Below are 286,529 nucleotides of genomic sequence, written 5' to 3'. Positions count from 1 at the left end.
TAAACCAGCAGGAGGGAGCAAGCTGTTGGAGCCATGTGAGGGTAACCACGGTGGATCCTGAGCGTTGTGACTCACTGAAACATCACACCCAGCCTGCTCCAGAGCAGCTGACCTGGAAATAGGGAATAGTCCTCTCTGAACAAGGCTTTCAGGGCTATGGTCAGCTTTTCCTTGGAGCAATCGTGAAACACCCAACAAAAGCGCTGACCTTGCATTCACAGCTTGGAAGAGTTTGATATCTGGTGAGGTTGGGGTGAAACAGAGAACGTCTCACCCATCTCCAGCTGGAGGTCTGGGAGTCTGAGCCCTTGCCCTGAGAACTGCAGCACTTCAGCAGAGCCCAGCAGAGGAGGAGCCATCACATCCTCAGCAATGCTGTATTTTTAAAGCTCTGCACAAAGCCACTCACACCCATTCCCCTGGCACAGCTGTAAACCAGCCCCTTCCTCCACACTTGTCCAGATACAAATACAGATGTTTTGTGCTCAGAGACAACCAAGGGTCATCACTCATTTACACCCTAAATGTGTCAGGTGTGCCTGGATTTTCCCAGCACAGCTTTGGGGAACTCCCCTTTAACCTCAGCTGAACTCAGACATTTTCACACCAGACACTCTTAGGATTGTTTTAAACAACTCAAGGTGGGGCTCAGGCCACCCCCAGGAGCAACACAGCAGATGGGAACAGCAGTGATCTGGGGATGCAAAACTGCTGTATCTCCCAGTATAACACCACTCAGATGCAAATGTTCATCCAACTGAGTGTTTGTCCACATTGTTTCCTGTACTTGTGAGCCAGGGACATTTGTTTACAGAGCCTCAAACATCCAGGGAGGAAGGAAAAGCACCTCCCTTGTTCTTCACCCACAGACACCTTTAGTGTAAGAGAACCTAAGCAGTCAGACTGAATCCAACAGTGATATACCAAATTCTGGAAGGAATTAATTCCTATAAAATACAGGGAATACATCTGAGGGTGCCATTCTGGGTAATGTACAACTGCTCATCCCACCACTGGGGTGAATAAACATTTTGAATAAATAGCTTTGAATATATCATTCAGAGACTTACCTGTCTTTCAGAACAGCAGAAGCTTTGGGTCATCACTGGCAGCAGGAGACCTGAAAGGTAAACAGATTTGGTTGTTCAAAAAGCATATTAAACATATTTTCCATGAGGAATTCCACAGGAAACTGAACTGTTCTCTGTCAGAGCTTCCTGGACACTGCTTGGCATCATCTGCAAACCACTCCATTATCACAGCTCTGGGTCAGACAGGAACACAGAGAATCACAGCCATGAGAGTTTGAAGAAGTGTTGCTCCTAAAGCAATTAATTATCTTAAATACTTCCAAGCTTTTGTGAACAGATGTAACCTCATAAAGAACCCTTCATCCTCAAGTTTCTTAGCTCACTGTATCTTCACATTCATTGCTGACACTACAGCATTTCCTTCTGGATCCTTTAAAGACATCTCATTTATCTTTATTGGATTTCCTTTCACTTGGTTTTAAAGTTAAGCCATGCAGGAGAAGTTAATCTGTAGCAAAGGAAAAGTAATCAGTGCATAAAGTCTGAATCTTAACAAAAGGTGTCCCAGCTTGCTGAAAATGCAGAATACTGTGAAGAAAAATGTGCTAAAGAGGCTGCCTCAAACAGGGCTCTTTGTGGGTACTGTCACAGTGAAAGAGCTGGGAGGACTCTCTGCACTTCAGGAACCTGACTCTTGAACACCTGTAAAAGTGACCCAGGGCTGGTAGCAATGCATGACAACAAATGAGGAGAAAGAAGTGTTGGTTTTGAAGCACCAGAAGTGACTGCTGCTGCAGCAGGAGCCATGACCGTGGGCTGACTGTTGGGCATCAGAAGAGCAGAGGTGAGGTCAAGGCTGGGAGAGCAGACACATGGAATCCCAGCAGGGATCTATTCAACAAAATCATTACCTACAAACATACATGAGCACAACTGGAGGCCAAAGGAAAAGGCCTCACTGAGCTGGGCACTTCAGAAACACAATGATGCCTTTATGAATTTAATACAGCACACGTGGAAGGGATCATTATCCAGCTCTTGGAACCACAGCATGCACCTACACTCGTTTGGAATAAATCACGAGTAAAGAAGAGAAAGGCAGCCCCTCTCCTCCCTGGGTAACAAACAACACAGTGCTGGACTCGGAAAGCAAAGCCCTTTTTCACCATCACTCTTCTCTTATGCTTTTCCTCTGTTGCCATGCCCCATATAATTTTGGACACAGAACTACAACAAGATTCACCTGCACCTTTGACTCCTCTTGCAGCTCACACTGAGTGCTCTCTGCAGACACGGCACAGACACTTCACCAACCGAGTGCAGAGAGCAGATTCATCAAACCCTTTGAACCCTACGAGGAGTCCTGGTGTGAACAACCCAAAGTGACTGGGCCCAGGGACTTTCCCGTGCAGAGGCTGAGCAGGCTGGCTGAGCTCCCTCAGGATCAGCACTGACCATGCATCCCCAGCACAGCCGGGATCTGCGCACAGTGAATCAAACGACGCCAGGAAATCACCCACGGTTTGCATTCTGATCTGCAAACAAGCTGCAGCTCACGACTCCCCTCTGCCACTTGCACTGCTGGAGCAGATCCATCAAAGCACCAACTGGTGAGCGCTGGTTGCTCCCCCTCTTCCCTCCTCTGTAAATCTCTCCACTGAATTATGGGAGGCTTCACATTTAAGAGAGCCAATTAGAAAATATGGATGCTCAAGGTACACTCGTGCTGCTTACCTAAAATTGATTAAAGACTGGAGCAAATAACTCCTCCATCATCTGTCCCAGGGGTGCAAATATAGACACTGCCAAATGTTTGGTTTTACTTCTACCACTACATTAAAACAGCACAGCTCATAAACAGCACTTTGGGGAATACGGGCTCAGCTGCAGGGCTTTGAATCTGCTGTGATATACTGACATTATTTGAAGTTTATCTTTATTGAGCTTCAAGTATGATATGGTAAAAGGAAAAAAAAAAAAAGTAGTAAAACTTCCATGAAATGAGTTACAGATGCAGCTGCTTTAACAGAGATTGCAAAATCATGCAGCTATCCCACATGGTGCTGCTCAGAGTGTGCTCCAACCTGTGCTCCAGCACTCCAAGGAACAGAGGGAAGGGGGCACAACTCAAGAGGAAGACATCCCCCAAGGAGACATGTCATCATCCTGCATCAGAAGGGCTTTTTGTTTGGTCTCCACCATGACTCACATTTTAGCAGCTCTTTTGATGCCATTAAAATAACTCCTGGAGTCCCCTCATCTCAGCTGTCCCCATGCAGCAGAATGGCTGCAATAACTTCCCTGGAATTCCAGTGGAACTGTGTGTGACTGACTGCAGGGAGAGCCTGGCTAAGGCTTCCTTTGCCAATTATTTCTCTAATCCACCTGTGATCTGTTTGTGAGCATGAATCCATCCCATACTATACACACCTGCAATTTCTTATCACTGATGCTGGACTCTGTTGCCACAGTTTCAATTTACACTTCAATATCACAAGAAAGAGAGGGAGGATGTGTCTGGCCCTGACCAGCATCTCAATGTTCTGGATTACAAAACTGCCTCCCCAGAACTGCAGAACTCACTTGGGGTGCCCTGGCTTCACATAGAACTGGGTAAGGAAAAGATATTTGGAATCACTGATCATTCCTGACTAAAATAAATGTTAACACACTGACAAATCGAAAAGTTCAGATCTCTGGTTTAGGCTAAATATATCTATATTTTTCTCTTGGTAATTTTCAGTCTCACACTTATCAATGTGACACTGAATATTTTCAGAAGAAAACAGCAAACAAAATTATGAACAAGACATCAATAAATCAAGCAAAATAATACAGTTTTAAAGCCTCCATCTGCTGTACAACTTACAATTAATGTGTTTTCAAATTGTGCTGGGATTAAATTTATATCTATTGAGAAAGTCTTGTGTAAAAATGTTCTCCACTCCCAAACTGAAATATTAGAACAAGTACTAATAACAAGATCTCCTCCAATCCTAATTTCTAACAGTCCCCTTTAACTTCTATTTCCTGACATCCTGAAGAATTTCACTTCTACACATTTAAATCGGGAAAAGCAGCTCCTTGAACACAACCCTGTCCCACACTGAGGGACACAGAGGAAATAGCTCCCACCAGGAAGTCTCTGTTTCTGCTTCAAAACCACATTTTACTTTTCACCCAACATCTTTTAGAACTGCAGGCTTTTCATCAAGGGCCTTGGCTCTCCAGCCATATTTCCCGTGGGAGGGAAGAGCCTGGAGGGATCATCCCCAGGCCAAAGGCAGGTGAGCTGTGACAGCCTTGGTCTGCAGCAGCCTGTGGAAAGAGCACAGGGAATTCTGGAAAACAGAGACGCTTCAGCTGAGGACAATTATCATCCGGTGTGTGATGGCATCCCACAGGCACAGGGTGCAATAAAACCATGCTCACTGCGTGTGTTTGGTTTGTTCTGGAATCCAGAGTTCCTCTGACTGCCTTAAATTCACCTGGCTGCGATGCCACACCCAGGTTCCAGGGTGAATATCAAATACTACCCCCTGTTTGATAGACATTAAAGAACCAGCATTAAAATCGCTCTGGAAATGAAATGCAGCAATGCCAGGAGGCAAATGAACCTCTCGGCCACTCCTGAGTTAATCTGGGCTTTCACAACACCATTTAAACTGTCTGGGGGAAATAATTGAGTGGAAATCTGTTTAAAGTACTGCACTTTGATTTTATCTAGGAATACAGATAATCAATCTCTGGGCTGAAAGCTGTGGATTACAAAATGTACCAGAGCAAATGGGAATTTTATTGGCTCAGAAATAAACATGAAGGGGCAAGCACAGAGATGACCTTGTGGTGGATGGATGGCAGGGAGGGAGGAAAGGCAGCCAGCCCCACTCTTTAATCATCCACTACATCTTCTCAAGGAGGAATCCCAACTTCTAAAATGTGAGCCAGCCCCAGAAGGGGTGAGCTTAGTAATTCCTTGTGGTTTGGACAACACTCCCAGGTACAGGTTGGGATTCTTGGGGTGTCCTGTGCAGGGCCAGGAGCTGGACTTGGATGGCCCTTGGGGACCCTTCCCACTCAGCAGATTCTGTGATTCTGATGCAGGGAGCCCGTTTTCCACGGCAGAGCTGATGCTCTGAACCCCCTGTCCTGCCTCCCACCCTCCAGGGGTGCTGGTTCCAACCACCCCCTGCAGCTGGCACAGAAAACGTGCCTGGGACAGGCACAGCCAAACCAGCGATGGTTTCCCCTGGAACAGCAGTTCCAGGAGAGCTCATTCCATCACGTGCACACAGATTCCATCCCATGCACGTTACTCCACTGTACACACATCCCAGCACGTGACAAACTGTTTGTGAGCCTCAACATTCAAATCTGTTCAACACTAAAAAGGCTTTTGAAAATCTTTCCCCTCCTCAAAAAATTTCTAAGCCACGTTGGGCTTTTTTGTGAAATAGCTTTTTCCTCCCTTTTCAGTGTAATACAATATGTTATTCAAGAGCCAGAGAGTTGTCAGTTTTTATGTTATGATAATCTTCTCAAGCATCCAGCTCTATTCTGCTTCTTCCCTTCGTGCTGTCACTCACATTCCAGCCTGTCACAAAAGAAAATGGCTGAATACATTAATTACAACTTGTTAGTCCTCCATATAGTTAATGCTATTGAGGAAATCAAATCACTTGGAAAATAGCTAAAGAGAAACAGTTGCTGGTATTGCAGAATCTTTATGTGTCGCACTTCAAAGCTGGAGCTCTGCAAGACAACAAAAATGATTATTATAGAGAATGAGAAAATCAAATACAACTTGATCCTCTACCCTTGGACTGTTTTCTGAATGCATTGCAATATATGTTTTCTATCCTGGCAAGAGCAGTTGAACACTTTTCACATATTACCTTCTTTTATGGTCTAATCACAAATACCAGTTCAGAAATTACAGTATAAAAACTTTCTGAAGCTAGGAAGAGATCCAAGTCCCCACTCACACAAACATCCCAGACAACAATGATGGCTCCATTAATGTGAATAAAAGATAATTCTGTGGGTCTGAGAAGACAAGTTGCCCTGGGGTTAGCAAAGGAGGTGTTGATGTAACCCTGAGTAAGGCTCATCAGCATCCTGTGGCTCTGGGCAGTGCTAGAGCTGGATCTGGAACTGGAAAACTCGAATTGGAGTTAAACATACACATAACTTCTCTTAAAAATAAAGAATTAACTTCTAATCTGGGACCCTACCATATGGGGATCGTTGTTGAGCACAAACACAAAGTCCTGACAGCACATTAGATGTCCATGGGAGTGAAAACGGGCTAAGACCAAGTTTTCCACGTGGTCCAGCCAGAGAAGCTGGGTATTTCCTGCAGATGTCTGTCCTCAGAGCAGCCCCTGGGACTGAGCTGCCCCAGCAGGGAGGGGACAGTCACACTGTCCTTGCACCAAAGTGCCCTTTAGGGGACAGCTGTTCTCCCTCCAGCTCTCCCAACCACAGCACTGCTATACTCAGACTCCCCACCTTCTTCCTCACTCCTGCTTCTATAACGGCACAGCCCCCTCAGGATGATGAGAAACAAAAGCAGAATAACAATGAAGTGGAAGCAAACAGCTTCCCAGGTTCCTGCTAGATCCGGGGGGACCTTCACACTGATAATATTGTGGAAAGAACAAAGGCACAACTGGCCTCAGAGCTGAAAGTCTTTACTGAATAACTTAGAAGCCAGGAATTGCCAAAAGTCACCTGATAGGTCAATGACAGCTGGGGAAAGCCCTCAGCTCCTTGGTGAGAAAAGTTAACATAAACTTAGAGCAGGTTAACTATACCCCAGGCCAGATTTATTGGAGACATTGGCAGCAGCAAGAATTAAACAACTCCATGACTGGAGCCCAACCCTCCCCCGTGCTCAGGAGGGCTGTTCTGGGTGAACAGGACAGGGGAAATCACTGGGTAAACTGGCACCAAAATGTATTGCCCAATTTAATGGAGCAGATGTCAAATGGCCATTAGCATTACAATGATTAGTAAACTGAAATTACGTCTTATGGGCTTACTGCCTTAGATTAAGCATTAACCTGCCTTAATTAAACTGCCTCTCAGTAATTGATTTCACAGTGCTGAACTGTAAATAACAAATTGCAGATGATCTGGGTTTTTATCTGGCAAGATAATGTAAATCAGCCTTAACACATTGCATTACCTCCTTGTCTCCATCCCTTCTACAAGCCTTGTTCTCTCTGCTGTTTTACCTGCACACACAACCTCCTGTGACTTTACACATGCATTTAATCACTGCTGCTTTTTCCTCTTGAGCTGATGACAGAGCTGAGTACTTGTAGGGTAGGCAGTACTCAGTGTCTGATCGTTGTATCTGATGCCTTCTCCTCCCACTGTGAATTCCTCGTGTGTGCAGAACCTCAGCTATTCGTTCCACTCCCAAACAGCTCACACAGCCCTGGAGTGACCAAGTGTGCCCCACAGGATGGGCCTGGGGCAGTGAACCAGCCATGGCAAAGCAGCCCTTACATAGCATGGGCTTCTCCCAGCTCTTCCTGCTCTCAGCAACTTAAATAGAATACCAACAATTATACAAGTTCCATTTGCTTTGGACTGCACTGTTCAACATCCAATACACTGAAATTCAGTGACTCCAGAACCAATTGCAAGCAATACCTCACGTTCTAGGTTAGAATTTTAAAAAATGGTGAAAAGCCATAAACCATCAGGTAAACCCTAAGTGCCTCATACATCTCTTTTCTCAGAGGAGCCATTAACCCCCAAAGCCCCTGAGCCCCAAGGGCACCACATTCTTCCTTGCAAGGGCTCTGTATTTCCCCTGACATTCCCCTTTGCCCTCCAGAGAAGCTGTCAGTTCTAGCTCAGTGCAACCCAGAACAGCAGGTTGAAAAATCCTTAAAACACCTTTTTTTCCTGCCCTCCTTGGTGCTGGCACCTGCCAGAGCATCTGTGTTATCCATCAGGCAAAGGAACCCCCCTCAGCTGCCAAACCATTTGGCCAAAGCAGCTTACATGAAGAGCAAGCTCAGAGATGGACTGGGGAGGGGGAAACTCCACAGGAAACACAGCTGAGTTGGGAGGATTGTTTGAAATATCACATACCCCTACATTTAACATGCAGCTTGTGTCCCTGAGGTTTATTTCTGATAAAGGCACTCCTGTACCGAGCAGTGAGGCAGCCTCAGCAAGAGGCAAAGCTATCAGAGCTCCCTAAAACCCCTGTGATAGCCCAGGCACGAACTGACTGCATCCATCTAGAATATGAGCTTAGAACAACACACTAATTATTCATGGGCCATTAGTGTTCCTTTTCCCTGCAGCACAAGACAAAGAAAGCCTCAGAATCCCATTTTTCTTCACTTGCAAATAGCAGGAGCAGAATGTAGCAAATTACTCCAAGAAGCACCACTGTGCAAGTGACAGCACCAACAAAACCCCATTACCAGACCCCAAACCACATGTTCCTCATAGCACATGAACAGCAGAACCCACCTCCTGCTGCAGTCTGTTAAGGAAAGCACGGCAATGTTTTCATTCTTTTTTACCCCTTAAATGATTTACAGCTGCATCATTCCAAGTCTTTCCACCGTGTTTGCTCCTGAGCTTGCACTGAATTCCTCAGTGTCACATTTTCAGCAGCTGGTTATTACACACCACTGCAACGATTCACAGTCAGGAGACAAAACATGGGAGCAGCAAGGGGAAGGGCAGAACATTCCAAGGAGGTGCTGCAGGAATCCCACCACTGCAAAGCAGAACATGGCACCAAGCCCTGCTGCCTGGGCTCCACGGCAGATTTTGGGTTTAGTCAGGAGTTACATCATATTAGCAGAGTTTGTCAGCAGTTGTTTCAGTCATGACTCCTGGGGGGGGAAAACCCAAACCTAGAACATCACCAAAGTTCTCAGAAGTGGAACCCAGAGGCTGCTGTTTCCCCTCTTACTGAAGGTGGTTTGATACCCACCCAGCTGGAGCTCTCCAGGCATTGACTGCTCTCCTGGTGGCAAACAGCAATAACCAGACTAAACTCAATTTTATTACCAGTAGTTTTTCTAAGATCTCCATTAAAATGCACACTTGTTACTGCCTGTTAGCAGGAGTTGTCGCCAGGGCTGTGCCAGCAGCCCATGTCACCCGTGCGGGTGGTGGCCAGGACAGCAGGAGGCACAGCAGCCCAGGGAAGGAGGGCTGAAGTGGGCAAGGAAAGACAGGCACCACGGAGAAGCTAAAACATCATCCCCTGTGCCTGCTGACACTGCTCCCGTGCATCAGGCTCCATCCAAACTGAAAATCAGCAGCTGTAGAACAATGCAGCTGCTCCCATCAGTATGCAGGGGATTCTCGAGGCAAGAGCCAGAACAGATGTGTGAGAAAAACCACTTGCAGATACTCAGAGGTTCTGCAGCACAACTGGCAGCAGGAGGAGATGAGAGCTGAGCTGCAGAGCTGCCACAGCAGCCAGGGGGTCACACACCCAGAGCCCCAGGGCTGACACGAGCTGAGCCCACACTGCCACCCCTGCAAAACCCAGCTGAGCACAACTGCTCTGGGTCTTTCAAGCACAAACCCAATTACCTTTTTTTATTGAATTATACTAAGGCACAGGTCTATGCAGCTTAAGACAAACCATCCCTTATTAAATTGTCCCAAGATTAATTGCCATTGCAGAAGCAGGCACTTCCTCCAGCTTCAGAAGTACAATGAGTGTCTCATCCTGCAAGAAATAAGGATGAATTGAGTAGAAAAAAAACCCCTTTTAAGTTATACTGTGTACTCCATCCAGCACTGCAGTGTGGGGAAGGAGGTGCTGAGGAAATTAGGGAAAGGAAGCAGCGAAGGCAGCAAGCAGATCCACATGTTGGTCACTGTGGCTGAGACTTGTCCTGCACGATGGCTGAAGCATCATCTGCTGGGTCACAGGGCATGACTGGAGCAGTATCCCACTGCCACAATTTTAGGAAGCATCAGGTGTTATTCTTCCTCCTGTGCTGCCCTTTGGTTCCCAAACTACTGGCCAAATGGCAGAGGGCTGTTGAATGCTCTCTCTGTGCTACTTGCACCTCAAACAGAATTTCCCTCAAAAAAACTAAGCAGGCTTCCTTGCCCACCACTGCACATTTCCTCACACCAGCATCTTTCCAGCCCAGAGACCTCCTGTGTACAGAGAGGAGCCCTCTGTGCAGTGCAAGCACTGTGCTCAGACACAGCTGCTGAGAGGGTGACAAGGTCAGCAGGGTGGAGGGGGAGAGCACACTGAGACCTTTGCTCTCCCAGTGAAGTACAGAGACAGCCTAAGTGTGGCTCAGTGGATGGCTGCTCTCCCAGCAGGAGCTCCACACTGTGGTGAAAAACCACCTGAGAAATGGCCCTGGTAGACGGAGATCCTACCCTGCAGTGAGATACTTCCTACCACTAGGCTGCTGCTGCTGAGCATTCTGTCCTGCTGGTTATTTCTAGGATGCTGCTCTAGGATCCTTCCCCCAGTCCCTTTCCTGTACTTGCAGTAGAATCAGCCCCCCTGTGCCCAGTGACTGTGCACACTTTGCTCAGTGATGGCAAATCAGCACCTGCAATTACTGCCATTACACCATGAAGTGACACACAAAGTGATGTTTTAATGAACTTTCATTGTCTAAAGTCCATGTTCATGAAATATTCAAACATCCTTTCCCTGAGCTAGTGCTGCAGGACATCAGCACATGCACAGGGGGATCCAGGTGCCCCCACTCGGCTGCCTCCCATCAGAAACGCCAGGCTCAGCTCCCCTGGCCCCCCTCGGTCACTGAGTGACTGTGACCTTCTCTCTCGCTTCAGAGAGCTCAGATTTTGGCCCTTGTTCTCAATGGGGGAGTTGCAGAGGTGCAGAGCAGCAGGGGGGACCCTGCCCTGGGCTTCCCCGAGTGCCAGTGGAACTCAGAGCTGTTATCTCAGAGATGGCAGGGCCTGCTATCTGTGCTCTCTGCTCAGCTCCTCTGAGCAGTCAGGCCCCCTCCCTGCATACCTGTCTTTGTCATTTGACATTTCCCAGCTGAGCACATGCTCATCCTGCAGCTCTGCATTGTTTGTTCTGCTCTGAACTTCAGTAGGGTCGTATTTCATCCCACAATACATGTCTTGTCGTTTCTAATGAGTAAACATCAAATACAGCTTGCAGCACAAACAGGGGCTGATCCTCAGGTGCTGTGAGGCTGAACTCACTGCCTGCACCCATTTAGACCCACTGACAATCCAGCAGACATGCCTGGTTCATCGTGGTGTGACTCACAGACCATCAGAGTTGATGGCAGAAGTCTCTCAAATACTTAAGGGATGTGTATTTACCACTTAATAGTTTCAGTAGAAGGCTCAGGAGAGTGGAAACGTCATTTGGGAGCTGCCTGGGACAGAATTAATCTTGCTAACAACACATCTGGGCAAGATCCAGAGGGCAGTTTAATGGAAACTGAAATCCACAGGTAACACACAGTGCACTGGGCCCTGCAAGGATGTGCAGAGTCACAACTCCAGCACCCCTCCAGCCCCAAAGCACTGGGATCTACTAATCAAAGACAGATGAGGTAGAAAGTGCTGGCAACCCAGCACAGTGAGGCTCAGTTCAGATGGAAACTGGAAAACACTAACATTAAGTTGTGGTGATTTATGTTTGTCAACAGCACCAAGAAACCCCAGTGAAACCTGCCTTTGGCACGACAGAAGGCAACTGGGGAGTGTGTCTTTAAAATGCATTTTGAGTGATTTTAAGTCATATATCAAGATGCTTTTGTTCACATCTTCACATCAATCATTCACAAGGGGAGATTTACCTGCCATTATATATGCAGATGTGGAGGACGAGGAGCTCCAAAAAATTAAACCTCCACAGATGAAACACTTTGATTGGAAGAGTTTGCATCTCTTGTTTGTTTTTCATTAGAAATCTGGATTGTCAGTGCATAATATCCTGTTGCCATCCCTTCCCAGAATAATAAACACAGTCTTCTTGCTATAACTAAGAGAAACACCACATGGACTAAAACTGGTTATCTGAGCATTCTGAACTCACAGCCAGAGGTTCCTGCTCTCACCCATTTTACATCATCCATTATTCAGTCAAACTCCCACTGCAATCAGTAATTGGTTTCACTTAAGGAGTGAAAGAACTCATAGTGCTGATCTCATCCATTCATGTCTTTCCTTTCACCTCAGCAGATCCCACTAAATTTCACCATCTTCCCACCACTGTGCTGATGCTCCTGTAGCAATTTACACCAGACAGAAGGGACACAAAACATGATTAAACCCAAAGGCTGCTGTTCCAGCCTTGCTTTGAGTCACTGCAAATGATTACAAGTTATAATTATCTGCACAGTTTACTGTTGTTTTTAAGGGATGCACATCTGAGACATTACTGCCACATCATCCCAGAAGAGACTCCCAGTTTGTGCCAAATCTGCCACTGCCTTCAAACTAATCAGGACCTCAACTGAAAAAATTCATCCAGCAAAATTACTGGATTCACAGACCAAGAAAAGTTAGATTTGCTCGCACAAACTTGAAGAAAAGCTCTGATAAAAATGGAAGAATCCAGAAAGGTCATCTGGGAGTGTCTTTCCAGCATCCAGCATGACAAGCAAATTGTGTCTCCAACCCACACTGGCATTACCACCTGCAAACTACTCTGCACTTCATCATAATTCATCATTTAGGATATTGGATGTTTTAATTAGCTCTTCTCTGTTTCTAAAGAGAAATTCCTACCACAAGTAAAAGTCCTTAGAATTATTGGCAAGTTAAAGAAAGGTAGAAAATAACTCATTGGAAGGTTTTTCTTTTTTTTTTCCTTTTTCAAGTCATTAAATGATTGAGATGATAAAAGAAGGAAGAATCTGACAGATTAAATGGTTCTTGAGGAGACCTGTCAGCTTCAATAATTTCAAAGCATTAGAACTGTCAAGCCTCCAAAACAGAAAAGACTGTATCTATAGAAAACAAGGTTCTCCTAATTGGCATGCGTGAAAACCCAAACTGGGGCTAAAACTCCCATTAAAGGCTTTTGCTGATTACAGACATTTGAAAGCAACTCCATCTGTGAAGCTGGAAAAATGGTCAGTTCTGACTATTCCTTGCACTATTCCTTTTGTGGACACCCCAGCAGCCCCAGCTGGGATCAGCTCTCAGCCCAGGAGGGGGGGGTTGTGCCTATTTTACCCCACTCAGTGATCCCAGTTCTATCCCACTCAGTGATCCCAGTACATTCCAATCACCTCCTTATAACTTGGCTCCTGCTGGGGCACATCAACAGTTCATGAAATTCAGCCCAAACAAACCAAGCCTGCATGGAATATTCTTGGCCATTTCTCTACACAATTGTTATTGGATAAAAGGGAGTTTTGATAGAGAATTAGTAGCAATGCTGTTACTCAAAAGGTACCAGTGAAACTATCGGCCAAATTAGTTGTTTCTAAGAGCACAGCAAGACAAATACCAGTTTGGGCTGGAAATGCCCATGTTCTGCTGCCTGGGATAAAAATGTAACATCTGATCTCAAAACAACGTGTAAAAGGTCCAGTTGTGTTTGTCCACCCCAATGTAAACAGGCAATGATTGCAGGAATTCCACCCTCTCATTCCTGGCACTGCAGACTCCAAGCAGCCGCTTCCTTGGCTTTTCCCAAAACAGGCTCTGAACCACCACTCCCAAGCAGAGTTTTATCCACCAGACTTTCATTACAGCTCCATCACACCAGTTTCATGCTCTGACTCCACTGCACCTGGGTTCATAATCCAGGGAGTCCATTAAATCCCACAGCTGCACACACGCAGTTAAACACAGAGTGACTGTTGGCTCCAAAATACACCCACCTGAGCAATGAGACTCCCACCTGGCTTTCTCCCAGCACTGCCTTTCCCAGGAGAACACCACCAGGTCAGAGAGCTGCAAGAGGGATTTCATTTGTCATGTCTGCACTTCCCAAACCTGACTTTCATGGAGAAGTGCATCCCACAATGCATGTCAGCCTCTATTAATCTGATTTTCCTCTTCCTCTCCAAAGACATTTAATGCTTTAGTAATGATCAATATTCTTGCTCTGATGATAAACAGAGACAAATGAGCCTGTGCAGCCTGGCTGGGATTTGTAATTACCACCTCCATAGGCATCCAATTCCAGCTGATGGGAAGGTGACAGGAGCTGCCTGGTGGCTCTGACAGAGATGCATTTGCAGTGGGCACTTGGCTTGCAGCTGTCAGGGGCTAATTTCCTCCACCACATCCAGTTCACTGTTCCCAGCACAGTCCAGCATGTCTGTATTAAACAGGAACACCATGACATCCCTCCTAATGGAATTACTGAGGAAATAGTTCAGAGGCCCACCAGCCACCCAGAGCTTCAATTCCCTGGCGTGGGTTTGTGTGGGACAACGTGGTATCAATTCATCAGCACCCAGAGCAGGGGTGGCTGTGGCAGAACAAAGCAGGGCTGGTGGTTTGCTTCATTCCCAACACCTTCCCTGGGGGCTGGACAGGCTTCAGGCAGCAAAAAGCACAAGCTGTGGACTGTGATGTCCCACCTGCTCTGGGACAGGGAGAGCACTGCAGCCCTGGCCATGACTCAGTTCCCTGGCTGCTGATCCACTGAGGGAAGGTGTCCCTGTCCGGGACAGGGGGCAGAAAGAGAGGAGCTTTAAGGTCCATTCCAACCTAAATAGTCCTGACTCTATGAACAGAACAAAACTGGGATGTGGGAGAGGGAAGGACTCTTTGACTTCAGCACCTCCAGGGAGAATTAGCCAAGCCAAGTCTCTGCTGGGTTTAGATGAAATGAATTCAAAATCAGGGTTTCCTTCCCCAGTTTCATCTCGGAAAACAAAGCTCAAATGGCAAAATCAGGGGGCTGGTGGTGGGTGCAGCAGGTGAGACACCCAGGATGGGGACCCTGCCCCTGTGCAGCACCACCCAAACTAAACGAGGCTCTGAAAAATCTCATTCCTGAAGCCACTGCACCCCCATCAGAAGGGAAAGATCCCTCTCATTGGCCATCACTGGGTGATTGCAAGAAAGAACTTCAGCTTGCTGTGTACACCAATGCACATCACTGACTTCCAGCACTGCAGCAAACAGGACTGGATTTACTGTACCCATCTGTTTGTGCTGCCCCTTCCAGCAAAATACAGAGCCCCAGATAATTTGGGTTATTACAGCCTGATATCAGCATGTCATCCAGACAGGTGAGGTTTGTCTCAGCTCCCATGTGCTCAACCATTTCAGGTGTATTAAGTGTAATTGTGGTTTCATTATCCTGATAAAACAAACAGGAGATTCTGATGCCTTTGATCTTGTTTAGGAGCGATCAAAAATCATTGTTATTGTTATAAAGAAGCAAACATCTGTATTAGCAGATTTTCACTGAAATGATCCTGATTCTTTATGTATGCATACCAGAGTGCCAACTTCAAAGGAACTCCACAAACTTACAGCAGCTAAAGAGGCAGACTCAGATTTTTCTTTCATATTATAAACTGAATAGGACAGATAAAAGCTTTACTAACCTGGGGGTGCTCTTCCTCACAGTGCCAAAGGCTCCCTGACATACATAAGGGAGCCACATCCAGGACACCAAGAACAAACACAAGCTGATGCTCTTCTCCCAGATCACATAAGAGAATTTTAAATACATGGTAAGCCCTTGTTTCGAATCTGAGCCTAAAGAACTCAATTTTTGAACACTGGCAATATACAAGTGTGATGATTCCCTAATGTCCAATCTTGCCTGGGTTGGCCAAGGAAAGGTTAATAGTGGTAGACATGGCAAGATATTGAAATAAGAGTTATTATTCTCTGTTGCTGTGCAAGATGAGACCTTAAGTGTAGGTACTGAGCCACAAATCCAGCCCAAAAGGAGAAGGGGCTGCCTGTGTGAGGAGGCAGCAGGAGCACCACAGTCAGATCAGATCGATTGCTGCAGGTTTGTGTCACAAAGACCCCACTTCCCTCCCAAAGAAAGGGTCCATCCTGGGAGCACAATCACACTCTGAGCCAGCTATTTCCATCACACCTTAAAAGCATCCTGGTATTTGTGTTTCAGAGAGCTGCTCCTGGGCTAGCTCATGAGCTCTCTGCTGTGCACCACAAAAGGTGTCATTTCGGGTTTGTGATTGTATCTGCACAGCACAGGCAGCGCTGCAGAGGGGAAGGAGCTTCTGCAGACCTGAGTGCCAAAGACTTGCACAGCAGCAGCAAAGCAGGCTGGAATTGCTCTCCCCCAGCCCCAGGTGTGCCTCCCAACCCTGACAGGCACCTGCCTCAGCCGCGCTCGAGGAGCCACCCGTAAATCCAGGACACTGCAGTGCCAGGGAACCCGCTCTGAACCACGGCCAGCACACATGTCCTCATCCCTCCTGGAGAGCAGCAGGGAGCCCCTTCCCACTGCCAGGCAGACTGCACCATTTCCAGCACATTTCTTCATGATTTACCTCACTTCAGGTCCCAGCAGGTCCCTCTGGCCCTGTCCCATCAGGTCCCACAGCCCTGTCTGGATGAGCTGCTCTGTCTGCTGAAGATGGTACCCCACAGACCACTCCTGGTGTTTGGGACCTCCAAAGGACTCAGGTACAACGTGGGCTGCTCTGGAGAGGCCATAACGGGACAATGGCAGGACACAACCACTGCTGACACTCTGACATCCAGAGATTTCAGTGGTCCTATTGCTGCTTTGCAAGGCAAATCCAGCCTCCAAGCAACACAACCCACATCCCCACCCCTGCCCTGAGCACTGCCACGTGGAAGGGCTCTCAGAGAGGTTCCTGCACCCCTTCACACACACCCCACCCTCCTGTCCACTCCTGCTGAGCCTCAGCCATGAGCTCCCAGCAGCTTCTGGGTACCTGCACCACACACACACTGCACCTCAGCCCTGGAAAATCAAAACATGCTAAAACATTCAGTACTTCCACGTAAATGTGATACATTTCCTGAGGAAAAAATTAAGAGATTAAATGTAGGTAATTATTCAATTAACAATTGTTATGTATACAAGAGGACCTGATTTATGGGCAGCTGTTCATACAGGCAGCTGCTTTAATTGGACAATGTGCTCCTGGCTTCTCCCCAGACTTGGCTGTTTAATTAATGTTAAACAGTTCAATACCCATTTAACCTACCAGCATATGGAGAATTTAACTAACACTGCAGAGGGAGGAGAACTCCATTCATTTCTAGTTGTACTGTAACAACAGAAAGGAGCTCTGAAGTGCACTGAGGTGCAAACCTGTGAGGTGAAATGGATTCAACACCAATAACATGCCCAGATCCCAAAAATACAGTGGCATCAGCTTTGTTCTCACAAGTTGTGTGCAACCATCTCCCTTCCTTCTACAATTTCCAGCAATAAGAAAGGGGAGTAGAAGAAGCCCCAAAACACCACCAGTGAGCATCAGGACATGACAAGATCAGGCACCCTGCAAAGCCACCCAGGAAAACAAGGGCAGAACCAAGGATCAAACCCATGTGTCCCAGTTTTCAATGCACAGCACTAACTGCAGAAAGGCTCTTCTCTACTGCTGCTGACACAAACAAAAGTGTTCTGAAGTTCTGCTGCAGAGAATGTAAATTAATTCTGGTTCCATTTTCACAAGGTCAGTAAGTGTAAATACCTCCCCACACAGATCAAGGTACAAACAGAAGCGTTACAGCACCGAAGCAACTTGTTCAAGGTCAGACAGCAGGTCCCAGTTGGTCTGTGCCAGCTACTCAGTCCACTGGGACACTTTTGAACCTACTCTTATTTGAAATTCAAAGCTCACAGAGCAGCATTTAATAATCCCATAAAGCATTTTGTTTCAACTGAGAACAAAGGTTTCAGAGGTACTTGCATTTGCTCTGAATAAAATCTTAATGTCAAATTTCTTAAGTAAATAGCATCCTAACTAATATTCTTAGTAAGTGAAAATTAAACCTGACACTCAGCTCAAATACTCTGGTTTTAAATCTCCCCATTGCTAAACCTTCGAAAAAGGGGACATTCTGTTTGAAATTGTAAGTGATTTGTGTCCAGTGCATGATTAACTATCGGGGATTTATTTATTTGAGTTCTGTGTGGCAGAGCAGACTCTCAGACTCACTGGGTCACACAGCCAAGACACAAAGAAAAGCAAACTTTATCTCCTGACAGTGGAGCCAGTGTGTGGGTCTGTGGTGCTCCTGCAGACAATGATGATGATCTATCAGTGAAAGTGGGCAGGTCTGTAAGTAAAGGTTTGTTCATTCTGGCCACACTCCAAACCCTCTGGAAAAGCCAGTGCAGCCCCTGGACCTGTTCAGCCCCAGTGCCACAGCTCTGAAACAACCAGAAAGAGAAGCAGGGCTTGGGAAGGAGAGGTGAGAGATGACATCGACACTGCTGAGACAGCTGGGCAAAAAGGCTTCCAGTCCATCACACCTGAGCCTGACAGTGCAGCTGTTGGTTCCATTCAGTTAAAGATGTTCCCCTTCCTGCAGTTCTGCCTGGCATTAAAATAAGCAGAACTAAACAAAGTCAACTTCTGAGCGAGCGTCAAGTGCAACAGCACAAACAAAGCAAACCTGCTGGCAAACCTTGGTAGTTATTTATTCATTCAAGTGCTGAAAAAACAATCATTTCCAGCTCAAATGGGCAAACACAGCAGAGCTGAGCAGTAACACAGCACAGAGGGATCATCAAAGATTTGCTCTTCTGATCTACCATAAACTCCACTAATAGAAACCTTCCACCTCAGCGCTTTCGTGTGCAACAACACATTAAGCACTGAAACACAGATTACAAAGGAAATACACTGGGTAAGACTTATTTTCCTCTCTCAAGAGCATCACCTTATTTTAAAAGGCATCTTTGCAGATGCACAGAATGATGCTTTAGTTTGAACTAGAAACAACCCCAGCTCAGGGGGTCCAAAACCAAACCACCATGAGACAAAGTTGTTTTCATTTCAGGGTGAAAGAACATAAACAGGTTTGAATTCAGCTTCATTTGAACACCTCCTGCTGAATTGTCCTCTCCAGCAGCAGAAGCAAAAGCCAGTTTGTGTCACCTTAGCAACAGGTCCAACAGCTCCAACCTACTTGGGCTTATTTATGGCACCCTGGAAGCAGCAGCATCCCTGGATCCCAAACCCCAAGAATGCCTTTAAATGAGAAACCAGCTTGACCTCAGTGACTCATCCAAGCCCTGCCTTTTGTCCTCACTGATGCTCTGAGCTCCCAGCAGCAGGAATGATGGATCTGTTTCCCATGGAAAGGCAGGAGGTGCCACCTCTCTGTACATGGGGACATCCACAGGCACTCCCACATTTCCTGCTCCTTTGCAGGCCAGTTTCTCTCACACACAGCACACATTTCATTATTCCAGTCTGTCTTTAGGTTTAGACAGGTTTGATATAAAAAGCAGCCAGTGAGGAGGAGCAGCCTGGGTTAAATGCCACCCTGGTAGGTCCCTGAGAGTCCACCTGGGCAGTGCCCAAACACAAAGTAAGACCACTCTGGACCTCTGAACTTACACAATACTCCAAATCCAACCATGAGGGCAGGCTGGGTTTGTCTGTTGCACCTACATTCTGATGTAGAGAAAATGGAAGAATTATGGGAGGTAAATGAAAAAGGAGAGATTTTTCCTATATATATAAAGTTTGTGTCACACTTGATGGCTTCTATGAACAAAAAATGTCCATAATATTGTGAGCCCGAGAAGAAATTTCCTTTTAGCTCCCTGCAAATGAGGCCAATTTCTTTCTTAGGCAGTTTTTGACAGGTTAATATTCATGCTCAGCTTATGTGAAAGCTGGGGATGTATAGCTTGTCAAGAGCCTTGACTTCTCAGGTTCCTCACAAGCCAGACTGAAGCACCTGGGCAGGCACCTTGTTCTCCCCCAGCCCCTGACCAGGACAGTGAATTACCCAGGTGAGTGAGCAGAGGGTCCATCTCCTGCCTGGCCAGGTACAGCTGTGGTGCTGATGGGGGAAATGCCTGGATTTGTGTCAAATTGGGGCATTTCTGCCTCTGCACCAGAGAGGGATCTGAGCCAGACCCAGAGGAGCAGTGAGCACACTCCAAGCCCTGCTCAGGACCCTGCCCATGAGCAGAACAGCTCTGCTGTGCTGGGGAAGGAACAAACCCCTCCCTGCTCTGGGCATGCACCAGGTATTTCATTTCACATCTGGACAGGCCCCTGTGGCCAACATCGAGGTCCCAGCAGCATTTCTAGTTTGCTTCCTCATCTTGTTCACACAAGTTCATCTTTCAACTTTTCCATCTCTTCCAACAGCATCTGAACTTCTCTCCCATTTTCTTTTCTATATTTTCATGCAGTAACAGGCAGACAGGTACACGAACCTGCTGGGGGCAACAATTATGTTTCCTGTAAACACACAGTTTGTTTGGCACAATATCCCCACAAACATGTTACAGTTTATAAATTCTCTGAAGTTTTGTCAATACAAGCAGAGCAGCAGCTTATGGGGTTTTTATGAGTTGTTGGTCTTTCTTTAAACCCTTCATTTTCCCCTTTCTCCAGACTGTCTCTTCTATCCTAGCAGAAACATAATAGAACTTTATAAAATACTTGCTGGATGCTATTTAATACTAGACATAACAGGCCCAACTCAAGTTCTCCCCTGCTGTGCTCTTTAACATGACACAGTTCTGTGCACAGCAATGAGACTGCTCCGTGCACTATCACTGTGATTACACTGGAAATTGAGAATCAAACTCTGACCAGTTCTCTCTCATTTATCTACCTACTTACTTTAAAACTCCTTGAAAGCAGGTTGCCCAGAGAGGTTTTGGACTCTCCATCCCTGGAAGTGTCCCAGGCCAGGTTGGACAGGGCTTGGAGCACCCTGGGCTGGTGGAAGGTGTCCCTGCCCATGGCAGGGGTGGAATGGGATGAGCTTTAAGGTCCCTTCCAGCCCAAACCATTCCAGGATTCTACAAAGATTTCACCTAAATAAGTCCTGATGATTTTTTACTTCCTTCAGGAGCAGGAGCTGCCGTCCAAAGGGTCGCAGAAGGTTTCCCAGCAAAGACAACAGGGGGGCAGGACACAATCTGAGCTTTCCCAACAGGCACAGCACAGCCACAGCAGTTCCCCTGCAGCCCAGCTGAGCTTCCTCTCCCCCCGCCTTCCACAGCAGCTTTGGCTCTGAGTCTCAGTTCTTGCTCATCAGAGCAAAGCCTGTGTAGCAGCACGAGGTGCTGTCCTGGACCAGCACCCCTCTGCACCCAAACCTGTGGGGCTGTGACTGCCACCACCCCAAAGAGGCACCAGCGGGCACAGACTCCGGGATCAGGCCCTGCAGTGAGATCACCTCAAACCCACCCAGCTTTAGGGCTTTGAAGGACAACAGCATTTCTTTCCATTAACCCAGTCATCACAGGGTTTGACACAGCAATGCCCAGCACCAACAGAAACAGAGGAAATGCCTGGAGAGACAAGAACTGTTGTGTAAGACAGAGACACATCCCTTTGGTGTAACCATTGACCTGCTGTGCCTGGACTGGTCAAAAACACCTACACTGGTTTCAGATCAAAGCTCCAAAGCTACTCAGCATGTAAGAAATAATATCCCCTGCTCTTCCCACTCTGCTATCTTAGATCATCTTGCTCCTTTTACTCTTTGGCATTGTCACACACATGAACAGCTACAGATTTCTTCTGTAGAGTTAATAAATTACCATTTTTCTATGGCAGCCTCTTCCAAACTCTGTGTGTGTGTTCTACGTGCCGGTGACAAAACAGGTCCCCCAGGCAGCCAGAGACTGGCCTGATGTCCTGAATGTTGTGGATGGGGCCCAGTGGGAGGCTCAGAGCAGACAAGACAAATCAGATGCCAACCCCTGATGACCCCCCGGGACATCAGGCAGGCGGTGAGGAGGAGGAGGGAGGGTGGCAGAATTGATGCTGGGCAGCTGCAGGCTGCAAACTTGTGCAGCACAGACAGGCCAGCAGGAAAATGACAAATTGAACCAAAGAAACCCTTTACTCCCCAAGTGGAGTATGCAAGCCAAGTACAGACCTTCTCTGGCAACTACACAGGGACTTTATCAATCACTTTGCCAGGTGCCTTTTGCTTCTGCTTCATCTAAAGAGACATCCCATTATTTGTAGTTTTTTCTAGCTTGGTACATCTCTGCAATATGATCTTCTAAGACCTGTCATTTTTGGAGTTAGAATCATCTCTTAATCAGTGGAAGAAAAATCAGCTGGATTTCATAAAGTGCTCAGAGTATTTTGAAATTAATTGCATTTTGCCCTTTTTGTTATTCTAGGAGATCTTTCAAAAGCTTCAGATAATCTGTGTCTTTTATCAAAATGACAAAAATTTTAGTGCTTTTCTGTGAGCTTCTGCCTTGTGACAGTGATCCAAAGGCATCTCACCCTTTGGGAAAAAAAATTAATCAGTTTTTCACTCCTATTTTCAATAACAAAATAAGGAGTTGAATTCCAACTAAGCTCTGCCTCACCCATGGAAACAAAGCTACACCACCTGAGACAGACACTAATTGTCACTTCACTTATTTACATCTATTTTCTATATATTTTGATGATTTCTATGGCAGTTTTCTGGCAACCACTGAGTACTGGGGGGATGTATCAGCCTCGGTGCACCAGTGAAGGAGCAGGAGTGGGATGAATATGGAATGAACTGATGTCTGTGTGGAGTCAGAAATTAACATTAAATAAATCACATCTTCAGGAAGAGAAAACACCAAACAGAGCACAGAGCAGCTGTTGCATTTTTAAACAACCCATAATCCCCACTAAATATTTAAGGTAATGAGTGTGTCTGTGATAATGAAGAGAGGCTGTTTGTTAGGAAATACATCTCTATTTTTAAAGGTTACCATTTTTAATTGTTTAGCTTTGTGCCTCCCCCAGTTCTCCCGAGCAACTATTTTTGAAAGGTGGGGATTTTCAAATTGCTCCTTTCTACTTAAAAAAAAAACAAAACAAAACAAAAAAAAAAACCTGTGTCACAGTAAAATTCCACAATGTTTGATTGCAGCTTCCATGACTTTTTTCTCATATCACATTTTTCATTTGCCATGAAAACAAGAAACTAAGGCACTTCCCAATTTATCATACACGCATATGTGTGTTTAACTTTACATAATCTCATCCTCCCATCATCCTCCTTTTGCTCTGACTAAAACAAACTGCTTATCCACTTCCCAGTGCAGGGTAATGTGAGCTCACTAATGAGGACCCAGGCTCAGATGGAACACAGCCCTGGGCAACGACAAGACCCATCTTTCAGAGGAGGGAAGGAGCAGATTTCAGCAGTGTTTACAAACATGTCCATCTTCCCGTGGCAAGGGCTGTGAATTCACATCCTGCCTGACAGAACCTGCCTGAAATCAGAGGATTCAGCACTACAATTTCTCCTCACTACAAGAAAACACATTGAAGAAAATGATGACTATTATTGTAACACCAGGAAACCCAATAAAAATGCGTATATCCACTAGTACTGGAAACTTTTATATTCTTATTAAATATTCTCCCCATTTTTAGATGACATTATTTTATATTAAGGCATAAAGGACGAGATTCTTCAGTTCTCAGAGATATCAGAGCCTGGGCAGGCTCTGTGGGCACTGCACTGCTTTGCTCTTCTCTGTCACACAAGGACAGGGAAGGCACGACCTGCCTGAAGGAAAATGAATGTGGAAGGGGAAACTGAGAGCACCTTGGCTGTTCTGAGCAGGGAATCCAGTAAATCACACTGAACCTGTCGGTCAGCTGTTGTGATTTCTGTAATTTCCACATGCCAGAGAGCACGGGTGGGAAGTTCTGAGCCAGCTATTAAAGTGTAACCATGCTGGATCCCCAACACCTCCCTTCCAAAAGGGGACAATCCTTGCTGTAGGGCACACTGTGTTCCACAGGCTGCGGATTTTCCTGCCATTTCCCAGGAGAACTGAAGGCACCCAGATCCTTCCAGAGTTTTGGATGCTCCAATTTAAAGTCAATGGATCAGTGAGAGACAGAAAATCTGCCACAAACAAAGCAGATTCTTAATTATTCAAACACCAGTGGTTTTGTTCTAATTAAATCAGCAGTTCAATAAATAGCTAGTGAAGTCTGCAACAGGTCCCAGTTCTCACAATTTGCCTCCAGCCTCAGCTTCCATTTGTATTTCCACCCGATTACTCTCACTCAGAGATACTTAAATCTTCCTACAGATCCATAAACATTCAAAGCTCTGTAGAAGAAAAATAAAAGACGAGCTCAAGCGAGTTACACGGAAAAAGAAACTCAGGGGTAGGAAATTCTCCTAAAAAACTGAGCACGTGCTTGTTTTATAGCAGCTCATTCCAGAATCCATTGCCAGGGACAAGACCAGGATCGATATCCCATCAGAGAAGATTGCCAGGGCGAGGGTGATAGCCCTGAGCTGCTGCAGGCACATGGACACGGTCACTGCTGCCTCACTCCGTGCCCAGAACCTGGCCAGGAAAGTCACAGCCCTGCAGAAATCACCTCCACACCAGTTAATTACCCCACAGATCATTACAGGTGATCCTACAGCCAACACCTCACGTTGTCACCTGAGCCCATCCTGGTTTTCCTCCCTCCAGCCAGGACTCTGTTCCTCAGAGCAGCAGGACACAGCTCAGTGCCCCACCCAGGCAAAACATGCAGAACAAGTCTCATTTTCCTCATTGAAGAACCAAGTGTGAATTCCCTACATCATCTCCCACCCAGCAGGCTCCCAGCATTGCTCTCTCTTGAGCTGTCCTTGGCCAAATAGAAACTGGAGTTGAGAGTCCTCTGAGCTCATTCAGAGACCTTCAGCCTGGTTGTGTAAGAAAGATACCAGCATTCATAAGGAGGCAAAACATTCTTGAATTGTTAGTATTGAATTGCTCTGGAAAAGATACTGGAAATTCAATTATATGAGGTATAAAAGGTAAATTAAAAAAAAACACCAATCCATAACACAAGGTCATGAAGAGGAAGAAATCACTGTCTCCACTTAAAATAAAACCATATCAAACAGCTCTGTAACACAGTCATAAGAGAAAAGGCAAATATTTTACATTACTCAAACCATTTTTCCATCTGCAAAGATCCCAAGGTTTTTGTGACCAAGCTAATCAAGTATTCAAACAGCTCCCATCTCCTCCTCAAGGTCTATATAATCTCACTTTTGTGATTCAGAGGTAAATTCAATGTTTACAGTATTCAATTAATCTTCAGAGAGCTGACAGAGTCAGCTGGGCAAACAGGAAAGAAAAAAACAGAAGCTGAGTGGGAGCGTTGTTTGCGCCCTCAGGCTCCCCTGCAGAGCCTGCGAGGGGATTCCAGGGCCATCTCCTCCTTGGATGGGGGTTTGGTGCCGTTGTGGGAGCAGAAGTGAACCCAGAGAGCTGAACCAGCAGCACAACCCCCCACAGCCTCCCTCTCCTCACACTTCAGAGCACGTCACCCTCACAGACACACCACAAGGAACTCCTTTAAGTGACATCTTCAACCAAGAACCTGTGCAGAACAACAGGATTTAACACATTTCCTGCTCCTCTCTTCCCAAACACAACAGGAGGGGGTTTCCTGCAGGCTCCCCAATATTCAGACAGGATAGGCTGAGTTGGAAGGGACCCCCAAGGACCATCCAGTCCAACACTCAGCCCTGCACGGGACCATCCCAAGGGTCACACCACGTGCCTGAGAGCACTCACCCAAACTAATTTACAGCACTGCTGCACTCCTGTCTAAATACTGATAAAGGCTTATTTAAGGCAATGTTTATTCCCCTTGTACCAGAGACATCCCTTGGAAACACATTCAGAACATCAAACAAAGCACAGACAACAGAAAACAGACATCACCAAAGGAAGCACCCAAGTCATCTCAAACTGCCTCCTGCCCCAAAGTTTCAACAGTGGTGATAGGAAAGTGTATTAAATTATGGAATCATGGAATGGTTTGGGTGGGAAGGAACTTTAAAGCTCATCTCTTTCCATCCCCTGCCCTGGGCAGGGACACCTTCCACCAGCCCAGGGTGCTCCAAGCCCTGTCCAACCTGGCCTAGGACACTCCCAGGGATCCAGGGGCAGCCACAGCTTCTCTGGGCAATCTCAATTAAATTAAACCAACAGTTTTTGTTGCTACAAAAGAGAAAATGGAAAAAAAAGGTGATATTCAAGTTGGACTCCACAATTTTTCACCTCAAGCACTAAAAGACAAATTTAGATTTACTTTTAACACATAATTATAGATGATGCCAAGGCTCATTCAAGCCAAGTTCCCTGACAGTGTGGTCTGTTATTGTCCTGTCCCAGCCTCTGCACCAGATACACCACTGTCAGACTTAATTGTGGTTACATGAAGCAAAACAAATGCATTCAAACATGCTGCCATATTACGTTAACAGATCTGAAGTTTAGTGCATCTCATCCCATTACATCTTCAGCTGACTAAATACTGTGCAGCACAACATGACAAATTAGTGAACTCAGGATAACCAGCCTGTCTACCTGCTGTCTGGTTAGTTTGTAAATTAGGATATCTGCAGGTAGAAGGAAGCAGTCCCCTCTTGCTCACTGTGTAACAAGCTCCTCTGTGTCCCTGGCCAGGGTATCACCCCAGAAGCTGCATTTCTCATCACTAAGTGTAAATTCTGATAGAAGCCTAGCAAGGTGAGGAGAATCATCTCCCATGCCACAGACAGGAGGTTAAGCAGCAAAGAAAGGCTAAAGATACATCCAAAGTCAAACAAAACCCCTTTGTGAACACTTTCCTCCCAGCCTCCAGCCAAGGCTTTAACCACAGGATAATCATCATGGATCAACTCTTCATATTGCAAAAGTCATATGTTACAGTAGGAAAGGATTTACTCAAAACAGTGCTTTGAAGGCAGAAAAGATTCTCTCAAATTAGAGAGTGAGATCCTTCTGGCAGAGTCACGAGGAGCTGTTACACCCTACAGTAAATCTGGCCTCTATGATGAGGGAGGAGAAAGACAGGCAGTCCCCATCCCTCCAACTTTTGGCACTTATTTCACTCCGTGGCAAACTGGGCTTGAAATTCAGAATCCAGCTCTCCGGTGGCTTGGAAGCAAAAGCAGGGAGAGAGGGAAGAGACAGTCAGGGGAGAAGTTGCACTGTTGGAAAGCCATCAGTGGCCTCTGAGCAAAACCATTTCTGCAGCTTGAGAACACACTCAGGGACCTCTGATGGTTGAGGCCCTGCTGCACCAAACCTGGGTGTGAAGGTTGGCAGATTGAAGCCATTGACTTGATCAGCTTCAGGAAGGAGAACAACCTGTGTTTCAAATCCAAAAGCTGTTCCATTTTCACCTGACTGGAGCTTTAGTCTGGCCTCATCCTATAACTTGTGCTCAGCATCTTTAAAATTCAATTAGAAACAAAGAAGGAGCTGTAAGATAAGTACAGACACTCAAAGCCAGTCTCTTCCATTTGCCTTGTCTCAGCCAGCAGTTGGATCACTACAGAGTCAGACTACTCAAGTGGGGTTTAAATCTTGCAGGCTTTGAAGGCTTTGGGTCACACCAAGAACAAGTGCAGCAGAGTGAAAGTTGTGGCAGTTTGTAATTATCTGTTGGGGTTTCTCTCACTGATAATTATGAGATTCTCTGTTACAGTTCAACTAATTAACACAACTTCTGTCATCTATTAACACCACTGACACTCTGGCCTCATCCTCATGGGCTTGGGGAAGCAGAGAAAATCAGAAGGATCCCATTATCTCTAATGCCTTGCAAAATCTCCAAGACTCCTATTACTTTTTCATCACTGTTTTCTGTCGCTTTGGTTCCAGGCCAAGACAGCAATTAAGTGCACACTGCTACTTAAAAGCCCAGGAATAACCAGGCTGAAATTAAACAAAACCACAAATCTAGCAAGTATAAAAGCAGAATTATAGCTTGGGCACAGCTCTGTTTCATCTGAGTGCAGAGAAAGGGAGTTTCATCTCCTACATATCAAGTAACTTCAAACTCGAGGGAAGTCTGAAGCCCAAATCTAGGAGTGAACAGCCAGTGGAGAGGGGCTTGTTTTTCATTTTTATGGAAGCAATTCTTTCATTTTTATTTGCAAAACCAGGTAAACCCACAACTCAGGCTTTGCTACCCTGAACATACACAGGCACTGTGGTCTGAGGCCAGCACTGCTCTGTGTGGAGTGGCCATGAGGATCCATCAAATGAAGTAACAATATTAGGGAACTATGTCTGCTCTTTATTAGCTGTGCTGAGGCAGACGTGATGTTCTGAGGCTGGGAGATTTATACAGGCAGTATATTTTATTAGATCAACTGCTGGAATTGAGGTGGGGGGCACACAAGATCTCAGACTCTCAAGCCATGAAGACAGTTGTCCCTGTTCCAGCCGTCAGACTCATAAAATGTATTACCTCTTACTAGAAACCTTCCCTCTCTGTAACTTCAGCCACTGCCAATACAAAAACTTCTCCTTAAACTGACTCATGCTTTTATTTTCAATAAATTTTCTTCATTTCTGAGGAGCAGTTACTCCTCAGCTGACAGGAGGCTCCTGGAGCACATCAGCCCCGTGCCTGTGGCTCCAGCACTTGGCACCCACAGCAGCACAGCTGCTCCAGCTGTACCAGCCAGAGGATGCCATGGGCACAAGGCTGCTCTCCAACCTGTGAGTCCATCTCTGCCACCAGAAAAGCATTTAAATCTCTCCTGGATTTCAGGAGAGCAGCACCCAAGTTCCTCTCTCCCTGCAGCTCCTGAGTTTCTTGTCTGTTCCTTCCCATCCGTGCACTGCCAAGACACTGCCTCAGCCAGCAGTGGAACAACCTCTCCCTGACAGGGCACGTGTGTCTTGCATTGAGGGTTCACTTAAGAATCCCCTCTGTGACCTTGATGTAGATTTAATCTGTCATTGTACACTCAGTTTTAGCTCCACTCTTGCCTTTTTGCAGTCTGTCCTAAAAAAGCCAACGAGATATTCATTCACTCGCAGCGTCTCCAGTGACCTTGGCAATAGTCTAATCTGTCTTGGCAGATTCAAGATAGAGAAAACAAGCAACAGAGACAGACCTGCTGGGTTCTGCTATTGATCAGCCACTTGAGTGAAAGCTCATTATGAGCAGCAGGAACGTGTCAGGTACAAGCTCTCCTACAGAGCAGCAGTGAGAAGAGAAAGGCTTAAACAAAGAAGGCGTGGCTGGGCTTTGGGGTGGGGAGGAAGCACAGCCATGGGAAGGGAGGAAAGGGCAAGGTGAGAAAAAAAGAGCAGACAACACTTCATGTCCAGGGAGGCTGCATCAGAAACTCCCAGTGAAGTAAACTAAGTTTATTTATCTGAAAAACTGAAACCAGCTTACACTGCCACACTTTGCTACAAGAGGCTGAACTCTTAGGAAGATCTTCTTTCTCAGTGTATATAAGCACACTACAACAATAAGATACATATATATATATATATACACACACAAAGTGATGTTATTTAGGGTATTGCTTCTGCTGCTCATAGGAGCTCAAATAGAACATCTGACAACACAAGGACAGTCGAATGAACTCCCATTATTCTCCTGGCAATCAGGGTGTCATGCAGAAACTTATTGGCATGACTGTTTGAATAGCACTGCCTCAGCTCGAGACAGCTCTTTTCTTATCTCCAGACAGTTATTCTGTGCTCTCTGCTGAAGCCCAGCTCCTGTGACCCAGTACATCTCCAGCTCCCCGGGGCACAGGCTGGCAATCACACCACGTCCTGTGGCACTTCCATTACCCTCCTTCCCCTGACTCCTTTATGTCCCAGGATGAACAGAGGCAGAGGAGACCTGCCTGTCTCTATATTTTGTAGAGGGACTCACAACCAACACCCTTTCACAAGAGGCTCTGAACACTGTTTGGTCACTGGCAGAGATGGCACCGAAGTCTCACCCATTGCCAAGGCTTTACCTGGGCACCAAGAGGAGCGTCTGCTCCTGGGAGGGGCTGTGCCAAGGGTAAGAGCCAGAAGCAGTCCCTGGGGTCTTCCCAAACCTCCCCTCAGAGCCAAAGGCAGTTCACATGCCCAGCACTGCAGTCCAAGCTATTCCTTTGGCTCCAGCATCAGACTGAACAGCCACACTCACATGTCCCACTTGCACTGTGCTCTTCTGTCATGTCTTAAAGGTTGCTAAGGAAATACACCCGTGCATTTACTGCAGGGTGGCTGATCCTCCAGCCTCCCTGAGCAAACCCACAGCATAATTCACACCAGTGTCAGCTGGTAAACTGAGCTGCATGAAGAGGAAAATTTCCAGCATCCAGCTGAGGAGGGGAATACCCAACGCTGATGGATGTTCAGTGCTCACAGACCTCACAGACACCAAGCAGGGAGCAGCCAATGGAGTAGATGAAAACAAACAGGAGGAGGCACACACAGAGAGCAAATGACAGCACAGAAAAAATCCTACATGCAAGACCTGCTTCCTTACACATTCCTCAGTTTTAGACATCCAAGCCCAGCTTGTTGTGCTGTGCCTGCACAGTCCCCTTCACAGGGTCTGTCGGGTCAGACTCGGGTGCTCTCCCTTCAGTCATTGATCCAAATAAAAAGCAAAAAACTCCAGATAAAAATGAGGCAGCACAAGATACCACAGGGAGACAAATCAGACAGCACAGCTCGAGGGGGGTGAGCACAGGGCGTGCTGCTGACCCTGAGGTGTCACCAGCTCCATCCATCCTCAGCTCTGCAATGGGGGTTCAGGGCAGCAGCTCCTCTTGTGACACCTCAGACAGCCAGACAATTGCCCATCCTGATGGAGAGGAGAGGGACAGAGAGCAAAACCCAGGCTATTTCACTTGCTGCTGGGCTGTGTGGGTAGAGATGCCTCCAGCCCAGGAACACATTCACGTGTGGTGGCACAAGGTGCTTTCCTGACTCGCAGTGCCATCGACCCGAGGAATCGATGATCTCCTGCCTCGTGGTGGCCATCACATCACAAAATCCACTTGGCCACAGAAAGGTCTCACTGTCATTAGCACTACAGAGGTCTGCAGAGCCATGTAGAGTTTTTCAGCCTTTATTGCTCATCTCTGCCTGACAGGTTAGTGCCTGCAGTCGACCAATACAGCCACTTTTGAGAAGCACAGACCTCTTAACTCCCCATCAACAGCCAGGAATAAAATGTGTCCCAGTAAGTGTGTTCAAAACACAGCAATAAATAGAGATCACAAAGAAGCTGCCAGAGCAGCTCATCTCCTCAGAGCTCAACACTGTAACAGCAATTAAATGGGGACATTTCACAGACTAAAAGTGATTTCAAGTTCTCCAGATGGGGAAAAAAAAAAAAAAAAAAGGTACAATTCACAAAATTATTCTTTGTGGCTGCAACTTCTGATTTCCATTTATCTAGAAAAGACCTATTGACAAATCTAATTTCTAGGCTACATTAGCTGGGGGGAAAAGAAAAAAAACACATATGCCTGTAAGTACCTAATTTGTGTTTCAGGTGCCAACTTCACAGCTCAAAATTCAGAGATATCCTTATTTAGGGTGGGTACTATATTCTATGTTGAATTAATTCTCTCACTGTTGGTTATTATGCTCCTTTGAGATTTGAAGTCTCAGTTCCACAATGGTTTCAATGTGCACTTACATTTCTTTATCCAATACACGTGGAAGGGGAAGTATTTACCACTAAGATCAGCTTCACACTTTTAAGTTTTCAGCAGGCAATTTCCAAATAATGGTTTATTTTCAATCAAATAACTGTTAATATATATTTGAGGGGTATGTGAAGGCACAGAATCATAGGAGGATGTGACATTCAGTTTGGGGTTGTTTAGCCTGGAGAAAAGGAGTCTGAGGAGAGACCTTCTCACTCTATAGCTCCCTGAATAGAGACTGGAGCCAGGTGGGGGTGGATCTCTTCTCCCAGGTAACAAGTGATAGGAGAAAAGGGAATGACCTCAAGGTGCTCCAGAGGGGGACTAGGCTGGTGATTAGGGGAATTTTTCCATGGAAAGGGCTGTAAAGCCTTGGAATGGGCTGCCCAGGGCAGTGGTGGAGTCACCATCCCTGGCAGTGATCAAAAAACACATGGATATGAGACCTGAGGATGGGGTTTAGTGGCAAACATGGTGGTGGTAACAAAGGAAAACACCAAAAGCCCTGCAGGCTCATTCATGTCCTTCTACACACTCAGTTCTTATCTCCATCTAAAGCATCACTGCTGCAAAACCAGTGAGGGATTTGGAGCCCCTAAACTGAACAGGAAACTCTCTCCAGACCTGTGAGCAGGCACGAGGCAACACAGCAGACCTGCAGGAACAGGAACACAAACCTTGTTCTCAGGATTCCAACAGACAAGTTACACCGACAGCTGTGCTTGAGAGACCACAAGTAATTGAATTTTCAGCAGAGGCTGCAGAGCAGTGCTTGGCCTGTCCTGATTTAAGCAGGAGCTCCTCAAACATCTCTGGAGTCAGTGACAGAGACACAATTTAGTGTCCTTAGAGCCCCCAGATCAGAAAGAGAACAGGATATTGTATCTGTAAGTGAACAGCTGAGGAAAAGACTTCCCAGGAGATGTGTTCCTTCCTGAGAATAAGTAAGATGACACTCAATAAAACTGGCTTTGTGACTCCTCTTTTAAGAGGTTTTAAAAGAAGAGCCAACAGCTCTGCTTTTCTTCTTTCCTTTCCCTCAGGAAAGGCAGTAACAGCAGGGATGGGGCTGGCAAAGATGCAGGAAAGCTGTGCTGGGATCCACATGCTCCACATGGAGAAACCACAGCCAGCTCACCCCCTGACCACACTGCTCCCAAACAACACCTGCCCTTATTCCAGAGTACTCCTTCAGGCCCTGATACAGCAATACAGGAAACACATCAAGGATGAGCAGAAAGGGTCTCAAATTGCACCAGGGGAGGTTTAGATTAAATATTTCAGAAAAAAAATGTCATGGAAAGGTTTCTAAAGCACTGGCACAGGCTGCACAGGGCAGTGGGGGAGTCACCATCCCTGGAAGTGTTCAAAAAACACATGGATATGGCACCTGGGTTGTGGTTCAGTGGTGAACGTGGTGCTGCTGCTGCACTGTTGATAAATCTTGCTGATCTTAAAGATCTTTTCCAACTTTCACAATTCTGTGGTTGTGTCCTCAGCTTTAGCTGGTTTGAGAAATAAGATACCTCTGTTCCATCAGGAACACTCTACATAAGGACAAAACCAGGAGGGAAAATTTATACAGTGTAGGAGGACTGGGAAAAAGCAATTCTGATGAGCCTAAAAAACTCAAAAGCTTTCCTTTGAAGCAAAGTGTTAATATTTTTCATAAAATATTTATAAAGTGGTACAGGATATTTATAAAAGAATATCAGTATGTTTTCCTAGACAGCTTGGAAGTTCTCAGTAGTAGATTTAGCAGAAAAATGAAATCTCTGTTTTAGAGCACTCTGCACCCTTTTGCATAATTTCCTCGACATGTTGGGGTTTTATTTAACTTTATAAGATGATTTTAAAAAGCTTCTCAATGGTTATAAAACTATACTTAATTTGACAGACCTTTTCCACAACAGAGACCAGGGGCACAGCTCTTCTTATAAACCTCTTACAAAAGGATTCATTTTATTTTCTCATAAAAGGAGTTTCATCAGAAGCATTTAAAATTTTATACAACAGCTCAAAACTGTTCTCTGCATCCCAGAACAACCAGTTCAAAACAGAAGCTTTGGCAGGAAAAATCTAAATTCTTAATAGCCAGCATTAGTGTCAAAAGCAATCAACTCTTCTGAAAAAGTTCCTGGGAGAAAACTCTACCAAGTGTCCCAGCCCTGGGAGTGTCCAAGGCCAGGTTGGACGGGGCTTGGAGCACCCTGGGCTGGTGGAAGCGGTCCCTGCTGGTGGAACTGGGTGGGCTTTGAGGTCCCTTCCAGCCCAAACCACTCCAGGATTCTGTGGCTGCAGAGGCAACTTCGATCCATTATTAGCAGTAACAACCATAGGTTGTTAACCAAAAATGTCCATATTCTTATTGGATTGGCACAGCACAGCCCCTCAGTTTTTTATAGCCTCCAAGAATACATCCTCTCCAGCAAAAAAGAGTGGCATGCTTTTGGAATCACGGATTTTCTGCTAAATAACAGAAAAGGTCAGCTTTAAAATTAAAGCAATGCTTCTGGGGGATTGTTCCTGGTCAGTGAATAAAGCCATATTTCAGCAGCACATTTGTATTCACATTTCAGTAGCTTACAAAATACACATAAAAACCAACATTAGTGATGATACTGCAAAAAATGACTGAGTCAACTGCTGTCTGGTTTAGTTACTAAACACACATGGCCTGGGGAAGGTAGAGAAAGATGTTCCAGCAAAGGAAATCCAATTGGCACAATGAGGATCACCAAACTACCAGGATGTTCCATGTGGTATGACAAGGCTGGTTTACAGGAAAAGAACAGGGATTGGGGAAAGAAAAAGCAATCACCAAATGAAAATTGGGAAGGCATTCCTTGCTGTCAGGGTGGGCAGGCCCTGGCACAGGGTGCCCAGAGAAGCTGTGGCTGCCCCAGCCCTGGGAGTGTCCAAGGCCAGGTTGGACGGGGCTTGGAGCACCCTGGGCTGGTGGAAGGTGTCCCTGCCCGTGGCAGAGGGAACTGCAACAAATGAGGAAAGCTGCAGTCAGTGCCCTCTCTGCAGCTGGAGCAGCCTAATTATTCAGAGCTGAGAGCTGCTGGAGTGTCATCAACGTGTAACAAAACAGATCACTGGGGAGCAGGAGCCAACACCTGCCCAGCACCTCCCAGGCAGAGGCTGCTCAGGGGTGGAAAGCCCACGAAACAAAAAGCTGTCTTTTCAGTGCTAATGCAACTTCAAACCGTGGGGTGGGAAAGGGGATAAACATGCTTTGGGGTTTTTTTGAACCAGGAATTTCAGGTAATTCAATCAAATGAATCCTCCACATCAACACACTGTTTGAGACGCACGTGTTACTCCAGAGCAACAGTGATTATAGCCAAGAGAAACAAACAACCAGTTGTGGCACATGGACCTCTCCAAGCACCAACTGTTTTCTGAAAAACGCCACTCAAAAGTACAGTTTTTGGACCCAGCAAAAAGAGGGGGGGGTATTAACCTTAAATTAATGCATGAGACCACAGTGTGTTTCTATCCTGTCCTAGGGGTTTATTCCACTCTCTAGATGACACTGCCAACAAGAAATGCTACTTTCACATCAGGTTTTCCTGATCTGTGTGATCTCCAGCATTGAAGAACCTCAAAGCTCAAGTGAATGCAACCTCAAGAAACCTGGTGAAACCTTGAGCTGACCAAGTGGGGTCCAGACTCCAACCCACACCACAGCTCTAAAGCTTCATTTACACAAAAATCCATTGTTTGTGTCAGGAAAGGGTTCTCTGCACAGAGAACATTTAACTGGTCCCAGCTGATCGTGCTGTGTCACTTTAACTGGCCATGAGGGATCGTGTTGTACCAAAGCTGTAGGTGAGAGACAAGAAGTACCAGGAGGAGGAATAAAAGCTTCCTTAGCAGGTTTTCCCAGGCTGTCCCCTGTGAACAGCATCTCTGCATGTGCACACACATGTGATCAAACACAGGGCCAGCAAATGCCTCAAGTCCCACTGCCCATGAGCTCATGGTGGCAGAGAAATGATTAACTGGAGTGTAGTGATTATATCTCCATCTCACAGCAATACTGGAAGCACTTAATTTGATACAGTCCCAGTTAATAACCAGAAAACAGATGAGATAATTTATCTTTATTTACTACAAATTCCACAGGGAAAAGAGAATCCTGTCAAGTCTGTTTCTGTCCATAATATTGCACAGAAGTCTCTAGTAACTGCTTTGCACACTGAACCCAAGGCAGAATAAAATCCATTCATATTTTGGCTTCTAAAAGCAACACAAAATAAACTTCCTTTCCTTCTGTTTGTTGCCCTCAGAGATCACCCAAACAGCACTGAGATCCTTTGGTGCTCTGTGTGCATAAAGACCTGGGTGGATGGGGGTGCCTGTACACTCAGTCTTTGGATGAATGATTGGAGGCAAGGGGAGTGAGGCCACACCACTCTCTTCAGATGGGATGCTGGTACCCACCCTACACAGTGAGGAAGGAGTTCCTGCCCCTAGAAACTCCCCCAACACTCCCCCAAAAAAGCCCACCTTCCCTCAGTTAGCCCCAGCTCTGAACAAGCAGCACAGTGGACTGCAGGGATTAGAAACAAAGACTACAGGCAATAGTAAGCTCTGGGCAGGCTCAGAGTTGCTCTCCTTGCAGTGACTGAGGTGCCACGCTGGGCTAGCCCATGTGCACCCCTAAACCAAGATAACTTAGCACAAATTCATTCTGGGGAGGATTTGAGGAAATCATTTCCTGTTTTTGGAGGGATGCTAGCACTGGTTATCTCACCAGGTATGACAATTCCAGTGTATTCCAGCACTAGCAAGTGTTACACAGTCTGTGTAAGAACACCAAGCCAAGGAAAACAGGGCATGAATTCTTCATCAGAGCAGTTCACTTTTCAAGTCTACAACAAACACCATTAGTCTTCACTCCTAAAATTCAACTTAACCTTTTGGAAATGCTACAGCTAATAAACTTAAGGGAATAATAGGGAAACATTCCTTTCCTTGAAGTTTCTGGACCTGGCTCCTCCAGCCTCTCCCTCTCACCCTCCCGTTATTTTTGATGTTACCAATCACTCTCTCCCCACTGATGTCTCAGCTTCCCGTGGCTTCTGTACAGTTTCTCAGCTCACAATTCTCCTCAGTCATGGCTCTAGTGTTTCTTCTCCTTGCTCACCCTTGGTGGGAGTCTAAAGATTCCTTTGATGTGCCCCACCATCAGCTTGGGAAGCAGACTCATTGCCTGCCCATCCAAAGCCAGCCACATTTCCCCAGTTCCAGGCAACAGCACCCCCTCACAGCAGCAAAATCAAACCAGTCCCTGGCTGAACTTCCCACCTCTGGCAGCCATATCTTCAATCAACAGCATCTCACACTCCTCCAGTTCAGAAGGGGTGTCCTCTGTGTGGAAGTTGTCCCTACCCTGGGACACCATTCCCAGGGCCAGCTGCCCCTGGCAGCAGCAGTGCCCACACACAACAGGGACTGCAGGGAGGGCTCCAGGCAGGAACTGCCATCTGCTCATTTATACAATTCACCCATTCATATTCTCTTGGGGTTAGAGCTTTAAAGTGGCTGCTAAACCTCAGAATTCTGAAGAGACTCTGCCTCTTTCCAAACTCAGTGTACATCCTTGATGTAACCTTTCCAAAGCCAGTTGAAAGCACCTTGCAGTGCAGTTCAAGTGTTTTCTGACCTGTTTGTTACTGCTGTGCAAACCATTGTCTGACAGGCTGGTCCTTCAAAACTGCCCGTGTTCATGGCAGTCATTCTGTTCATTGTGCTTAATAAGGAAATTGATATATCATCATTAACCTGCGCAATTAACTGTCCAAATGACAATTACACACATACCCTAACTACATGAAGGGCATGGTAATTGCCTGAACATTAATTTAAATTATTCAAGAAAGTGATATACAAAAATACAGACACTTAATGTGGGAAAACAGTGACAGGAATCCCAAAGCAAACTGAAAATAAACAGCCTGTATGGGCTGGCCAGGTACCATCCAGGCTGGGAGCCGCTTCCTCAGTGTGTCAGGAGTCACTGTCACATCCCAGCATCAATCCTGGCAAACACAGCACAAGCTCAGCCCTGAGCAGGGATAAGAAAACAGGATCCAAGGAAGTTTATTTGCAGGAAAGAGACTGCACAGATTACATTTTAAAGCCATTACTCAAGAAATCTTCTAGTATTTCTAAAAAGGCACACCTGCACTACCCCATCCCTCTGGGACAGAAAACAAACACCAGCTATTATTTATATAAACCCTGATCACACTTTCTGCCTCTGTTTGACGGCCAAGACCCCCTGAGGAGTGGCTGCTATTTAAAGTGAAATTACGCTTAAATAAACAGTGTCTATCAGAGGATCACATTGATTTGGAAATAAAACAAAAGCCATTGTTATTCTACATGAACTACTGCGGGAATTATAAAAAATCCTTTTTCAATTGTTCATCAGTCCAAAGTTATATGAAATATCACTCAAACCAGGCTCACTTGTCTCAGATAATAATTCAGTTGAATCTTCAGCAAAATAAAGATGTTATTCTGGAAGTGGGTGCTGTAGTAAATGCCTGTTCCTGCTGGAGAGCAGCATTTGGATGATATTTTTCCAAGCCAGCTGTACATTGCTGCCTTCATTTGGTGTTTCCCTTCACTCAAGCAAAGCAGGCTTTTATCTCTGATTAGTAAATTAATTCCCTCCCATGATTACTGTTTTTTCGTGGTAATTTCATTCAAATAAACAGGGAATCTCCTTAGATTTTATAACAATGAAAAGCAAGTTAACAATTCACTATTTTAAACAGTGATATGCCTGTTTCTGTAACTTAAGCAAGTCTTTCTTTGGCATTTCTTGCTCTCACAGAGCATGTTCTCAGAGACCAGAAGCAATGGACTGTCTTTATCTTTGGTTAAACTCCCAAATGATGCAGCCCCAGAGCTGACTGAGCACAGGAGAAAATGTCCTGCTCATTTCTCCTCACACTTTTAGAAGCAGCTTAGTGCAACTAGACTTTTGAATTTTCAGCTGTGGCATTGCCTGGAGCACCAGAGCTTCACCTCCCCTAGGGCATCCCAGATCACTATTGCTGAATACTCTTAATTAGCTTTCCTACAATAACGTAGGGATTCATAAGCTTATGTTTAATACACCATGGAAAAGTTGTGTAAGGGGCTTCCATGAAGAAGAAATTCTGGGATGTTGCTCCAGTAACAGATGGTTTGAAAATACAGAATCACCAAAATACTCAAATGAATCTTATTTGATTGTTCCTGAAAAGAAATCCCCTTTTTCCAAAAAATGGACTGTTACTCACCTATAAATCAAGTTGCCACAAAGAAATAATTTGCTTCTGAAGTGACATTTGTCAGCTAAATGACTGAGTACCCTGACATTTATAGAAACTGCGCTGCAGCTGAAGCCACACACTACTGCTTAACCTTAGTTTTCCTTTATGGAAAGAGTCACAATTTGAGCATAAAAATTGCTCTTATTAGGCAGAGAATGTCAAGTCTCATTGCTAAATTTACTGTAGTGATTCAGCATGAAAACAAGCATTGCCCTTTTGGCTTTCAGCAGCTCCACTGAAGTGCCCATTCATTACCCACATTAACTTCACAGCAGTGGCATCACCAGGGCCAGCTCAGGGGGGTTATCCCAGGCAGACAATCCCAAATTCCCCCTAGCCCTGACACAAACTCACACCAATACAACGCCCAGCCTACAACCAGCCCATAAAGCCCCTGGCAAAGGGTAGGGAAGCAAGCCCAGACCCCCTGGCACACTCAGCAGGCCACTCTGCCAACCCAACAGCAGCCAAAGCCACCTCTGCCCCTCTGGTCAGGGGTCTGAACCAGGGAATCTCCAGGCCCCACAGGATGATGTGTGTTTGGTGGCCCTGCTCAAGATCTGTGGAACTGGGATCAAAAGCACTGCAGGGAACTTGCTGAGGACACTTTGCTGTGAAGATGAAGGGCCTGGAGCAGCAAAGGCTGAGGGAGCTGGGACTGTTCAGCCTTGGGGAGACACTGAGAGGACCTCAGGGTGTGTCAGGGGCTGCAGGGAGGATGGACCAGGCTCTGCTTGGGGGGGCCAGCAATGGGACAGAAACCAATGCCAAGGAAGTTCCACCTGAACGTGAGGAAGAAGAACTTCTTTGCTGTGCAGAGACCCAGCACTGAACAGGCTGCTCAGAGAGGGGGGAGTGTCCCTCACTGGGAATGTCCCATAAGTGCCTGGCCACAGTCCTGTGCCACGTGCTCTGGGGAGCAGGGAGGTTGGACCAGGTATACACAAGCACTTGATAAAGCATCCATCACCAGCACATCTCCGGAGGTGTGGGCAGCCTGATGTGCTGGACCTCCAGACACAGGGCAGGAGGTGCCTCCAAGAGTCTCCTGAACAGAGATATAACCCCCCAAGAGTCAGAAGCAACAGCCAAGGACTGGGCATCAACAGGATAATTCACACAACCTGAACATCTGGGCACAGCTTCCCAAGCACCAGTAACTCCAGAGCAAGGCAGGTGGGAGCTACAGAGCTCAGCCTGGGAGGGTGGCACAGCCAGTCAGGGCTGGGGGACAGGGGGGAAAGAAATCAGTGGAGGTTTGTCTGGGACAGACCAAAATCTGAGACAGATGTAATACTGATGAAGAACAGATGACAAATAACATTATCCACTAATGAGAAACCAAAAGATAAAACCTATCTTGGATCACCAAATATTCCAGAACAATGGTAATCCCTGAATTCCTCCTGTAACAGCACAGATTTTGTCTCTGGAGGACAACGTGGAACATCTCAACACCACTCCTGAAGCCACAAATGTTTGCCTGAATATTTAAACAATTTAGCAGCTCACACACAAACTGAAGTCCATTTAGAAACAAAAATCAAAGTGATACATTTTTCCAGATGCTCCACTGGTTGCTCCAGCTGTAATGGCACACTTAGAGGAAACTGTAATAAAAAAGACAAAATGCTGCTGCAATACAGCAGGAACAGAGCAAACCAGCCATTAATATTGTTCTGCCAAAGAACAATGGCTCACAGAATAGCCTGAAAGGACATCTGACATGCATCTTTCCCTGCCTTCAAGAAATATAACCACACATAAAACCAATATGATTACTTGCTAAATCTAATAAGTTTCTTTTTCTTTGATGGTTGTTTGCTCCTTAATGTGCTTTAAATGCATAATAAAAATATAATGAAAAACATACATTTATTCTATGTGGCAGCTACTGCATATTCCATAAAAAAATAATCTTATAAAGTTTAATTTTACAGTGTTTCTTAAATCTATTTCTACTTATTCACTGTATGCAGAGGGTATCTGCAAAGGAATTTAATACTGAACATAAGCCTTTTCTTCACTGATATTAATGCCAAATTTTCTCTTTACAGTCTTTGTTTTGTCCCTTCTGTAAGCCTAGAAAAGGAAAAGCAAGTGCATGGAAGGTTTCTGAAGAGTCTCATTAAAATGTGAAGTCCAAATATCTGCATAATTTTCCCCCTGATTGCTTTAGGACTGTTGTGGGATTTTTCCTGTCTGGGCATTCGTCTTCCATAACATTTTAATTTCCTTGAGAAAACTCTGGGCTGAGCTTCTCTCATTGCCACTGGTGATATCAGAGCATCTGTTCTGCATTAAGGGAATGCAAATTTGAGCACAGCTGAATTAAAGACCACTTGCTTTTCAGAAGGCATTTGCCAGGAGAAACACCAGCAAATAAAAGCTATTGACAGGAAACCCCATGCAAATCTTTGGGATAATTTAGTCCAGAAGAATCCCTTGGGACATTCTCCCCTGTCTCCCCTTGCAGCAGAATTTACTGCCCAAAGTTAGACTTGCAGTCAGTGGTCAACCAACCCACCATGTTTGAGATGCTCTTTACACACTCTGCTGTTGGGGAGGGGTCTGTCCTTACAAACAGCACACCTGGTCCTAGGGAGAGCCTCAGGGATGCCCTCTGGAGTCACCCTGAGTGGAATTAACCCAGGGCCTTCAAGCTTTTTCAGGAGGCATGACTTGAATTCACTGTCTTGTGCCTGTTTGGGTGCCAGTTACTTGATAATCTTACCATGCTGCTCCCACCACGTGTTTTTCCTCCATCTTTACCCTTAAATACAAAATGCAAGAGCCATTTGCTCATCTGAGCAATACTGACAAGTTGAATTTGCTCAAACAACAAGGATCAATAGCACACAGAACTCAGGAGACCTGCCAGGACATGGAAAAATATAATAAAGATGAAGGTGACAGTAGGTTTTAATTACGGGAGAGGAGAGGAGAAGGTGTGTTCTGCAAGGTCTTGGCAATTTGAGACTATAATCAAAATGTCATCAGCCTGCCTCTCGTATTTTCAATCTCTTAGGAAAATGACTAAAATGGTGTAACATTTTCAGATTAATTTTGATGCCTCCATCAGAAAGCCTGACATTTGGCTAATGTCAGACATCACCTACACTGTCATTTGATTTCTCTCTTCCCCCTCGGGTGTCACTTCACTAATGACCTAGAGGTGGTAATGAAACACAGTGAACAGATTAAGGGCAGAACTTTTGAAAATGAAGCAATATCTGCTTTGACATTAACACGCTGCTCGTGGAAACATTCACAAATGTGTGTTATTTGCCAAGCCATGAGACACAGGTATTTAAAAAACACATGTAAACATTCTCATCATTTATCCAGTTTGATGATGAACTAATCCAAGCACTGCAAGAATTTACATCAGGACACAAAACATCTGTGAGGAGCACCACAAAGTCTCGAGTTCCACAGTTACATCACTGTCTCTGATGTGGAAGCAGCTTTTGCCCTCCCTTTCACATGAAACAGAGTGTAAATCATGGCCTTCCTGTGCTCTCAGCCTACACACTCCTGGTGTATCATTAGCCCCTTTCCTTCCTTTCAATGTCTTGGGAGTTTGAGATCAAATAACATACCAAAATTAAAAAGTGTTCTGCCACCTGCCATGAAGAATCTTGTGACACCAACTACACATCACGACACGGAGTCCTACAGCCAAATAATTCCTCCTGGGCATTGAGTCAGAGCAGCCCAAATGAAAGAGGGGAGAGCAGCTCAGCACCATTTACCACCCCCAGTGTCCCCCTGCTCCTCAGTCATGGCAGAGGTCAGACCTGTGCCCGCTTTCTGTTCTCCAAGTAAATTCTGCCTTATGGAGTCTGTTTGTTCTCATCAGCTCAGGGCAGCGCTGTAACCCCTTCCTCCCATGTCCAGCCACACTGTAACCCCCCTTTTTCCTTGCAGGGAATATCTAGGATTTGTTACAATTCCTTCAGGACCTGAGCTGTGGAAGCTTTGTGCTGGTTTTCCAAGAGGCAGGAATGCTGCAGCAGCATGCTGTGATATTCCACACTGCATTCCAGGCAACAGCTACATCATCATTTCCACTGAGAACAGAACCCTTCCCAACTGCTATCAGTACTTTTTAAATTCACCAAGAGTCTGCACATCAGTAAAGATGATTATTGTACTACAGTTTTAAAGCAGAATGTGGCTGCCTTATAGCAATATAAGCTGAAGTATTTTCCAATTACTTTTCTCTAGGGCCTTTCAAGCACTGGGAATGAGAACTCTGATATCTACAACTTTTTCCCCACTTCTTCATTTTTTCCTGAGGCTTGTGTACAGGGCAGGATAACAGAAGGAAAAATTTTGCTGTTTGCCAAAACCTTCATTCACAGCCCACAGCAGTTTGCCTTTGTCCTCTCACTCTCTAGGTGGAAGCAGGGATTATACTTCCATGTCATTCATTCCCTCTTACAGATTGTAATGTGTAGAGAAATTTGTACTCCTTCTTCCTCCGGGTGTAACAAGAAATCCCAAATTGTCCTTAGTTTCCCAAGAAACCTCTGGGGAAGCCCTGCAGTTCAATCAGGAAGCACCCAGAGTGCTCTGGCTCTTGCTTCAGCAGATAGAAGTTTATCACTCTGCACAACGATGGCATTTGGGAAGGGGGCATGTCCAGGGTGAAAATCGTGACTGTGAAACACACTCTGGGCAGCTTGGGCCAGTGCCTCAACACTTCTATCATTTTACCATCACCCCACACAGGGTAAGGAGCCACCTGAGCCCTCCAGAGCTGCCCAGCACACACTGGAGTTCACCCTCGGAGAGCGCACACCCATCACCCACAGCCACCAAAACCCATGTGCCACCAAGGTCCCTGAGAGCACAGCACGACTTACCAGTTCCCCCTGGCTCCACTGGGCTCCTCTGTGCTCAGGGAGGGTTATGTGGAGCAGACAGCTTTGGCCACCCCAGCACACGGGGAGGGCGAGCAGCCCAGACGAGCCCAGCGCTGAAGGACACTCACTGTGCCCCACCAACCCCCAGGAGGGGCAGCAGCTCTGAAGGACACTCACTGTGCCCCACCAACCCCCAGAGGGGCAGCATCACCTGCTGAGGAGGTTTTATCCCCACCTGGGAAACCTCCACCCCAGAAAGCCCCACCCTGGGCAGGGCTGCTGAGCACAGCTGCAGACAATCCTGGCACTGCCACCCTGTGCCCGAGGCTGCAGGGCAGCCCCTCCTGCAGGGGTGGTGCAGCACAGAGGGTGAACACGGGGCACTGCATCAATACAAACCCGGGGGAGTTGCTGGAGTGGCAGAGCTTGTCTGAAGCTGCAGCACTAATTAAAGCACCGAATTTAACTCCACGTGGCACTGGGCATTAGAGTCACCAGCTTGGGGGGTGCAGCAGGGCAAGGTCATTTTTTACCGGTTCTGACACTGCCAGGAAGAGTTAATCGGTGACAGTGTAATAGTAACTGCTCTAGTGCAGAAAATGTCTTCCAGGGATTCCAGGAATGATCCCCATTCGTTATTTTGCATGGGCTGCCCAGGAGCAGGTGGATGATGGTGCCTGGTCAGCACTGACACGGGGCAGCTTGAGCACAGTGACCTGCAGGTGACGTGTTATGTCCTCTATCCCCTGTTAACCCAAATAAAGAGTAGTTCTGGAGAAAGGATATCGCTGTTATTGGTTCCAAGGTTCATTTCAAATCCCCATCCACCTCCTTCTGGAAGAGAATGGGTGATGATCTCCAGCAGTACGGTGGCAAAGCAATAAATAAATCAATCAATCAATCCTGAACTGTCTGCAGCAAATGAAGTGATTTCATCATATTTCATAGCCTGATACCTGTGATCGTGACAGGATGTGCTTCCAACAGGCTCTGCTTGTGCTGAGGACCTGCCTGGTTACTGGGCTCCAGAGTTTTGAGGAAGTAACACATTTGCAGGCAAAAAAACCCCTATTTTCATCAAAACCTGATTCTGCCCTTGCAAAATATCAGCCACCAGGTGCAATGAACAGTGAATTGAATGTGAACTGGTTATTTCCCATTTGAGTCTGAATTACAAAGAGTAGAAATGGGGAATGAAATAACTGGATCATTTATTAAGATAATTCACATTAATTTAATAATTAACCTCTATTTTCCTTTCACACTCAGGCCTCATTGGAAAATCACACCATTGGCACCATCAGGAGGAGAACTCTGTTGTTTTCTAATCATAATCTGCCCATCAAGAAGACTAAAATGGCCCTAGAAAAGGGGGTTTGGGTGGTTGTGAAGTGTGAGATGTATTTATTGTGTCTTTGCCATACAAGAATTAACAAATTGACTGTTGCTACTGAGAGAACTATGGACTATCCAGGTATTACATAAAGAGACATGAATAGTGCTCAGTAGTATGGGAGACAGGAGAATTTGGATATGATAGTTCCTGTCATTATAAGGGGGGGGGGGAAGATTTTTAATATCAAGGTGAAAGAACCTTAGATTTTTGAAATTAAATTTACAGTTCAGTGTCTCAAAGTGGTCCTGTAATGAGAAAGGGAACACAGTCGTGTCTGGGAATCAGCAGCTGGATCTCTTCCACTTTGAGATCTCTTTATGATCCTAATTGTAAGAGGCAGAGAACTGGCATGCTGGAAGAAGGCAGAACAACAATAGTATTTGGAAAGACATTGGGGAAATGGGATGGAATTACAGGGGTTTTCCACTTTGGAAGTACCCGCTGTCCATTTGCAAGGGGAGAGGTGTAAGGAGTCCAACAGCATCCAAGCACTGAGAGCTGTGCCAGCTGATTGCTGCCATGGAGCTGGAGAAAATTCCCTGCCTTTGCCATCCCCAGCTACAGAAAATTGCTGCTCATCCAGCTGCCAGTGTGTGACAGCAGCACCGTGGGGACAGGTTTGAAGCCGAAGCTGTGGAGCAGTGGCACGTTCCGAGGAGAGTCACGATGTGCTGACACTCCAGCTCTCCCAGCAGCATCACGGAGTGCAGATAACATAAAAACCCCAATAAAAGCTGTCTCTGGGGTAGGAAGAAGTTTCTTTGGAGGAAGAGATTAAAATATTCCTGGATACAAACCTCCTGGAGTCCAGCAAACAACAGCAAGTGCGGGGACAGTAATGGATGTGCTGCAGATTCACATCGACCCAAGAGGGTTTATGATCCACAAGGTCAAATGCAGCCATTCCATTTTAAATAGAAAAGGAGATAAAACATAAAGACAAGTTCAAGCTTTATTTGAATTCAAGCACAGAAGGACCCAACAGCTACTGAATTTCAACAGGAATTAAGTGACTGCAGCCTTTGGACTTCTTTAAAAGCCTTGTGAATAAGTATCCCCCAAAGTGTGCTCACATACAAACAACTTGCTTAAGTAAATACTTTTAAATCAGCTCTGCTCATCTCTGTTCAGCTCTGTTCATCTCTGCTCAGCAGGCACAGGCCTGGTGGCAGAACATCTCAGAACACAATTAAGTGTGTAGCTACACAGTGGTGTTACTGCAATCAGTACAATGCTATCCCATGGACATTTTCTTTAAGCCTTTCCAAGATATTCCTCTTCCATGTTCCTCCCAGTTGTAGCAGCTCAGGGTGTAGATGCTATTTTACGAGCCTGGTCATAGGAAGTGGATAAAGAATTGACAAGTGTAAGAGAAAAAAAAGGATTAAAAATTACAGAACAACCCCAAATGTGTGGCTTGAGTCTCTATCCCTTGAACCTGAAAGCACTGTTAATAATCTAAGAGCAGTTCTCTGGCCCTGTGCTCTCACTGGGCTGCTGATGTTTGCCAGCAGATCTCTGCTCCCTGCCCAGGCAGCAAAGGGACCCCATCCCAGGCTGCTGGTCCTGGCTCCGCTCCTGCTGCTGCTGGGACTGGTGGTGCTGGTGGTGGTGAGGGACACACAGATATCTGTAACACACAGATCACAGCTCCAGGGTGAAACCTGCCCCCTCTAAAATCAGAGGAGAAATTTGTTCTGCTGTTCCCTGCAATGGCAGAGGGTTTCTCCCAGGCCTTGGGGATCTCTCCCCATTCCTTTTTATTACCCCTGCACTACAAGCACCTATTGCAATCCCTGACATGGCCAGCTTGGACGGGGCTTGGAGCAGTCTGGGATAGTGGAAGGTGTCCCTGCCCATGGTAGGGGTGTGGAACTGGGTGATCTTAAGGGTCCCTTCCAACCCAAACCATTCCATGATTCCATGATCTTCATGTCAAAGCTTCCTGGAAGGTTTTCCTTCAACACATGTTTCAGTTAAATCTGAAAATTCACAGGAATACTTTTTAATTTGTTTGAAGATCCTGGGGCTGCCTAAGCTATTCCCAGAAAGGATGTCATGCTAAGATTTTGTCCCCTTCATGAATTCCACAGAAATTCACAAAGAATTAAACTCAGTCTCTGATATGCAGGATGATCTGGATGGATGGCTCTGTAAAGAAAAAGGCTGTACATGCTGTATATAAAATTAGAATCATAGAATAATAGAATAATTAAGGTTGGGAAAGATCTCCAAGATCATCAAGTCCAACCTTTGACCGAACATCACCGCAGTCTTTTAGGTTTTTAAAGAATTAAGGGAAATTTAATCCTTTAAGTGATACCACTAGGAGCTGGGATCAGTTAATCTTTTGCTGCTGCTGTGGTCCTCCCTCTGACTTCAGACTTACATTGTCTGGCTGTTGCTGGCGTGGTTTGCAGGAACAAGAGTGGAAATACCTCCCTGGAGAGGCCCCTGGCAAAACCCCCCGAAGCAGAACGAGGCGTCCCAGCACTGACAGCACAAAGGCAAAGAGTATGCTGCTCTCTAAAGCAGTGCTGTGGAGATTCACAGCCTACAAGATGTAAAAGGACAAGAGGAAGATGACTTTTCTACCTCCTCAAAGGCAGCGGCGGCGGAGGCGGCGCGATTGAAGCAGCTCTTGCCCTCAGCACCTTCCCTGAATGGCCTCGAGCACATTAAAAATGAGACAGGGAGGGAAAACGGCCAGAAAAGCCAAATCCATTCGGTTTGCTGTCTGATGGGATGGAGCATCACTGCTTGAGGTACTAAGAGCAATCTGAACAATTCTGGAGCTGATGGGGATGGTGTCACTGAAAGCCATGTGCTGTCAGCCCCTGCTGCTTGGCTGTCCATCCACATGATGGAAAACGCCTTTGGAAGCAGAAGGGTCACTCTGGTGTCCGTGGGAAGGTCTCTGGTGAAGCAGCCAGGTGCTGCTGCGTTTGGAGGCTGTGTTTCATAGCTGTGAACTGTGCAGGATGGACAGAGGGATTTACATCCACCTACTGTCACTTCTGTGAATCACCAGGAATAGAACAGATGTCAACAGAAACACTGCACAGCTCTAAAGCTCACCAGCCTATACTTTTCTTCATTATTTTCAGCCTGTTTTGCTTACATACCTCCTACTCTGCCCTGCTCCCCACAGTCAAGGGAATTCTTCCCCCTCCCGTTCCTTTCTAGACAACTCTCTGCTCTTTATCCTCCATCTCCTTTCAGACACATCATGGCTTGGCAGCACAGAGCAAGAGGCAACTTCTCGACAGACTTCAGAGAGTTTTGTGCTTCTGACACAACTCTGTGTTCTTCTGCCTTTGTGTTATCCAAATAAAGCTGTTTGTATCTGACCTGGAAGGTTTACCTTGCAGCCTGCAAGAAAACACCCAAGTGCTGTCAAATACCATTTGAGCACCTCGTGCTGATGGGGAGAAAACAATTTATATCAACATTCCTATTTCTGTGACTTTGTGAAAAAAGAGAAGAGGTTTGGGCGTTGCTTTCTACTGGTAATCACGCAGGTTACCAAATCTATTCAGGTTTACTCAGATGCTCAGGTCTTGTTAAAGCTATGAAGCCTTGTAACACTTACCTGGAATTGCAGATGTCCCACAGTACCCTGTAAAGGTGTTTGTGATCGGGTTGTGTGTCATCTGGAAGCCCAGCCTCATTCACTGTGTGCCAGGCTGGACACATGAACTTGGTCTCCACAACAGGTGCTGAATAAAACTATCATAATTTATTTCTTTTTTTTCAAGGACCAAAAGTAAACAAAGGGGTTAGTTCAACTCAGGGAGACAAAAGAGTCCAGTGACTTTAGGTGAGAGCAGAACTGGAATTCAAATGGAATTTTTAAGCTGCCCTGGACCAGCTGTTTTGTGTTTCAGCTCCAAAAGCTTCTGCAGGGCATTATCTGCAAAGTCGTCCTGGGATGCTGTGAGAGATACTGTACAAACACTGACATTCATTATCCTGTTGTGAAGGTGTATCAGTGGCTCAGCATTTCAGATGTCTCCTGTTAACATTACTGCTTTTAAAAGAGGATTTGCACCTACAAACAAATGGGTTTGCTTTCAGCCCTGAGAAGTACAGACCAGTAACCGGACTGAAAGGGCACCCACTGATGTGTCGGTCCAAAGACACAGAGCAGCTGGGGGTGACCCCCGAGCTAATCCTCACACATCTGCCCCTTCCCTCGTGTCTGTGGATGTGGAAGGTTTATGTAACTCTGCCTGTGCATCACTGCCTGCAGTGCTGAGTTTCTCATCCAGGTGGTGTCCCAGGCTTTTCCCTCGAGTGATGAGGTTTTATTCATAAACACTGCACTGCCCCTGGCTTTCCATCATTAGCTCTACAGCTTCACATAGTTTAAAAATGTTATCTCAGTTAGCACTAAAGGCACTTTTCAAAGTTGTAGCAACAGGCCAATCCTATAAAATACCCTTTACAGCATCCTCGGTTCCATTAGAGATCGATACTCTTCCCATAAATCCAGCCTATTTTCCTAACTCTAAAGATCCCTTAAAATTTGGCACTTATGCTCGTGTGGGCACTTGGCCAACATTTTCCCAGGCTGATGGAATGAAGCGTTTTACCACAGTGCCACCCGGTGGGGTCTGGGCATCACAGCGGGGCTGGAGAAAACGGGAACGGGAATCACTGAGCGCCCTGAGTTGGAGGGGACCCACACAGACCATCGAGTCCAGCTCCTGAATACAAGGGATACAAGCACAGAGCTGGAACCCAAACACACAACTGAGATCTGAACAGCAACAGATGAGGTAAATCCCTGTCATTCCTCCTGAGGCTCAGGTGCCAAACCTGCAGCCAGTGGGGATTTCAGTTCTCAGCCCTTGGGGCTTCTCCTTTCCAAGCTCCAAATATATGCCCCCTGTTTGCCAGTTCACTCACATCAGACCATCTCTGGGCTGGCTCTCCCAGTCTTTCATCCCTCTTGGCTCCTGAAGGGCAATGCTGATTTTGAACACCCTGGTGATGATCCAAGAAACTCCTGGACGTGGCACGCAGTGCTCTGCTCTGGTTGACAAGGTGGGGATTGTCAAAGGTTGGACTTGATGGTCTTGGAGTGTTTTCCCACCTGAATGATTCTGTGATTTCTTTCCAATAAAACTAAACCAGAAGATGTGTTCCCTCACAGCAGCCTCCGTTCTGTGCCCCAGCTTCCACGTGTTGGACTTCCAAGTCCATCTACGAGATGTAATTCACAGTGAAAACCCCAAATCTGGGTAATCTGGCTGCTGTAGCCCCAGCAGCCACTGGCTGAATCTCTGGTTCAAGCCCTGTAACACTGCAACACTTCACGATGTAGAAACAGCCTAGGAAAGGTCTCTTTTTGTATTTGCAGGCTCCAGAGTGGCAGCAGGATAAACAAACAGCATCACTCGGTCTGGTACATCTCAGGAGACACTGAGCTCATTCCACCCACCTCAGACCACGCCAGTGCCCACTGCCTGCCCTCCCTCAGCTGTGCCTCCAGGGGCAAAGGGATGATCTTGTCACATATTCCATAAAGGAAATTCCGTGTGTTTGTCCCACCTCACACCACATTATTGTTTCTCTCATCTCTGCTCAGAAACATCATCCATCAAGCAGGCACATTCAAGGCTTTTTTGTGCAATACTGGGTCACACAGCAATCCAAACTGTCACTTCAGAGCAGGTTTTCTCCCATTTGCTATGAATTCCTTTCTGTAGAAATCACACGGAGAAGGAGGACCCAGGAATGAAAGCAGGAGCCCAGTACTGAGGATACTGTGCTTTACTTTATTGTCCTGTCAGAGATGTCTTGTGTAACTTTGCCAATACATCAGCATCTGCCTCCAGTCGGTGTGTGCAGAGGAGAGGCACCTCCCAAACCTCTCCAGCAGGAATCTGCTCAGGACTGAGGGGCTGGAAGTACAGCTTAGCTGACCTGGGACATTGGTCCTTCCAAAGACCTTTCAGAAAAAAGCCCAGTTCATGTAGTCAACTGAAGCATCTTCTTGATTTTGTGGATTAGTTTAATTTTCTGTTTCTTTTTCAGTGGAGTTCAGACTTCTCTGGAGGTGGGTCTGAGCAGTAGCTGATTGATTTCCTCAGTTTACTTGACTGATATCCTCAGTTTCTTCTGCCACACAAATTAAAAGGGAAATTCACAATTTAAATGTAAATTCAGAGACCTGGCTGAGTTCTCACACACCTGTCCTTGGGGCTGCCTGCAAAAATGTGCATCAGTGCTGAAGATCAGTGGCAAGTTCCAGTGGAGTAATAAAAATATTTGCACTCATGCAATGGAGTTAAAAACTCTGAGTATCTATGTTTTAGAAGTATCTGTGAACTATAAGAGGAGGTAAGTGATAAGTATGAAAAAAAGAACCTAATTGTACAAAGATTTTAAAATATTTTACTTTTAAAAATCCTGTGTTGTGCCTCTATCAAACCCTCCTGTGCAAGGAGCAAGGACGTGCTCTGAGCAGCCACTCAAGCAGGTGAAATGTCTCAGCCTTCAGGCTGTAAATCAACCCCTAATTGTGGGTAAGACTAAGGAGGGAGTTTATGTAGAGATTAGTTTAGGTTTAATTCTCTGGGAGTTTTCCTATTGATTTGAAAAGGACTCAGGTCACTGCTCCAGGGTTTCCTCTGTGAAACATCCGTGTTTGATCATGGCTGGCTAAAGAATAAAGAGCTAATTTGGATAATGCCTGAGAGAAGACACTGAAATGTGAGCAAGGAATAGGAACCAACAGAGTCTGTCCTGAAGCTCCCTTATTATTAGCATTTAACACGTGGTGAGAATAAATAAACACAAAATAGAACATAAAGAAGTCGTGCCTGTGAGGAGCTGTGGTCTGTTCAGAGAGCAGCAGTGAATAAAAGCTGAAATGTCTGTTCAGGTGTGCTGGGCATCCATGTGGACCTGGAGCTCCCCAGAGCCAGGTGGGGTGTGAGGACAGACCTGGAGCTCCCCAGAGCCAGGTGAGGTGTGAGGACAGACCTGGAGCTCCCCAGAGCCAGGTGGGGTGTGAGGACAGACCTGGAGCTCCCCAGAGCCAGGCGGGGTGTGAGGACAGACCTGGAGCTCCCCAGAGCCAGGTGGGGTGTGAGGACAGACCTGGAGCTCCCCAGAGCCAGGTGGGGTGTGAGGACAGACCTGGAGCCGAGCACGGCGCAGTCCCCACGTGCTGAGAGCAGGAATGGGCTCTCAGCTCCTTCCTCACACCCTCAGTGTGTCTCACACTGCTCAGAACCTGTTCAGGGAGAGAGGTGGCTCTTGTCAAGAGTCAATTATTAATGGATAAATTCAATAGAGAGCTTTAATAAAAGATCAGATTAACTCAGTTCAGGTGTTCCAAACATAGATATCATCTCTACATGAGTCTGTCTGGCTCTCTACGTGCCTTTTTGGTGTCTGTACTTATAAATCTGAATAATCCATCCCACCTTGGCTCTTGTATTCTCCCTCCTTTTACCTGGACATCACTGTTTTAGAAGGTCAGAGCTTTGGGGACACCAGTGCTTTGCTATATCCCTGCTTTTACAATTGTATTTGCCTTCCTTCCTTCCCTTACATGTTTCAAGCTCTAAATTTGTTTAGCAAGTAGGAAAATACCTGTGAAGTCCATTTAATATTTAGAGAAGTTCAGTGGCAGGAAAAGCAACTTCCTTTTACATTTCCTAGCGGAGGCCTCGTGCTTCTTCTTTCCCTGAGCCTGTCCCAGCCAGTGACATCACCAGGAACTGCAATGGAGATGAATCGTTTGTGAAGCTCCAGGATCTCCTCTTGCTCAGCTTTTCCCGTCACATCAGTGAACTGAGAGAGAAGCAGAAGGTTTTCCTCTTGTTGAACAGGTTTCAGGTGTACTTGGAATGGGCCACTGCGCTGAGAAGAGAAGCTGAAAAGCTTTTCATTTCCAAATAATTTATTTTTCATTACAAAATCCATAATTAACCTTTAATTCCAAAGATGAGTCTTTTTAAATAACTGCAAAGATTTCTTTGCATCACTGTTAAGATTCACTCTGTTAAATAAAACAGTTATACTTTTTCTCTCCATAGAACAAACAGCTTCCTTTGTGTTCATTCTCATTCTTTTTTTTTTTTTTTTTTACTTTAAAAGTAGCTTGGAATTAATCATGGATGATCATGAGTTGCTCACTTTTATCAAGACACTTGACTTAATTTATTGCTCCCTTTACAGCAAACACTCTTTATACGTAGTTATAGAAAAGGGCTATTCTATAAAATACGCTAAATAACTATATAAATCTGTGAAATTAATAATATATGGCCATGTTTTGACATTGCCAGCTGATAGCTTGAGCTGATTTCTGCTGAAGTTGATGGACACTTCACCCACTGGAACGAGAGGAAGGTTTACTGCAGCCTTGACTGGTCTGACAGAAAACCCAGTTCTGGAATATCTGATAACTCCTGCATATCAGGAATATCCCAAGCTGGTGTGAAATGGCAGCAATCCCACTGAAGCCATTGCCACCCTGATGAACCAGGCAGGGCTCAGGATGGGGGTGCTCTGTGCTCAGACCTCTGCTCCCATCACCCCTCCATCCTCTGTTTGAAGGGACAGGGACTGTTCTCTAATGAGTAAATATGTAAAGAATCCCCCAGGCTCCCCCACGGGATGTTTTTTCATTGCTGTCTGAGGAAAGGGCTCCATAATCTGGTGTGGGATAATCAGAGTTCCCATTTTCAGAGCCAAACCTTTCTGTTCTTTCCCAATCAACATTCCAGTTGATTCCATTATTCACTTTAACTAAGGAGATACAACAGGACGAAGGCCAAGTTTAAAGTATTAATGAAAGCTCTTCAGAGGATGAGCTGTGACGTGGGATTCTGCTGCCCAGGTTTCTCTGGGGGAACGTTCTGGCTGCTTGGCCAATCCACGTGCTGAACGTGGCATTTTCCTGGGGTGTCCAAGGTGCCAAACATCCCCTTCAAAGTGCTTTACCAAGCAGGAAGAGGAAGTTTGAGGCACCAGCCTCAGGCTGTCCATCCCCCCGGGAGGCAGCAGGCACTCAGTGCACCAGGGCTGTGTCCACCCACCAGTGAGGTCACTGCCCAGGAGTTCCCAGGCTGCTCTGGCACGAGCCTTGGCAGCTTTCTAGCCTTCTCCATATTCTTTGATTCTGTCAAAAATCAGGGCAATATGAGCTCACACAAGTTCTCCTCCAGCAAATGTAATTTGTTCTGACACCTCTGGCACACCAGGGCAGCACCAAGCCTTAACCTGCACGCAGGGCTGCCACTTCTCCTCCACCTGGCATTATTTCCATGCAGCTCATTTTCACACATGTCCCCCACATGCTGACAGACCTCCTGGAAGGCTATTCCTCTGCACACAGAACTGGCTGGAAGCATTTCCAGGCTGCAGCACCCACCAGCCACATGACCTGCTCTCCTGTGATCCCGGTGCTTCCCCTCCATCCCTGTAACTGAAATTAAACACGCACGAGGAGCAGCTCTGGTGTGAATGTTAATCACCACTCTTTCATCCTCAGAAACATGCTGCAAATCCCTTCGAGCCCTGGCTGTTTCAAAGAATAAGGGAGGATCAGGGAGAGGCTTGCCCAGCTGATTTTATTTTTGCTGGAGCAAAGTTCCCCACTGGCTGTCGGCAGCCAGGGAAGGCAGCGTTGCTTTTCCAGGCAGGCTTCCACGGGGGTGAATCTGTGCTATGGCAGCACAAAATCTTGATTAGGCAGATGGGATTTACTGCTGGTTGCACAGGGTGTGCTGTGGCTGAGGGTGTCCGTGCAGAGGAGCTTGGGAAGGGCAGTGCAGGTTCCTGCACGACCCTGGTCACACAGTCCTCACCCAGCCACGTCCATGGGGTTTGCACAGCTTACATCAGTTAAATAAGGCCTTTTATTTACTGATGGACACAGAGCTTGGCCAAGGCCCTGGCAAAAATAACCTCACCTTTGTTCCTGGCGTCGCCGCAGAGGCATCAAACACACCTGTTCTCAATAGGGGCATGAAAAATATTATTCTCTGACATCTCCATGTTCTTGATCAAGGGCTTATGGATTTGATTTTGAATCAAAAAGAGTCAAGAAGATTCAATACAGAAGCAGAGCTGCTCATTAACTCACTATGTGTTTAACACAGAGAAGTCAATATTTCCAAGAGAATGGCTTAAAAAGTCAATGTAGGCAAGTCTTAATGAGAAATTGTAGATAAAGATTAAAAGCATTTCAAAATGAGTCTGCTAAGAGATAATGTGTCACCTAGAAGGCTATTGGGAAGCAGAGGTAGGAAGAGGACTCACCAGATGCATCTGAGCAATGGATTTGTCCAAAGGGATCTCTGCAGGCTGAGCAGGAGCAGCTGATGGCCAGAGCTGGAGCAGGTGCCTTGAGCTCACCACTCTGGACATAGAGATGGCACAATGTGAGCCACAGAGGGAGAAAGGGAAACACACAAAAAACCACAGAAACAGCACCCAAAATCTTTGGGTAACCGATTTCACATTTGCTCAGGGGTATTTTATATCTACTTCTCATAATTATTTAGCAATTTACTGGACAATCTTTTTGTAAATCAGTTTTAACCTAGTGGGGAATATTTTCATAAACCCTATTTTGGATTGCAGATGTGAGTGCTCATGCTGGAAGCCTCATTAGAAGCATTACCAATAACATGCCATTAATGTGTCCAACAAAAAGAAATTAATTCTGAAGATGAACTACAAGTGAACTTCAGATCAAGAATTGTCTGCTGAAATTACTTTGTGATGAAGTGAATAGTGAACACTGACAATTTATGACAAGAAAATGAGGCAGAATTTATTGAGTAAATTACTTGAGGGTTTGCTGTTGTGGTGGTCAGGGATTGCTGGGCTGAGGCTGCAGCAGGACTTGGGCTCTCACTGCAGGAATAAACTCTGCTTTCATTTCCTCATCTGGCATTTTCTGTGACTGTAGAAGCATAGAATGGTTTGGGTGTGAAGGGACATTAAAGATCATCTTGGTTCCAAACCCCTGCCCTGGGCAGGGACAGCTTCCACCAGCCCAGGGTGCTCCAAGCCCCGTCCAACCTGGCCTTGGACACTTCCAGGGATCCAGGGGCATCCACAGCTTCTCTGGGCAACCTGTGCCAGGGCCTGCCCACCCTCACAGGGAAGGATTCCTTCCCAATATCTGATGATGGTTTCTTTTTCAAGGTGGAAAGAAATTGACAGAAATAGATGGGGGGGAAAAAAAAGCAACATCAGGTTAAAAACAGTGAGAAAATTTGGGGATGTTTCTGTGGGAGGACAGGCGGCTCCCTTTCTCAGGGCTTCCTCTGGGCCACCATGGCAGGTGCAGGAGCACAGAAAAGGTTGAAATGGGCATGAACTGCCTACAGGGAGCTGAGGGGGCTCAGCCTGGAGAAAAGGAGGCTCAGGGGGGACCTTCTGGCTCTGCAATCCCTGACAGGAGGGGGGAGCTGGAGGGGGTCAGCCTGTTTTCCCAGGAACCAGTGACAGGATGAGAGGGAACAGCCTCCAGCTGTGCCATGGGAGGGGCAGAGGTTGGACATCAGGAGGAATTTCTCCCTGGAAAGAGTGGTCAGGCACTGGCAGGGGCTGCCCAGGGAGGTTTGGAGTGCCCAGCCCTGGAGGTGTCCAAGGCAGGGCTGGCCGTGGCACTCAGTGCTCTGGGCTGGGCACAGGGTGGGGATGGGGCACAGGGGGATCCACGGGCTGGGAGGGCTTTTGCAGTCTCAGTGGTTCTGTGATCCTGTGGATGAAGCTGCATTCCCGCTGTGAGTGTTTCCCTGCATTCCTCCCGTGGCTCCCTAGGTGGCGGGGCCGCCTGCCCTGATGGAGCTCCTACCCAGTAACCATTCCCTTCATGTTTGGGTCCGCGCTTCTGGGTTCGGATCGACACTGCACATCACTGTCAAGTTTACTCTGCTGTGTCTTGGGAATTTGTCACACTGTGAACAAGTAACCAGCTGTTTAATTACACAGACACAAAGCTCTTGTTCAATAAGGAAAACTGAGTAACAGCTCTAGTTGGAATTAGCAGGGACCCTGCTTTACTCAGAGCTCTCCACTCCACGAGCATCTTCATGGATTTCAGGAAGATGCAATTTCCATATTCCGAGCATTTAGTCCCATTTCTGTTTCCTCCAGGTTTATAGAGCCCCAGGACAGGTGAAACATTGAAAGCAACCTAATGAGCAGCTCTCAACAGCCCTGGGACCAAATCACGGAAGGCAGTACCACAGTTTGACTAAAACCCCACTTTCCTGACCATGTCAGCAGAATTATTCAGGGATGAAAGAGCTGTCCACCATGGCTGGACTCATGGATTTACAGCTGATCCCTCCCAGTAATGGAGCAGTACTGGGGGAGAGAAGGACACACGGAGCAGTATTCGGAATTTTCTACATCAGCTGTAAGCAGCTGTCTGGGTTTTTTGCTGAACAATATCTCTTGGTACTGTCTCCTTTCACATGGCATCACACAGACATATCTGTGACCTTCACAGATGCCACAGCAACAAAGAATAAGGTTCAGTTTGAAAAATGAATGTAGCAGTTCCAGACCTGGAGTAAATCCATGTGGCTGCGACCGAGTCAGCAGAGAAAGGCTGATTTACAGACACTGCCCTACCATTACAAATAGTTTAAGTGAACTGTTACTGCTGTGCCAGGTCAGGGATCTGGTGATTAGACAAGAAAAAGCGTGTGATTCACTGGAATATGTGAGCCTTCCCAGCATGTGGAAGTGCAGTGCCTGGAAATGGGCAATGGAACTAAAGAGCATTCTTTGTGTGTTTTAAAAGTGGCACATGATGGTGTGCATTTGATCCCACCCGATGGAAGGCACTCAAGGATCACCACAGTAACAAAGTAATACCTGTCTCATTCCACACCCTCTGAAATGTCATAATACATAAAAATTCACCTTTCTGTCCCAAAATGAAGGGCCACAGCCCTCCAGCAGGGCTCTGTATATCCCAGGATTTATGAGCAAACAAACCTCTAAGATCCCTGAGTCCAATGGTTAAGCCATTCTTTCACAGAATCATGGAATGGTTTGGGTTGGAAGGGATCTTAAAGCCCATCCAGTTCCAACCCCTGCCATGGGCAGGGACACCTTCCACTGTCCCAGGTTTTTCCTTGAGCTATCTGTCTTTGGGAGCTGCTGCTGTTCTCCTCAGCCTATAAAATACTTCAAAGATAATAATTCAGTAAGTAGTTTAAGATTAAGGGCTGTCCTCGTGTTTCTTATCTCTGAGTTTACTTAGCACTGAGATTGCCATAATAAAACCATTCATTATGCTTGAGATTTTATTGGTTCTAAGAGCTGTCAGAAGGAATGGGGGATCACTGGGAGCAGCAGGATGTGCCAGGGTGCTGGACAGCACCAGGCTCAGCTCAGCGTGTTTTACATCTGTCAGAACTCGGGGTGCGTTTCCCAAACACAGTGAGTACTCTCCTCTCCTGGATTTTGGGACAGAACAGACAACTGATGGCTTGAAAATAATGGGAAACATTTATGACCTGAGACTGCCTTCTCAGTGAGCTGAGCTGAGGTTCTTCAATGTCCAGCCCTGGCCCTGCAGACTTTCCCCACCCCTCACAGTTGGTGTGTTTTCACTTCCCTGAGCACCCACAATGAGATGAGAGGAATGGAAATCCCTCAAAAATCACTCCCCAAAGGCCTGACCCTGAAGGGCAGCCGGGCCACATCCCATGCTATGCGTGAGTTCAGTTTAATCCTATTAAATCCCCACCAGAAGCAATAAAATATCAGACGTGTTAACACAGTTGCTCTGAGACAGAGAGGGAAGCTTTATAAAACACATTTACTGCTGCTGTTGTGTGTGCTGCTCTCAGGGGACCCAGAAGCAGCAGCCAGTAAAGCACATGTCAGCTGGTGGAGTGTCATTGGAGCCCAAACCCAGCCCAGAGCTTGGCTTTGCCTTTCCACAGCCCAGGGTTCCTTCAGACAGGACCTGGGCACCAAGTGCCGTGGTGTGTGGAAGGAATTACCCACAGGGGCTTGGGCAGCTGAACCAGCTCTGCTCTCCTGCCTGGTGCCAGCCTTTGGGGCTTCTTTCTTTTTCTTTTTTGTTTTAAGCTGATCAAGAGTTTTAAACCTCACCCAACCCCACATGCAAGTTGTAATTAAGATCAGCAGAGCACTTTGAAACCCTCGGATAAAAGCAGGCTATAAATGCAACAAAATCCATTTCCAGGAGGCGTCAGGCAAGATAAGAAAAGTTCCAATCCCCATATTTGCATTTTAAGGAAATTTGAAGAATCTGGGACCTAAGTATATTCTTGGATATTTTTAGATCTGGGCATTTCAGTTTTATTATCCAGGTCAAAACAACTCTCTGTACCCTTCACCTCGGAGGCATTTGGTCTCTGCTTTTGGACATCAGCTTTACAATGTGTGTTTTATGATGTTGGTATTTATTTGGGTGGTGGGTAGGTGTGAATCCACGTGTATACATGCTTTTATGTTTAGTGTGGCTTTAAAAATAAAGTTTCCGATGCTGCAAACACTTCCACATGCCCTTAACCATACGTAATTAATGCCATGGAGATTACTGAGGGAAAATAAAATGCATTCCTGGGGACGATGGGACCATTCACTGACATCACCAAAGCAAGATTAACTAGAGATGTTTGTCCTGTAAACGCTCAGCCCAGAAATTCCCAAGTAAGTAAACTCAGAGGAAAAATTGCTCTTTTTTCCAGTGTCCATTTTGTTTTCAGTACAGGATTGTTTATGGGATTTTTGGAGTCATTCTGGAGTTCACTGAGGCAGAGGATAATAAAATGAAATAAACTCAGGTCCTGCAATTCTTGTGTGTGAAACTCTTGGGGTGAAACTCTGAAAGTCCGTGAAGACCCAACAGCCACACGTGCCAAGGTCCTCAGAGCAGGACCCGGGGCCTTGTAGGGCCCATTGTCTGCAAACAGGAACATTAACACTGCTGTGATTTATCTGCTGCAGAGCAAAGCTCTCGCTGGGCTGCCGAATGCATCTGGACCAGCCTAATGAGCACATTCTTCACCATCAGAGAGGCTGTGGAGGGCTTCAAATATTTTAGACATGATTCACAGAGCCAAAAGGTCTTGTTTACTGATATGCTATTTATACCTAGCTCAATTAAACCTCTTTGGAAAGAAAAAAATTCAAAGATGCCAACATTGGCAGTGCTGTTGGAAGTGAGTATCTCCTCGTTAAAAAGGTTACAAAAACACCATTAATAATTTTGATAGACTCTGTTTATGCCCCAGTCTCTGTCCAAGTGCAGCCCATGTCCTGCATGGTGCAGTTCTGGCAGCAGGAAGGTCCCTGGGGGTTTAGCTGTGTCCCAGGGACCATCAGCCCCAGGTGCCACATCCCTGAGCTGCCCCATCCCCACGGGGACAACACGGGGGCTCTGGGCAAGCACCCTGGGGCTGGGACAGAGCTGCACCATCTCCCCAAACCACAGACAGGCAGCTCCCTCCTGGCAGCATCACTCTCACCTCAGGTGTTTCCACCCCAGGAAGCGTCCAAGGCCAGGCTGGATGGAGCTCTGAGCAAGCTGGTCTAGTGGAAGGTGGCTCTGCCCATGGAAGGGCCTTGGAATGGGATGATCTTTGAACTCCTCCCAACCCAAACCATTGTAGCTTTGATGGTTCTATGAAACGTTCTCTGCTGCTACAGCTCCTCAGTAACACCTGGTAGAAAAATAATTGCTAGTCCTCAGTGCTGAGGAGTAGGAGAGCCTTCCTGAATGGAATGGAGAATGAGGTGGGGCACGAAGCACATGGCAGGGAAGGGAAGGGTTGCACAGGGGGCCAGGCTGGAGGCTCCACTGGGCTCGGCTTGGCTCCTGCAGTCCTGGCCTCAGGAGCCAGGAAAGAGGTGAATCAGCAGAAGGTCCCTTCTTAGAGAGAGGAAGAGGTCTGTTTAAAGGGGAAAGCTGCAGGATAATTCACACCATCGAAATCTGTGTCTTGGAAATCCAGGGCTTTCAAACCTAATGGTTAAAAAAGTCAGTGTGAGGTACAGAGTCCTGCAAAGTGCCCTTTCATGGAGCTTCCACAGCAGGATGAAATACCTCATCTTGGACATTCACATCCATGTGTGCAGGCTCCTTCTGGGGCATGCAGCAGCCAAAGCTCCTTGTTCCGTGTCACCAAGCCTTATTTAACCCTCGATCAGGAGCAAGGAGCCTGGGAGATAAGGAGGAGCATTCCCATGGCAGTGAACACTGGGAACATTGCCATAAAATATTGAGACACAAGTTAGCGGTGGAAGGTAAGGACAACAGCCTTTATATAACACTTTAAACTGATGTACTCATTAAATAACAAAGATTTTCTTCCCTTAATACACTATTAATAAATTCCAAACCATCATATCTTTAAAAAAATGTCCTTCAGTCAAGTGGAAAGAGGACTGATGTGGGGTTTAGAAAGAGGTTGAGAGTGCAACAAATTATAAATGCTTTCTACTTTATCAGCGTTACGGAGTACTATTAATTTTAAAAATAGCTTTTAAAAACATACATGGCATACCATAATGGAGATGGCTGGGTTTCAATACATCATCCTGATGACTCTTTCCACAGCAATGAGTTATGCAGACACGGCGAGCTCCGGTTTGCAAATATGGTAAGTACTGGGCTGCAGGGAAAGTTAAAAAAGGCAGTTTTGTCTTTTGATTCAGGATTGGGCTGGGCTGGAACTTCCAGTGTGATTTACAGATGAGCTCTGTGTGTGCGTTGAGGGCCAGGATGGGACAGTCCCTCCCACCACACGTCTCCTGCAAAACGTCCATTATCCCATCCAGAGCTGGAATCAGACCTCTGATCCACATTCTGAATGGTTAAAAATAAAGATGTTAACGGGAAATGCTAATGTGACTGAGGAGCTCCTTTGAAGTGCTTTGTCTCTACAAGTTGCAGGGCTAATTGGCATGAGTGTCCTTCCAAGCACTCCTTCTGTCTGAATGATGGAGGAGGGAGTTGCCATAGCAAGGGCTGTTTTTATTGACTGCTTAAAGGAAAGAGACACATAAACCCCTAACTGAGGCCAGAAAATGAGTTAGAAAAATCCCTGGGTAGCTCTAACTTACATTCAAGCTTGTTTGTTTGCCTTTTTTTTTTGTTCTTCAGACTGCACAGTTCTCCACTGCTCATAATGCAGCAATTACAAATATGAGGGAGGTCAGGGACCCCTTGCCCAGCCCTCAGGGGCTCAGGAAAGCTCTGCCTTCCCTCTGCAGGAAAGGCCCCCATCCCTGATGGCCCCAGGGTTTCTGCTCAGCCTCTATCGTGCCCCCGGTGGGAGCAGCCCCTGATCCCTGAGGATGTGGTCCCATGGGAACACCAGGCCTGTCCCAGTGTGTGTGACTGTGCCATCTCTGCAGTTCCTCAGCCATTCTCCCAGCAGGAATTTTTGGGTGGATTTGGCACTCTCAGTGAAATTGCCCAAAGCCCCAGGGTCCTTCAGCTCCCAGAGCCCCCCATTATGAACAGGACCGACCTTGAGAGCCAGGGTTTGTGCTTTTCCACTGGGAATGCACACTTGGATTTCCCTCTCATGGCCCTTTTTGTGTGTACTATGGCACCAGCTCCACTCCAAGCTTCCCTTCAGCTGTGACATTCACAGACTTTTCCCCCACTATTTAATATTGTCACTTCCCTTGCAGATAAGAATATTCCTCACAGAGCATGTATATGCTGCTTCAGTGTGCTCCCTAGTCCCATTTGATTTTATTTAGTAACATAAGACTATCCCTAATTTAATCACCATTTACTGGTTCCCTAATTCATTCCAAAAGACCAGAATTCATTGAAAGGCAGAAGATTTGTTCTCTAAAGGAATTAGAATAATGGTCAAGCACTAGCACAAGCTGTAATGATAAGGTTAGTAAAGTCATTTATTTTATTTCTTTACCACCTCTAAAAAATCAATGTGCCCACCTAGAAAAGGCAAACTCTATTTCCCTGTGTCCTGGGCTGTTGGACATCCTTCCTTTGGGTGTCCCCTCGTCCCTTCCTCCCAGCCTTATCTCCTGGGCTAATGAGCTCTTGTCACCTGCTGGGGACTGGTGGCAACTGAGTCAGTCTGTGCTCTGCTGAGCCCATGGCCAGTGACAGGGACCTGGCCTCCCCTGCCATATTCCCAGTCAAATGAACCTCAGATGCAAACCCATCTCTCTCCACGACATTTAAGTAACACTGTTTCCTCTTTCCTCTCTTGTTGCTGTGATTACAGAGATAAATAATTCCTCTGGAGCTGTGCTGTCTGAAATCTTTATAATGACAGGTACAAGGAAATTCCGTTGCCCAGATTTACTTCCACATGCTGCTATGGAGCTCAGGGCCATAAATCTGGCTTCATCTGTGGCCAACAGCCACATTCCAAACCCATGCTGTGAATGTGTGTGTGTGTCAGGCTGTGATGGATGGACACACACACTGCAGACACAACCCACCAGTGCCAGCAACTCTTTCTTTCTTCCTTCCTTCCTTCCTTCCTTTCCTTGCTTTCTCAAATACGTCCTTCCTTCCCTCCTTCCTTCCTTCCCTCCTTCCTTCCTTCCTTCCTTCCTTCCTTCCTTCCTTCCTTCCTTCCTTCCTTCCTTTCTTCCTTCCGATAGCCCCTTCTCCAGGTTACAGCTCGGACCCTCATGTGATGCTTCTGTAAAAGCAGCTTCCCTTGTCCCTGATATCAACACCATGGACACCCAATGCTCTCCTCAGTCACTGATGTGTTGAGGGGATTCCCATTTTCTGTGAGGGCTCTCCTCCCTCCTCACTCTGTGCCAGCTGTGCCTCTTGTCTACGCTGTGCCAGTTGTAGATCAGATGTTGGCTATTATCTCACATCCAGAAGAAAAGTCTGGGTCAAATCCAATATCAGTTTAGCACTCTTGTTTCTCCCACTATGTTCGGATCAGCTGCCATTATTCCAGACTATTTCAGCTCCATTCCTGATGCAGACATGGAGGAACGTTCTGCACTGTTGTTCCCAGAGTGAGATATCTCCCTGAGAAGGAATGTGGTTGTTTCTGCTTTGAGTAAATGAGAAGAGACTTTTCTTTTTGCACATCACTGAATTCTGCGTTCTGGTGTTGATTGTTTTACTGGGCCTACAGAAGAGAATTAAAATATTCATACACTGGCATTATTTAGGTGGTAACTTGAGTGTGCCTCTTGTTTATAGGAATTTCCCAGGAGGCAGATGTTTCAGAGACCCATTCAGGGAACAGAAATAATCCCCGTGCCTGTTGAACAAATGGCCAAAAAAAAGGGCCCTTGGTGGGAAGCGTCATTTCTGGATGTGCTTCTCTCCATCCACACCCTTTGGACAGAGGGGTGTTGTAACCCCTCCATCCTGCTGCTCATCCAGACCAGAGCTCCTGAAGGGAGCGACAAAGGAGGGCAAATTTCCCAGAGACAGGTCAAAAGAGTTACAACCCCTTAAATCAAATTAGTGCCAGCATCTGAGTGGGAGCCTCGGGGAGATGAATGAGCTGGCAGCTCCCAAGGAGTAACAACGAGGTAATAAACAAGATTAACACAAAACTAATGGAGGAATGGAGATAAATACGGGGAATGTCCATGTAATGTCAGAGGGGTTGCATGCCAGACTTGGGCAATGTGTTTGAGACAGGCATAGGTAACTCATACCTACTAAATCACAGCCATAAATCCCACGCGGTGTTCCCAGAGCGTGAACGATCTGCTCTGCAAAGAATGGGAAAAGAAAGGCAAGTCACTGTTCATGAGAAGAGGAGCTGCTAACCTAAGCTGGCTTTGGAAAGGCCCTGCAGCTGCTGGGTGAAGCAGGCAGAGCATGGCATCCTCCAGTGCACATGGCATTCGGTCCCAGCTTCGTAAAGAGGTTCCCAAAGAGGTCCATGCACTCAGAGTGCCACTGTTGTTTTGAAAAACATGGGCCATTTATACTGACAAACTGATTCTGAGGTACATGCCAAGATGAAAAGGAGGTGGAAGTGGCCCGTTCCCTCCCTCCTCACTGGCAGCTCACACCAACCCACGAGCATCGCGGGTTTACACAGTGATGTCAGGTGTCAGATCTCCAGGTACGGCTGAAGTCTGAGTCCTTTTTAGTTAAACACTGATTAAACAAAGCAGTTTGTTGGCTAATGCAGGGGTTGTTACTAACAGCCTACCCAAGTGTAACAATTAATGGTGTTTACAAAAGCCTATCCAAGGGAAAAGTGGGTTTGTGGCTACGGCTCCAGGCTGAACCTTTGCAGTTCTGATGAAGGATTTCCCTGTGGCAGAAGCAGGGCTTGAGAATTTCCCTCTACAAACTGATTTGGACAAATCCAGGCAAGGTAAGGGAGAACATCCTTTATTATGTGATCTGATCCATGTGGAAAAAGGAGCCAAGTTTTTGAACTGGCAGACTTTCTCAGATCCCATTTTTGTCCGCTCTGCAGGGCCTCACTCTCAGCACACGTGGATCTGGGGTGGTGTCCTTCTCTCTACAAACCTTCTGGTGTCTGCCCTCAGACCATCAAAATACAACCAGAGGATTCTTTTCCTGAACCTCTGGAGCTGTGGCCATGCAAACATGTGCTTGGTTACAGCCCAGCCCCTGTCAGGTATGTTTTTATCAGCATGGATAACAATAAAAGAGATGCAGAGGGGCTGGAAGGGCTGAGGACTGGAGAACAGGCTGAGCCCTGGGGTTCTGAGCTGTGCCAGGGACCTGGGGAGCTCCCGGAGCTCCTGCTGCTGGCACAGACACCCCCGTCAGCAGTGGGACAGCAGGGGGGAGCTGAGCTGAGGGGGCCATGCCAGGAGGGGCTCACAGGAAGCTGGCAGACTTTGGGCCCTGTTTTAGGCACGTGAGCTCATCTTGGGGTGAAATCCTTTTGAGCAGGTAATGGAAACTCTCCCCTCTGTGCTGCTGCTGCTGAGCAGCCCTGTGGCACAGCAGGGCCTTTCATTTCAAGTGCTGGTTCAGCTTGCAAGAACATTTGATAAACTGTAGCTAAACTATAGAGAAATAAATACTTTCTTTTAAATCCATGGTTGTTTTTTGAACTTGTGAGCAACCAGTTAAGCTGGATGGATTTAGAGAGGCCCTGCAGTGTTTTTCTGTTGAAATACCAGATGATAAGCACCATTTTTCTTGTGGCCCTGCAGAAACAAGACAGCCCAGGATAGCATAAATGTTCTTTTACTTCCTTCCAACAATGACCCATTTCTTCTTTTAGAGGCTGATTAATATTTATTACTATAGTAAATGGCAATTTAAATATATGGTGCAGCCCTGCAGTGTAACATTAATTTAAGGAAACAGGATACCTCCTATCAAACCACAATGGGTCCTTCTGCAGTGAATAATGGGGGTGATATGGCAGCCTTTTAAAAGGAATTACTGAACCCATTCCCATGAGGAAGCAGATCATTCCAACAGTGCATTCCACAGGCAACCCCCAAATGAGGCACCTTCGGGTATACACTGAGAGTGGCAACAGAATAATCAGAAAGTAGGAAAACAATCACAACCTGAACACAAAAATCCACGTTCTCCTCGTAAAGGCCACGGAGACAAGTCCTTCGTCCTTCCTCCATCCCAGAGCTGCAGGCTGGGAGGGCAGAACTGCTCCGTGTGTAAAAGGCACTCGTAAATTCTTCCAAAGGAGGGTTTGAAGTTGGAGTTGTGAGGGAGACCTTTGGGGCCGAGTTTCAATTAAGAAGATACTTTGCAGAGGAGGAATCTTTGTTTTAGACTGTTTTTCTTTTTGAGATTCCTGAGCTGTTTTCAGATGTGCCTTTTGGAAAGTCAAAAGAGGGCTCTTAGTGTCAAAATGAAAAACACTTTAATCCATAAAACTACATACCAGACTCTAAAGAAGAGCATCAGATAAGGCTAGTCCTGTTTTGCTAATGGTTCTATTTTTTAACTACAACGATCTGCAAAATTACTTTTGTTACTTTTGTATTCTGGCATTTCTAAGATTTCTCCCTGGTAGTGAAGGTCTTAATGTCATAACATTGCAGTCCTCAAAGAAAGACAACTCCAAGAGCCTGCACAGACACACACAGAGGTGTCACCCGCTGCAGGATGGGGACCAAGGGTCACGGCCTTATTTACGGACTTTTGATGCACAGTAAGGGACAGGTGCTGGGTCAGCAGGTCTCTGCCAGGTCCCAGAGCCCCTGGGCAGCCTCCAGCAGGATTTGGGCAGCACAGGATGGCCAGTGCACCCATGTGCCCCTGTCCTGGTGACAGCCACACACCGCAGTGTTGCCTCAGCACAGCAGCTGCTCGTGCCGGGCAGCCTCATCCTGACAGGTCTGTCTGTGCTGGAACAGCGTCCTCGGAGCACCACGGCCAGGGCAAAAGTAGAAGAAGTCCTTAACTCAAAATAAAAGGGCAAAAAGGTGATTCATTTTCTGCATGGCCACTGTGTGTCATTTCTCGCTCTCCAGACGGGCTCACAGAGTTCCGAGGCTCCAACTGATCCTCGATTTCAAGGGCTTTACTCACTACAAATAATCTTTTGATGATGAAACCGACTGCGTAAACTTTGGAAGAAAGACCCTGCATGAATATAGCCAAATTAGGAAAGCCCTACCATAACAGCTGTGCTTAAACCCACACATATTGCTGGTTTGTTTTTTAATCTACATTACTGAGTCTATTTTCATCTACAAACGGGATGACTCATTTGATCACGACCACTGAAAAAACGTAGTGTGTTACCACAAAATATTTCTTAGAGTTGATGCAGTATTTTCTTTCCTTTCTACAGCAATCATATATCTCTTTAAACCAAGCATGGGCAAAATCTGCCCATACAGGAATTTGGGTTGTTTTAGTCAATAATCAATAGAAAAGGAGCTGTCTGGACTTAATTCTTCTTGTCTTTCTTTTTGATTAGTTTCTTCCATTTATTTTCCTGTCATTTCCCTTTGATCACTCTGCTCCGATTGGGAGTCCAGATGAAAATTTCTTTAAAAATATTTCAACCAAATTTTAGCTTTACTACTACATTCATGGGAGGGGGAAAACACTTAACTGAAAGCAGCTGCAGAGCCATATTTTCTACTTCATTTATCCCTTTATGTTTGTACAAAATAGAAAAAATTGAAAATTAGCCAAGAGTGTAATACCACAGATTCTCTCCCTAGAAAACACAGCAGAGTTTGCAGTAATCTCTTTAACCACAGCACCAGCCTCTCCATCTGCAGTACACAAATGCCACTCTCAGAGAGGGGACAGCCCTGTCCCACGAGGTGACCCTGAGATGTCCCTGCCAGCCTGTCAGGCTGCGACCTCAGTAGCCCATGGCACCAGAAATATCTGTAGTTTTTGGCCATTTCCATTATCTCTAGACTAAATTTTTACGTGAATCAGTCAAGGACCCATTCAAGCAGCTCTTTTAAACACACAGTCTGGGTGTGGATGTGCCCTGGTACGCACACCAGAGCTGGGCTCAGTGAGCATATCCCTGGCAGGAGCCTGTGGGTTTGGGAAGGGGAGGAAGAATGTGACCTTCATTCCCCAGATTCAAAGGCAGAAGGGCTGGAAAGTGCCTTGCTCCATTCCTCAAAGCCATGGCTGAAACAATACGAGTGGCAGGAATATAAATGAGAAACAAAGCTGCAAACTCAGCTGGGTTAGACCTTGCAACATCCATCTCAGAGAGCGCAGATTGCGACCAAGAGACGGGTATTGCTCAAGGGGCTTTAAATCACAGAGAACGATGCTCTCAGAGAGGCTGCCCTCCACAGATGACCTCAGATGTCTTTTCCTGTCCTCAGTGTCTTCAGTAAACTGCTGACCTTGCAGACTGATGAGGGCAAGCTCACAGGAGGTGGGGAGCCTGGGTTACCTTCAGCAGCTCGTCAGAAGCAGCGAGGAGCAGCGCTTGGATCACAAACCATTGCTGATGCCAATCTCTTGATTCCAGCCACAAACTGGACTGCCCATGGTAGAGCCTGCTGCCTCTGGAGCTCAGCTGACCCAAGGGCACACCAGGCTGGTGTCACCTCTGCAGGAATAGTTCTGTGCTGATAAAAGCTACTGATGAATCAACAGGAAGCTGAAATCCCTGATTCTCATAATTGAGCATCTTTGTCCACTTGTCGGCAGTTCATGGGCAGTGACTCCTGCAGGGATTTAGCTGTGTTTAGTCACAGGATGATTGTGTCTCTTCCTAGCAGAGAGCTAAGTATAGCACAGGCTCACTGTTCAGAGGCTGTCGGTGATAACCAGCCCTGGCATCCATCCCAGGGCTCAGCAGGAGCAGTCAGGTCCTCCTTGGAGCCGGCTTTACCTCCCCTCCACCTCTCCCTGCTCTGCTCCACAACTGCTGGGACACCGGAGCAGATTTCATCCTCAGAGACAGCATTTATGGCTGTTTATTCCTCTTTATTGACAGCCTGAAGAGTTCAGAAACCTAGAAACTAAAACAGTCCCCAGCCAACCTGGCTGGGTTTCTCATCCCAGGGAGTTCCCACCATCAGGGGCTTCCCAAGGGGGTTCTGAACATCAGGAATAACCTGCCCATGGTGTGTGGCTTCTTGCTCTGGTTACCCTTCACTATCACTTGTTATGATTTATTTGTGTTCTCATTAATTACCACACTTCTAGTCGTATTTTGTTGTAAATGTAAGCATCCAGGATGGCTTTAATTCTTATTCTAATCTTGGGTGTGTTGTCTTCCAACATTAAGTAATGACAGAGCCTCATTACACCCCTGGAGCTGTTTCCACGTTGATGGAAAATCTTGGCTGCACTGGGAGTGCCCGATCCCACCCCAGCACCTGGAGCTTTGTAACTGCTGCTCAAAACTAAATCCAAGAAACAAAAAAACCCCAAACCTGTCACTGCTACATAGAACATCTCCCTGTGGCACAGATTTGCCCCCCCTCCCTCCCAGACAGGGGTTTCCCTCCACACTTGTCCAAAGTGCAGTCTCAGCTCTGGGCAAGCGCAGGAGCCAAAGGGGACCTGCCACAGTGCCCTGGGGTGGGTGACAGTGGGGACCTGCCACAGCTGTCCCTGGGGTGGGTGACAGTGGGGACCTGCCACAGTGTCCTGGAGTGGGTGACAGTGGGGACTTGACGCAGTGCCCTGGGGTGGGTGACAGGGGGAATGTGCCACAGCTGTCCCTGGAGTGGGTGACGGGGAACCTGCCACAGTGTCCTGGGGTGGGTGACAGTGGGGACTTGACGCAGTGTCCCTGGGGTGGGTGGCACCAGAGCAGTGCCACCTCTCCCACTGGGTGCTGGCCCATCACCCTGTGCCTCGTGCCACCCTGAAATCCCTTTGTAAGTTCTTTCCTATGTCTCAGGTGGCCACGTGCATGTGTGCATTGGGAAAGGGAGATAATGTCACCCCATTGCCATGTCAGACGTTTCCTGGGGCTGCCAAGCTCTTCATGGGTTTGAAAAACAATATCCCTGTGCTGTTTGTTCCCTCTACTCACTCCCAAAATGCCTTTGGAAGGTCAGGTTCAAACAACTTCTGCAGAGGGACTTCATCTCTCCAGAATTTCTCTTCTGTTTTTGCTTTTTAAACCAGATTTGGTTTTAGGATGTTCAAATACCTCTCCTAAAAATGAGCAGACATTTGCTGGGGGCCACGTTCCTGCTCTCTGGGGGAACACGAGCCCCTGCTGCCTTGGCCTGTGTGCTGTACCCAGCCAGTATTCCCTATTTGGCTCCATCCCCCTTCTCTCTCCCCAGAGAGACTCCCTTCTCCCTGGGCTGACCCCAGAGGCACTGCCCACTCCATCCTGTGCCCGAGGGAGAGAACACTCTCAGTTGGACTCCTTCATTTCAGAGAAGCACATCCAGGTCCAAATGACCCTGGGGTGTCTGTGTCCCTGCTCCCCCTCTCTGCAGGAATGCTCAGAGAAATGTCCCAGCATGGGAGGTGTTAAACCAGCACAAGAGTCAGGATTCATTTTTCTCAGATTGCAGTCTCAAGCAGGCAGTTCAGCTCTGAGCTGGGGTTTGCTCCCCGATCCCAGATCATGAGGAGGCAGCTGGGTCCTGGTTTCTGTTATTTCAGCACAGGTTTTTCCTGGACTCAGGCACAATGAAGAAGGGAGAATGGTGTGTACCAGTGGGAAGTGGGGAACCAGGGAGAGAGCTGGGAACACGTAGAGCCCTCTAACCCTCACCTGCACAAAGAGGCTTTGTGCTGGACCTCCCGGACACAGCGGGAGCAGGCAGGAATGTTTGTTGGAGCAGGCAGGAATGTTTGCTAAAGCTGTAAAGAACTCACCATTTCATATAAAAAAACCCAACAAACCCAAAAGGCAATAGATTGTCATTCAATGCTCAACATCCATTGAAATAACAAGAGAAACATGGTTTTGGACAGTTTCTTCTGCTAAAAACATTCCTTGTCTGCCTGCTGTGATAAACTGCCCCAGCACATTCCTGTCTGATTCGGAAATCCATTTCCCTGCACTTGGTGTCAGAGCCTGGGATGGGAGGATGGTGGGACAGTGGGTCAGAGGGACTGTGGGACAGTCCCAGCCCAGCCACAAAAGGTAGCTTGGCTTGAGAGCTGTCAGCTCGCCCCACCCCAGCCAGGGCTGTGCACTGCTTGGGCACCCCCAAATCCTCAGCTTTATCCCTCCCCACTGCACCCTCCCTGCACTGCTGCTTTGGGGCAGGAACGCTTGAAAATACCAATAATTTTTTTTCATTATCCTGGTTTTTTTAAGCCTCATGAGCCGTGGCAGGAGCTGTGCTGTCTTATCATAGAGTCCCAGAATGGTTTGGGCTGGAAGGACCTTAAAGTTCATCCCGTTCCACCCCCTTCCATGGGCAGGGACACCTTCCACTACCCCAGGTTGCTCCAAGCCCTGTCCAACCTGGCCTTGGACACTTCCAGGGATGGGGCAGCCACAGCTTCTCTGGGCACCCTGTGCCAGGGCCTGCCCACCCTCCCAGGGAAGGATTCCTTCCCCTGTCTCCTCCAACCCTACCCTCTGGCAGTGGGAACCATGGCTCTGGCAGTGGGAACCATGGCTCTGGAGGGGAACCATGGCTCTGGAGGGGAACCATGGCTCTGGCAGTGGGAACCATGGCTCTGGCAGTGGGAACCATGGCTCTGGTAGTGGAACCATGGCTCTGGTAGTGGAACCATGGCTCTGGCAGTGGAACCATGGCTCTGGCAGTGGGAACCATGGCTCTGGTAGTGGAACCATGGCTCTGGCAGTGGAACCATGGCTCTGGTAGTGGGAACCATGGCTCTGGTAGTGGAACCATGGCTCTGGCAGCCGGAACCATGGCTCTGGAGGGGAACCATGGCTGTGGCAGTGGAACCATGGCTCTGGAGGGGAACCATGGCTCTGGAGGGGAACCATGGCTCTGGCAGTGGGAACCATGGCTCTGGTAGTGGAACCATGGCTCTGGAGGGGAACCATGGCTCTGGAGGGGAACCATGGCTCTGGAGGGGAACCATGGCTCTGGCAGTGGGAACCATGGCTCTGGCAGTGGAACCATGGCTCTGGAGGGGAACCATGGCTCTGGCAGTGGGAACCATGGCTCTGGAGGGAACCATGGCTCTGGAGGGGAACCATGGCTCTGGTAGTGGAACCATGGCTCTGGCAGTGGGAACCATGGCTCTGGCAGTGGAACCATGGCTCTGGAGGGGAACCATGGCTCTGGCAGTGGGAACCATGCCCCTGTCCCGTCCCTCCATCCCTTGTCCCTCTCTCCCATCCCGTGCCCACGTGCGCGCCTTCCCCCGCTGGCCCCGCCCCGCCGCGCGCCATTGGCCGGGAAAGTTTTGGGCCGGCGCGGGATTGGCTGAATGCGGCCCGGGGGCCGCCGCGGGCGCCAATGAAAGGCGGCGCTCGGGCCACGCGCCCGGCGCGAGCGGCGGGGGAGCCGGAGAGGAGAGCGGGGAAGAGGTGAGCGCGTGAGGGGACACGGCGGGAACACAGCGGGAACACACCGGGAATACAGCGGGAACACACCGGGAATACAGCGGGAACACACCGGGAATACAGCGGGAACACACCGGGAATACAGCGGGAATACAGCCCGGGCCGTGCGGGATCCCGCCGGGAACAACCCGGGAACCGATCCCGAGCCGGTAACCGGGCTGTGCCCCCTTCCCGGAGAGCCCCGGGTGGGTCCGGAGGGGCCCGGGCTGTGCCCCCTGCCCCAGGTGGGTCCGGAGGGGCCCGGGCTGTGCCCCCTGCCCCGGGTGGGTCCGGAGGGGCCCGGGTTGTGCCCCCTGCCCGCACCGTGCGGGAGCCGCGCCCGGAGGGGCGCGGGAGGGGCGAGCGCCCAGCGGGCACCGGCGCGGCTGAGAAACCCCGGGTTTTTATTTTCCCCCCCTATTCCCCCCTGTTCTCCTGCCCCGCGCTGTGCCGGCAGCTGGGCAGGACTGGGAGGGGACAGACCCCCTCCCTGAAGCCCTTCCTTCCTTCCTGCCCCTCCACAGGCGCATCCACCCGTGAGTTCCAGCCCCGCTCCGGGAATGCCCACCCGCAGTGCCCAACGCTGCGCCTGGGTTTGGGCTTTTTTCGGTACAAAATGTTACTCCACCAAAGCTTCTGCTGGAAAAGCGACTGTTTGTTGCCTGAATTAACTGGTGTAAAGCACAGCTGCGCTGAGCTTGGGTCCTGGGGAACATGCTTGTGTCCTTCCAGACCCTCTGGAAAGTGTTCGCTCCAGGAAATCCCGGCTGTGCCAGTGTCCTTTGATGGGGACAGAAGAGCCAGCAGTCCCTCCTGGCTTGGCACTGAGCTGGATGGAAGGGATTCTAGTTGCCAGATAAAAGCGTGTGGAATGGGCTGTCAGGGAGCAGCTGCTTTCACGACCTTCCTCTCTGCACCTTTGTCAGCGCGTGGTTCAGGGATGAGTTCAGCACCCCTTGTCAGCCTGCTGAGATTCCATCTCTTGGTGCCAGATGACCGCGAGCAGGCAGGGCTGAGTGCTGTGCCCTGGGACCGGCATCCATGGGGCTCCCAGGGCACAGGAGCGCCTCCAGAACCTTCACCAGGGCGAATGCTCCCCTTTGCCGTGAAGCTTCTCACCAGTGCTGACCTTGGAGATGCCTCCCTGCCTGTCAGGATGGGAAGGTGGTCAGGCTCTGTTGTTGAGGTGTAGCTCCTTCTGCCCTATTAGGTTTGAACTGAGCCACTGTTGGATCCCAAGGAAAACTATTTGCGGGGTTTTACTGAAAACTGGCTGCTCCTTGCAGGATGCCCCAGGCAAAGGTTGGTGTTTGGCAGCAGGAGTTGCTGTCTCTGCCCAGTCTGGGGCACTGGGGCTGTGTTGTGCTCCTGCTCTCCCTGTGTCCTGCCTGACACAGGCGATGCTTTGAGCTGAGACTGAGGGGTTTGGGATTCCTCCTTCCCTCCCTCGCTCCTCTTTCCATCACTTCCCTGTCCCTACTGACCCTTCTGGCTGCCTGGCATGGCACTGTCAGTGCTTGCTGGCACAGGCAGGCACCCCCAGTGTGGCACTGCAGGTGTGCAGGGGGCGGCCAGGGTTTGGTGGGACCTGCAGGGAAGGGCTCCTGGTGTGTCATGCCCAGGGACTCAGAGCAATGTGTCCCTGCCAGCAGGTCTCTGCTGCTGGCAACCCTTGGGCACATCCACGGGGTCTTGGCTGCCACAGCTCCCGTGGGGAGGGCACCTCTGGGTGCCAGCTGGAACACTCGGGAAGTGTGTGAGATGGAGTGGAGATGGATCCCATGGGAGTGAGAACTGACCCTTTTCCATGGGGTTGTGTGCTGGCTGTGGGCAGGCTGGGTCTGCAACAGCAGCTCAGTTCCTGCCTTGTGTGGAGCAGGGAGGGCTGAGCCAGCAGCCCCAGGTGGGGTGTTCCTCGTGGGAGGGAGTGCAGGAGCAGGGCTGGGTGTGCACAGCCAGGAGTGCTGAGCAAATCCGTGCTGTGGAGCACAAACATGCCCTGGCAAAGCTATTTCTGCACGAGACCCATCTCCTAGGAGCTTCTGGAGCACTGTCCACAGGGAATGGAGCAGTGAAGGCTCACAGTGGTGTGTCAGAAGGCTCACAGTGCACCCCAAAAGGCTTCATGGATGCAGAAACCATCAAGCCTTCCCAAAACATGTGGCTGCATCCTCAGCTCCCCTTGGTGGAAGGGCAAAGGACAAGATGCCATCTTTATTCCACTGAAATCCATGAGGGAAAAGCACAAACTGCCTGCAGTGGAAGGTGTAGTTCTGCTGGGAGACCCTCTCGGGGCCCCTGCATGGGCGAGGGGGTTGTGCCCTGGTCTGCAGGGCTGTGCTGCCCAGCTCCGTCTCCCCTCACCTGAACGCAGCAGTGTAAGAAAAGAAGTCCCAGCTAGCTTACACTTCAAAGGGATATGAAGTGACATAATGAAAACAAGGAAAAAGGATAATGCAGGCTCTGGATCAGTGTCTGAATAATCTCTGTCCAAAGACAAATGGGCGTCTCCGCAGCAGACGGCTGTTTAATTTCCTGAATCCTGAGACGGGCACTTTTTCTGGGCACGGCGTGGAATACTGTCAAATTTTAATTTGGCTTGGCAGTGTCACACAGCCAGTCTGAGCAAGTCAGGGAAGGCAGGTCTGGAACTCATTAGGGCTTGTTGCGAGGCCCTGAAAATCTGATTTTCAATCACTGTTGGGTTTAATTATTGTTGATGTCTTGCCTAGCGTATTCTGGGATTCTTTCTGAGGAAATTAAAGCAGCATGAGTGGGACAGCGTTCCGTTTGGCACAGGGGTTGTTTGGATGAGGTTCTAAATGCAGAGTTAAACTCGAGGCAGGGCTGGCGCGCTGGCTGGCACGGCGCGGGCGCTGAGCGGGGCCAGCTGGCCGGGCAGGCACTGCACTGGTGTGCTGTTCTCACTAAACTCTGTCCCTTCTTGTCAGGAGAACAAAATAACCCACCGAGCCAAAGGCACCCATCAAAGCCAAGGTAAAGCTTGCTCAGTTAATACAAATTTTGATTCTTTAACTTTTTCTTTCTTCTGTTCTTCAGCACTTGCAAACATCCAAGGCAGTCTGTAGGACAGGAGAGAAGTGTTGTTGCAGGGATAAATGGGCTCCAGATATGCTCTGGGGGCCTTGGGGAGAGGCAGGAGCTCCCTCTCCATCAGCAGACTACCTGGATGACTGAAAACCCCTCTGAATGTATCTGCAGACCTGGATAGGAACGCTGGTAGGGATTGGGAACTTGCCCTTGATAAAATCCAAAGATTTAGAGCTTTTAAAAACCTGAGGAACGCATTGGAGACTTGGCTTTTTTGTTCATGTTTTCACAGACCGGGTCCCTCGATCAGGGTGTGCAGGTGCCTGGCTGAACCCCAAGCTGTCCTCCACAGCCTGGCAGCTGCCTGGCTCTGGGGAAGGACACTCAGCTCCCAAATGATGGGCTGCTCTGCCCAGAGACTTCCTGTGGGACACATCTGTGAAGTGTGTTGTGTCCCAAAGCACCGTGGGCAGTTTGGGCAGGCAGTGTGGAGGATGGCAAGAGCTGTGCCTGCCGAGAGGGGCTGCAGAGCCAGCACAGAGCCCTTTGCACGTGCTGCTGCTCAGCTGTGTAAACGCTGTCAGAGCTGTACAAACAGCTTCATCTTGGCTCTGGGGAGTTGGCCCTCGTAACTTTTAACAATTACACCACTGGGAGTTGTTTGTCCCTCGCTGCCCTTTCGTGCTCATCACTTGTGGCTGCAGTCCCTGCCAGCAGAAGCTCAGTTTCCACAGGGAGTTGGTACCTTCTCTGCAAAGCCCCCTCGTGATGGATGAGGGGTCCTGGTGTTGGGGACAGGTCATACCTACATGGCTGGTGGCCCAGGGAGACAGCTGTGCCAGCTTTGAAAGCTGGTTTGACCTCATGGGACTGAAACCCCTGCTCTCAAAACAACGTCCTTGTGTTGGAGCCCAGGGGAGGAAGCAGCTGTCACAGGGAAGCAGATGTTGATCTTAACGCAGAAACCTGCTCTGAGCAAGTATTTATAGACATGAAATCATAAAGCAGCACAGGGGTTAAGGAGCTTATTTTGGGACTTGGACTCAGAGCTAAATCAAGTCCCATAAAATACAATTTACAAGTTACGAAATCCCTCTGGTCCTGCAGGGAGGCAGTGTCTGGAGTATTTGTGTAGGCTGAGTTTTTTCTCTTTTTTTAAAAGGAAATATTGTATCTCAGCCGTTCAGGAAAGGCGGTACTCGGATGTCCCAGCTTGGAGCTACTGTTCCATTTAGAGATGGGGCTCGGAGAAAGGGGAAGGTTTCTGGGCAGTTGTTTGCTTTTTTCATCTCATCTACTCCCAGTGCTTTGACTGCATCACTTGGTTATGTCAGAGGAACGCAGGAAAGTAAGTTCACCTGAAAGCCTGGTGGCTTGCCAGTATTTGGGGTGGCACAGCCGCTCAGCTTCTGCCTTGCGGTTCAGGGCATCACCAGCCACAAGATTCACTTGGACTTCTTCATTTGGTCTTTCTGAAGACCTGGAAACCTGTTGCTCAAAACCATCTCACTTTTTTTCCCTTCTAAGAGGGAAATTTGTGTCAAGATTATGAAGCTCCAGGTAAAAACATTCTCCTGTTTTCCAGTCCCATGTGCTGCCCAGTCAGTTTGGACAACCACAGAGCATCCACAGGTGCCAACTACAGCAGGAGGACTGCCTGGACTCCTGTCAGCCTGTCCACTAATCCAGAGCACCAGGATAGAGTAAGTGAGCAGCACCTGTCCTGGATCAGAACATCTTGGATAGGGACCAGCCCTGCAGACCCAGGGGTTGGTGTGACAGCTCTGTAGTAGCTGCCAGGGCTGCTACCTCACTGTACCTTCCCTCTGAAGCACCTCATGGCCCAGCCTTTTTTTTTTTGGCATTTTTCAGAGCTGAATGGGCCTTTGGGGAGTTGGGAGGGGTTCGGGATAGGTGGCTGCATTCCGTGGTCTCCTCGGAGCTGACTCGGTGAGGCCGCAGTGCAGGACGGGGTGAAGGAGAGGGATGGCAGGCCCAGGCATGGCCCTGCCCTGTGCCCACCTTCAGCTTTCTCTTTTCCTTGACTGTAAAGGCCCTTCTACTGCTGAGAAGATATTTAGGACTGAATCAGCTGCTCTGTGGAAATCTGAGGGAAGCAGCTCCAGCAGTGCATCGTGTCAGTGCACTGAGGGCCCCCCATTCCCGGTGGCAATCCATCACCACCTCCTCCTGCAGGAGGTGGGAAGGACACAGATGGCTCTGGGCAGGTAACTGGAGGTCACACTTTAACAGCTACCTGAGTGCTCTGGAACTCAGCAGAGCTGCTGTTTAATTAAGTTTGGGTGGGTTCTTCCTGTTCAAGGTACCTCCTCAATGCTTGGTTAGGATTTATAATTAAGCCCAAATATCTGAAGCACTGTCTGGCTTGTGGAAAAATCTGTTCATCTGATTTTTCAGCATTTGCCCTTCTCTTATCGTTAATTCTCACATTGTTAGTGAAGAAAGGAATGTTGCCAGCTATGTGCTCTTGGAAGAGCGAGGTATTTGCAGAGGCCCTGGTTGTTGGAGCTCTGTCATCCCGTAGGCTGGGATTTGGCAGCTCTGTTGAAATAGTTTCTTACAGTATTGGTGCCTTTTCCTGGTCTTCTTGTTGCTAAAATATAAGGCAACAAACTTCTTACTCTGCAAAGTTTAATAAGTGCTTCTGGTATTCCAGATGATACCAGCTCATTCACTGGTGCCTTAAATAAATCCCATAGAATTTGAGGTGAAAGACAGCCTTTTGTAAGGGTTTTTTCTTTTCTCTGTGAGTGTGGTAATTGGAATAACTGCTTGCTCAGAATCTGGCAGGGAAACAAATTGCTTTCAGGTCATGATTACAATAGATGCTTTCTGTCTATGAAAATGAGAAGAAAATAGCTCAAAACAGCCCTGTGCTGTTCTCAGAATGGCAGTCGTGAGCGTGTGTATTGGTTAATGCACTTTTAAGGGCAGTTGTTTGCCCTTGCACAGGTTTATTCCACTTGCAAATGCGCTCATGGAGTCCCTCCTGGAACTCAGGACAGCTTGTCCAGCACAGCCCTGCATGTTCCACCAAGCTGAGCTCTCCTGCAGCAGGTCCAGGGGATGTTTTGGACTGTTCTGTAGCAGGACTGGGTGTTGGTTCTGAGCACACCTGAGGCTGGACCTCACTGGGCATCGGGTGTAGTCAAGGAGTGCGTTGATCTTTAAGGTCCCTTTCAGCCCAGACCATTCAGTTCACTGGTCATCAGCAGGAGAGGAAAAAATTAATACTCAGTAATACTCAGTATGTAAAACTGTTGGCCAAGGTCAAGTGTTGCAGGAGTGGCAGTTCTGCTCTGGTGTGTCAGGGTGAAGTGCAAAGAAAAATCTGCATCCCAGGAGCACCTCAAGAGCTGATATTTTTGTACTTCAGTTGGTCCAAGTGCTGTAGGTTTGCATGCAGAGCCTCAGGCTGGGAATGTCTGGAGGGAGGGGTGTCTGCAGGGCTGGCATGTCTCAGCCCCATGCCATCAGACCTCGCCTCTGCCTGATAAGCAGAAGCAGCAACACCACCCCTGATGAACAGCAGAGCAGTGGAACCAGACAGGGCTCTGGCATAGGAGACTCAGGGAGGATCTCTTCCAGGAGAGAGGATGAGCCAAAACAAACCCTAAGGGGACTCAGGCTGAGCTCCTTGTTCTCCAGCAGGGACATGGGGATTTCATCCCACCCAGGGCTGGTTTGTTGGGTTCCTTCAGTATCTCGCTTAGTTTTTGTCTTAATGCTCATTTAGAACAAGTTAAGTGGGTGGCATCGCTTGGCACCCCCAGGGGGAGCCTGGGCAGGGTTGGCTCCAACACTGGTACCTGCAGTGAGCTGGCAGAGATCCCTCGAGCTGAGCACTTGCAGCTGGAGCAGCACTCGCCTGGGGCCATGCTCAGCACTGGATCCTGAGCAAAATGTCCACAATGGAGCTTGCTGGAACTTTTCAGCTCTCCCGTGGTGTCTTTGAGGGTAATTTCTCCCGAGGATTTGAGAGGCAGGTTCAGTGAGAAGCAGGTGATCCTCCTCCTCGAGGAATTTATTAAGAGGTTTTCCCAGATGGAAAAGCTACCTAGGAGAATGCTGAGATAGATTGCCCATCCAAACCAGGAGTTAAGGTGCTGGAGGCCAAACTGGTGCTTTGTGAGGAGAGTTCAGAAGTCCCTAGTTTGGGTGAACAGGCTGCCTATCGCTGGCCTGGCCGGAGGAGAGGTGGCTGTGTGGGACTGGGAAGGGACACTTGGGTGCCACATGTGGCTGTGTGTAAGACATGGCAGCAAATCTGCCTGTCTGAGCCCACAATAGGAAGGAAAATGCAACCAAAGAGGCTTTTTGTATGTGCAGAGTCTGGCATCATTCCTGGTTGAACTTGGATGTGTTAACACTGTGTTGTTGGGTTTGGCTGATTTTCCCTGCAGCCCGTGTAAGTCCAGCTTCACTTCATCGGATGGTGCTGTGCTTTCCCAGAGTTTGCAGCACTCCTCTTGTTGGGATAGAAACCTCTTCTGTTGGATGTAAACCCTTACACCCTCTGGTTATTGGAAATCCTCAAGGAAGTTTGAGCTGGCTTCCTATTATTATGCAAGCTTAGCTCTGTTATAGTCAACTAATGACAACAAATTAATTGCTATCCATCCATATCCCAAAACTCCTCAGCAATTGTGCTGAGGAGACTGGCCCCACCCATGTGAATATTGTGTGACTTTTCCCTTTTCCATTGTTCAAGGGTCTATTTCAGAGCTGTTAATCTCCAAAATTCCTAGCAGCTGGAGGAACCCACCCAAAGGGTTCACGTGGTGCCTGAGCTCTGTTCTGCCATGGCTGTTATTTAGGGACAGGGTACCCAATGCTGAGGCTGCAGGAGGCTCTTCCAGAGGCTGCAGGGAAGGGTTTGGACTGAGTTTGCCGTGGGTACTGGGAAGTGCTCCGACTGCAAGGAGGGGTGAAACGAGGACCTCGGCTGTGAAGGACTGTTGTGAACTTGGAGTAACTTTTTGGAAACCAGCTTTTCCTCTTCCCTCCCTAAAAAGGAGGAGAAAACATACTTGAGGTAGTTACGTGTCTCCAGCACCGTTTTCAGTCTCCAAATACGGTGTTGTGCAATAAGTGCTTTCGGGATCCAGAAGCCTCTGTGCAAGCAGGAGGGCCCCCCTTTGCTCATCCCTCCTGGAGCTGTGGCCATGGCAGTGTGTCCCCAGAGCCCCTCTGGGGACTGGAGAGCTGTGGGTGACCTCCAGAGAGGGAGGGATAACACTGCAGTAGGATGGATACCCTTCACCCTGCTCATGGGCCTGTCCCGACACTCGTGCTTTCCACTGGCAGAGTGTCCAGGCTGAAGCCACCCTGTGTTTCCTTGCCTGTGGTGTGTGTATGGCCAGCGGGGAGCCCCTCCTGCTCAGAGATACCTTGGCTTTCCAAGGGAGCATGGACTATGCATCCCTGATCTGGTAAGGATTTCCCTCCTCAGTTCTCATCCCTTTGTCACAGTGGCTGATGGAGCAGCTGGAGCTGACCCTGCTCTCCTGCTTCCCCCTCGTTACTTCCCCGAGTCCCTGGTTTGTTCTGTGCTCTTGTGACACATCACAGCTCCTGCTGGAGGTCACAACTCACTCGTCAGGTGTGTCTGGACCCTGTGTTGTGTGCATTGCCAAAGAGAGATGATGCAAGGAGCAGTCTAATGGCAAGAGAAAAGGAAGAAAACGAAGCATGACCAAAAAGCAAGAGCCAGGCTCGTGACTGCATCGCCCTTTGCAGCATCAGCAGCCAAGGTGGTGCCTCTGGCTGGGGGGAGCAGGCTGAGGGCAGTGAAACAGCCCCGGGGCACGTGCTGGGCTGCATCAGCTGCTGCTCTGCTCTTGCTGGGCTTGATTCCCCTCAGGGATCAAACTCCTCTTGGTCCTTTAAGGAAAGCAGAATATTTCTACAGGTTCTAGTGCCACTGAGGGCAGTCCCCTGGCACCAAACCCGAGAGCCTTTGACAAAAGGTCCTTGGCCAAGGTGTGCTGGGCTGGCCAGAGGGTGATGAAACACAGGAGGAACCTCCTGGAATCTCAGCTGAGCTGCAAATGGAGCAGGCTGTGGGGCTGAACCCTGACCTGCTTATGACTCCTAGCCAGGGGTCCATCTCACCAGGCTTCCCTGGGAAGCTCAGTTCCTTTGCAGAGCAGTTCTCAAGCTCTGAACCAAGGTGGAGCCATGTTTGGGTCCTTTCCTTGTCACTTGTCATTATGGGCTCTCTCTTTTCCGACTGTTCAGGGAATGGATGGCCCTGCCTTTGGCCAGTGGAACAGCACACCATGGTATTACCAGCGTGTTCCTGAGACTGTTCAGAGATGTTTTTGTGGGTAGAATGGTCTCTGTTTCCTATCATTTCACTACCCAAGAATTTCCTCTGCCCTGACTTGCTTTCTCTCCTCTAACAGCAAGAATGCTCTAAGGCATGGAAAGCCAAAACAGAAATGTTGCAAGGAGTGTCTCTCTAGTACTAGTGAGCAGGATTTTCTTTTCTTTGGGCAGTTTGTTGACACAGGTCTGATTTTAGCTTTTTAATTTTTTTAAGCATTACAAATATCTTCAAACTCTTTATCTAAGGTGATACCAAAGTTCAGCTGCAGTTCCCAAATGGGCTTGGGCATAGGTAGAGCCTGAGATAGCTGGAGCATTTGTTTCACATTATCTTACTGGGTTTGGGTTTTTTGCAGTGTCTTGCATATTTTTTTTAAAGAAATCTCCTTTTATGCCCATGTGAGGAGCTGGAGCAGAGCAGTGAGGAGAAGCTCCGTGTCTGGGCAGGACATGCTGCTGACTGGGCAGCAGTGCCCGTTCTGTTTGGCCCCTCCACAGGGATGGGAATGAGTGGCTCCAATCTCCCTCTGCTTCCAGTGGAGTGAGGAATAACTTTCTCCTTCAGAGACCTGGCTGGGCTTTCAGTGCCCAAAAGTAATGGCTCAGACTTGCTTGGTTTTGCCTTGGAGAAATGGATCCCCAGCTCTCGTTTAGAGCCCAAAGGCCCCTGGGGTCGGGAGCACTGGTCAGACACGTCCATCCACCCGAGCTGGCTGTTCCCCCACAGTGCTGTGGGAGAGCACCCGTGGGACTCCAGCTCTGCCCACTGTGGGCTGCAGGACACTCAGCCTGCCCTTGGCAAGGGACGGCTGTGCCCAAGCCATTGCTGGGAGTGTTTGGAGTGAAGAGCAGTTAACTTTGATTAAACTTAGGCAGGTAGCAGGAATCATGTTTGGACAAGCAGAATAAATTACCAAGAAAGGGACTTGTTCTCACTGAAGCAACGAAGTGGCACATGGGGTTTGTCTCCATGTGGGGGTCACTGGCTGGTGCCACCCCAAAGGGCTGCAAGTTCTTGCAGTGACACTTCCTTGGGCTCCAAAGTGTCAGGTTGTTTTAGGAGGGCTCACATGCTGCTTCTTGTTACTGACTGTGCTTTTCCCTGTGCTTTTCCCCTTGTGTGTAATGAACCTTTTCCCAGTGAGTTTATTTAATCCAGATGTTTGTATTTTAGACAAACCACCACTGACAGTCCCTTGCTGATACTCAGCTTCTGTCTGACTCACTAAGATCAGAGTCAGTTAAACCCATCAGTCAGTGGGTGCCTGGCACACAGCTCCAGAACTGGCAGGATTGTGAGTGTTATGTGGAAATCTTAAATGCCTTTATCCCTCTTGGAGAGCTGGCACAGGGCTGAAGAACCAAAAATGTCCTCTCTTTCTGGATATTAGAGGCAGAGTGGAGTGTTTGGGCATGTTAAGGTAATTTTTAAGATGTATGTTTATTAACTCCTGGGGTGAGAGATCTTTCCACTGGCTTCAAAATGTTGGGACAAACTGCAGGTGGAAAATTGAGATGAAAATTACAGGTGAAAAATGAGGCAGGAGTGAAATAACAGTCCTAGGGCAAAAGGAGCTGAAATGGGCCATTTTGTACCCCTTTGGCTGTGTTTCCAGGATGAGCAGCCTTGTGTAGGGAGGCATGTAAAGATCTGTCATCTACCTTAAAACTGGCAAACAAACCTCTTGTCATTTGTAGAACATCTGTTTATAGAAACTTGGTCCTTGTTAGCAAGTTTTACTTGTTTCCAAATAAGTGGAATGTCTTTCCTGAGTGCCATTAAATACCCTCTTCCTCCTGAAGGCTGCAGAAGGAGTTTGAATGTCAGAGAAGACCACCGGGTGCCCCAAATCCATGCAGGAGCTTTGAGGACCCTGGGAGCTGGTGCTGGAAGTGGGGCAGGTGGATGCAGAAGGAAGGAAGGCTGTCAGCATCATCACTGGCTTCACATCCCAGCGGAGCTGCAGAACCTGGAGCTGCTGGACAGAGCTGGGGCAGCCCAAGGTCCCCATGGGGCTGGGGTGCAGCATCTGTGCCTTCACCTGTTCTGTTACTGCTGCTGATCTCTCCCTTTGAAAATAGGTTTTGGCAAGGGCAGCCTCTGCCAGCGTGACTAGTAGTGACTTAAACGGTGTATGATCTTGTAATGAAAGACTGTCACAACTCAGAGACACACACAGACTGGGCTCAGATTCTGTGGGCAGGTACCAGCCCTCCCCAGCACTGGAAACCTCTGCAACCTTGCCTGTGCTTTGCTGCAGTCTGAGCCCCCAAGCCTGTCCCAGGACCAGGGAGGGGGATCCTGCTGGGTCCCTCCCAATGATTCTGTGATTCAGATGGGCCCTCAGTGTGTGTACAGGTATGAGTAGTCAGTGCCTGGAACAAGATCCCGTCTCAAGGGGGATTAAAGATCTTCCATAAAAGCTGGATAAAGAGGTGTGAGCGTGTGCTGTCATGAGCCCTCATGGGACATGCAGACTGTGAGGTCCAGAGTGGTCAGAAACCTGCATGGGAGTGACCCTTGGCAGTGCTTGGGGACTGAAGGTGGTGATTTTTGCAGCGGTGGATGGTGGGTTAAACCCTGTGGTTTGATCTCTGACTGCACAGACTTGGATCTGCTGAGCTGGGGAGATGCTCCCGTGGTGCTGCCATTGCTCCTGCTGGGTGTGGGACAGTCCTTGTTTTCCTTCAGCTCATTTTTACAGGGAACAAACATGTCTTTCAGGCAGGAGCCTGACAGCTCCTGTATAAACATCCAGGCTGAGATAAATCCACTGTCTCGTGGTGTCACCTCGCCCTGGTGCCTCTTGCAGCACTTTGTTTTTGTCTCCCACTGTGCCCTCCTGCGTTCTTCACGTTCAGACAGCCATGTTTGATAAATTCATGGGACAGACACTAAAACAGCTTTATTTGCCAGTGGTATTGGCTCCTGGGGTGGGTTTTTGCTCTCGTCTCTCCTGTTGGGAGGTGTTTGGATGTCTCTGCAGCAGTGAGTGCCCATGGATATGAGTGAGTTTTTTCTGTGTTCAGTGAGCAGCACAAAGTGCAGCACAACCACAGCCCTACATCCCCTATGTTCCTCCCCTACCACCTCCCCAGAACCTTTCCACTGTGTTTCCTGTTCACTGTGGAAACCACCTATAAAGCCCAGTGCCAGAGGCATGGAAACATGCCACATGCCCAAAATCCCCTTGGAGAAAGACCAAGGAGGTCCCAGCTGCAGTAAAACAAGTTTAGTGCAGGTTATGGTAACACACCTCCATGTCTCCTGTGTGATCTGAATTGCACAGATCCACAAGCAGTATAGGAGCTGTATAAACTGAATCAAAATTGCCTTTAAATGAGACCTGAGGTCTCTGTGGATGAGGTTAAAGTGGCTGTCCAGTGTGGCCATGTTCACTGGCTTAGATGTGCCATCCTCTCCATGCTGTTCCCTTTTCCCTCCCTTTGAAGTGAACACCTCCATCCCAAGCACCCTAAATAAAGGTGTAGTAGGGCTGCATGGACATGGTCAGTTGGCATCTGGGAGGGTTGAGGCTTCATGGGACATAAGGAATGGCTGAAGAAATCAATGTCTGAAGGACAAAACCCGCTCTCAGTGCTCTGTGTGGGATTACCCCTGAGGATGAAGCCTCTCCAACACGGTGTGCTGCTCTGTTGCAGATGTCGGGGAGCCAGCCGCAGCTGGGGAGAGCTGTGCCCTGCTTGCGCTGCCGAGGGACCTGCACGGGCTTCGAGCCACATTCCTGGAGGTAACATCCTGTCCTGGAGGGGCCCTGCCTGGCCATTGCCCTTGGTCCTGTTGGTGTTCAGTCTCTGGTGACTCTGAGAGCAGAGATGCTGGGCTGAGGGGATGCTCGTGCCACTGCTCTCCATCCCCCTCCTCACTGCTCCTGCTCATTTATTCTTTGGGTTAAAATCTCATCCACAAGTGTTTAAAGCAAGCTGAGGCTCCGTGCAGTGGGTTTGTTCCACTTTTGCTGCCACTCTGCAGCCTGCTGTGCTTGGACAGCCACCCAGTGCCCTGCTCTGTGTGGGTGCCAGAGCACAGCCCCCTGCCCGCCCAGACCCTGCCTGCCACACACTGCCTTCTCAGCTTGTTAGGGAATGCTGAAAACAAGCACAACCTGCTTGCTGTGGAGCTAGGGAAGTGCAGACCCAAATGATAATCCCACACTGTCAGTAGGAGCCGTGCTTAGTGCCTGGCTGTCACCCTTGTCCATGGGCTCAGAGCTGGGGTGTGACCAGGAGCCGTGGGCTCGGGCTCGGTGCTGTGTCTGCTCCCGTCCTGCCTCCTCACAGCTGAAATGTTGTGCTTAGTGCCAGAGCGTTTCATTTGATACTTCATTTTCAGTACTTCCTTTTAAGAGCTCTAGTTTAAGTGAACAGCCACTGGTGGCAGTAGCTGGTGGAAGCTGCCCAGGACAGTGTGCCCTGCTACTCCCTGCCCTAACAAAGAGGCTTTCAAATGGAAGGCAGCTCTGCATATGTCGCTAATTAAAAGAGAATTAGTGCCCCCTGAGCTGCCTTGCAACACTGGGCTCCTTTCTGTGTGCCTGGAGAGTGCTGGGGGCTGTGAGGGTCTGTAGCAGCAGCACAGGGAGCCTGTGGTCCAGCTGTGCTGGCTGCAGCTGGAATGCCTTGGAGACTGTCAGCTCCCAGTTTTGATACCTCAGCGGGGTGAAATCCAAACTTTAAAACACTCACTTGGTGGAAGAACTACTCTTTTTTTTTGTTAATTGACTTCATTAGAGACTGGTTTGACTCATTCTTGTTCCAGAATCCTGCTGAAATCCTCAGAATTGTGTCAGAGTTACTTTGTCCCTTTTGTTGTTAGTGTTTGATGGCAGTGCTGGCCAGCAGAGAGGGGTCTTAGACACTTGTCTGCATGATTTATAGCTATTACAGTTCAAATTATAATCAATTAAGCATCAGTTCCTTCTAGCAGTCACTTTTTTAATGCCACGTAAAGCTTCAGGAGAGATGAGGCTGGTGCTGGGTTGTTGGAGTCTAATGAGGAGACTAATTTCTAATTTAGTGATGCTTGAAGGAGTTTTTGAAGTTTAGGGGAAGCAGCAGCTCCCCACAGGTGGGAGTTTTTGTAGTGACAGGACAAAGGGGAATGGTTTCACACTGACAGAGAGCAGAGTTGGATGGGATATGGGAAGAAAATCTTCCCTGGGAGGGTGGGCAGGCCCTGGCACAGGTTGCCCAGAGAAGCTGTGGCTGCCCCAGCCCTGGAAGTGTCCAAGGCCAGGTTGGACAGGGCTTGGAGCAACCTGGGCTAGTGGAAGGTGTCCCTGTGCATGGCAGGGGGTGGAACTGGATGAGCTTTAAGGTCCTTTCCAACCCACACCATTCCACAAATTGCACTGAGCCTTCTGTCCTGCCGTGTAACCCTAGTCTGTGTTTAACCCTTGGAAGAGGCTCCATGAGCACTCACCTCCCACAGCCCAGCTCACATCCAGAGGGTGATCTCTTGTGGCCCACAGGAAGATCTGCAAGTCGTGCAAGTGCAGCCAGGAGGAGCACAGCCTGAGCTCGGAGCTGGAGGATGACCGCAAGATCGGGCGCCTGCTGGCGGACTCCAAGTACTCCACGCTGACGGCGCGGCTCAAGGGCGGCGACGGCGTCCGCATCTACAAGAGGAACCGCATGATCGTCACCAACCCCAACATCTCGGGCAAGGACCCCACCTTCGACACCATCACCTACGAGTGGGCTCCCCCGGGGCTCGCCCAGAAGCTGGTAAGGCAATCCATGGCCTGTTGGGTGGGTCACTGGGCTGGGAGCAGAACTCAGCTCTGGAATGAAGTCACTGGGGAAAACAGTGAATCCTGGTTTGCCTCAGAGAGCAGACGTGAACCAAGCACTCTGTGTTTTGGAAAACCCTGTGAATAAGCAGAGTAGGTAGGAGAGGGGGATGGAATGCCTTTGGGGTTTATAGGTTGGTTTACATTTCTAGGAGAAGTTTTAATGGATTTAACAACTAGAAAGCTCAGCCTTTCGGTAAAGCTCAGATCTAATAAAAGCACTGCTGAGGAGAGATCCCATCTCTGCCGTCCTACAGCCCTGCACAGCCCACATCAGCGTCTGCCAGCTCCAGGCGGGATGTGGGAGCAATTCCTCCAGGCCTTCTTGGGATGTCTGAGCTGGGCAAGTGGAGGAGAGAGAAGGGGCTTTGACTTCTCCTGGTGGTGGGCAGCATGGAACTGGGGGGCAGCTGGGTGGTTGTGCCCCAGGGCCCCCCATCTCCTGCTCACAGGGAGCATCCCTTCACTGCTGGAGGATGTCCTCCCCTGGAGCAGTGGGCTCAGACCTCCATTCCCAGTGTTCCTCACACTCCCTTTGAAGAGCAGCAGCAGCCCAGCCCTGTTCCAGCAGACTTGTGGAGCTTCCTGCCAGGGCATGTGAGCCTGGAGCAGAGCTGAGCTCTGTGCTCAGAGTGTCCTGCCTGCATGGGCAGGAGCTCTGCCCACCACTGCTGCCCGAGGAACCCCTCCCAGATCCAGCTCTGGAGCTAGGAATTTTTTAACTTACAGCTAAATAGAATCTGGTCCAAGTAAAAAATATTTTGTAAAGAGAACTCAGGACAAAAAGGGAAGATGGGGAGTGTGGTCCTGTGCCAAGGCCTGGATCTGAAACCAAGCCCCCAGCCCAGCTCCACCTCCCTCCCCTGCCCAGTTTCCTTCCGGAGCAGCTGTGTGGGAAAGGATGGAAGTGGTTTTCGGCTGTGGAAGAGTGAGCCAGCAGAGCATTTCTTGAAGGAAAGCATTTAACTGGCTTTTCACTGTGCTGTGGTATAAAACCATTCTGTATTCTACTGTCAGGGGTGGGCAGGGAAGAGCTGCTGCTCCTCAGATGACACAGATAGCTTAAAGCTGCTGAAACCACAACCAGATTTTTTTGAAGAAGAACTGGGGATACAAATGTGGAAGTGCAGCTGCAGTCCCCAGAGACAGACTGGTTAATTCTCCTTAAAACCCACTGGACAGGCTGACTGTGAGCTCTGTACTGGGAATGCAGGGGGGTAATTGGAGCAGAGCCACTGGGCTTAACGAGGGGCCGTGACCCTCATGCACCCCCTGCCCCGCTGCTCCATCGCTGTGCTCGCAGCCACCACTTCCCTCCTGTGCTCAGGGGTGCTGGGAGAATAGGGGAGCTGGTGAGGGATGGGGACACCAACGATGGTGCTCTTCCACCAGCCTGGGATTTATTGGGAACCCAAGATCCGTGGTGGCTGCAGCGCCGTGCTCCCAGTGCCTGGGGCAGGCTCAGCTCTTTGCCCTGAGGGATGCCCAAACTCTGTGACTTCTGGGCTGATTTTATCTTCCATGGCCCTGGAGCCTTCTCCTTGGAAGTGTGTGTTTGGGGTGACCCCGAATGCAGCCCTGTGGGAGCCCAGGGGCACTGGGGAAGCTGGGGACATAGTGGGGAGATCCCAGCACTCCCCCATCCTGCAGCATCCAGCTCCATCCCTGCAGTGCTGGCAAAGGGCAGCTCCAAGGGTACAAAATATTTCAGTTTAGGTTTTATAGAGAGAACTCAGGGTAAAAAGGGGAGATGGAGAGCATGGTCCTGTGCCAAGGTCTATGTCCAAAAACAAACCCCCAGCCCAGACCCACCTCCCTGAAGGTGGAAGGTCAAAGATTTTATGAATGCTTTTGATCTCTTTATAGTGCCTGGATGTGCTGGAATATATCTTGGTTCAAGTAAACAACGTTCAGGAGCTTTGGAGACAACCTTGATAAATTTTGGCTTGAAGATCAACTTGACAAGCTTTGAGGAGAAGAGCTGGATGTCAGCCACTCTTGGGATAGTTTAAAAGGGATTTGGGCCAAAAAGCTGTTAGTGCATAACTGCCTCGCTCCAGTGGTTTCCTTCTGAAGGCAGGCTGCGAACTTGGGATGGCTTTTAACCTTGTTGTGCTGAAGTGGTTGGTCGATAATAGGAGGAAGTTCAGAGCACATTCTCATTGAGCGGTGCCTGGAGAAGTCATGCAGTAGATACTTGGGGTCCCTGGGGAGAGCAGAAAGAACAGGTCATAAAATAGCTCCAAGATCAGTAGTGAACAAGGAAATCCTAAAATGCTCTTCCTCAAAATTACCTGCACTCAGGCAGCACAGTGAAGCATTGGCTGTAACAATATGTGGTAGCAGCAGACATAGCAACTTTTTATTATCCTTCATGTCAGTGTTTGGTGTCAGGTTGGATTTTTTTTCCCCATATCTTTTCTCTGGACACATTCGATGACATCTGCAATTGTATCTTCAAGCATTCCCTTGATCAGGAAGCGACATCCCATCACGTGTCAAGGCAAATATTGAAACCTGTCCCTGAGCAGGCTTTAGGGAAGGCTTGTGGTTTTGTTTTTCTGGCTCTCGGCACAGACTCTGTATTGGGAATGAAGAGGCTGGAGTGGAACAGGAGGCTCCAGGTGCCCACGTTGTTCTCCTCTGTGTGAGTGCTGGTGCTGTGGCTGAGGGTGGGGCAGGACAGCACGTGCTGTCCTGGTGTCCCTGGTCACACAGCACTGGCTTTGGTTTTTCCTTTGCAGTTGTAAGATACCCCTGGCAGTGCCTGTGTGAGCCTGGGAGGAGCAGTCAGGGAGTTCTTGTCCCTTTCTCCTGTCATTCCCATTAGGATTCCTCACTCCTGTGAAAGCCATTAGTGCACCGGATCACTCCCCCCAGCATCCTGCAGTTCTCCAACCTGCTGTTCCTGAGCAGCAGCTTCTTCCCCAGAGCACCAGCCTTCCCAGAAAACTGGGCATCAGCCCTGCCACTGCACAGGGACACAATGTACTGAGCCTTGATGTCTAATTTACCAGTGTACAGTGATTTTAACTTGCACCCCAAGACACAGGGAAGCCCTTTAAAGGAAGCCCTGCTAATTTCCTGTCAGGAATTCTGCCTGGCAGCACTGTTCTCTGGCTCAGAGTAGCCCAGGTGGAAGGGACTTGGAAGTTTTTCCCAAGGTGATGAGTTGTTCAGTGCTGTGCAGGCATTTCTGTATTTAAAAGCCCAGCCTGAAGCAGCCCATGTGCCACAAACAGTTAAATCTCTCTGCTAATTTTTTTAAATTGAGTTCTCAAGTGCTGACCCAGTAAGAAGCAAATCTAATGCAGCTGGATGCTGGTCTGACAGGGAATGGCAGGGAGCCAACTGGCTGCCCTGTCACTCTTTGCACTACAATAGGAAAAATGCCGGAGTGGGAAACTCCCTTCCCTTTTCCCCAGCCAGACAAGTTAACTGTGCAGCTTCCATGTCCCACAAGCACTAACCCAGCCTGGGACAGAGATGGGTTTGCTCTGACTTTAAGGTAGTGGCAGTTGAATTGTAGACTTTATTTTGGATATTGTCTTGGCATTTCCTTTCCATATCACAGGGCATTGGTGACCAAATACCTTTCATCTGCTGGGAAATCAGTAGTGGGGTGGAGTTGGTGCCTGTTGGTGTTCCAGACTCAACTGCTATTTAACTACTTTTTCCTGTATTAAGATAATATTTTTGATTGATAAAAGGGGATCTTTAAACTGTGCTCTGTGAGCCCGGGGAGGCTCTGGGATGGTCCCAGGACAGCCCCTTACCCACTCCCTGCAGCTCTCGCTGTCCTAGCATGAGGCAGAAGGAAACTGGTCTTGAATTTTGATGTTTATGAGCTTTTAGACTTTTCAGCAACCTTGTTGTCAAATTACATGGAAAAGTGTCCTGGTAGTGCCAGCGAGGGAGGGTGTGCTGGGATCTGGGTGTGAGCCAGCAAAGCAGGTCTGTCTGTGCTGCTTTGCTATGCTGGGCAGGCTGGGTTTTGTTTCAAAACAAAACAAACCAAAACCTCTCCAAAAACAGGCAGCCTGGTTTTGAGGATGAAGTGATTAAGTACAGCCTGGCTGCCACCGGCATCTGAGCCAGTTCAGCCTTTTGTTTCCAAACCGTGGGTTAAAACACCTCGAAGGGAGAAGGGAGGGGAAGGGTCACGTTTTCTGCCACCACTCCATAAGATGGGTGGAGCATCTTATGCCAAGCTCTGTGCTTCCCTGCCACAGGCAGCTCGGGGTGACTGGGTCTGTCCCCATGCAGGCCATGCAGTGACTGGGTCTGTCCCCATGCAGTAACTGGGTCTGTCCCCATGCAGTAACTGGGTCTCTCCCTGTCCAGGCCATGCAGTAACTGGTCTCTCCCATGCAGGCCATGCAGTGACTGGGTCTGTCCCCATCCAGGCCATGCAGTAACTGGGTCTGTCCCCATGCAGGCCATGCAGTGACTGGGTGTGTCCCCATGCAGTAACTGGTCTCTCCCGTGCAGGCCATGCAGTACATGGAGCTGATGCCGAAGGAGCTGCAGCCGGTGGCGGGCACGGACGGGGCGCTGCAGCGGCGGCGGCGGCTGGCGAGGCAGCTGCCGCTGTACGACCAGGACCCGGCGCAGTGCCGCGGCCTGGCCGAGGGCGAGCACGGGCTGATGGAGGAGTTTGTCAAGAAGTACAAGGCCGAGGCGCTGGGCGTGGGGGAGGTGGCACTGCCCGGCCAGGGCGGCAGCGGCGGCGGGAAGGACGAAGGGAAGCCCCAGGACAAGAGCATCGAGTCCAGCAAACCCCCCGAGTCCACCAACGGGACCCTGGAGAACGCACCTGCGGCCGGGCACTACGTGAGTGCTGGGACAGGATGGGATGGGATGGGATGGGGTGATGGAGGGATGATGCTGCTCTGGGCCTGGGGAGCCTTCAGGAATACAGTCAGACTCAGCTGGATGGGGGAAAGATGGCACCAGCCAGAGTGGTCTGTCCTTTGTCACCACCCTGCTGCAGGTGCTCAGCCACATCGTGGTGTGCTTTGGCACAGCACTGGGAAGCACCCTGGAGAGACCCTCTGCTCCAGCCAGCCCTGCTGAGCACAGGGGTCTGTCTGACAGGGGTGAAAGGGGGTTGCTCCCCCATTGCCCTCCCTCCACGGCAAAGGCCCAGGTGAGGGGATTCTTGCTGTAGGAGCTGGTGATTTCAACTTCGGAATCTTGGCAGCTCTGAAAGGTTGGGCATCCCTGGATGATGGTTTAGTGGGCGTGGTGGGATTCGGTTGAAGGTGAAACTTGATGAGCTTGGAGGTCTTTTCCAATCTTAATGATTCTGTGGTTCTGTGATGTGAGTCAATAAGGTACTTGCAATCAGAAACTGTTTCTCTGTGAGCTAGTGTTTCCAGAGGGGCTTCCAGCCCAGAGTGAGTGGAAAGACCACAACTGACAGGAGGTGGTGGCTCAGTCCATTTACCACAGAGCTGTGAACATGGAGACAGTGCTCCCAGGGCTGTAATTGCTCTGGGGAGATTTCAACAGCCACCCTGTGTCCCTGGGAATACAAATACATTGCCACAGGGAAATGATTGAGATTCTCCAACACCCTTTTAGATTTATGTTCCCCCAGTGCTGTCTGGAGTGGCCTCTGTGGCTGCTGAACAGATGCTTATCATAAAATATGGTGAGTGGAAATATCTTGTCCTGGCCCTTGTGAGGGTGACTTGCAGCAGAGGATTTAAAGCTGAAAAAACAAATGGTGTCCAAGTGTTTTTAAGAGGAGATTTTTCCTGCCATTCCTGCACTGAGGTTGTACATGTTAAGAGCAGTCTTCATTTTCAGCCCATATTGGGTAATGTCTCCCCTCTGCCATGGCCTGTTAATGTGCATCTGACTTTGAGTCCAGTGGCACAGTAAAGGTTTGCACTATTGCAACAAAACACCAAAGAATTCTAAGCTAAAAAAATAGGCCCAAAAGGAAGGTTTCCTTTAAACATTTCAATGTCATCCTAGTGATAAAGGTTTACTTAAACTGCAAATTCGTCCTTTCAAATAAATAAATACATAACTGTGATGTTATTCTCCTTGATCTGAAGCATCATTTTTCTCAAGGCACCAGCTGAAAAATGGAACAGCTTCCAAAGCAGGGGCAGATCCAGTGGGATGGGCACACTGTGCAGCCCAGTGCATGGCAGACCCATGAGGGACTGGGGCTGCTGGCCATGCTGACCACAGACCTCCTGTGCTCCCTCTGGGTTAATTTGATCTGCCATGCAGGAATTAATGCACCTGAGCTGATAGGAACAGGCTGTGTCCCAGGATCTGGAATGTGCTGCACTTCCAGGTCTACTGGTTTTAACAAAACTGCCCTGGAAGAAAAATTCTACCATAGAAAAATGAGATTTAGTGCTTCACTGTGCAGTGTGTGAGGTGAGAGTAGGGGTGAGCAGAATGGAGAGATGGACACGAAGCGACTGAGAAATGAGGTGCATGAAGCTGGTGACACTGGAGGCTTTTGTGGTGTTGATGTAATTAGGGGTTAAAATGCAGATCAGCACGCTCCAGGTGTGGAGGTTTGGGTTCCTCTCTGTTTGTATCACCATCTCCTGTGTGTCCTCTAAAGTTTGGATGCTAAACACGACGCATGCTCCTGAGTCTGAGAAAGCTCTCCTGAGCCTTCCTGCTCTGTGGCTCTCTAGGGTGCTGTGGGTGATGTCTGTGGTGCCACCACCCTGCCCAGGGACACTCCAGGACATGCTGTCCTCAGCTGGCAGTGTGTTTGCCCCAACCCTCAAGGCCCTGCAGGATTCAGCCACGAGAAGGGCTCTTGGGGACAAAATGAGCACCTTCAGTTGAAGAGTTTGTGGGGAAGGAGATGCTGAGTAGCTGCTTTGGAAATCATGGTTCTCAAGCAGCTCATGTGGTGTTTCGTCATTAAGCCCATTAGAAGTAGGACAGAGATTGAATCTATTGAATAGATTGTAATCAGCACCAGCAGCTTGATGTCAGCCTGTTTCAGATCAGGGTGTGAGCCTGAACCACAGGCTGGAATGTGGGTAGGGGAAAAAAATACCCAAAACATACTACCCTTGATCTAGAGCAGAATGAATCCAGAAAGGACCAAAGCTGCCTCAGAAGAATGGGCCAGGGTGCTTTCCCTGGGTGTCTGTGCTGAGGCTGTTACACCTCCCCTTGCACACTCAGAACAGTTGTGTGGACATGGGTGTGTAAAGGAAAACATCCAGCACCAGTGTAAAGCTCTGTGAAGGCAGCTGAGCTCAGGCAGCTCCTGAACTCTTTTGGGCTGCAGGGAGGGGCCATCATTGCTGTAAGTCTGTCCCACAGACTGAGTGTTCTCTACCAAGCACAAAATCATCCTTAACCCCCTCAGAAGTGGGAACTCCTCTGGTGTAACAGGTCAGTGTGCTGGAATCAAATCAAATCCTGAAGCAATTGATCCAAGTTAGCTGTTGTTCCCAAAAGCTCGAGGCCAGCAGTGCAGTGAGTGCTCTGGAGAAGGCTGGTTCTGTCTGGGAGCTCCTTCCCTGGGAGCTGGCACTGCGGAACAGGAGCTGCTGGAGAGAGCAGGCTGAGAAAAGCTGAGGAGAACAGGACAGTTTTTTGGCCAACGCCTCTGGCAATTAGGCTAATAAAGTCTTCACTCCTCTCCCTGCACGATGGAGATGTAAAATGAGCACCAATGCCATTTCAAATTGGAAGAGCCCCTTTTATGTAGTGTGTAAATGGCAGGGAATGGAGGTTATATGGTGCTTGGAAAAAGCCCTGTGAAGAATTTTTCCCTGGGAATAATTTCCAAAGAAAGAAACAGCAAAATAAGTTGTTTTTTTAACAGTTCTTGTTGGCAATAAACTTGAGCGGAGTTGGAAACTGCTGTGTTTGTTCTGACTTTAGATCCTGCAAGATAAGCAGGGCTGTGATGATGGGTCTGTGGCTTCTTGGGGCTGCCAGAGCCGAGGCAGCTGCAGGGTTGGGCTCTGGGGCCCCAGGTCACCCAAATTTGGTGCCTCAGGGAGGTATCAGGGGCGTAGGGAAAAGGCCTCAGTCCTGTGTGATGGGTGCAGAATTTCTCGGTGCCCATCCATCCACACTGCTGGTGTGCCAAGACTGGTGCTCTCTGCCAGTCACTCCATACTGTTCCTGTTCCTCCAGACCAGAAATCCCACAGTTTCTGGGCCATGCCGATTCTCCCCCTTCATCGACACTGGGCCTGGAGTGCTTGGAACGTGTCGGAGCCCTCCGTGGTGGAAGGAGCAGTGTCAGCAGACATATCCCCTTTCAGCAGGACAGCCAAGCCAGGAAACATTCTGTCTGTGCTCTTGTGCTGCCTCTTCTTGTCAGAATGGATTTCCTGGGAAAACAGGAGATGCCCGTCAGCACGGTGGAACCACTCCAAGGGCGGTTACTGAAAATCCAGCTGGACAAGGGAGGAGGTGATGGCAGAACACATGGGATGCTGGAAATATCAGTGACCAAACAGAGAAAAGGGGGTGTAGATAATCCTGTGGCCTCCTGCTGTGTAACAGGAGGGATGAGAGCAAGGAAACACTGTAGATGCAAAGGTCAGTGACTCCAGCTCTCATGTGTGAGCAGGTGGAAGGGGCTGGTGATGGGGGTGGGAACTTGTCCCCTCCCCTGTCCCTGCCCTGTTTCTGATGTCCTCCTACAGCTCAGGGGCAGTTAGTTTACCTTCTACTGAAACCTCTTATTTTTGTTTCTCTTTTTCTCTGGAGCAACCTGGTCTAGCAGAAGGTGTCCCTGCCCAAGGCAAGGGGTCAAAACTAGGTGATCTTTGAGGTCCCTTCCAACCAAAACCATTCTGTGGTCCTATGATTTCACCCACCTATTAGAAGTGGTTGACTCAAGTCAGGGTGTTGTCACCTGAGCACAGGGACATTCCCAGTGCCACCTGGAGCAGGGACAGCACTGTGCCAGCACCCTGGTCGGGCAGTGTAAGCACAACATGTGTGTCACACAGGCAACTCCCGCTGCCTCGGCCAGGCTGCTGCAGGGATTGCTGGTAGAAATCTAGCTCTGCTGGAAGAGATTCCAGCTGCTGCTGAAGGGTGTTTCTTGTACGGAGTGACGAAGGCCAGACTCGGAAGCTCTTACCCTGACCTGGACCATCCAGCTCCAGTGGGAACTGGAACAGCATCCTGTCAGCCTGCAAGTGGAGCCTCAGTGCTGGCTCTTCACTCATGGCAGGATCGCTCTGCAGGCACAGATAAGCAGCCAGCAGTTGGTCTTGTGTGTAATGTGCACGGATGCTGTTAATCCTGAGATTAGCCACGGCTAATTCTGGCTCTTTGGCCTGTTAGAAATGGAAAACGCTGTTCTGAAACTTGTGGAGTGACATCTGAGTTAGGCACAGACAGAAAAGAGTGAGAAAAGACCAAAGTTCCTAATCTCTTTGTGAAATTACATCTTTGAGGTGCTGCAGTCCTGCACTGTAGGAATTCTTAGCTCTTCCTTGCAGGACCTTGGGATTCTAGTGAAGATTTTGGGCTGGGGGGGTCCCAAAGGCCAGTCACTTGGCTGGTGGCAGGTAGTGCTGTTCTTACCTGCCCAAGAATCTGAATGGAAGAAAGTGAGCAGTAGTCCAGGCAAATATATTTATAATGACTTTTAATGTATATTACAGCTTGACACTGTCCATAGGTAGCACTGGTCCAGGTGTTTGCCCAGGATGTGGAGTGATAGTCCTAGGGATGTTGACCCTGCTGGCCGTGTGTGCCCTGTGATGCTCTGTGTTGTCTGCTTTTGATTTCCACTGCCCTCCTCAGTGCCGTGGGATGTGGAGCAGCAGCATGGCAGGTCCTCCAGGCTGTGTAGAAGTGGGAAGCATTGAGGACATGCTTGGAGATGAGTTTGTTCTGTTTTGCTACCGGGGCTTCCGACCAGCTGTGTGGTTCAGAGCCATGCAGAGAGCACGTCTGGGAAGGAAAGATCCATCCCAAGATCTCCAAAATAAGCCACTCAGCACCCTGTCTTCCCACTGTGCCCTGGAGCCAAAGGTGGTTCCTCACGGCTGCAATCCCGCAGGGCTTTGAGCCCTGGGACAGTGGGCTCGTGGTGCCAGCCCCGCTCACCGCCGGCCTCTCTCCTGCAGCGCTGCGAGTCCTGCAAGCAGGCGGTGCCGGGGGACTGCCCGGTGGTCTACGCTGACCGCGCCGGCTACGCCCGGCAGTGGCACCCGGCCTGCTTCGTGTGCTGCCGCTGCTCCGAGCCCCTCGTCGACCTCATCTACTTCTGGAAGGGCGGGGCCGCCTGGTGCGGGCGCCACTACTGCGAGAGCCTCCGGCCACGCTGCGCCGGCTGCGACGAGGTACCCGCCAGAGCCCCCGGTACCCCAGAGACCACCCAGAGCCCCTGGTACCCCAGGGACCACCCAGAGCCCTTCATCCCCCCAGGGACCAGCCAGAGCCCCTCATCCCCCAGGGACCACCCAGAGCCCCTGGTACCCCAGGGACCACCCAGAGCCTCTGATCCCCCCAGGGACCACCCAGAGCCCCTCATCCCCCAGGGACCACCCAGAGCCCCTGCTACCCCAGGGACCACCCAGAGCCCCTGATCCCCCCAGGGACCACCCAGAGCCCCCTGATCCCCCTGTGCCAGAGCAGAGACTGGCCAGAGCCCCCTGATCCAACCAATGCCAGGATAGGGACCATCTGGTCTCTACTGCTGCCAGTGCCAGGATCCTGGCACAGGCTCAGTTAGGGTTTCTGAGCAACCTGCTCTACTGGGAGGTGCCCCTGCCCATGGCAGGGGGTCGGAATGAGGTGACCTTTACAGGTCCCTGCTAACCCAAAGCATGTTATGATTCTTTTCTGTACCCATTCCCAAAGCCTGGCCTGCGCGGTTGACGGGCTTGGTGGCAGGTGTAGGGCTGGCTGTCCCCGCTCCTGCACACTCCAGCTTGGCGAGAAGCTGGCAATGAGCAGCGGTGTCTCTCTGTTTGTGCCGTAGATCATCTTCTCGGAGGACTACCAGCAGGCAGAAGGGCTGGCCTGGCACAAGAAGCACTTTGCCTGCCTGGAGTGTGAGACGCCGCTGACGGGCAAACCCTTCTCCCTGGCCAACAGCAGCCTCCTGTGCACCATCTGCAGCCAGAGCAAGCGCCTCTGAGCAAGGCCCCACCAGGACTGGGGGCGTTTGGCAAGTACAGGAGAAGGAGAAGGAGAAGGTTAAAGAAATTAGAGCCTGAGTATTCACTTGCATCCAGCACAGCCTGGTGGGAGTGCTTCCCCGGGGTCCTCTTGGATCCGAAGGGAACCCTTATGCCCGTGGGTGGGAGGTGCAGGGCATACCTGGCCAGGAGGGGCTGTGCTGTGCTGGTTTTTATCAAGTCTGTCCAAGCTTCTAATGACTAAGGTCTTGCAGTAGTATTTTGGAAATAACACATCTCAACAGTAACTTCTGGCATACTAAACCTACGGTCATGGTCAAAACCAAGGGGTGTTTGTGGTTTTTGAAATCCTTACTGGAATTAGGCTGACAGGCTGCTGTGGCTGTGCTAGGGCAGTGGGTTTGAGGAGTTTGATCAACCTTCTAAAAGCAAATGGTGTAAAACTGCAGCCACACGCAGCTGTAGCTTTGTCCTCTGCACATGCAGTGGTGTAAAACGAGGAGTGGACACACAGAGGTCTGGGCTGAGCCCCATGAGGGGCCAGGACACAGCTCTGCCTGGGCAGCAACTGGCTCAGCCCCTGGAGCTGCAGCCGTGGGACTGGAACACAGAGGATTTTGTGGAAAACTGCTTTCCAGCCTAAGGTTTCTTGGAGGCAGGGCGTGTGTGTCCTGAGATGCTGCAGTGCTGCTTTTCCCTGTAATACATCAGTGACCCCTCCAAGTACCAGGGAGCTCTACCTTCCCCTTGGAGCCAGCAGGACCTCACCCTGAGCTCTGCCCTGCTTCTTGTCCTACAGCTCTCCTGTCCCCTCTTGGATCTGATGGGAGTGACACTATTCCAGGATCCAGCACTGAGTCCCTGAGAATTGTATTTGTTCCCCACATCAAGCAATGTCACTGAAAACATCAGCTATTCCAGGCTGGCAGGTGTCTCTGTGCTCAGTCTGTTTTCTTATATTAAAAATCTACATTATTTGCCAGAGAACTGGAATATTTTCTCACCAAGGTGAGTGTGCAAGGAGCTCACAGCTGCTGGGGGTTCTTTGTGCTCAGAAGACACCAGTTTCTCCTCACAGCCTGCTCCATTCGGTGGGTGTTTGCTTGCCTCTGGTTGAATAACTCGGAGATGGGAGCTGGGTGGTGCTGTACCTGCTGCAGGGTTGGAGCAGGTGAGCTGTGGGCCCTCAGCCACTGCCTCAGGGGTCCCTGCTCTGCTGCTGGGGGGAGCAGGGCAAATCCAGCCCTGTGCTGGAGCAGGTGTAGGGCCATACCTGGGTGTGGGTGCAAGAGCCTCCCACACCTCCTCCAGCCCTGTGCACAGCCACTGTGCTGGGTGGAATTCCTGGGAGCACTGGGGTGTTTGGAGGAACTCCATGGGAAGCTGGAGCAGAGCAGGGAGGTCCCAAGGTGCAGAGAGAGGCAAGGTCTCTCCCAGCCCCCCACGGGTGACACATTTGCTGTATCTGGGATCAACATCTACACTTGAGCAGTTTAGAGTCTGTATTTTCCAAGGGACCCCTGTTCTCATGGGGTCCCTCCTGCCTGGGGAGCTGTGGGGGAAAAGGGGATCCCCTCCCACCACAGCCAGGGTTCAGATGCAGCCCAGACTCCTCTCAGTGGAGAGGAGCTGGTTCTTTCTGGCTGCAGAAGAATGTGCGTGGTGGGAGCTCGGGCAAATGTCAGAGGCACAGGGAGAGGACAGGCTTTGGGGGGAGCACTGGGGTGGCCCTTCCCTTGTCCCCAGCCCTCGCTCCCAGGGACTGTGAGGGCAGGGCTGGGTCATCCCCATCACCCTCCCTGCAGAGCAGTGGTCTCTGACAAGAGGGAGTTCAAGTTCACTTTGTGCACAAGGAAAGACTCTAGGGAGACCTGGTAGCACCTTCCAGAACCTCAAGGAGTCCAAGAGAGCTGAGGAGGGACTTTGGGCAAGGGAAGGTGACAGCCCACTGTGCATGTTCCGAGTTTTGATTTTGTGACCTAGAAACTGTAATTCTTCTCTGAAGTCCCTGTTCCAGCACACACCTGCTTCAGGCTTTTGGCATTGCTGGCACCTGCTCAAGCCTTGCAGATTTTTCTGCAGCTCGTAAAGTACTGTCTGCTAAAAAATGTACTGCAATTAAACAGCTAAATAAAATCCTGTGCCTCTCCAGTGTCAGGAGCAAAAGCCTGAAACTAATGCATCTAACAGCTCAAAGATATGGCAACCTTTAGTGTTGATATTAGGACTGAAATTCAGTGTAGGCATGAGAAGATCCTCCCCCCAGTGAGGACATTCACTGGGTTTTGTCACCCAGACAGAGGCAGCAGCTCCTGGAGGCAGCTCAGGGGCTCTGGGGTTCAGAGAGAGGGACTGGGCAGAAACCACATTTCAGCAAAGTTTTGCAAACTGAAGTTTTTCAGAGCTTTACTGCTCTGAATCTGCAAATATTTACAGTGCTGTCTTATTTGTGGTCCCTTTTTTTTTTTTTAAGAAATATCTGAGGCAGCAGAAGGGCCCGTCTGTCTGTGGAAGATTTCACCAGTGGAGAGGCAGAGGCTGTTTAAGGACAGCAGCTCTGTGCAGGTCACCTTCCTCCTCTTGGGTTCCCCACAGCATCCCCCCCAACACTGGGGTTATCGCCCCCCTCTCCACTGCATCCCCGTGAGCACTTGGATCCTCCCCACCTAGGGCCAGATGTCCCCTAGGACATCAGTATTGTCCTTCACCATTTATTTCCAAAAAAAACCTGTTCACTTGGATACCTCTGCAATGAATTGACTCGGTCCTGACTTATTGGAATTGATGGATTCTCCTGATTTGCCCCAGTGGTAACAAACAGCCACAGAGAAGCTGTGAGCCTGGGTATAACAGTAACAACCTGATCCGTGGGTGGAGGACTAATGCCTTAAAGAGAAACTTTTAAGGGCTTTTATTAGTGCAGTCAATTCTTAAAAGAATGTGATTTCAGATACCTATAACTAATAAACCTCAAAATTCAGTGGCTGCAGGTGAGAAAAACATAAACCAAAGGCAGAGTGAGGTGGCTATATAAACACTATAATAAAACTTGCTTTAAAGCCCCAGAGAGAAAAATTTAGAGGGGAAAAAACAAGTATTCATGAAGTGTTGGTGTGTTCCAGTGGAAACTCGTCCAGAGAGCTGCAGCAGCTGCTGCTTTAGGCTGAGCTAAAGAAGGCTCATATGGCTGTGTGTTATTCTGTAAAAAGCCAGGTTAATTATGGCTATATAATCTAATTTGAGCTTTTAGTTACTTTTTAACTCCCCTTCTTCAGCTGCATCTCCAAATAAGTAAACCTCTCCACAAAGAGGGGTTTGTGGATTGTTGCCTGACTTTAGGAGCTGATGCAGGTGAGGATCCCCAGCAGCCCCAAGGCTCAGGGCTCATCCCACAGTGCTTCCCTACAGGAATACCTGACTGATGTTCTTGCATGTCTGTGCACTGCAGGGAGCAGTAATAAAGTAAGTGGGTATCCCTGCCCATGGCAGGAGTTTGGAATGATCTCCAAGGTCCCATCCAACCCAAACCATTCCATGACTGATAAAGATGAGGTGAAGGGCACCAGTTTTGTCTGCCTGGGAAGTGAAGAACCTTCTGTAGAAATCACAATGGATAGTGTTCAAATAACCCCTGTAGTTGGTTAAGCAGCTTCCAGGTGTCAGCTCACACCGCCTTGCAGGCAGCAGTGAGTTCTTCCAGCATCTCCTAACGGAGATGAGGGTGGGAGGCCGATCCCTGATGGCTTCCTTTGCTCCCCCAAGGACCCAGAGATGACCTGGGAGCACCTCTGGGCAACAACCACCTGCACAGTGTGGGTTGGCCCTCAATCATACAATAGAATCACAGAATCATTAAGGTTGGAAAAAACCTCCAAGATCATTGAGTCCAACCTTCAACAGAATTCCACCACGCCCACTGAACCATATCATGAAGTGCCACACTGATTCATTTTTTGAATGCTGAGGATGCTGAAGGAGCTGGAATTTTCTGGGATTCAGGCAGAAACCCCAGGAAAAGCTCTCTCTGCAGTGGTCTCGTGAATTTTTGTTGAAAGCAGCCAAAACAAGAAGAGCACTGTAATTCCAGTTCTCCAAGGGAGTGGCTGGGTTCCTGCACAGATGTGGGGGCTCAGCATCCCACCAGCTGGGAGCAGCAGCCTGGGAAGGCCATGGGCTGTCTGCAGGGTGTGAGCAGCATTTAATTCCAGAGGCTCATTGCCCCAGGACACAGTCAGCCCTTTGAAAATGCACTTTATTGGAGCCCCAAAGCAATCAACAGCTCCCTGTTACAACCAAACACATCTGGGTTGGGTTTCGGATTTATCCCTTGATTCCTGCCACAGGGGGCTGGTGCTTTGCCAGCCCATTGTGTCTCAGTTGCAAACAGATGGTACAGGCTAAAAACGGGACAGTGTTCAAAACCAGCCCAGAAAATTCAACGTCAACCTGCTGGCCACGTGTCTGTGGATGGAGATCTGCCCCTCTGCCCTGTCCCCAGGTGGAGGCTGCACCCTGGGGACGATGGCACATGGTGGCCAAGCAGAGGCTGACACCAAGGGCCCCATCCCCACCCCTGGTCTGACCTCACATTCTTGGGCAGGCAGACCTCACAGTGGAAATCCATGAACCCACCCGTTCCCTGCTAGAGCTCTTTAATTTCCCAGCCTCTGATTTGCCTCTGCCTGGAGTTTTTTCTCAAACTAAGCAAAGCCAAGAACCAAAGATGACCCAAGAATTTTGTTGTGATGGAACGTTTACTCCTTGGAAGAGGATCAGTAGGTTAACACTCACCTTCATGGCAGCCTGTCCAGTTCACATTTTGGTGACTAAGGCACCATAAAGAGCAGCTGCTGCAAGGAAGACACAAGGACTTTTGCTTGCAACACCCCCCACTCCTTCCAGGCTGCTATTCAGCCTCCAAGACCTTATGCCAAAATTCTTCCCTCCAGACAAAGTGGGCCAGGTTTGCTCTGCTGCTCCTCACCTGGCTGCAGCAAGATTCCACCAGGGAAGGCAACCCAGGGAGTTTAATCCAAGTGCACTTTCCTGCTCATTCAAAGCTGGGTGTAAAGTCACACAAGGGACTATTGAGTGGGGTGCCACATCCAGCAGTCATCCAGATCTCAACACCATGCCTTGTCAGGATGTTTAAAGCCAGACCAAGGGAAAAAATGATAGAAAATGCAAGAAAGGTTTTCTCTTGAATATTGAAGAGCAGGCTACAGCCTCAGAGAGAGATCAGTCACATTCTGAGTGCCCAGGGGTATGGAAGAAAAAAGGATGGGATTCTGGAAAAGGAACACAAAACAATCCATAATTGAGCCACTGATGCCATCAGCTGCATCATACTCCTTCCAGTGGGAAAATGCTTTCGACACTGACTTGATTTCCCCAATCGCAAAAAAAGGTTCCTCTTTAAGAATAGCTTAACTTCTTGTCCTAAACTAATGTCTGTGTGCAGTATTATGGGCTGGAATGTCAAACACAGCCAGCAGGAAGGGCCAGGCTCTGCCTCCATCCTGGCTGGACTGGCACACCGAGGATCAGGAGAACACTGGGACAGCCATTTGTTGAACTTTTATGGTTTGAATATTTTGCCTGATAGTCAAGTAAATTTTGGTCTATTCTAACCCAAGCAGGAGCTACCCTTTCCAGTTTCAGTGTAAACAGAAGGATTTGATTTGTCTAAATGTTGTCCTTTTGGAGGGAAAATAAGTCTCAAAGAGTAAGATATTTGTAAGTTTTTCAGTTTGTTTGTACTAAGACAATCAAAGGTCTTTGTTTGTTTCTGGTGTGCCCCCATGAGTGCATCCCCAGCATGCCGAGGGGGCCAAACACTGTCCCCCAGGCTGAAGCTGGTGTGGCTTCCAAATTCTCTGGGACCTCCCTGGGGACTGATTTTGGGGGTTGGGTTATCCCTCTTTAACCACATTTAGTGTGCTGGAGCCAGCAGCCCCCCACCTGGAAAGTGGGGAAATGTCTCTAAGTGTCACAAATTTTTTGTGACATTTTTCAACCTACAAACTCTAAAGCTCTGTTACAAAAAATTGCTAACGTCACCTGGAGCAAACCAGGAACAAGGGAAAATATGTTTAGTGTGGCTCCAAAGAAGGGCTGAGGCAAGGCCAGACCCCGAGAGCTGCCCTGCATCAGCCCCGGGGAGCAGCTGACCCTGTGCCCGACACACTGACAGGGGGCTCTGACGAGTGGCAGGGGAAGCCCTCAGGAAGAGACCTGGTCTGGTAAAATCCCCACTGTCCCAGGGGCTGTCCTGCTCTCTCCCAGCCTTTTCTTTTGGAGAGTTTCGAGCCAAGCCCTGCATTTGAAGAGGTGTGGCAGAGATGGCGGTGACGGTGACGCTGGTGCTCCGGCCGCTGGCATGCCAAGGAAACACCTCCACATCCTCCGGGCAGAGTGGGTATTTGGACAGTGTTAAAATATAACCAGCGTTCCTGAGCTCAGCTGGACGCCCTGGCTGTGCCCCAGCCCTCGCCAACCTGCCAGGCACTGCCTGGCTCAGGGCTCGGGGCCTGGCACCGGCACTGGGGAGTTCAACAGAACACACATCGATATCTGTGCAAGGAACTCCTGAGCAGTGGCTGCAGGAACAGGCACCGTTAAGGGCTGGGAAGAAAAACAATTAAGCTGGTCAGGTAAAATATTAGGAAAGAGGCTCTGCAAATACTGGGGTTTTCCTCTCTGGAAAATAAAGAAGGAGCCTGAGGCTGGGAGCTGTGCTCTGAATATTCATAGGGCTCTACTGGCCCTCAGGCAGTGCTGGCTTGCAGGAGGGTAAGGAAAGCCTCCAGCTGTTCAGCTCAGTGCAGTCTGTCATTCCCCACAGTCTGTCATTCCCCACAGCACACTCTGACAAAGGCTGGAAAAGTCTGAATGTGGTGGTCAAGGTGCATCAGCCCTGATAACACAGAGTGAAATCAGGCTGGACTCCCCTGTGTACCCAAAGTTGCCTGTCACAACCCCATGCTCTTCCAGCAGCAGGAAGGTCCATCCCAAACCCCTCAGAATTTGTGAAACCCCCTCAATCATTAGGCACAGTCAGTTTAGGAAGAATAGTTAATAAAGGCCACTTGTTATCAATTTGGAAATTCCCAGAGTATGCGACTGTTTAGTCCCAATAAAATCACCAGAAAAATTGCTGCATTGAGTTTTCCTTGGATTTGAAAAATGGCCTTTCCTCTCTGAGTGAATTCAGGGCTGCACACCCCCAAGGCGGGTGCCTCCCAGCTGAGCGCTCTGAGCCCCCTCTCACTCCCAGGGCTGGTCTGCATGAGCTGTCAATCTGACGAAATTTATTTAGGCAGTCTCAAGGGAAGGTCTTGGCAAAGCATGAATGGGTTTCTCTTATAAAAGAGCCCTTTATTCACTGGCCTGTGAGCTGGCCTGTGTCTCGCTGGGCTGTTGGGGTCCACGTGCAGAGACAGCGTCTGTCTGAGCATTTCCACGCTGCCACAGCCCTCCCCAGGAATTCCCTGAGCCCAGAATGAAACATCTGGCTCAGCAATAACTCAGCAGTGCCCACCTGGGTACTGAGGTGCCGTGTCCTCAGCTCCAGGGGCTCCTTGGCATTCCGTGCCCTCGGCCAGCGCTGGGCTCAGCAGTGCCCTGAGGGTTAGGTCAGTGTGAGGGCACACGAGTCATGCAAAGTGAAAGTGCAGTGCAGTAAAAACCAGCCAGCCCCGCTGTGTGTGCTTTCTTACCCCAGGTCTGGCACAACTCACCTTCTGAAGTTGCACTGGGATGAAAAAGCTTCCCGGGAAAGCCTTTTTCCTGCTCTGGCTGGGGCTGGAGCTGCAGTGTGGGCACTCCAGGTTGGGCACACCAGCAGCTTTCAGGTCCTGCAGGCTGGGCTCCTGCCGGGGAGCTCTTACCCTGTTTCACCCACATCCCTCCCAGCGAAGGCTCCTCACTCCGTGCCCGGTTGTGAGGAACAGGCACAGGGCGTCCAGGCAAGGTGGTGAGCCTGATTCCTGGCAAAGGCTCCAGAAAAGGGAATTTTGCTCGCCGAGCAGGAGGAATACATCAGCTCTTTGCACAGCTCTAAAATCCCAACTCAAACTCAGCTCATTCAGCAGCTGCAGTGCTGGGCCTGCTGCCAGCTGGGCCCTGGGGCACAGCCACAGCTCAGCCCCACAGCAGCACCGGGCTGGGCAGCTGCAGAATTGGGGTTCTCAGTGGGGTTACCTCTGTCAGCACTGCCAACAGCTTGTTCCACTGGGAAAAAGCCAGTGGAGATCTGGAAAGGAAGAGAACAAGCAGAAAGCGCCTGTAAAAATAGAGCACTGTCAGTAACCCGTGTATCCTGGCACTGCATTCACTGCAGCTGGATGCAGAATCCCAGCTAGTTTCGAAGTATCAAATACAAAGTGATGTGTACAAACCCCAATCAGCTCGCCAAGAGACATCCCACTTCTGGGAAAACAAATTTCAAACAGTTAAGAAAAATGTGCATCTGAAACATTTCAATTAACCACAGCTCTCACCTGTCTCAAATTTGTCTCAGAGCCTCCCTAGATTTTGCTCCTTAATCCTAAAATTAAATTCAACTTATTTCACATGTTCTTAGTGCCTGAACAATTAGTGTACCCTTGCAGTCACCTGTAAGGGCTTTTTTCCTTCCCTTCCCACAGATGAGAGGCATTTCCTTGTTTCCCATAGAGCAGAATCAACATGGCCAGTTGATGTCTTCACCATCTGAGTGGTTCCATGCCAAAAACAGATGCAAGAAGTCAAGAGGACTCCAGCCCCCATGGAGTTACTGAAGGGATTACCACAATTCCTGCTGGTGCTCCATGAATATTACCTCAAATAAAGATTTTTTAAAATTATTTTTAGCATTATAAATGGTATAAAATATTAGAAATAAAAATAATATAGAAAATTATACATAAAAATAATATTTAAAATTATAAATTAATTCTTCTGTCATTATGAATGAATTCTCATCATAAACAGTCAGAGCAGCTTACACAGGAAAATGTGGGACCATGGCCCCAACTGTCCTGTTCCAGCTGATACACATCCCAAACTCAACAGTCCTCAGCCATTTTATCCCCAAAAATACCAGTAGCATGAACTGCCAACACCGCTTCTGGTAATAAAATTACTCAGATTCATTCTTAAATTTAGCAAAATAAATTGGTTTATCTCTGAGGAGTCATTAGTAGGCGAGGGTTTTTTTGTTTGGGTCTATGCTATCAGGAAATATCCCTAACCCAGAAATATCCCCTTCATCTGATTTTTCAAAATTAATCTTTTTAGTTCTAATTAGCTCTTGGCACAGAGGGCTTTTGTAGTGGGGTTTCAGCCAAAAGGAGATGAGTTGGACTGTGAATTTCTGTCATGACAAGATGAAAAAGTTCCAGAGAGGGGAAATAAAGCCAGTTGTCCCAAAGTATCCCAGGGCAATGGGCTGGTTCCCACGCCACCCCAGCTGAGATCCCAGCGTGGTGCTGGAGCTGGGACAGGAGCACCAGCATGGACAGCAGGACTGGTGACAAGCTCTCAGCCAGTTCCCAGGGGTAAATAAGTGACAGTTAAGACATCTGTGTGACTGTCACACGTTCCTCAGGCCCAGCGCTCAGCTTTGGGCACAGCACAGCGCCCGTGGGCCCCACGCTGCGTGTCCTGGAACACCTGTGGGACACTGCAGGGGGCTCAGGGGGCCAGCTGGGGCACACGGCCTTTAAACAGGCACCAGTGCCTGGGCAGGATGAGGCTCCCTCCCCTGTGCCAGCAGCAGAGCCTGAGCATCCAGCACCTCCTGTGCAGGAGGTTTGACTGCCCCTCCAAACCCGCCCACCGTGGCCGGGCTGTTCCAGACTCCCAGCCCCGCCGGCCCCACGTCCCTCCGGGAGGGGACCCCACGCCCCATCTCCCCCCTCACTGTGGAACCGACTGCCTGGAGGGTGATGTCACCGGAATCACAGAGGGAAAGGCCAAGTAAGGCAGCATTTTAGGGAAAATATGTCCTGAAACGGAAGCTGGACTGATGACCAGCAAGCACAGAACACAGATATGACATTACCATGTTGAGAGCCCAGAGTCCTTCACTGGCCCAGGGCCAGGAAAATCCCTCCAGGACCTGGAAAGATGAGAGAAAATCAGCTCAAGTCTCAGCTTCTTCCTCCCCAAAGGCAGGCTGGGCCGGAGGTCAGGGGGGGATGGATCCTGATGCTGGAGGAGATGGACATATCAGTGCACGAGAATTTCTTTTCCTGGGAAGAGGGTTTTTTGAGGAGTTCTTTCAGCATGGTTTTAGCTTTTCAACACAGGGCAGTGAACATGCCCTGGGTGATAGAAGCAAAACACAGGGAGAAAGCTGGACAGAGCTGAAGAACTGGGAACAGGAGCACAGAGCTCTTCCCCACGGATCCCACACCAGCTCTGGGGCTGGAGCAGGCACCACTCTGGTGCCTGGCAAGGGAGCCACTGGGAAGCTGGGGGGCTTCAGGGAAAGCCTCCACCCTCTCTGGCATGGAGGAGCTGTTTGGGGTGTCCTGGTGATGCTCAGCACCCTGCAGGATGGAGCTGCAGAGGGATTCTGTGGGGGAGCTGAGCCAATCCCCCTGGGAACCCACACACTTCCATCCCCCTGCAAGGCTGTACTCCCTGATACCAGGAGCAAGAGGGGACGAGCTGACAGCAGTCAGCTGTGACTCACAGTCACAGTTTATCATATTTATGGGATGAAATTGCATTTAGGGGCTGCTGTGACAGAAGATTGAACTTGATTTATAAACCAGGACTGGGGGTCGAGGGGCAATGTGGGGAGATTTGGACTCACCTGGCAGAGTTTGGTCCTCTGGGAACAGATGGGGCCTCACCAAGAGGTCAGTCAGAACTGAAGGACTGCAATAACAGCCAATTTCAGCAAAGGGCCAGCTGTGCCCCAGCTGTGCCCCAGCTGCAGCTGCCTTGTTGGCATCTGTACCCCAGGCAGCTGCACAGAAACACAAGGTGGGTGTGCTCAGGACCACACTGGGGGAATTTCCAGACAGCAAGTCCATAAGGAGAAATTATGGAACCAGCCAAGGCCCTGAGCATCCCTTGTCATGGTGCTGGGGAACATGAGGGGAAGAGATGGCTGGACATGGCCTCGCTCAGGTGCTGTCCCCATCTGTGACAGTCCAGCTTGGCCAGGGCCTCTGCCCTCACCAGTGGAGCCTCACAAAAACACAGGAGAAGGATTTCAGCCTCACCGAGTTTGTCTCCTCCTTCCCATCAGCACTAATAATAAATACAGAGTGCAGCTATTAATAACAGTGATGGCCAGTGCTCTGCAGTGACAACACCCTGGCAGGGCCCTGTGCCCAGCACAGCCCCAGCACTGTGATAGTTCCCTGTGAAAGAGGTCCTGCTCATTCATCAGGCATCAAAAAGTGTGTGCAAGCCAAGAATGTATTTATTTTTCATCTAAAAATAGTTGAAGTTCTATTAAAACCCAACGGGAATGGCTGGACTCCCACCCACAGCCAGCATGGAGGAGGTGACAGCTGGCTCTGGGTGTCTGTCCCTCATTCCCACCTGTGCCTTCATCCCAGGGTGCTCATCCCACCTTGGATGGGAGATGGTGTGGCACACAGAGGAGCTGTGGGGAGGGGTGGTGGCCCCACTGCCTCTGGCTGTGCCCAGCTGTGCCCAGGTAAGACATGGGTGGTCCCAGCACCTCCCCAAGCACAGGAACACAGGCAGGGTCGGGCATTTTGCAGGAACCAGAGCACTTGGGGCCCTGAGGTGGCTCCTGCAGGGATATCACAGGGGTTATCTCAGGCAGAGGACACCCCACTGCCAGGCAGGGTCAGGGGACTGCTTAAGGGGTCACTGTTTGGCCCCTGGCAGCAGGAGCAGAGAGGATGAAGTTTATGTCGTGCTTCAAGAGTGACTCGATAAGAGTAAATTTGGGTTGTATTTGTTTCAGAACAACCACTAGCAACTGTTGGGGCCAGCAGGAATCTGGCCTGATGATTATTTAGGCTATTTAGACTGCTTTGAAAGCTTATCCAGACTGTCTGGGCCCTCACAGTTGGTGGCTCAGGAGAAAAACACCCCGTTGTTTTCTCTCTGTGCTGAGTGTGTTGCACGGTCACCCGAATGGCAAAGGCCCCTTCAACAGCCTCTGCTCCAGCCCTCCACAGGGATGGGACCTGCCTGCAGGACAGCTGGGAGATGCATTTCACTGCCAGCCTGGTTCCCATGGGACAGGACTGGTCACCATGGGACAGGATGGGGCCCTGGGAGTCAGTCTGACTGCTCCACCCTCTCAATCCCAACCCCAGTACAGGCAGCACCCCAGGGGTGAGCACCCTCACTGCCTCATCTCCCTTCTCCCCATCATCTTCACTGCCTCACCTCCCTTCCCACCACCACCCCTCACTGCCTCATCTCCCTTCTCCCCATCATCCTCACAGCCTCACCTCCCTTCTCCCCACCACCCCTCACTGCCTCATCTCCCTTCTCCCTACCTTCCCTCACTGCCTCATCTCCCTTCTCCCCACCACCCCTCACTGCCTCACCTCCCTTCTCCCCATCATCCTCACTGCCTCATCTCCCTTCTCCCACCCCTCACTGCCTCATCTCCCTTCTCCCCACCCCTCACTGCCTCAGCCCTGGGAGGCTCTTCCAGCTCTCTCTGTGCTCTGTGCTGTTGATCTCAACAACTCACCTGCTGCTGGTGCACCTGTTCCTGTGCCAGTGGGCAGCAGGTCGGGTGTCCCCGAGGTTTAATGCCCAGTACAGGGGGGTGGGGGACTTTAACCCTTCAAAGAAGTCAAAGGGTTTGAAGGTTTAACCCTCAAATGGGACCAAAGCGAGGCTGTGGCTGCAGACTGAATGAAGCTCCTGCAGTGAGCAGCGTGAGCTCCTCACGGCCACAGCTGCTGCTCCCTGGGTCTTACAGGTTTTTCGGGGGTACCCCAGAACACACACTGGCACAGCCTGTGCAGGGCCACTGGCACAACGAGCCACAGGATCAGCTCTTTGGGTCCTCTGTCGGTGCGGGGGTTCCAGCACCTGCTCCCCCAGAGCTGGAGGATGCTCACCCAGTGCACAAACTGCCTCCAGTGCCGAGGAGGGGAAATCATAGCCTGCAATTAAGTGGAAGCAAGAAATTTGCCAAAGAGCTGATTTTGACAGACCCCATGGAAAATAAAAGCATTTCACTCAGAATTCATTTTGGTATTTTGGTTTACTCGCATTTTTCCTGTGAAACCTTCCCCTTCCTGTGGGTGAAGACGGTATGTTCTAGCTTAGCTCTTGCATTTGCAATCACATTTATAACAGCAGCAACAGAGATTGCAACACTCCAGCAAGGATCAGATGGAGTGGAATCCTAATGTTCATTCAAAATCAGCTACTACCATAAAAATAGTGGTAATAAATAATGTCTGCCAGGGTTCTGAAAAGGTAAAAGGAACAATAATAACCCCAGTTGCCTCCAACTTTCAATACATCCCTGAAAAATTATTTCCCTGGTATTTCACTTGGTAATTGAGATTTCTTTGATAATTAGAATTTCTTTTTCATTTGCTAAAGATCACCTATAAATGAAAAATGAAATTGAGGACTATTCTCAACATATTATTGTGTCTACCCAGGCTCACTAATCATCCCCCCCCTAAACTACAGGGTGGGCAGCAGGTGGGAGGGGACAGGACATCCCCCTTACCCTCTGGAGGATGCAGGAGGAGGTGGCAAGTGCTGCCCTGCAAGGGCAGGGAGATTTTGGGTTCCAAAAGTCAGAGCCTCCTGTTAACTCCTGACAGCAGGAGGGGTGTTGTGTTCCCTTGTGTTCCATTTCCACAGCCACAGTGAGCCATTCTGCTCTATCACCTGCAGGGCATGGTCGTTGCTGGTGGCCCCCAAGGGAGCTGGAGGTCTCATGTGGCAGAGTCAGCTCCCCAGGACCCCCACCCATGTGATGGGCATGGCTGGGCCATTTCCAGCGTCTCAGGATGGATGGAGATGGTGCTTTGACAAATGAAGGTCTCCACACAGGGTGACTGCAGGCACTTAGGACAGAAATGGGAAGTGCTGGGGAACGCCCAGCAGGGCAGGTAATGGCTCTTTGCTGAACCTCACAAGAGTTTTCTCAGCCCCAACCGTGACCTCCTGAACCACAGCTCCCAAATGGAAATGCCAAGGCAGCAGCACCAGCGTCAGCCTGGGGCCATCACTGAAGGCCTGGAAAAAGGAGCCAGGAACTGTCCCCCATCAGCCCTGGCTGCCAGGGCCTTTGGCACTCAGGCAGAGGCTCAGCCACTCCAGCTCCATCCCTGACCTCTTGTCTCACCATGGACCATCCTGTACCTCTGGGAACCCCCCTCAGCTCCCACCATAAGGCTGCCCTCACTAAGGACTGAAAGTGCCCCTCCAAGCCCCTGTTTCTGCCTGACCCCAGGCTCAGCTTCCCCTGAAGACCCCAGCTGAGCTCCTAAGTATTCCAGTAAAATCAGAAGTCACAGCTCTGAACTCCTACCTGTGCTGCCAGCCAGGTTATTCCCAGCTGCTGGAAGGGTTGGAGCTTCTCCTCCTGACAGTCACACAAGTCTTGTTGTCCGGGCAGCACAGGCATTGCACCTTTGGATGCAGGGGAAAAAAAGGATTTTAAATGGGATTTTAAGCACTGTCCACTCCCAGAGATGTGTGGATCCACGGTGACTCCCTCGGTGTGTGTTTGAGGATCGGCAGCTCCACAGGAGTCAGCGATAACACATGCACCGCACATCCACCATCCCCTGGCCCCTGCCTCCAGGGATGTAACATATTTGCTGGGAAAAACAAATTACTAATGCCAGCCTCAAATCCATTTGTAAATGCTGAACTAGTCAAAGAACGTATCTGTACATCTAATTAAGGACAATCCCAATTTCCCCGCACCACAGCAGGAAGGAGAGTGTCGCTCTCTCTGGCAGATGCAGGAGGCGCGTTCTGGCACTCGGAGCATCCCGAGGGCAGCGGTGCAGCGCGGATTAGCAGCAGTTAACAGCTGATTCATTAAGGCTCCTCAAGCCATCATTAGCCCCAGCGGAGTCATGCTTTAGAGAGACTGCCACGGTTACGCGATACCATCTCTGTTATTCCAAACGTAATGGAGCCACATAAACAAAGCAGTTTTACAACAGTCCCTCCTTTTTTTTCCTCTTAAAGACAATTTTTAAGTCTCTTAAGTTTGGTGTTTGATTAAAACAGAGGGTGGTAATAATTCTCTAGGCTGCTCTGGCCCTGAAACCTGCCTAAGTCCGGCCGGGCCCTGCTGAGCTGGTCCAAGGAGCAACTCCCGTGTTTGCTGCTGCCATCCCAGAGGATGCAGCCAGTCCTGCCCCTCCAGCCCCGTCCCACGGCTGCTCTGGGCATTTCATGCCCAACGTCTCACCTCATTTCCACAGCGCAGAGGCAAGTTCTGTTCTCTCCCCACCGTAACTCCTGGGCTGGTGGCAGCACACGGGATGAGGCATCTTTGGTACCCGGGCAAGAACGTGGCACCCCCGTCCAGCATCTCTGCGGGACTCGGGAGCAGCAGCTGGGAACGGGCCGGAGCACGAGTGGGTTTGGGATGCAGGGTGGCAAAGGGGGAACCAAACAGCACCTGCACTCAGATTCCGACCCCTCATAACGAGTGCAGGTGAACCCCAAAGGCACGGGCGGCCCAGCTCCTTCCCCACCTGCCCGTGACGCTTCCCGCGGTGGGGCCGGCCGGGACCGTGGTGTCTGTGAGTCCTGGCAGCAGCAGATTATTCCTGTGTGGAGCTGCCTGGGGATTTCAGATATCTCCCATTATGCACACACACTCCTCCTGCATCTAAATTCAGGGATAAAATCCTGCTCCTAACGGGACACAATCCAAAGCCATAAAATTGTGCTGCACAATCATTAAAGGGGTCATAAATAATAATTATTTCACGAAGGCAAATGTCTGTGTTGTGCTGGCAAAAGAAAGTAATTTTTTTTCTTTATTCATCGTTTCACTTAAAAAGTAAAATAAATTGACCAGCTACAGAGCTTGTCAAAAGCTAAATGGGAACTGTCACACAAACAAATGTTCTGCTAATGTCAGAGAAGGAATTTAGCAAAAGAGGAAAGATTATCTAGTGCTGCTTCTGGAAGAGGCTGCAGCAAGAGCTGTCTTCAAAATTCCAGAGGGGGGGAAAAAAAAAAAAAAAGGAAAAAGACATAGGGAGAAGGGATTTTTGACTATTTTATCTGGTGTATAAAGAGGAAAAAGCCAAGAAAATGAGAAATACAGTGAGTGGCCTGTTGCTGTCCCGAGGAGCTGGGGGTCCCTGTCAGCGTGGGGGGCTGGTGCCAGGGCTCACCCCCTCCCAGGCTGTGCTGAGCTGTCTTCAGGAGCCGTGCCTGAAACACGGGCTCCCAAAGCTGCTCCCGTGCCACACCGAGGGGTCCTGGCTCCCCCCAGCACAGAGCAGGCGGCAGGGGCTTTGCTGCCGTGGGAAAGGGCAGGTTAAACCAGGGCAGATGTTGCTCCCAGCTGCAGGAAGGTTCGGCTGCAGCAGCTCCAGCCACCCCGGGTGAGCAGTGGGCTGCACTCTAAACACCCCCACACCCCAGCCAGACCCTGTCACCAGTCCAGCTCGTCCCAGGGGCATTCTAGCCATGCACTGGGACAGCCCCCAGGGGAGGGGGCCCTGTGCCCACAGCAGGGACCCCTCGTTTGCTCAGGGCAGCACGGCTGCCCCAGCTCCCCGCACAGCCAGGGCTCGGTGACCTTCCGAGCAGGGAGAAGCACAGCCTGATGTCAAAGCCGATCCCTGTCCAAAATAACCGCGTGCAGCAGCAGCAGCAGCAGCAGCAGCAGCAGCAGCCCAGGGGCACAGGGAGCTGTGAGCTGGGCCAGCACACACAGCTGCAGGAGGGAGGGTTCCACGGGGCATGGCGTGTGTTCCATGGCACTGTCCTCCTCACCTGGCACTCCCCGGGCTCGGCAGCTGCTGCCACTCTCAGAGAGTGAAGTTACAGGAGCTGGAACTGTCAGACAGAGCGGTCGGTGCTCTGCACATACCCTGGACCGTCCCCTCTCGGGCACCAGCCATGGCACAGGCACAGAAGGCAGCAGGGATGTCCCGGCTTCGGGTCCGGCTCCAGGACACCTGTGGAAACATCAGTGAACGAGGCAGCCCCGAGGGCTGGCAGTGCATGCAGAGATCAAACTGATGCCTCGGGCCACCATCGAGGCAGAGGATTGGATTTACTGTCCTTTCCCATGCCGCGTTCCGGGAGCTCAGTGCCCGTGCTGGAATGGAGCAACACTGACACCCTGTGCAGGTGCCAAAGCCCTGCAGGTCCTCAGCGCCCTCCATGGCCCTGAAGGGTCCGGGACTGGGTGCCACAGGCCTTGGAGGGGCTTCCATCTTATTTTCATTCTGCTCCTGGGACTTGGGCTGTTTGTTTCCTCAGGTATCACTCTAAAAACAACCAGTGGGAGTAACTGGTCCTCCTGATGCCAGCACGAAATCCCTGATTTTATTCAGCCCATGAAAAGTGACCTTCTATGGTGGCAGCAGTGATTACCCACACTACCGAGAATAATTCTAAAGACCTCAAAACCATGAGTGCTTAGGAGTGTTCACACCCTTAAGTGCGTGTGAATACCACGATACAAAGGAAAACAAAGCTGTACCAAGAGGCTTGTTGGATCCTGATAACATTGTTCCTGAATTGTCCCTTTTCACTGTAAAAAAAAAAAAAAACCACAAAAAAAACCCCAAAGCAACAGCAAAGGAAAATCTTGATTCTGTGAAATCAGATAACGGGTTATGCTTAACAGCATTAAACAGTGGGATTTGGGGATTATTATCACGGGTGGTTAGAAACGTGCTGTGAACAAAGCAAGAGCTGCTCCTGCTCCAGCTGGTGCCCCGAGGGACCCCAGGACCGAGTGCCCTGCCTGCCATCATCACCAGCAAGGGCAATTTCTCATCTGCAATTTGACCCGGAGCCAGATCTCGCTGGCATTGCTGCCCAAGGCTGGACTCGGGAGAGCTAGGGCAGGTCTCCAGCAGGAACAGGATGAACCTGTCCATTATGAGAGCTGAAACCCCCAAATCTATTATGTTTTGGAGTTAAAATAAAGGATTTGTGGTATTACAGTTAAAATAAGGACTTTGGAGTTCCAGGTTCAGCTTTGTTCCAAACCCACTGGCCCTCTGAGCATCCCAGCTTTGCAGACCCCATGGACATCAGTGCAGGCAGCTTTCCCAGATGGACACCTGGCAGGAACCAGGATAAGGTGCTGTGACCATCTTCCTGGCCCCTTTGACCCCAAGACAACTCATTGCCATCACCAGATGTCACCTTCCCGCTGGCACTCACACCCACCCCTCTAAACAGCTAAAAACACCTCTTCATCCAAACACAGCACTAAAAAACAACTCAGGTGACCTTTCAGGATGCTTATTTATGCGAAAAACCTAAACCCTGAGCTGACTACAGATGGACAGTTCACTAAAATAATATTTACCGATCTAAGAAAACCACTTTCAGCGTGAAATTGGCTCATATTAGTCCTTATCAACACCTCAGCACCCCCTCACGTGATGGACCTTCAGGCACGTCCTGACACTCTCTGCTCCAGCCATCAGCACTAAAACCTCCCCAGTGACACTGTTTTATCTTTCCATTTGGGTGCATCCCACATGAAGGGACATGGGCACGGCCATCAGCCTGTCTGACACCCCCAGAGAGCCCAACTGCACTCCTGACTTCACTGAGGTGCCTTTTCCATGGAACCACAGAATCACAGGCTGGGAAGAGTTTTGCCCCAACATGTAACCTAAATTTTCCCTGTTTCAGTTTGAACCCATTACTCCTTGTGCTATCCTGCAGTTCCTGAGGATGGATGACTGATCCCAGGAGTACAAATAGTTGGGTTTTGTTCCTTTGGGTGGGTACAAGCAGTGTTTAGTGGCACATGGCCATTCAAAATGCACAGCCTGATTCAAGCAGTAAAAGCAGCTCTTGCCAAACCCAAGTGCCAATCCTTCATCTGAAAGTATAAAAATACAGCCATGAGTCCAAGCAGAAAAATACTTTCTTGCCAGGGCCAGAGTTATCTTTTCTTATCATTAAGCCATGAATGGAAGAAGCAATAAACATAACAGTGCACCAAAATGGTGGTTGTTCTAATGAGCAGAAATAATGCTGGCAGAACAGGCTCACGTAGCAGAAACCTCCCTAAAAATACAGAACTGCAGACAACAGTCCAGTGGGTACAAAATGAGTGTGTGCTCTGGCATTTGCAGCTGGAATACCAGGATGTTGCCAAGCTCTGGTCCCACAGGAGGTCAGGTCAGCAGGGCCCAAGGCTGAATCAGGGCAGGGTCAGGTGCTGGTGTGAAGGAAGAGTTCGGCAGGAGACACCCCTGGAAACACCCTGGAAGCACAGGGATAAACTGCCCTGATGTGCAAGGAGCAGGGAAGGTCCCCAGGAGCACCATGAGTGGCACCTGACAGGGCAGATAATGCTCCAGGTAATGGGATCTTTGCAAGTGCTTTGGCATCCCTGAGGGAGCTGTCCAAGGAGCAGGAGCCCAGCGGGATGCTCTGCCCTGAACGATTCCATGACTCCATACACAGCCAGATGCACTTTTCCCAAAGGATAAATTCTTGCCTCTTGGGGTCTCCCCTGATCAGCTCTGCATTCTCCATCTCTGGTCAAAGTCACAGCTGTCACTGCCCTGAGTCAATGCCGGGGCTGGACACCAGCACTGGAGGCTGTGCTGACTCCCAGGATTTCATATTTCCTTACAGCCTGCTGAGGGAGAGAGGGGGCAAAATGGGACATTTACAGACAGTGTCTCCAGGATACTGGAACTCTGACAGGAGTCCCCACAAAGTCAGGTGTAACTTCTCCTCTGCTGCAACAGCAGCTCAGAGCCAGTGCTGCCTCTGCTGTGCCCACACCCCCTGTGCAAAGGATGACAGCCTGGAATTACTGCAGCCCAGGGAATCACCTGCTCCTCTCTTACTGTGAGAGGAAAAGAGACACAATGCACTCCCCGGAGCCGCTCCCAGCCTTTCTTCCTCCCTCCAGCCCCTCCTGCTGAGCCCAAAGCTCCTGGCCGGCTGCTTCCCACAGCCCAGGCAGGCAGAACTCGGGATGCTCCATTGACTCTTCTTGGAAAAAAACACCCGTGCCAGGCCTGAGGAGGCCCCGGCAAAGTTTGGCTGTTTGCTTTAGGAGGCGAGTCCAGCAGATACAACTTTCCTCAGGACAAAGGTGAGCCGGGCAGAGGAGGAGGCTGCTGTCAGAGCAGGGGGACTGCAGGAGGAGGAGGAGGATGCTGCTCTCTCGGGCAGCCCTCAGTAGATGGTGCTGTGAGACTGCAGGAGACCATCGACAGCCTCTCCCTCCGCTGCCTTCGCCCCGGGGTTTCTCCTGATACACTGAATATCCTTTTTTTTTAGCCTCGTAGCTCTCCCCAGGGATGTGTTTCCTACAGCGCAATCTCGATGCCATGAAACTAAAAAGGGAAAAAGTATCTAAAATCATAAATCTACCCGGTGCTTCAAACACTGGGATTGAAACCCTCCTTCCCAAAGCTTGCTGTGCTCATCCTTAACCCTATCCCAGCTGTTTTTTCCCCAGAACGCTCCTCTGCAGGCGCCAGGGAACACCCTGGTGTGGATCAGGGATGTGGGGACAGGGGTGGGAAACCCTCCTGACCTCTGGAGTCAGTTGGCACCTTGAGTCCTCATGTCTGTTCTGAAACACACAGTGAAAGGTTTGAAAATTTGGCTTCTTTTGGAACAAAAAATCCCTCTAGATCCCAGAAAAGAAACGAGTCAAATACTTATGCTTTTCACTTCCTGTAATTTGCTGCCCAAAGTACAAAATCCTGTACTTTCCAGTGGAAAAATCATGTCCAAATCAAAGTTTGAACTATTTTGATAGCATCCAAATCCCCTATGTGCAGTTCCTACAGTCTCCCATACTGCACTGATCCCAATCAAAATTCTAAATAAGTAATTCCAGTTTGATAAAATATTTAAGGCTAGCATATCTATTGCAACTTCTGTTTTTCAGTCAAAGCTCCCAGGAGCAGATCTGTTCTCCAGTCACCTTTATCAAACATTCCTTTCACCTGCTTTGAATATTCTGTACAAAAGCTTTTTTTGAAATAAAGGCAATTTCATAGAGTTCTAGACAGGAGAAAGTTTAAAGTGCCAGGTCTTACTCTGCACACGTACAGACATTTCCCAGGGCCCCTGCTCCCACCACCACTGCGTTCAAACCACACAAAATAAGGGCAGTTCTAACAGCTGGGGTTCCTCCTGCTCTCTTTTCTTCTACCAAGGAGAAAATGCCCAATCATTATTTTAGGAGGGATACAGCAGTGGGGTTGGCAGATGTGTCAGAGCTCATCAGTGACGTTCTAGGGAAGCAGAGGAGCTGTGTCTGTGCAACAGCCACAAGGACAGTGCAACTGCTCCAGACCCCGGGCACTGGGGGCACAGCCCAGCTCCAAAAGGTGCAAACCACCATCCCTTCTGGTCAGGGTCTGAGGGCTTGGAGCTCTGGAGGCCACGCCAGCAGTGCAGATTGACCAAAAAAGTGGCATTTGGCCCCAGGCCTCTCCAATATTTGCTTTTACTATAAAAGGAGCCTTGGCCTGTTGATGAACGCGGGTTTGCTGATTTGGCTCCACAGTGACTGGGAAAGCTGAGGGTTGTGTTGTCAAGTGCCCTGTTCTACTTTTGACAGTTCCAGTTCTTTCCAGCCTCACCTCAGGCTGCACGAGCTGTTCTGTCTCCAGACCTGAGCGGGGCTATTTTAAACACCAGGCACAGTCCCAGTGCCAGGCACTGCTCGTCTCGGAGCAGCTCCATCCCACCAACACCTGGAGAAGCCTGGCGGTAACCCCAGGTCTCTGGTCTTCTCTATGTCCAAAAATACTCTTCCTAAAGGAACAAAGCCATATTGAGTCTATCCAGGCTTGGAGAGGAAAGCTGTGGTGGGTCCTATGGAGTTGTGGATGCTCCATCCCTGGAGGTGCTCAAGGTTGGGTGGGGTTTTGAGCAACTTTTTCTAATAGGTGTCCCTGCCCATGGCAGGGATTTGGAACTGGATGATCCCTAACGTCCCTTCCAAGCCAAGACATTCAACGATTTCTGTCACCATTCTTATGCTCCAAACATGCCACCAACACCAGTGGTCTAGGTGAGCACCTTCCCCCCTCCCCCCTTGGATTTCCTAGGGCAGGCCCTTTTCCATCCTAGATTTGTGGAGGCAGAATCCTGGAGAGCAAAGCAGCACCCATTGCAGCAGTTCCCAGCTCTGCTCTCAGCAGGTGCTGGGCTTGGAGCCTCAGAGGGTCACTGTCACTATTTTCATTTTACAGCCATTTTACCAAGACAGCAAACAGTAAAAGATGCAGCTTCCACAGCAATAGCAGTAAAAGGAGAGCTGAGGATTTAACCTAAAGCAGCACAGACCAATCCAGGAGCTCTGCCTTGGCTCCAGCTGCTTTATGAACTGGAGACTGGAGCCAAACTGCAAAGTGTGTAAGGCTGATACCCAAAGCAGGGACCTGAAGCTGCCCAGAGCTCAGGGCTGTTTGAGTCCATCTCCAGCAGCAGGTAACAAATAGCCTTGTCTTAGTCAAAGAGAGGGGAGGGCAGGGGGAAGGCACATGGGCTGAGAACCCAGGGAGCGAAGGAGACTGACCCTCAGCAGACACCCAGCCCAGAGCCCCCTCCAAGCTGCCCATGATCTGCAGCAAACCTGGAACTCCCAACAGATGTGCAAACAAAGCCATCCCTTCTCCCTGCATCCATCCTCAAAGCATTCACACAGAATCATCGGGGAAAATTGAGCAGAAAATGCCAGTCTGGGGTTTTTGATTGCTCTGGTTGGGTGGGGGAAAGGCACTTGTGGCCAAGAACAGGGCAAAGCAGGCATGAGCACACAAAGTGTTCACATGTGTATTTATATTTGCCTGGGAAAAAATACGGTGGAAAATGCTGCCCTTCTCCTTATAACCACTGCGTCCTGAGGATGAATAATTTTGGCTTTTTCCAGGAAGGGGCTCCAAATCAACAGTCACAGCAAGGCTTCAGGCTACTCCTCATCACCGGGGACAGGGTTGGTTGAACTTGCCATTTACTCCTGCTGGCACTTCCTGAGGAGGGGCAGGTCATGTGGATGTGACTGTGCACACCCCTGGACCCCTCACCTCTCCACCTCCACTGCAGGGATTTGCACCAGCCCCTTTGCAAAAGGCCAGCAGCACAGGTGAGCCCAGGCACAGGACCCAGCTCAGAGGTTCCAGGCTCTCCCCCAGCATTCTCTCCACACTCCCCAGGCTCCAGCACTCTTTACTTGTTCTCAGGGATGTGCAGATTCCCCTCTCCAAACCTAATGAGGAGGGTTTAAATGATGGAATATGTCAGCCTTCAAAGTGACAAAGCTTTCTTGCCAAATTCTTTTTCTTATTATTAAAAAAAGGCAAAGAATAACATTTGTTCAATGCTGTGGCTCTTGCGGTGTCTGTTTTCATGGACTCTGGCACTGCTCACCCTGAAGGCTGAGCGTGTTCTTCATGAAATACCAGCAAGTCTTAGGGCATGACTTTAGAGAGCACCAGAAATAGTGTGTGGAAGGAGAAAAGCGGCACTGCTTTCTTCCACATATGGAGTCCAGTTCCAAGGAGGGATTTACACACACAAACACAATCTCTTTTGATTCTGACACAGCTGGGATCTTGTTGACCCTCTTCTATTTTTTCCTCCCATGTATTATATCATTATCAATTCATTTGCTTGTTCTATTTTTGGCCATCTTTTGCCTTGACTTCAGTGTGGCTCAGCCACAGCTCCTCCATCAGCCCCCACAGCTGCTCCTTCCTCTCCTGGTGCAGACAGGGCCATGAGGGCACTGCTGACAGCCCCAGAACAAGATGGACACACCTCCACATCCCTGCAGCCCAGCCACATCCAGCTGTTACACCTCTTGGACATCCCCACAAAACAACAACTCCTGTGCCGTGGGACGCCCACTCCTGTCCTGCTTACACCCCCCTTCACTGCAGTGAAGCACTTACACCTCCCTGTGCCTTCCCTGCTGCCTTCTCCCTTCCTCCTCTGGCACCTAAAGGGGGTTGGCCCTGTCAGGGCTCAGGCAGTGGCATTTCCCACCTGCCCATCCTCAGTGGGACCTGTCACCGTGCTGAGCTGCTGCCGCCACCTCCACTCGGACAGTGTTCCAAAACGTTCACCCCAGGATGTCCTCCAGAGCTGAAATCAGTCTTCAAAGCCCACTGCAATGCCCAGAAAGCTGCACAGTCCAGGTCTGGATTCAGTAGCTGATAACTCTTTTGCCATCGATATGTCCCCACAGCTCAGGGGATGAAGGCTCACCTTCCTCAGCAGCCATTCACCGAGGGCTGTGTCACTGCCACCAGCTCATCAGTGCTGAGGGCAGGGCCAGAGGTCCTTCAGGAATTACATTTGTGCACCAAAACTGCCCGGGCACCTCTGAGCAGCTGCCTCCCTGAGACTGGAGCAGGGGCCCTGTCACAGCCACTCCTGATTTATAGGGCAAAGTCAGGGGAGGTTACGAATATTAATGAATATTAATTCCTTTAGTTCTGTCATAAATAGCCACGGTCAGCAACACTCATAAAAATACAAATAGCCCAGTGTTAACTCCTGGAAAGCTCCATCCTAGACCTGGAACATGCTGACAGATTCTAGAATGGCTGAGCCCCACGGGGGTCACTGAGTGGCTTTACCCATGGCAGAAGGACCAGCACCTCACAGGGTCAGGGTCTTACAGACTGAAGGGGAAATTCCCATTGGTTTTCCATCCTTCAACAGCTTCTCTTGCAGGTAAAATGTTTCTCTGAACATGGCAGAGCTCGCTGTACAGAGCAGCTCTATCCATCTCCCAGGAAAGCTGTGCCCAGCCAGGCATCTGACCTGAAACCACTGGGACAAGGGAGCAGCACAGGGGGACAGGGACTGTCACTGCACCTGGACGAGCTGCAGCCTCCCTCCCACTGATACACACTGCTAGGGGTGTTTACTGTGTGGGTGTGGACTGTCTGAGCTGAAATACCACAAAGCTGCCCATAAGATAAAGGCAGTGGAACAAAATAAAGTGTATTTATTCTATTTCTCCCTTTTATCCTGAGCAGAGCAATCAATAATTTTAGGCACTAAATAAATGTTTGCCTTAAATGGAATTTTGCTTCTCCATTTAATAATCCAATATGCACCTTCCATTTCTCAGTTCTTCTTAGACTCCGTTGAAATCACCTGGTTCCTACAACACGTTACAAATGGTTTTGTGTGCCCTGTTTGCATTAAAACAAAACAAATTAGGTACTGGGGACTGGCTATGTTCCAGTGGACATGAAAGCATCCACATTCCTCCAGAGTTACAGTGCTTCCTCCACAGACTGGATTTATATCCACATCCAAGCCAAATAAATCATGTACCACAGCCCCTAAACCAGCTCACTTATCACACCCAGTGTGAATAATGAAATGTCATAATATTTGCCCAAGACACGTGGTTTGCTTTGCTTCCAATAAATAAGGTCTAGAAGGGGGGAAAAAAAAATGGAAGTAATGCTTCCTCTTGGTGTTATTTGGTGTCTGGGAGTGGGAACAGCCTCTGGGCTGGTGAGGCCACATTTAGGCTGACAGGAGAAATGGGAAATTACTGCAAAACCACCTGCAGTGCCTTTGTTTATCAAGGGCAAAGAACTAGAAGATATCTGGTGAGAAACTCCAGCAATCACTTCCAATTTTGCATCTCCTCTCTGAACCCACCTTCCTCAGCTGCCACTGAGACCAAAAAATCAAACTCTGCTGAAGGTCTGAAAACTGTCACCTGGCAGGACAAGCTCTGTGCCTGGGAGATCCCTGGAGGGCCACAGAGCTCCAAGAGACATCTGGGATGCCCTCCTGGGGTGTCTGTGCTGAGGAAAAGCCATGTGTGTCACCCTACTAAAGCCCTGGGGGACAGCAAAGGCTCTTGGGGCTGAGCACATCAAACACAACTCTGCTCCTGACAGTCACATCTTCTGAGGAATAGAAAGTCTTTCATGTTCAACAAAGACTTTCAGGGCTGAGAAACCACTCTGGCTTTACAGAGCCAGGCCAAGGGTTTTATATTCTTTATCAGAGCAGACAGCTTTTCCAGCTGCACATCAGCACATCCACTGCTACACACGAACCTTTCCTCTGATGGAGAGGGAGACAGGGGGCTCCTTTCATGTCACTATATTTGCCAGGCTCTGCAGCCCTGCTTTCCAGCAGCTGTCAGCGTGCTAAGCTGGGATATCAGGTGCTCACAAGCCTATCAGCTTTTGCTTCTGGCTAAAAGTAACCTCATGGCCACATCCAGGCTCACAGTACCTGCAGGGACCCCCAGAGCACAGCCCACCCACCAATGACCCAGGAACACAGCCTGGCCATTGGCCAAAGTTCCAAAATTGCTATTCTGGGGAGGGAAGATGGTCAGCAGCCACACTGGAGCCTGAGTCCAGCCCAGTATTCAGCTTTTAGACAGGCACAGCCATACAAAGGAGAACCACAATAGGTCAGGACAAGAGCAGGACAGAGAGGAGCAGCTGAAACCCTCCACACGCAAAGCTCCAGTGCCAGAAATAGGATCTATGTTCTGTGCTGGGTTATTATGAGACTCATACCACTCCAGGGCTTGAAAGGATTTTATCTGCAGGCATGAGGAGCCTCCTGGCTGTGCCCCAGCCAAGCAATGTCGATCAACACCAGCCAAACCCCTCTGTTCGTCTCGGCCACCGCAGCACCCACAGAGCAGCATCTCCCCTACTCCTGGGCACTCACAGACCTCACTCTGCACTTTGGTTCCACTGCCTCACTCTCCTCACCCAGGGCTGGGGCCACACAAAGCCCAGTTTGCTATCACAGAGGGACTGACAGCTGCCACAGGACAATTTAGTCCCTGACCAAGAGTTTTGGAGCTGGGCTGAGCCTGTCTGAGCTGAACCCAGGCCAGCACAGCACTTTTAGAGTGCTCCTCATAGAGCACACATAGACACTGTCTTCTTACCTTAAACCTGTATCACACAGCCCCTGCTGGGGCTCATTTTCTTGCCAGTGAGGCAAATTTAACCACCTGGTTTCCCACTGCATACCCTGCAGCTGGATAAGAACACTCCCCTGAGCCATGGCTGGGATCCTGCCAACTGGCAGTGCCCCTCCAGTGCCTGGCTGCTCATCCTGCAGCTCAGAGCCATGGCCCTCCATGCTGGAAGGGAGAGCATTGTTCTACTGCCTGCTTCTGCATTCTAGAAAAAACTAATAACAGCAGGACAACAGCCATCCAAAGGCAGGTTGGGAGCCCCGTTGTAACCAGCAGCACAACAAGTAGTTAACTCTGATTATCTCAACTACCCTGCTGGTTGTGTCATAAGCAGTAAATCAAGACAAGACTTGCTTGATAAGGGAAAGCACGTGAGGCTATTTTAAAATGAAAATCCAAAGGAACTTAGAGTGCTGGTGTGAGAGAGAAGAGCTGAGATTAGGAGGCGACACAAACGCAAGCTGAAAGGGGCCACTCCAGAACTGTCCTCCCACACCTTCAGCAGGGAGGAACAACATCCCATGAGTTACCCAAAGCTGGTTTTTCTTGGAGCAGCCTTGGCACTGTCCAGGGCAGCACTGCAAAGTGCCTGGTTCAGCTGGGGCAGGGGAGACTCCACTGCTGGGTACCCCCAGCCCCGTTCAGCCTCAGCTCCATCAGCCAGAAGGGTGGCTGCTCCTCCAGCACCAGTAGAGATTTATCCCCCCTAATCTGACACAGGACAGTCATTTGTTCAACATTTTCAACCCAGCTTTACCCACAGCCATAGACACATGCTTGAGAGGGAATCAGCAGCAGCCACTCACAGTCGCAGTTAGTGCCTGAGCTGTGTAACAGAAGATGCAGTTGTAGATGGTTCCTGGGATACCCAGAGCACTGGCATCGTTAAAAACACAGCACTGAAAGCAGAAGCTCCTCAGTAACTGTGTCTCAATGGGCTCCATCTCTTCTCCACCCACCTGCTGTGTCCCTGCTGGAGGGCAGCCCTGTCCCCAGGGGCCAACACCCCAGACCAGGGGCTCTGATGGCAGCTGGTGCACACCCAGCATCCCTGTGAGTCACGAGACAGATACCCAGAGCAAAAAGCTCATAACTCACATTTAGGACAAAAAGAACTGTTGGTCTCAGATCATGGGATGAAATGCCTGTGTGAGGCCTCACACATCTGGTGTCACAGCTGAGCTCTCACACCCTGATCTACTCTGTGGGGCTCCCTGGCAGAGAGCAGGATTTCCACCAGGACAGAGGACAGAGAGCAGGATTTCCACCAGGACAGCCCAGGCTCTGCTCTGTGACCCCACACTTGCCCACTCCAGTTCATGGCTGCAGAGGTGGCAGCACCCCCTGCCCCCAGCCCAGCAGAGCAGAGTGCCCACAGCATCCCACCAGGACAAGGTCTCCAGCACCTCTCCCAGCGCTCACAACAGAGACCAGGATGCAGAGAGGTTGGGTGGTTGTGTATCACAGGGGCATGAATCTGATATTTATAGACTTTCTCTCTCTTTTAAAGGGCAAGACTCTTTGAATAGAAACAAACTAAGACAACATCTTGAAAGATAAATGAATGTTCTTCTGCACTTCCTCACTGAAATTTAATTTTAATTGATATTAAACATGACAGAGCTTCTACTCAAACTTGTATTTGCCAGCCACGACTTCCCTGCCATCACATCCCTGCCCTCAGCACCCTCTGTGCTCCTCAGTCCTTCAGGACTGAAGGACCAGCCCGAACCCAAGAGCCCCCATGACCCTTGCAGGAGGTAGGACACCAACCCCCAGACCCAGGGCAGTGGTGGGGGGGACAGTGGCAAATTCTTGTTTCTGCAGAGGGAAAATCATCACCAGGTCTCCTAACAAATGTTCTCAAAATGCAAGATTTGGATCTCAGTGCAGCTGGGCACAGATTCCAGCAGGTGTCCATGGATGCCAGCTCACATCTGGAAGGGAACAGCACCTCCTCCAAGCACTGGGGCAAAGTGAGCATTTCATAAGATCATGGAATGTTTGGGTTGGAAGGGACCTTAAAGCTCATCCCATTCCACCCCCTGCCACTGGCAGGGACACCTTCCACCAGCCCAGGTTGCTCCGAGCCCCATCCAACCTGACCTTGGACATTTCCAGGGATGGGGCAGCCACAGCTTCTCTGGCACCCTGTGCCAGTTCTTTACCACTTCCAGTGAAAAAAAACTTCCATAGCATCTGTTTTGGGAAAGATCTGTCCAGCAGAGCACATGGAGGGATCAGAGCAGTCCCTGAGTAGGTGTCTCCTGCTCTCCCTCTGCCGAGCCCTGCTCCTGCCTCCACCGTGTATGTGACTCTGCCTTTTACAGGGTGTCCCATTCACAGCCTTAACATACTCAGAAATACATTTATTTATAGCATCTACAGTGCAACAGAATATTCTTCTCCCACTCCTTGCTACTCGAGACATTTACTACCTGCACGTTGCCCACTGCGTGGGTGCACATTCTGCTCCCACGCCTGGGACACCAGAGCCCTGTGCCCGGGGGCACAGCCCAGCCCAGCCTAAAGACAGACAGTGACTCATGCCATCAGAAATCCCACATGGAGCCAGGGGAGCACCCCCTGCCCCCCAGCACTGCACTGCTGTTCCCTGCACGGCCCCGGGGCTGGGGCAGCCGGCAGAGCCCCCCAGCCACGAGGAGGGCAGGTCCTGAACCCCCCCTTCCTGGGCAAAGCCCTGCAGGTGGGACAGGCTAGGAAATCAGTGCAGCCTCATGTCACACTCCCCCTGCCCAGGACAGCCCTGCAGAGCAGCTGTGCCTCCTAAATTCGGCGCTGGTTCCCGGCCAAGCCGGCCCTGCCCTGCCCACAGATCCGCACGAACTCAGTCTGCTCACACCAGAGCACATTCCTGGGCTCCCAGACTGCAGAAAACAGCTGAATTTGCAAAAACATCCTTCACAATCTGTCCTGAAGTGCTGAGCCGTCGAGCAGTTGGGGCCACAGAGCTCTGACAGAGGATGCAGCCGTGAGGGAACAGGTCTGGCCCTGGAGCTGCTGCCCAAAGCTTTGGAGCATGGAGAGGATTCATCTCCACCACCAGCCCATCCTGCATTTGGGCTCTTCCAGCTGCTGTGTAGAAGCAGAGGGAGATGCAGGGATATGGAACCAGTGCTGCCAAAGAGTTTTCCAGTATCCTTTTGCCCAGGACACGGGCATTTGTCTCCTGAAACAACCTGCCCAGGTTTACACCCACAGCGCCACGCTCACATCCCTTTCCAGAGTTTGTCCCCTCTCCATAGTTGCCCCCTGTGCCTTTGCAGGATCCTGTGAGTTCACATTGTTACTTGCCCACCACAGTTTTGTCCTTTCTCTCCCCACAGGAGTCAGGGAGGTCCCTGACAAGCTGCATTCACCTCAGCTTCAGTTACGGGTGTACCACACCCCAGAGCATCACCACATCAGCTTCCACTAGAGTTGAAATACCAAGAAAAACAGTTTCCAGACCAAGGCACCAATCTGACACCAGAAAAAAAATACAGAAAAAAGGGAGTTAGAGAAGCCTGACAGCCTTAGACCTGCAGTCACATTCAGCCAGGCCCTCACCATCACAAATTCTAGAGGAAAAATGAACACATCTGGACTTCTCTGAACACAGCACTGGACTTCTCAGCCCAGTGAAAGATCCCAATCCCATTTTCACACTGTATTATATCAGCTCAAAGGTCTGGAACAGGCCCATCACAGTGGTGAAAGCTCCAGGCAATCAGCCACATGGGTTTGATAAAGACAGCACTGCCCAGGTACTGATGTTCTTGGAAGGCAGCAGAGCCTTTTGCCTTAAAATACCTCCCCCCCAGTGCCAGCTGAACACAAGGGCTCTGAGGCAGCTGTTTCCACACTCAGCAGCTTTGGGCACCTCCAGGCTCCTTAAGGAGTCATCCATCCCTCCCTCTCTACCTGTCCTTAAGGAGATAAACATCATTCCCTCTCTACCCCTCCTCTGCCCCATTTTGTGGGCTTTTTCACCAAACCATTACTTGTAAACAAATCTTCAGCTCATGAAAGCCAAGAGCACACGGAAGACATTGAGGATTATTAGTAAAATACAACCCAAGTTAAATATATCCATCTTCATTAGCATGCTAATTGTCACTGTGGGCAGTGTCCGTGGAGGAGAGATCCCAACCACTATGGATCTGTGTGTTGATGTCTTGTATTTCCTCAAGTTTCTCTGGATGAAAAAGCTGGAAACAGAGGCATCCAAGATGACACCACAAGCCTTCTCCTGGGCTCCAGAGGGACCACAAGTCTCACTGGCCATCCCAGGACAATGTGGCTTCCCTGGGCAATATTTATAGACAAGATTCCTGTCTCCCTGAGCTGCTTCATTTACAGATTTGTAAACGATTTTCCTCAAACGACACTTTCTCTCAGACTTCTGAGGACTTTTGCCCCAATTTGGTCATCTTCACTCCTACACAAGGAGAAAATCCCCCTGGCACAGGCGGGCAGAGGGTCTGCACACCCACCCCAGTGCCACCCCCGCCACCGCTCAAAGGCCACCAGCCGCCCCCACGCGTGCCATTCCCCTGAGGTGGCAGCGGGGCTGTCCCCAGCCCAGCCCCTTTAAGGGACACTTGGGGCGGCCGCAGGAGCCACGACATTAATTTTAGCCTGGAGCAGGGCCAGGGGTGCAGGGCAGCTGCTGCAGCGCGGGGAGGGGGGCAGTGCCTCCCAGCCTGGCCTCCCGGCACAGCCCCAGTCCCGCGGGCTCCGAGCGGCGCAGCCATGGCCGAGGAGCACAGCGGGCTGGAGGAGCGGATCATCATCAAGGACCAGCACACCAAGGAGATCGACCTGGTCAACAGGGACCCCAAGCACATCAACGAGGACGTGGTGAAGGTAGGGCTGTCTCACACTGTGCTGTGGAGCATCGCTGGAACCGGGATTTAGGTTTCAAATGTTGGTCTGTGTGTGGCTCGACCTCAGACAGGGCTGCCAGTCCCCGTCCACGTGCCCCGAGAGGTGCCATCCTCAGGGCTGTGAGGAGGTACCGGCCCCACTGCCTGGGCACTCAGACGCCAGGTGGGTGGCATGTGGGCTCCAATTAATGTCGTATTTCCCATTCCTTGAATGGGCTCTCCAGTTTCATGGAGACGCCCTCCTTTGTACCAGTAAGTAGAGAGCCAAAAATAACACAGTAGTTAAATATCACTGATTTAAGGGGAACCCTGGAAAAAGGCTGCTGGTCTTCAAGACACAACAGTCTCAGTACCAGTGTTTGATGCATATTGTCCTGTTTGTGGAAGGTTGTTCCCCCTCAGATCGCTCCCTCTGTTGCTGACCAAGAGGCATTCCCATTCCAACTCCCGATCTTCATCTAAGCTCTGTTAGAACAGTGTCACAGATAATTCCAGCCCAAAGGAGAACAGGAGGAGGTAGAAGGGTTTTGTTAAAACTGTGTTTGAGAGATTGAAGGGGGTGTCACACCAGCAGGGACAGCACCGAACTGCCCACACAGGCTTTGACCTTGACTGCACTAGTGCAACACAGACCTGCTTTTGGGCATTAAAACACCATTACAGCTGCCACAGTGGTGTGCTCAAATTAAATTCCTCTGGCTGAGCTGTGACAGTGACAGCCATCAATGGGCACCCTCCCGGCACTGCTGGACGTGCCCACGGCGGCTGCCCGACACCTCGGGAGCCCCAGCAAATTCCCAGCAGACGGTCCCACATCTGTGCTGCTCCGTGCCACTGCATCCCACAGCCCTGGTCTGGGACGTGGAAAGGTGCCAGGAGAAGGGAGCACCACCCTGCTGTGACCAGGACAGCCCTCAGCCTGCTCACCGCAGGGCCAGGCAGTGCTTTGGGACACACCCCTGCACCCCAGCTTGGGAACACCACCAGCTGCTACTGGGGAGCAATGCCAGCACCTTCCTGGCCATTCGTAGTCCTCCCACCTCTCCCAGCCTCTTTCCCTCACCCCACCTCTGCCTTTTCCCACTCCAGGATCTCCAGAGTCAGAAATCCCTTTCAAGCTCACACGCTCACATGGCCACACTGCTGCTCCATCAGCACTGAAAGTTTTCAGAGCTCAGGCTCCCCAGCATTCCTCCACCTTAAAATAGCCCAGCCAGCACGGCTGGGGAGAGAGGGCAGAGCCAGCCCCAGGACAGGAGCACAGCTCAGCCCACTGCTGCTCCACAGCATCCCAAAGAACAGCCAGGGCCTCCTCACACCCCTGCAGGCAGAGGCACACTCCAAACCCCCAGGGCATCAGGGTACACCCAGAGCACAGCAGGCAGGGGGGCAGCCAGCAGGGAATAAGTACAGTGCTCCACAGGATGAAGGGCTTACCTGGTCATGGAGAAACATCTTGAGCTTCACAGGGTACCAAGCAGAATTTGGGACCGTGTCACCTTGGCAGTATCAGCCACAGAGGCTTTGCAGAGCTTCACAAGCCTCCTCCAAGCACAGCCACAGAGCAAACCATGGCTGGACTTGGTGACCTTAAGGGAGCTTTTCCACCCTAAATGACTCCACAATTATGTAAAGGAGTGGTACCTGGTGTGTGTTGCTCCCTGAGAACCTCCAGGCAGCACCAGGGTCCAGGCTCAGCCTGAGCCTCAGCCTCCACTGCTCCTCCAGATCCACTCTCAGGGCAATGCCAGCAGAAGGAGTGCTGGTGCAGAGCCTCTGCTCTTATATCCCACTGCTCCCTGTGTTAATTGATCCCTAATGAGTTCGTCAGGCAGCTGGGCAGTGACCTGGGCTGGTCCCCAGCACAGCTGGGTTTTCTGGGGCTGCTGACAGTACTCCAGAACCAGCTGTTTGGGCTGCTGATTCCTCATCCACCTCAATGCTTCTCCCAACTCCAGGAAATTAAAGGTGATACAGAGTGATTTTGTGATCAAAGTGCTTCCAAAACCAGAATGGATATTGCAATCTAGCATGAATACACAAACAGACACATTCAGCTGCCCAAGGGAAAGCCAGGATGGTTTTCAAGACAAATAGCTCAGCTTATGTATTCCCTGGAAGTGACTTACCACCCCAAGGGGATCTCTGTGCAAAGTTCAGAGGATTTGGGAGTGTTTGTCATTCAAAGACACTCCCAGTACCTGCATAAACAGCACTACCCCTGTAGGGGCAGGGCCAAGCCCCATCTCCCCATCAGGGATGAGGATGGACAGCACTGGACACCTCATCCTGTGGGTATAAATAAATAATCCATGAATCCAGAGGGCTGATGGATTTTTATTAGCACAAACACCTTCCTGCTGAGCAGGCGGCCCATGGCCCTGCATGCTAAAAAAGGGCAGGAATGGGCTCTGGCCACCTCCACAGCCAACACTCCCCCTGACAGCTCCTGTTCCTAGGGCTCCTGCCTGGCCCCGGCACCAGGGAGCACCATTCCCAGCTCAGAGGGTGGGACAGGGACTGGGACAGGGCTGGAATCTCATGCCATGGGTTAAGCCCCCCTCTGTGCTGCCCACAGGCTGAGGCTGGGCAGTGCCAGGAGCCCTGAGCCTGAGGCTGGGCAGTGCCAGGAGCCCTGAGCCGTGTCCCACTGGGATCCCTGCAGGGGCAGGGACTTGGGCTGCACTGGGGCGTGTCCTTGCTCGGGGGTGCAGGGATCCATCCCCCCAGCATGGCCCTCGCTCTCCCCACCCCCACCATTTGGGGTGCAGGGATCCATCCCCCCAGCACGGCCCTCGCTCTTCCCACCCCCACCATTCGGGATCTCCTCTCACCTCGTGCCAGACCATCGTCCTTGCACTGGAGCCTCTGTGATCCCCCAAGCACTCCTGACCTCGCTCTGCTCTCCCCCCAGGTGGATTTTGAGGATGTGATAGCTGAGCCCGTGGGAACATACAGCTTTGACGGTGTGTGGAAAGCCAGCTACACCACCTTCACCGTCAGCAAGTACTGGTGCTACCGGCTGCTCTCTGCCGTCCTGGGAATCCCCCTGGCCGTCGTCTGGGGCTTCCTCTTTGCCCTCATCTCCTTCTGCCACATCTGGGCAGTGGTGCCCTGCATAAAGAGCTACCTGATAGAGATCCAGTGTGTCAGCAGGATCTATTCCCTCTGCATCCACACCTTCTGCGATCCGTTCTTCGAGGCGCTCTCCAAGATCTGCAGCAACATCCGAGTCGCTCTCCGGAAGGAGGTTTAGGTCCCAACAGCCCTCCCTGTGCAGGTTCCTGCCCTCGGGCAAGGGGCACACGTGCCTGGTGAGGGCCTGCACACACCTGTGCACATGGGCACCCGTGCCCAAGGACCTGCACGTGGACACCCGTGACAAGGGAACTGTGCATCACAGCAGGGCCCCACGGCAGAGCCGGCTCTCAGGGATGCTCGCTGCAGATGGAGGCAGGCCAAGCTGTCTCTTACTCCATCCCAAAGCCAGCAGCTTAAGAAGAGAAGCCTATCAGTGCTCAGGGAGCAGCCCAAGGAGGTCCCTCTGCCTTCCAGAACCCCATGGCATCACACCCCAATCCCACAGGAGGGATGGCAGCACCTTCTGGACCGCAGTTCTGGGCCACAGCCTGCAGCTGCAGGATAAACAGTGTCTGCTCCTGCATCCCCCAGGCTGGGATGTCGCTGCCAAACACACACAGGAGTTCTTTATTTGCTGCAAACAATTGCTGTTGTGGGAGCTTCTGCAATAAACTGTCACACCCAAGTTTTAGGGATAGAACAGCTGAAACACGTGTGTTTGCATTTCAGCCAAGCTCTGAGAGCTGGCTCAGTCAGTGCATGACACGTGTCTGCTCTGGGAGTGTGAGCTGAGCCTGGGCCCCCACCAGCTGCAAACCCGCTTGTGGCACCTTGACATTCAATTATGGGCTTAATTATGGAGCATCATTAAGTGCTGTGGGCAGGATCCAGGGCAGGACAGTGAGGTGGAACACAGCCCTGTCAACCCACAGCTAGGCCTATCAGGAGGGCAACAGGCAGTGCCAGGGCAGCAGAACACAGCTTTGGGAACTTCACCTGGGAGACAACAAGCTGGGCTCTGAGCAAAGCTTTGGCTCATTTCTTGGGGAGAATCTTTACTGCACTCCCTCAGTCACTGTCAGGAAGCTCCAGCCACACAACGTGTGCATCCCACACGCTCGGGGCTGTCCCTCCCTCTGTGCCTGGGATGGAGCAGCGGAGGCTGCAGGGGCAGGACCACACCGAGCTCTCAACTCTGCCCAGCAGGAGGGGATCACATCCAGCCAGCCCCTTCCCTCAGCATCCCGCGGGGTCACCCCGATGTGTGGGGAGCAGAGAAAGGAGCCTTCACCAGGATATGGCCACTCTGGATCCAGGGAAACAGGAATGAGGGGAAAAAGATCCAATTCAGAGCTATTTCCTCCCTTGTGCTGTCAATTGATTTGTCAGTCCCTCTTCTGGAGGGACATGGACAGAGCCACACTTTCAGTTTGAGGCCCTTGAACATTCTTTTGGCTCTGGTCTCAAGTGCTTTGCTGAGGCAGGGCCCAGGAGGTCTCGTTGTTCAGAGGCTGTTCTCAACTGTGTCTATGTGCTGCTTTTCCCTGGCTTCCAACAAAGAGTTGGAGCCAAAGACTCCTCTAGTGCCATGCCAAGGACAAGAAAGAGCCAGGTTCTCTACTGGACCTCTTCCAAGGGCTGGGGATTGTGCACTGCCATTATTTCACAGCAGTATGGCACCCGTGCTCTGGTAACACCCGGGGCTGAGATGGATGGAGCGATTAAGAAAAAAAAAATATATATGTAAGGTTTTTTTAGGGGGAAAAAAGTCTCAAAAAACACTCTACCTTGAGCATTTTTAAAAGCTTGTCTGTGGGAATAAAATTAATCCAAATCAATTACGGGATTATACTACTTTTAATTTTTTTTTTGTTTGTTCTAGTAGTTCACAGCCTGAATCCCAAAAGCCCCAAAATGCTGATGTCCCCACCGCAGTCCTCTCTGGGGTTCCTGCACAAGGAGCACACGCTGCTCACCTGTCAGCACCTCTGCTTCACTTTCCCCCCTCCTGAAAAGCATTTTGGCAGTGCATGCATCATCCCTCCCCTTCGGCACGCCCGGAGCTGCTCCCCCGTCCCACTGCCCAGAGGAGAGCACAGCACCACAGGCCTGGGGCACAGCCCTGCCTGACCCAGCCATCACTGGGAACTGTAGCCAGGGCTGCTCCCCTGCCTCTCCCAAAGCTCCCTCTCTGCTCGGGGCATCCATCCCAGTAACATCTATTGCCATGTTCCCTCTGGCCCTTGGCAGAGGGAGGGTGTGCCAGGCCCCCAGATTCACAAGAAAAGGGGACCCTATTCCTTGTTTTGTGCAGGAGTTAGTGACTCTCAAGGAGAGAGAAGGTGAATGTAGGAGGAAAATGCTGTATGGTGTCCCAAGGATTGCCCAGTCAGCAAAAGTGCTGAGAGCTCGCTTAAAGCTCCCACAAAAAAATCGAAGGGATGTCAGGATAGGAAAGGTGCAAATGTACCTGCTGGTGACAGTGAAAAAATAAAGGACAATTTAAAATGCATTTTTTGTGTTCATTCCCAGCATGAAAACCCAAATCCCATCACCCTGTGAGAGCTGCAGGTCTCCCAGCTGTGTCCTGTCCAGCGGCCGTGGCACAGCCAGCTCCGTGCTGTGGAATGTGGCTGTGTGCAGCCCCCAGTGCTCAGGCAGTGCCCCACAGCCCCCAGTGCTCAGGCAGTGCTCCACAGCCACCAGCACTCAGGCAGTGCTCCACAGCCCCCAGTGCTCAGGCAGTGCTCCACAGCCCCCAGTGCTCAGCCAGTGCTCCACAGCCCCCAGTGCTCGGGCAGTGCTCCACAGCCCCCAGTGCTCAGCCAGTGCCCCACAGCCCCCAGTGCTCGGGCAGTGCTCCACAGCCCCCAGTGCTCAGCCAGTGCTCCACAGCCCCCAGTGCTCGGGCAGTGCTCCACAGCCAGTGGTGCTGCTGTGCTGAGCACACCTGGCTGTTGTGTCACAGCCTTCTCTCCCATCGGGCCCCTTCCTTCCCTCAGCCCGCTGCTCCTCCCACATCTCCCTCCTGCTTTCCACAGGTACAGTCAGAAAACTTTATTTACAATATTTGTTAACAATAAAAACCCATGCTGTGAGCATGCCCTGTGTGTTACAGAGCAAAGGAATGGCACTGGAATGGTGGGAGACCCCTTGGGATCTGCGGTGACCCCAGAGCAAAGCCCAGCCTTGGTGACTCAATGGGAGTGTCCCAATCACAGCCCCACAGAGCCCAGCTCGAATCCCACACACCTGCCAGAGGGAAGCTGCTGAGCCCACTCAGCCAAGGCATTACTGCCCAGATCCATGGCCCCAGCCGTGCCCGCTCCAGGCTCCTGCCCAGCTCCTGCACGGCCTCACAGGCACAGGGAGCAGAGATGGGGGAGGGATTCCCAGGCCACAGCGCTCTGCCCTGTGAAGCTGGGTCCCACTGCCCCCAGGAATGCCCTGCTCTGTGCCCCTGGGCAGGGGAGCAGGGCTGGCACAGGGCAGGGGTGCAGGGATGCAGGGATGCAGGGATGCAGGGGTGCAGGGATGCAGGGATGCAGGGGTGCAGGGATGCAGGGGTGCAGGGTTGAGGCTACCTCTGCCCCACAGGCTGCAAATGAAGCAAGTGTATCTGTGTTGAGAGTGCAGTGCCAGGCACTGGCATCCCACGGGATCCCTGCCACTGGTGGAGGGGGGACAGTGCCCAACCACGTCCCCACAGCATCACTCATCAGCTGTGCCACCCCTGTGTCCCCACAGCGTCCCCCATTAGCTGTGCTGCAGTCCCTTCCATCCCACAGGGACGCAGTGCACCTGCCCTAGCAGCGTGGGTTTGTTTGGGGCAAGACCTCTCCCTCCCAGTGGCATCCACGAGCCACCAGTGTCGAAGTTTGGGGCTCAGGAGCAGGTTCCCAGTGTCCAATCCAGGCAGTACTGAAAACTGGACACAGAATTCCTCCCCCACTCGAGTCTCCGTTAAATAACACCTGCTGAACATGCTTGCAGACATATATACACCTATTTATACAGACCCCCAGCACATCCAGGTCCCAGTTTTCCACAGGGAAGCTCTGGAAGCAGCAAGTCAGCGGCACAAGGTCCCAGCTGGCGATGCCTCACGTCGTGGATGGGTGAGTGAAGCTCCTCTGGCTCGTGCTCCTGCAGCTGAGGACGAAGGAGGAGGAGTTGCTCTTCTTGCCCAGGTCACACGCCGGCTGCGCCTTCAGGTAGCGCGTGGAGCAGCAGAGGAGGCGCCGCATCAGGTCGTGGAAGAGGTGGCCGGTGTAGAGCATGTAGATCCAGGGGTTGCAGCAGCTGTTGAGGCTGGCCAGGAGCATGGCGATGATGAACGGGGAGGCTGCAGGGCAGAGGCACGGCAGGGTCAGGGCACGGCAGGGTCAGGGCACGGCAGGGTCAGGGCACGGCACACACACCATGGGCTGTGTGAGAGCCCCAGCCCTGCTGGCACCACAGCACCCTTCCCAGCACGGGGAGTGCTCCCTCCCTGCAGGAACACCACGGCAGGAAAGGACAGCTGGCAAATCCAAAGGGGGAGGCGAGTCTCGGTTGAAGCACACTGGGTTTAGGTTTTTCACCAAAAAAGCTGCATTTCCCGCTCGGCCCCGGCGCTGCAGCCTGCCCAGCATTACCCTGGAGTGCCTGGCCGGGAGGCAGAGCTGCCCCTGGCAGCACCTGCACAATCTGCCTCTGTAGTGCCCAAAGTCAGAGAAAGGGAGCGTGGCCCTTGCACTTGCCATGGCAAAGAGCAGGACCGGGGAAGGAAGAGCCAGTGGCTCATTTATCCCCCCCACCAGCAGCCAGTCTGGGGTGGACAAGCAGCTTCCATCCACTCAGGCCTTGTGGCAGCCACGCTCCCCCAGCCCCAGGGCATCCCAATTCCTGGGCTGTTCCTCCTTCCAAACCCTGACTGGTAAGACAGTGCCAAGTCTGAGTCCTTTTGCCTGGAGCTCCCACAGCATCTTTCTCCTGGCATCTTTCTTTCCCCAAAATTTATTTTTCTCACACTGCACTCTGCCAAGAGAGATGACAGCCATTCCCACACCAGGATCAAGGTCCAGGAGCCTGGCAATGGCTCCTGGCCACAGGGGTGACGTTTGAGACCAGGAGGATGGGGGCAGCACAGTTCCAGGACATCAAGTCTCTGGCTGCTGCTCCCTGTCCCCAGAGCATAAAGTACCAACTGTCCCACCTGAGAGGTTGGATCAGCACCTCCTGTGACAAGGGGGCAGTGGGACTGGCGCCTACCATGGCACCAGGACAGGGTGGGACAGGCTCTCAGTGAAGTGGCTGCAGGTGGGGATGGAGCCTTTATCCTGCTCCCGGTCTCCCATCCCATCTCCTGGCTCCTTTGCTCCCAGGGGAGTGTCAGCAGTGAGGACACACGTGGAGGTTTGGATGCTCCTGGTCCCTTCCTGCCTCTGCAAAAATCCACCGGCAGCTTTTCCACTAGTGAGGAAGTGTGAATATGAGTGCTTCCAAATTCACTTTTAGCCAATGGATGCATAATTCCTGCTCTAGTGATGTCTGCTCCAACCACTTTTAATTTCAAGCATATGCTAAAATAATTCCAAGGGGAATGGCTACAAATCCCAGGCACAAGACCTGAAATACATCACAGCATTTCTATCCACTTAAAAACATCCAGCCAGGCTGACTCAGCTCTTCCCTCTCTGCAGGAGGCAAATTGAATTTCAGGGAGCTCACTGCAGGGCATGTCCAGAGGGTGGATTGGTCCCCTCTCTGGCTGGAATGCTGGAGATTCCCGAGGGGTGCTGCAACCAGCAAGCTCTGCCCCTCAGGGATGTTTTCTCTCCCCATATCCCCCACTCCAGGCTGGGGGTGCCCAGAGGGGTGGGCAGAAGTGGAGGCCGTGCCCTGGCAGGGCTGCTGGAGTTCTGCTGCAAACACCCAGTACAGGAGTGGGATGGGATGGGATGGGATGGGATGGGATGGGATGGGATGGGATGGGATGGGATGGGATGGGATGGGATGGGATGGGATGGGATGGGATGGGATGGGATGGGGGAGGCTCCCCAATTCCCACACACTGGCAGGGGCCATCACTCAAGCCCACATGCGAGGGCACCAGACCCCAAGATGAAGGGACCAACACAAGGGTCACAGTGCTTCACAGCCTCACTGGTGCCTTGAGCCAACTCTGACTCCAAGCTCAGAATGTCGTGTGTGCTCCTGTAAGGTGTGTGCAGCAGGAACCTCCTTCCAACCTGCCACCTGTGGCACCACCTGTGGCACCACCTACCACTGGTGCTTGCACTGTCACCTGGATCATAGCGTGTGGCTCCAACCACCTTACAGCGGCCGAGAGTGTGTGCGGCCACCTAGGGAGGGGATCACACTGCCAGGCACGGAGACACAGCGTCAGGCTGACACACCCCAGCCCTTCCCAGGCACACAGCAGCCCTCGAGCCTGGCAGTGGATGGAATGCTCACGCTTTGGAACCTTTGTCTGCCCCATCAGCCACGGGGAAGGGACACAGAGAAGCTGCCAGGCCTGGCAGGGGCCAGCGGGGCCGGGTGGTGGGCAGCAGCAAGGGAGCAGCCCCACCCTGCCACCCGCCCGGGCAGGGCTGCAGCCTCTGCGCTGCCCTCACCCTGGTTTATGGCCGTGGTTCTGTGGAAGTGAGGAAAGGACTGCAGAGCAGCCAGAGGCAGCAGGGTGAGCCCTCCCCGTTCTCCCCTCGCTGCTGAGGAAAGGAGGGCACTGCCCTTGCTCTCTTTGCAGCCTGATCTTCCACCCTGCTCACGCCGAGCCGCAGCCGACAGCATCCTGCCGAGGAGGGACCCCAGCCCCCAGCAGTGTCAGGGTCTCACCCTGGACAGACCCAGCTCTTTGCATCCCACTGCTCCTATCCGAGCTCTGCGGCTCTCACGCTCCAGGACGTGGCACAAGGGCTCAGCACAGCAGGGCTCCTGCTCAGCCCCTCATCAGGGCCCAGTCAGGTACAAACAGACCTTCCCTCGCCAGGGACACTCTCTGTGACATCCTGTGTGGAGAAAGCTGAGCATTTTCTAAGGAGGTGACTTCCCTTGCCAGTCTGTGGGCTGTGCTGGCCGGCCCCTGGTGCAGCCATGCCCCCAGTGCTGCCTGCACCCAGCAACCCCCTGCCCTCCCTCCTCCCTGCCCTCCCTGCCGCTGTGCCCGCACAGCTGAGATGAGGAACAGCCACAGCCCCTTCCCACCACCTCTCCAGCACCTGCCATGCTGCCCAGCCACAGCACCCGAGCCTTGGCAAAGGGAGGGGATCCAGGCTCAGGGCAAAGCTATGGGAATGCTGCAGACAAAGGCCGTGTCCTCTGCAGAGAGCTCTGACCCTGCCACCCCTCTCGTGCCTCTGGGCAGCCAGTGAGGGGGAGGAGGGCATGGGAGGAGGGGTTTGGGTCTTCCAGCACTTGCTATCCACAATAACCCACCCCAGGCTTTTCCTCCCCATGGCTTGAAAGCTCCATCAAGTGCCCTGGCAGAGCTCCCACGCTGTGCCGCAGACACGGGCTGCCCGGCCACAGGAACACGAGAGAGGGGAGTGTGGTGCAGCTCAGTGGGGCTGAAGCTTCCCTTCAGACCTCCAAGGAGAGAAGAAACAAAAGAGAAAAGAAAACTGAAAGGGAAAGGAAAAGGGAACACGAGGCCACAGGCACAGGGTGAGCAAGGGATGTTTCCAGTGCAGCAGGCAGGCTGGGATGAGGGAACATCCCATCCAGCCCCGCTCCACTCAGGGTGAGGAAAGCAGCAGAGGTTGGGGTGCTGGGGAGCTTTGGGTGCTGGGGAGGAAGGGGAAGCCCTTGAGAGGGCAGGATTAAAATCCAGCACAAGAGAGCCAGCGCTTCAGCCCAGGGCCCATCTAGGAACTCAAAATTTTGATCAGCCTAAATCAGGCGGAAAACCCAGGGCCGGCTGCCTGGAGCATCCAGGGAAGTTCAAAAAGCCACACTCTGCTCCCAGAATAAAAGGATCAGAGAGAAGCAGAGGCAGAACAAGCCAGCCTGGCTCTGGCTCTCAGTCAGCTCGGCCTGGGGGGAAGAGGTGTGCACAGGCTGCAGGAGACACTGGGTTTTCCAAGAGCACAGTACAGCTGGAATGGGATTAAGGAAGGGTAGAGTGGCTGGTGTGAGGGGCTGTGCTCTGGGAGCAGCTGTGCCCCACACTGCACAGCCCTGGGCACAGCAGGGCTGGGGGGGCCGGGAGGCAGCAGCTCCTCCTCACTCCTTGGCATCCCCAGACTCGGTATTTCTGTTGAACCCAGGTCAGTCTGCCCAAGGATTTCTCATCCCTGAATACACTTTTCTGTCCCTTCTCCTACCTCACAGAGTCGTGCAGAGTTTTAGTTTCAGCTCTCCTGCGTGGTTCTCCCTGCAGGGGCAGAGGGACCGGAGGGGAGCTCTGCTGGGGAACAGCACAGACCTGCACAGATCCAACCGCGTCAGACCAGGGAGGGGGATGTGCTTTATTCTGCCAGCAACCTCCTGGGTGACAGGAGCAGCCAGCCCAGCTATAAGAAATGGCAAATCCCTGACACCACATCTTTTAGGAAAAGGCTTTGCCCATAAATCAGAGGCTTTCTGTGGGAACCATGCTCTAGTCAGAGGTAAAAGAACAGCAGCACAGTCCCGAGGTGTGGACCGGGAAGAGGGGGAGAAGAGGGCAAAGGAGTAGAAAGCAAAGAAGTCAGTGAGGAGAAAACGATACAGCAAAGGGAGGGAAGTTGGGCTGCACAGCTCTCTCCTGAGCTCCCACACAGCCCCCAGTGTGCCCCGGCACCCAGCATGGCCAGTGAATCTCCAGAGATCTCAGAGTGGCTCCATGAGAGCTGAGAGCAGCACCTGGGGACAGCCACCACCAGGGACAGCCACCACCATCCACACAGCCTGACGCCCGAGCCGCAGTGGCCCTGAATTTGCCAGGGTTGAGGTAGCCCCGACCTGGGGAAGCCCCAGCACAGCTACTGCTGCCTGTCAGGGGGGTTATCCATGTTCAGGACTTCCTCCCATTTCCCTCCCACCCCCAAAATCCAGCTTGGAGCAGAGTTTCCACCGTGGGCATCCCCAGGGCCCCAAGCAGAGCTGTCCATGCATGGCAGGGCGAGGGAGGGGAGAGGCCGTACCTTCCTGGGGAGCGTTGGTGTCCCACACAGACCACATCTGCACGAAGAAGAAGGGAGTCCAGCACACTATGAATGCCAGCACGATGATAAAGGTCATTTTGACTGTCCGGATCTTGGCTTTGGAGATGAGTCTGGTGCTGCTGACCCTGGCAAACACCATCCCACTGCGGGAGCCCGAGCCCAGACCCACTCTGGGCCCATGAGCCGTCTTAAGCTTCACATTCTGCCAGATTTTGAAGCTGATTAAGCCATAGCAGACACTCAGCATCAACACGGGGATGATGTAGACCATGAGCGTGATCCAGGTGACATAGGCTTTTGGTCCCCAGGGCTGGATGAAATCTGCCCAACAGTCATAAACCCCATTCCCCACATCCCTCAGAGAAAATATGTGGATCTGAGGGATGCTGACCAGCAGGCACAGCAGCCAGGTAAGGAGGACAGAAACACGGTCAGCTCTTCTGTGCAGGGACCTCAGTGGCTGACAGATGGCCAAGCACCGGTCGAGGGACATCAGCAGGAGCATGTAGGTGGAAGCAAACATCCCCACCACCTGCAAGTACTTGATCAAGCGGCAGAGGAAATCTGGCCCGTAGAACCTGAAGGTGATGTCCCAGATGAGCTGGGGAAGCACCTGGAAGATGGCCACGACCAGGTCAGCGATGCTCAGGTGCTTCATGAAGAAGTACATGCGGGAGTGCTTGTGGCGGGTGGTGTGGATGGCCAGCAGCACGCACAGGTTGCCCGTCAGGGCGAGGAAGAGGATGAGGCACAGGACCGTCACCTCCACTTTGGCCATGTCCTCGTTCCTCTTCAGGGGGTCGGCGCTGCTGTTCCTGCCGGCGCTCAGGTTCTCCGGCCGGAGGCTGCCGTTCCCCAGGGAGCTGTTGATGGTCCAGGCGCTGCTCCCCGCCAGGTACAGCTTCTCCATGGCCAGCGCCGACCCGCATCGAGCCTGAGGCAGGGAGAGGGCAGAGAGGGGGCAGAGGGCGGGCAGAGCCTCTACCGACCGCGTCCCTCTGCGGCAGCCGGGTGTCCCCGCCGCTCTCTCGCCGTGTCCCCTCGGCTCTCAATATCCCACCCGCTCTCCGTGTTCCCCCGCTCTGGGTCCCCTCCCAGCCGTGTCGCTCTCTCTGCCCGGCGGTCCCGGTCCGTGTCCCTGTCCCCGTCCTCGGGGTGGCGGCTCCCCGCGGCTCCTCCCTGTCCCCTCCCCGGGCACTCGGCGTCTCCGCTGGCCCCTGCCCCGCCACAAGCCCCGGCGCAGGGGCCGGACGAGCGGCGGGGGCGGTGGAGAGAGGCGGGTCCCGGCCCGGCCCCTCGGGGTCCGCCCGCAGCCGCTGGCCCCGCACCCGGACCCGCCTCAGCATCTTCCCCCGCGCCCGCTCCGAGCGCGGCCGCTCACGCACCAGCGGCGGGGCGGGGGCCGGTCCCTCTCGACCGGCAATCCCCGGGCGGCCCCGTCACCCCCCGCACCCCTGTTCCCCCGCACCCCTGTTCCCCCACAGCCCCGGTGTCCCCGCAGCCCCGGTCCCGCCCGGAGCGGCGGAGAGGCCGCGGTGCCGGGCGGGGTCCGGGGCAGGGGGAGCACAGAGACCCCCGGCACCGGGCAGGCAACGGAGCGGAGGAGTGCTCACCGGGCTCATCTCCCCCCGTCCCGGGCTCACCTCCCAGCACAGCCCTGCCCCGCCGGAGCTGCCGTCGCAGGACCCGCAGGGATTGTCCCCGCGTATCTGCCAGCCCAGCCTCGTCCAAGGAACAGGCTCCTGCGTCGGTCACTTGAGAGTTAAAACACCCACCAAGAACTTCTTTCAGGAGGATTGTTTCAGAGTATTATTTCTATAAAGGAAGGAGAGCTGGCTGTGTGCGACACCATTTGCCACCAGCTCATCAGCACAGTTCACTGGTTTTCCACAGCTTTCAGGCTCCCTACAAGGGACATGGGACCTAACAGTGCAGGTGGGATGTTCAGAGGAGCATCAAACCCACCCAGCCCCCCCCCTTAGCCCAGTGGCAGCTGTCACTGAGTCACTCCCAGACCCTCAAACCGAAAAGGCGTCTCCAGCAGGGACCTGCTTGGTCTGGCCCTGAAGGCCCCCAGCATCAACCCCATGCCCCCCTCCTCTAAAGCCACATCTCAGATCCTGCTCAGCCCAGCCTTAGGCCCTGAACAAATATCCCTGTAGTTATTTTTAAAGATTTTTGGGAACCTTTAGCTGCATGCAGGATGTAGAAATGCTAAATACTTTTGGCAAGTTCTTCCCTCCAGGGTTCACGTTCTTCCTCCTTCAGGCAATAAAACTGCTGTGGGAATCGCTGCGGATCACAGCTCACCATGTGCAATGCTTTTTTATTGTTCTGCCTTTTTTGGGAGAGCTCTGGAGGAGGAGGTGACTGGGGTGAAACCATGGCTCCAGTGGAGGCAAGGAGAGGTTTGCCCTTGGCTTCTGCACGGCTCGTTGAGCATCTTGCAGGCACCAAGGGATGGAAATGTGCTTGAGGACCCAGGTGGGGTGTCAGCACGGTGAGATGCTGCCTCAGGTGAGGCAGAGCAGCCATCACTCCTCTTTGGCCTCTGAGGAGGCATCATTCACAGCTGCTCAGAGCCCAGCTCCTTCCCAGACCAGACCCGAACTGCTTCGAAGGAGCCCCACGCCCCTTGTGCAGCTCCTACACATGGCAGCAGAGCACCTCCAGGAGGGGTTGTAATTGTGAAATACATTTGATTACAGCAGTGAGTCCAAGGTGCTCAGCTAGGGAAGAGCTCTCCAAGGATTTATTCTGTTTCTCCCTGTGCCAATGCCACACACTCCCAGGGCCATGTTCTCTGGCATGCCCTGTGCTGACTCCGAGTGCATGAGCAGCTCAGCGAGTGCTCACAGTTGAGGTGAAGGATCACATGCCTGGGGACTGAAATTTGGGGTTAAAAGGCCAAGCCATGGAAGGGTTTCATTAGTTTTACTGTAAGGGTTTGGCTCCAGCCTGGGCTCCCAGCTCAGGGGCAGGGACTGAGTGGGAGCCGCACTGTGGGAGCCTGGGCCTGGATGCTCCAGGCACAGCCAAGCCCCACAGTGCCAGGACAGCAGCACAGGGACCCTGCAGGGCTGAACCTCACCCCTGTCCCCACCAGCTTCAGTCAGGTCCATACAGTGCTCTGGACACAGGGTTGTGCTCCACCACCCAGGGCAGGCTGCAAGGATCAAGGGGTCCCAGAAATCCCCCTTCCATGGCGTTCTCAGCCAAGGTCCTGGCTTATTTCATCCCAGACCCCAAACTGCTAAAAAAAAAGGAATTCCCCCTGCAACTGCAAGGACTGTTACCTGCCCCAGGAACTCAGGTCACAGCACCAATACACATTAATTTGGGCAATTAGCATTGGCCTGAGCCCAGGTTGGCTGAGGCTCCTGGAGCCATCCAGCCAGTCCAACCTTCTGGCCCACGAGGACAATAACATTGTCACTGGGGGACATTAAAATGCTTTACTGCTGATTGTGTGGAGTTGCTGCCTGCTGCATGTCAACTGTGGGACAGGTTTGGTTCTGCTACTGGAAACCAGCACTGGAGCCAGCACTGCTGGGGCTTCCCTCGTAGCAGAAGAGGAGACAGACAAGGTTTAATCATCCTCTCCATATGTCACTTTTCTCACATAAATTACCCAGTATTAAACCCACAAGGGGCTCAAGAAAGAGGCACTTGCTGAACACAAAGTCCTTGCTGCACTGGCACAGGCACAGCGATGGGGGGGAGGCAGCCCCACAGCTGGAGCTTGGCCCCATGGACCCTCTCCATGGGCTTTGGGTGGCCATGGCTGGGTCTGGTCAGGCTCAGATGAAAGGATCCAGCCATAAGGTTTTAATGCCATTCCCTTCATCTGTAGTGGGAAGAGAGTGGAGGGAATTGCCATGGGAAAATGTCCCACCTACACCCAGTGGGATGTGGGAGCTCAGGACAACATCCAGCTCCCGGTGCCCTTCCCTGGGGGATCCTGCCAGGTCTGCACACTGGCCCCCAGCAGCCAGAGATGCTCATGGTCCCTTGCAGCCCCTCAGTCCTTATTCAGGCAAAGCTGCAGCTGCCCCACAACTAACACCCAAACTCACGTGGTTTTAGAGCAAAGAATCCTGTGAGAATCAGAGGGTTTTCTGAGTCATCCCCTGCTCCTTCCAGCTTTAAACATTCAGGGATGCCATAGAGCTGGAAACATTTTTATTTTAAAAACACATGCTTTGGGATAATCAAAAGCACAAACACTACATAAAGCTAAATTTAATTGCATGATGGTTTACTCCTGAATCTGAAATAGCTGTTTTTCCAATAGCTATCTGGAATCCCAACTTTACGGTCCCCCTGACACAAGAGGTCTGGCAAAACGTCAAGGCCAGGCCATGGCTTTGCAGATGGAGCTGCAGCTGCCCATGAACTCGTGCATGGCTGTGGCCCACAGCAGGCACTGCAGGCTGGAGAGCCGGGATATTTTATCTGGCTGCTTTTGCATGGGAATTTCTCTTTATCCTAGAAATTTTCCTAGTCCTCACCCGCTGCACTCGGCCTGCAAGAAGGCCAATTTTGGTAAATTCACTGGAACTAGAGAGATGAGCAGTCCACACACACACACCTTCCTTCTCCATGTGTAACACAGAGCTGGGGGGGCTGGGGGCCTTACACGAGGCCTGGGAAAACAGGAAGGCCAGAGTAAATTACAGGTTTTCCGTGTCTTTCTTAAATGTGCATGTGATTAAATCCCCAGGTCAGATATCAACTTTCTCCATGGCTCACCAGCTGGTTGTGCTGATTTCCAGAGGAATACAGAGTCAATATTGTAAAATGTTCTGTACTGAAGGCAACAAGGCTTTGGAGACAAACCGTGGAAATACCACCAATGCACAGAATTATGCGGTCCCAAAATGTACTCAAAATTCATTGTGTTACTGAGTTCACATATCAGGGATAACATACCTCCACCTAAACATGCTGTGTGGACAGTTACACTCCTGGATAATGTCGTGTCACCCATCACATCACCCACCTGAACCGTGCTCTGGCTGTGGCAATTCTTTGTTAGTTTAAAAAAAAAAAAAAAAAAGAAAAAATATAAAAATCAAATTGAAAAACTAGTCCTCAGACTGATCATAGAGAATAAAAAATGAAAAGTACAACTGCAGCCCACGGTCAGTCCCAGCATTCCTGCCCCAGCACACGACCCCTGCCTGGGCTCTGTGCAGGGCTGTGCTATGGCTGGGGGATGTTTTGGAAACTGAGTCATCAGAGCGTAGCTGGAAGGAGAAGAGGAGCTGGAGAGGTCAGCTTGTACATGGACAGATGGAGAAGGGAGGAACAACTTGGAACCTGAAGCCTCCAGCTCTAGAAAGCATTCACAGCAGAAAGAGAATTTCCAAGAGTTCATGCATGTATCAAGATCATTTCTTCTGTTCCCTTCTTTTTGTTTATCTGGGAACATGCTGAGGAACTCAGTATTAAAGATCCTTTCACACCATGTTCCTGAAAGGTTCATGGGATTCAAACCATTTCCTTCAAAGAAATCCCCAACTCACTGAACTCCGTCAGCCTCTGCTCCTGTGGCCTCCTGCCTACACCAGTGCTGGAGCCCGGCTCGGGCTCAGCCAGCTTTGGGAGAATGTCTGGAGCAAGAGCCTGAATTTCTTGGCATTTAAGTCAGCACCATTTCCACACCCATCCCCACGGACACCCTGAGAGCAGCCCTGGAGCCTCTGAACACACACTGGGTTCCAGCTGGTGCCCAGAGTGCAGGGGCACCTCCTGCCCTGAGCCCACGGGATCCCAGCTGGGATGTGGCAGCAGTGCTGCAGTCAAATCAACGAGCTTAAACCCATTTAAACCAGAGCAGACTCTGGGTCCCACTGATCCGATAATCCACACTGATCCTATCATCCAAAAAGTGCCATTCAGGCTGGGGCAGACCCTCACAGGGTACAGGTCTGTGGTTTCCACAGGGAATCCCCCCTGCTCCCATCCTCCCAGTGCACACAGGCCACACTGCCCTGCACGTCCAACCACTGAAAGGGTGACAGAGGCTCTCCCCAGGCCCCTCCCTGAGGAACTGGGTCTGTACAGGGCTCCAAATGACCCTGTTTGTGCTAAAATGTTTCTCACTTCATCCTGTTACAGCCTCAAAGCCATAAAAACCAATGGAGCCTGCACAGACCCTGGGAATAACAAGCTGGCCTAATATAAACATGCATCCATACGGTTTTTAACAAAGAGGCTTCAGGTTCAGCTCTTGGGAGATTATATAATGACTTTACTATTTGGGGGGGGGGTTACTGTATTTGTGCATAACTTCAGCTGCCCTGAAATCTCACTCACCACCTGGGAGGAATGAAAAGCAAACCAGACACAGTGAGATCCAGTGTGCTGTTCCCACCTCTTCCCCCTGCACCCGCACCCAAAGCACTGGGATTCACACCTGCAGCAAAAACAGGTCTTGTGGGACCTGCACAGCCCAGGTACCAAGGGACATACTGAGCATCACCTCCTGAAATCTCGGATATCAAAAACATTTCCATAGCCAAAGGTATGGATCACCCATTAATGCCAAGCACCAGATGCACTGCAGTGCCCCGTGCTGCAGCCTGAACCCTGCACACAGATGTTCTGCACAGTAAAATGAAGCACTTTTCTATTTGAGCAAAACATCTGCTTAGGCAAAGGTACAGGAGCCAGAATAAAACCAAAATATACCTGTCTACCTATTTTAATACATGTTCCTACATAAATTCTACAGTAAACATATATGGAAAGGAAAGTGAATCAATTTTGCTGCTCATCACGACTTCACCAAAATCCATGCTGAGCAATACGAAAGGGGCTGCAGTCCTTAGGATGAGTCAGGATACACTGGTATATATGTGTGAATGCGGACAAGCAGGTGCACGTCTGGAAATGCCCACACAGGTGAGGGGGTTTCCACCTTCCCCCCATTTCTCTCCCATCAAGCACCTGCCATGAAACCCCCAGCTCAGGCTCCAGGAATGCAGCTGTGGGGCCAAATAACTAACCAGGCTGCTGAGCTTAGCTCTGAAAATGAAGCCCAGCTACATTTATAGAAACTTTTCTGCCTTACTAATTACTCCCCATTTGCAGTAATGTGTTTACCTTCTCCTTCCTGAAGCTGGCAATTCGTCCTTCTCTTTATTTAATTGTAAGTGGTTGATCTGGAGCCAACTCACCAGTTTGTCTGAATCATTTTGAATTCAGGCCCTCTGGTTCCTCTGGCTCCTCTGCCGCCAGGTGGGACAGAAGCACAGTTATTCTCTGCTCTGGACAGCAGGTCCCAGTGTTGGGTTTGCCCAGCAGGGAACAGCAACGACTCAGCTGCAATTCCCACACTTGGGTAAGGTGTTCCAGTTCCAGAATATCTGCTCTCCTGTCAAAACAGACTCTCCTTAAACTAAATATCATTTATTATTAACTCCTGCCAGCATTACAGAACCCTTGGAGAAGTGGCCCTGAGGGACCTCGACCCCTGCCTGTCCCTTGCCCACCCCCAGCTGCTGCAGGTCCATCCCAGGGGTGCCCATCTCCAGCTCAGGGCAGCACGTGGCCAGAGCACAGCCAGCCCAGAGCACCCTGCCTGTGTGATGATGGGAATCCCACAGGATCCACCCCCTCCTTCACACCCAGAGCAGCCACAGCCCAGCACCAGCTCCAAGCCCCACTGTCCCGGCTGGAGCAGCCCACTGAGATGGAGCCCATTTCCAGCCAGCTGCAAGGGTGCTCACAAGATCCAGCTGGGAGAGCAGAGCCAGCACATGGAGCATCCCCGAGGAGAGGCTCACTTTTCTGGGAAACAAGCAAAATCTGCTCCCTGTGCCCCGTGTGATGATGGTCAATGGCTGTTGACCCAAGCAGGTTCTGGGCTTGGGCTGGGACCTGCAATCAGAACCCAACCACCCAGCTATAAAAAGAGCCAGCATTCAGATCTCAGCCTAAGAAACGGTTCTTCCTATCCACAGCCAGACACACTCACTCCCTGAGCCCACAGTGGTACTGGACAGACCCCCTGGTGATGGGATGAGGGGGCTGGAGTGTGGGCTTTTTATCTTAAAGATTGTGAACTCCCCCAAAACATAGAAAATTCAAGCAAACATTAGAGCTGGAAAGAGCTGAAAAGGTCAGCATTAGTTAGTGCAAATCCTTGCTGTAAAAGCCCTCATTAGCTGGGAAAAAAAAACCTTTTCTCCCCTGTGAGAAAAGTGGAGGTGGAAATTTTTCAAATCACCCAATCTCAGACCAATTTTCAGAAAATTAAGCCATTTCTCATCCTGTTCAGATTCTGAAGCATCTACCAAACACAGCTGCTGTTCTGGTATTTGTGACACAGAACATCCAACCAAAGGCTGGAGGAATTGGCCCATCATTGCAGTTCTCCTGCAAAACCAGAACGTTTGGGAAAACACTGGAAAACACCCTAGCACAGCCATCCCTGAAGCAAATCCAGGTAACCCCCAGGTATTTGATTTGGAGGGGGACATGGGGTGAGAGCACACAGGGAGCCTGTGCCTGTCAGGGGGACTCCACTCCTGCTGCTCTCCCATTGCCGGGACCGCTGCCTTTCACATGGCTCCAGTGCTGGGCTGGGGGGAACAGGACATTTTTATTTCTGTGATTATTTTGTTTCCAGCTTTGCCCTCCTGCCCTGGCCTGAGGGACTGGTCTGTGACTAAATTAATTTCCTTCTGAATGGATTTGCTGCCCAAAGCAGCCGTTCCCAAAGCTTTCCAGGGGAAGCCCCCACACACAGCCTGGCATCGCCTCAGCCCCGGCTGCCAGCACCAGTATGGGCCCCACAGGAGCTTCTCCTCACTCTCAGTTCCCCAGGGAGCCACAGCTGTCAGGGATCTGCTGGCCGGGGATGGCTGCAGAGGGGCTGGACCCACAGTGGGGCAGGATGGAGGGGCCCCAGGATCCCACATCCTTGGCAGCAGGGTGGGATGGGGGGTCCCCAGGATCCACATCCCTGGCAGCAGGGTGGGCTGGAGGGTCCTTGGAACACCACACTCCTCCCAGCACAAGGCATATGCTGTGGATGATGTAACAAACACAGGTCACAAAATGAAAAGGTGCAAAAAGAATGCAGTAACTTCATGATTACTCACTTAAAACCCACAGTTGTGGGGTTCTTCCCCTCTCGCCAGGGCACAGCAATGCTGAGCAGGAGGACACGACCCAGCGTCTCACTGAGCATCACCACTGTACAGCTCCTCCCTGCTGTGACTTCTGTCCCCAGCCTGGCTGTTCACAAGTCCCCAACTGCTCCCGCTTGCCCCTTGACTTGGTGACGGAGGAGCAGAGCTGCCCAGGGGAGCGAGGGGACGGGACAGCGTGGGGAGGACACTGCGTTTCCTTCCTCGCTGTTGTTTTTTCCCTTACGTTATCCAATTTCTGCGAATTCGGGGCTGGTGAGATGTGCAGCAAGTCATTTACGGCACCCAGGGGATCAGCAGCCACTCCCAGCAAAGGCCAGACCCGGCAGCCCCTGGCACTCGCCTGGGCCTGGAGCTGTGTCTGGCAGGACAGGCTGGATCCTGCCTGGGCATCCACTCTGTCAGGGTGGGACTGAGGCACAGGACCATCAAATCCACATTTTTTCCTAAGCCTCCACATTGTCCAGTGTGTCTGCTCCATGCAGCCTCCCCCAGCTCCTCAATCACAGTGTCCACACGCCCTGCTCAGATCTGTCACCTCTATGAACACCACCACCCACCTCTGGCACCAACTCACAGCTCCTTACAAAAGGGAGGGGGAAAGCCTCATCTCTGGTAAAGATTTGGATTTTAAATGGTGAGTTCAACAAAAAGTGATATAAAAAAATGAATGCCCACAGGTTGTCAGGGAGCCAGTTTGATTTAGGTCCATATTTAAGGTGGCTGTTCTCTCTCCACTACACTAAGTAATTGTCTTTCTACCTTAATGCCCCAGTTCCTGTACAGTGTAGCTCTTCAGCTCATTTTCAGTGGCAATGTCCTTACCTGCAGCCACAGCAGGGCACAGAATAGTGCTGGTGCAGGACTCGTGCCCTGCGTCATCCCCACACGCCAGCGCCTCCCTCAGCACTCCAGCAGCTGCTTTGCCAACGCTTGGAGAAAGCTCTTTCCAATATTATTGCTGCTCTAACACCAAAGGTTTCCCAGTTTGCCCAGTTGTGCATGGCAGGGTTTTTTTCTGAGGAGCAATACAGCATTTTTATGAGAAAAACTATCACATGGCAGCAGTGAATGAATCTGTGAGATGCTGTCAGTTTTCAGTGATTTTTAACTACTTGCAAGCAATTTCCTTTCAGTCATGAAGGGTTTCGCTGAAACACCCTTCCTTCAGCTGCTCTTATCAATGGCACTAAATACAGCAGCCAAGCAGCTTTTCCAAGCAGCAACACACAAAAGTCAGCAAAAAAAATCCCAAATCCATGAGAAATCAGGTGAGACATGGCAGCAAACACAGTCACCCTCCTTCTCCATCCCTTGGCACCTGAGGTGTCTGACAGCTGCCAGTGCTGCTGGGACCACATTGGGGCTGTATTTCAGTGAGCCTCTGCCTGTGCTGTCTGGGATCATGGCTGACATTCAGGCTCCAAAATCTTCAGGGAGTTCAATAAAAAGGTCAAACCTTAGGAAGTATTTCAGGGTTTTTTCTTTCTTTTTTGTAAAGGTGCCTTTTGAACTGCTTTGGAGGGCAGCTCCTCTCAAGGTTTCCTTTGTCTTGAGCTGTATTCCAGCATGCACAAAACACCCTCATGAAAATCCAAGCATTTTCCAATAGCACAGCAAGGTTGTCATCCAGTAAACCCCAGACTGGGAAGGGTAAGGGCTGTTTGCAAACCCAACAGCAAATGTACCACCATGGGAGAGTCTGAGGGCTCTCAGAACCCAAACCAACCTCTTCACCACGAGGTGCTTTAGGAACCACAGGAACTCCTCATTCTGCCCAGGCTGCCAAGACAGGAATCCTTGGAAGTGGATTCCAAGAGGGACCACAGAGGGACCAAGCTCTGCTGGAGAAACCACAGTGTGATTGAATGAGCAAAGGAAAACGTCATTCCCAAAGCTCATGGCTTTGTACACATTCTGAGCACAGCTCCAAGGGCAACACTCTTTCTTGGGTTCTTCAAGAGCCACAGGGGACATATCCTGAGCCCACCACGAGAGTCAGACCATGACACTGCTGTCCAGGAGCTGTTTCCTGTCTTGCTCAGAATCCCTGCCAGCCCTTGGGTACCAGGATGCCGGGACAGACCCCCCAGGTATGCAGGAAAACAGGACAGAACCCCCCACCAGTCCCTGGGCACCAGGATGCCAGAGCAGAACCCCCAGGACTCAGCTCACGAGGGTTTACTCCCCCTTGGGCACTTGCCCAATACCGATTTCTCCTGAGTACTTTCCAGCCCGTACTTACTAAATTAGACTATTTCTCCTTCTTGGGTAGGGAAACATCTTTTCCTCTCACCTCAGGAGTTATTGCCATTAACTTCAAGTTCAGCTCTGCGAGACGCCCGGTTCCAAGGTGGCACAGGAAGGATCTGCTGCTGATCCAACACATTCCCAGCCCGCTCCCTGCACTGAAGGCAAAAGTCCCTGGGAGTTAGGATCACAGGACCCCAATCTTCCCTGTGGATCCAGGTAAGAACCCTGTGCAGCACCTGGCAGGCCATTTCCAGGCTGAGCTTAGGCAAGGTGGGCACGTGTCCCCTTAGTCTCTGTCAGCAGCAGAACCCCACTCTGGCAGCCCAGCTCGGGGTTTATCTTCCAGCAGCACCAACAGAGCTCTCCCAGGCTGTTCTCTGGGTGTGACCATATTAAAGAAAACTCTGCTAACTCAAACAGAACTAAACCAAACCAGCAAACCCTTCCAGGGCTACCCAACAGCTGATGCAAACCCCATCCACATCAATTCCATGACATTCCACACATAAACATCTTTATTCTTCCCTAGTCAACTGCATGCAATTTCAATGCCTTGTGTGAGCTACTGTGATGAAAAGGCAGCCCTAGAACAGACACCAAAAACTGTCTTTCAAAAAGTTTTGTTTAGTAAAAATGAAACAAAACACAATCAGCTTCCTGCTTTGCCTCTGCACCTCCTCACCTTGTGCAGTTACGATGGTTTATATTTGCCAAGACTTAGGAACACAAACGTTCCTGGGAACAACAGTCTGAGAAGGAATATTGCTAAAAGCCAAACACTGAGACCCAGCTACAGCCTGAAGTTAATTGGCACACAACTCTCAATTTTACCCAGATTTTGTGCCTTCTTTGCCAAGCTCCCCGTGATGGGCTCTAACCAAAGCTTCAGGGCTCCACAGAAGCACCTGTGAGCATTTTTCATGGAATGTATTTTGCTTACAAGCCATATTTTTAAAAACCTACCCTGGTGTTCAGATTCATTTTCGTGCATTGCTTTATTTCATTACAAAATTCTACCACCTCTCAAGGAAGATCAGACTTTTCAATGTTACTATTTATTTTAAAGCTAGAATACTTTGTGTCCAATGACTCTCCAACCTCTTTCCAGTTTCATTACTTCAAACCAAAATAACGAAACATAATACTGAGCAATTTGACACAGACATACATAAAAAAGCCTATTTCTGTAGAGCAGAATTCCCCAGCATCCCTCTGCCTCCCTCTACCTTCCCCAGGGAACTGGGGCACCAGCACCTGCCCAGCCCCAAGCCAAACACTGTCCTGCAGCTGCTTCCAGGAGGGCAGAGCAAGTTTCCATGGGGTGAGAGCAGGAACAACAGCAACACATGGTCCTGCAATGGTGAGGGGACACGAGGGACAGGAGCCAGCTCATGCTCCCACGGGGCTCCAGCACCCTGGGCCCAATCTCAAAGGTAAACGGCCCACAGTGCTGTGGACAAACCATCAGCCTTGTCATTTGGGCAGCTTGGAATGGCAGTGATGCATAAATTCAGCATTTTACTCAGTATGCAGATACACTGAGGATGGGAAAAAGCCAAGCAGTGTTTCCCAGCGTTGAGGATTCACCACCCCTGCAGCATTAGCTCCTCTTCCGCTTGCTCCTGGGAAGAACTTCATCGTTCTCCGGCATCTGCGGCCGCTGGGACTTCCTCTTGTTCACTGTCAGGGCCACGGAGCTGCTGCTGCTGCTGGGAAAAAAAGGAAAATAAGGAAAACAGGGGGTTGCAAATGCCCTAAACACAACACATGTGACACTGCTGGGAGCAGCACACGGGCACTGCACACGTACGTGTTCCTGGGGACCGGCAGTGGTTTGGCCAGGAAAGGATCTTAGAGCTCACCTCATCCCAACCCCCTGCCGTGGGCAGGGACACTTCCACCAGAACAGGCTGTTCCAAGCTCCATCCAACCTGGCCTTGAACAATTCCAGGGATGGGGACATATTGCTCTGCCTTCTCAGCTGAAGAAGATAACAATACCCACCAACCACCCCATTCGCCTGAGCCCGCAGGGACAAAGGGTGTCGTGGTGTCTCTCCTCCTGTCTCCAGGAACCAGTTTGGAACATAAGGAGGAGCAACAACCTCCCAAATCCCTTGTCCATAACTGAGAAGAGTGCCTGGTGCTGAGAAAACCATGATGATGCTCTATCTTGAGTCACTCTATCTTGAGTCTTCCTCAGGGGCACGAGCACCCAGGCACAGGAAAAGGGCTTGGTCAGGATTGCCCCTGAAGGAAAGCGCACAAGACTCCCAGCTTTGCAGACACCCTCCTCATTTATGGACAAAGAATTTTCCACTGGAAACTCAACAAGTGTTTTCTTTTTAGTCACAGAGTTAATTTTAAAGAAAAAACTGTTAAATTAGCCATATTTAAACAAAGCAGCTGATTTCCATCATTCAGCCTCGAAGCTTAAAATTCCACTTAGTGTTGACATGAAAGATGCCGTTCATCTGTCAACAGCTTTTGCTAATTAAACATTTCTTATAAATATACTCTGTTTTAAACCATCTGCTAGGCTGAATCCATCCTGCAGGGACTATTAATTTGGCTTAAACTGGGAATTCACAAATGAAAATAACAATGGAAAACTCTCAGATGCCCAAGTCCACGTCTGCTGACTGTCACAAGATATATACATAATGATATAAAGGGATTAGTAGGAACAACTCGTGTTTCAGAGCTGTACCACAATGGAAATGGAGCTCTCACATCCCTGAGACCATTAACCACACCCAGGGAGATCCCTGTGAATCCCAGCTCTGTCAGATCCAGCTGGTACCTTGGCAGTGGGACTGAACACACGTGCCCAGAGTGCCAAAGGGAGGAACCACAAGGATCCATGGCCCTGTCCAGCTCTCTGCTCTCACACTGTCACAAAAATGAGTCGTATTTCTCCCCAAACCATCACTAACAGACTGACGCTGTCACCTGCAGACCCCAAAGTGGGTTAAGCAAGCGCTTGTTGCCTGAGACAATTTCTGAACAGAGGGGCCATGGCAGTGGAATTCAGATCTCATGGAGCCCTGAACCTGCCAAGTCTCAGGCACTTGTCCCATTCCATGTGCAGCAACACGCTGGCTTCAACAGAACTATTCACATCCACAGCTGCTGCCAGCAGCAGGTCCCTGTTAATGCTTAGCTGCACAAAGATGCTGCTCAGGAGCAGGAACTTCATTTATACGTGAGGGATTAAAACCTCACCGTTTCTCAACTTGAATTTACACCTACTTGTCAGCCAATCACCAAAGATTAGGTGGCCAACAGCACAGAGTAATAAACTACTGTAGTTCATGGGGGGAAAAGGCAATGGTTTGAGGATTCAACTTGGGGAATGGGGGACAGAGACCAGAGAAAAAAAGACCTTTTGTGGCTAAAGGATTCAGTTCATGGAGCAGATGCCTTCTCCTGGGAGCAGTGAGGTGTCCTGCCACAATGAGCCTGGTTAACACACAGTACTGTGCTGCTGGGGAGCTCCTGCTTACTGAGGCCCCAGAAAGGAGGAGCTGAAGGTGATTTGAATGGAGTCAGGCATGTTCTTCACCCAAAGAAAAAGGAAGTCAACTATTTTAATAACTAACTACAGAGCATTTAACTCCAAACTGTCTTTCCGTGGAATACTTTAAAAGCACATGGAAAAAGGTCTCTCCAGGGCATGGCTAAACACACACTGAACTGGGACAAACATTTCTCATCTTTGATTGAATTCCACAGCCATTAACAGGGAGTTTTAAGAGTCACAGCACTTGGATACTCCCCTCACCTGTTAGAGGACACTGAACACGTCTCACACTCTTCCACGTCTGCCAAAATGTCCGAATTGGTGCTGAAGGGGAAAACAAAACAGATGTAAACTATTTCAGCAACACCTATAACACAGCAGGGCTTGACTTGGCAGTGGCAGCAGAACCTGTGGATGAGACCAACCCCTCTAATAGCACTGTCAATGAGAAATAACTTCAACCTACAGCACAGGCCAGAAACTTCTTTCTCTGCATTGCTTAATTTTCAGTTATTCCCGGGTCTCAATGTCATTATTTAACACACAAGAGAATTCTCTCTGTTCATGTCTCCTTAGTGGTATCTACAACAGCTTTGCATTCCCAGGCACCAGGCAATATCTCTGGAGAGGATCTGCAAGATGCTTTGGTGGGTAAAGTGAAGGTAAAGTGCACTTCTTTTCTGAAAGCTTTTCTTCAATAAATCAATAAATGGCACACAACTCCTAGAAGACGGCAGGATTTTTTTCACCCTTTGCCATTTTGTCTCCTCTCTGAAGTGAGAGTCATCAGCTGTTACTGTGGCAATAACTAAAACAGAACCACCAACAGGAATTCAGGTGGACAAACAGAGCCAGGTTAGAGGACCCTCTAACACGTGCACACTCAGTCATACAGATATAAAGGAAAAGGATACCAAAAATGGATGGGGAAAGTTTTGAAGCCTGGCATTGTTTTTACTCTCAGAATTAAAAGTCCATCAAAAGCTCATTTTTGGTGCACAAACTGGATGCCCAGGGAATGAGTTATTATCATATTTCCAAACCCTACTCTGATGTTCCAATTACATTTAAAAAAAGAAGTGGGGAGGACATAGGGCTATTTGTGTGCTTTTAGTCCCCTAAAATAGAAAAAGAACAGGTTTGAGGCCTGAACATGATGTACTTCCCTGCCTTGAAAACCGCAGCATTATCATCATTTATCACCCCCGCGTTTGTCACCGCAAAACAATAAAAGTGGAAAAACTTGGCGAACGCTCAAACCAATAATGCTTGTTCAGAATTTACATGTGGAATCCATGGTCTATGCCTACCAAATTTTTTTAAAACTGAGCACAAAATGTCCTGGAGAGTTCCCCCTTGGCCCACACGTGGAGCTGTGAATGGGCCATCAAAGGCCCCAGCCATCGGTCCCCAGAGAACCCAATTAACTTTCTGCCCTAACTGCAGTGAGACACTGAGCAGCTGAGCCACTGTACAAAGCAGGCTTCTGATCTTCCCAGCTGGAGCTAAAAGCCCTTTATTTCAGGATTCCTTCCAACAGCCCTGCACTGAAGCAGTTCTCTGCATCGCAGCTCTCCCAGGCACCGGTTTCGGTTCCAAAGCCCAAGGAAGGCAGGATTTGGAGCTGAGGTAATTATACACCTTTCTGCCATGTGCCAGGGCACAAAAGTGTTTGAAAATTTAAAAAAACCACTTAAATATGCCACAGTTGAAAACCAATTATCAGAAAACACTGTCAACTAAGCACAAGCATTTCCGACCACCAAGTGAATTCATATTTTAAATTAATTATTTTTTGTCCCCTGAAGAAAACTCCTCCCCCTTCTCTGCATTTAATGATTAGCCCTGAAGTGGAAGCATATAAATTAAAAACCAAACAACTGCCTTGTTGTGGAGGTTGTTTCTATAAATTTTAGCCCAGAGGGGCCAAAGAGATCACAGAATTTAGAACAGTTTTGTTCATTTCTTCAGTATTTTCTGCCTTTTCGATACCCCACAGGTACCTACCTACACTGAGGCCAGGCACAGCAAAACACAACATCAGACTTTATTCAGACTCCAAATCCAAGACAAATTCCCACAAGGTTTTCTGTCCTTTTCATTACTAAAGGTCATTACTCTCCCAAGATTTTACAGATCATTTCCAGAGGAGTCAATTTTTACAGCAAAACCATTAAATTTCTGCCCCTGAACTGCTCGAGATGCAGCCTGTGCAGGGGGAGGAGAGGTTTCAGTTCCTGCTCTTATTCACGGCTCCACCTTGGGAAAAGCACAGCTTCAGTGACTCAGGCCATTCCCCACCTCCATGTTCCTCCAGGACTGCTTTCCCTGAGCCCTTATGGACCATCAACCAGGAGTCAACTCTTCCTTTCTTGACCATCAGTGGGGTTTGACTTCCACCCCCCCTTTTTTTATTTAAGATAAACACACTCCTCTAAGATAGAGAAGAAAAAGCTGACATAAGTGTGAATGACACGTCTTGTTCTAGAATTGAGAGGAGCAAATGGCTCTTTGAATTTGTTTATGTTAAGGCAGATGAAGCTCCCTCGGCCTCCCCGTGAGCAGCCAGCGCTCTTTCACCCGTCCTTGGACCTGGCTCTGCACATGCCCTGGGCATTTTTACCTCAATGGTGGCACAAGAAATGAGCTCCAGCCTGTCTCGTTCTGCCAGTGTCACTTGGAGGTGAATGCCCAGTTGAAGAGAGGTAAAACAGTTTTCTCCATCTTGCAATCCTGCTTCCACTCCGTCCTGCCTGTGATGAACAGGATGAGTTCACTGCTAGAACAGCCCAAGCACTGAGTGATATCCAAGATTAACAGTGCATCACAATGCCTTGCCTGGCTTCCCAGGACCTCCTCTTCAAACCACCTGCCCGTGGCTTCATCATCCTGCCTTTGGAGGAGAGGTCTGGGCCTTGCCCAGGTCCCCATGGAGGGAGGCCCTGGAGGGCTCTGTCTGAAGCAAACCTTACACAGGTTCCACTCGCTGTCTCACTGTCCTCCTTTACTCTCCCCAAGCTTCCTGGCCTTTCCATGGCATCCTCTGCAGCCCAAATACACGCCTTTGAGACTCTGCCTCTGGGAAAGGGAAAGCTCTGCTGGATCTATCCGAGTCTGGCAGCAGCTGGGACATGGAGGCTAAAGCACCAAGAGCACTGCGGACATCACTCCTGTTTTCAGCACTCAGATGTCCAGACCCCACCGCTCTCTATCGCAGACCCACGTCCTCCTGGATACAGGCTGGACGTACTTGCTTTCCCCAGGCACATCTGAGGCCACTGACTGTCATGACATCCCCAGGACTCTCTCCACCAAACCTCACAGCTCCTGCCATTTGTTACAGCTCACACTTTTGGGGAAAAAAAAGTATGAATCAACACCACAGCAGAGAAGTATCATCATCCTTCCACAATGAACCCACGTTTGAGGCCAAAATCCACAGATCAAACACTCCCGTCTAACACTGTGATATACATCATCTCTGAGCCAAAGTAGTGCAAGATTTATTAAGTCAAAAATGTACTGAAGAACTGAAAAAGGCAGTTATGGCCCTGATCAACACATTTTCATACACTTCTCTCATCTGACAGCGATGGCCAGGGAGCGGGACGACGCTGCCTTTGAACTCAGACTGCAGCAACTGCCAGGGAAGAGTTCATGCAGCCTTTCCAACCACTCCATCCTGCCAGCCTTGCCAAACCAAGGTCTGCCGGGCGGATTTTGGAGGGCTGCTGCCATCCAGTGAACTCCTGGATAACTGAAACACAGTTCCTATCTCTACCTCTTCTGCTGCTGATGAACTAAAGCCCATATTCTGCAAAGCACATAAATCCAAGGATAAGTGACCTGTTAAATCCAGACCTTGGATCCTGATCAATGGCTCCTAAGCTTACATCCAAAAAACCACACATACTGCAAACGAGGCCCCTCCCTGGGCATGAACCTCCCCTGGCAGACACTGCAGTCACTCTGGGTATTCCAGCAGCAGAGGCATTTACACAAGCTGTGCATGCAGCACTTTCCCACCAAGATTCCAGAACTAAGTCACTCTGTTCAGTACTTCAGATAAGGTCAGTGTTCTATTTCATCTGCTGTTCAAGTCTCTCACTCTAGTCATCAAGAACCAGCATTTGTCTCTAACACAAAGCTTTAAGAGAAATAATTTGCTTTAAAATCTGTGTATTATGCCCATTACATAAAATAGTTGTAATGGGATATTTCCTCTCCATGGCTCATTAACTGGCTTATCGTCGTCCCTCCTCATTTCTCTCATTTCTTTTCTAATTTCCCTATTGTTTAAGTAGTTGCACAAAATTTGGCTCCAGTCCCAGGAAGTCAAAGAATGCCACAGGACTATTTGTATGGAGCACTGCAGTCCTGTGGAAGCTTTTTGTGTAACTGTGACTTCAGAGCTTTGAAAAATTGCCCTTTCAAAGGCACGGCTGTGTTTTGGTGTTTATCTGTTATGCACAGTTTGCTCTCCTGGTGAGATCATCAATCTCTGCAGAGCCCAGGCATGTTTGGGTTGATTCTTCAACCTCCATTCCTGGCCTGAATCTTTTCTCCAGCAGATGTAAAACTTATTTTCTCAATTAAAGCATCAACTTTTGAATACTATCAGTTAATCAGTGATTAATGTACAATGGATGAAATTCTTATCTTGGCCAACTGATATGAGACTGACAAAGGACAGGCCTTATGGAAGAGGAAACAGAATTACTGATTTTCTTGCAGCATCTTTTTGCAGAACAAACATTTCACCTCTCCAACTTGCAGACTGTTCCATTATATTCAATGTGCTGATCGATATTCTCATCCCATCATAACATCAGCCTTCCATTTATAAGTGCTCTCCTCACAGAAACACAGCATGCAGATCTGGATTTTCAAATATATTTCAAGTTTTGACATTTCAATGTGAAAAACATTTACCCTTGGCAAAGGATATCCTCTTATTATCAGAAATAAAATACAAGCCTCACAAAACCATTACTAAGTACAATAGCACAATGCTACTCAAACCATCAACATATAAATCATTATTGTTTGATTTGTGCTGTATTTACTTCACTACAGTTAACAAAATAGCAGCCCCACAATAACCAGAGAGTGACCAAATACATCTTTTTTTCATGCAGTTTATATGATTACACCTACTTGTTACAGGCCCTGCCAATGTTGACACAATTCATTCTGGATACACCAGACCTCTGAGCACTGTGCTGGGAGGATGAGCCTCATTCCTGGATGGAACTGTGAGGTCCAAAGCTGGTCCAAGGACCCAAGAGGTCTCCAAGGGCCAAACCAAGACCTGGGCAGTGCACTGAGCCATCAGCCCTTTTGCTCCTTCAGAGCAGCTCCCAAGGAACACAAACAGTCAAGGCAAAAAGCACATTTAACTCTTTTCCATAAGTGTCCACAGAGGGGGTGATCCCTGTAACCTTTGTTTCTCAGAAGACACAGGTAAACACCCCAAAGTGCTCTTCAGAAAGGTACAGTATGGCAGGAGGAACATGGTGGTCAGAGGAGAAGGGCCTTCCATCATCACCAGGCAGCACACGTCACTTCACTGAGCTTTCACAGTTTTACTCTTGGTGTTTTCTCTCTCTTTGAGCAGAGTCTAAAGCCGGGGGCTGGATGTAAAGCAGCAGAAGCTGCAGTGTGTGATGTCCCAAGGCTCAGTGGGCCTCTCCAGCTGCCCCTGCCCTGTGCAGGGTCAGATCAGAGGGTCACCCAACCTCTGCAGGTGAGTGTGTCCCACTGAGAGCAGAGGAATCTGCTCCAACACCACACACCTGCATGTGAGACACTCCAACATTGGGTATGACAATGTGTGAGTTCTGCATGAGCCCAGAGCACTGGGCCCTGTGTTAAAGGTAAAGAAATGACCAAGACAACAGCTCCCTGATCACAGGGAAGGAAAAACTGTCATCATTTGCATCCTGAGAAACTGAGATAAAACTAATCCAGCACTAACCTTAACAGCTTGTTACATATTGAACAGCAAATAAACTGGTATGCTGTGTTTACCAATTTTACAGTACCAGTTCAGGTAGAAAGACACAGACCACATAGAGGGGAAAGGCCACAGGAGGGGAAGGGCTTTATTGGTCTATAATGCAGGTCTGAACCAAACAGAAATGCAATGATACTCTGGAAGGGCAGCAACGACCTTTCCTGCCTCCACACAGTGCTCTGCCAGCCAGCATATTGCTGTTTACTGACAAATATTTACTGTATGCTCCCATTTATCCAGCAAATGGAAACAGGCACCAGAGCCTGATCCTGTAAAACAGAGACATGAACCATTTGATGCTCTCTGATCCCCTGACCCAACCTTCCCTTCCCAGTGTCCCCCTAGGTTTTCACTCACTGTTCAACATTTCCATATGTGAAAGGGAATTCTCATGACAACTTTTTAAAAGCTCTTTAACCCTCATGGTGAATTTATGAGCTCTCTGAACCAAAACGATTTTAGAAAAATTGGTTTCTGTTAAACTTTTTGACTAGATTGCTCTGTTAATAACCAAGGATAAAGCCAAGCACTACACTATTTTGAATATTTGCAGAACAAGGAGGAAGAGGCACAGTGCTATGACTGTAAGGGGAAGGAAATTGAGAAATGTCACTCCCAGCTCAGCTGATGACCTCCAGCTACTTCCTCTGATTATCTCCCACTTCTAAACCTTTTTATTCCTGGTGATGCAGACTGCATTCTCCTCTCATTTCTGTTATCAACAAGATAGCCAAGTCAGCTCTCTTGCTTTTATATCAAACCCCAATTATTCTGTATTTGTTTTCAATTACTTTTACACTTTTCCTCCAGAAACCATGGCCACAGTTCCTTACAGCAATACTTACTTCACAGATTTGGGCTGTTACCAGTTTTGGGACCTCTCTAAATAAAGCTTGCAGCAGAAGGGAAGGTGATGCATCGGAAGGAATTCACCAAATGTACTCCTGGTACCCCAGACACTGCACTCCCTGTTTCTGTACCAAAAGGGACATTTACATCAACCCCACATGAAGTCATTACAAATACTAAGTGAATTTGTCTTGTATTTCAGCTCCATTCCTCATGCAGCTGAGCATCCAGGAACACAGGAGAATGGATCCGTGATCACAGCTCAGCACCCTTCTGTGCAGCAGGATCCATGCACTGCTCGACACCACTGCAGAGTTTACCCATCTCTCCTCTCATCTGGCACTACCCAGGGAGAAGACACTGCCTCACCAACCTGCTCGTTGATCCAGACGACAGGGAGAATTCAGGAGAGGCCGATCCCTGGCCTTCCTCCACACAATCAGGTTCACTTCTCTGGTCATCAGCAGCATCTGACTGGAGTTCCTGGGCTTCTCTGAGGACAACAGCTGTGTGATGCTCTTCCCTAGGTTCTACCAAGGGGAAAGGCACAGATTAGAAAGAATGACAATACCAAATACTATTGTTTAAAGTTCTGCAGCCAGGAGATAGATTTTTAAGAAAAAATAAAGTTCTAAATATTTAAATACCAACACCTCATTCCCACTTGCTTGTTTCTCAAGGCTTTCCCAGGTTTAATTTTCAAGGATTTCACTTCTTTTCCAGATAGTTTTAAAAAAAACCAAAAAAGAAACAAAACTAACCACTCTCTGAGAACTAGAAATGTTTCATGCTTCATTGCTGAGTTTCAAACAGAAAGAAGGAGAAGAATAAAGGGGAAGGATATGTATGACATTTCATAAAATGGGACTTTATTTCAGAAATTAGCAAACACTTAACAAGACAGTGCTGTTGGCTGCTTGTGCTACCAATCCCCTTCATCCCCTGCATCAAACAGCTTGACAGCTTTAAGTTTTACAGATCTAGCTAACAGGCTTGTTTTTAGTTGTGATTTATTTCCTTATGCAGCTAAGAAAGACAATGTCAATCCAGGTAATTGACATTTCCATTTCTATAGGAAAAATAATTTCTAGACAAACACATATCAGATAAAAATTGTAAAACCATTCTGTTGTTTTTATGTCAAATGTTTTGGTCTATGAAAAGACAAACAGTTCTCTGAAAAGACACCTTCTGCCCCTCCGAAGAGAAAACAAATACAGACTAGAAATTCGGGGATGAAAAGATCCTCGTGCCTCTGACTTTTCCACCCCTCCAGCAATAGTTTGGACAGAAAGGCCCAAGCAGAACTGTAACTGGAGTGTGGAGGGGCTAAACAATCTTTGGATTGAGCTCAGCTTGCCATTTCCCTCCAGCTAAACAGGCATAATTAAATATCAGGGGCATATTTTTGTCTGCTGAAAACAACCAAGCCACCCCAGTGAGTCAGTTGTCCAACTAATGAAACACAACTGAAATTAGCAGGGTAAAAATAGCAAAGGCCTGTGCAATAATGCAGACCAGCACAGCCAATACTTATCAAATCAAATTATTTATCACCAATATTTATCAAATCTTTTTGGCACTTCCCCTCAAGCAAAGCAAAGCTTCATGTTTAAAAGTTACAAAAACTAGAAAACAGGCATTTTAAGCCTAAAGGTGCAAAGCAAGATGATGTAAACCAGGAACAGGTGCTCAAAACACCACCACAAACAGAGTGAGATTTTCAGAGAGGTTAAATTGCATCAACCAATACTACAGTAGAGGGCAATGGGAGAGATGGAGGAGGGAAAATAAATAAACCAACAAAACCCCAAAAAAGGTCTGTTTTAGTTCTGTGCAATTCCACCACTTCCATGAGAACCCCAAGGAAGTGGGTAAGGAATGCAGACAGAGCCTTTGCTCCTCCACCTGTTTCCATCAGGCCACTGCTGGTTTCTTCCTTTCCTGTACCGTAATTCCCAGTTTAACACAAAGGCAATTGCTGTTAACAAGGAACCCTGGGGAAACAGGCTTTAGGCATCTGTTCCTTTAACCATAATTCATCTTTTTGTTTTTTCAATGGTTTACAAACAGTTAGCTGGGTGCAGATGTTTGGCATAAAACTAGGAACTGAAATTCCAAGGATTCCTGAAAGCTCAGTGCACAAAGTGCAGGTTTGCCAGAACCAGACGAGGTGGTGCCACGTACTGAGCACAGCACAGGATGATCCACCTGAGCCAAGCCATGTTCTACTTGAGCACTCTTTTGGAAAAACTCTGTGGCTTTAATTCAGCTTCTCAGGACCTGCAGGGCAGCACACATAGGGGAGATGGAAACCTGAAATCCACAGCAGCCCATCTCTGCCAGGGCAGAGCTGGAAATAAAGGCTGTGGTCCCTTTCTCCAACAACACATCACCTTTGCCTCTGCTACAGACGAGGAACATCTTCAAATCTTTTATCCTTGAGATTCCTTAACTTTTACCCTTCACACAGAAGGGAGTATGCACTGAATCAAGGTCTGTGGGAAATGATAAGGATAAAATTCTTATTATTTTACTGTTTTTTCATTTCTTTTTATTCTTGAGGACTCTGCTGAAGGAGACAGCACGGGAGAGAAACACAGATTAACTCTGTTCAAGAGCACAGGGATGTGTGACAGCTGGGGCAAACTACACTGCCTCATTTTCCCAAGGGCACAGACAACAGCACATCCCATTCTGGCCAGTGGAATTCTCTCCAAAACTCAAGTGTCTTGAATAGATTATAAATCCACAAGTTCTGTTAGGCTGAGGAATGTTCTTCTAAATCCCAGATTCAGAGCTAGATGTTCCCTGCCAAAGCAGCCATGAAGCACAAACCAAAGGAGACCAAAGGATCCTGCAAGGAACACGCTCAGAGCACACTCGGGTAAGGTTTGATGTGGCAGGGAGAAAGGATCATAAACAGGCTGGATGCTGTCCCCAACTCCTAACAAGTGAGTAACTGCAGCCCTGTATTCCCACTTTTCAATGAGCTCAAGTATATAAACAAAAAACAAGGCAAGTTAAAAAGAGAGGCAACATCCTGCATAAACAGCCTGAAAGAAGACCAAGTATTTTATTGCTTCAGTCTCAGAACAAATAACTCCTGGATCCAATCCACACAAATACTTCTGCAGTTCCCAGTTACTGACTCCCTCTCACAGAAATGACCAGGGAAGGCTGAAAGGCAGCGACAGCACTGACCATCACCTTGACTCCAGAGGTGGTCGCATGCCCACCTCAGCACCTGCAGCACACCTGGATTGGAACCTGAGACCCTTTTTCAACCAACTGACTGCAAGGTGTCCCCAGACAAAGCACATCCAGACACAACCCAACCAAACCCATACATTTATTATGGGTCATGCTTATGTTCCACACCAAAATCAAAGGCAGTCAATCATTTTAGGGGCTGTTTGATCTTCATGCTATTTTTTTCCCCTTAAAGGCTGTAGGAGAACAACAACAGAGGAAGTACCATTTCTTTGGGAAACTCCCACTTCTTAATGTGGATCCGAGAGGGGACCATACTAAACATCACAGACCTGTGGCTGCTGGCAGCTCTTCGACAGCAACTTCTTCTTTGCTTTGAGCACTTTCTGTTTTCCTCTCACCACTTTTCTTCCACCGGCTCTTTACTTGATCCACCAAGAATTTGAATTCTTTTCTGTGTTTGTTTCCTGAAAGGTAGCAGAGCATCACTGACTGTCCCCACAGGACTAAGGTACACCATAAACACCGAAAGGAGGTGAAGAGAAATGGACACAAAGCACTAAATTAAAACCATTTTTGTTACAGCAACTGAAAACCAATTCGGCACTGCAACATGGTCCATGTTCTATTAACGAGCCAAATCTGTGCCTGTGCTTTTACAGAGCTAACCAGTCAAGAACACTGGCAAAGATGAACACTTCATGCTCATTACACTGCTGAGATTCAGATCCTTTAAATCAGTTAATAATGCAAATACTCTTTGCACTTTCAGTCACTTGGTATGTTTTAAGCAATCCTCTGGTGTTCGGCCAAAGCAATGTTATTGTTTCATCTAGATACTTCAAATTCTTTACTCAGAGGCTGGGGAAATACTCAGTGTCCTCAGCCAGACATTGTGGATCACCTATTCCTGGCCAGGCAGGGAGGGAACACACCGACAAGGAGGCTGGAGCCAGGTGGGGATCAGCCTTTTCCCCAGGGAACAAGTGACAGGATAAGAGGAAACAGCCTCAAGCTGCGCCAGGGGAGGTTCGGGTTGGCCATCAGGAGGAATTTCTTCACAAAAGGCATTATGAGGCACTGGAACACCTCCAGAGGTGGTGGCTCCACCACCTTCCTGCACAGTCTATTCCAATACCTGACCACCCTTTCAGTGACACAATTCTTTGATATATTCTATGACAAAATAGCCAAGCCCTGCCCCACAGAAGGAAAAAGATTTGACAGCAACTCCCTTTCCCTTAGCAGCTGAAAGCACCACAGAAGGCCAAAAACTCCATTAATTAAAAGCAAATTCTGTCCCAGATGCCAAGTCTGAGCCGCTGCACACTTGCTATGGAATTCCTTTAGCACCTCAGTCTTCACAGCATCGCTATCTTTTGTTGTTCTGGTTTATGGTGTGAATACAAAGCCTTTCAAAAAGAAATGTCCTGGCACACAAGCACTGTTCAGCTGTGCTGTAAATCACCATGGTGCTGAAATGACACACCACACACAGCACATCAACCTGCAGCATTTCAGTAATAAACCAAACTGCAGCATTTCAATAAACCAACCACAGACAGAACTACGAATATTTAAAACACAAGACAAAGCAGTAGACTTCTGAAGAACATTGCAAATGGAAAGATTTATAAGCAGAAAAGGCAGCAGAATACATTTTTCAACAAATTTATTTCCTTTCCTGTAGATGTTTTAACTCTTTAACTAGAGTCCATAAAAAAAAGCAGCCTGGGGTTGACACCAGGGTGAGGGTGTCCCTGAGTTCCAGCAGCAGAAGGAAGTGACAGCAACTGTAATTGCACCTTCCAGGCACGGACTGTGGCAGCTGCTGCAGCAGAGCTCCCAGACAGGAACCATCCTCAGGTTCAGCAAGCCAAAGTATTCATTGGTATTTCATAAATGGTAAAAAAACACACCAACAGTGCAATGCACAATTTGCCAAGAGCCTGGAACAGTGCAAAGGAGCAGAAAACAAGCATTTTTTCCCAGCTGGTTAGTCTTGCCTTTCCCAAGGCTGTTCACAGCCCCAGTGTTCTGTTTCATATGGAAATGCAGAACAAAAGTACACGTTGGGGTTAGGATTCTTTATCCAGAACTTACACCAGAGTTAATTTATTCAGCTGGGAATTAGGGACCTCAGGTGCAAATGTCGTAAAATAAAATTAAAAAGTTTGTTGTGCAATAAGGTTTTTTAAAATCCATCTGTGGTACAGTGATAAAATGCCCTTTGATAAGAGTTTTTTTAATCTGTCCTTGATTTTTACTGTACAGTTCTTCTCTCATGCTTATGATTTCCTCCTTATTACTTTTAAGAGAAATAACTACCTAACACCAGTTACTACTTACCCCTTTGATCAACACTCTTTATTAATTTTGAAACCATGTGTTCCTGTTAAAAAATCTTCTATCTTTGCTTTTTTCCTACTTTTTTTTTAGACTTTTAAGTGTTCAGTTAAGCTGCCTCAGACTTAATGTTTTGGAAATGTTGCTAATTTTGAAGCCATGTCCTTTTAACAATATAAACTCAATAAAATTCCTGTCTTTGAAAAATTAGGACAGTATTTAAATTTTTTTTTTTGTTCTAAATGTGTACAACAGACCAAGAAAATTAAACCAGGCACAGGAAGGTCAGTCTGTGGGTGGGGCTCAGGGAGCCCTTTCAGAGCAGTTCTGCTGCAGAGGGTTCCCAGTGACACCACACAGCTGCACATTAACAGCCCAGCAGGAGACACAGACACCCTGCTCTGCTCTTCTGCAGGTCCAGCAAACAAGGGAGGACACTACGAGGGCACAAAGTGCATAAATGGAGATGTACTCAGAGGCAATCAGTGTGTATATTTTAGTTCAAAGGAAAAGAAAGTGAATTTAAGAGCAAAACAAAGGGAAAGTTGTGCATTACTTACGATATTCAGCATGGATCTCATCTATTTCTTCCTCTGTCTGGTCCTTCGTGAAGGTCAAGCTCTACAGAAATCACAAAAATGTTTGTTTTTAACAGAAATAAAAAGATGATAAGGCAGCAGACTTTGAAATTAGAGACTTCAAACTGGAAGAAGGAGCAGTTGTCTGATTTTCCCCTCCAGCTCTCAGCTTCTCATCACAGACTTTTATACATTTACAGAATGTATCCATGGTGTCCTGCTCCACTTCCACCGAGGCACCAGGACCAAGCCAGCCCCTGTAACACCCAGCACATAAGATATTTCTTAACACTGTGCAACAAAGAGGTTTCAAAAGTCACCAAAGTATCCAATGTCATGGGAAAAGAACAGACGTTATTGCCCATAGGGAAGCATGGAATTTGCTAGCTAAATCCTACAGAATTCTAGGAATCACATATTCTCCACAGTGCCATGGAGGGTCAAAATCCTCCAGTGTGGCCAAGGAGAGCATTTCTCAAGAGTTTTTACTGCAGTCAAAAAAATGCTTCTACTTAAATGGTTTGGGCATAAAGCTCAGCACTACACCAAGGACTGCCCATGACAAATGCGTCATGGGAGAAAATCAGGTTGATTATAGGATGGCATATGTGAATTCCAACACTGAGGCTGGGAATTCCCACTATAAAGCAATAGGCAAACATATTCAGTGCCCACTCTGCAGTTTCTGCTGGCCACCCCTCTGCGAGAACAGAGATCAGTCACCTACATTTTCACTGGGTTTATGACATTCGAGCTGAACCCGAATCTTCTCGTTCTTTTCCAGCTCTTTAACCACCTCTGCAACTGTTAGGAAATAGAAGAAAGGGATCACTGAAACAGGAGCTGTGTAATAAAACGCTGTAACAGCACTGAATGAAACTACCACGAATTTAAAACACAGAGACAACAGCATTAGCACTCCAACAGTGAAAGCTTGGCCTCAAATCTCAGGCAAACCTTCCATCTTTACAACTCCTACTGAACCTCCCTCCTCCACACTACAGGTGTTTCTGTGGTGCACAGGCATGTCTCTCAGAAAGAGTTTCCATTTTATACTGGATGTTTCAATGAAAGATATAATAATTGCATCTACTGTTTATTTTATTTTACCCCCAGACCACCTCCTAGTGTGCAGGCTCATGGCCAAAGCCCACAGCCCACAGATGAATTACAACCTACCCCAACAATTATGTCAGATATATTCAAAGCCTATAAACAGACATAGCTGTGTTTCTTAACATTTAACAAGAGCCACAGCTATGCAGGACACTGCACAGTTTATTTTGACATTTACTTTTACAACTCTGTTTCTGCACTTCATCATCTCCACAGCACTGCCAGGTAGCTGCGGGCACTTATCAAAACAAACACTTTCACCAGACAGTGAAGCAGTCAGAGAACAAAAGCTCAGTAAGGAATAAAACCTGTTCCAAACTGGTTTAAGCAAACTCCTGGAATTTGGCACCTCTGCTTCCTCAGAAGCTTAGCTACTCCTATTACATAGTGACCTCAGGCTTGCTGCTACTACCCAAAATGCATGTCTGCATCTTAAGTGTGAGTTTAATAATTCACCCTTTGTGCACAGGGTTTAAACAGAGGGAGAGCTTTGCATTATTTAGGGCAGAGCAGCTGAACTACACTGAACACACCCTGGAACTCTTCCTTTAGTCTGGAGGAACAAGGCAGAGATTTGCAGCCACTTCACCATCAGCAACAAGTGACGAATTCCCCCAAGCACCCCCCACTCCTTAAAGGAGTATTTTGCATTAACCTTGATTTACAAAAGATAAATTCTTCCAGGTCCAGTTCCCCCAAAACATTCAAACCAGAGTTCCTCCTGCCCTGAGAGCCAACAGAAGAGGAAATGTAGACAAATGGGTTGTGATGGCACCAACTTCCTTGCAGCTTCTCACTTACCTGACTTGGGATTTAGGGAATCACACTGAGCATTGTACATGTGCACAAATTCCTGGTGTCTCTTAATCAGCTGCTGACGGGTCCCAGAGCTAGACAGACCATGTTCCTTGAGCTTCTTCTTCAGATCTCGATCCGACAGTAGGTTATAAACAACTTTAGACATCAGCTTCCTTTTGTGAGCAGAACTGCTAAAGGAAAAGGAAACAGACTTAATTTATTATTCGCGTGAAAATCAAAATACTGACAAAAATTTAAGGGCATTTCACCCACTCAAGACGAAATACACCTGCAAAAAAACTTGGGCTTTTCACCCTAGCGCAGGCCATGTTTTACCTGAATCAGCAGAAGTTTCAAAAGCATTAAAACCTCAAGACAAAACTTGAATTAGATTATTCAGCTTTCTGGGAAAACGACTTTCAGAAAAATAGTCATGTATCTGAAGGCAGCAGTTTCCAGCTAACAGAAGGGTGGTTTGGTGACACAAAAAGTAACATTAAAGAGAATTAACAATGCTCTCAAAGGAATGACATCTAAGCCCAAAATTTACTCCTTCCCACTGTCTTCTGTCAGAAGAACTCAACATTGCCGACACAGCTGGGGAAAACATCTTAATTACAGGAAACTGCCAGATGAAATTCAAGACTGCAACTTTTCTCTACTGTAAGTTTTGTCACCTAAAATGAGCAGAACAGCTCCTTCAGCACAAATTAGCTCAGGCTTCCCTACACCTCCTGGTGAGATACTCTCAAACTAGGAAACAAAGGGACCAAAACCCATCAACTGCCTTGCTCATCTTCTGCAACTGCAATAATTTATTAGTTACAGAGGAACAGCAAGTTATGAGACACTTCGCTCTGCAGCAAAATAAAGTTCAGCTGTACTGCTCTGGATTAGAGTGCAGTTAACAGCTTTCCACAGTGAAAGCAAGAAATTTATTTCAATACTATTCAGCACATTCAACTTATCACATTGAAAATAAATTTCAGGTTGAAAAAAAAAGTCTTCTAAAAAATTGTTATTAATTCATTTGCTCTCATCCAGCCCCCTGTGGTATAGCTGGCAAAAAGAAGATGGATTATCACAATACACTCTTCAGGGAAACTTTTTTCACATTCTTTTGGGAAATATAAAAAATGTCATTGAATAATTAAATCTTTTGCAAGTCCTGCAGAAGCTTGGTGTGTATTCCAGTTCACCAGCAGCATGACCTAAGGAGTGCCCACAGCTTTGCCAGCAGCCACAGGAAAACAGGTTTGGATTTGAATGTTGGCGGGTTTTGCCCACCTTTGAGAAGTGCAGCATTCTCCAGGAACACACACACCTTGGAATTACCCCTGTGCAGATCTGGGGGGCTAAATTAGCAGTTCTGCCAAAATGCTGCTCAGCCATGTGCTCCTGGCTTGAGAATTCCTCAGAGAAGCACTAGGGATGTGCTGTTACTGGAACCAAACATCACAGCCATAAAGCACACACTGCCAGGAGCCAGCATTTACCCCAGAGAGCCAGTCCCGAAGGGCAGTGTCTGGTGTGACACACACTGAAGGGCTAAGCTGCCTCAAGATAAAACAAGCAGAATTTAAAATCCCGTCAGGGACATAAGCTTGACACCAAGGAAAGATCTGGCTTTTATCTGCATTTATTAAAAACAGAGAAAGCACTAAAAACATCCCAAATGGAAATTAAAATGTAACATCACATTTCAATATTAATTTATGATTTTTTCAACTTCAAAGTCCTTTAGCTTATATATTGCACTTTAAGCACAACTGGGCAAAACAAGAGCTTTAACATAAAATTACTTTCTAATTCAAGTTTCGGAGGACTTGGAAAAACAAGCATTGCAGTACAAGCCCCTCCCATTTCTTCAGTCTGATCAGTCAGAAATAATAACAGCCTACATTTCTGCTGTAAGTAAAACAAACTGAAACCTTCATTTCTGATGTGAATGCGGTGACCGTGACCAATGCTGGGGCAGGGGCACAAAGCCAAAGGAATGCATTAATCTTATGGAAATTAAGATCTTCAGGAAACTTGAACAGCCCCACAGTGAGGACAGAAAGGTGCAATTTATATTCTTTAACTTGACAACTATTGAAGCAAATGTCTCTTGGCCCACCTGAAGTGAGGGAAGTGATTCATTCACCAAGTGGAAAATGGGAATTGGGGTTACCCAAAGGGAATGTTAATGCCAGGGAGCAAAACGGTGACAAGAACAATGCCCAGACTGAGGGCTGCTCCCTGTGCTGAATTCTTTAAAGCACTGGCCAGTGTTTTCTTGCCACTAAAAGCCAAAAAGTAATTCTACTGGCAATCCACATGCTTTATTGAGAGGCCACAATGCCCACAGTATTTCATAGTGCTCTGTGCAGCAGGTAAGCCAGAAACAAACACAGCCCACTGCTATTAAACCCCAGCAACTAAGAGTAATTTCAGCAGTGCACAAAACCAGCTACATGCACAGGAAAGTTCTCAGAGCTGTTCTTACCTTCGGAGGCTGTCCTTCTTCTCCTCTCTGGTCAAGCAGCTATCCAGATGTTTGTTTATATATTGCTCTGGAATAGCAACCTCACAAACAGGACATTCCACTGAAAGCAAGCGAGAAGGAATTTACTAGTGTGGATATAACAGCAAAAAGTAAATGTTTTCATCTGAGAAAATAACTCCTGCTTGAAGAAAATGAAAATCCAGAATTCCAAATGTCTTGTTTGAAAAGATCTGGCATGTCTATACAGAATCTTCCTTTTAAGCTTTCATTTTCATTCCAGAGCACTGAATTCACTCTCTATGTAATATCAGAGTGGCTCTCATCTTCCCTGCAGACAGATGGAATGAAATCTCTAATAAAACCTAGACTAACACACATCCTTCAAGAAAATCCAGGGGCTAACAGAAACAGCAGCAGATTTCCCTGCTAATGCTTTCCACTTTTGCACTATTTCACTCCTAAATAAAGGAGGCTGTTTCTTTTTGATAAAACACTATAGCACCGGTTTTATTCTTGTTAACACCGTGTTCCCAATGCATGGCTCTCAGGACAGTCATTGCACAAGTTAACTCAGCCTCACAGGAATCCCATGATCCAGCCAGGGCCCCCACTCATTTCTGGATTCTGTGCCTGGGCTCAGGAACATCCCATGGCACTGGCCCACCCCACTCAATTACTCTTGCATCATATCTGCAAGAGGCACCTCTAAACACTGCCTGTAAAGGCAGACAATAAACACAGACTTAAAACATTCCTCTTTAGCAATCAGATTACACAAACAAAAGACTAATTTTGAATGAACAGAAAGAGAGTCTTTAACTAACATCCTCTGTGTCAGTGTGAAGGAAGTCAGCTCTGATTTAAACAAAACAAAAACTAACCTCTGAAATGCTGGTTTTTCACAACTGTGAAATGTTGTGGGATTTGAGAGTTCTCTGGTAATATTGCTCTAAACACCCCAAACAGTTGGGACAGTGACAAAAACCAGGACAGGTTTCCCATGGCTCCTTTCCTGGCTTTAAGAAGCCAGGAAAATCTTTAAGAAGGATTTACCCAGCTAATGAATCAATATGAACTTCAGAGTTGAATAAATTGTTTAACAAAAGAACAGATAAATTTGAACTAATAAGAACCAGGGCTGTACTCCTACATGGTCTTTTATTTTAATTTAGGCTTTTAGCTGGGTCAATAGGATGGTTGCCAGCACGTCAGGACTAAGAGGATTCTGCCACTTTATTGTGGTTGATTAGTATAAAGGGGCATTTTCATGCTTCCAAATAAATTAACCTTAACCCTGTGGAATTACAGAAGAATAAAGCAGATGACTCTTTTGGAGAGTGCATGAACAGGAATATTAACAGAACTGCTGCCATGTTCCCTTCGAGTTTGGACTCACCCCTCAAATAAAAAACACATTATAAAATAACCTGCATCTGGGTACTCAAGGACAAAAGGGCAGAATGAATGCTGGTGTCTGTCATCAGGGGGAAGGAGAAGAGAAATTGCTTCATTTTTACTGAGTAAGTCTGTTACACAACTATTGTTTTTTAGCATTGTTACTCAAAGCAAAGGAATCTCTAAGTGCTGAATTCCCTTTAATTCCTTGTCAGCAGCCCAAGCTTTGTCATCAAGAACATGCTTGGAGCAGAGCATGGGCCAGTTAAAGAGCTGAACGTGCCAATAGGGATCAGAACCAGGCAGAGAAATGGGATGAGTGCCACGTACTGAGGGTCCCCTTACACACACAGCCGTCCCCCTTGGGGGAAAGAGCAGGGCATAACCAAAACCTGAACAACTCACCTTTCTTGACTCCTTTTACCACAGATGTAGAAGGCTTTTCATGACTTTCAGTGGACTCAGGACTCTCCTGTGATCCCACTTCACTGCCTCTATCACCAGCCTCTGCAGCAGTGCCATGAAGGTCATGGTGTCCCTCAGTTTTGAAAGTCCCCTGATCAGTCCCTGCCAGGCCCCCTGCCTTTGGCAAGGTGCAGACTTCATCCTTTCTCAAGAAACTGCCGGTCACTGGCACCTCTTTTGAATCTGGCTGAGGAACAGGAGTGCTGGCGTGGCTCTGGGCAGCTGGACGCCTGCTGCAGGCCAGCGGGGCCGGAACCGCTGGAGCGTCCAACACCAACTGGAACAGCTGCTGTCTGGAAGCACCCAGAAAAGCACGCAGTTATCTACATTGGACAGGGCTGGGGTTTTTTTTGAGAAACAAGAATGCAAACAGATGGAGTTTTTTGCCCATTCCTTCCTCCCTCTCCCCCTTGCTCACACGCAGCACCTGGGAATTGCCCATCCCACAGGAACCGGACCAGGAGCCAGCCAAGCCTCTCCACACTCTGCAGAACTCAAGCACTATCTTCCTGATCTCAAACTAAGTAAACTGCATTTTGCAAATGCAATGAGATGCCTCCCAAACATTACACGGAACACAGCAGAGACCCAAGAGCTTTCCCCCTTACTCGGACAGAAGACCATTTTCAAGTCAGAGCAGCTCAAACAAGGTGTCACCCAGCTGTGACAGAGGCTCCTGGAGCCAAGGGCTCAGCAGCAGCCACTGCCATATTCCATTGCTCAGCCAGCACACGGTCTGTAGCCAAATGCTGTGGCTTTACAGCTCTGATGTGACACGCTGCACTGCAGCTGAGGTGACAAAGCCTCTGAAAGCAGCACAGCTGTGGCTCCTCAACTTGAAAGGTTTTTAACTGGGGAACACTAAATAACAGCTGAAAGAATTTGAGTTCCCATTCCTTTAAAAGGAGAGGACTGTGATTGATATTCCTACAGAATGTGCACACCATAACAGTTGGCTCAATAGAATACAACCTCATCTAAAACAGAAAACGGAAAAACAGTACAAAGCTCCATCTAACCTAACAATAATTTAATAACGAACTTTGCTTTAATTACACCACTGATCTACAAAAAAATCCTGAGAGCTTTTCCTCATATTGAAAGATGAAGACTTAGAAATAGACTTTCCAAAGCGATCTGATCTTGGCACAGAATCGGTGGAAAGAACATCAGGATGAGAACTTGAACCCTTTTTTGCCAAAACACACTCTTTTATAGATGGGAATATACAGAAAACTCTAGTACTGAATGCAAAAGAGGAGAGAGTAGTCCCAGGCTGGTTTTTCCCAGAATGTGGGATTTTTGGGCCTGTGAGCAGCTTCCCTGGCTGGGTGATGACATCTAGTGGTCCCACCCCACAGATGGAAGAGCTGGGACACAGCCCTGAGCTCTTGGGCAGCACTTTATCACCTGCCACAGCTCCCTCAGCCCCAGAGCGAATGACTCAAATTCCTGGTTATTCACAGAGATTTGGACAGGCATGACTAGACTGGAAGACTCATCCATCATTCAGAGAGCCCAGAGAAAGCATGGAATGATGGGGAAGTCCAACCTCTGCATCACCAGCCTGCCCAGCTCACCTGGAAACCAATTCTATGGCAAACCTCAATTCAACAAAATTTTCAAGAAGCTCTGTGTTTCGTGTGGTCTCCACTGTTATCTAAGATACCCTCCACACCTGCACAGACTGCTATCAGTTCTGAGAGGTCCCAGCAGACACAATTAACCTTCCTGGCACAAAGCAGTAACAGCTGACAAAGCTGGGTTCATGAGCACGAGCAGCACCTCTCCCTCTAAAGGCTGGGAGGTGAATTAACCAGGTGTCAGAGTCCAGATCCGCTGTTGTAGCCAGTACCCAAACCGTCCTGCAGACCCATCCTCCTTAATCGCTGGGTCAGGTCAGGACAGGGATTTACACTGCTTTTAACTAAAAATGGATGGTTTAACACCCTCCCCCAGCACCCTCCCTCTGCTTCAAAAACAGCACTAACAACTTGCCACCTTTTTTCCTTTGGATCTGTAAGACCTGCAAAAAACATTTCAGAGTCCTTCGGTTCCCATTTTATGGTCCCTTTGCTCCTCCCTTGCCAAAACAGAAACGAAGCGAAGTCATTGGGAATTTAGTGCTCCCACATCAATAAATTCCAGGGAAGAGCTGCAGTTGTGAATCTTCCTAGGAACACCTCACACAGGACAGTCCTAACTGCACTATAGGCAATGCATCTCCTTGAAATTCCTTCTGCATTCCTGCTGGAGGTTTAATCAGTGTATCAGCAGTGACAGCACCTGCTCTCTCAGCACTCAGAGTCGATGTGTTTATTCCTGTGAATCACTACCTGTCAAGTAGTCCCGATTAGGAAACTAAGATATAAACCTGAAAGTAAAAGCATATTTTATTTCCCTGTGTATGAAGAAAAGCAGAGATCCTTGTTAGTAAGGACCACTCTCCTACCTGTGCAACTGTAACTCTAATTTCTATTGCTAAATTTTCTAACAAGGTGATGTAAAAACTCACAATTTTTATCAAAATAATCTCTTTATTAGAGAACAATGAAATTAATTCTTTACACTTCACACAAAACTTTACACTTAGTTTTGAAGACACTGGCCCCACTGCAACTGATAGAAGTTCACAAAGGACAGCTGGCACAGATACTGCTCCTCATCTTTCTCTCCTGACCTGTCCAGAGCCAGGAATTCCATCCCAGAGCACTGGCAGGTGAGGAAAAACAAAACTGCTGATGTCAATGTCTCCCCTGAGCTCCTGTGCCCCTCACACAGGGCAGTGTCCATTCACACCCACTACAGCCTGGTCAGAACTGCTCCTCTGCCTTTCACACTGCATGAAACATCGATGGGCCATAAGGAGTGACAGGACACCTCCACTTTCACTGGGAAACAGGAGAGCCCACTCCCTGGATGGGGAGGGAGCAGCATTCCCACACATCACCCCAAGCACACCCACAGCAGCTCATCCTGCAGTCACTCAGGCACAGAGTGGGAAGGATAAGGGCAGAGTATAAAGGGGATCAGCACTTGGCCCTGGTTGGAATGATTCGTATTCCCTGCACACGCTGACCTTGGAGCACAGCTTGCATCTAAGTACCACCAACATTACCATTTTCTTTCCCTCCAGGCCTGACTTAAGAAATGGGTTTGCACTTTGTGAAATGCTGAGATGATTTAAGGCCTAATTTTCATAAACACTAAACCACCCAAGGCTCAAAGTCAAGTCAGGACAGACATCTCTGATATGTGCTGAGCTTTTCAACCCCTGGACTTTGGATTTGTTTTGGGGAGGGCCAAGGGGAAACAAATCAGATGGGGAAGGAGGGGGGAGACAGAAGATTTGTCCTATACCAACATCATCAGGGCAGAAACCAGCAATGGGTCATGATTTAATGACATCCCACATATTGCTCTCTGGACAAGCCGTGTCCCCCCAGCTCAGGGCACGGGCAGAGCAGACACAGCCCGGGGAGGGGCTCAGCCCAGGGGTGCCCAGCACACTGCTCTGATGGGTCTGTCTCATTAAAGCAGTTATTAGTGAGCCTTCATTGTGGGGCCTTTCCCACCCAGCCCCAGAGCCTGTGCCAGCCCCTCCCACCCAGAACGGAGCAGGGACGGGCACCACCAGGCTACTGATCGACCCTATGGGAGGGATTGACTGAACTCCAAGTCACACAGGAGAGGTTATTAAACTGCTCTCCCTGGTAAGATTTATACTGATCCATTAAAGCAGCCACAGAAATTAATGTTTAAGATTCAATATCATAATGGATCCAAGTCAGCACTCTACTTGTTCTCTACAAAATTAGACACTACCAAAAAAACAGTAATCCATTTATCACTAGGAAGCACCAAAGACAGAGTTCAACCTAAAACAATGGAACTTTAGGATTTAAATTATTCCAATAAATCACTTCAATCTAGCAGTGGTCATATACAAGAGTAGATCTATCTACATTCTATGGTCTTCATCACAGAAAAATTCTTTCAAGAAACAAAGCCATTAACTGAACTCTGCTTCCTGTCACTTATGAAGCCAGTTCTCATTGACTTCCAGCTTCAAGTTAATTTCAGAGAAAAAAATGAAAGTGTATTTGTCTCCCAAAGACACATGAATACCCACAGAATCCCCAACAAATCACTGAGCTGCTTCTCATCAAAAGAAAACAGACAGACAATATAAGGAGCCTCACGCATTTACTGTGGTGAGAACTTACCAAGTCAAACTTATTCTGTTGTTCCTGTCTTTTGAAGGGATAAAATAAAAAATTAATTAAACAGGAAAGTAGCTAAGAAATCCAGGTGAAAGCAGAGCATCCCATTACTTCTCTTCCCCAGGAAAACTCACATTTGTGGTCCTTCAATACCTACTTTTTTCCCAGACAGTGACTTCACCAAGAGAATTCTCTTGCAAGTTGATTGTTATCACTGGACAAAATCTTTTTGTTTAAAATTTTCCCTGCACACCTATCAAGGATTTTAGTAGAAAATCTTTATTACCATTATTTTTTCCATAGAATCCTGACATATCTGCTTGACTTCCTGTACATTGGAAGGCAGTTAAGCAGAATCAGCACCAAAATAAGATTGTAGAGCCTCCACACATCACCAAGTGGGCAGTAACCTTCAGCCAGAACACTGCAGGATTTCTCCAAGAGTGCAAACATCCATCTTTGACAATATTTCTGGGACACCGCAATTTTTTTGCTCAGTCCTCACAGCACTGCTCTCCAAGGACTCCAAGCCTGGTCACACACAGGCAGTCACTCCTTTCAAGCTGCCAAACTAGAGAGAGGAGTCATAAAATAACATAAATACCTTGCAGAATTGAAGCTCTTCACTAGATCATCTAATATTCGGTTGTTTTTCAGGTCAGATTCGGAGACTGCCTATCGGAAAAGAGAGAGAGAAAAAAAGAAAAAAAAAAAACAAAAAACACCAAAACAAAACAAAAAAAAACCAACAACAACAAATATTCAAATGCAGTGAAAACAAGTGCCCAGAAAATGTTCAAGTGATCAATAACTTGCTTCTTGGATCAGTGACTCAACTACCCCCACTAAAGTGCTACAAAAATGAAGATGCATAAAGGATAAACGTTTTTTCCTGAAAAATATCATATTAAAATAACTGCCTGAGAACTGTAAGTCGGGAAAATTAGGGTAATGGATAAAAATGAAGCATAAAGCTAAAGGAACAAAGCCCAGTGTACCCAGGCTCCAACAATGGTTTATTGCAGCACAGGTCTAATTATTTTGAAAACCAAATCAAGGATTTCATGAAGGTGATAAGAACGTTAAGCAAAGCATGAAAACTGATGAAGGGAAATGTTAATCTTCTGATTATGGAATAAAAATATGAAATATGAGATGACTTTGCACATTCAATTCATTCTTTTGAAACAATTTCTGATTTTTATCTCTCAGTCTCTGCTCTTCTTTTTAACAAAGTTTCTATTAGTTTTTCTCATACCAGTACCTGTGAGTTTTAAGCAGGTGGCTGTAAAATGTACTTCATCAAGTAGGCTGCACTTGTTTGGATGTTTAAAAACTGACAAAGCTACAAATAGATCCGTTTTCCAGTCTTGAAAAGTCTCATGTTTCATGCTTTAAAACACAGACCAAAATTACTCCTATTTTGCCAATATTCCTGAAGCACCATTCACTTGTTTGAGTTACTGTTCTTAACCACCTTCAGGAGGTCGATAAAGCCCAACTGGTTTCAGGAGAAAAGTTAGATTAAGGCTTAGAGAAAATTGCATTCCATGTTCTTTAATGGAAAAAGGGCTTCAAGTGAGATCCTAACAAGCACCACCTGCAGAGCAGCCTCAGCCTGCCTCCAGAGCTCTGCACATTCACCTCCTGCTCCTGGCAAACACCTCCTCTCCCAGAGCAGAACACAGCCCTCTCACGCCCAAAAAGGCTACACCAACCACTTCCAGGACTAGGAGGTTTGTGAACACTTTGAAAGACTCCTTGAGAGACTAAATGAGGCCACTCAAACATGGGAAATTTAAGTGCCTAAGTTTCAGCACTCCTGGTTTAAATGCTGGTTTATTCTGACAAATTCAAATTAAATGTTTTGTGAGAGATTGAGTGCACAGCCCTGAGCCAAACCTGAGCTTGATGCTCCATCCACTTCTGCCTGTGCTGACAGAGTACACCTCTGAAACAGAATTCCAGCTGTAAGAACATCCCACTTGGCTCAAACAGCTGCTCACCAAAAGGAAAGGTGGTAACAGTGATCAGAATTATTTAGCACAGTCCAAAGGGAAAAGCTCCTGAGATTTGAAACAAACAAATAAAACCCAAAAACAAACAAACAAACAAAAACCCCACAAGCTGAGGGAAAAAGAAAGCACTTAAAGCACTTACCACACAGCATGTTGGACACTGAGTTTTGTAGGACAAAAACTTGCGGATACAAAGAGAACAATCTGGAAAAAGGAAATGCATCATTTTGAAGAAGGCATTCTTCCAAAGGCAGTTCCAAGTCCTTACTTGTGTATTTTCTTATTGTACAATATGTGCAAGCCATTCCACAACACAGCAATGTTGAAAACACACCATCTTTCCATGGAATTGAGATAATCATTGTAGCAAAAAAAACCAAACATATTTTATGCAAACATATTTCAGTACCTAATGTCAGTCCCTCTGTCAAAAGATGATGTTCATTTCCGTTTGTTTCCCAGTACAAGACAAGAAAACCCTAGTCAGCCACCAGCACTAAAGCCATGCTTGCACTGCTCACTCCCTCCCACACTGGGTTTTTGACTAATGTTGGATCACTCTCATCTTCCTGCACAGCCCCAGACATCCTCTGTCTCCTCTTCTTCCCAGGCTCTTCTGCCCCTTTCCAAAACCATACCAACTTGTCAGTGAAGGAAAAGGCTAAAAGGAATGGAAGCCAGCACTGGAAGACTGAGAGACAGCTTGGTGTTTCCCAGGGAAAGCAAAGCATGTCATCATCATCACAGGATGGTTCAACAGCCCCTGTGGTGAAACATGCCATAACCTTCATTTTGTCACAGTAAATTTCTGAAATTGTTCTGCTTTGTCAATTTATCTATGAGCTTTCAGAGCCACTTAGAGATATAAAAAGTCCCATCACTCTCCAGTACAACAGACATTCACAGGTCAGAGTCTCAGCACTTAACACACTCAGCAGCAGCTCCCAAAGCAGATTTATATTTCACAGACCCTCTGGGAATGAGTCTGAAAAGCAGCAGGAGCATTAATTAATCACAGACTGGTTTGGGTTGGGAAGCCCCGTCCAACCTGGCCTTAATGCACCAATTAACACTTAAACCCACAAATCCAGTAAATACTCAAAAGTTACTGTATATATTAAGAAGTTATAAGGGGTGGGAAATCCGTACAAAAAAGAAATTAACTTTAACTGTATGAATATGAATGAAGTGGCAGATCCAGCCTGCTGACATCCGACACACAGCCTGCAGACAGAGCTCATCCTCCCTACCAGGGCGTAAGAAATCCCAGGGCCACAGTTCCCTCCATCCATGCTAGAGAAGACACTCCCCTTCAGATGCCTTTATTATGTGAAAAAAATACAGATGGCACATCTCTTCTGTCAGTAATGACACAGTCCAAACCACCAGGACAGTTAAACAAGTACTGTCACATGAGCTACTGAGTGCTCCCAGGCACCCAAGAAGCAGCAGAGGAGGAATTTTAAGTGGCTTCAGGTGCAAACACATTACAGAGATGTCTAGAAACCCTGGAATAGATCATTAAGAAAATGAGAGTCAGCAGAAAGGTCTGCAAGCAGACATACTTCATTTTCATCCATTCACAAACAATTACTCATTAAAGCAGAGGGCTTTTGGCTCCAGTTGTCCAACCTCAGTTGACTCAAGAGATTACAGAGACAAGCAAGTGGAAAATACTTCAAGAAATCCTGAGCTATTGTAGAAAACTTGGACCTTCTGTGATTTGCATGGGGAAATAAATTGTGTAATCTGTTAAAAAATTGCAGACAGATTCTTTCCAAAGTTAAGGGCCTCTGAACCCCACTGTGTCACCAGTGAGTAGAGACTTTCCAGTGTTCCCCACCACAAGAATACTGTTTTCAATGGTGAGAGTTTTGCCAAGCTAAACTAAACTTCACTGCCAAACTACAATGACCCCCTTCATGGAAGGAAGGGGAAGTGCTACAGTTTCTGAAGCAAACAATTACCAGCTTTTATTTTGACATGAGAAAAGCTAACATACTCCCCTCTAATCTGGCTTTCAGCAAACTGCTTGGGTCCAGGTTCCAACAGATATCAGCCCGAGGCAGGCGGAGCAGCACGGAAAATTTTAGCTCATAATGCTCTCCACATACAACTTTGTTCCACCCTCAAGATGTTATGGAAGATATTTAAATGGGGACTTGTAGAAATAGGTGGTGTTTAAGTGCACTGATCCAGGTGCCACGTGTTTATGCTGCAGCAGGAACTGCACAATGGAAGGTTCTGGCTGTTTCCACCTCACAGACCTTCTCACAGCTTCCATCCCAAGGAGAACCACAGAATCCTGGAATAGTTTGGGTTGGAAGGAACCTTAAAGCCCATCCCATTCCACCCCTGCCATGGGCAGGGACACCTTCCACCAAGGTTGCTCCAAGCCCCGTCCAACCTGGCCTTGGACACTCCCAGGGATGGGGCAGCCACAGCTTCTCTGGGCAACCTGTGCCAGGGCCTGCCCACCCTCCCAGGGAAGGATTCCTTCCTAATATCCTATTTAACCCTACTCTCTGGCAGTTTGAAGCCATTCCCCCTTGTCCTGTCCCTCCAGGCCCTTGTCAACAGTCTCTCTCCATCCTTCCTCTAGGCCTCCTTCAGGTCCTGGAACACCACAATTCTGTCACCCTGGAACCTTCTCTTCTCCAGCTGAACAATCCCAATTCTTTCAGCCTTTCCTTACACTTCACACTCAGGAAGTTCACACAAGGCAGCGGGACTGGACAAGTCCCACCAGAGCAACAACCCCTGCAGCAGACTCACAGTTGTGGGAGCACTGTGGGATGATCACGGCGATGCTGAAGTAGTCGAAGCAAATCCCACAGCGCAGCAAGTCATCCACGTCCTGCAGGGAGAGCGGGGTCAGCCACGGGCACGGCACGGCCCGGGCAGAGGAGAGCGGCACCGAGCGGGGTGCCCGGGCCCGGGAGAGCGGCACCGAGCGGGGTGCCCGGGCCCGGGAGAGCGGCACCGAGCGGGGTGCCCGGGCACGGGCCCTTCGCTGTGCCGAGGGCCGCTCAACGCCCGCGGGTCGCGGGGCAGCGCCGGGGTGTGCTGCCACGGCCCCCCCGTCCCTCCGCCCGCTCGCGGGGCCGAGGAGCCGCGCCCGGGCCGACCCCGCCCCGCGCCGTCCTGCCATCCCCGTGTCCTGCCATCCCCGTGCCCCGCCGTCCCGTGTCCGTGTTCGTGTCCCGCCGTCCTGCCATCCCCGTGTCCCGCCATCCCCGTGTCCGTGTCCCGCCGTCCTGCCATCCCCGTGTCCCGCCATCCCCATCCCCGTGTCCCCCGCACGCACCTTCAGCGGGGCCAGGCTCGGCGGCCAGGGCGGCTCGGGCAGCGGCAGCGCCAGGGCCATGGCGGTGCGGCCCGGCCAGGTCCCGCACGGCCCCGCACGGCCCCGGACAGTCCCGGTCAGTCCCGCACAGCCCCGCACGGCCCCGCACAGTCCCGGACAGTCCCGCAGGGCCCCGCACGGTCCCGGACAGCCCCGCACGGCCCCGGACAGTCCCGGACAGCCCCGCAGGGCCCCGCACGGCCCCGGACAGTCCCGGTCAGTCCCGGTCAGTCCCGCACGGCCCGGCCCGAGCCCACCCGGCCCCGCGCGCTCAGCCCCGCGCGCGCCTCCACCCGCACTTCCGGCGGCGCTTCCGGGAGGAGCTTCCGGGAGCGGGCCCTGCCCGTGTGCGATATCCCCTGTTCCTGGTGCGATATCCCCCGTTCCTGTGTGCGATATCCCCTGTTCCCTGTGCGATATCCCCTGTTCCCTGTGCGATATCCCCCGTTCCCTATGTGATATCCCCTGTTCCCTGTGCGATATCCCCTGTTCCCGTGTGCGATATCCCCTGTTCCCTGTGCGATATCCCCCCTGTTCCCCTGTTCCCGTGTGCGATATCCCCTGTTCCCGTGTGCGATATCCCCTGTTCCCGTGTGCGATATCCCCTGTTCCCTGTGCGATATCCCCTGTTCCCTGTGCGATATCCCCTGTTCCCAGGCCTGCCTGGGGCTGGAGCTGTGTCAGGGCAGGCTCAGGCTGGATCTCAGGGAAAGGTTCTTCCCCCAGAGGGTGGTTGGCACTGAACAGGCTCCCCAGGGCAGTGGGCACAGCCCCAAGGCTGCCAGAGCTGCAGGAGGGTTTGGACAACGCTCTGAGGGGCAGGGTGGGATTGTCGGGGTATCCTGTGGAGGATGATCCTTGTGAGTCCCTTCCAGCTGAGGATATTCCATGATTCTGTGATTCCAACTAAGGTGACTTTTCATTGCTGAAGGAATCACCCATCAGGCATTTCCACACCTTTTCTCCCCTGTGTGCCTCCCACCCCTGGAGGAGCTGCAATAACAGCACTGGTCTCTGGGTATTCCACGTGTCTGTGGAACTCCCATGGACATCTGATGGGTGGAACAGGATTCTCCCAACTCCCGTGCTCAGCTGATGGATTCTCAGCTGCTGTGATCAGTTGTTACTCAGGGGACAAATGAGATGTGTATCTGAGTGCTCCCATAAGATGGGCCTGAGAGTCTTCATCCATATCCTCCCCAGAGAGGCTAATTTAAAACACGTCTAAGACACCGTGTGGGTGAGATTTGGAACCCATCTCCCTCCCTCCTCAGTCACCAGGCAGGTGGTGATGGGGCTGAGCGCTGCCGTGGGCTGTCAGGAGGCCTCATAATTGCTGTGGAGTTCAGGGAAATTAACACACTGCCCAGGTGACGTAGGATAAAATTGCAAAGCAAACTGTACTGTCTGGGTGCAGCTCTGATTTCTGAGGGCAGGTGCTGACCCAGGCTGAGCCCATCACACTGGGGGCTCGCTGACCCCACTCCTCTGGCAGGTACTCTGGCACACTCTACAACTTACAATATTCCTGTTCATTAAATTTGTTGTAGCAGAGGTTTTTACACACACACAAACACATTTACCCATTTTTTATAATAGTCTATGGAACAGTAACACCTCCCTTTACTTCCTTAGTTTCACAGGTCTGAAACAATTTTGCAGCAGCTGGTGACTCAAATGTGCTGTTTTCCCAAAACTGAAACTGTGTGTATGTGTGCTTGGTTTTTCCTATGAGTTTGTTTGTAGCAGTGTAATTTTCATGCTCTTGCTCCTGATCTGTGCTAGTCTGATTCTTGAATTGGATAAAATCAAGCCAAGCTCCCTGAACTGGCACTCAGTGGCTATATATACATATATAGCTATGTAAAAGGTGTTCCATGACCCACACGAGGAGGAAGGTCAGAGGAAATGATCACAATGGTCTGTGCTGGCCTTGAGCACTATGAATCTCTGAATTTATATATTTGAATGGCTCTGATTACTGCCTGCCCCTTGCCAAAAGTGCTGGAATTTACAGAATAGTGTCACTTAAGTGCCTGTTCTTTTTCACCTTAAGGAATCCATATCTTTTCTCTGTGAGCTGTGACAAGTGAATGTATCAACCTCTTGAGATTTTCTGTTCTTTCCCTTCCCTCACACACGTGGTCAGTCTCAGTCCAGGTTCACACATAGGTATCAGACATGAGCTTATTGGGTGGGAATTAACTCACCCCCCCCAGGAATGGGTACAGGGATGCAGGTTCATTCATGCAGCAACATGTTTATTTTTTATTTTGGTCTGATGAAGAGCAAAGAGCAGGGAGTTTACAGCCAAGCACCATCCATACAGACCACTACGGAATAAAAATGCAATTTAAATTATTTCCACTGTAAAAGCAGCATATATATATATATATTAAAAAACCAACTTGGAACACCTGTGCTTTCACCTGAATCCTGTACAATGCTGAAGCTGGAGAGCATCCACCCCTTAAGGCCATGTGGTCAGATGATCCCCCCAGCCTGTGGTGCAGAGCCTGGTTCTCTGTGGGCATTTTCTCCTTGGGATGAAGTCCCACCAGGAGAGGCACTGGGAAGCCTCTCCCAGCCTTCAGCCCCACTGCACTGCTGAGAACTTGGCCAGAAAAGCACTGCTCATCTGGAGCCTGGCTGAGCACGAGGGTCCCAGGGAGCAAATCCCACCCACAGAGCCCTGCCCAGTGAGAACACTTGTCCTCACTGTAGGAATGCTTCCCACTGTTTTACTGGCACTTTGGGCTTCGGTGGAGCAATACTAAACTGATTTATTTTGCTCAATGACCAAGTTACAACTTGTTATTATACACAGAACACCAAACATATCCCCTCCTCCCAAGCCCCTGAAACGCTCATTTCACTTAAAATACCAGTAAGTCCCAAGTGCATTTCCATAAGCTTGTTGCCCTATTCTGTTAGCAGAGAAATGTGTGGAAAAGCTTCGTAGGAAGTCTAGTAGCCTGACACAAAGAAAATATCAAAAAGCAACTTATTTTCATACGTTCTATTGAGACAAAGAAAATATTTACGTGAAGTTTTACATAATTCCCAGCTGATTGTGCACAACTTAACAATGTAAAGAGTGTTTATTCCCCCGTGGTGCCCAGTGCCATGTGCAGAACTGTTGTTTTTCTCTGTGCTCCAACAGACAAACGACTCCTCCTCAGCTACCCTTCATCCACTGATCTTAAAACTAAAAAATAACACTCACCTAGGTCTGCCTCACATGTCTGTGTGTCCCTGGACATTCTTCATTATAGATATACAAACACACCACAGAAAGAAGCCGCTGGGACACCAGCGTGGAGATTGGATGAAAATCTGCAGAAGAACATACTGTACTTCAAAAAAAAATTAAACCCCAAACCAGAGAACATTTTGAGTTAATTGTTTCTAAGTATTTTCAGAGATTCCTTAGTATTTAAAGCAGTGGAAAGTTTCTCATCATGTCATTCCCAGCTGGAGAAGCAAACAGCCTGAAACCATGGGTAAGATTGCCCAGAAACATTTAACATTGACCTTGCTCTGCCCTTGTGTTAAAGTTGGCAACCATTTATTGATTTCTACAGGACTAAATTTAGTCTGATGTTGAGACTTTTAGAACAAAAAGATCCCATGTTGTCGTGGTTTAACCCCAACCAGCAGCCGCTCACTCACCCCCCCACCAGTGGGATCAGAGAGAGAATCAGAAGGGTAAAAGTGAGAAAACTCATGTGTAGATATAAAGACAGGTCAGTAGGTGAAGCAGAAGCCACATAACACAAGCAAAGCAAAGGAATTCATTCCCTGCTTCCCAGGGGCAGCAGGTGTTCAGCCATCCCCAGGACAGCAGGGCTCCGTCACACATAACAGTTATTTGAGAAGACAAAAGCCATCACTCTAAATGTCCCCCCACCTTATTTACTGAGCATGACATCATATAGTATGGAATACCCCTTGGATCAGTTGGGGTCACCTGTCCCAGCTGTGTCCCCTCCCAGTGTCCCCTCCCCAGTGTGGCCACACGAGGGGCAGAAAAGGCCTTGGCTCTGGGTAAGCCCAGCTCAGCAATAACAAAAACATCTCTGTTATAGTCACTGTGTTCAGCACAGATCCCAAACACAGCCCCACACCTGCCACTGCAAACAAAAGGAACTGTACCCCACCAAACCCAGCCAAAGCAGCACAGGACTGGAGCAGCCAGACGATGTCCCGGAGTGAGGTATCGGAGTGCCTGTCAGGGGTGTGGGCCAGCCCTGCAGTATCTGCTGTATTTTTGCACGTGTATAATTCACTGTGATGTTTAAAGACAACAGACTGCAGAGGTGGATTCAGAGCTGCTGGTTTTGTCTCCGTGTCATTAGTTTTTGGCTAAAAGCCTCTGGTGTGATGACAATCCCACCACCCCACTGCCACTTCCTTGGCAAGCCAGCGATGCCAAGAGCTCAGTCATTGCCTTCCAAGCACAAAAGACCACAGGGAAATGCTAACAACCTTTCACCTGTCAAAATGCTCCCAACCCGTGTGCTGAAGTGTATTTATCACCCCAGCGTGGTTGTGCTGGCAGGCACCCCACACCCAACCTTTGCTGCTTTAGCTGTGCCACAGCTATACAAATATCAGGCCATTTCACACAGAAATGCCTTGAAAGCACAAACAAAATCATTTTTTCTTGGTTTGTTTTTTGTTTTTTTTCAGGCCATGGCAATGTTTTTAGGCCAACGTAAATCAGTGAAAAACATGTTCCAGAGCAGCACAGAAGCTTCCATGAAAATACCATGTGAGTTAGTGGCTGAAGGAGCCAGAAGTAATATTTAAACTTTCTCCTGGAGTGCCTGGAGACAGGCATGGTGAGTAAAATGACTCTGGACATTTCACAGTAAACCAATGCTGATTGAGTTGGGCCTGACCTGAGGGCAGAATGAAATGACAGTGGCTGCTGGACAGGCAGCCGGGGCAGGGAAGGCAGTAGATAAACCAGCACAGCCCTGACCCGAGACAGGGACACACATTCAAACAATGAGCCATCAGTGAATTGGCCTTTGCTGGCTTTGGCCTTCTGCCACAGCAACGCTTGTTGACGTTAGAGAGACGTTGTTTTGCACATGCAGATACCTCCCGTTTGGACACTGATGCAGATCCAATGAATGTTATGAAAATCATGAGTAATCTCACTAGCTCTGAGTTCCTCCAGTACAAAAACTCTTGCACTGGTAAGCTATGCACAGTTAGAGGCAATGGTAGGTCTGTAATACCTTCCATTCTCTTGGATTTTCTCCAACAGCATATTCCATTGCCAGCTTTGTGGCTTAGAGTCTCTCTTTGTCTGCTTGGTTCTCAGCCTGAGTTCCTGTCTTCCACCCTTCCCCTGCCCCAAAAAGCTGAACTAGATTAATTCAGGTTCTTACAGAAATGTGTGGATGCTGCTTTTGAGAACCAGTATGAGCAAAAAGAGCCTACAGTTAGCATCCCACCCCAGGAAAGGCTAAGACCCTTCTAGTGGGAAATGACTTTACTTTGCAGTGATAAATTTCTATTAGTGATTGGCTGTGCAGTTATTCTGTGTGTCTGGGTGAACACAATGCTCAGTGCTCTGTATCCCCTTCAGAGAGCTGTGATGGAGGTCACAGACAGGGGCTATCAGATAGGAAACAACTTGCATTCCTATGCAGAGGAAAAATGGGTAAACCAGGTGAAATCCAAAGGTAAGTGTCAATAAGATAATAAAGTGTTCCTTTGTTGATATTACAGTTCTCCTTCACAGATTTAGCCTTTCTCAGCTGCAGGACTTGGAGCAGAATTTGCATGCAAATTGTCCCCAGCCCCTTGTACTGTACAGCTGCTGATTTGCCACCAAAATATCCATCACTGAACTTCATTCCTTCGCTAAATATTGTTTGCATTGTTCTGCTGCTGTATTTATCACTTCATTGCTGCCCTCCCTGTCCCCAAACATTAAGCAGATCTCAGCCTTTGCAGTGCAGGGGTAGTGCAGCTCCCTCTGCTCCATCTCTATGCCAGGGTAAGACATTCCCCAAGCCTGCCCCTGCTCCAATGAACGTTTATTTATTACTCTCTTTAATTAGTGGAAAGTGCAAGAGAGGCTGGACAGCTTTTTACAGGGCTCTGGCTCCCTCAAGCACTTCCCAGCTCCTGTTTAATTAGCAACACAACTTTTGCTGCCAAGCCCTGTGTGCTTTCCCATGGATCTTGAACTTGTGCCTCTGCACTTTCTGCCTGGAGCTGCCCGAGGGCAGGGATCCATCCAGCCTCCACCAGCCCTGTCCCTGCTCCTCAGTGCACTCCAGCGCTTCCAGCAGCCCCTGGAGATGTATTTCCCTGGATCACAGAGCTGTGTGTCACCTAAAGCTCAGCTCACTCTGCTGCTCTTCAAACCAACGGGGCGAAAGAGCCAGAACAAGAGAACTACAAACAGTTTCAGCTAAGGCACAGCTTAGCCTGCTTATGCCTGGATTTGTGTGTCAGAGGGAGACTAAACAGGGGGAGAAGGAGCCATTTGTCACCAGAGCACCTGCAGAAAAAGCAGCTCCAGTCCCTCCGTGGCACTTGCAGCACAGCAGCCATCCCTGGGAGGGAGATGGATGGACACCAGTGACTCAGCCTGCAGAGAAAACTCTTCTTGCCAGGCTAGAGCCCAGATTCCAAGCCTGTTTCCAGACAAGTTCAACAGAACTGAAATGTACATCTAGGGGGGAAATCTACAATTTATAAAAAGGGTTGGTTAGGACTCACCAGGCATCACCACAGCAATTTAAAGCACTTCTACTGGTGCTGCTTCTAGTTTGCCTTTCCCCTTCCTATAATTCAGTCCTCCAAGTAAGGACTCTCACAACAAATATAAGGACATTTCATTTTGATAAATTCAGAACAAAGTGTTTTTCTAATCAGTGTCCAGTGAATGACTGAGCCCCTATCTATAACACATAATGGATTTAATACTTGTTTCCCCACCAAAAATGTCACTGAAAATTTTCAGCCAGCTTTATCTGCAGAATCAGGACATATGAAATTGTGTGATATTGGCCCTTCTTGAATTTGCAATTTAATCCAACACCTGTGCTAAGTGATTATCTGTGACTGAACAAGCAGCAGCAAATCTGGCCCCAGCCAGATGTTTGAAATTATGTCTCCTGGTGCAAATACATTCTCACACTAAATCATGACCTAACTGGGAAGGGTTATAATTGACACTGATGTCCCCTGGCTTCTTTGTGCTGCTGTGGCAACAAACTCTCACATATATTGTTAAATTTACTAACCTTACGTCCTTCGTGGTCCTGGTTTTGCTGGTCTGCTCCTGCAAGGGCATCCGCTCTTAGGCAGCCCTTCAGTGGGGCACTCCTTGGTCCAGGGTCCCTGGGTCCCACCAGCCCATCTGGGAGAAAGCAGGAAAAAAAGGAAAGAAAAATGAAATTGTAGGTTGTTTGTATTTCCAGGATGTTTGTGTTTCTGAGCCTTAGTGAGTGTTTATAAACAGCAAAGATGACAAACAAAATTGATTTTTAAGTAGCCATTAAAGCAGCTGCTGTACACACCCCCACAGCAGGTGACTCCCAACCCACTATGTGGGGGTGGGCAGAGGGCTGGGGTCCCCCATCAGACCCCCAGCCGGAGTGTGCAAGGGGAGCTGGGTCCCTGCAGGGTCTGTGCCCGGGCTCTGTGGCACAGCCAGGTTTGGGTGCCCAGCAGCAGGGGCAGGTCCGGTGCCTGCGCCCTGGGGCTTCCAGCCGAGGGACAAACCATTTCATGACCTGTTAGAAAACATAGAAAACATACTCTGACTGATGCTTCCAAAGCAGAATCTGCCATCCTGGAGTTCTGACCCCTTCCCAATTCCTGCCCTGTGGACAGGGGCCCGTCGTGCTCTGGTCATGCAGCGCAGACACCACGAATTGTCCCCCACTGCTCTGCATGGCAGGGAGGGCAAACCCAGGAGCTGCTGTGCCATCTGCCCCGGGGCTTCCCCCTCCCCCTGGCCAGCACAGCCCTGACCATCCTCAGACAGCTGCAGGGGAGGGTGAGCTCAGGGGCACAGCGGTGCCCAGCTCCTCACATCCCCCCTCACCCACCCCGACCCACGAGGCCGGGTGAGACACAGCGTCAGGATTGAGCCCAGCGGTGAAAAACAAAACCCTCGTGTGCTGGCAGCTGAAACGCCAGGTAATTACTTAATTGACTCCATGCTTTCCATGCTGGAGCAGCGACCTGCAGCACTCAGGCTAAAAGCAGGAGCCCATTAGTGATGCTGGCAGCAGTTTGTGTCCCAGACCATGGAAAGCAGAAACCTGGAGTGTGTCCAGGTGCAAGATTTGGAGGCCTGAGAGACACCCTGCATCCCTCCAGCTGCCAGGAACACTCACCTCTGCTGGACCCAGCTCCTGCAGCTCCTGCTGCTCTGACCAAGACAAAGACCCAAACTGAGAGATCCACACAAGAAAACTAGAACAGAACTCAAGCAAGGCACACCATTAAAAATTCAGCATAGAAGTGGTTTAGCCCAGTTCCCCACTGGGTGGTGCTGAGCAGACTGGCAGCAGCAGCACTCCCACCAGGACACACCTGGAGCCTTGAGCTGGGCAGGGGCCACCTGACCCACCTGAGGTTTAAATCAGAATAAAGAAGCAAAAGAGTCAGCAAAGTTAGAAAGGTGGCACCCCCATGCCAGGCAGGGTGGTCAAGAGGGCACAGCCAGTGTCACCAGAGGCCACCACAGCAGGCACACCCCAGGCACCACACACAGCCCAGCAATCAGCACTGTGCATCAATAACCTCTGCTTTAAAACACGGGGAACTGTCCCAGTAAAGCTGACTTGGGTGGGAATAAATCCACCCTGGCACCAGCTGGGCCGGGGACACTGGGTTTGGGCTTTGCTGCTCCCAGCTCACAGCAGCAATGCAGTGGGGCCACGGATCAGCTGGATCCAGAGCCATGAGCAAACAGGGCGAGGGAAGGGGTGGCTGAACGTGAGGCTTGTCCCCAAAAGCCCTGTGAACAATGTATAACTTTTTTACAGGAAACAATCATTTATCTAAATCCCATGGACTTCAGCTGCCACACCAGGGAGGAGGAAAGGCATTAGTCATGCACTAGCAGATGTTTTGACTTACGTAATTTTGTTCTTTCTTCTAAGAAAAAAGCTTTATCTCAGCCTGGAGCCCTCGAGAGCCTCCTCACCCTCTGCCATTGCCACGGTCCCTCGAGCCTGGTGCTGCTCCGCTGCATGGTGGGGCTCTGCTGGCTTCAGTGCTTGCCCAGTCATTGCTAAATGTGTTATTTTTAAAACAGCTTGTTAAAAGGGGATGAAAAAATGGATGTGATGACAGTTTAAAGGCAGAATTCAACACTGGTTTCATCAGTGTTCAGCAGCAGCACGTAGGGGTGTGGAATACTGTCAAGGACAGTTCTTTCTTGCCAGCTGAGACACGTCGAGGGGGGAACCAAACTCTTCTGCTTTGAGCGGTGTAGGAAGGCTTGGGCTGGTGAGGACCATTGGCCTCAGCCCTTTCGGGGGGGTTGTGGCAGGTAGCACAGAGCCCTGGCCACCCATCCTGTCCCATCACCTCAGAGACTGCAGGAGCTCCCTGGAAGAGCAGCCGAAGGATCTGCACCAGCTCCCAGACAAGCTCATGCTCATATAATTTTCTGAGTACCCCAGGCAGCTGTGTATCTTAATTAAGATATTTATCTTCATTAAATAGAACCGGACACATCTGCACATCCAGAGATGTGAGTTACTCACGCTGTCGGTGCTGGGGTGGAATCAGGAGCTGTCAGAGGGTGTCTGGCCTTTGGATGCTGTCAGGAAGGTGTTATTAGATTTAAAGGTCTGGGATAAGCTTTGCTCCAGAGCTGGAGCTCTGTTTCTAAGACACAAACCTCCAATAATTTTGCAGCATCGAGGACTGCAAGCTCAAGTCTCTGGAATATTCCTGGGGAGGGAAGAGGCATCTCTGTGGCACAGAGCAATGCTGGTTTACCTGCAGTGCTTACACTGATCTCAGTGCATGAGATATATTTAAAATCCAGAAAACTACACTTTTACCTCATGAAACACTTAAACCAAAAGACTTCAACAGCTGCTGCCCTCCACCCCACCAGTAAGGGAAGTGATTCCAAAGCCCAGCAGGAATGTGGTGCTGTTTTCCAGCTGAGCTGTGATCATAGAAAGGTTTCCAACAGCACACGGCTCTGCAGTATTTGCAGAAGATGGATAATGCTGCAGTCCCCAAGGCCTGCTAAAGTCTGGTTTCCAATGTTTCTGTAGTGAGGCTGTAGGTGTATATTAAGGGGAAATAAAAATGTTATCAGAAGTTGGGGAAATACTCTTATTTTTCCCTCTGTGCCTGCAGCCAGCTTAGGCACAGGAGACAGCACAAGCTCCCTGATGGAGCAGGCACACAGGCCTGTCTGCTCCACGTCCCACAGGGAGCCCAGCAGTGGGCAGGGAGGGTGGGAGCAGCTGGGGGCTCCACCAGTGGCACTGGGAGAACCCCTCCAGCAGATGGGCTCCCCACAAATCAGCAGTGATGAGCCAAGGGAAGGGCTGTGCTCCAGGGAGATGGGGACATTGTTCTGGCTCTTGCTGGAACAGGGAGAGAGACGTACAAAGGAAAAGATTAAAATTAAACCAGAACCAGAATGCACCAAAAGCCGGCAGGACCTGACTGGCTGGTGCCAGCCCCCTCCCCAGAGCTACCACCCGCAGGGCTGGGGGGACCTGACTTAAAAAACACTTCACCAGTTTCAAGAATCAGTCTGGTCTGGCAAGTCCCTTCTCCTCTCCACAAGAAATGAAACATATGCTCATAGAGAAAGACTCCAAACACATGGGTATCCACGCAGCAAAACATCTGCCACGTGGCTGGGGCTGTGGCCTCTGCCACTGCTCTGCCCTGGGGGGCTGAACTGTTGGGCAGCCCCAGACACCAAGGGCAGAGGGGATCAGGGAGGAAAAAGGGCACTAAGTGGCCCAACATGGGCACAGTCCAGTCACAAGTGATGAGGGTGCAATTAATATACACCCATAGCAATTAATACACCCCCTCAGCAACCAAGCCAATGCAACAGAGCATCTCTCAAATGTCCACACGACAAGGGAAGCTCCAGGCAGGTCAGAGCTGCTGCCCAAAGGGCCCCACAGCCACATCTGAGCTGAAACAGCAGCAGGGGCTGTAAAATCCCTCCAAACTGGGATACCCAGGTTAAGTCACCACCCTTGGGTGCCCCCAGACCATCCCACAGGGCCCTGGCTCTCACTGGGAGGGGATGCTCCTCTCTCCACCCTGAGCTCGATGGGGGCTCCCCAGGGTGGCCATGGCTTTGTGCAGATGCCCTGGAGAGAACCGTTCCCGAGGCACTGTGGGACAGGCTGCAGGAGAGATGGGGTGGCCATGCACAGGCTGTGCCACGAGCTCACTGCAGGCTCTGGGCACCCACAGCACAGTGTTCTGGTTTAGTTTTAAACATGGATGGAAAATCTTTACCTCATTTCCTAAAAGCACTTTAATGTCTTTTCACAGGAAAAAAAAAATACTAAAATGTATTAGTAATTTGGAATATTTAATTCAGTCAGCAGGACTGAGAGCTCTTGCTGCACTTCAAGTCCAGGTTCAAAGCATTAATCACTAAATTCTGCATCATTTCCTTCACATTTCATTTCTATCTCATTTTTTCATTCATTATCTGCGAGTGTGACAAGTGCCAGAGTGCCCTTAGGTGCCCCTTGGAGCACATACAGTGCTCTTGGATCCATCCAAGTATTCAATTGCTGGACCCACCAAATCAAAGACAAATCACCCTCAGAGCATTCCTTGGCAGTCAGTTACCACAGGGATGAGTGGAGGAGGCTGAGGGTTCATTTCAGCACCTTAGGAGGGTCCAGAGTTTACTGAGGTCCTTGTGAGGCGGAGGCAGAGCCGGGCACCGCCGTGACCACATCTCTGCTGATCCCTGTAGCTGCTCCTGCCCCATCCGTCCAGGAGCACTCCCAGAGTCAAAAGCAAGTGCTGTGCCTCTTCACCAGAGGAGAGCAGGGCTGGCCTGGAACATACCTGGAACACACCGAGAGCACGAGTGCAGAGGGAATCCAACACACGTGTCACTGAGCAGCAGCGTGGAAACCGAATTTAAATGCAAATGCTGCATTCGGCCCGTGGGAATTAATGAATGCACTCAGTGCGTTATTTATGCCTAGAGTTAATGATTACTGCGCGGAGCGGGGCGGGGGGAGCGGCCGCGACGATCGCGGGGGGGTCGGTCCGCGATAGGGGAGGGTCGGTCCCGGGGGGGTCGGTCCCATCCCAGGGGGTCGGTCCCATCCCAGATGGGTTGTCCCATCCCAGGAGGGTCGGTCCCATCCCAGGGGTTGTCCCATCCCAGCGGGGTCGGTCCCATCCCAGCGGGGTCGGTCCCATCCCAGCGGGGTCGGTCCCATCCCAGCGGGGTCGGTCCCGTCCCGGGTGGGTTGTCCCATCCCTGCGGGGTCGGTCCCATCCCAGAGGGGTCGGTCCCGGGACAGGGGAGGGTCGGTGCCCATCCCAGCGGGGTCGGTCCCATCCCAGCGGGGTCGGTCCCATCCCAGCGGGGTCGGTCCCGTCCCAGCGGGGTCGGTCCCGTCCCAGCGGGGTCGGTCCGGGACAGGGGAGGGTCGGTCCCATCCCAGCGGGGTCGGTCCCATCCCAGAGGGGTCGGTCCCGTCCCAGAGGGGTCGGTCCCATCCCAGGGGGGTCGGTCCCATCCCAGAGGGGTCGGTCCCATCCCAGAGGGGTCGGTCCCGTCCCAGAGGGGTCGGTCCCGTCCCGCCCCCGCCCGGCCGCGAAGGGCGCTGCTGCCCCCTGGCGGCGCGGGGCGGACACGGCGGGGCCCCCCGGTCCGGGCCCCCCGGGCCCCGAAAGGACTCGAGGAGCCGCCCGGCCGGGGCTGGCACGGGCCTGGCACGTACCTGACTGCCCGCAGTCCCCTCCGCACGCCGCTGCTGCCCACGCACCACGGTGGGACTCGTACCCTGGAGCACACCCTGCACTCGCCAGCCCTGAGGCTGAGCTCAGAGCTGGGCTGATTAACCGTATTTAAGGAGGGAGGATACAGCCCCACCTGCGGCTGAGCCAGTCCTCCCCCCGGCTCCTGGCCCACACAAACCTCTGCTCGAGCACTGCCAGCTGTCTGCAGCAGCCCCACCTCAGGGATGGATGGGTGGATGGATGGATGGATGGATGGAAGGACACAGCTTCTAGGGCTTATTCACTATCCCACTTGTGGCACTAAAAGCCTCATCAGAAGAGAGGATGAACAGCTTCACATGAGCCTGGATTACGAGTACTGGAGAACAGGGACTTTTATTTGGAAATCAGTTGTCAATTTACTGATAACAGTGACATTTACTCTCAGGTATTGCTGTGGGGACCTTCCCAACCCAGAGGGAGCCCAGCAGAGAGTGATTTGGATGCAGGACAGACCCTTGATTGACTCAGCAGTGCAGGTGCATCAGGAAAGGTGTTAAGTGTTGCTTTACTGTATCTGGTGATAACCTGGGTTACAGCTGCAGCAGAGCCTGGCTGAGGGATGACTGGTGTGGTGACCAGGCAGTGACCACAGGGGCTGGTAGGGCTGGGCAGGTCTGTGCCACTTGGGCACCTCCATGGCAGGACACCAGACACGCTGGGGGGCTGAGCCGAGCAAGGAGCGGGCTGCATGGACAATGTCCTGTGCTCCCGTGGTTCTCACGTCACTGACCTGGCTTTAGCTGGTTCTATAAAATCCAAGGTGGGCTGTCCCAAGGGCTGCAGTGCCCACTGGGGACCAGCTGCCACCAAGCCCCTCAGTTCTTCCCTTTGGGAGGTCATTGCTCTTGTCCCATTTGGCAGTGAGCACTAAATTGCCTTTAATTTCACTTTTACATCTGCTTTTGTCTGACATCACTTGTGCACTGCGGGCACGGTCCTCTTCCCGGACCTCAGTGTGATGTGTTCCCAGTGTGCAGGGCAGGGGGTTCCCCACGGGGGGGACATCTTGGCTGGCACAGACCAGCACAGGTCTGGCCATGCTGATGGCAACAGGCAAATTCTCACCCCTCGGAGGTGGGTTTTCTACTGGTCTACGTCCCTCTTCTCTGCGTTTACGCCACAGGCCCAGGGCTGAGAAGAAAGAGCCCATCTGTGCTCTGGGTGGCCCATCCAAACATATGCAGCAGGACACACACAGTCAGCTGCTGAGCACCCATGGGCATGGGGAGCAGCTGCAGGGATCTGCAGAGATGTGGTCACTGGCAACACAGCTGCCCACCGGCACGGGAGGGGCTGTGGGCTGTGGCACATGCCTCTGGCCACCACCTCCAGCCAGGGCTGTGGGATGAGGGCTGGGCAAGAGGCATAAAATCACAGACAGCATTTTTGAGAAAAGTTAAGCAGTTTATTCAACGGGATGAGTCCACACCCAACCAGTGGCTTCATCTACATGGCATCACCAGCACACACAAGGACCCACTCAGACACTCTAGCTGACGGCATCTCACCATACAGTACAGAGACAACACCGGGGAGGAGGAGGAGGACCGGTACAAGGGGCAGCAGCCAGCAGTTCCCCACGGCTGCCCGGCGTAACCAACCCCGTCCCCACCACACCTCACGGCCCAGCCACGCGAAGCACATCAGGCTCGGGACATCTACTGCCGCCCCTGAGAACCACAACACCGCTAGGGAAATGACACACCCAGGGTTACAGAAACGACCTACCAGGGGACTTCAGCCTAAGGAACAAAGTGCACTGTCATCTCCACCCCGGGGACCGCGCGCATCGCTGAGGCTCTGTACGGGGAAGGGGCTGCTGCGGTACCGTCACGCTCGGTCAGCACCATCCCAGGCCATGCCGGGCCCTGGCGAGGGCCAAACTGCCCTGGCACCACAGGATGGACGGGGCAGAGCTGGGGGAACCGGGCTGAGATCAGCGCTCGCTCTGCACAGCAGAGGAACAGCCGCCCCCCCTCAGGGCTGGGGGTCCCGGGGGCTGCGCGGCCCCTCGCCCGCGGTGCTGCGGGGGGCAGGAGCACACTGCACCCTGCTCCCGGCCCGGGGCTCTCACAGAAACTCTGTGAGGCCCACGCACAGTCTGTGCCCTCGGGGAGGCACCGAGGGTCAGGGTTGGTTACTCCCAAACCGTGACCAGGTTCCAGTTATGATGCTCCTACAATGTACGTGGTTCAATTCTGTGCCAAGTTCGCTTACAGAAAAATACATTTCTTCCCTTAAATTTACAGTAGTTAAAACTACACTTGGAATACTGTATTACAAAGGGGGAGTTTATTCTCCAACAAAAAGTCTTTGTTCCCTTTTCATTAAACAGAAAAATGGAAGGACTTTAAAAGCAATCGCCTCCAGCACAACACAACTGCCCAGACAAACCCATGTGTGTACAGCTCCCAGGCCTGAACTCCAACCATTTGTTCTGGTGCTCAAAAAGGCACTTAAAGATAAGAAAACAATTGTATTAAAAATCCACAACAAAACAAAACAAAGGAAAATGAAAGGCAATAATTTAATAGAAAGACACCGGAACTTGTACCGTATCTCCAAAAGTAAGAAGGGAGGAAATAAAACCCCTATGAACATGGGTTTGCTCTCAAGTCATCTTGGAAATAATATTAAAAAAAAGGAAACTGGCAAAGTGAACGTTCTCCAGGAACTAAACGGAAATAAAAATAATAATTACTGGCAACAGACACAGCGCTCATGCCAAACGGGTCCTTCCCTTCCCAGCACATGGCCGTGAGCAGCCCGGCCTGGTGGAACATCTGCTGCCACTGCCCTGGGCCGGGCCGGGGGCTGCACCAGGAAAGGGGGATGATGGAGAAATAAACACCAACATGAACCAACTGTGGTCGTTACAAATGCCAAGGACGTTCACAGACAAGCACACACACACCGTAGTCCCTGCCGATGGGACAGGAGGGACATGGGCAGAGCTGCTCCCCATGGGCTCTGCGACGGGCGCCGGCGGCTTTGCTTCCCTTCAGGGTTACTAGTATTATTACTGGGTTTATTTTTACATCGAGCTACCTACTAAGTGCAAAGATTTGGTGAGTGGCATCGGTTTTTATCTAATCTTAGCCTATTTTTGTACAGTTTACAGGTTAACAGTTACTTTCCAGCAACTAAGCAAGTACGGCAATATATACAGGGCTGGCAGAGCAGGGGGTGAGGGGACACGCGCTGGGCACGGGACAGGCACCGGCCGGTCCAGCCGGGTCTGTGATACTGGGTCTGTGACGCCGGCACCGTGCCCGGAGCGTGGAGGTGCAGGCATGGAGGGACAGATACGGAGGTTCAGGGGTGGAGGTATGGATATGGAAGTGCAGGCATGGAGGAGGAGGTTCAGGGGTGGAGGTATGGATATGGAAGTGCAGGCATGGAGGAGGAGGTTCAGGGGTGGAGGTATGGATAGGGAAGTGCAGGCATGGAGGAGGAGGTTCAGGGGTGGAGGTATGGATAGGGAAGTGCAGGCATGGAGGAGGAGGTTCAGGGGTGGAGGTAGGGATATGGAAGTGCAGGCATGGAGGAGGAGCAGGTGGAGAGGGGCACATATGGAGGTGCAGGCGGACTCACATGAGGGTGAGCTCCCAGGCTCAGACATGAGCCCTGGCAGGACCACTGGGCTCCACTGCCCTGACCGGTGCCTCTACCACCTTCTGGAAGTCAGGCTGCTCCTCCTGCAGAGCTGGGGTCCGCAGTGGTGCTGGAGCGGTGAGGAAGGTGAAGGGGGGACAAAGCACAGGCCCGGGCAGGGGCAGGTGGCTGCTGAGTGAGGCAGGAGGGTTTGCGGGCGTCTTTGCCCAGGCACAGACAAAGCAGCAGGGTCAGAGAGAGTGGGGAGGAAGGATGAACATTAAGGAGCCATTAGTACATGACCATGGGGAAGTGCCAAATCAAACCATGGGACATTGCATGGAAATCTGTACAAGGAAAAGCTGCAGGAGAAGCACAGAGCGTCTTGGATTCAGCGCTTAGAGCAGAGCCTGGATTATCAGACAGGACCATGCAATCCCCAGCTTTCTGCATATTTTTTCTCTGGGTAAAACAAAATGTAGATTCCTTTGCATAACTCAAACAGTTGTATTATATGGTACAGTACAGAAAGTGCAAAGTATCACCCATCAGATTGGTTCTGCATCTGACACGGTCAAATATGGCTCATGCTTCTCATGCAGGATCACGCACTCTGAACCGAGACCCCCTGTGCCGTTGGGCAGCTTCACACCGAGGAATATGGTGGTGCCAAACCTCCTCACTGCTTACGCCCAACTGTCGAGAGACCATTGGGTTGTCTTCTTATTAATTGAAAAAAAAAAAAAAAAAGAAAAAGAAAAGTGTGCGGGGAAAGGGAGATGAAGTATCTCCAAACTGTGTAAGTTAGTCCACACTTTACCACAGGTTTGTCACTAGTCCTTGTTCATTCTGAAACCTTCCAGAAAAGCAGCATTCCATGGCCCCAGTGCAGCACAGCATCCTCCTCCTGTGTGAAGGTGATGGTGCACACCTCGCTCTGTCCACACTCACGGCACTCAGCTCACTCTGTCCCTGCTGCCTGGGGCATCACAGGCACACAAAGATGTCTCAGGATTCAGGACTGAACAGACTCCAGCAGGCTGGACACACACCATCATTTATGGATTTCCAGCTCTTCTCTACAACCCAGCAGTGAACGGACCCCACTGTATCCCCATCCCTTTTTTTTAAATGCCAAGAGGTGCAGAAACTAAATTCCAGGATGGCCTTGTATTGCTCGACGCATGGCTGCTGCGGTGTGGGCCCCCACCCATGCACAGTCTGGGAAACCCAGCCCAACCCACCATCTCCAGAGAGGACATTTCAGAGCCAGTTTCTGAGGTAAATCTACTGTTTTAAAAAGTCACTGAATTCTGTACATTTTGTTCTTAATATACTCCTACAGAGAGCATGTGTTCTCCAGTGCTGACACGCAGACCTGCTGTCTCCTCCTGCTATAGGACTGCAAGCTCGGGAAGTGTTTCTGCATGGATAGGGTGTGTGCACACATATGTACATACACACACACACGTATGTACAGCACCAGGCCCAGGCTACGCTGTTCCCTTTTGGAGAGGCTCCCCCAGCAGGGCTCTGAGCCCCAGCTCGGCCCAGCGAGGCTTTGCCGTGTCCGGCCCCGCTCCCGCCACCTGGGCCGCGGCTCTCCCGCTGTGGTCCCCGCGCCCCAGCCTACATGGTGCCCGATTTATCTGCCGAGCTGCTGGGGAAGAGCTTCTCGGTGGGGGTGACGGCAGGGCTGCCCACCCCCGAGCTGCTGCTGCTGCTGGAGCGGTGCTGCACCACGGGCCGCACCGGCCGCATGGGCGGCGGCCGCAGCTGCGCCCCGGCCAGCCGGGCCGACAGCGCCGGCTTGAAGGTGGTCATCATCTCCGTGGTGGAGCTGCTGCTGCGCCGCATGGCCGCGTCGGGGTCCCGGATCAGGATGGTGTGCAGGGGGCTGGCTGGCTCCGAGTTGGCGGCGCCCATTGGGGGGTTCTTCATGGGCTCCAGCGTGTCCAGGACCACGTCAGGGGCCTGCTTGGCCGTGTTCTGCCTCTCCAGCTCCCGCAGCTCGTTCAGTGCCGTGCTCATGGTCTTCTCGATGTCCTGTGAATGCCAAAGGGATGTCAGCGCTGTGCTACAGCATGACCCGCTCTCCTCCAGCTTCCCAACAGCTGTCCGCTCCACCTGGGCATCATCCACCATCCCACAGCTGCTATTCCTGCTGGAGGTGACATGAACCAAACTGCTGGGACTGGGGGCACTGAACAGCCTGCCCACAGGTTTCCAGCCCCCAAGCCCCATGCCAGCCCAATCACAGCTGCTCAGACACAATGGGAGGGACTGTGCCTGATCAAGGTGGTCTCTGAAGTGCTAGAGAATTCCACAGCCAGTTCTTCGAAAGATCCATTCTCTGGGATGTGAACATGTTCAGAATAACCTGAATGATTCCTATATGGGTACTCCCGCCAGCGGCAGAGAGAGGGACCTGGAGCTACATTGGGGTCACAAGAATTAAAGGAGCCCCACGGATCCAGTGGCCTAACGTGACACCAACGGCACCACATGGCTGGAGACACCGCACGGGGATCAGACTCACATTCTGAGGTCACAGCAACAAACAGCCAATACAAAACTGCGGCACCTTTCCCCAAACAGTGATCATCGGTCCAGTCAAACTGATTCAGCAAATCCAGTTTCCTCCCTAAGCTCCTTATGTAGCACCCAGTGAGATAAAGCATTTCCCTCCCTGCAGAGGCAGGAGCTGCCAGTGCCCTTTCGGTGGTGGATCCAGCATTTCTGCCTACTGTTGGGCAGACATCAGGATTGTAAAGGAGCAGTATCTTCCATTACACCAAAAGATACAAGTGGGCAGCAAACAAGCTGCTGGCTGCTCATTTTAACCTTTACACCATGGCAGCACCATAGCTCTGAGTGCCTGAGGTGGAGGGGCTCTGAGCACTCCCCAGTGACCTCCCCTTTAGTCTCTCGGTCCCTTCCCAACACTCTTACCTCAGCAAGAGCTTCTGCTTCCAGAGATTTCTGATCCCCGAGGCTGCTGTGCCGAGTGGACCCACAGGTCGATCTCAGGGGGTGGCCATCAGCCAGGGCCTTCCTGTCTGGAAAATTGATGCTGCCCGCGCTGCCAAACGTCGCCATCCTGCGCTTCTCGGGACTGTCGATCCTGCCCCTGTTGAGGGGGATCTTGTGGGGGCTGCTGGGGCAGGCTGCTGCTCGAGGAGGGGTGTCTATGCCGGGCCCCATCCCTCGGGGTGGGCTGTGGGTGTCGCCCCCGCTGCGGCGCCGAGGGATGGCTGCGCCGTCAGACCTCAACCTCACCCTGCAAAGAATCCGGCACAGCGGGTCACTATCCATCAGCCCCACCACGGCTGGCTATGGGCTGCAACCGCTCAGCTCTGAGTTCAGCTCAGAACAAACTCCAGCCTTTCAGCTCCAGAAGACTCAGGCAAGAGGGAAGACAGACATTTAAGCCAGTACCAAGGAAGTGACAGCACTGAATCACAGAATCCCAGAATGTTTTTGGCTGGGACCTTAAGGATTATCTTGTTCTAACCCCCTACCATGGGCAGGGACACCTTCCACTGGACCAGGTTGCTCAGAGCTCCATTGCACCCTCTGTACATGTTAAATCCCCATTATCAATGCATGTGAAACCTCCTCCACGCTCATATTATCCAGCAGTGCTTACTGGACCCTTCCCTTCCATCCTGCCCTCCCCCACACACTGACTGTCCCCACATGCAATGGTGACCAACTCCACGCTCACGGGAAATGAGTTTCCCTACCTGCCCATCACTCCCCCGAAGCCATAGTCCATGATGTGATCCGTTGGGGACTGGATGTCGTTCTTGGAGGAAGCTTTATCATCAAGCAGTGGCCCACTGCTCGCCTCGCTGTCTGCCTTCTGGCTCAGGCTGTCAGAGAACGCATCATCCCTGGGGAAAGGAGACCCCATCAGTGACAGGGCTGTGTCCCTGCAGAGAGCCAGGGCCCAGCTGCCACACGGACCCGAACATCCCCATCCAGCAGTCCAGACTTGGGTAACAAAGGGCTGGACCAAGGCCATCACTTCACTGGGAGCTCGGAAACAGCTCCCATGCTGTCCCCACATCTTCTGTTCTGTGGCTGCCACTGTAATGACTCCAGGTACAGTCCTTGTAAGAGAAGCAGCACCGGCAAAGGGCCCTGGGATCTGCTCACAGGCCAGGCGGGCACTGAACAATCCAGGCCAGCACTCACAAGGGAAAGGCCAGTGGTAAGCCTGGGTCACACCACTTTGGGGAGTCAGTGAGAGCTGGGGTCCAGGCACACTGAGATACAGTGTTTAATGCTTGACTTTATCAGCCTCAAAGAAACAATCAGAGCCAATACATGGAGATGTGAACAGGCTCAGATTTCTCACTGAAGTCATTAAACCTCATAAAATTATTTTAGGTGGCTGAAGTGGAGCTTGTGTAGGTACATGATTTTAACACCCTGGATCAACCCTTACCACTTTACTCACATGTCTTGCACCACGATGTACTGGTGGGGGATGAGCCCATCCACCCCGTTGTGTCTTCCTTCCCACCAGTCTTCTGATGCCCGATGGTACAGCAGGAGTGAGGCCCCTTTCTTGAAGGAGAGCTCCCGTGGAGATCGTCCAATGTAGTCAAACTTGGCTATAGCTTCAATCTGCTCCACCTCTGCACAGGAGAGAGGCACAGCGAGAGAACAGCTTAGCTCAGCCCTCATGAGGGAAGATAAACCCTAGAGAGACATCTCAGCAGAGCAGCAGTGTTGCTGCTGCCCAGCATTCCCAGAGCATCTCATACTGAGCACAAACCTTCTTATTTTCAGACTGATCAATTCTTACTGTTGTTCCAGCCTTCCTGGGGTCTCTCACAGACTCACAAACTACCAGCAGTTACAAACATCTACAACCAGACGGGGGAGCAGTTGGAATCTCCCTGTGTGCATCTGGCATCCTCACCTGCACTCCAATTTTCTGCCTTTGGTTACAGAACCCCATTATCCACCAGCCTGGGATCTTGTCAAGCTGTGTCAGATGCTGTCCGATCAAACCCTGCTTACCTTCTCTTTCTTTCCTTATCCTGGAGACAGTTTGGTTTGAATTATTGATGAGCAACTAATGCCCCTCTGGGGATCCCCATGGAAACGATGATAGCGGCTCCAGCCACACAGCTGCTCTGCACCCATCTGCAGCACGGCCTGACTGCTTCCCCCTTTTCCTAGTGCCACCCCAGCCACCCCTGCCACTGTCAGAGCCAGCCAGCAAGTGTTAACATGCCTTGATGACCTAAGACACCCAATCATTTTAATCCCCACCTGGAGACTGGCAGACAGGTGATGACAAAGCCAAACAGGGCAAACCTGCCCAGTTCCTCCCGATCTGCCACGTTCTCATTGAAAACCTTTCTCATTGAAACTTGCTCTGCCCCATAACTGACCATGGGCTCAGCAGCTGTCAGGGTGTGACCCGATGCAAACTCACACAGAGCAGGGGACACCAGAGGAGGACACAAGAGATGCTGTCCCAGACCTCTGCCCGTTCCAGCCCCACCCAGGACAGGCCAGGCCGCTTCAGCAGACTCATCTTCCCCACCTTGAGCAATCCCCACACGAGGGCAGTGTCTGGGAGCACCACAGAGGCATCAGTGGGAATGTTCTGGAGGAGACAGAGCTGGAAGGCAGCCAGGAGGGCTCCCAAAGCCCTGACAGAACACTGGGCTCCAGCAGGGAGTGTGTGCAGGGCAAGGGGAAGAGGGAATATGTAAATTCATAAAATAAAGCTGCTTCTCTACTCTACGCTTGACCCACAGTTAATCACCCAGAAACCCCAACTGGAGCTATTAACATGGCCACCCAAGTGTGAAATTGGCTGCACAGCAGCTCCCTCACCTTCCTCTGCCAGGCCTGTCCGCTCCTGCCTGGAGCCAAGAGCAGGTCCTGAGCAGCCTGGCCCCATGTGCCCTTCCCTGTGTCAGGGGTCACACAGCCCCATGGGCCCTGCCCTGTGCCATTCCCTGCTCCCGTGGCCCCACCAGCCAGGTGAGCCCTTCCTCCTGCCTGCAGCCCTCTGAAGGCAGATGTGCTCTGCCAGGGCAGGACACAGCTGAGGCAGCAGAAGCTCTCAGGAGGCAGAAGGTGCTCAGCTCCCCAGTGCCCTTCCAACACAGGAAGCCCTGCCATGGAACAGAGCCATAGGGCTGGGCATTCCTTGCCCCACAGCAGTGCCAGCAGGTTCCCCCAGACTGGTGCCTCTGGGATGTGGGAAGCGCTGCCTCCTGCTCCGGCACCACGGCCTGGAGCGCAGACGCTCCGTGCCCCACTCTGCCAGCACTCAGCCCATCCTGTCTCCCGGCTCAGTGCACACTCCTCCCCTGCACACGCAGCTCTGCTGCCACAGACCCAGCCCTGCTCACAGCGTGCTCACCATCGTCGCTGGTGTGCGGCTCCGTCCCGTTGTCGTGGTCCGCCTCGTCGATGGTGCCCGGCTCGCTGTGCGGGCTGTCGCTGCAGGGAAACACTCACTGTCACACCACAGAGACCCTGCTCCCAGGCACTCTGCACACCAAACTTGATGGGGGAAATTTTGGCCTCAGAGATACTCGGAAGTAACATTTTTAGTTTGCATAAGGCCGCAATGGTCACTTTACATCACAGCAGATCTCTGAACTTGCTCTGAGAACACCAAACACCCACACCACAATCTCCAGCCAAGAACGTCACGTTCTATTGCTCTTATGCCTTTACTTGTATGTGGCAAAACAAACACGAAGTGACACCAAGCTAAATGTCCCATTTGCTCACTCACAGCGAGCTTTAGCACTTTATCAACTGCTGCACCAGGAAGGATGGTGGCAGGTGACCAGAGTCAGGGAAGCTGAGGTCCCAGAAATGTATAAAACTTGCACATAGTTCAAGTGTGTTATCAATCCTGCTTTGTTAAAGCCAGACCTCAATGTGAGATTAGAATTCCAGCAAAAAAGGGAACTGGAAGGTTCAGGTTAACCTGGGGCTGAGGGATTTCGTCCAACCAGCAGATTATGATGGAACTATGTGTCTTTACTCAAAATTTCCAGCCTAGGATTTTTTTTTGATAAAATGGACCTAAAATTCTGATTTGCTCTGAATACACTTCTGTGGATCCAGAGCTGAAAGAATCTTCCATCAATATTAGTATTTATACTGGAAAGAGTTTCTCCTGAAATTTTTACTGAAGTTTGTAATGCTGAGTCAGCATGAGAAAAAGGAATATTTGGTTAAACTGCCTGTTTTAACTGATAATATTAAATCAAATGAGTAGGGACTGCTTGGCTCGGTGTGCAAGAGCCTCTTGACCTGATGGAAGTGTTTATACCCAAGAACCCTGCAGAGAACCTTACCAGTACTCCTCTCCTCCAGTCATGCACTTCTCATAGACGGGCCCTTCCAGCTCTCGGTGGCTGGGGAAGATTCCCTCGTGGTGAATGATGATGGTTTTGATGACCTCATTGACGTGGGCCTGGCAAGACACCGGATCCTGCCCGTCGGGAATGTGCATCAGCGTGGGCCCGAAGCAGATGGCCAGGTTGTAGGGATCCATCATGTTCTCATCGCTGTACTGCGACAAGCTGCAGGCACACGGCGAGGGAGCTGCCGTGACAGCGTCCCCATCCACCAGAGCACCACCACCAACCCCACTGCCCAGGGAGGCACCAACCCCACTGCCCAGGGAGGCACCAACCCCACTGCCCAGGGAGGCACCAACCCCACTGCCCAGGGAGGCACCAACCCCACTGCCCAGGGAGGCACCAACCCCACTGCCCAGGGAGGCACCAACCCCACTGCCCAGGGAGGCACCAACCCCACTGCCCAGGGAGGCACCAACCCCACTGCCCAGGGAGGCACCAACCCCACTGCCCAGGGAGGCACCAACCCCACTGCCCAGGGAGGCACCAGCACTGGGCTGTCCCCCTGCCCCGAGCACACAGGGCTGGGGAAGAACCAAATACAACTCCCCACAGCAGCACCAGAAAGGACTTGTGCACCAAAGACAGGGAAACCCTGACAAAAGGGAGGGCAAGGAAAAGCTCGCTGAAAGAGGAAGACAGACTCACTGGTTAAGGAAAGCAAAGAGGTATCTCATGACCACGATGACAGCCCGAGGCAGAGTGACGACAATCTGCTGGATCTGGTGCACTCTCTCAGCGGGGTTCTCCATTTCTGGAACACATGAATAGAAAGCACATTCCTAAAAACCTTCTCAGGACCAGACAGCATGGCACCAGAGGGACTTGTTCCAGATCCAGTGGCCCACTAAGTGAGAAAAATAACACTCTGTCTTCAGACATGATCCACAGGTTTGGCATTCAGGTACAAGCAGAGAATGGGGCACAGTGCTCCTCCACAGGGGAATTCATACATTCAGGTTCAGTAGAAACAGCAAATCAAGACATTTCCATGGGTTTATTTTTAAAATAAGTGTTTATGCATTATTTAGTTCATTCCTCAACAACTCCTCTGTTCCTCAAAAGCCTGAGTCAATGTGACATTGGAAATGGAGCACTTCTTGATTTTCTAGGGCAGATTTTTAAATGAGGGTTTTATTCATCTTACTCTTCTGGATTATGCATTGGGTCCTTCTGAGCCCTTCCACTCCTGTCTCCCACTGCTCTCAATAGGAATTAGAAATTCCTAGGAAATAGATGAACTGAACCGGTGCTGAGTCAACACTTTTGGATTCACTTCTCTCCACAGGCATGCACAGAGCCCAGAGCTGCTGTCAGAAACCTGCTCCCTTCCTGGGAAGAAGAGCGATCCAGGGCTGTCCTGCCCTGAGCTATCCTGTGTTCTGTGGAGTTAATCCTGCAGCTGCTGTGGCACAGGAAGCAGAGGACAAGCACCAGAGCTTCCTGGAGTGGGTGGATCACACAGAGGTGCTTGTGCTGGCTCAAATTGCCATTTGCTGATCACAATAAAAATCACTGATAACATGTAGCTGGGCTGCCATTCGCTCATAATTCCGAGTAAAATCTGGCTTCAGTTCCAAGATGGAAAGCATTATAATATTTCATTTGGGGAATTTTTCCATTTGAGGAATGGATTTATCCTGCTATTGCCTGCTGGGTTCTCTATTTCTTCAGTTTGGTTTTACTAAAGAGGATGTTAGTTAAAAATACCCCCACCAAATAAATACAAACTAGATGAAACCCTATGGCAACAGGCATGTGTTCTGAAACCCAGAGGAACAAACTCGAGGCACTTGCCTTTCTCAATGAGCAAAACATTTTGACTGGCTGTAATTTGGGAATTAACGGCATAACCATCATCACTCTACACATGGGCACAGCCCTGTGTGGACTCTGCTGACAAAGGGCCTTTTAACCCATTTATTGCCCAGGTGCCTTTGAGGGGCTTCTACATAAACCCTCAGCCCCCCAAGAGCAAAAGGAAGAGTTCTGCACTCTGCTTAGTCTGGACGCTGACTGCACAGCCTGTGTTTAGCACGTCTGTGTGGCACAAAGGCAGCTGCACTTCAGGTCAGATTCCTAATGGGAACAAAGCACTTTAATTCATTGAAAATCTATCCTTAATCAGAAGGTTGCAGGAGTAGCAGGAAAAGAAAGATGAGGAAAAGGAAGATTCTTGCTAAAACGAGAAAATAGAGAGAGAGACAGAGAATACCATCCAGAAAATTAACAGATGCTGTTTGCAACAAAAAGCTCCCAAAAGCTTAATAAATTGTGCAAATTGGCATTAATTAGGGATGGTGCCAAAGCACAAGCCTATCTGCAAGCACACAGGCAATCACATCATCAAGCACAAGTCCTGGCACCAGAGGAGACCTATCCCCTTCTCCTGGGCCTTGTCCCCTGGGAAGGGCAGACAGAACCAGCACCAGCCAGACTGAAAATACCTGTCCAGGGCATGGAACTGATGCAGAACCAGCTTCTTTTGCTTGTCTCACAGGTGTGCTGTGCTGTTTTACACATCAAAACAGCAACAGTGAATTTCCTAAGGCTACTACATAAACCAACTGTTGTTGAGAAACCAGAGTACATTCTTGTCCTGTGGAACAAGCCCATCCCTGCACCAGCCCCCTCCAGATATCATCTGTCTCCCCTGACATCACCAGATCCCCAGCAGTTATGAACATGCACATTCAGAAGGGGGGGAAGGAGTGAGCAGTGAAGCCAAACAAAGGCCTTGAGCATACGTTCCCCAGTCAACGCCCCTGAACCACCCATGTACCAAGACACCCCAACACCAACAACTCCAACACCTCTCCTGTAAAATAAAGTCACCCTGTAGCCAAAGCATGCAGCACCTCCATCACTTCTGAAACATCAGACTCATTCTGCCTCCTTCCTTCCCCCCAGGGGAATAATTTCCACAACTTGCCAATAAATAAATGTCATTGCTACGAGGTACTGAGAGAAGCACACCCCAGCTGGGAGAGCTGATCCTGCAGCAGAGTATGTGCTGAGCTGAGAGGAGATTTCAGGACGAACAAGAAGCAACCAGACTCTCCCTGACATCAGTCCCAAAGCCCCTCAGCTTCTCCCTCTGCTCATCCCAAAGCACTTTCTGGTTTTCTTTGGGACAGCAAATGCATACAGCAAATGTGGAGAACAACCAGGTCTGCAGACTCCAGGGTTGGGGCAGCTCTGCGAATAGCCAAGAGTTCCTGACCCTCGCTGTCTTTAGTGGAAGCCACTGAGCTAAAGCAGCTAAACCCCTGTGGGTCCAGGAGCCATGACTGTGGAGAGGTGACAGGCACAGGAACCATGGTGACCTGTGCAGACCTGAGGCAGCAGGACAGCAGCCACCCCCACGAGGGGTCACACGATTAATGACCCCTCCTGCAACCCTCAGATGTGGATACGGCCTTGCCGCATGTGCAGCCTCCTGACCTAAGCCTGGAGACAGCTCTGGGGAACCTCACGATGTTGGGAAGAATTCAGAAGAGCCATAGCAAGATGTTTCCCCTCTCCCTCCTGCCAGCACTCCCAACACATACTCCTGATGTCTTTTCCTAACAATTCCCTTTGCCCACCTGCAGCCCTTCTCATGGCACAAACCCGTTTGCAAGACTCAGGTGTACCTGCCCCCTGTTCTTACCCACCCTGCTCTCCACAAAGAGCTGTCACAGGTACTTACTTATGGTAGATATCAAATCTTGAAACCTTTCCTTAGGAAAGAGGGGGTTTTCCAGTCCTCGGAAATACAGCTTCAAGACTCCAGCCACTGAGTTAATGTCCCGCTCATTCTGATCATCAGCGAGGGGATCTTCACCTGTCCGGAGAAGAGGTTTTATGTCCAGTATCACTATCAAGCTGGACTAACACAGTAAATGTTTTTTTCCTCACTCAGTGGAACCCCCAGATTTCACAGGGTTCAGAAACCCTCCTTGTGTGCAATGGCAATGCTGAGTGGTTCCTGAAAACCAGTTTAGTGTGGGGATTTCAAACCTTTCCTGAGGATGATGATGCTATTGATCGCCTCCCCTTCAGTTTTCCAGCCCAGTGCAGTTTGCATTTACAGCAGCAGCCCAGAGAGCTGAGCAGGTCTGAAGGACTGTGGATGAGAGCCTGAGGGGACAGGCTTGGCTGGAGGATGCAATTATGCCTCTGGAATAGACCCAATGGTTCTAGACAGCATTATACTGACTTAAACCTATGAAAGGCTTTCAATCCTAAGGGATGTAGATACCAATTCCTCCTAAATTGTGCAAATCCTCCAAATTCAGCCTTTGACAATTCCACCACTGCCTTACCCATTGGCCCAGCCACCTTCACCCTGATCTTTCTGATGCTGCTCAAGGATTAATGGCCACTCTTCCCACCTGGGCTGTCCCTGTTACAGCTCCCCTCCACTCGGGACAGCAGGACTGCTCTGCCCTGCCTCGCCAGCCTGGCACCTCCAGTGTGGGTTTGATTTTCTCAGCAGAATCACTGGTGCCTCCACAGCCAGCACTGCCACCAGGTACAGGTGGGAATGCTGCTCCTTTCCTGACATACTGCTGAGGAGGAAGAAGGATCCCCCAAAGTGTTTTATGGGTCTTGTGTTCTTAATGACTGTGGAAAAGATGCCTGACCTACCCCTACTTCTCATATTCCTTCCCTGGGTGACTGTTTGCTACTGCCAGAGATACAACATTGAGAAACCCAGAAGGGATAAAACCTCCTTGTGTCTCACAGCAGAAAGGGCTTTACCCAGGCTTTACACCATGGCTAATGCCCCCAGCACACACCAACCCCCACCAATGATCCCTGCTTGGACACAGCATCCCGTGTACCTGCACAGCCTGGCTACACACCTCTCTCAAACGAGTTCTTGATGTCGTTGACTTCTACCTGGGAGCCAGGGACTCTGAAGATGCCCTGCTGCTGGAGGCCTGGAAGAGAACAACATTTTAAGAGACATTTTTTTGGAACTGTTGGGCAGCACCTGCTGGTAAAAACAGCAGAACCCAGGAGCTGATGCACTGGAGAGGCTTGGAGCAAGCGGGGACAGTCCTATGTGATTCACTGCTCCTCCAAGCAGGAACCACAGATCAAGGCACTGAAAGGGCTCGTGTCCTGAGCAAACAATTTAACCTGGGTATGTCCTAACAAGACCTAAACATTGGCAAGGCATCCAACACTCATCACAGCCAACGTGACTGGAATTCTAAGCCGAGCCCACGGAGCAGCACTGCAGGCACCCCCAGGCGTCTCTGACAGATCTCACTGCTCACTCAAGTGCTTTGCTCCCAGGCAGGAGGTTTCTGTGGGCGCACTGAGTCAACTCACCGTACAGATTGATGTAGCGGATGCAGCTTTCTACAACAAGTGGAATGGCCTGTCCCGAGTCCTTCAGGAAAGGAAAGGAAAAAAAGGAAAAAATTACTGGTTTATTGCTAACAAAGCACAGGAAAAAGCGTTAAGAGATGGTAAAACCAGAGATTTGAAAATCAGTGCCATGGAGTTTATTAAGAGGACAGGCAAGGAAAGGAGATGTTACAGACATGGAGCCATCAAAGAGCGCTGAGGATACTGTGTGCAGCCAATAACGTACAAAAAAAATTGTCACTAAAGGTGTGTGAAACACTGCTGCTCTCCCTGTCTGGCTCAGACAGGGGACTGCTGCAAGAATCACAGCTGTTCCATCCCAAAGGTGGAATGCTGAGCTGAAATAAAACTTGTGCTATACCTAGCTGATGGAATAAGCTTCCAGTAACAGAACTTACAACAGTATTTTCCACTGAAGGGAAGAGCCATTGTCAGCAGGTGCTAAAAAACCCAACAAGCACCACTGTGCATGGAATGTGCCTGGGTCTGAACCAGCGATGAGTTTTGGCTTTTATTTCAAAGCTCTTTCTCCCCAGGTCCCTCGTGGCAAGGGCTCAAGGGGAACGTGGGCCGTGGCTGACAGCCTGAGTGGAACGTATTTCCCTTTGGGGCTGTGTTTGTTTTTCCAGCAGAGCTCAGTGGCGTCTCTGGGCAATTCCCTCCTCTCACAGACAGGCATCCAGTAAATACCTGATTCCTTGTTCGTGCATTCCTCCTCCCTCTGAGCACACAAAGAAGCAGCAGAGTGAGAAAAAGAAAACAGATTAAGCAGGGATAAGTTCAGTTAGAGGCAAGCGTCTCCTTCGGAGGCCATGAACGCTCAGATGCAACAGCAGCTTAGCAAGGGCCAACCCAGGCCTTTGGTTTGTCTGCCCTCCCTCCCAAACCCTTTGGCACACTGCACCCAGCCTCAGCAACCTGCAGGGACAGCCTCTCGGATTTCCTCCCTCCTTGGACCTGTAGCATTCCCAGGAGCCTGAGGCAAGGCCAGGCAATTTTCTGGGAGAGCTGCCCTACCATAGGGACACCTGGCAGCCCTGGGGGCACATGGGGACCACTGGGCAGCCTGGGAGACACCAGGTAGCCACCCACAGCCCTGCTCCATATGGGGCCATACATCCCAGGGGTTGGGCCATCCCCCGAGGGGTCTCTGATGGCAGGAACACCCCTTGGCTCAGATGGATTTCTAGAGCAGATCATTCCTCCCCCACAGTGCTCAACAGGCTGGGCTTTAATGAGCATTACTTTTTCAAAAACCAGTGTAAGTCAGGAGTAATCATAAGTCCTAAAGGGATTAGCAGCTTTGCCAGCAGGCCTGTACTCCCCACGCTGGGTGCTGTGTTTAGACACTGCCCTGGGGCATGTGGCTGAGCATTCCCTGAGGGAATAAACCAGAGCTGGACAATGCCTGTTAGTCACCTAATCCAACAGTTTGTCGTTAGTGCTTCCTACACTGTTTTCACTACAGCTTTCTCCAGCATAGGGTTAAACACTGCAACTGGAACAGCATCACTGCCTTGGGAAATCCTTCCTGCAGTCGTGCCATCTGATCTTTGCAGGGTGGGTGGGAGCAGGAGGATGAGCAGGACACTCAGCCAGGATTGTCTCGTACTGCACATGGCCATGGCCAGCCCTCACTGCTGCCCTGGCCCAGGGCACACAGGGGACGGCACGGGGAGTGCCCGAGGGGCAAGGGGGGCTATGGAGAGAAATCGTCACCGAGGCAGAGCCGTGCTGGCCACGCCGGCTGGGGGCAGGTTGCCGGAGGGACCCCTGAGGACAGCGAGCAGCCAGGACAGAGAGCCACCGTTCCATTCCCAGCGTTCACAGACACTCCTACTGCAGCCAGCGAGTACCTTAATGAACGTTTCCATATTGCCGTTAAAGAGTTTATGATTATACACTGAGAGAGGCCTAGGTCTCCTCATTTTCTGTGGCTTAGGGGGAAGACATGGGGGCCTGGGAGAAAACGGAACAAAATAAGTCAACATAACACCAACATAAATGCAATGATAGGGTGAAATCTCAAAGGTTATGACTGAGCCTAAGAAATCAAACAGAAAAATCTCTCTGTGAGGACCTGGCATGCGGCTCCACGTGCCCTGCAGCTGCTCACGCTGCTGTGTCCCATCCAACACTGCCCAGTGGGAAACTGAGGCACTGGTGCTCAGCAGGGTTTTAACAGCCGCCTCCTTCCTCCACCAGCTCAGCACTCCCTCAGCCTGAAAAGGCACCAAGAGCAGCTAAGGAGTTCAACTGGTTCCTTGATATATCCAAAACAAACCACAGCTACCCCTGGAAAATGCTGGGGTCTTCCCATTTGTTGCTAAATGAATCTCATTCTTCTCACAGAAGAGGCCAGAGAGAGGACAGTGGGAACACCACCACCTTCCTGTGTCTAACTTCTGTTTGGGAAATCCAAGGATGGGAAACCCCTTCCCCCTTGCTAAGGATCAAGGGGCCTGTCCAGGACAAGGACAGATGCCGAGACCCTGCCTGAGATCCAGTCAGGGTAACAGCCACCACTGCTGGAAATGAGGTCAGGGAAACCTGGGACGGGTTTCAGTGCAGTGCTCAGGGCTTTGGAGGGCTGTTCTCATTAATGCTATTCCCAGTCTGATTCCTTTAGATAATGAGGGGCATTCAGAGCCTTACACCTAGAAAAGGGAGAAGAACACCACCACAAATCCCAAATGGATTTGTGCCCTGCCCTCTGCCCCAGGCTGTAGTGATGTCTGCAGGGGAGAGAACACAACTGTGAACACACACAGAGCTGGGAGCCGGGAGCCCACGTGCAGGAGTTCTCACACTGCACTGCATAGGGCACAGACAATTTACAGAGCTCGAGGCAAAGGTGACAGTTGGGGTCTGCTGGTTCCTTAATCAGACGCCTCTAATTAAGCAACTTGACACTCCTACAGCTTCCAAACACTCCTCTGAGTGGCAGCGGAGGAGCAGAGGTGGCTGCTGCCTGTTGGAGCACCGCACTGGCTCCCTCTGCAGCAGCCCTGCCTTGTGCACCCCACAGGGGCTGTGCCCTCAGCCCCCAGCCACGTCTGCACACCCCCGGGCTGTGCCCTCAGCCCCCCAGCCACGTCTGCACACCCCCGGGCTGTGCCTTTAGCCCCCAGCCACGTCTGCACACCCCCGGGCTGTGCCCTCAGCCCCCAGCCACGTCTGCACACCCCCGGGCTGTGCCTCTAGCCCCCGCACGCCCCAGGCTGTGCCTCAGCCCCCAGCCACGTCTGCACACCCCCGGCACCCCTGGCTCTGGGGCAGCGCTGGCAGCGAGGGGCTGATCCAACAGCGACCTGGAACACGGCCAGGGGCAGCTCCTCAGAGTGCTCCACAGGGACACACTGCACAGCCCCCACTCTCTGAAGGTCCCTCTTGTCCTGACAGACCCTCTCTGTCCTGACAGACCCTCTCTGTCCTGATGCCCTGATGCCAGTGGGCCTGGCATCAGCAGCACAAGGAGCCTCCTTCCTGCCTGGCAAGGCAGTCCAGGCTGCACCATCTGTTCCACCATTCCTAACAGGGAATGGGGCTTTTTTTGTTTGTATTGTAGATTTTATTAAACACTGAAACAAGGTTGGAACAAGCTCACATGGAGAGAGGCTGTGCATGTTCTGGGGAGTTGTCTGGAGGTTTTGCTGACCTGCGTCTTGCTGTCAGAACACCAGTACACCCCTAGCAAGCCACTGGAGCTTTGTGGAGATGTTTCATGAACTAGACATGGATCAAAGCCTCCTTCCTGTCACATACACCCCAGCACTATCTCCTGCTGTAGAGGGATGAAGTCTGCGATACAGGCACGCTCTGCACTCCCAGGCAAAGCAGCCAGAGCTGAGAGAGGCTTTTAGGGACATATCCAAGTCCTCAAACCAAGGAGTGGGTGGACACCCTTGTGTCGCTCTGTCTGAACACAACCTGATCTCAGCTACGCTCCAGGGCACCGCACTGTGCTGACATGGCATGTCCAGGCACATCAGAGCAAGCCAGCCAGAAACCACACTGCAGCAGAGCTGAGGTCCTGCCCGTCACCCCCTCATCCAGGCGCTCCAGGCCATGCAGCTGGGAAGCAGGATGTGGGGCATGGGGACCACCAGCCTGCCAGCACAGGTGGCTGCAGGTGGAAACTGAACCCCACCAAGCTGCACCAGTAGCAAAGCAAACCCCCATTCCCACAGCCCCCACCTGCCAGTGCCAGCCCTCCCCAGGAGCAGATGAAGGGGAAGAAAGTGCTCACCTGGTTGTTCCGCACTCGGCCCTTTCACCTGTAAGAAACACAAGTTCCCATCATCCCTCCACATCAGCCACCAGGGAAAGACCAGAACAGCACAGCTGAGCAGGTGCTCACACCCTCACTGCTGGCTCCTACACCCCGAGGAACCGAGGCAGTGTAGGAAGCCCAAGGTAATGGTTTCTGACAGAAAGCAGCTGAATCTGGGGAGAGGAGGTGCCCTGTGCTATACAAGCCCCCATCACTAAAAGACAGATTAGAAATCCAAGAGGGGGAGAGGGGCTGCAGTTCCCACAGACATCACCGGTTCCTTTGCCATGTGAAGCCCACCCTGGCCATACCCAGCTGCACTACAGGCCCACAGCACGGGCTCTGGGACAGCTGCAGTGACGGGCTGAGTGCCAGCAGGAACGGGGCAGCCTGAGAAGGGCTGCAGCCCCAGGGAGCCCATGGAGATCACCCCACTCAATGAGGGCCACGAGCAGCACCTGAAGGCAGCAGAGTATTCGGCTCCCCAGTTTCTCCTGGGAGATGACAGCCCATCAATCACCTTTGGGCAGACTCTGTCCTGGCTCTCAATATTCCCATTCCCTCCGTGTATTTTTAGTATTTGGATCTCATATAAATGCCAGGAGATCCCTGCTGATTAGATCTGTTCAATTTTTGCAGTATTTGTCAACCCACTGAAAAAAACCAAACTGATTTCACATGCTGTTTGTGCCTGTCTCCCAGGGCCAGGAAAGCTGAGTTATACTTCCTTTGCTAAGACACATAAAAGGAAGCATTTGGCTGCACATGCCTCCTTCCTGCTCTCCCTTGGCACCTGCAGAAAGCAAGCTGGCAGCCAATTCCTCACTGAAACAGCAAACAACTCCACATGAGTGGTTTGCAAATCCAGACTCCTTCCTAACAAGAATCAGCTCACACTGAAACGCAGCATTTGGTATTTCTGGGCTAAATATTTGCTGAATGCCTACAGAGCAAAACAATCCCATGGCCTGGGAGAAGCTCAGAAAGCTTCATGTGAGGATCTTCAACAGCTGCTTCTGCACAGCTCTACTGAACGAAATGCCTGGCCCTGCATCTCCCTCCTGAGCACAGCAGCAAGTGGCTCGGGGTGAGAGACCAGGATGGCAACAAATGAACCTCCCCCAGACTCCTCACTTCTTGCCCCAGTCCACAGGAGCCTGAGCACTGTATCCCAGCCCTGGAGCATCCCCTGTGCTCAGTCTGTGCCTGACTGGGCTCTGTGTTCACTGAGGGGAACACACCACAGGATCTAATTAGAAGGTGGATTTTAAGGTTAAATAAATTTGGCAAACACATTTGGCAAAACAGCTGACAAAAATCTATTATTTATTTGTTTTACTCTGAGATGAGGAGTCCAATTTTCCGATTGTTAAAATAAAGCCATGGATCATTTGCATGTTTTAATTTAAATATATTCTCTCCTGTTGGGAGAATCAGGACACCAACTCATTTCCATCTTCTTTACACTGGAAATAATTCAGTTGATTGAGACTCTTTAAAGAGCTAAAATCTTCTCCCAGGGCTGTGGTGACATCACCACCCCAGCAGTGGTGGGTCCCACTCTCAGAAGCCACTGCCACTCTGTTGTGTGGAGCCTGCCCATGTGCTGTGCTCTGAACCACACTGGTAAGATTATCTGGGGAAATAAAAGTCTCCTATGGAAAAACTGGTTTATAACCAAGGATGTCCTTGCAAGTCAAAAAATCCATGGCCGGGGACAAGGGGCTGTAAAATCAGCAAGGGTGCTGCGAATCTGTGACACAGACACAGCATCGAGGGCTGGGAAATCCCTGTGTCAGGGCTGCAGTGCGGGAGGGAGAAGGGGGACAGGAACTAAAGAGGCAGAGAATGGAAGGGGTGGGAATCTCTGCTGCTGGAGAAGTAACGCAGCACTTCAACACTCCGACTCACCTTCTCCCAGAGTCTGCTTCAGCAGGTCGTGTTTAGCCTGGAGCTTTGTGATGAGGTTACTGCCATTCAGATACTCCTTAAATTTCTGTAATCACAAAACAAACAAGGTGGATTAAGCAACACAGCCCATTATTGATGTTCACTGTTGCCTGGGGCCTGCTGCTGGAGGGGGACTGGGCTGCCAGAGGGGGCTCAGAAGGCTGTCAGGCTCAGTCCAATCACTTCTCCCTGCTCCAGCCACTGGCTTGGTGATCTTATTAGCCCAGTCTCCTTGGTACTGCACCTCCTGCCTGGGAATGCAGGGAGAGCCAAAGAAAGGAGTTCAAAGCCGGCTTTCCTTTGTCATGCTTCTGGGAATGGCCTGGGAAATCAAAGAGGCTTTCCCTGCACTGCCAGTGCTTCGACTCTGTGCAAAAGCAATGCCGAGCGAGAACTCCCAGAGCCTGAGCCCTCCCAGGGCAGGGACTGTCAGATGCTCCATGTTTGGGTAACTATGCAGCACAACCTCCCCTTCCAATGTGAGGCTGTCAGACACCCAGGAACACTCCAGATCAGGGCATTACACAGGTAAGAGGAGAGAGGGAGGCAGATATGGAAAAAGAAAGACAGAGAACAAGAAATATCAAATTTCTGCAAAAAGCATTAAAATAATCCCAAACACAACTCCAAATGAAAATTGCAATTGCCCCACCTCACCTCAATTTGCAATATTACTACTATTAAGAGAAGCTAGGAGCTTTTCTATGCACATGTAATGCATCACAAGATGCTGTTAACTGCAGGCTATGGCCCACAGCTGAAATGAGGGTCACTCTGTTGAACTCGTGGTTCTTCCTTGCATATCACAGGTACCAGAATGGAGACCTCAACTCTGCCTGGGAGGGCAGCACAGAAGCAGGGAAAGCACACACAGCCCCTCTCCTGGCACATACTCCACGGCCCAATGCCACACAGCCCGGCTCTCGTGGCTTCAGCTCACCCAGGGGCCAAGAGCAAATTTCAGCTGTGCAGGACAGGGAGGGAAGGCCTGGCTGATAGTTCACAGCCCCTGGAAGGTGACACACAGCCAGAGTCTGCACCAGGTTCTGAGCCTCTTCTACGGTGCTTGGTAAGTTTTTGGTCACTCCAGTTGTTCCTTCGAAGAGAAGAACGAGGCAAGCACTGGGTTGTCAGTCCCTGTACCCTGCCCTGCCACTGAAATGCACTGAAATGCATTCCAGACCCAAATCTGACAGAAGACAAGCACCTAAAGAGACTGAATTGGTTCTTGTTTTTCATTAACGAGCACTTAACTGGGCCTCAGCCCTGGTAATTAATGCTTTGTGTCCTGTACGGCATGAGCTGAGACTTACCGAGAAATAGAACATTTCTGTCTCCTGCTGGTTAGCTCTCCTCTTGGCGATGTTGATTTTGCTCATGTAGGTCTCCGATGCAGCTGATTTGACCGACTCAGTGGAGCGGCTGTGCTGGAAGGCATCTGAAACATCAAAATCTTCCACTGTCAGCATGTCCTGCAAGGTCTGCATTGTGGCATCCAGCGTTTTCCGTACCTATTGGAAACAGGACAGATGGGTTTGAAGCAGACTGGCAAAGGGACACATCCTGAACAAAAGCAACCAAGACCTCCTGAGCCCTGGGCTTGCACTGGCCGTGGTCTGTGGGCACTCCCAGCTCCGTGCTGGAGGGGGTCACACCTGAGCACACCAGGAAACCCCCAGTGACGGGAGAAAGGCTCAGCAGGGCTGGCCCCAAGGCCGAACACGAGACCCCTCTTACCTCTTCGTTCTCTATCTTGAGGGTGGCCAGTCGTGACTGCAGCTGGTGGTACCTCATCAGCAGCTCAGTCTGCACAGGCTGCTGGGCGCTCACCTGACACACCTGACACAGGAGACATTCCGTGGGTCACGTGCACCACACACACATTTCCATGCCCACACAATTCCCTCCAGCCCCTACAAGCTCCTGGCAGCCTCCATGCAGGCTGCATCGCCCCGTTTTCCATCAGCAGTGCCCTGGACCTGGGCCAGCACTGAGCATTTTCTACCCCTCACTCTGCCATCTCCCAATTACAGCAGGTAAATCAAAGCTCCACTGTACAGATCTGAGGGGCAGACAGAGCCGAACTACAGCCTCCCTAATTGGGAGAGACATGAGCAAGAGGCAGCCTGAAAGGAGAAGCCCTAATGAGCCAAGAGTCTCATTAGGAAAAGAAACACGAACAGCAGTGTGTGAAGGCAGCACGGAGGGATAAGAGTCCAGAACAATTTCACAGTGATAGCTCAGAGGGGAGGCCAGGCCAGGCCCCTCTGCAGCCCCACAGGTGAGCACCTTACCTCGTCCCCCATGTGCGGCTGGAACTCGAACTTGAGCGGCGGGCAGAAGACCTGGTTGCACATGTCCATGATGGTGTGCTTGTCGCTCCGTGCGTCCAGGTTGTCCACGGCGTTCTCAATGATGTCCAGGCCCTCGTGGCGGGAGGTTTCCAGGTTGTACTCGGCAGACAGGTACGTCCTGAAGGTCCGAGCAAGGCTGGCGTGGAATCCCAAATCACAGCACTGAGAAACATCAAGGGAAGGTCTGGTCACACAAACACTCCTAAACCATTTCCCAAAGTTCTCAAACACAGAGGGCTGTTGAAGCAAAGTGGTACTGACCACTGTGCCCTGCAGTGTGTGCACAGCCTGCTCCCTCCCTGGGCAGCTGCCTGCCTCCCACCACGGAGCAGCTCCTCATGCATAACTGATCACTCTCATGTCTACCTTGGGGAAAATGATAAAACTCAGAGCTAATTGCTGCCAAAATACTGTACCTTAGACAAAAGCCTCACTTTAAAACCTCTCCTCCCTGTAACTGAGTCTGGCATGTTAAATGTCATATCAGCACAGGGATTTGCTGCTCTGAACGCTCCATCAGAGCTGAGTGAGAAGCAGCTCCTGGCAGCCCTGCTCCGGTCCCCTCCGGAGCCTGACCCAGGGCAGGGCTCTGCAGGGCTCCAGACCCCCCAGCAGCGAGCAGGTAACCCTGGGAGGGGGCAAGGACAGCACTGAAGCACCACTCAAAATTTGGAGGTCAACAGATATTGTTCTGCAGGGAAAGGTGAGACAGAGGACGCTGGAAGCAGGAGGAGCGAAACAACAGCGCCTCAGCCTGAGCCACGCTCGCTGGGCTGGAAGGAGAGCACAGTAAAACAGAAAGGCTGCAGTCCAAAACTGAAGCACATGTATTTCTGGGACATAAGAGAGTGCTGTAGCTCCTGACAGAGGATGTAAAGTCACATAATTACTGCAGAAACAGAGGGGCCCTGTGAGAAACACCTCGAATACCTCCCACGGCCACAGCACCGAACTAACCACTGCCAGCAAAGCACTCCTATCACATGAAAACTGCCACAGGACAACTTCTTTTGCAGAAGTTAAGCTGCTTCGCTGCCACACAGTGTAGTCCCACCACAAGCACTGCTGGGAGGACCAGCACGGCACAAAAGCTACAGGAAAGAGCAGAAGGACCGTGGTGCAATCTCAATGACCCAAATGAGCACAACTTTTCTGCACAACTCCCTGTTGGGAGCTGCCGTTTCAAAGGCACTTTCTCCAGCTCTGCAGCATCCATAGGCACTACTGAACCAATGCAGAAAGGCACAGAAAGTGATTCTGCATCAGAACATCAGCATTCACAGAATCACAGAGTCACTGCGGTTGGAAAACACCTCCAAGATGATCAAGTCCAACCTTTGATTGATCAACACCTTCAACCAGACCAGAGCACTGAGTCCAGTCTTTTACACTTCCAGGGATGGTGACTCCACCACCTCCCTGGGCAGCCTGTTCCAACGTCTGACAACCCTTTCCATGGAGACTTGAAGTGAAATCTGAAAACTCAGCTGGTGCCACAAGCAGCTCCAACCCAAGAAGCGTCTTGTGCTCTGTGCTGATGTGAGGAGACACCGCTCAGCTCGGATCACGTCAGAGCAGGGCTGTATTTGGTTCGGTCTCTGCTAAAAGCAGCATCAGCAAAGCCAGAGGGGGCTGATTCCCGATTCTCCCCACAGGTACCCGAGCAAACACCCCTGTCCCCTTCTAGTCTTTAAAAGCTGTGAACCCCCCTGTGCAATAATGAGGAGTTTTGTAGAAACTACCAAATTGTCATAACCCTCCACTTCTCCTGCTTCTATTTAGCCTCTAATCCTATTAGCTGAGAGCATAGGCAGTCACGGACTGGCACAGCCCTGCCTTAAAAAAAATAACAAACAACACAAAAAGGAGGAAAAGGCAAATTTCCATTCACCACTTGGGGCAAAACCTCATCCTGTGCTGTGAGTCTCTCCCACAAGACAGTTTTAGCATGAACACCCATACAGTTGTTCTACAGAAACCCTGGAGTCAGGACGATGCAGCCCAGGGGCTGCCAGGCAGACAGGGCAGGGACCAGGGCCAGGACCCCCAAGCCAGCACCGGGGGAGGACCAGCTCTCCTGCCACGACCAGCTGACCACAGTCCTGTGCCCTGGGAATGGGACCACGTGGGTTTCCCAGCACCTCACAGACCTCACCAGGGTTCTTCCAATCCCTGAAATCACAGCTACTTGGCTACAGAAAACAGTGCCAGGAGAAAATAGTGCCACTGTTTGAAGGTAGGAGCTCCCAAAGCACACAAAACGGATCCATTACAAAGGTAAATCACCAGATGCCACAGAACCTGAGGAGAGGGGCTCAGGGCATTGATAGATGCTTTTGGGAAAAATTCCATGAGAAATCTTCCCTTTCCTTTGCTGCTGGACTCTCACTGAAGCCAGTGGTGATTTGCCCTGCCCAGAAATGAGCTGCTCCTGAAAAGCAGGGCAGGCACTTCCTGCACACACCACAGCCCTTGAAGTCCCTGGTGATCAGCACCGTGCTGGCTGCTTCACACCCGGGTGCCCAGAGAAGAAAAGACAGAGCAGAGACTTCCACGCAATTCCCAGAGGAACACACAATGGGGAGGGCAGAAGAAAAAGAAAAAGACTTCAAACTGCAGCTCCCAGCCCCAGAACAAATGGCATTTTCTCAGCCCTCTCATCCCTTTGATGGCAAATAAATTAGAACCACAAATAATAATCCCCAGCCCTCCTGCAGCGCCTTTCATCTGCCGAGCTCAGAGCTCCCCAAGCATTAATTCATCACGTCTGGTAACACCCTGTGAGGGGTGGAAATATCCCAGTGTTCCACTTGAAAAACAAACTGGCTCCTGGAGCTCAGGCAAGCTGGGTTTGGCCAAAACACCGCAAAAGCAGCCAAATACAAGTGTGCCTCCCAGTGCCCACCACAGAGCTGCACTGGGGGGCACTTCTGGGCTCTGGGGAGAAGGAAATGCTTTCCCAGCCACTGATCCTTCTGCCTCATTTCCTCATGGGTTACACAGTGGTCTGTGGTTCCAGAACCTTCGAGTCCCTCTGTTATTTGGGAGGTTGAACTTGTACACAACACAGCTCAGCCAGGCCCACGCTGAAGCCACCAGCACCAGTGCACCTCACCTGAGAAGTGGCCAGCCCAGAGTAACCCCTGAACACCCACAGGTGCCTGTCAGTGACCACTTCACTCCCAGGCAGAGCAGTAATGCCTCTGCCTCTACAGGACCCAGCACTACTTGCAAACAAACAGCCCTACTCATTTGCTCTGCTCCTTCTTTTCCACATTTTTCTTTATTTAAAAAATATTCTGCATAATTTTTAAATTATTAATTATTTAATTACTATATGCATAATACATAATAATTACCACATATTATAATTTCTAGCCTCTACTCTCTTGACGTTGCTGCAAAACCCAGAGCTGTATTGCGAGGCAAGTAAATCACAGAATCCCAGGATGGTTTGAGTTGGGTGAGACCTTAAAGATTATCCAGTTCCACACCCCTGCCATGGGCAGGAACAGCTTCCACCAGCCCAGGTTGCTCCAAGCCCAGTCCAGTAAAGCCAACTGAAGATTTTTGGCATAACTATTTTGACTGATGTTTCTGTTCCCTAACTTGACTCAGCTAATTTTTCCAGGAACCAAACAATTTGGCAGTTATGTGTAACATCAAATTCCTCAGAGTTCCCCTCCTTTCCCTGCTCATTTGTCTCGGATACAGCAAACACTACTCCATAGGGAAGCAAGCTGCTGCTTCCGAGGGACTCAGAGGAGGCTGCACACTTTTTGGCAGATCAGTTTGTATGGCTACTGACTGTTCCCTTCTCTCTGCTCAGTTTGGCGATATCTTTCATGTGACCACTTCAAACTACCTTGCAGCCATTTCCCAGAGAACTCCAGAGGGATGGATAAGCAGCTTTATCTCCACTTCACATACGTGGCCAAAGAGATTAACTTGGTCACACAGTTAACGACAGAAATGAGATGAGCCCAGGCGTTTAAACAGACACACGTGTCGTCCAAAGAAAAAGGCCCCGTGGTGCACTGCCAGTCCAAGGCTAATTTGATCCGTCTCTGTATTCCTTCCTTTCTAAAGGACAAAACAGCCAGGCCACTGGAGACAGAGGCACAGATGGCTCCACACCCCTGCACAGCTCCTCTGATGGGCTTTACAGCTCTCATTAAAACGCAGCCCTGGGAGGCCTCCCACCCTCTCCCAGAGCAGCTGGGACCCTGTGCCTCGCCAGGGCAGGCGATCAGAGCCCAGCTTTGTTACCCTCACTGCTCCGTGGTGACGCCCAGGGCGCAAGCCATGTCAGGGCTGTGCCTCGGAGATGACACTGAGCCAGCGGGGATTTGGGGAAACGCTGCTAAATTGGCTGCTGCAGTGTCCTGACGGGTTGGATTTGCGTGAAATCAGCTGCTGCGCACAGGGATTTGTGCTGCAGATGGAGGGTGTGGCAAGAGCCCCCTCTCCCCTCCCATGTCCAGAAAAAAAGCCTGGTGCATCCTTCACCGTCCCCCAGGGACGCAGGGTGGAGGAGCCAGTGGGATCTCTAACTGCAGTGCAGGGACACCCAGGATCCATCAGGGCACCAGCCAGGCTCCAAGACACCCCAAGCTCTGCTCTCCCATCAAGCCCCTTCTCACCCCCACTCTTCCCACAGACCTGCTCCCTCCGTGGGCTCAGCTGCCCTACATAGATCCCCTTCAGCACTCGCGGGATCTGGGGGCTGAGATCCCATGACTGAGATCCCCTTCTGGAGCTGCTGAGGCCCTTCTGGCCACACCCTTGCAAAATACACTGAATTTGTACAAGAGCCTGTTCAGATACACTGCTCTTCCTCTGGGGATTTAGAACCAGGACACCCACGTGCAGCTCACACATCCAGTATTTCGCTTCTTCAGTGAACAGAATTTACAACCTGGGGAATTTCCCTGCTCCAAGTTGGAGATGCTTTAGCAGAAGTCCCAAAGGGATTCCTGGAGTGCAAGAGAAAAGCCATCTGCTGACTCCAGTGGAAGTGTCAGCAAGGAAATAAAGTTGGGAGGAATAATATAAACAGCTAAAATGGAACTCAGCAACTCTCCAGGAAATCAGTCTCACAAACTCCATGAAAATAAGTCATTCCTGCTTAAAAACAAATAAGCAAGAGAGAATATACACTGCAAAAGCAGAAAGCCCACAGATAAATGAAGACGTTCTCACACGTTCTCATTCAAATGTCTCCACAACCAAGTTACTAGTTCTTTAACATGCCTTAAATAATAAAGAGAACAAAAGGAACATAGTAAGAATATTTTATCATATCTCAAAATCTCGAAGTCATCAAAGGTTTTGCATCAGACTTAATTAATTCTCCAAAGAGTTAACTACATGTTAGTGGGTTAAGAAAGGAGATAAAAACTCCAGCACCTTTTTAAATTGTACCTTTAGGTAATGATGGTAACTCAGTGCTTAGAGCTGTTATTTATGTGCTCACTGAGGCAGGAAGAAACTGCATCGAGCAATCTACATGCTGTGGGATGCCCGTTAAAGGAAGAAACCAGAATCTCTTCTCTGGGTAAATCCCTTATTTGAATCACCTCAAAGCGTTTGTAGGAGTCACCAACACACACACATTCACTTCTGGCCATCCCCATGAAACCTGTCTTCAGCAGTTCCTGCCCTGAGGCTCTTCCCTGCAAGGAGCGCTGGGATAAAGCTGGGATAAAGCTCTCAAGGTACCTTCCCCAGCCAGGACAGCACTGCTACATCTACTGAACTGCCCCCAAAGTTACCAAGTAGTAGAAAGAAAAAACCTTCTGTTTCAGCACCAAAACCAAGGCTGTCTGACCTTGGCAAGTGTTCCTGCCTCAAACACAGACTCACCGATGGGCTCATGTGGCTCATCCCACAACAAATCCGAGTCACAGCACACCTCCAGCCCCCAGTAGGTGCATTTTAAAGACCCCCCAACACCTCCTCATCGCAGTTAAGGGCCCAGCCACGCTGGGGGGGCACAGGGGAGGGAGCACTTACGTCGATGAGGTCAGACACATCGTGGATGTAGTACTTGCTGACGGCCGCGTTGGTGGCCGCCAGGTTCAGCAGGTAGTCGTTCCTGGCTTTAGTACACTTCAGCTTGTTTTCTGAATACTTGGCTTGTCTCTGGAAAAACAGAGCAGAGTCAGAGCACAAACAGGATGGTACTGGCACAGCTTTTCCTGCCATGGGGCCCCACAGCACCCTGCAGACAGGGTGTGATGAGGGAATTAATGAAATTTGGTATCTGGTACAAAACAGGGACCTTGCCAGGGTAGAGAAGATCCCACGTGAACGTCCCCAGCACCGCCAATCAGCTACGAAAAGTGTGTCCTGCTCAGAGGTACCTGGAGCCCCCCGAGCACAGCAGCTGCTGCTGCTCCTTCAGCTGCACATTTGTGGGGGTTTTGGCATCAATCAAAATCAGAGGGACATATTTTCCCTGCAGAAATACTGACATATGTTTGGACTTGCTCCAGATGTGTGCAGCTGTATCAAAGTGGAATCTGGCCTAGAGGCCCAAGCAACACAGTTTAGAACAGGACCCAGAATTCAAAACTCTGTAGGAAAGCAGATGTGCTCCAGATCCGGGACATCTGTCGAGGCAGATCCCTGCTCCAAAGGTTGAGTCTAAAGATTAACCCTTCCAAGAACCTCACTGCTACAAATGTCCCAGGGCAGGGTCAGCCTGTGAGCAAATGTGGCATGGCTGGGAAAGCTACTGCTTTTTCTGCAAAATTAACACAAAAACTGCAGTGGTGGAGATCCTGAGGCTGGGGAGATTTGCTGAGGCTGGAATGGTGTGAAGTGTTTTGCCTAGTAAAGCCATCTAAATCCTGCACTCTCCCTCCCAGACAGGCCGTGGAGGCAGAACACTGGTATTTTACAGATCAACCCTTGTTTTGCTGTCAGGAGTCTGTGACTGAGGGAACACTGGGGCTGCTGTTCATTTTTAAAAGCACTTTTTTAAAAGAATCGATCATGGACAAACCCAAACTCCTCAGAGCAGGGTCCAGTGCCTGGATCAGGATGCATTACCGTGCCAAGCTGGACAGCCCAAGGCACTGCCCTCCTCAGTGCAGCCTCCAGGGTTCCCAGCTGGCACAGTCAAGCCGCCAGCAAGCCCCAGCTCAAGAGCTGGAGGAGGAGCTGCTCCCATGACCCCTCGCTGCCCTGTGCTCCATGAGCTATCGCCCCTGAGGCCCCTCCAGCCCCCAATGTCAGCCCTCCCTACAGGGAGCCAGCCAGGAAGGTGTCACAGGTGGCCACGTGGCTCCCGTGTAGGTCCCCCAACCCCCTCCAATGCTGCACTGCCTGGTGTCCCTTGTCCTTGTGCCAGCCTAACTTTGGGTCAAATCTTCAGCAGGAGCTGTTCCTGGCACTTCTCCATGGTCAGGGAAGAGACTCCTGATGGCCTCCTTGGGGTGCCCTTCAGCAGAACACGCACATGAGCCAACACCCTCCCTCATCCCTTCCCATGGACTCAGTAACGGCTGCATGGACACGGACAGGGCTGGAGCCAACACCCTGCCCACAGAGAGCCCCAATCCCAGCCAGGCTTCCCCACTCCTCCTCTCTCACCCACCTTCTCTTTCATCTTCTCAATCTTCTTGACAGAGCTGCGCCGCTGGGGCCGGTCCTCGTGCCGCAGCAGGTTCACGCTGATGTCCCCTGACTTGTTGAACTGCTTTTCCTCCTGTTTCTCTGCCTCCTTCAGCTTGCTCTCGGCGCTGATGCTCTCTGCGTGGTACATGTGGTAGGTCTTCATCACCTGCAGACACAGCAGGGTATGAGCCACCTGCCCACGGCCACAGGAGCACCAGAGCAGGGGAACCCACAGCCACGGGCAGCGCAGAGGGGCTCTGGAGGCCACTGTGGCATTACAGAGCAAGATGGGGAGGAAAAGCCTGTGAGATTAACCCCATCCCCAGCTCTACTTTCAATGGCTCCAGGTTGGTGTAAGAACCACGATCCAGCTCGGTCCTGCTGTGGGGACAGGCTGAGACATGCCCCCAGCACACACCTGCAGTCAAAGAGCACCGTGTCTGCCAACAGGGAAACAAGGAATAACCTCCAGTGCTTTGCAGCTGGGATAAGGGTCTCCACAAGAAGTGACTGTGAGGAGGCCACAGTCACCCCAAACTCCCTTTTAACCCAACATATCTGTTCCTACACTTGCAAAGACATGACACAGCCCCTGCTCCACCACCCTGACAGCAGGACCATCCAGAAGTGGAGGAGCTGCAATTCCCAAACAAAAATGGGGTTTGTCTCCTGTCACCATCTCATCCTCCTCTTGCTGCCGCCAGCAGGCACAGCACCAGTGGGTGCAGCAGCACTGTGTCCTTCCCATTCCAGATCCACTGCCAGGAACACTCTGCAGGTACACCCTTCCACAACTTCCACCCTTCCAGCTTTCCCTTTCAGATGCAAGGGCCCAAGGGGCACACTAGGATCATTTTAATGAAGCTGGCAAGAGGAACCCAACTGCTACTCTCTCTTTATACCTTTAGTCACACCGTCCCCTTCTGTTGTCTCCCTCTGGGATGTGGATGGTTTATTTCACACTGCCTTGACACAGCCTCCAGGGATCAGCCTCAGCAGGGCTGGGCACTGTGGACTGGGACTCACTGGGACGCCCCGGGATGGGCTGGGACGCCCCGGGATGGGCTGCCTGAGGCTCACGGGTTAAGACGGAGCAGGAACCACAAAAGCAGAGTAATTTTACACAACACTTAATGAAGAAAACACAGCAGGACCCAGGAGTGTTTGACTTGGCCCAGGTCAGGCTGAGCCGCATGATCCCTCCTCCTGCCAAGCACAAACCTCAGCTGAAATGGGCTCCAAATGCCACATCGGAGCCGCACAAAATGTGCCACCACGGGGAGATGACTGCAGCCAACGGCAAGGGACAGTGAGCAAAGGCTCCTGCCTTGGCCCTGAGCTACTTCATTGCAAAACCCTGCAAATTATAATGCACATTCCAGCCGTGTATTGCAAACTGCAGTTTCTGCAGCAAACCTCATAGGACACACGTAAACCAGCCAATTCCTGGGATTTTCCCAAGGAGAACAACCAGAGGGCTTCACTGAGCCCTCCTTATCCTCACCATCTCCATCTTTTCATAAAGCACTTATAGGAAAGTGAAAAAACAAAATGCTGCCCATCAGGCATGTGTTACTGCATCAGGCAGTAACGGGAGAGGTTTCTGCAGCACCCAGAGAGGCCCAGACACAACAGGACAGAGAAGCCCAGTGAATAACAAGGATCCAAATTGCAGGGCTCTTGTAAAACCTGAAGGTTATGGGACTGATACTCAACCAAAACAGATGCCTTAAACAGCTCACTGTGCACTTCACCAGCTGCCCTGCCACACAGCTCACGCTTGGAAATTCGGGGGATATTTTTGTGTAATATGTGGCTTGATTTTGGCTAGGGCCAACCTGCACTGCAGCAACGAGCCCCAATCCGCAATTCCCTCGTGCCATCTCGGTGCCTGCAATCGAGTCACGCTGTCCCTGGCTTGCACTGCTGTGTCACAAAGACAAACTGCCACAGCTGCGTCCCGGAAAGCTTTCCTGCAAATCAGTTAATTAGCTGCAGTGGAGGAGGAAAAATATGTTCCAATGTTCATTAGTTATTTAACAACACGAGTTGTGTTTTCCATATTAATTACACGTTCTGGATAAAGGCTGTTGCCAAAATAGAGGCCATAAATGGCACTGTTGGCTGTATTCAGCTACAAGGGCTTTGTCCTTCTGAACAGCTCATCCCCAAGGGTCCGACCCAGCAAAGAAGTCAGAGCAGAAACAGGGTGACTGTGTCAGGCACAGGCTCAGGCCCAGGAACATCCAGCCTTTACAGGCTCCAACTTGGTACCTGTCTGCTGCAGTCTGTAAGCAGGAACCAAAAGGATGAAGCTGGTTTTAAATCACAGGTGAACTGTTCCTGTACAAAACCCTTCACAAGCATCTCCAGAACAAAAGTAATCCACTTCCTTTTTGACTGAAGTCAGCATGGGTTGGGTTTGGTTCTTTTCATACAGAGTCCACAGGGTGACTTGCACCAGAACAGCAACAAGGCTGAGTTAAAATCCATTTGGTTGCTTTGGTTTAAGTTTGAAACACTGAATGCCTGAGAAGCCTGTAAAAAATTATAGTTTCTGCCCAGTGCACAGAGTTCCCCTCAGAGAGGCCTAAAAAGCTGCTGGGCCAGGGCACAGATGTGCTGCAGTTAAAGACCTGGCCAGAGACAAGAGAAGTGACTCCCCTGTGCTGGGAGCAGACAAGTGACATTTCTCAAGCAGCATCCTGGCGTCCTGTGAGCCGGGTCCTTATCCTGTGTCTGGTTTCATCAGCAGTCACAGTTCTCGTGGGCACCCAACATGCTGCACCGACAGCAGCTCAGTCCCACAGGTGTCCTCAGCCACCCCCAGCACCCTGAGCCAGGGCTGCAGCCAGGCCTGTTTCACCTGGTAGCTCAAGGACAGATCTCTCTGACCAGCACTAACCAGATTTGAGGTGACCTTGTTTGCCCTACAGGCCCTGATTTTTCTTCATGTTTCATCATCATTTCTGAAGTGTGTCCCTTTCCTGCTCCTTCCCAGCTGGATAACACAATTGGATTGTTATCTTAGCAGCAAGCAAACACAAAGTTCCTCCAGCTGATCCAGTTTCACCATTCAAATCAGTGTGTTTCACCATTCAAGCCCATTCTGCTCAGCACATGAAGCAAAGCAGTGAATGGGGGAAATCTCAGTTCCTGTGAGGACAAGTTTAGCCCCAGACTCAGCAGGAGCACAATTTCCCTTTCTGCTCTCCTTGAGTGCTGCTCACACTTTGGATCTCAGCACACTGACCCCCCTGCTGACCCCAGCATGTCCCTCAGGTGATGCCCCTGTCCTGGGTCCAGGTTCAGAGCACACAGGCCTGCAGGTATTAAGGTCAGCCCAGCTCTTGTTAGTCTTTCCTTGTTTTGCATCTGTCAAGATGCTGTTGTAATTGATCTTAATTAGTCACCACCCCTTGAGCTTGTGACACTCAACCATCAACAATGCACTCCCAAATCTCACACAGGCTTTTAATCCGATCTGCTGTCCACCCACACTGCAGGGCTCACAACAACCAAATCCTTCAACAGCCACTGCAAGAACAAGCCTGTTAAGAGAAGATTTATGGCAGAAATTTCAAATACGATCCTTCATGCTCTGTTGTTTAGGCCTGTTTTTCAAAAAGATGGAATGGAATGATTGTTTAGAAATAAACCTGTTGCAGTGTTATTTATATACCAGCAACAGATACAACCAAAGAAAGCAAATACATTGTCTCAGTTTCCCAATACAAGACAGACTTTACATTGCTTTGTTGCTTCTAAACCACAAGTAAAATAATTTTTTTTTTAAAAAAGCAATTGTTACAAGGCAAGAGACAGAAGCAACACAAAGAATTTTACTTGCTATGAAAACTTTACTTGCTATGTCTTGCTATGGAAACCTGCTTTTGAAGAGCCAACTCCTGACTAACAGTGCATGATCTCACCAGGAGGCACAGACAGCTCCACAGCCAAAGTGCTCCTCAGAGCAGGAGATGGAGCTGAGCACCCACGAGCTAAACACTTTCTGCCTTCCCCAGCAGAAGGTCGTGTTCATCCATTGCCCCCCAGGCCATGGGCTCACAGGAGCAGGGCAGGTGTCAGCCCCAAACAAGCACGGCCAGCTCAGAGCCACCGGTGCCTGGAAATCACCAACCAAGGGGCTGAGAGGGACCCAAAGGCACGGCGGTGCAGGAGCCACAGCAGGGGAGAGAGTTACAGACACCGGATCACACCAGATCCCGCCCACACATGCCTGGGTGTGCTGAAGGGAAGCAGCCCTTCCCACCGGAGCGCTGGGAAACGCTCCACATGGAACGGCCGTGCCGCAGGACGGCCGGGGCAGAGCCCCTCGAGCCCCCCCGAAGCTGGACACACGCTCTGCTCCAACGAGTGACACTCCCCGCACTGCCGGCCACGGCAGAGCCCCCTGAGCCTCCCCCCGAGGCTGGGCACACGCTCTGCTCCAAGGAGCAGTGCTCCCCACACTGCCAGCCACAGCAGAGTCCCCTGAGCCCCCCCCCGAGGCTGGGCACACGCTCTGCTCCAAGGAGCAGCACCCCCCGCACTGCCAGCCATGGCAGAGTCCCCTGAGCCCCCCCGAGGCTGGGCACACGCTCTGCTCCAAGGAGCAGCACCCCCCGCACTGCCGGTCACGCGCGGGGCACCGGTCACTGCTCACCGTGTACAGCTCGTTGGTCACTTTCAGGAGCTCTTCGTGCATCTGCAGGCCAATCTCCTTACTCTGCAAGACAAAAATGAAGAAGCATTGAGACTCTGTTCTGCCCAAAACATGCAGTTCTGAAAGGAGAAGATACTCTGGAGGGATTGTAACTGTGAACACACAGCAAAGCCTTGCTTTCAGAACTGCTGCGTTTTCATCTGAGGTCGATGTTTGTCCATGGATCACCCAACCTGGGTTTCAGAGACCACAAGGAAGAACATCAATCAATTTAACTTACTTATCCTGCAAAAGGGATGAATCTAAAATTACAGGCAATACTGCTTTGTCCTTCCACTGGCAGAATTTATCTCCAGCCTACAGACAACTCCCCCTGTGGGTCTAACATGTGACACCCTCCCCTAGGTTTGGGTCTGGCAGAGTGCACAGAGCTGGGCCCGCTCCACAGCCAGGGTGTTTTAGAGCTTGACTCTGCCTATTTTTCAACAAAACCTGCCTTAGTGCGTGGCTGCTGCATTCTCTAACCAAGCAGGCTGTGTGTTAGTGCTGTGTGAACTCCCCTGTATAACTTACATCATCCAATAACCATCTGTGGGTACACAGATCCCTTAGATTGTCTTTCTTCAGTCCCACAGAATCACCTGTCAACCTGTCTTGATCTGACACACTCGTTAAACACACCTGCTGTTGGACCTGCAATACACTGGTATTTCAGAATGAGGATTATCGGGGTCCCCAGCCCCAGCATCCCAGATTTTAGATGTTCCTTGGCCATGACTCACCCTCCCCAACCCTGTCCTCAGCAGATCATTTTCACTATTCTGACCTGAGTGAATGAAAGTATCTCTGAAAAGGGACATTTTATTACAAAATAGCTACACTACAGTTATATAATAAAGTTTCCAGTTTCACAGCTGCAGCAGCCAAAGTTCAACCAGCTGAGGAGATGCTTACTGCCAGTGAGTAACCCCTGGCATCCTTCTGTCTGCTGAAATCCTATTAGCAGTCTGTGTTTTCCCTTTCCTTGCCAGGCAGGATGAAGCAGATCCAGCCATCAACCTCCCAAAGCATGGACATGGCACTTCACAGAGAGGCCACAGCGTGGGGAGCTGCCCAGCATTGGAGCCTGGCTGCAGATCAAGACAACTCCTACCACACCCCAGCATCTGGAGCCACTGGGGATGTGCTTGCACTGCTTTCCTGCCTCCCTGTAATTACACCCCAAATCTCTACATGGCATCCTCTAGGCTAGGGAACACTTATTATAGCTTGAAGATGTGTTTAAACTAAGTATAGACACTTCCCTCCTCCCTCCCTAAAACAACACCAAACCAAACCCAAGCAGTTTCTTTCAGATTTCCTCAAATAACTCCAGACAGTTTTGAGCACACAGGAAGGGAAAACAACATCCCATCATGCTGGGTGGTGAGAGAGGCCCACAACACAGAGAGGTCCTCTAACTTCAGCCAACGGGACAACCCACCTACTTGTGAAGTTTAACCTTAGATTATTAAAAGTTGGAATCAAAGCAAAGCCTGAAGTAAAGAATCTAAAGAGTCAAAGTCCCTTGGATCTGTGACCATCCAGTAACCACAGTGTATCCATGAGTGAGCACTGGGGTATCTGGGACAGTCCCATCCTCAGTCCCACGCCACTGCTCCCACTGCCATGGGGTGCCAGGACGATGCCAGGGACCAGGAGGTGCTCAGTGCCCACAGCCATCTGGAACCCTCATCTGTACTGGAACCTCATCCAGACTGAACCTCAGTCCCCATCTCGTACTCACTGACACCGGTGGTCACAGGTGCTCTCAGAAGTCTCACTGAGGCTTGCTAATACCAACAGAGCTACGACAGATCTGCATCCCCCCAGACACAGCACAAACATGTCTGGGGACCTTCTCGCTCAGCCCTGGCACAGCTGCCCAGGGCAGTGGTGGAGTTACCATTCCTGGAGGGATGTAAAAGCCACAGGGACGTGGGTCAATGGTGGGCTGGGCAGTGCTGGGGGAACAGTTGGACTTGATGGTCTCAGAGGGCTTTTCCAACCTAAGTGATTCTGTGATTCCAATACAAGTTATTTCAGTCAGGGTCTACAAACAGGGGTCTCAGAGCCCAGAGCCTGCAGGAGCTGAGTCACACATAGCCCCTCCAGACATTCCTGCTTCCACGAGTCACAGCCCAGTCCCCAAACCAAGGCTTCCCAAAGCCAGTAGAGGAGGACAGGATGAGTTGGTGGCAGGAGCCATGGCCCAGGCTCAGCTGCAGTTCCTGCCTATGTCCTGGATTTCCAGCATGGTGCATGGCAAGGCCACAAAGCTGCAATTTTCAAACCTAATTTTAGACTCCAAAATAGAGCAACACAAACTGGCTCAGTGTGTCATTCCGTGAGCCACACTGACATGGGGGACCACTGGTAGGGACCATGTTTAAAGAGCCATTTGCTTATAGACACTATAGACACTAGAATCCTGCTGCAGGAGACCAAAGGGTCTCTGGCATTGTCGGGTGTCTTCCAGCATCCAAGAGCACCATCCAGCCTGGGGATGCTGGAGCCTCTTCCAACTGCGGCCAGGAGAGCAGCTGAGGAACTCACCACTTCTCTGAGCCTGCTGCCTCCCCTTTCTCTAAGGGAGAAATCACACCAAAACGTCATTCCCGTTCCCTGGGACCATCTGCAAAAACCAAACTCCAATTTAGCTGCTTCCTTTATGCTTCCAGTTCCTCCGAAAACACAGCTCCTCACTGGGACAGCAATGGCTTCAGGTTAGCAGCTTATTAAAATTCCTGCCCCTGCCAACAAAGTAGCAGGAAGCAGCAGCACAGATGACTGGCAGTGGAGAATGCTTATTCTACAGACAAAGACAAGAGTTCCCATGCAGATAGACAGCACTGCTTCACCCAATGTCCATCCAGGACACCACAGCATGGAATTGAATTTACTGTCACAACAAGGAATTAAATCCCACACTGGGGAATGCAGCATCGTTACTTCGGACATAGTGATGCTCTGTCTCAAATCTACAATTTCCTGTATTCTGTACTTGGAAGAAGCTTCAAACTTCCCTCCTTCGACCACAGCAGGAGGTAAGAGGGGAGAAAACACCTGCCTGGCCACGGGTCCCTCCGCCTGGGTTTGGCTCTACCAGGAGGACACGCTGTGAGATTTTGTGGGACAGAGACTCACCCTGACAGCAGATCTGCAGAGCCAGATCTCCACAGGGACACATCTCAGCATCCCCATTTATCCCTGCCTATTAGCAACATCAACACACTCGCCTTGATCTCCTCCTCCTGCACCAGGAACGTGACTAGCACTGGAAGCTCCAGGGAAACCTGCCCAATTGAGTTTTCCTCCTCTGCTTTCCTCCCAGGTGGTTTGGGCTGGAAGGGTTCCTGGCTAGCCGCAGTGAGAGGTGTGTCAGAGCCCAATGCCAGGACTGTCAGCTGAGGGGCAGGACACTTGGGTGAAGAGGAACAAACTGCAGTGTCCCAATTTACTGATGGTCGACCCCCCCAGCTCAACCAGGGCAGCCGAGGGAGCAGCAGCTCAGCACCCTGCATCTTTCTTGGCACACTGCCATGGCACTGAGCAATTGCTCCTCAGTTATGCTCACCCTGTACCTCACCAATCCCTCCCTGCTGCTCTGCTGGATTGTTTACATTTACATAATGAATGCAGGAAACACAAAACCTCCCAGTTCCTCGTGTCCCCACAGCATGTCACAGCCCGTTAATAAACTCTAGGTGGGGGAATTAAAAGTGACATCTCTGGAAAAAAATGTTACCCTAATTTACCATCAAAGAAAAATCTCCAGCACGCCCAGCAGCTGAACCACAACTGTGGGTGCTTTAACCCTTCCTGAGCCAGCGGCCCTGTCAGCAGGAGCGCTGAGTACACCCAGGACCAGAGAGAACAGGGAAAGATTCCCTCCTCTGAGCAACCTCGTACACTGCAAGGCTGGATGGATGTCTTCAGAATTCATTTACCAGGATGCTCCTATTCCCACACACATGCCCAAGGTGCCCCACCAAACACTACTGGGAAGTGGGATCCAGATCCCTCCAGGCAAGGCGTGCCATAGGGTGAGAAAAATAAACAGCCAAAAGTGGCAGCCTCTCCACCCACATGAAAGGCAAATGATGACACAAAAGAAGCCTTTTCCCTGATTTAGTTGAGCATTATTTCCAGGGACAGATGAGTCCAAGGGTCAAATGTGGTGAAATCAGAGATCCCCAAAACTGTAAAGGCTCCTTTAGATGCAGAGTTGGTGCTGGCTCTGGCAGGCTGTGGATGGAGTCCCACCAGCTCCCCCATTAGGAGATGGAGGAGGGAGAAACAAGGAGCAACCATTTCTATAGGATGAAAGTGTTGAGCCTTAAAAGCTGAAATTTAAGTTCAAAAATGAGGAGGGAGAGATGGAGGAAAACCAAACACAAAGAAATAATTCTGCTGAATGGGTAAAATATTTCATCATCTTGTCCTGGCTGAGGATTGACCTACTATAAGAGAACACTCTGAACACTCCATGGATGTCCTTGTTTGAATGCTGACTGGATTTGTCCTGTAGTTCCACATGACACACCATCTACACACATGGGCAGAAGGATAGCCTTAACATACATCTCAAAAACAGGTTCAGAGTAAAATGTAAATGGCAGGAAGATTATGAGACAGGCTTAGAACTGAACTAACCAATATATCCCAAACCTCTCAAATTTCTAGAGGCCTGAAGGACAGGAAAAGGGATGATGTCCCACACCAGATCAGCAAACCCAAGCCTGACCTTGCAGTTTAATTTCTAGGTCAGATCTATAAAATAGAGGAAACTGGCCATAAAAATATCACATGAAATTTACTCTCCAGTCAAGCTGAAATTTCAAGATAAGCCCTGATTATGAGCCTTGTCCTGCTGGAGAGCCCTGCAGGCTTGCCCTGCTCCCTGACTCAGATGTCCTGTTGACAACAAGGGACAAAATTAAGGAAAACCTTAGAGTCACAGAGCCAACCCACTGCTGGGACTCTTCATGTCCTTACCACATTCCCCCTCGCTTTTAGTGAAGAGTCGTGGTCCCCCTGACTGTGAGATTCCCACAACTATATGATGCTTCTTTTTATTTGGTTATTATTAATAATTCTGTATCATCAGGTATCTTACTCTTCACCCTTTTTCCAAATAATTTTTTAGGAACTGCACATTTTCCTTCCTTTTGTTCCCTTTCTTTTAGTCAGTCATTAAGACAGAAAACAACCACTCCTTACTCTTCAACAGCTCTTCAAGAAATTCAGTCTTTCCCACTGAAGGCACTGTGCCAGCTACTGACACAATCCCTGGCTCCTAGAAATACCTCCACCAGATTTCTGAGGCATGACTCTTCCCTTCAGGAAGCCACGCTGACTCCTCTCCTGTAGCTGCCTCATGCCTGTCATCCTGTTCTTTACCAAGCTCCACCCAACAAGCCTGTCCTGATCTGTCCTCTGAAGGCCTCCAAGAGTCTTTAGAAAAAGTCATCACATTTCCCCCTTTCATCTCTCTGGCACCGACACCACTTTGAGCACCAGGTCACACCTCACTGCTTGGCAGTTCTGGATCTCAGTTTCCTTAAAACTCTTGAATAAATATTATCTGGAAAGACTTACAGTGATATTCCTTCAAAAGATTTGCTCTGCAACATCTGTGACGGTTCCACTTTAGATTGAAATGCCAGGATGGACCCTGACTGAGCTGAACTCCCCCAGCTGCCCGGGTTACCTTTTTGAAGAGCCTGATGACATCCTCGCTGATCTGCGACAGCCGCACGATGACGTTGTTCATGAAAATGTCATTCAGGGTGGCGTGGTCTCGGCTCTCCCGCCGGGTCTGCGTCAGGACCAGGTACCAGCAGTTCACAGGGGAAAGGAGATGCTGATCTTTTCTAGGGAATTGGGGAAAAAATGAAAACCAGCAAGTGAACAAGTCAAAAAGGCACATATTTTCAAATGAATGCTGTCAGCACATCACCCCCCTCCCCTGCACACATCCACTGGGACCTGTCATGCCCAGAGAAAGGTGCACGATCTCTTCTTCCAGCTGTCCAAGCACTGCCCTGCAGGAACATCCAGTGGCACACGAGCGCAGGAACCACACCAGACCCCCAGCCAGCCAGCCCCTTCCTGCAGTGGGTGCTCTGGAAGGTGGCACAGGAGAAGAGACATCCCTGGCAAGGGAGAGAGTTTGGCTTTTTCTTTACACTCATGAACATGACTGTCAGTGCACACTGCAGAAGGTCCCGTTTGCCACCCAGTCCAGTGGGCTGCTTTTAGTGCACTGAAAAGCATTCAGGAAAGGGTTCTGCATCCAGTGTTACCCCCAAGCAACTGTGCACAACATGAACACGCTCAGATGTGCTGGAGGGGACAGCACGGTGACTCCAGAACACCTCTGTGTGCATACACAGGCAGAACAACCACATCCAGAAATCTGGATGCACCTGGATGTGAACCTGGAATCACCGGGAGCCGCAGCAATTGCCAGATCCAGGGCTGGCACAGCCCGCTGCACACGGCTACACAGGGACAAAGGAGCACCGAAGGGACCGTAATTCTTAGGAGTGTCACAGCCTCATCAGAATAATGACACACATGAGCAGCTGGGGAAGCAGCACAGATGAGCCTGGTAAGGGCAGGTACAGAGCAGTCTGGAAGAACAAAATGTATTAAGAGAGCCTCTTGACATGGAATGGGCAGTGAGGACTCATCAGGAGCGAGCACTGAAATCCAGCTCACTCGATTAACACCATCACCACCAGCACTTGTGCCCAGATGTTTAATAACAGTGGAGAACCACTGTCACCTGTGGACACCACACAGCAGCAGCTTCCAGAACTGTGAGCACGCCAAGCAATGGAGAGCCTTCACACTGCTCTGAGCTAGTGGGAGAGGCCAGACACCCCCAGAGCCTTTGTGGGCTCATCTCTGAACCACAGCTCCTTCCGGGCCAATTCCTTCCCCAGGACAGTTATCCCTGATGCAAAACACCGCAGCAGCCAGCCCCACACAACTGACACACAACACTGGATGTCAAAAGGACAGTGAGGATCTGAATGGCAACTCAGCAGCAGCAGAGTTTGGCATAAGAAACCAGCAAAGCCCCACTCATTGGAGAGACCGAGTAAACAGATTAAATGGGATTTAGTAATATAGAATAAATAGGATTAGTAATGTAAGAGCAGAAATCGCTGCTCTTGCTGCCGAAATGGGAAAAGAAATCACAAGGAGTTAAAGGAAGAAACAGACTGCGAAGAGCCCAGGGCTGGCGAGGCGAAGGGCATCAGACAGCCAAACCTTTCCCAGGCTCTCGGGGAAAGGCGCTGAACAGGGGCTGCAGTCTTTGGCCACTGAACTGAATGGCACGAGTTTCATCTGCAGCAAAGGGTACAATTCCAGTTGAGAGATTCTGTCATGAACATTACTGGCAGAAGAAGAGTCAGAGGCCTCGCTGTGGCCCAGGGAGGCAAAGGTGGGGAGCTGGGGCTGACGTGGTGCAGGGGGAGCAGCCAGGACCAGCACCTGGCAGGCACGGACCCTACCAGGTGCATCCCACAGCTCCACGAGTGCTGCCCAGGGAGATCCTGCGCCCCGACAGCACCAGGAGAGGGACACAGCAAACCCTGACAGTCACCAACACCCCGTGTGACCACTGAGCATCATCCAACCCGGCACACTCGGGGACATGCGGGGAGCAGGGACCAGCCCCCCAACAGCACCAGGGCAGTGGCCTTCACCAGAGCCTTGAGGTCACCAGCCAGTGGAACACACCAGCCAGCACCCTCACCACAGAACACTCACCTCCAGAATCAAATTCTGACTCAAGTTTGTTTTGCTTTCTGTTTTTTTCAGATATTTTCTCATTTAGCCAAGTATGGTTAAACTGAAAAGAAGCTGCTTTTGAAAACACATTCACACATCCACAGATTTCACAATTTGCATCATCAGTTTGATTCTCACACGATCCCAGCATCCAGTTCATACTTCCTATTTCAAAGCTTTGTTTCTCAATATTTCCACTAAGGATTTGCCTGGCTCCAACACCGCAGGCTGCATACAGAAAACACACATGCTTCATTGCAAATAAATTGCAGTAAATTCGATTTCCAGAAACTGCTTCCAAGCCTGAGCCTGTCAATGAGAATGAGTGCAACACACAGGTCCCGGAGAGCCGAGGACTGGGCTATGCAGAAACCAGGCGTACAAACCTGGCCCACTGCAACTTGCACAATCAAATGAGTGGATGAATTCAAGCCCCTTCAAAAAAATCAAGGGGTTTGACTCCTTCCTGGCCCAACTGCTATTTTTGCCGCCTTACACAAGAAGGGCACATTAAGTGCAATTCGGGCAGCACAGACCAGTAACGCCGTGGTGGAAGTCTTGGAAAGGGACACGTCCAGTTCTTTCGGTGAGCCCCACACAGGGACAGGACAGATGAGGTCACCGCTGACCTGATGGGCCTTACTCCCCTTTAGGACTGTGCAGCTACAAACCAACCTCCAACGACTGCAGCAGCCTCCAGCCAATCATTTTGTCCCAGTTTGCCCTGGGAACACCTGCTTACTTGAACTGGTGCTCTCTGGAACTGCGGATCTTGGAGGAGAAGCGCTCAGCCAGCTTCTCCAGGCTCCGGGAGTACTCCAGCTCGATCTCGGCCTTCCTGCGGAAGAACTCCTGCAGGTCCTGCAGCAGCTGCAGGCGCGACTCCGACTGCTGCTCCAGGCATTTGAACTGCTCCACCAGCTGCGTTCGGATCTCTGCAGGCACACAGAGAGAACAAAACACAACATCAGCAGCAGACACTGGCCAGGAGGGCTGCCCTCCCAGAGCAAATGGCACAGCTCTGCTGGAGCTCCTGAGCCCTGGGGTGAATTCAGGGTTTGCTAAAGGCAACAGAGCTTCTTGCCAAGCAAGAGCTGAACAATTCCATTGACCAGCCTCATATTAAACCTTGTTCTTGTCAAAACAAACAGCTGTGTAAGAGCACCAAGAGCAACTTCAGAGCTTTCAATTGCCTTTTGAATCCAGCAAATGATACTTCAATCCATCTGGTACTATCTGAAATCCCGTACTCTTTGCATATGAGCTAATTTATTATTTCTTGATAAATGCCAATGTGAAGACCTACAGGACAGCCAGCACTGACCTAGAGGAAGCAGGCACTGCCATGCACCCTCTTCTCACCCCATCCTCCCAAGTTGCTGGGTTAATCAGTAAATCACACGTGGTTTTGGCTCAAAGGCTTAAAAAGTCTTTTGGACTCTTCAAATCCCAGCTCACAAACACCACAAGCTTCATCTGTTCCAGGTTTATTTCCTTCCCCATAGGGACCTTCAGACACTGGGACAGACACACTGCAGCCCCCATGACCTTTCCCAAAGTGGGCTCAGCAGTGTCCAGAGGTGCCGGTGTGGGAATGGGCTCCTCGGGCAGCCGGTGTCTCCCAGAGGACCCCAGGTACCCACTGGGGTCCTGCAGGGAACAGGCACCCAGGAGCAGCAAACAGAGCTGGTCTCCAGTGCTGACCCTCACCTGGCCCTGCCAGAACTCACAGCCTTGGGCACAGCTCACTCCTTCTGTTCAGCACATCCCAATCATTGGAACTGTTTAATGTTTCTCCTCTTTCTATGCTGGAGTTGTACTTTTCACCTTGATCCTCCCTATTTTGAGGATGCTTCTCTCCCATGGTCAAAGACCAATTGCACTTCTTCCAGTTCCCTCATATCCTATCACACAGCCAAGCTGCAAATCGCCAGCACAGGGCTGATGTCAGGAAGGGATCTCAGGGCTGATCTCAGGGCTGATGTCAGGAAGACAGGCAGGCACGGGGAAGGGAGCACTGTGCAGGGGCACAGCCAGACCCTTCACCCTGCCCGCAAGAGCAGCAGCACAGCATGGGTGCAATGGAAATACACCTTCCCAACCCTTCCAACTTCGCCCAACCCTTCCCAACCGCAGGCAGGGTTTGTGCAGCTCTCAGATGCGATGTGGCCGGGACGCCTGCGCAGGAGCCACTTGCTCTCCTTGGAGCAGCAGCTGGGCTCTGCCCGGAGGGCTGGGGAGCCCCGTGGGAGGGGCTGTGCAGAGCTGGAAACAGGAGGACAAACCAGACTAGACAGTAGGAAAATCTATTCAAAGTGAGAACAATTGGGCTGAGCTGGCTTCAGGGAGCAGCTGCACAGCGGAGGGATCAGAGGAGTTGGAATTGCAGGGGCCGGTTGATGGAACAGGTCCATATGCTGCCTGCCTGTTCCCAGAGCCCACGAGGAGAGGGGAGTGCAGCCCCACACCCCCCTCTGCCACACCCCCGCAGCAGAGGCTCGCCTTGAGACACTTTGCTTTCTAGAGCTCATCCTTGGCTCCTTCTGCAAATTCAGCACAGTAGGATGACCAACGGTACCTTACCTGCAAGAGCCCCAGCAACTAAAAATACCTGCACCGCCTGAAATGGCTGCCAGGTCACTGGGACACTCAGTGACCCGCATCGAGACAATGCAGAGGTGTCATTGCAGTGCCTGGAACACTCCTCAGTACCCACACATTACACACATGCACACAAGGCAGAGGTGTCATTGCAGTGCCTGGAACGCTCCTCAGTACCCACACATTACACACATGCACACAAGGCAGAGGTGTCATTGCAGTGCCTGGAATGCTCCTCAGTACCCACACATTACACACATGCACACAAGGCAGGCTGGCCTAAAATCAAAACTCTTGGAAATAAGGAATGCTGAAAGCTCAGAAATTCATCACTCACCTTATGTGGGACCCTCCCTGGGCACTTTCTTTATGTTCTTGATACATTATGAGAGGATAGCACAGTTGTTCCTAAAAATGCCTCCGAGGCTCACACCACACAGACATGGCGAGGGACTCGACACATGGCACTTGGCCACCAGCAAAGCCATTTTCTGTTCCCAAAGTCTGCCTGGAGAACCATGTAACCATCCCCGCAGTAGCTAGAGTGCTCCAGATTGTTTCTGACCTGCATCCAGCCCATCTGCAGGCAGGAGGATGCTGACACGGGAGCCAGAAGGGCCAAGGCCCCGAGCAGAAGAGGAAGGGTGAGAAGCAGTGGGGATACTCAGCACAACTGCTGCCTCTGCCCGGCCAGAGCTCCCTGGGGACCCTGCACACAGACATCAGCCCTCGCTCACAGAATGCAGAAACCTCAAAGTTAAGGACAATTTCACTCTACAGGAATACTAGAAAGACCCTTAAAATAAATTAATATGGCTGCTAAAGGAATGGAGAAAAAGAAACTAAATTGTCACTGCAAACAAGGTCTCACAATGACAGGTGACAGATTACCTCAGCTGTTACTCTCTCTGTCCCTGTTTGCTGGGGTCCAGCTCTCTCCATCCCCAGCATACTTTGACCTTCGTCAACAGAATTTCTTTGTTTTCCCCATGCCTGTAACATGTTGTTTTGACACTTTTAAGCCTCCTTGCAGGAGTTCAGCCAGGCCAGTGCCACCCTGGCACGTGGCAGCAAAGGGCAGGCTCTGCAGACGTGGGGAGCTGTGACCCTAAAGCCACCCAGCGATGAGCTGTCACACTAACAGCTGAGATGGACACTGACCCCACGAGCTGCTGCTGCTGAATGGGAAAGGTTTGTGTAGAAAACAAAACGAAGAGCTGCTGACATCATCAATGCAAAGACAGCAGAGAGAAGGACATTGCTCAGTGCTCCAGGGTCCCTGGGAGTCAGCGCTCACAGACACAGCCCCGACAGCACCTGCAGTCGCTTCCCTGCTTCCAGCTCTGCTCTGCTGCCACATTTCATGGCACTCTCCCTTCAGTTAAATGCCTTTTCATAGAACCAGGGACAAACACAGGCAGGTAGCAAAGCCTTTTTCCACTCTTCAAGCCTGCTGCCTAGGGAACAGTAGGAGCACTCTGAGGGCATCCATCTTCCGCCACCTGCTCAGTGGAGCTGGAGACCAGCCCCGTGAGGGAGAGGCACCCATGTGCTGTTTGACCCCAACACCCTCCATCCTCCCCCTCTGCTCACACACCAGGGGTGGAGAGAGCGGGTCCCCAGCAAACCCAAACCCAACACAGCTCTGCTAACGCCCTGTGTGACACCCTACAACCCAAACCGAAACCCACACCCCTTCCCCAGCAATCCCAAACCCAACACAGCTCTGCTAACACCCAGTGCAACACCCCACAACCCAAACCAAAACCCACACCCCTTCCCCAGCAATCTTCTGGTCAGCAGCATCAGCACAAGCTGCATCTTGTCCTGTTCATCGTACAGGGATTCACAGGCCTGGAATTCCAACTTTAAACTGAATGCCATGGAGAATGATCCTGGAGAAAACAAAATTCCTTGACAAAGCAAGGAGCACAGCAATGGTCAAGACAGGCTGCAGGACTGCTAATCCAGAAGAGAGAGGGAACACCTGTAACCAGAACATCTGCCAATTTGCCTGTAATGTTCGTGAATCAATCAGCCCATATCCCAGCCTCCACTGCTCGTTATCCTCAGGCCACGCGAGATGCTGGCAGCAATCACACTTCCAGGCTGCCAAGGTATGGCAAAGCCTCCCACCAGTCAAAGCCCCCAGGAACGCTCCCATCCCTCTGAAACCTGGTGAAAGGCTCCCAAGCACCAGAGGGGACGCAGAAGGAACTGAGTGTGATGGCCAGTCAGCCCCACAACACGGAGCACGGGATAAACCCACTGCAGAACCTCTCCCACCACCAGAAGCCAACCAGTACCTGAGTGTGACAGACCGTGGAGATGAGAGGCATGGTTTGTATTTAGCCTCTGGCAGCTTTGTAAGTGAATGGCAACATTAAAAAAAGTGGAAAAAACCCAACAACAAACCCACAAAAACACCACCCAAAAACTTGCCAGAGTTATTCAAAAGTCAGCTCAGGAAAACAACAGCTGGAAGAATACAGAGATGCTGTCTTTGGGGGAGCAGACCGGAGGACACAGCGATTTACAACTCAAGAAAGAGTATTAGCATAAGATAAATGGATGTAAACTTGACACAAAGGAAATTACATGAGAAACTGGAAAAAAATCGGTAAGATTATGGGTCAGCCCAAGCAGCACATCAACAGCTTGAACGGGCCTTGAGAGGAGATGATTCTCAGGGGCACTTCTGCTGGGCTGCTGCAAATACAAACCTTCGGAAACCCTGGATTTCTAAGATCACCACTATGGCAAGGCCAACTCCACACTTGAGGGAGCGCTGGGCTGGAAATGGACACTCAGTGTGCCAGGGAGAGCATAAAGACGATTCCCCAAACCCCTTCAAGACACCAGAAAAGTGCTGTCTTGGTTGATCTAACATCTTGGCCAGTAGATCAGGGTAAGCCTCATTTTTTCCTCTCCTTAGCTGTTCACCTCATCCATTCTCCAGTGAGGACAATGCTGGCAGCCACACACAGAGCCCAGGAACACTCACACACATCCAAATAGCATACCTCTGACACAGGGATGAGGCAGGGTTTGACAAAGAGCAAAATTATCTAAGACACACTGTGGCCAACTCGAGCACTCCTATAAGAACCAACAAGCTGATGTGGACAGGTCAAGCCCAAGACAACGTGCTCAGCTCCAAATCATTACAAGCATGCTGCTACTCCAGCCCCTCCCACCCTCAGCTTGCTGAAGGATATTTTCCATATGCTCTCATTTTTCAAATATAGCAATTCAAATGTAGATGAATGCCATCAGATTAATGCAAATTTTACCACTGGTAAACATTATTATTATTATTATTAATATAATCATCAATATCATTCACTTATTCCTCATGTTTCCATACAGTTCATGGATGTTCATGGTGGGCAGCAGCATCTCTGAATTTCAGGAATTCACAAATACCATGTTGAAATCCCAGCTCCAGTTGAGACTGTGGCAGCACTCCCATCAGCTTCAATGGAGCTGGGATTTCATCCTCTGGCAGTAAATGGGCTGGTAAGACAATTCTGTTCCCAGGCAGTTCTTTTGCAAGTCTCCCCCCCCCTCTTCCAGTAACTCCTGGCTCCAATACTTCTTACCTCAAGTGCTGGTAAGGGCCAAGCTCAACTGGCATCAGCCACAGCAGAAGGACAGTGGGACCTGCTGCGGAGTTCATGGATGGGCAATGCATGTCAGGTGTACGATGGGTTATTAAATAAACCAAAGTCTATATGGGCAAACACCGGTGAAAAGCAGGCAGTGGAAAATCCTGGACAGTTAAGACTCCCGAAGGTGTGGAGCCCGAATTGACACGTGAGAGACCACAGGAGCCAGGTGTGCTCCAGCACAGGGACCCTGAAGCCCTGGGAGTCGGTGACGCTCCAGCCGGTAGAGCCAGCTCGGAGCCCTGCACAGCCCAGCCCCAGCAGCTGCAGATCGCAGCCAGCACCCTCCTCCCCCTCCTCCTCACGCTGCCCCCTCCCCAGCGCCCTCCCCCAGGGTCCAGCCAGGCCAGAGCCAGGCTCTGGCTGCTCAGACAGGGACAGACAAAAGCAGAGGTTTCTCTAGCAACGGGCAGGGATGAAAACTGTCAGACATCCTGCTTCTCTGTCCTGTTTCTCCTTGGCTGGCAGCGAGCAGGACCAAGCCCTGCAGCCAAGTCCCGAGCCTGGGGGTCTGGCTGCAGCCCACCTACCTCCCCAGTCGGGATGCCAAATTATCCATCCAGGAGAAGAGTGGTGGATCCTCCCACTGGACAGCCTGGGACAGGTGTTCCTCAAACACATGCTTCACCCCACTGATTTGTGACAAGTGAGAAAAATATGCTTGGCAACAAAAGCCATTATTTTCCTCACAATTGGGATTAGAACCAATAGTTTATTGCAAATATAGCACAGTAAGCTGGACTCGGGGAGTACCCAATTCTTCTACAAATTCGGAATACACTAACAAGGTCATTTGACTCCCACTTGCTTTTATTCCCACTTCAGACTATCCATTTGTTGCCTTCCCTAAAAGCCCAGCCCTCTTCACCATGGAATTAAGTGCTTTGTCATCCCGTGTTTCACCAGCACACACCATTTCCCTCGGGAGAACCCTCACACACACAGAGCTAATGCACCTGAAGCATGGATCCATTGTGAAATGCCAGCGGGCTATTCCAGGTAGGCACTGCCAGCACAGCCCCAAGAGCCACTGGAACCCCCATGTGATCCCAGGGAGCTGGGCTCAGCCCCCTTGGACAGGGATGCTGGCAGGGCAGATCCTCGAGAGCCCACATAGCACAGTGTTCACAGGATGCCCCTGCTCCCGGCACCTCCACAGCCACTTCCATATGCCAGTGTGGTCCAGCAGCAGTGGCAGGAAGAAGAAGGGATGGTGCTGCCAGAGGAGCATCCACCTTGTGAGGGCTGAATCCAGGCCAAGGCTCTGTCAGGTCCAGGCAGTGACACTATCAAGCTGGAACAGCCAAGGAGCTGCAGGGACCACGGCACAGAGCATCCACAGACAGAGCTGCCAGCAGCGCATCCTTCCACCGTGCAGCTCCCAGGGAGCCAGTGGAGAGAAGCTGCAGGGAAGGCACAGAGCAAACAGCCCAAAGCAAGCCGACAAGCCTCCCCCCTCCTTCCTTCCTTCTGTGTCATTAATAACATCCCTGCCTAGACAAAGACAAGAGATATGGTTCCTGGTAAAACAAAGAACAAGACAAGCTTTTTATCTGAAACAAGACGTTCCAGGTTCAAGAAAAAAAATAAAAAAGAGAAAGGAAAACACTTCTCTCTAGTCTGAAAACAACTCCTGTGGCATTCATTTCATTTTTCATGTGTGTCTTTAATCCCCAGTCCGCTCCAGCACAGTGGCACTTCCCCTGCACAGCCCCCCAGCTTTGCCTGTACCCACACCAAACACTCACACGAGGGGCAGTGACAGCCTGGGCTCTGCCTCCTGCTCCCTACAAATTTTCTTTCTAACAAGACATCCCCGAAACCCAACTCACTCACAGCAAAATGCACAGGTAAACAATGTGGTTCAATGTTTCCCACTGCCCTGGCCCAGATGGGCACACGTGGGGTGAACAGGGCCATCAGAACTAGGCTGGGGTGGGCCTGGCCTTCAAAAGGCTTTTTGCATTCCGTGGTCAGCCCACCATAGCAGTGGCTACAGGAATCACCTCCGTGTGCATCCCCTCTGAGGCCCCAGCGGCGTGTGGGCAGAAATGGGTTGATAATGGCTTTCCATGGTTTTCCAACCATCTGCGAGGAGCGTAAATCCCACACTGCGTTCCTGAAACAGCATCCTTCTGCAATCCCAGCAGAGCAGGGGCCTCCTGACCCTCTGGGAACTTGGCCAAACACACGGAAGCTGAGATCAAGGCAGCAAGTGTTATCCTTTCCATGAGAACTGCCGGCTCCTGTATCCCAATAGGAACAAGCCCCACCCCAAGGCCCGGTCAGAAGGGTTTGACGATATGTTCCTGCTCTCCCTGTGGAAGAAGCTGATGGCTCTGCACAGGGTCATTCAGCAGCTTCCTGTAAAGCAATCCAAGCCAAAGAGTCCAGTGCTGTGACACTCCAGCTCTCCTGAGCAGTGGTCCCTGAACATGGAACGTCACCAGAGGGAAAAGACCTGGCAGCAAAGCCAGCCCCTTCCCCCCAGGAGTCTGAAGGAACCACTGTGAGAACCTGGGCAGACCACAGCAGACCAGCACAGTGGTCTAGAGAAACATCCAGAGCTGGAGGAACCACCAGGTATTGCTGGTGGCCACCTCACTCCCACTCCCCCTCTCCGAGGCACAGGGTCCATGCTGGGGCTCCTGGCAGGAAGCAGCAGTGTGAGAAGGGGACAGACAGGGAGGTGGATGCTGGAGCAGCAGAGATGTTCCACCTGCTCTCCTCCACCAGCACGAGGTACAACCTCCCTGCATGGAGGACTCAAGCCACAGGAAGACATGCAGCTACTCAAGAGTACAAGACATGACCCAACAGAGAAGACCTTCCATGGAGCATGTTTGAACCCCCGGGGGTCAGACCACCTGATCCCGAGATTCATAGCAACGCCTCACTGCGAATACAGGAGAAATCCTTCCCCACCATCCCCTTCTGCTTTTTCACTGAAGCACAGACACTCACCCTGCAGCACCCAGAACTTCCAGGAAACCACTGTAGCAGGGGCAACAGGTTAGGCCAGATTTAAAACACTGGTAACTTCCCCCCCCCTCATTTTTTCAAACCAAAGTTCAAAATGCAAATGAAAAAGAGTTGTAAAGTTTTGAAAATAAAGCAACTGAGTCATTTTTTTTGCTTTTATACTTTCAGAACCTAAGTTAGTAGGGCATTCTTTGTGAGAAAAGCAGAACATGCCCGATCAGATGATCAGTTAGAGCCACCACAGCTATTTCCGTTTGACTGTTCACCGGCACGTCAGAGAGGGGAATTCCATCCCACTAAAAATTTCTGGGTCACAAAACACCTTCCTAGATGACAAATAAGCCTCCAGCCACCAAATAATGAAAGATCAAAAGCAGCTGCTAAGACAGCACAGGTTCCTGCTGTACAGACTGTGCACACACAAGGTAGGTGCCAGGAAACCTCTCAGACTGTTAGTCCTGGCCTAAGCAGACACAGTGCTTATGAGAACACTGAACTGGGCTTAAGGTTTAAGTAATGTCCACCAGCAGCCCCTCACATAATGCAGAGAGCAAAGAAAGATGAGGACAGCTCCTCAGTGTCTGAGAACAAAGATCACAGTTGAGATGGCAACAATGAAGCCTTAAAACCATAAAAAATAAACTGGGCGAGCACAAGAACAAGGTGGTAAAGCTCTGCTGCCACAAGGCACAGCAGCAGCAGATCCCATTGGCTGCTCCTCACACAGCCCCCTTCCCTCTCCTGTCCCTGCATGTGACAGCAAAGTGGTGGCATTTGTTATAGACCTTGGTACTCCAAATCCACAGGAGTTCCTGACAGCAGATTTCCCATAAAAACTGACTGGACAGAGATCTGGAAGCAGCCAGGCTGGCTAATGAGGAGACAGCAGGGAGCAAGTGTTCTGCATGTAGCACAGCACCCAGCTCTCTTCTGCAGGCAGCACTGCCAGGCTGACAGCTCTGCCCTGCAGGGCAGCCCTCACTCCTGGGACACAGGGAAACCAAAAAACAACCAAAGAAACCCAAACTGTGTTTATTCTTAACTTCATCCGAGCCTCAAGGCCAAAATTTCCATGGATCAAGACTGTCTGAGAACAAATATAATGGTGTGTTGCAATTATGTTCAATTTAAGAACAGAAACTGCACTTCAAACCACACACCATGAGTGCCAGACAGGAAGAGAGAGCCGGCAGGGGAGCACCCGGACTGGGCACCCCAGGAATGCCAACAGCAGCTTCCCTGGCTGGGAACACTGACTGCAGCCAAGCAGCTGCCCCTCCAGGTGCTCTCAGCATGGAACCCAGTGCTGCTCAGGGATGCTGGGTCCTTCCTCTTGGAGACTGAGGAGTAGGCAGATCTGCTTGCAGGAGAAATCTCCCCTCAACAGAGGAATGGCTGCTGTGCCATGGAAGCAGGCTGGAAAGCAGGAAGGGTGCCAGGAGCACTGCAGCTCACACTACCTGCCTGCCACACACAAAAATCTCCTTCCATAAGGTTCACTGACTACAAAACATAGCAAAGGGAAATTATTAAAAAAAAAAAAAAAAGCTGAACTCCAGAGTCAAAATATCTTTTCCCAATAAGAAAAATTCAAGTGTGGACCAAAACCCACTCAGATAAATCCATAAGCAGACAGGTCCTCAAGTGAATGTATTGCAAATTTTTTCCATGGGGCGTCAGCCGCTCTCCCGTTGTCTCCATGCCAGCCCCTAATGAATTCAATGTGCTGGTGACTACACTATTTTCTGAAGAACTTGGCAAGATGTTCAGCATTATTAGAGAAGAGAGGAAAAACAGCAGAATTTAGTCATTTAATATTCTGTCTTCCAATAACTGAAGAAACATCCCAATCCCATTGAGATTACTATGGACACATGTGGCAGAGGCAAGGTGATGGTACAGGAAGGACTGATGGGAAGAATGGCCAAGCTCACACATCTGAATCCAAACTTCCTGTTGGAAATATTGCAAAAATGTGACATAATCCACCTAAAACCAGCATCAGGATTAGTTCAGAATCCAGCCCAAAGGAACTGCAGCAAGAACACATTTAACCAGTCTCTTAAAATACACCTATTTTTTATAGCCATGCTTGAGCAGTGTGGAACATCTGTTAGCAGAGAGGTAGCTGATGACCTGGAAATGGGCGAGGGCAAGGAGGAACCAAAGGAGAAGCAAAGTGAGCCCTGGCATGCGGACGTGGAGCAGAGCCAGGGGCTCTCCCTCTGACGGGAGCGATGTCCCGAGGGTCAGCAGGCACCTGGCCAGCCCCGCCTGCAGGCACAGGGGACAGGGCCTGTCCTGCCCAAAATAAACCCCTGCCCAGCAGAGGGAACCTGCCCCCCCCGTGGTGCTCCAGCAGAGCTCTGCCCTGTCCAGCCACGGTACCTGAGCCCTCTCAGGCCCAGCCTGGGGTAACTCCCTGGCACTTGGCACAGAGGCTGCTTTGTTTTACTCTGCACCACAAGAAATCAGGCAAAGCAACCCAAAGTTGTTCTCTCTACCTCTCTCTGGAAAGAGAAGCACGTGTGCAGCTGGAGCCCACAGCAGGTATTTACCCACGTTCTTGTCAGACACCAGAGGAGTGGCTGACCCTCACTTTCAAGCTGTGGTTTACCGCAGGAATTGCCGTCAGGACCGAACAAGCTTTGGGGGCTAAATTTAGGCAGCAGAAATGCACATTTTCCTATTTTTTCCTGCTTTGCACAGAGCTCTGCCAGCAGCATGACCAGTGCTGCTCAGCCATCGGCAGCACAGGTCATACCCAGGGACGGCCCCACCAGCAGTGCCTCAGCCCAGACCTCTCCACGGCCGCACAGGGACAGCCCCTGCCCGCAAGGTGCAGGGCACAGGACCACAAGCACAGCACAGCTCTGCAGCACATCCTCCTCCAGGGAGTCAGCTCCTGGGTCACTCCAGCTTTTTGCTTCATTTTTCATGAGGGAAGGTCCATGTCAATGGAAGGGTCCATTGCCTGCTGCCCGCAGGGCTCTGGCAGTGACACTGCCCAGGGACAGTGACACCAGCCCCTGTGAGAGCAGCCAGGCCATGAAGGAAACCCCTGGCTGTGCCTCGGCTGCAGCATCTTCATGCTCCTTTTCCAGCACCCTTGGCACCTCCCTGTTTGCCTGGGAACAGAGACTGCCCAGTAGTAACTCACAGCCTGAACCGGTCACACCTGCCACCACTTTTGTCTGACTGTGGGCAGCACTGAGGGAGTCAATCTCATTCACTGCCCCCACAACACTGTCATCTGGGCTACGCGGTCCTGCGCTGACCACACTGATCACTGCGAGGGAGAATTTACAGGACTGGAGGTGGAGCGAGACCTCAGAACTGCACAGCAACTCAAAGCTTTCAGAGGGTTTGGATTGGTTTTGTTGTTTGTGGTTTATTTTCTTTTTCTTTGGTTTGGGATTTCTGGTGTTATTTTAAAGAAGCCAAACTTCAAAGAGGTCCATTCCAAGCATCCAGAAGTCCCTGGCAATCCTCTACTGCCCATGTCTTTTGGGGGTCCCTGCCTCCACCAGGCCCTTGTGTGCCACAGCCAGCAGCTCTACCCAAGCGAGCTCTGTCCCCAGCTGACCGTTTCCTAAGCAGGAACAGGACAAGCACGGGGAAAGCAGAACAGCTGGCTTCCTCAGGCGTGTGCCTCCTCTGGCTCTGCATGCTGGAATATAAGGGATGCAAGAAATCTGTAAGAACTGGTTAAAGCATTAAAAAGGAAGAGCCAAACAGATCTGCTGCGTTTGTTCAAGATTTAAGAAGAGCAAAGGAAACCTCACAAAAACAGATGGAGGCTTTTCCCCCAGAGAAAACAGCTCTTCTGGCTGCCCTCCTGCACAGCTGGCATCAGCTCCAGCGCCCACTCCCTAGCAGAGAAACACAGTACATGGGGGGCACTGGGATGGGCTGGAGAAAGTCCTTTATGCACTGAATGCTCAGAAATGATGTAACCAGAGCTCAGGGCTTGGGGCTATTTAGATGCAAAGGAGAATGTATTCAAACTGAGAAAGAAAGAGCTGTACAAGAATGTGAATCCCACCCTGAGCCACTGAGATGGAATAAAGGAGAAGATCATTAAGCGGTTCACTCCAGCACCCCACATTGCTTAATCCTGGCATGGAAAGATTTCACAGATCATTAAGAGAGCAGAGCTTTGCAGACAGTTCCTACAGCCCCAGTATCCGCACAAGCTCCCCAACCTCTGTACAGCCCTAACAGGATCAAATATTATAACACAAGTCAGATCAGATTATCCAGCAGTGGCTTCTGGCCTGAAAAATCCGTGCATTCATGGATCCACTGAACCAATTCTCTTCCAGGGTAATGCTTTACATGCATTAAAAATATAGGATAATTCCTTAAAGAACTTTTCATCTTATGTCTCAAAGCATCCTGTAAATGGTAATCGTATAAGCCTCAACATCTTCAAGAAAGAGGGAAGGATTACCAGCCTAATTTTACAGATAGGATAAAACAAGTCTTTCCTTGGACATCTCTGCCATTGCTCTTTCTCCCACTGTGCCATTCTGCAGCAGAGACAAGCATGAACTTCGCTCCAAAGCCAAACTGCTCCCAGTCTGAGAAGGACAGAGAAAAGAGGAGGAAAAATGAATTGCAAAAGAGCAGAATCAAATTTAGGAGCCTGTAGGAATCAACAAGACCAACAGCAGCAGTTGCCCAACTTCTTGTATTTGCTTGATTTAATGTTCCCAAAAATATCACAGGCAACAAGCTCCCTGAAGCTTGTACCCGGCCCGGAGGTGCCCCAGCAGTGCCAGCTCCATCTGTGCCTCCAGACCAACACCTCCTGTGCATCTCCACGGCCTGATCATGCTTCACTTGGAGCGTGCCCTCCTCACCCAGGAATGCTGCTCTTCCATGTCCTCTTGGCTAATTGTGCCTTTGCAATTCCAGCACAGAGGACTTGGCTGAGGGTAAGGGCAGGTGCTCTGCTCGCTGCCTTCATCAGCACCAACCAGGAAAGCCTCAGCTGCTGCCAGGAAATCAGCGGTGCTGCTTCCTCCACAGCCCCTGCCTCAGAGAGCGGCAAAACATCGGCTGGCACTGCTCCTCACTCCTTCTTTCCCAGAAAAAGCACAATACTGGAACAGCAAGGGAAAGCTGTGCTGTGATTGATGAGAAAGCACACCATCAGTCACCGGATCCAGCGAGCCTGAAGAGAGGAAGCACAAAGACAGGGAGGAATTTCACCTTCCCAAGAACCAGCATGACCCTCCCCAACAGCTGCAAACCCAGCCTCAAACTACACTAGCAGTTTTGGGGTGTTTTAGGGTGAAGAAAGACCTGCAGAATCACAGTATTATACTACAGAAGGACCACGTGGACATTCAGAAGGTAACGAATGTGCAATAGAGAATCCAAAGCTGTGGGGAAACAGTCTCCAAAGGCATCTCCACAGCAGACAGGATCCAGATGAGTACTTCACAACTTCCTCCTGAATTCATCCTCTACTACAGACCTGGAGCAAGTTCCAGGCTGCAGACAGCTCAACTTGAGGCTAATAATATGTTCTGTGTTGGGATCGCTGGGTTGTGCCACCCACAAAGCAGAGATAATTACCCTTGTTTGCTTCATTTCTGTGAGAGTCATCACATCCTCCGGACGAAGTTATTGCATTCCTGCCTTCAAAGGAGGGGAAATCAGCATAAAGCACATTGTCTACTCTCACAATCTTCCCCAGCATCCCAGGCTTCATTTATTTCATTTATATGTGGGTGCAGAACCAGATGGTTATAGATAAACAATACCAATGAAAACACACAAATAGCCCAGTGTAGTACAAGAGTGTTAAATTCCCACCCAGAAATCAGAAAAGGCTTAAAGGTACTTGGGCAGCTCCAGGGGAAGCAAGTCAGCAGGCAAACACAATCCACGTACACCAGTGTGCGTGGATTTTTCCTGAAGCACCATCAGGGCAGAAGGGCTTCCCACAGCTACAGCTCTGGCTAAAATCAGCTGTCACTGCAGGTGACAGAAAGTAATCCCTCAAGTATTTCACTTGATTCCCTTGGTAAGCACAGAGCCAGAACTGCTGCAGTGCTCTCCCTGCAGGACTCTCCTGCCATGCTTGCCTTGTGTCACATGTGCAGAGAAGACAAGAGCTGCATGTAAGCATTCCACCATTCCTTCTGTCAAGGCACTACTTAAAAAATAAAATCCCTTCCTTCTCTTCTGCTCACACTCCAATGTGCAGAATTCTCCAATTCTTTGAATTCACATCCCTTCACATATGGCAAAAATAGGGGGCTTTCAGGTTGGCTGAGGTACCAGCCAGATAACAACAGTCACTTAAAAAATGAAGTAATGCATCGTCCTGGCAGGGTGAGCAAATAAAGACTGTCATTTGTTTCTTTATGTGAACTGCTACTGAGAGGCAGACCTAACCCTTGTTCAGATCTCCCTGACAGTCAGCTGGCATGTGCCATGGCCTGACCCCCCTCAGCTGCCCACAGGCACTGGGTGAGGAGGCACCACAGGACATCCTGGGGCAGCCTGTGCCCCTCATGAGATTTTGTACCTGGGTTTGAACCTCAGGCTACGGACACACCTCTGCCTCTCCTGTACAGCACGGCTGCCACATTCCCCTGACTCCACCCGAGCCCCTGAGACCGCACCTTGCAACGACACCCCATCAGAACTCCCCCATTAATGACGTGCAGTGGCTTTACTGCAGCTGGGGGCTGTCAGCAGGGTGCTCGCCCGTGAACACCACGCTGATGCACGTCCACCAGCCCACGGGCTGCCGTGGAGACGTGCTGGCTGAGGCCAGTGCCAGGGCTCTGAATGCCACAGAGCTGGTGTCTGCCTCTTTCCTAGCTCCCTCCTGAGCAGATTGCTAATTGCTCCTGATTTTTCACTTCTAAAATAAGCTCAGACCGCAATCTGCATAGATGCTGCAGAAAGACTAATGAACTGCCCGCCCACCCAAACTCCAGACTCCAGCAAAACACACAGGAGACAGAGGGGTGGAATCAGCCACCAGCAACCCTCACCGTGCCACTGCCACCCCAGTGGGGGACAGGGTGAGCAATGGGGAACACGGGGACTGTTCCAAATAAAGCCATCCAAATATAACCCGACCTAAGGACTGAAAACAAAGACTAAAAGGAAGCACAAGAAACCCCACCACTGCACCACTCCAGCAAGTGGGGACAGAGGAGGGGAGCATGTCAGTGGGAAGAGCCCTGCAGGACTGGGAGAGTGAGGGGAATTAAAGCTATCAGCCCCTGGTTTCTACCATTCATTTAAAAAATATATGGCTGCAGATGTACAAGGCACAAATAGAAGCAATTACGTACAGAAACCTCCCTACAAATAAACATCTCGTATAACCCATCACATGACTTTCTCACCAGATAATATTCAATAGCAAAAGCACATCAGAACATTATTTTGCCTTTAATCCTTCTGAATTGTCAGCTGTGACCATGCCACTTCCATGCACCCCCCTCCACAGCAAGCAGACACTGCTCCCCTGCTTCTGCATCTCCCAAAAGCACCACACAGAGCCAGTTACTGTAGACTTCCTGTTTTAAAACTCTATTAAATTAAGGGTATATTTGCTGCTGTGAACTCTCCCTCCCCAACGCTGGGAATACAGATGCAAAAGCAACACCAGCGTTGCTCCAGTGCAGGTGAGGTGTCTGCACACCTGCACGAGCTCCTCCTCGCCCCCTCCAGAACTGAAGCACAACTCTGAGTCACCACTTCTGTCTCTTCCTTGATCTAACGGAGGACCTATGGAAATCAGCCATTTAACTCTACATTAAGCATCTGGAGACACCTTGTAATTACCAGTTCTGCTTCTCTTCTCTCTGACAGTTTGTCAAAATACATGCAGATCCCGGTACATCCCAGAGCGTCCCAGCTCCCTTCTCCCCTGCTGCCCCCCCCCCCAGATGCAGCTGCTGCATCAGCTCCGGTATTTATAGCCCCTCTCTGCCGAGTCACTACTGTTCTAGCTTATTTAGAAGCTGCTTTAACTGCATTTGTTTTTGATAATATCACATTTATCACTCCAAAGTGTAATTCTGACACTTTGTCCTTCTAAAAGTGATACAGAAGCGACATCCTCTGCCTCTTTGTACAGATGGGTGCAGACATCCAGGATTTTATTGCCTTGCACTTTCTTTTCTCCTCCCAAGTTCAGCAGTTCAGAGGAACAGAACCTGGGTAAATCTGTTAGAAACACTCTGAGTTTGGCAAGAGAGCTGAGATCACAGGGCAGCCAACGCGGGTCTGGGCAGGGCAGTTGGGAGCAGAGGCACAGAGAGCCCTTGAGCTGCTGCTCTCTACACTGAGCTCACAGACAGCTTCTCCTCAGCCCTGTCCCCTAAGTATCCTTCAATCTGGCCTTAGGATGCTCCTCCACACCACGTAAATTGCCAACGCTATCTCAGGCTGGTTGGAAAGAGACTAAAGCAAGCAATTAGAGCTGTGTTACAAAGAGGAAGGATTTGCCATAGGTTGGTATTAATATTTAGCTAAAACAGAGAGGATTTAGGCAACAACAGTGCTTTACACACACGATCATCTTTTACTGCATTATTGTTCCGGGCAAGTCTGTGTTCCATATGGAAATTTTTTTCCCCCAGCCCTCCCAAAACCCCTTTTTGAAATGCTGAGTAATCTCTGGACAGGGATCTTGAACCTCCCTTGGCCCCAAGGTCATATCCTCAAGCAATTTTAGCCCATTTTTAGGACAGGGTTTGACATTTGGCACACAGATGAATGCTCCTTGTCTGCTCCCAGCAGTGAGTGACAGGTTCTTGCCTCCTCCAACCCAGAGCATACCTGCAGCCCCCCCCAGGAACCATTCCTTTTCTCTGCATGATGGGAAAAGCTGCTTCTCCCGATTTGTCAGCCTAAGAGTGAAAAAGAAGTAAAATTACTCAGGAAAGCGTTTCTCCATCGCTCCCGCACGTACGAAGCCCTCACTGACAGCTTGACGAAAATCTGGCAAAACGTTTTCCTTCTAAGTTAAAAAAACAAATGTTTGAAGCACAAAGTTGTTACACAAGTACCTCACAGCTATCAAAATACACACTGAAATGACCTTAGTAACAAGGGCAAGTCAAGCTTAGCAAGAGGAGAACTTAACGTTCTTGATATTTGCTTTGTCCGAGTAGCCTGTGGGCTCAGCTATTTTAAACAGCATTCCCCAAGCCTACATAATACACGTGCAATATGTTACATGTTGGGAGAATTCCAAACATGTGCTATTTCTTCTTCTCAAACCTCCCATGTTTTGAAGGCATCAGCCATGATTTTACCCACTTAAAACGGCAGAATTCAGCCCAAGGGTTCCTCTGAGTGCTCCTCCCCAGTAAGCGGCTGCCCAAAGCCAGGCTCCACCTCACACCTCAGCCCACTCCTGAGGCAGAGTCCCCTTTGTGCTTCCTTCTGGCATCATTAATCCCAGAGAACAGCCTCACAAAGGGGCCCACCCTGTTCTCATCAGCTCCTCCAGCAGCGCCTTTAACCTCTGCCCCTGAGACACCCATCACCACTTGCTTAGATGAACTCTCTGAATAAGCAGGAGTCCCTCGGGCTCCTCCTGACAGCCATTCCTTCCTTTGCTCCGTATGTTATTCTCAATCTCTCCCACACATCAACTTGCCCAAATGTACGTGATTCTGAACTTTGTTTAGCACCATCTCTTCACTCGACAGCTATACCTGAAGTGAAATCTAAATCTCGCCACCCAACACTAGAAAATGCCTCCTCTTGTTGCATCTCAAGCAAGACAAGCTAACCAGATGTGTGGGAGGACAAAAGCAGTCTGGGAAGGTCGAGGGGGGTCTGTCCTCTTGCTGTGTACAGGGGTAGGAGCCACCTCTGCAGGTCTGGGATTCAGAGCAGACCCCCATGCCCAGCAGTGTATTTTAGACACACCAGGGACACGCTTCCTCCCTACTCTGGAACTGTCTCTGCCTGTCAACACAAACCAGGCAAAACCTGTCTGTGTGAACAGCTCACCACCCATGTCAAATAGCACTTTATGGACTGAGATCCCCCCTGCAATTGCACCTACTGCAGAAAACGGGTGAGCACAGTGTAGTCCAAGGAATTCCCAAGGCCCCAGACAGCAGATTTCATGGGTGGATCCCAAAGTGAAGGAACATATTCACAGCCTTTTTATTTCAAAGCATTCTTTGTTATTGCACGTCTGTCCTTACCAAATCATTTATAAATCAAATGAAGTATTGAAGCACTTCTGGTAGAAAGCTGTATTTTCCTTATCTCCTTATGCTGTACACAGACTTTCCTAAAAATAAAATTTCAAACAAATAAAGGTGGCAGCACACTGTCACTGTTCCTCACATGAATTACTAATGTTATGACTATATCCTGTCATCAATGCCAGGGATAAACAGAAGTCTCTAATCCTACAATAACCGCGTTCCTCGTTTAACACAAGCCTCTGGTGGAACAAGTCCTGCTATATCGCACAGATCCAGAGCACGCCCTCATTCCAATCTGACAGCACAAAGCTGAAGCAGTGATGAACTTAGGGGCTCACTTATTTAGCTGTCAATAATGCACGTGGAATATGGAAGAATGACTTGCAGCAGAACACATGGAACCAGCCTTAGCCGCATCCAGCTCCGTATCTCCCAGCACACCACATTATCCCAGACTAACCAAACTGATACCCGCCCCTCCCTGCACCTCCAGTGTGTAACCAACACCCTGGCAAACGGTCCTCAAGGGAGATTTCTATTCAATTACTAAAATTCTGTCAATGTCAGCACAATAACCCAGAAACTATACCTGACACAGCTCACTGGGGTTTGTTTATAGTGCAAGAGCTGTTCCTCCTGTGAGACACTCCCAGTGAGGGATTGTGCTCACTACAAGCAGCCAATATTGACTGGATTCACACGGGGCTGGGGGGCTGTTCCTACTGAGCAGGGCCAGTTGATCCAACACTGCCACTAATCTGTACAGGAGCAGTTTCAAGCTCATTGGAAAAAAAGAAAATATTTATCTCACTGAATTGAGAAAAGAAGGTTTTAACCAGTGAAGCATCATGAACACTAACCCCACACGTGGTTGCTATTCTCCTCCATTATGCATATGACCACTGGAGCCCTATCCCCCCTTCACTGCTCAGTCTGTCCTCTAACCGGAACTGAATCCTGCCTTTTCCTGCCCTTCTCTAAGGGTTACTCATTCCTTATCTCTGTCTACCAAGGCACTCTTATTTCATCACATCACATTGGGCTTTCAGAGCAGCATCTGTAACCCAGAGCAAAAGAACCCAGTCGGTATTTTTAGGCCACGAGTCTCATGCGACACCAGGATATTCATCTTCATGGCCTAGTTCAAAGTCAAAGACTCAGATGATCCAGAGACAGTAACACTTCACAGCACTGCAGAGGGGAGTGACCCTCCAAAACCCCCCGAACTGACAGTTCTGGCCAAGACCTCCCCGCACTGGCCCTGCTCAGGAAGGAGACTGCTGTGCCCACCCTATGGCCAAGGGCAGGCACCAATGTGTTGTATCCTGAAGCTTCATGTGCTCCCTGATAATAGAAGCACTTACGGATTTAACCCTACCTGTGCACAGGCAGGGAAGCCACTCTGGAATGGTGGAATGACCTAGCATGTGGTTTTGTCCGTTTTCATGCTGTCTTCCATAAGATAATGTTGTTTCTTACTGAAGAGACACAGAAATTAGATGAGAAGCATAAATGGACTTCAGAGGTGGGGAGCACATTTCAGAGATGACCTTTAGCACCAACCATCAAACTCAGTTCCAATAACTGCAGTGACTTGACATGGTTGCTTACATAAAATGCACCCTATTTCTTTTGTACCATACCCTTACTCCCTTTAATGCATTATCATTCCCTGCTCCTCTTGATTGCTTTTCAAAAGCCATCTAAATTAATGTGAATTGGAAAAGGGTAATTATTCCTATGAATAATTAGTGTATGCTAATAAATGCAAAATAGGACAAACCACTAAGTTTCAGCAGCACTGACTGTTCCTGTCGATGACTGTCCCCAGTAAAGGACACCTCCTGCACTGACAGAGAGACAGAGGGACAGCTGTGTCCTCACTGCGGGAGCACAGAGTTAGTGTGCTCAAAGACTGACACAGAAGCTCCTGCTCTTTGCCTAAAGCACCCTGGTACCAAAGAAGGGCTGCTTTGCTCTCAGCAAAATACTACAGGAACCTGTGCTAATGGAGATACAGGATACTACAAAAGGAGGAAGAAGATATCACCAAGAAAAGGAAGACAAAGAAGATATTGCCAACAAGAGAAAGTAAATGGAGGGTTGTACTCCAACAGGTATTTGCCCTTGACTCTCCATGGGCTGTCCCACTGACTGCCAGGCAGAGCTGGGTGCCAGCACACACGGGTGCCTGGGGCCAGGAGCAGGAAGGGCTGGAATCACCTCCAGCACAGGCCACTGAACTGTGTGCCCCAGGCAAGCATCTAACATCTACCACCTCCATTACACTGTAGTGAACTGAATAGCTTCACACAGCACTATTTATGGGGCCTCCAGCACACTGATGGGATTAAATAGCCCACAAGAACAAGGAGAAAGGTTTAAGTGCCTTCTCAGCAATGGCAGGAAGCTCTACAAGTGAGAACTAAGATCCCGCTTAAAACAAATGGCAGTTCAGAATTCTCTCCAAATTGCATTTGCTGCCTCCTCAAAGTCACAACAGACGTTTTGGCACCTTGATAGGAAAGACATTAGTGAATTATGAGAAACATTTTAAATCCAGTTAGAGACCAGCCCATCATTATTTTATTAGTGTGCTTTTTAAGAAATGTAACCTGTAACAGCGTAACGACTCTAAAAGGGCTATTTCCCCATCTTTTGGTAAAAAGAAAACTTGGCATTTCCCCTGCTGAACCTCACGAGACCCCTGTTGCCCATCTCTCCAGCCCCTCTGGGTAGCAGCACGACCAAGTCCATCAGAACACACAGCAGCTTCCCTGAACACCTCAGTCCAACCTTCCAGGTGGAGGACTGTGCTTCACCTAGGATACAACTGCACTCTCAGGACAATTTTAACATTTTTCTAAAGGTATTTTCTCCGTAGATAATCCCTCTTCACAGGCTTGCTTCACTAGCACTGAGGGAAACACAGGAACGAGTCATCCCCTTTTCACAAAATAAAATTCAAATACATTTCAAAATCAATACTGGGGGAAAAAAGCATCAAACAGACCAACAGGTTAGCAGACCAACCAGGGAGGATGTCAGATCTCCCAGCACTGCAGGATTTTATCAACAAACCAGATGAGCATCTGTCAAAGATGTCTGTGCTGCCAGGAAGATCTAAAGATACAGAGGAGAGACATCTTTTTGGGGAAATAATACATGGTTTAATAAGCCACCGATTAAAACATTAACTTGGAAAGTCTTTTTGGCTAAGCAGCCTCTTTCACAGAGCCAGGGGCTGTCACTGCCCTCCCTCCCTCCCCAACCCAGGGTGGTTGTGCCACGAGAAAGCCTGGCTGACCTGGGGACTCACCACAAAAATCCCCTTACAAACACCTGAAAAAAATCAGTTATTGGTACAAAAATGGTACAGCTAAAAATATTTTAGTGAAATACACATCAAACCTCTTCCAAGAGCTGGGTGCTGCTCTCAGACAGGGCACATCTCCCTCATCCGAGCAGACCAACCACAGCAGCTCCCGAGGTTTTATCATTTGATGGCCTTGTTCCTGCTCTCTCTTTGGAAAAAAAATCACACATAATGGCCTTCAGGGAACTAATTAAGGAAAACATGCTGGAGTTGAGGAAGGCACGGGTTAGGGACAGATCAACCAGGAGGCAAAATGCAGGAAATAAAATACCTGAGACACGTAGAAATAATTGTATTTTTCTAGGTATACCGGAAATTTTAAGACCAAACTCGAGATGCATAACTTTACTGAAAGGTTTTTTTAAATGTAAATTATGAATGAAATTACAATCACTTCAGTGAAAAGGTAGAAGGCTACATATTAATATTTCACTGAAATAATGTCAGTCTATATGTTATGTGACTATCTCTTAGTAAGGATTAATTCCAAACTCCTTAATTCAGTGAAAAAATCTCCCTTTAACTTAGGAGCTATTGATTCAAATGAACCCTGAAACTGAATAAAACAAGGTGGAAAAGTTGTTCAAACTAAGCAATGTGTAAAGAACTCAACTAAATTTAGCCATAGATTTCATTAATAACTATAAGCAAATGAACTTTTCAAAAATACATGGGGTTTATCCTAACAATTTTACTCTAAATGTTAATGGATTATTTTCTCTCTCCCAAAAAATGTCACAAGATGCCTTTGCACATAAATTATGTCCAATAAGTTGTCTCCAGTCAGGATATTTTATTAAGATAAAGAACAGCTGGATTATACAGACCTATAACTACATTTCAAGGGAAAGATCATCACCATGGAAGTATGATTTTCTATTTGGATTTAAAACAATCCCAGGCTCCTCTGGAGCATCTCCACGTGTCTGGCTGCACCAGCCCACGCTCGATGGCAGAGCCACGGGGTTCAGACAAAGCCAACCCACACTGCTCAGTCACTCAGAAACAGGACATCACCCAGAGCCTTCAGAATCCCTCCAAAGGACTTCTCCACCCTGCTCGGGGCACGAGGCTTCTCGTAAGAGAGGAGGAACAGAAACAGCCCCACTGTCCCGCCACGGTGGCCAGAGGAGCCAGCCCTGCTGCACCCCAAAAGCTCATGTTACCAGAAAGGATTAGAGTTCTCTTTTCCTATCACTGCTCTGCTTCCCCTGTGCATTTCCTCCCCCTTTGGCTGTACTCAGTGTTGTGTCCCTACGTGACTGATATTTATAAGGAACCCAGCACAGGCTAGGGGGCTGCAGAACACACCCCTGCCAACAGAGCACACCCAACTGTCCCTCTGAACTGCAAACTGGGTGTACTCAAATTCATCACTTTGTCAGAAAAGGATTTTTCCTCATGGACATTTCAGCAATAAACTACAGTCTGGCAACAGGAGAAGAAAAGGGGAGGGAAATCAAAGGGCTGTTATTTGTCTCTGATAAATTTCAGAAAATTTCTTATTAAAAACCTGTTAACAGGAACAGGAAACAGGCAGTGCTGAGAATCAGGAATTATAACAAACACCAGTTTCAGCACAGTAACAGTCACCAATTACAAACAGCTCAATAACAAAAGATCACGTTGATATGACACTGAAGATCTGAGCTCAGAGTTCAAAGAGCATTCAAAAATCTGGAGGAAAAATGGGAATATCCTACCTCATGCTCCCATCGCCAGATAAGCTCTTACAGAAAATCTTCAGTTACTATGGTGATGGAGAATAAGGAAAACTTAGATCCATGTAAACATAGATTTCCATATGCAGATTGCAGCATTCTGTACTGATAGTTAATCCCAATTTATGAATTTTCAGTTACTCAGCCAGAGAAAACTGAGTGATTATTCATAAATAGTAAAGTTAAAGTTCATTCCAAGAAAAATCGCAAACAAAACCAGGCCTGAATTTCTCGTATCTGTTATTCACAATGACTAATTCAATCACCTCCAGTTACACATCAAAATCCAGCCACGCTACTTTCAATTACTTGTTTTAGGGGGTAACTCTTTCCTGCTTCCCTCGTGTTGAATTTGTTTACATACATACCTCTCTTTTCTCCCCTCTGTGGATCCCACACACACTAAACAATGAACAGAGGCTGTTAGTGAAGGCTTCTGAAATTCACTATATTCAGCTTTGAACTGTTGGCCCGAGGGTGAAATCAGAACTGACTCATAATGTCTCAGATCTTTTTTAAGCTGCAACTGAACATTCATAGGAAGATGAAAATAGTCTGAAACAGTTTCAGCTACTAGTTGTGATGGTTTTTAGCTCCAATGTCCTGACACCAGCAGTCCATTTTTCTCCTTTTTTGAGCCTTTTCAAAAGTGAGTTCCAGGAACACAAAGAAATCGGAGTCTCGCACCCCAGGCAACTGTTATCTCCACTCGCCCACATAACCTTATCCCAACACTGTGGCTTCCAAGGAAGAATTTAGTCCTGCCTCATTTATCAAACAGTTTTCTGGAAGATTAGGAATCTGCTGGCTCCCCCCAAGTGGGGATCCTGCAATCTGGATTCCCACAGCTGTTGAACAGCGGTACCCACTGCCAGCCTCTTCCAAACAGTCCAGGTTTCCATCTTCCCAGCTCCAGCACATGCGTGTGCATCCCCCTCCTAACACTAACAGCTACTATACAAGCCTGACTCAAGCTCACCCACCCACCTGTGTGGTGCCAGAGGCACTGGCCATTGGTGCCCCAAGGGGCTGCTCCGCGGTCGCTGCACCGGCACCTCCCTCGCATCACTCTCAAAATCGGCCGCAAGGCTCTGCTCCGGCTGGGGCCGAGAAACAGCACTCGAGGCTTTATCTCTATCTGGTTTACAGCATTTGCTGCTTTAATGATTAATTCCCTCTGTCCTACAAAGAATATCCAAGCAGCCATGCACCACGTGGCTCCAGGAGAGGCCGGTGTGGGAACCCTTTGGTAACTCAGCAGCAGCAATCAAGGCCTCACATTGTTCTGGCAGCTCTACCAGGCAATCCAGGACCAGATGGATGTATTTGTAAATAAGGCAGATCAGTTTTGTCAGGTTGTAATTGGTTTTAGAACAAGCAATTCACTCAATGACAAACAATTAAAGAGCACAGAGCCCCACAGCGAAATGCCGAGCGGGCTGCACAGAGGGACAGCAGCAGAGGGGAGTGATGGCAGTGCCACCATCGACACACAGATGGTTTCACCCTGGGATGGGCCTAAAGACATAGCCAGGAGAACCTGAAAGCCCAGCAGCACTGTCAGGGTGATTCCAGAAGCAAGCAAAGCCTCTTCCTCCTCCAAGATGTGACACCCACTCAACCTACAACTGAAGCTACAACAAACACCTTGGCAGTTCAGAACCTGGAAACCCCAACTGTCCTTCCATCCTTCCTCTGGATGCAGGCTGCCAAGGGGCAGCTCACTGCTGGGAGACTTGAGACTCTTCACACAAAGATGCTACTGAGGACAAGGTGTTCTCCCCACCAAACCCTGGCCATGGGCAGTCTGATAAAGACCCCCAAAAAAGTGAAGGAAGAAGTTATTGAATGTTTTTTTCTTTCTTCCAAAGGCATACCTCCATTGTGAATTGCTGCAGGCTCACTAGTTAGCTTGGTGGCCATAATGTCTTTTTCACTGTCATTGCAATGTACACCCCAGACAAGGACACTGAATCAAACACAGCGACAACATCACCAGCCTCCACTTAAATCCTTGGCCGGGAACCAGCGGGGCAGCCAGGGTTTGCACCCAGGTCTCACACGCAGTCAGGGAAGTCCTGAGGAGAAGACCTGTGAATACTCCCATGGCCAACCAACACTAAATCCCCAATGAAAGTTTTGTTCTGAAGTTATTCCCTGTAAAATGACTTCCTTCCACCTGGAGCCCTGGAGGAGGTACACCATCTGCTCCAGGCTTCTCTCCCATCCAACACGGATGTCTCCTTACCACACTGGCCAGGTGTCTGGAAAGCAGTAGGCAGCCACATCAACAGCACAGTCCCAGAGATGTATGAGTGTGTGCTGTGTGATCAGGAGAAGCAAACTGTACATTTCTTTTCTCCTTTTCTTCCCACTCCCCCTCAGTTCAGAGCTGACCTCTCCCGTGCAACAGACTATTGTTATTCCAACAGTGCATCTCACTCTGCCATCCCACAGAACAATGACTACATGAGTACTCTGTTACGGTTTCACTTGCAGGGCTTTATAATATGACATTTTCACTTACAGTATGTTTACTTAGTGTTTCTTCAGGGATTTTAGCAAGAGTAGGTCAAGAGCACACAAGTACTGTGCAGGAAAAATTGCTTTTAAAGCCATGAGTCACTCTGAACACAATCCAGTAAGGATGTTAAGAGAAACAAAAAACACTTCGGAAGAACCTGCTGAGAGCCTGCATCCCAGGTCACTTATCTATTCCAAGTTAAAACTGGTTTTTGTCACACTTCTTCGTGCTCTTCCTGAACTATTTGAAAAATCCAAGTGGATATTCTGATTTGCAGTTTCATTTATTACTGCAGTAGAAGTCCCACTCACTTTAGTGGTAAAAATGAACAGAGCAATAGGAAAGTCCCTACAAAACATTTAACATATTTAATGGAAAGTAAAATGAAGAATGGTTAAAGCAAAAGCTGCCAAAATACAGGAGTTTCTGTCTCTGACTGCAGCAGTTTCCAAGAGCTCCGAGGCAATGCTGCTCTCACACTGGGTGCAGCAGGGCACACAGGCAGACCTCACACCCCCACAGGGCACTCAGGGCCCTCTGCTGCAGAACGGCCTTTACAGTGAGTCCATCTCCCACATCTCTCCCTGGCTGATGCAGGTGCCCAGCCACGGAACAGAGTTCAGTTCCCCAAGGTGTGACACGACTGCTTTTCTTCCCAGAGCAAGGTGAGCTTCCCCAGGCTGGGGGTGTCTCTGCACAACAGCTCAGGAGTCCCCATTTCCCCAGCCACAACGGGTGCTGCTCGGGTAGCAGCCCGTTCTCTCCTGGAGCTGCAGGACGTCTCAATCACAGCAATTATGCGCTGCTCCCACCGCGCTGGGGAAGATCCATTCTTTTCTGCCCCACGGACAGAGGAACACCTCCTCCTGCCCCAGGAGCCAAGAGCCTCCCCTGCAGACAGAATGCAGCAGTGGGGTTGGGAAGCAGGTGAGAGCAGCAGGACCCCGGGCAGCCCATGGGGCGGCTTGTGCGGCCCCACAGCCCCAGGAGGATCACAGGCCACCCAGCCCCGCATGGGCAGCTTCTGATGCTGCTTGAGAGGCAGAGTTAAGGACCCCACTGCTGCTCCTGCTCCCCAGCACTGCCCTCTCGAGCCCCCCAGCCTCTGTCCCACCCCGCCAGCACAGCACTCCTAACCTGCCTCTCAGAAGCTCTGGGAAAATACAAACATTCATACTCTTAACCATTTTGAAGCTATTACATGGGTATTTACAGACATGCCAATGTGACTTAATCCAGTGGCCTCTCAGAGCATTGCTTTGATGCTGCAGGGGAAACTCTAACATATACAGCCAATTGTGTAATGTTCTGCACGGGGGGAGAAATTGTTTTCTGATCTCTCTAGCAATCACATTCTACCCTAAAGCATCCTATTCACTAGTGCTGACCTCAGCATGCTTCACTGCACATAATATTGACTGTAAAAGTACTCACCCCTCTGGAAAACATGCCCACTTCCAAAGAGAAACAGCCCTTAGGCAACAGGACAAAACAAAAACACCCCATGGTACTCCAGCCTGTACCTGCAGTGACTGCACTGAGCAGCAATGTGCAAAACCCTTCCTGGTGAGCAGGGAGCACCCACTGGTGCACACCTTACTGCTGAAGTCCTCAGCGTGACAACCAAAAAGGATTTTTACCTACAGGAGGAGACATCCCAAAGGAGGAGCCTTTGCCAGGCTTGCTCTGACTGCCCATGCTGGAGTGGTGGGTGTGGACAGGCTTCAGCCACTGCAGGATGAAAAGCAATGTGACTCTTTTCCAATACTGCAACACGGTATCACTGCACGATCCCTCATGTGAGCAGGGATTTTGGAACAGGACCCCAAGGGCATGAAGCACCACAGGCCAAAGTCCATAGGAGATATCCCACCCATTCAAGAGGACTTGCTTAAACCCACAGTGCCATGGTTGCCAGTGGCTGAGCACATCTGCAAACTAAACTCTCTCTTTTGGCCAGAGCAGGACTTCCCCACCCCTTAAGGTTTATTTAGTGCACGCTGTCCCTCCAGAGAAGTCAGCCTACCCTCCCAAATAACAGAGGAGACAGAACAGCTGCCTACAATTACATTTTCTTAGAAGGTCCAATACGTCTTCATCAACTATGGGCGTATCTTCTTGCAGTGGAAGTCACTGCTGGTCAGTGGTCCTCAGCGTCCTTGCAGAGATGCTGCTGAAGAGACGTTCCCCATCCCGCTTATGAGGTCTGGAGACCCAACTCCACAATGACCGTGGGTCACCTGCTCAGCACCACCATCAGTCTGGAGTGACCAATCAGCTTTGGAGGGCAGGCAGCAGCAGAATATGGGGAGTCTAAGAAAAAGCTAAACATACTCTCTGCTGTTGGCAGGATAATGTTGCCGGCAGTGTTTCCTCCCGCACTAACTGAGCAGCGAAACACGGAGTGTCTCAGCACTCACACAGCTTTGGTGCATCACTCCCTGCTAAGGACACAAGTGGCCTGTGAAAAGGTCAACAGCGCTGTTCCCCCCTTGTCCTGAGCTGCAGCCCACTGATCCACACTGCACCCCACTCCAGGGTGACATTCCCTTTGTCTGCACAAGGCGTAGCCTCCTCATCATCGTTCTCTGACAATGCAGCCCCATCTCCAAGCTCTCCTGCAGCTTCGATCCTGCTCCGCTGCCAATACTGCAAAATGGCAGCAGGATTCCCTTCTCTCCAGCTCAGATACAAGTCTGTATCTTTAACATTTCCAATACTAACAAGTTGTCTTGAATGCAATACATTTAGGCTTTTCCCAAAGATCAATTAACCTTTTTTCACACAGAGAAAATCTTGAATTCTCTCTGAAGCCTTTGCCAACACAAAAGCTTTAGGCTGCCACACCAACAGTCTGATCTCTAGTCCTTCCATGAGTTCCAAAATCTCCGTGATTAAAGTGTCATCAGAGTCAAATTCCATGAAGGGAAAAAAAAAAAAAGTGGAGATTTCAACACAGACATCTTCCTAAGCCCAGGCCATTTAAAGCCATTAGGCCAGTCAGGCTGACTAGCCAGTCCTACCTATTGCAGCAGGGCTCTGAGCCAGAGCTCTTCCACTGACAGTGATGTTTCAAAGCACTCCACTGTGAGAGCTCCCTCGGATACCAGCTGCCAGCAGACCCGAAGGTTACACACACACAAAGTTTTCTGGAATGCATTCAGCTTGCACCATACACTACAGCAGGATTCCATCACCTTGAGCAGGTGAAGCATTTTCAATCCTTACCAATACCAAAGTTTTATTCCCATGAAGAAATTAGTGATTAACCAATGCATTTGACAGAGGAAAAAATACTACATGCACACAAGGCCAGTAACCTAAAATTAATCAAATTGCTGATCAGGCTTAGAAATCTGTTCTTGAGGTCATCTCCTCTAAACATTCCAAGAGCACAACATCCCCTTGGGTTCTCACCATGCCACCGAACCTCCTGGAGACACAAACAACTCCTCAAACAAACAAAGCAGCAAAAAGAAAACCTATCTTTGGGGATCTGCTACAGTGAAGGGGAAGCCATTGGTTCAGCAAGTACGTGACAGGGACTTGTGCTGCAGCCCTGCAGTGTGCAGACACTGCTCCAGAAAGTTTGGCCAAGAGATGGAGAAAAGCCGTGGAAAACTGCCTTTCCCTTAATGGAAATCATGAAAGCCAGCCCTCCATCTCCCGATCTCCGGTCATTTACACAGGTTTGTATCCTGTTCTCTTTTTAAATATTTACTTTTACAATGCAAGCCCAAGTAACCCTGCACCCAGCCGAGCCTCACCACTGCAGATCACCCTGCTGCCTCTGCAGTAACCAAAGCATGAGCCACATGGATATAATCCCTGCCCTGGAGGGCTGCATCCTGAGCATTCCCAGGAGCAGCAGGATGAGCAGCACCCCAAAGATCCACACCCCCTCTTCTCTGCCTGAGGTGGGACATCAGGTATGTTCAACCAAGGAGCAACCTCCTCTCCTCTCCCAGCTGATACAGACTAGAGATAATTTAACTCCACAGTCATTCCAACAGCAAGTTTCTGAGCTGTCCTGCACACCTGCCACTGCTACAAGACAGAACAATGTTTTACAGAGACCATTTGAAAAGCCAGACACATTACAGGGATGGTCATCCCTCGTCACAGACACAACTGTTCCTCGTAAAGGCTGACACAAGAAAGAAAAGGAGAAGTTGGAGATTTTTTTCTCCTCTTCAAAAATATTCTCCAACTCCAAAGGCAACACTCATGCAAGTTCTTCTCTGAAGCTGCTGGACACAGCACGGCTGTGTAGTTTTCCCAAACTCCACAGCACCAAATGTCTTCATGGAGAACCTCCCTGAACATCAGCTGGGCTTCAGGAGCCAGGAAAGGACACTAGGAAAGCTAATGGATACTCTTCTGGGAGGCACATTGTTTAAGGCAGGTCAACAGCACGAGACATGCAAAGAAGAGACTCTCACAGCCACAGCTTTCTCACAGTTCCCAGAGCCCTGGTCCCCCAGTCCCTCTCAGGCCAGAGGTTCCCAAACTGGGGAATTCATCAGTACAGGCAGATATACCACTGCACAGCCACATTCCAAAAGCCACATAAGCACTAGTCCAGAGGCACTGCTGCTGCTCTCCTCTGACCAGACGGGGCCCACAGAGCTCAGCTCAGGGACTCACTTCCAGAAGAGGCTGGGAAGCACCAACTTCCACACTGGAATTATGTCACCACACCTTTTTTACCTATCTTTGTTGGTAAAGCAAAGAGGAAGATTAAACATAAAGAAGAGGATTTGAAACATCTCCCTCCCCACCATGGCCAGGATCCTACCAGCTGCCTTCTCACTGCTGAGCTCCAACAACCCTGGGATAAAGAGCACAACCCTGAGACAAAAAGCACGGCTGTACACCCCTGGCCAGGCAGGCAAAGGCTGCTGTGCTATGATGGGACCATTTCTTATACAAACTCTAAAGCCAAGATGCTGACTGCCCTCATGGCAGTGTGGAACACACCAGCCCCATCACATCAACGAGGTCCAGCCCCAGGAACACACCACAGCCATGTGAAGTCCCTCGGTAATCTTATTTTGATGCTCCACTTCCTCTCTTAAAATTGCCTGTTGCAATATGCTGTTCAACAGCTGCTTCTGCCCAAACCACTGCAGTTGCCTTCCAGAAAGAAAATGTTATCTTGGGCCAGTTTGTCAGAGAAAAGTTAACAAATCAGACTCCTGGAGACATGAACAGCTTGAAATGCACCCAACACTGGCAGGCACAGAACAGGAGCGCAGGGCGAGGGCTGGCAGCCCTAAGGAGGGCAGCAGCGACAGGTACAACCCATCATCGCCCCACGGGCTCATGCTGTTCACACATCTCCACATCCTCCGTCACTGCCAGGACACACACCACACACAGAGGTGGGGCACAGCAGCACAGCACTTGTTAGTAAGGAATTAGGAAGGAATACTCACCTTTTCAGGAAGAGTGCTCACTGGCAGCTCAGCAAAAGCCTCCTGGGATTACACCAACGCTTGGGACTAAAGAGCCACTCAGGCTGTAAGAAAGTGGAGATTACCTCATGCCGGTTTTGCTGGAAAGTGGCACGAGGAACACTCCACTGAGCCCCTCTGCAGCCACAAACCCGAGCCAGGTGTTACCTGTGTGAACTGTCCCATCACCTGGCGGGAGCACGGGTTCCTCCCAAGTCAGGAAATAGATTTCAGCTGCCGCTGCCGTGGGTGGTAGCTTGACAAATGGCTACTGAAACCGAGCCAAACCCAGGCAAGAGAAAATGTAACAGCTCAGGGGGGAGAGTTCCCCCCACCTTCTACAGGCCAGCAAAGGGGAGAGTAAATCCTGCTTCTGACAGGGGCTGAAACTGCACACAGAACTTAAAATATTATACCTTGCAGAGGCTTATAAATATCTGCTAAGCACATGAAGCGCGTTTGGTGCTGCACTCTGACGACCCTTAAAACTCTTCACCTGGAACCAGAACTACAGGCCATGAATAAGTGTTGCAAGAGGGTTTTATTGTTATCAGGAGGAAAGGTAGACTGACTAATGCCAGCTGCGCCCAGGCAGCTGCCAGAGATCAGGAAAGAACACGGCCAGGTTTAGAGGATCAAAATACCCTTCTTTTGAATCGAAATCACCTGGGAGCACAGCAGGAACCCCAGCTCCTGCCACCAGATCCCTGCCCCAACAGGACAAGCCCCAACCCTGAGGCTGGATACGTTGCCCATCAGTTCTGACCACAGGTCAGCAGACAAGCCAGAGGAGCTGCTGAGGACAGACTGACCCGCTCAGGGCAGCGTCCCTCGGGTCCCTGTTCCTGGCCCAACAGGAGCCCAAAGCCCAGCCGGGAGCTCAGGGACACAAAGTCAGCCTCCAAAGCAGAGCAGAGCCCTAAGGAGGCCTCGTCACAACTGTGCACCTCTAAACACGTCTGGATTTCATTTTTTGAACACATTAAAAGAAAGTCACCTTAATGCAAAGTTTGACTGCTGGGCCCGCAGCCTCCACATGGGACGTGCAGGCTGTGCCCAGGCTGACTCTGCCCAGGCTGGCAGCTGCAGGAACCGCTGCTGGCTCTCACTGCACACAGATGCTCCTGTGTGAACCCAAGGCTTTAAGCAGCGGGGCTGCTAAATGCGCCTTCACCCCATCCTGGGGGTCAGGCCACACTAATGAGCTTTAACCAGAGCTCCAGCTTCCCCTCCCTCTGCGTGGCAGGAAAGCACAACCCCACGATCCCACTGTCTGGGAGATGAAGCCCATCCTGGCCGATGGAGCCAGGCACTCGGATCAGCAAAGGCAAGTCCTGCAGGAGGCTCACGGCGTGTCCCTTGGCCACTCTCTTTGCCAGCTTCTCCTTCTTTAGGAGGAAAGCACCTGCCAGAGGCACCTCCACTCTGCTGTCAGCTTCAACAGCTTTGGCTGTTGCAAAAGAGTCCTAGGAGAAGAAACACTTCAATGACGGCACCTGTGCTTTTAAATATCACCCCTGCCCTGGTGGAAGCCAGCAGGGGCTTTCAGTCGCCACCCAGCACCCATCCCAGGGGCCGAGCACCTGCAGAGCCTTGGAGCTCAGCAAGGTCTTGACAAGAAGCAACAGCTTCAGTGCCTGGCTACACTCCACTCAGGGCCCCCAGGCACACGGGTACACCCATTTCTGACCAGGTACCACAGGCTGGCAGCTCCTTTCCCCACTGTCCACAGAGGAGGCCCAAACACAAGGTGTTTTAGGCAGGTCCAGAGCACAGAGCTGCTGGTGGTCAGTCATGTGCAGGAGCTGCTGACTCAGCTGAACCACCCCAGCCTCTGCCAAAGCGCCGGGACTTGAGCTTTGCAGGAAACATCTCCAATAGATTAAATTTGTTTCCATTAGAGCCTCCCAATTAATCTTTATTAGGAATTACATCTATACTCCCCTGCTATGCCTGCACATGGCCTCAGTGCCCGCACCCGAAGGGCTCTGTAGAACCCAGCTGCCAGGGCCATGCTCCCAGACCCACCGAGAAAACATGGCAGGGAAGGAGAAGAGAACGACAAATAAATCTACACAGGAATCAACCAATCCAGGAGCAGCATGGATCAGTTCTCCCAAAGTCTCACAGCAGAAACCACATCAGAAGACCCATCAAAGACCCATCAGAATCTGCTACATGCCACAGATAGCTGCACCAAAGCCAAGGGAGTTATGCCAGGCACACCAGGTGCCCTTGGATCACACTTCACATTTTGTTGAGCAAGACAATTAAGCCAATGGATATTTTCTAGCTGTTTCTATGATGTTTAGCAGTTTCCCAACAGCCCCCCCTGCACAAACGGGTGCAACCTTCTCTTTTGTACAGAACCATTTTATTGAATGGGCTGTCAAGATCAAGCCTTGATGACTCCCCCAGTCGTGAACTAAAATTACTCCTCTGAGCAAACCACCATCCCAGAAAATGACTGGGTATGGGAATTTTCCCAACATTTTCTGAGCAAAGTGGAAAGAGAGCAATAGGTAGGAAAAGAGACATAAAAGAAGGGATGCAGCTATGGCAGTAGAAAAAGTCAAAGCTAATGAGCACTGATAACCTAAGCTCTGTGAAAATGGGAGAGAACACACTGGTTTTCTTTGGCGCCAGGTCTGCAAACCTTTTTAGTGTCTTTAATGGGTTTAGCATATAAAATTCAATTTCTGTTATCAATTTACACAGCAACTAAGAGTCCCAGTAGTGCAAGAAATCATTCCTTTCCCACTCTTCAGCCATATGCACCATTTGGAGAGGCCCATCTCCAAGATCATCAGGGATCATGTCACTTGCCAGGCACACAACACAAGATGCTACTGCCTCGCAGCAATCTCCCTGCCAACAGCAGCCAGAGGGATCACACAGGGACCTGCATTTTGCCAGCGTTAAGGTAAACCTCCAGGAAGCAATATGAAATTCAACAGCCAATCAACATGATGCCAAATTTTCTGCAAGGTTTCCAATGCTGGACCACAGGCAGTTGCATCTGCATCATTAAAACTGGTTCGTTTTGTTGCATTAAAGCCACAAATCAGGCACGTGACAGTAATGAGGAAGAGACATTTATTCAACTTTCTGGCCAGATAGACCAATTAAAACTGTATGTCTGAAAACAGTCGCTTTAAACTGTGCATCCAAGGATCCGCATGTTCCGTATTCCGCAGGCAGCTGTCATGTGGCAGTTGTAAATCTGCAGCCACATCTCCATTGGTGTTTATTTTTAATGCAATCTCTCCTGCCTGCAAGGCTAAGGCAAATAAGAAAACCTGTCTCCTAAAAGTACCCTTAAATATTTTCTTTCTTGTACAGTCCAGCAAGCATCTCCTGCCAGTGCTGGGGCCAGCTCGCCCCTCTCCCAGCAGCTGAAAGCAGCAGCAGAGGGGAAGGGCAGAGCCATGGATAACTGACAAGAGAGCCCACACCGTGGGAAGGAGGCTGTCAGCGCTGCGTCTGTGCAGCAGAGGTGAGAGCGGGAGGACTCCATGCACGGGCAGACGGCAAATGCTGCGCAGAGCTGCAAGGACAGCGCCTGCAGCAGCCGCAGACAGAAGCCATCAGCTATTCCCACTCCCAAAAGCAGACTGGCACCGAGCCAGAGCCTCAGGCACCCTGCAGAACTGCCAGCCTCCTGTCACTAGGTCCCAGCCATCAGCCCCCGGTCCCCCGTGACACCCAGGAACAGTGTGTGCAGCAGGGCACTCACACAGACCTGCGCACACCCCACACACCCCCTCTATCTTTTCCAAGCATTTTCAGGACAACTTCCCACCGTGAGAGGAGCAGACACAATTCTCCAGGGAGAGAAAGAAGATACAGAGCCATTATGGTTGATAAATCACCCTGTGCACAAAGATTATTCCCCAGTTCGACCCTCCTCCCACCAATCGCACTCCCCACACAGCACATGGGCTCCTCGATTGCCGTACTGGGGCTGCAGCGCCCGGAGCACAGCAGGTCAGGCAGGGCTCAGCTCCCACACTGCAGCTACTGAGAGGTCATCCCCAAACCATCGCAGCCCTTGCTCTACTTCGCAACAGCCAGAGCTAGAGGCTTCAGCAAAACATTCCCAAAATCAATCTAAGGAACTATGTCCCCCCACCATTCATTCTAGGTGTCCTCCAGCACTGAAGTTTTACACACCTCAGGCGCTGTTGGAAGGTCATTACCTCACCCAGCACTAGCTGACACCTCACACCAGCAGCACCCTGCCCACTTCCAATCCTCTCCAACATCCATCTTCAAATGCACTTCCAATGCAGCTCTGTTGGAGCTACTTCCCTTCCACCCATGCTGGTGTATGCCCTGGAGCTCACGTGTAGGGTTTTCCACCTTTCTCCCTGCCATATTCCTGACCATGCCATGGGGACCAGCACTGTGCTCTGTTCAAATTCCAGCCCTGTCCTCCATATAAGACATCACTTCTTCAAATTTTCACCTTTTTTCATTTTCATATGTCAGCATTTCTGTGTCGACACTTAGGTCGTTAGTCCCCCTTGCTGCCACTTCCCCTTTTATTTCTCACTATTTCTCTTCCATTTTAGTCTATTTCTGGAGGTTTGGGCATCCATCTTTACCAAGGGGATAGATATGAATGAACAACGACTCAATCCCTGAAGGAAATAAACGGGGTATCTGGGATAATGAGGCAGCCTATATCCAACCCTTTGGGAGAGCCAGGGGAGACCAGGCCCAACCGCAGGGGAGCATAAGTGAATGGATCATGGTCACTGTCACAGCCCCAGACAAGGTTTAGATGGTGACACGCCCTCCCCACGTGAGGTTCACACACAGCTCCGTCATGTCGCACACATGACACACCCCTGAGCACAGAAAAGCCCCCCTCCCTCCGCAGCAGCTCCTCGGCCGCTGGCCCCCCTTGTGTCCCTGTGAGCACAGTGACCAACTGCTGCCTTCTCACCAAACCTGTCTGCCCACTCACATTTGCTTCCACTGCTCCTGTACAGTGATGAAGCACAAGCTACAGCAGAGCTCTGAACCAACCCCTCCAGACTCACACCACTATCCCCATCTCAGTGTAGCAAGATGGGAAGGTCAGAGATGCGCTGGTCCTACAGGGAAGTGACAGTGACAGGGATGGCTGTCAGGACACAGCTGTGAGCATTGGAGACCATGCATCTCACCAAGGTTACCCCAAAACCACCCTGGTCCTGTGACAGACCTGATGTGTCCAGGGACAGAGCTGCCACCTCCTCGAAGGCAGCAGGCCAGCAGCACATGTGGCTGTTGGGTCTGACTGTGCCCACCTCACCCCAGCTACAGGCGCAGTTACACCCTGCCCATATCCGAATCAGCCTTTATTCAGGTGAAAACACACACCAAGTACCCTACATCAGGAAACAGACGTTCCTGGAGGTGTAACTAGGCACAGAACAGCATCAAGGAAATTATTACTGGCCCATCAGCAAACTGTCTGTGTTACAGCTGCCCAAAACACGATTGCAGGGGTGCAATAAAACACCCTCACACGTACTCCAGCATTAACAGCCTCACATATGGAAACCATGAGGCTACAGAAGCCAGGTCAAGAATGATCCCGGCACATGAGTACTCCAGTTACAAACAACAATCAGAAAAAACACTGGAGACGCCTGCAATGAAGCTTTGGAACAGCTCAGAGCCACTCCTGCCCCAGCAGCCCCTGTGCACCCTGAGCACCCAAGAAGCAGAAACAAGCCGGCCCAGGACATCTCGGAGAACGACAGGGAACAATGGGACAGTCTCTAGGAAAAAATGCAAATCCCCTCCCGTGAAACGAACAATACCACATGCTAAAAGAATATTTCATCTGCTTAACTGCAGGGTGCAATAACATCAATTTGCCCAAATTACGCACAAGCAGAAAGGTAATTGGCACCGAGTAGAGTGTGTTGTGACTGTTCAGTCACTCTTTGAGGCCAGCTACAAAAGACTGAAATGCAAGAAAGTAAACAATGGCATGAAACCAACAGCCAGCCCCTTCCCCAGAATCCCTCCCTCTGGCATGGCACTGCCGCAGTTAGGCAGAGACTTCCAAGAGGAGTCTGTGCAGACCAGCCATCACCCAGTTGAGCTGGGATCTGCAGAAAAAGGGAAACTGTTGAGTTTGAACAAGCATGGATTAAATCTGCAGCAAAGCCATTTTTTACATTTTAATTAACTCGGTCTTAGACTTAAACATAACAAAGTGGTGAACACATATCCATATAAAAGAATTGAGCAAAGGGAGAGCAGAGACAGTTTTATATAATAGCAGGGGGACTGAAGAGGGACACACAAGGAAAAGGCATGAGGTAAGCAGCTGAGTATCCTCTAGCTGAAGGTGGGAAAAGGAATTGTCATCAAATAACAGAATTAGCAATCGTTGCAACAGTGAGTAGATTTATAAACTGAAGTTATCAAAAAATATCTGTTAATACAGTTTGTTACAGACACTTAAAATTCCTGGGTGTGCAACACAGAGCGGGTTACACCGGCTCATTTTCCTCTGCCTCCATCCAGCTCAGCCCTTCCCGGGGCTGCAGAGCTGCCATGTGTCACAGGGTACCAACTTTCCTTCGTAACAAGAATTAACTTGGAGCCTGGGATTTGACGCTTGGTGGTCTCAACAGACAGAACCTCTAGTTTTAATCCTCTCCAACTATCAGGAACGCAGCGGCTGCCGCACAGCTCCGCACCCCGCACCAGTACCGGCACTTGCATAATAATGACTGCGGGCCTGGAGGCGCGGGGCCGGAGCACCAAGGCGAAGTTCCTTACATAAGGACCGCAGGATCGATGCGCTGCTCGCCGTGAGGCCGCGGGCAGGGCTCCCGACACCGCACAGGCCCGGGGCTGCCTCCGACCCCCGGCCCCGCTCCCCTCCCCCGGGCGGGCGCTGCCCAGCGCGGCTTCGGGGGCTGAACGATCGCCGCCCACCCCCGCACGCCAAGTGCCCGCACGGTGATGGCACCGCCGCCCCCCGCGCCCGCAGCGCCCGGCGAGGGCCGGGGCTCCCGCGGCCGGCGGTGCCGCAGCGCGGGAGGGGCGGGGGTCGGCGGCGCAGCCCCTGCGGCCGGAGCCGGCCCGTCCCCGCCCCGCCCCGCACACAAAGACGGCCCCGCCGCGCCCCGCACCGGCCCCGCTACGCACCTTTGACCTGCGCCTCGTAGTCGGCGATGATCTCTTTGTCCTTCTTGAACTTGCCCTGCGCTGACATCGTGCGGGAGGGCGCGGGTCCCGCCGGGACCGCCGCCCGCGGCGCTCCTCCACCACCTCAGCCGGCCGCGGCCCCGCCGCCGCCCGCGCCCGCCGTCATTGGCGGCGCCGGGGACACCGCGCACCGCCCGCACCGCGGGGAGCGCGGAGCCGGCGGAGCCGACACAGCCGAGCAGAGCCGAGCAGAGCCAGGCAGGGCGGAGACGCGTTGAACTGGGCTGGGCTGGGCTGAGCTGAGTCGAGCTGGGCTGAGCTGAGCCAAACTGAGCCGAGCCGTGCCGAGCCCAGCCGAGCCGAGCGCAGCCGCTCCCGCCGCCGGCCGAGGCGGGGCCCTGGCGCCGCTCCCGCGCTCAGGTTGCGCGCGGGGCGGGGCGTCTGCGGCCCCCGCCCCGCCGGGCTCGGTTCGGCCCCGCCGGGCTCGGTTCGGCCCCGCCGGGCTCGGTTCGGCCCCGCCGGGCTCGGTTCGGCCCCGCCGGGCTCGGTTCGGCCCCGCCGGCTCGGCCAGGTGCCCTACACGTGCAGAGCCCGCCGAGCCGGCCCCGCCGCTGCCGGTGGGTGCCGATTACCCCGGTTCCCACCCCGCGGGCGGCGTCGTCGCTGTCCCCGCATGTCCCCGCTCCCGGAGCAGCCCCTCCTCAGCCCAAGGCTCCGGCCCCATCCGGACGCCTCCGGGCCAGCAGGACTGCACTGGGGCAGATTTCTCACTTCTTGTTAAAATGAGGAAAAAAAGGATAAAGTGTTCGTTCCAGCAGAAGCAGCAACAGTGCTTAAGGCTCTTCCAGGGGTCTTGGCTGAGCAGTCGGAAGCCGGTGCCATGAAACCCCACACACTCATCCGAGCCCTTGCGCCAGCCATGCTGCAGACTCGGCTTCTGCAGATCCACAATCCACTGAGTGGCTCCTCTGTCCAGCTCCAGCCATGCTCCGACCACTGCTCTGCACAATAGGTCCTTTTGTGGGTGTCCCGTGAGGAGTGAATTCAGGGAGATTTGATGATTCAGTTACAGCTTACAAAAAATAACCCCAGCCCATTACACAAATAATTTACCTAGTGCGAGCAGGCGGCACAGAGGAGCATTCTGCATCCCAGCGGCCGGGAAAGGCCCAGGGAGGAGAGAGACAAAGCAATCACTTCCAGAGAAGCACAGCCGCTGCGGAGCACAAGGCC

At 50.1% G+C, this 286,529-nt stretch overlaps 5 protein-coding genes across 10 annotated transcripts; 2 read left to right on the top strand and 3 right to left on the bottom strand.

The window, feature by feature from the left end:
- Positions 1-86,214: 86,214 nt before the first annotated feature.
- On the top strand, positions 86,215-100,641 carry LMCD1 (LIM and cysteine rich domains 1). Its single transcript, XM_050313111.1, has 5 exons — positions 86,215-86,303; positions 88,044-88,299; positions 92,856-93,197; positions 98,464-98,679; positions 99,321-100,641. Exons 1-5 carry the CDS (start codon positions 86,215-86,217, stop codon positions 99,477-99,479), a joined length of 1,062 nt encoding a protein of 353 aa, XP_050169068.1. The 3' UTR covers positions 99,480-100,641.
- A 30,649-nt stretch (positions 100,642-131,290) lies between these two features.
- On the top strand, positions 131,291-134,731 carry CAV3 (caveolin 3). The gene is made up of 2 exons (XM_050313116.1): positions 131,291-131,455; positions 134,390-134,731. The coding sequence occupies exons 1-2, from the start codon at positions 131,342-131,344 to the stop codon at positions 134,729-134,731; spliced, it is 456 nt and encodes a 151-aa protein (XP_050169073.1). The 5' UTR covers positions 131,291-131,341.
- Positions 134,732-138,156: 3,425 nt separating this feature from the next.
- OXTR (oxytocin receptor) lies at positions 138,157-144,639 on the bottom strand. Its single transcript, XM_050313108.1, has 2 exons — positions 143,685-144,639; positions 138,157-138,901 (listed from the first exon to the last, which is right to left on the bottom strand). The coding sequence occupies exons 1-2, from the start codon at positions 144,613-144,615 to the stop codon at positions 138,660-138,662; spliced, it is 1,173 nt and encodes a 390-aa protein (XP_050169065.1). The 5' UTR covers positions 144,616-144,639; the 3' UTR covers positions 138,157-138,659.
- Positions 144,640-155,356: 10,717 nt separating this feature from the next.
- On the bottom strand, positions 155,357-187,608 carry RAD18 (RAD18 E3 ubiquitin protein ligase). Of its 5 annotated transcripts, none has more exons than XM_050313103.1 (13): positions 187,454-187,607; positions 186,922-187,003; positions 184,289-184,350; positions 182,733-182,803; positions 177,846-178,198; positions 176,046-176,145; positions 173,561-173,745; positions 172,371-172,447; positions 171,626-171,686; positions 169,052-169,186; positions 165,880-166,036; positions 158,903-158,965; positions 155,373-156,828 (listed from the first exon to the last, which is right to left on the bottom strand). In XM_050313103.1, the coding sequence occupies exons 1-13, from the start codon at positions 187,511-187,513 to the stop codon at positions 156,720-156,722; spliced, it is 1,515 nt and encodes a 504-aa protein (XP_050169060.1). In that variant the 5' UTR covers positions 187,514-187,607; the 3' UTR covers positions 155,373-156,719. The 5 variants fall into 5 exon arrangements, with proteins under 5 accessions (XP_050169063.1, XP_050169060.1, XP_050169059.1 ...); XM_050313102.1 differs by having other exon boundaries at positions 155,573-156,828; positions 173,561-173,748; XM_050313105.1 differs by having other exon boundaries at positions 155,576-156,825.
- A 14,284-nt stretch (positions 187,609-201,892) lies between these two features.
- SRGAP3 (SLIT-ROBO Rho GTPase activating protein 3) lies at positions 201,893-285,561 on the bottom strand. Of its 2 annotated transcripts, none has more exons than XM_050313090.1 (22): positions 285,297-285,561; positions 246,339-246,531; positions 243,501-243,663; positions 237,749-237,811; positions 233,063-233,248; positions 231,475-231,603; positions 225,400-225,621; positions 224,843-224,944; positions 224,419-224,616; positions 223,067-223,151; positions 221,132-221,159; positions 218,739-218,841; positions 216,844-216,904; positions 216,369-216,446; positions 215,210-215,344; positions 212,167-212,272; positions 211,453-211,680; positions 210,501-210,580; positions 208,569-208,749; positions 207,850-207,999; positions 207,056-207,383; positions 201,893-206,149 (listed from the first exon to the last, which is right to left on the bottom strand). In XM_050313090.1, exons 1-22 carry the CDS (start codon positions 285,361-285,363, stop codon positions 205,733-205,735), a joined length of 3,303 nt encoding a protein of 1,100 aa, XP_050169047.1. In that variant the 5' UTR covers positions 285,364-285,561; the 3' UTR covers positions 201,893-205,732. The 2 variants fall into 2 exon arrangements, with proteins under 2 accessions (XP_050169047.1, XP_050169048.1); XM_050313091.1 differs by lacking the exon at positions 218,739-218,841 and adding an exon at positions 217,573-217,603 and having other exon boundaries at positions 285,297-285,558.
- Between the last annotated feature and the right edge of the window lie 968 nt (positions 285,562-286,529).

The sequence above is a fragment of the Myiozetetes cayanensis genome, unplaced genomic scaffold, assembly GCF_022539395.1.
Source record: "Myiozetetes cayanensis isolate MyiCay16 unplaced genomic scaffold, myiCay2020 scf18, whole genome shotgun sequence".
NCBI classification, from domain to species: Eukaryota; Metazoa; Chordata; class Aves; order Passeriformes; family Tyrannidae; genus Myiozetetes; species Myiozetetes cayanensis.
The sequence above is the reverse complement of the archived record's forward strand: the minus strand, read 5'-3'. Positions and strand labels throughout refer to the sequence as shown.

What these genes read in the sequence shown, in the direction of transcription:
- LMCD1 (XM_050313111.1), top strand. Translation starts at nt 86,215, where the DNA reads ATGTCGGGGAGCCAGCCGCAGCTGGGGAGAGCTGTGCCCTGCTTGCGC. An exon ending in TTCGAGCCACATTCCTGGAG is followed by an intron (nt 86,304 to 88,043) that starts GTAACATCCTGT and finishes TGTGGCCCACAG; the next exon opens with GAAGATCTGCAAGTCGTGCA. An exon ending in CGGGGCTCGCCCAGAAGCTG is followed by an intron (nt 88,300 to 92,855) that starts GTAAGGCAATCC and finishes TCTCCCGTGCAG; the next exon opens with GCCATGCAGTACATGGAGCT.
- RAD18 (XM_050313102.1), bottom strand. Translation starts at nt 187,513, where the DNA reads ATGGCCCTGGCGCTGCCGCTGCCCGAGCCGCCCTGGCCGCCGAGCCTG. An exon ending in CCCACAGTGCTCCCACAACT is followed by an intron (nt 184,351 to 186,921) that starts GTGAGTCTGCTG and finishes TCCTTTTTCCAG; the next exon opens with ATTGTTCTCTTTGTATCCGC. An exon ending in TGAGATCCATGCTGAATATC is followed by an intron (nt 169,187 to 171,625) that starts GTAAGTAATGCA and finishes GCTACCTTTCAG; the next exon opens with GAAACAAACACAGAAAAGAA.
- OXTR (XM_050313108.1), bottom strand. Translation starts at nt 144,615, where the DNA reads ATGGAGAAGCTGTACCTGGCGGGGAGCAGCGCCTGGACCATCAACAGC. An exon ending in CACCAACGCTCCCCAGGAAG is followed by an intron (nt 138,902 to 143,684) that starts GTACGGCCTCTC and finishes TCTGCCCTGCAG; the next exon opens with CCTCCCCGTTCATCATCGCC.
- CAV3 (XM_050313116.1), top strand. Translation starts at nt 131,342, where the DNA reads ATGGCCGAGGAGCACAGCGGGCTGGAGGAGCGGATCATCATCAAGGAC. An exon ending in TCAACGAGGACGTGGTGAAG is followed by an intron (nt 131,456 to 134,389) that starts GTAGGGCTGTCT and finishes CTCTCCCCCCAG; the next exon opens with GTGGATTTTGAGGATGTGAT.
- SRGAP3 (XM_050313090.1), bottom strand. Translation starts at nt 285,363, where the DNA reads ATGTCAGCGCAGGGCAAGTTCAAGAAGGACAAAGAGATCATCGCCGAC. An exon ending in AGCCGCACATGGGGGACGAG is followed by an intron (nt 224,945 to 225,399) that starts GTAAGGTGCTCA and finishes CTCCTGTGTCAG; the next exon opens with GTGTGTCAGGTGAGCGCCCA. An exon ending in AAGCAGAAGCTCTTGCTGAG is followed by an intron (nt 206,150 to 207,055) that starts GTAAGAGTGTTG and finishes TGGCATTCACAG; the next exon opens with GACATCGAGAAGACCATGAG.